The 288,358-nt window shown below is 45.8% G+C and overlaps 2 protein-coding genes, 1 long non-coding RNA gene and 1 pseudogene across 10 annotated transcripts; 3 read left to right on the top strand and 1 right to left on the bottom strand.

Annotated features, from left to right (window-relative positions):
- Positions 1 to 9,458: 9,458 nt before the first annotated feature.
- rps3a (ribosomal protein S3A) lies at positions 9,459 to 22,826 on the top strand. The gene is made up of 6 exons (XM_070871462.1): positions 9,459 to 9,568; positions 10,010 to 10,113; positions 10,956 to 11,143; positions 13,714 to 13,922; positions 19,307 to 19,416; positions 22,666 to 22,826. The coding sequence occupies exons 1-6, from the start codon at positions 9,507 to 9,509 to the stop codon at positions 22,788 to 22,790; spliced, it is 798 nt and encodes a 265-aa protein (XP_070727563.1). The 5' UTR covers positions 9,459 to 9,506; the 3' UTR covers positions 22,791 to 22,826.
- A 27,341-nt stretch (positions 22,827 to 50,167) lies between these two features.
- Positions 50,168 to 263,710, bottom strand: sh3d19 (SH3 domain containing 19). Of its 8 annotated transcripts, none has more exons than XM_070871449.1 (21): positions 263,463 to 263,710; positions 197,789 to 197,834; positions 144,863 to 144,903; positions 142,839 to 142,884; positions 134,134 to 134,281; positions 133,849 to 134,035; positions 128,993 to 130,033; positions 122,467 to 122,580; positions 121,970 to 122,073; positions 87,205 to 87,245; positions 81,830 to 82,088; positions 80,626 to 80,694; positions 79,200 to 79,340; positions 77,123 to 77,198; positions 75,342 to 75,472; positions 74,159 to 74,232; positions 71,073 to 71,296; positions 60,479 to 60,531; positions 59,520 to 59,706; positions 57,309 to 57,412; positions 50,168 to 51,013 (listed from the first exon to the last, which is right to left on the bottom strand). In XM_070871449.1, exons 1-21 carry the CDS (start codon positions 263,581 to 263,583, stop codon positions 50,894 to 50,896), a joined length of 3,327 nt encoding a protein of 1,108 aa, XP_070727550.1. In that variant the 5' UTR covers positions 263,584 to 263,710; the 3' UTR covers positions 50,168 to 50,893. The 8 variants fall into 8 exon arrangements, with proteins under 8 accessions (XP_070727550.1, XP_070727552.1, XP_070727551.1 ...); XM_070871451.1 differs by lacking the exon at positions 263,463 to 263,710 and adding an exon at positions 174,301 to 174,426 and having other exon boundaries at positions 197,789 to 197,807; XM_070871450.1 differs by lacking the exons at positions 197,789 to 197,834; positions 263,463 to 263,710 and adding an exon at positions 166,097 to 166,183.
- On the top strand, positions 152,116 to 152,353 carry LOC139252576 (U2 spliceosomal RNA; annotated as a pseudogene).
- On the top strand, positions 168,691 to 171,412 carry LOC139233925 (uncharacterized). Its single transcript, XR_011588240.1, has 2 exons — positions 168,691 to 168,800; positions 170,187 to 171,412. It is a non-coding gene; the product is annotated as an uncharacterized lncRNA (long non-coding RNA).
- Positions 263,711 to 288,358: the final 24,648 nt, after the last annotated feature.

Here is a 288,358-nt window from a genome sequence, read left to right as displayed (position 1 = left end):
ATAAGGACAAACTAGTTCCAGAGCTGCTGGATGGTGTCCCTGCAGTCTGGTGGCGGCGTGGTGCCCAGTGCTGGCAGTGGGAAGCCGGTTGGCTCAAGTTGCCTGCTCTTGGGGCTGTTGCCGTGGTTCCTAGTGTCGGACAGGTTCACAGATGCCTGTTGTTGTGCATGTATAATGTATGTACTGTAACATTCGACCACTGAATGTATCTTCACACTGTATACACCATACCTGTACCACCAGAGGGTGCTACTGGTGGAGACCTAATGGTCACCTGCACGCTGCAGGTAACCCAAGTATAAAATGGAGCTCACCTCATTGTGTCCTCACTCAGGGAGCTACAAAAATGGACTAAGGTCACAACAGTTCAAGTACAATACCCAACCTCGTTGAGTCATTACTAGAGTGCTTGCATAAATAACAACTGGCGACAAGATTACGAATTTCCACGCGCAACATGGCTAACCTAAGCAACTTTCAACAATTCGCTGATGGAGAAGATTGGGATGCCTTTGTGGAAAGGCTCGAACACTTCATCGTGAACGACCTGGCTGGAGACACACCGACCTCGCTGGCTGATAAGCGCAGAGCCATCCTGCTTAGCAGTTGTGGGCCCACTGTCCAAGGCCTCGTCAGGGACCTGCTAGCCCCAGCAAGGATGACAACCAAAACATACGCAGAGCTCGTAACAATAATATAGGACCAGGTCAAACCTAAAGAGAGCATCCTCACAGCCAGACACTGGTTCTACACCCACCAGCAGCCCAAAGGCCAAGAAATTGCAAAATATGCTGCAGACCTGAGACAACTGGCTGCACCATGTGAATTTGGCGACCATCTCATGAAGCACTGAGGGACATCTTTGTTATTGGAATCGGCCACGAGGGCCTCCCCCACAAGCTGCTCTCTGTGGACACTACGGTCACCCTGCAGAAGGCAATTAAAGTGAGCCAGGCATTCATGATTTCGGCCTGCGATTCCAAGAGGATGATGACTCACCCCCAGGATTCTAACCCGACAAGTACAGTGAACCGAATGGCACCTTTCAGAGGCAAAGCTGCTACCCTGAGTCCCGCAACCCTGAGTCCAACCGGCTAAACCCGTGCTGGCGCTGTGGAGGAAATCACAGGGCCCACCAGTGCCGATACAAAAACTATATTTGCAAAAGCTGTAACAATAAAGGTCATCTCCAGCTGAAGAGTTGGCCGATCACCCAGGCTCCAGCGCTGATGAAGACGAAGAGAGAGTCTATGAAGCGGCTCAGCCCCTGGAAAAGGTGTACGGAGTGTATACCTGCTCCACCGAGAGTTCCTCGTGGAAAATGGAAGTAGAAATCAATGCTGTTCCAGTCTCGATGGAGGTCTACACAGGGGCGAGCCAATCGCTGATGAATCAGACGGTCTTCGAGAAATTCTGGGACACTCCCGCCGAACGACCCAAAATGCTCCCAATCCAGGCGAAGCTGCTCACTTACACAAAAGACACCATCCCAGTCGTTGGCAGCGTGGATGTCCAGGTGTCCCATGGTGGTGCGATGCACAAGCTACCTTTGTGGATCGTTGCTGGAGATGGTCCAACGCTGCTGGGAAGAAGATGGATGAAGCAAATCCAAATCTGCTGGAGCTGGGAAAGCCTCCAGGCCCCGGCGATTGACGTCCTAAGCAGCCCGAAAATTTGGATCTATCACAGCACCTGAAAATCCTACCGTCCAACTCGACTGTGTGGCGACGACACAGACCGCACAACTCAACGGCGAGATGATCCAACCCAAACTACCAGACCTCACCTTCCGGGCTCCAATGGCAGGACTCTGAGGGAAGAAGATCGGTGCAGAAGGTAGATATCTGTTTTCCGTGGCAGAACCTGGGGAGAAAAGGATCACCGCAGCCTACCTCCTGGAGAGAAAGAAGATGGCGCCCGCACCACGAGGTGAAGCACCTGAAATCAAGATGGCCACGATCAGACCACGAAGGGTAGCGTTGAGGGAGCAACACGTGATGCCGAGCAATGAACCGGATTGGGATAAAAATTGCAAGGCTCTTTTAAAGGAAACCGGCAACACAGAACAATTAAAGGGACAGTTCCACTTTTTGTACAGCAATGCCAGTGACACTAATGAAAAAGATGTAATTAACAAATGCAAGTATACAAATGTACCATTGAACAGCGATGCCGGTGACACTAATGTAAAAGATGTAATCAACAAGTGCAAGTATATAAATGTACTGTTGAACAGGGATGCTGGTGATACTAATGAAAAAGATGTAACTAACAAATGCAGATATCTCAATGTAACCTTGCACAGAGATGCTGATAGTACACAGGAAAGTGATGTAATTGACAAATGCGAAAGTGTAAAGACAAATAACAATGTCGAGTCGGCTGATTGCAGTTGGAGCCAATGTATCATGAATGCTAATGATGAAATGAGATGTGATGCTGGGTTCTACATGCACGCCGACAAAGCCAATGGCAACCACCCGTGGGAAGCACCCAGGTCCAGATCCCCGATCATGTAGCCTGTGCCTCCGGGACCAATGTGATGCTCCAGGGAGGGTGGCCACACACACAGTGGGAGCATACCCACTGCAGGACCAGCGATCAATGGATGGCACAGGCACCACCACTGGCACCCTGCCCCAGATCGGCCCTACCTCCCTGGCCACCAGGGCCAGCACCGCAAGCAAGAGGCCAGTACACTCCAGCCCTCCCACTGGGACCTGGGATGACCAGACTCCCACCACCGCTGAAGGGCAGCAGGGAGGCCCTGCAGTCCTCAAAGGACAGGGAGGCCACGGATTCCTTAGAGACCCATCACTAAGCAACGGCTAAGACCTTGAGACACAGCTAGGTGAGCAATCCGTGCACACCCAGCTGGCAGAGGGTACAGTCCGGTTGCTCCGGAACAAGTGTCCTCACCCACCTGCACCCACACCCTAGGGGCAAGACTGTAATATCACATATGTACCTTACTTGTAAAATGTACTTGTTCCACTACTGCTGAACCCAAAAACAGCGATATAACCAATCCGATTCTTTATTCTCTGTACATGTACACCAATGCAGATGTCGAGCCACACACATGGTCTTTGCATGGGGGTGTGGGGGGAAATTGATGTATGTAGCCATGGACACACATGGATCACACCCAGAACCCACACAACACTCACTACAACCTCCAACCGTCCACTGCTGACCATCTCCCTATGTCGTGGCAATAAGGACTTGTGGGTCCACAGGGAGCGAGCCATTCCCAAGCAAAGACAAAGTGAAAGGGCTTTGGGCACTCAAGTCGAGGGCCAGAGCACACAGTGCAAAAGCCAGTGGCACAAGACTTAGGGGGAATGTTGTTGTGTATGTATAATGTATGTACTGTAACATTAGACCATTGAATGTATCTTCACACCATACCTGTACCACCAGAAGGTGCTACTGGTGCAGACCTATGGGTCACCTACACACTGCAGGTAACCAAGTATAAAAGGGAGCTCACCTCATTGTGTCCTCACTCAGGGAGCTACAATAAATGGAGTAAGTCACAACAGTTCAAGTACAATACCCTATCTTGTGGAGTCATTACTAGAGCGCTTGCATATATAACACCTGTGACCTCCCTGACCTTTCTTTGTGCCCTGGGTCGCTGCTGCTCCCTGAGGGGCTGACGTCCAGCAGTGCACAGGGAACTGCTGACTTGTTGGCCAGGGCGTTGTTTGGTTTGGGAACCTGGCTGGTCCCGGTCCCTTTTGGGGGAACTGTAGCGGTTGACCCTTCGTTTACGGGTTGGCCTTGGTGGCGATGGGGTCTGAGGACTGCGCCTTAGCACAGTCTGCTCTTTCAGGCTCGTGGCAGTTGGTGCCATCGGGTGCCTGAGAGGTGGAGCTGATCAGGGACAGGGTATCGATACCGGTGCTGTTGCCCTGCTGAGGCCGCTTGCTCTGCAGCTTGTGTGTGTTGGCTGCTTGTGGCCATACTCCATGGTGCATGACTCTGGTCCCGGGACACAGGCTACAGCATTGGGTAGCTCGCCAGACCTCTGTGCTCCCGATGGGTGTCTGCCCGCTGCATTGGCTGTGTGCAGTTGAAATCCTACATCGCACAACTTTTCATTACTTATGATGGATACACTGTAGTTTCAATCGCGCGACTTTTCCTCGCTGGTTGCATGTGCACAATTCAGATCACCAATTACACATTTTACATGATCGTGCAACTTTTCCTTGCTTATTGTATGTATACAACTCTGATCGTCAGTTACACATTTTGTCTCTAACTTACAGTTGCTATTACATTGCTTGAGTGTGTGGAACTATCCCTTTAATTGTAGTGGGTTGCAGGCCTCCTTTAAGAGAGCCTTGCTTGCTTTGCCCCAATCCTCTTCTCCATTTGATGCCACATGTTGCTCCATCATAGAAACATAGAAAATAGGTGCAGGAGTAGGCCATTCGGCCCTTCGAGCCTGCACCACCATTCAATAAGATCATGGCTGATCCTTCACCTCAGTACCCCTTTCCCGCTTTCTCTCCATACCCCTTGATCCCTTTAACCGGAAGAGCCATATCTAACTCCCTCTTGAATACATCCAATGAACTGGCATCAACAACTCTTTGCGGCAGGGAATTCCACAGGTTAACAACTCTCTGAGTGAAGAAGTTTCTCCTCATCTCAGCCCTAAATGGCCTAACCCTTATCCTAAGACTGTGTCCCCTGGTTCTGGACTTCCCCAACATCGGGAACATTCTTCCCGCATCTAACCTTTCCCGTCCCATCAGAATCTTATACGTTTCTATGAGATCCCCTCTCATCCTTCTAAACTCCAGTGTATAAAGGCCCAGGTGATCCATTCTCTCCTCATATGTCAGTCCAGCCAACCCTGGAATCAGTCTGGTGAACCTTCGCTGCACTCTCTCAATAGCAAGAATGTCCTTCCTCAGATTAGGAGACCAAAACTGAACACAATATTTCAGGTGAGGCCTCACCAAGGCCCTGTACAATTGCAGTAAGACCTCCCTGTTCCTATACTCAAATCCGTGCACCTCATGGTCTGGCCGCGGCCATCTTTTTTTAAGCGCCTCATCTCATGGTTCGGGCGCCATCTTTCCTCCCTCCACAATGTCGACTGCGGTCATCCTCTCCTCCCCAGGTTCTGCCATCGAAGCTGGGAAGTCGCCTCTGGATCCGATTTTCTTCCTCCGGAGTCCTGCCACTGGAGCCTGGAAGGTGCGTTTGTGTCATCTCAGCTGGATCCTCTCCATGCAGTCGTGCTGAGCAGTCTGTGCTTTGGGTGCTGTGCTGATCTGCTCTCTGGTGCCGGGTCCACCCTCAAGTGAGGGCTTGCTGTGCCTCCGAACACAGAGGACGTCGATCGCTGGAGGGTTGAAGTCTTCCCACTTCCAATGGATCTTCTCCATCCACCTTCTGCCGAGCAGCATTGGTCCATCGCCCGCAACAATCCACAGAGCTATCTTGTGCACCACGCCATCATGGAGTACCTTTACATTCGCAGTACCAATGACTGGGATATTTTCATTGGTGTAAGTGCACAGCTTTGCCTGAACCAGGATCAGCTTGAGTCATTCAGCTTGATTGTCTCATAGTCTCTCAAAGGCTTCTTGATTCATTACTGACTGGCTCGCCCCCTTGTCCACTTCCAAGAAGACTGGAACTATTATGTATGTAGGCACTCTGTTAATGACTCCATGAAGCAGGGATATGGCACTTGAACTGTACAGACAGTAGTCTTTTATTGCAGCTCCTAGAGTGAGGACACCAAGAGGTAAGCTCCCTTTTATACTGGGTTACCTGCAGTGTACAGGTGACCCTTAGGTCTCCAGCAGCAGCACCCTCTGGTGTACAGGTAAGGTATATACAGGGTGAAGGTACATTCAGGTCTAGTGTTACAGTACATCAGTACATCATTGGCATACATACATAACAGGAACGCCATCTATCTCGACTTCCATCTTCAGCGGGGAACACTCGCTGGTGCAGGTAAACATGCTATATACTATATACCTCATCGTGGGGCTGAGCTGCCTCTCTGCCTATCATTTCATAATCCATGCATGGCCATCTGCAGACTCTTCATCGACACAGTGAGTCATATTTCTCTTACACATTCACTAGAGGTGGCCCTTTGTGCTGCAGCCTTTGCATACATAGTCTTTAAAGCAGCACTGGTGAGCTCAGTGATTCCCTCCACAACGCCAGCATGGAGCTACTCAAGAGCTACTCGATTAGCCCCCCTCGGCGGACTCTGAGTTAAGGGACTCAGGGGCCTATTCTCTCTTCCCTGAGAAGGTTCGCGCTCTACAGGCCAGCCTCTAAACGGCACCACTCTGCGCACAGTACCTGCCGGGTTTGAGTTCTGAGGGTGAGTCATCTGCCTAAAGCCGCTGGTCGAGGTCATGAATGCCTGGCTCATGGAGATGGCCTTCTGCAGTGTGACTGTGGTATCCGCCGACAGTAGCTTATGAAGAAGGCCCTCATGGCCAATTCCAATAACAAAAATGTCCCAAAGCGCTTCATTGAGGTGGTTGCTGAACTCGCACGGTGCCGCCAGCCTCCTGAGGTCTGCGGCATATTTTGCAATTTCCTGACCTTCGGGCCGTCGGTGGGTGTAGAACTGGTGTCTGGCTGTCAGAATACTCTCCTTGGGCTTGAGTTGCTCATGGATCAGGGTTACGAGCTCCTTGTACATCTTGGTCGTTGTCTTCACTAGTGCCAGCAAGTCCCTGACGAGGCCATAGATGGTGGGCCCACAACTGGTTAGCAAACATAAGAACATAAGAATTAGGAACAGGAGTAGGCCATCTAGCCCCTCGAGCCTGCTCCGCCATTCAATAAGATCATGGCTGATCTGACCGTGGACTCAGCTCCACTTACCCGCCGTCTCCCCATAACCCTTAATTCCCTTATTTGTTAAAAATATATCTATCTGTGAGATAGCAAGATAGCAAGTTAGCAAGATAGCTCTGCGCTTATCAGCCAGTGTGGCCAGGCCATCTCCTGCCAGGTCGTTTGCTGTGAAGAAATGTTCGAGCCTCTCCACAAAGGTGTCCCAATCATCACCATCGGCGAACTGCTGCAACGTACCAAGGGTAGCCATTTTTGCATGAAAGTTCGTAATCTCGTCGCCAATTGTTGTGTCCTTAGATGCTCTAATAATGACTCCACGAGGCAATGTGTTGTACTTGAACTGTAGTGACCTTAGTCCTTTATGTGTTAATTCCAGAGTGAGGATCACACCTGGCGGCCTGCCTTTTATACTAGGCCAGGCACACCTGTACAAGTAACTTACAAGTCTCCCACTGCTGTGCCCTCTGGTGGCACACCTTGTGATAGTACCAACAGTAGCCATGTAGGATGTAGGATACCAACAGTATCAATGCACTATTACACTTTAATATTTAATGACACTCTTAATTAATCACCTCAAATTGCTTCTATCCATACCAGTTAGAGACCTGTAACCACCAATCGTTTTACACAATTCAAAATACTGTCACAGATACAATTATAATTGAATCTGTGATTGTACTGCTATCTTATTTTACACAGTATAAGTGTGTATAGGAGAAACATTTTAGTTACGAGAAAAGATTGGATAGGCTGGGGTTGGTTTCTTTGGAACAGAGGAGGATGAGGGGAGACTGAATTGAGATGTATAAAATTATGAGGGGCCTAGATAGAGTGGATAGGAAGAATCTATTTCCCTTAGCAGAGTGGTCAATAACCAGGGAGGCATATATTTAAAGGAATTGGTAGTAGGATTAGAGGGGAGTTGAGGAGACCTATTTTCACCCAGAGGATGGTGGGGTTCTGGAACTCGCAGCATGTAAGAGTTGGAGATGCAGAAACCCACATTGCATTTAAAAAGTACTTGGATATGCACTCGAAGTGCCGTAACCTACAGGGCTGCGGACCAAGAGCTGGAAAGGCTGGATAGCTCCTTCTGTGCCGTACATTTCTGTGATTCTGGTGAGTGGGTCAATAACCACAGGTCATAGATTTAAAATCATTGGTAAAAGATCTAGAGGGGAGATTTTTAAAAATTTCACTCAGAGAATTGTCGGGATCTGGAATGTCGTACCTGAAGCTGATTCTATTATTAATTTTTAAAACGATTTGTACAAGTACTTGAGGATGAGGAACTTACAGGGTTATGGACAAAATGCAGGGAAATGGGACTAAGTACGACTGCTCTTTCAAAGAGCCAACACAAGCATGACAGGACACATCCTTTGGTGCTGTAAGTTTCTATCATTCTATGATATTATGGAGGTGGAAATAGTCAATTTTTGTGATGGAGAGGATATGGGGTTGGAATCTCAGCTTAGGATCAGATAGGACAGTGAGTTTGCGAATAGTGTGGTTCAGCCTGAGACAGTAGCCAAGGAGGGGGATGGGAACGGTGGCCAGGGAATGGTGTTTGTGGCAAGGGCCAAAGACAATGGCTTCAGCTTTCCCAATGTTTAATTGGAGGAAATTGTTGCTCATCCACGACTGAATGCCACTTCAGTCTAACAGGCAACAATGTGAAAACTGGTGCTAATCCAGAAAATTCATAATTTTAATGGGGGGGAGCTATAATAAATAACTTAAATTTGGGCAAGAGTAACAGAGGAGTGGTGTCATAGTCCCAGGAAATTATAGCATGGCATAAGTAATGACATGGCCCTTATACCATAATTTTTAAAAATTCATTCACGGGATGTGGGCATCAGTGGCAAGGCTAGTGCCCATCTCAAATTGCCCTCGAGAAGGTGGTGGTGAGCCGCCTTCTTGAACCGCTGCAGTCCGTGTGGTGAAGGTACTATCGCAGGAGGGAGTTCCAGGATTTTGACCTAGCGACAATGAAGGAATGGTGATATATTTCCAAATCAGGATGGTGTGAAATTTGGAGGTGCTCGTGTTCCCAAGCACTTGCTGCCCTTGTTTTTCTATGTAGTAAAATTCACGGGTTTGGGAGGGACTGTCAAAGAAGCATTAGCAAGTTGCTGTAGTGCATCTTGTAGATGGTACACACTGCAGCCAAGGTGTCCCGGTGGTGGAGGGAGTGAATGTTTTAAAATGGGAGATTTCCTCATTCTTTTGCAACATATATAGTATTCTACAACGTAGATCATTTAAAGTGGTGCAAGTCTCCTGGAATTTCGGGGCATTATCTGGTTATTTATCTCATTGCTGTTGTGGGATCTTGCTGTGCTCAAATAGGCCGCTGGTTTCCCTATATTACAACTACACGTCAATGGCTGTAAAACACTTTTGCATGTTCTGAAGTTATGCAAATACAAGGTTTTTCTACACAAAGCACGGTACTCAGTGCTCCGCAATGTTCCCACACAGCGAGTTCAGTAATGTCGCACGCTGACAGATCGCCTGTTCAGTGGATGGGCCATCCCTGTGTGACGTAAACCGTTCTCGCGCGATCTCCCGCAGTTTACCCCGTGCCCAGTAAAAGTCTCGCGCGATCTCCTTCTCTTCCTCTTCCCAGCTCCGCTAGCAACATGGCAGTCGGTAAAAATAAGAGACTGACCAAAGGAGGCAAAAAGGGTGCCAAGAAGAAGATGTAAGTGCGTCGAAATCGGGCGAGCAGCCTCTCACTGACTCTCCTCCGCACGGGCAGCGCTCGATATTGGAGAAATTCAGCGGGATGGCGCTGATATTTAGCGGATAGTGGGTCCGGGGAGGGAAAGGAAAGGAAGAGAGCCGCGGCCGCCGGGCCTGGTTTATAGCCTGGGAATAGAGGCCGACTGAGTCGGTTAGGTATCCGGGGAGGGGGAAAAAACTACAACTAAAACGAAATGTAACGAACCGGCCAAGTCCAGGCCGCTTTAGACCTCGGAGCCGAGCGAACGTGGGCTGCCAGGTGCAACTACACTTGAGGGTTTTTCACGGAGCAAATGCATTTTGCGCAAGATTTTGTTCATTTGCCAATCTGTTGCACTCGAAGTCTGGGCGCTGGAATCCCAGTACTTGTCTGAAATCTTATTTCAACGTCTCTTCACAGCGTGGACCCCTTCTCCAAGAAGGACTGGTACGATGTTAAGGCTCCAGCGATGTTTAACATTAGGAACCTGGGCAAAACCTTGGTTACCAGGACCCAGGGAACTAGTAAGTATTGAAATCCTTCAGAAATTACGTAATCTCCTGGGTACATTTAAACCTTTAGAACAAATATTAACTTGCCTGGCTTCATTTTTGAAATAATCCTAAAGATATGGTTAATTAGTTAGGGCTTGTAAGAACATAAGGAATAGGAGCTGGACCTATTTTTGATATACAACTATTTTTAATAAGATTGTGCCTGATGTTTTTCATCAACGTCACCTTCTTTCACTATCCCCATATCCCTCGATTCCTTGTATTGAATATACACAACGACTGAGTATCCACAGCTCTGAGGTAGAGCATTCCAAAGATTCGTAACCCTTTGAGTGAAGAAATTTCTCCTCATCTCAGTCCTAAATGGCTGATCCCTTATTCTGAGCCTGACCCCATGTTCTAGATTCCCCAGCCAGGCGAAACATCCTCCCAGCATCCATCCTGTCAAGCCCTTGAAGAATTTTATATGTTTTGATGAGATAACCTCATTCTTCAAAGTAAGAGCTGAGAACTTTGTGGATGGGAGGGTGATATGTAAAACAAAAAAAATTATAAATAGCACCTCATGTCTTCCAATCCCAAAGATCTTCATAACTAGTGAACTACTGTTGAAGTGGTGTCACTGTAGTGCAATCTTATGGGTCCCTGCTGAGCAGTGAATTGTTTGTATGTATTAAATGAGAATATAATCTCGTTTTGGCCCTAGATGACTCAACAATTGAGTCTATCCTGATGTTTCCATATGCATCTCATGAAAAATTATTTTTGTAAAACTGGTTGCACCAGGTAGATGATTTGAGTCTGTATTTTCCAACGTGTTAATGTGCCTTGTTTTCTCAACTATCATGCAGAGATCGCCTCAGAAGGCTTGAAAGGCCGTGTGTTTGAAGTGAGTCTTGCTGATTTGCAGAACGATGAAGTGGCCTTCCGCAAATTTAAGCTAATCGTGGAGGACGTTCAGGGCAAAAACTGTCTGACCAACTTTCATGGCATGGACTTAACGCGTGATAAGATGTGCTCTATGGTCAAAAAATGGCAGGTAAGATTATAAATTGGGGTGTCCAGGATTAGAATTGTGAATTTCAGTTTGCCTTTTGTGCCACTTCTGCTAAATGAATTCAGTCATGTGGTGTAATTAATGTGAAACCACTACAAGGTCCAAAGCAACTGTTTCAGTAACTGAATCGTCTGCATTTTGCTAATGTGTTCAGTCCCATTAAAATGTTAAATTAGTATGGGACAAATTTGATGTTTGCCGAATTTGGCTTGTTCCTGAACTTTTCATCTGTCATGTACTTCCAACCTGAAGAGTTTTATTCCTCCTCCTCTCTTCCCTTTCTCCTGCCTCTCCTGAAGGCCTTGTAATGCTGCGACACGGTTAGTCTCCCTCATCCTTAACCCTGTCTTCATTTGAACCGAAAGTGAATGTCGGGTGGGTGGCTATTTCATCCAAACACATCACTGTCTGTGTATGTATCTTCCAGAGAGAATCCTGGATGATATAATTTTTGTTTTCTTGGGTCCGTGATAGCCCCCTCGCCTTATTCAGCAGGTCATAGATCCCCACTCCAGAGACTTAACGTATAATCTAGGTTGGCACTCCAATGCAATACTGAGCCACTGCTGGGAGGTGCCATTATACGGGTGCATTAAACTGCGGCCCTGTCTGCAGGATGGACGTAAAAGATCCGGGGCACTATTTGAAGTCTCCTGGCCAATATTTATCCCTCAGCCGATGCCTAAAACTGATCATTTCATTGCTGATTGTAGGGCCTTGTGTGTAGCAATTGGTTGCTTACATTGCAACTGTGACTACACTTCAATAGTATTTCATTGTTTTTACTTTCATAACTCTCCCCAACCTTAGTGACACTGAGCACAACTCTGCCTCTGCTATTGACCTATCTTACATCAGCCAACTGAATTCAGACTGCTGTTTAAGCTTAGAAATGACAGAAGGCTTGGTGTTTATATGTGTGCGTATATAATAAAAAACAACCTCCTGAAGCTTTTTACAGCTACGCTTTGAAGTGTAGTCACTGTTATAAGAATCTAAGAATTAGGAGCAGGAGTAGGCCATTTGGCCCCTCGAGCCTGCTCTGCCATTCATTTAAGATCATGGCTGATCTTCTACCTTGACTCCACTTTGCTGCGCTATCCCCATATCCCTTAATTCCCTTAATATTCAATAAATCTATTAATCTCTGTCTTGAATATACTCCATGATTGAGCCTCCACCGCACTCTGGGGTAGAGAATTCCAAAGATTCATGAAATTTCTCATCTTGGTTCCTTATTCTGAGACAGTGACCTCTGGTTCTAGACTCTGCAGCCAGTGATGCCATCTTTCCTGCTTCTACCCTGTCAATCCCTGCAATAATTTAATTTCCTCCCCCCCCCCCCCCCCAATCCCAGGAATCAGTCTAGTAAACCTTCGCTGCACTCCCTCTACAGCAAGTATATTGTTCTTTGGGTAAGACGACCAAAACTGTGTGCAATCCTCCAGATAGGGTCCTGATGTGAGACCACATGTGATTGCAGACAGTTATCTTTACTCTTGTACTCTAATCCTCTTGTAATAAAGGCCAACATACCATTTGCTTTCTTAACATGCAGGTAGGTACAGCAAGCAATTAACCTTCAGTGATTTGTGTACAAGGACACCCAGGTCCCTCTGAATACCAACATTTCCCAAACTTGCACCGCTTAAAAAATACTTTTCTATTTTCCCTACCAAAGTGGATAACTTCACATTTCTCCACATTATATTCAATTTGCCATGTTCTTGACACTTATTTAGCCTGTCTTTCTCCCCTTGAAGTGTCTGTGCATCCTCCTCACAACTTGCATTTCCATCTAACTTTGTATCATCAGCAAACCTGGATTTATTACTTTTGGTCCCCTCATCTAAATCATTGATCTAGATTGTGCATAGTTGAGGCCCAAGCACTGATCCTTGCGATACCCCACTAGTTACAGTCTGCCAACCCGAAAATGGCCCCTTTATTGCTACTGTTTTTTGTCTGTTAACCAATCCTCAATCCATGTTAGTATATTACACCTAATCCAATGAGCCCTAATTTTGTTTAATAACCTCTCATGTGGCACCTTAACGAATGCCTTCTGAAAATCCAAATACACCACATCCACTGGTTCCTCCTTAGCTATTCTGCTATTAAAACTTGAAAAAAACTATTTTTGTCAAACATTTCCCTTTCATAAATCCATGTTGACTGTCCAATCCTATTATTTTCTAAGTGCTCTGTTACCACGTCCATAATAGATTCTAGCATTTTCTCTACTAATGTAGTTAACTGGTCTGTAGTTGCCCATTTTCTCTCTCCTTTAATAGCAGGGTTACATTTGTTACCTTCCAATCCATGGGAACCTTTCTCGAATCAATGGAATTTTGGAAGATGACAACCAATGCATCCACTATATAGCCACCTCATTCAAAACCGTAGGATGTAGGCCATCAGGTCCAGAGGATTTATCGGCTTTCAGTCCTACCAGGAATATAGGCAGTATTGTTCTATGGTTCTGTTAATCTGACAAATTAGTAATATAAATTGTACTGATGAAATTACCTTTTTAATTATTCCAATTGTAGACCATGATTGAAGCCCATATTGATGTCAAAACCACAGATGGATACCTGCTGCGCCTCTTTTGTGTAGGATTCACTAAGAAGCGCAACAATCAGATTCGTAAAACCTCCTACGCTCAACACCAACAGGTCCGCACAATCCGCAAGAAGATGGTAGAGATCATGACTCGTGAAGTACAAACCAATGACCTCAAGGAGATTGTCAACAAGTTGTAAGTAATCTAGACAAACACGCTATGTTCTGACATGTTTTAATACTACCTTCAGTGAATTGCTTTTCTGTGAAGTAAAATTGAAATACAAATACTAGATATATAGAAACTTGCTCTTGCCAGTCGGCTTTTTTTGTGCGAGTGAGAGTTTGGAATTGGGCAGTTTGAACTTGAAGTCACTTCAGCACAGGTTGTGAGTTGCAGTACTGTTTTCGGATGTTGGATGTTGGACGCTGGTTCTGAGTTTTATGTACTGCTTATTACATATAACTTCCATTTTGATTACACCATGGATTCTGTTTTGGTACACACGGGGGGATGTTTGAATACACGTGTCTGTTAAAATGCATTATAAACCTGTATATCCTGTGATTTCATGGTTTCAAAATACCATCTATCCATTCCAACATTTGTCTGTTAATTTAACTGTCCTGTGTCCAGGTCTTGACAGGCAACCAGTTTTGACTGCTGATCACCCTTTGTGTAAAGAGTTACTCATCAATGCCCTTAACAACTTTGATGCTTTTGTCCTGTTCTATCCCATTAAGTATTTTTATCTCAATAAAAGATGCCCCTCCGATGTCTTAGCCATGCCAAAGAACTGCAGCTTATCTAGTTTTTCCTCCTGACTGAGGATCAGTCTTTGTTTTCCTCTGTACTCTGGGTGGCTCCTGTATGTCAGTGGCTCAAGTACAGTGCCGAGAATCTGGAGTTCAGGAATCTGTACAGTGGCGGGGTCATCTGGAAAATATTCCGGAAGCCGGACTCTGGCCGCTGCTGAATATGTCCCTGCCTCAGGCCGGCTGCCACTGCTCGACCCTCCCCTACCAATCTTGGCCTAGGTGTTTCCAGACTCTATGTTGGAAAGACATTCCGAAATCTGGAAATATATGAACCTAGGCTCTGGCGTTTACAGATTCGGGACGTCATAAAGACATTCCAAAGTCCGGAAATACACAGAATTGGTCCCGAGGCTTCCAGATTCTCGACCCTGTACTGTAACTCAAACTTACAACACAGAAGGAGGCCATTAAACCTTTCTTGTCTGTGCTGGCTCTTTGAAGTTGTGCTTAGTCCTACACTGCTGCTTTTGTCAGTAACCCTGTAAGTTCCTCATCCTCCAGTCTCTGTATAACTCGCTTTTAAAATTATTTATGGAATCACCACCTTTTCAAGTGGAGCGTTCCAGAGCCCAGCAACTCTTGAGTGAAAGAATTTCTCTGTTGGCAATTAGTTAAAGCCCCAAATTTTCAAGTCTTCACAACTATATCTTATTCCAGTCAATCTTTTATTTCCCCTTTCCACACCTTGTGATAATGGGGTGAGCAGAACTGCACTGCGCAGAACGAGTCCCCAGAGATTAAATGGTCCACATTGAGCGAGAATCGGGATCCTTTTTGAATGCTGGAGTGGACTAGTAGGATGTGGGCAATCGACCTATACCAGCTAGTTACCCAGATAGCATCAAAGAGCTGGGATGCTACTCTGTACAGAAACGTGGGCTTGGGTGTGATGATTACAGTTTATAAGATAATGAAGGGAGTAGATTGTGTATGTGTGGACCAGTTGTTTCAACTGAATAGATTAGGAAGGACCAGAGGATTGCACTCTTAAATTCAGCATAATGTTTGCAGATTTGAACTCCACGGATTTTACTGCACCCGGTTTTTATTGCTGCCTTTCAGTGGATGTGAAGAATGATAGGACGACCCAACAGCTTTGAATGTCCCAACTTCCACTGTCCATGAAGTACACTTGCTGTGTATTTCAATTCCCAGACTCGGCAATTTACTGTTTGTCTTTTTAAAGAAGGAAAATGTCCCAAGATGCAACGCCAAGCCAAACAAGCTGGGTTGATCAAAATGGGAGGGGGATGCACAAGATGCTAGAGTCAGAAGAATTTTGATTTTTTGGGTGGTGGGTTTGTATGGCTGGAGGAGGTTACAAGATTGGATGTTGGGCAAGCAGTTTAACAAAATGGAGGAGTCAAGAGTGTTTGTGGAGTGGTAAAGTTGATTATTGTCAGCGTACGTGTGGAAGCAACCCCATGTCTTCAGATGATATGGGGCAGTGAAGAGCTGAGGGAAGATAACTGGCAAATAAAGCTATTTCTAGAGATGCTTATGTTGTGGTAGATAGGTGAGAGCTGGAAAATGGAGAGAGGGGGTGTGGTTGACTGTCAAAGGCTGCGAGGAGGGATAAAACACCACAATCACAGAAGATGCCATTTGTGACTTGGTTTTGGTCAATTTGGTGCTATAGCAGGAGGCAGATAGGAGGGGAGGACATAAAAATAAATGTTTAAAAAAAAAAATCACATGAACAATGCCACCCTTGTCAGCAAGTTTACTGACTGTCATAAATTGGGCCTGAAAAGGTGGGGGGGGTTGGGTAGAGAAATTCAGACGGCTGATGTCACGCCAGCAGTTTCCAATGAAAAGATCGAGGTGCCAGATGGAGGGGTCCAGGTTGAACGAGAATTCTGAAGATGGGATCTCTTGATTGTGAACTGCTGGTGTGACATCAGCCATCTGAATTTCTCTCTCTCCTCTTTTTCCCCCCCCCCCACACACACACACTTTTTTCAGCCCCAACTCATGACATCTTCAGTAAACTCGTGGTGTTTGGGTGCTTTTTTTCAACATTTATTTTAATGTATTTTGGGACAGCAGGTGCCGGTAATTACATTGCATAGGATATATGGCACCAAAACAGGCCATTTGGCCCAATCAGTCCATGCCGGCATTTATGCTCCACTCGACTTATCCCGACTTTACTCATCTAAATCTATCCGTGTAACCCTCTATTCCCTTCTCCCTCATGCTTGTCTAGCCTCCCCTTAAATGCATCTATACTATTTGCTTCAACCATTCCCTGCGGTAGTGAGTTCCACATTCTCACTACTCTCTGGGTAAAGAAGTTTCTTCTGAATTCCTTATTGGATTTCTTGGTGACTATCTTGTATTGATGGCCTCTAGTTATGCTCTTCCTCATAAGTGGAAACGGTCTCTCTGTAGCCACTCCTATCAAAACCTTTTATAATTTTAAAGACCTCTATTAGGTCACCTCTCAGTCTTTTTTCAAGAGAAAAGAGAGCCTGTTCATCTTTCCTGGTGTGTATAACCTCGCATTTCTGGTATCGTCCTTGTAAATTCTCTCTGCATCCTCTCCAGTGCCTCTATCCTTTTTATGATAGTGACCAGAACTGAATCTAATCAAGGTCGGGGCCTCCACGTTGCTCCCAGGCCAATGCTCGCTGCTCCTTTTATGGCCCCAACCTGCTGCTGGTGTTCTCTTGACCTGCGTGAGAACACCAGCGGCAGGCCGGGGCCATAAAAGGAGCAGCGTGAAGGCATGCCACTTCAGGGAGCTGCGACGGCAGCAAAGAGTGACATCATCAAGGTCCAGGTCACTGTTTGGAGCATGTTCAGATACAGCAGGAATGGCGGGACTGGAGGGATGTGATTGGGGTCCAGGAGAAGCGTGAGCACGGGCCAGCCCACATTGTGATAATGTGTGTGCACTAGATCCGTGCAGCTGAGCAGGTCTCCAGTCGTCTTGGATAATCCTTGCCACTGGACCAAGACCTCGCTCTGTCAAGCCCATGTGCAACAGCCACCGCGCGTTTTATTTTTATTTTATTTTTTTTTAAATCCATGGACAGGCATCTTCCACCCTTCAGGATGTAGTTCAGGACCTGGAATTTTAGGTCCTTCATTGGAACACCTGTCAACTCATCCTTTTTTTGGCATGGAAGCAAGTCATCCTCGTTTCGAGGGACTGCCTATGATGATCTAATCAAGGTGCAATACAGGTTTAGCATAACTTCCCTACTATTCAAGTCTATACCTCCTAGAAATAAACCCTAATGCTTGGTTTGCTTTTTTTTTATGGCTTTGCGATTTGAACTTCTTTGTTCCTCTACCCCATCTAGACTTTCACCCTCCAAGTAATAAGTGACCTTCCTACCAAAATGTAATACCTCACACTTGTGTTGAACTTCTTTTGCCAATTATCTGCCCATTGTGCAAGCTTATTAATGTACTCCTGTAATTTGTTGCAGTCCTCCTCAGTCCAGGTATTGACTTGCCCCTAATTTGGTGTCATCTGCAAATTTAGAAATTGTGTTTTTGATTCTAAAATCTAAATTGTAGCAAGTGACTTGTGCTGCCCATTTAAATGTGGGTACTGCCCAGTGCTGAATTAGCTGCTCTCTGGTGTGAATGTTGGCTGAGGAAAGGATCAGACTTTGCCGTGATGCCTCTAGTCAAACAGCCTGATAGCACTCCGCCTGTGCTCATATAATGAAGAACCATGAAACTATATCCCAGTAAAATTGCCAATGGGAGAGGCAAAATATTGGCCAGGGGTATGTGAACAGTGAGACAGAATAACAATCAATTAAGTAATACAGATGGAGCGTCTGAAATCCGGAAACCTCGGGACTGAGGCCATTCTGGATTTCGGAAAGTCTTTACAACGTCCCGAATCCTAAAATGCTCTGGCCAAGGTTTGGGTATTTCTGGATTTCAGAACGTCTTTCCGACATCCAGAAACTGGAAACGCCTGGGCCGAGTGAAGAGCACGGAGGTGTGGGGGGGAGGTGACTGTTTTGGGTTCAGCAGCTGGGAAAAACCTGTATTGAAGACCTGCAAAAAAAAAAGGTAAGTTTAAAAGTTTTAATTCTTTTTCAGCAGTTAATTTGTTTTTTTTTAAAAGGTCCGGATGACCCCGATTTGGGACGCTCAACCTGTATTAGATCTTTTCCTTGTTTTGTGCAATATGGCATACATTTTCCCCTTCAATATTTTACATGCTAAGTTTTGTGGACCACAATATTTGGAATTGTAGAAAAAAGTAAAAATTATCTCCGTCAAAGCACTTGTTTTTCAATCCCAAACTCGTGCCGCCTTTGTTCCTTGCTGAATTAAGATTCTGCACAGCAAGCTCTACTACAAGCCCAGTAATTTGGTATGTTTTCAGATAGCAGGTTTCACTCTGAGACAATTGGGTGCCCCGGCTGACATAAGACCATATAGAATGCAGCACGGTTCACGGTTCAAGTTTCAAGCTGTTCCAAAGTGAGTGGTGCATTGTTAATCCGCCACAGACCAGGATATTTCTATTCAGTTGTACCCTTCCTTTCTAGTATCCTCCAAATTGCACTAAAGTAATCTTTAATCTTAAAGGATGTGAATGCATCACTGGGCCATGCAAGTGCATGAATGATCCTATTCCTAGTTGAGTCTGAAGTTTTGTGGAGTTTCTAGTATAGAGAAATGTACAGACTGGAAAAGACCACTTGGCTGACCCCATAAATTTGTAATTAACTTGAATATTAATAGTTCCTGTAATGTTCTAACAGTCTAATATTTGCTTTTTAGGATCCCAGACAGCATTGGTAAGGACATTGAGAAAGCTTGCCAGTCTATTTACCCTCTCCATGATGTGTATGTTCGGAAAGTCAAGATGCTGAAGAAGCCCAAGTTTGAATGTAAGTGTGGTTGTTCAAGTGTCTTTTTGTATTTGAACCTTTTGTGTGATAGATATTACAAGCACATCAAATCATGAATAGCATTAAACAAAATTAAAAACAATAATACTGGATGAATGCAGGGAACAGCACCAACCCCTGTACCCCCGCCTTTGACACTATCAACCGTGAGGGATTATGGAGCGTCCTCCTCAGATTCGGCTGCCCTCAAAAGTTTGTCACCATTCGCCACCTGCTCCACGATGACATGCAAGCTGTGATCCTGACCAATGGATCCACCACAGACCCATTCCACATTCGGACTGGAGTCAAGCAAGGCTGTCATTGCACCACCGCTCTTCTTGATCTTCCTTGCTGCAATGCTCCATCTCCCTCTCAACAAGCTCCCCGCTGGAGTGGAACTAAACTATAGAACCAATGGGAACCTGTTCAACCGTCGTCACTTTCAGGCTAGATCCAAGGTCGTCCCATCCTCTTGTCATCGAACTGCGGTACGCAGACGACGCTCGTGTTTGTGCACACGCAGAGGCTGAACTTCTAGCCATCATCAACACCTTCACCGAGGCGTGAGAGAGCATGGGCCTTAGACTGAACATCCGTAAGACAAAGGTCCTCCGCCAACCTGTCCCTGCCACACAGCACTGCCTCCAGTTATCAAAATCCACGACAAGGCCTTGGACAGCGTGCACCATTTTCCATACCTCAGGCAGACATCGACGACAAGGTCCAGTGCAGCCTTCGGTCGCCTGAGGAAGAGTGAAGGACCAGGATCTCAAACCTGGCACCAAACTCATGGTCTACAGAGCAGTGGTGATACCCGCTCGCCTATATAGCTGAGACATGGACTATGTACAATAGGCACCTCAAAACACTGGAGAAGTACCACCAACACTACCGCTGTAAGATCCTGCAAATCCATTGGCAGGATAGGCGCACCAACGTCTGTGTCCTTGCTCAGGCCAATATCCCCAGCATTAGAGCATGGTCAGTGCTTCATCAGCTCCGTTGGACAGGCCACATCGCCCGTATACCTGACACGAGACTCCCACAACAAGCGATCTACTCAGAGCTTCGACATGGCAAGCGAGCCCCAAGTGGGCAGAGGCAATGCTTCAAGGACACCCTCAAAGCCGCCTTGGGGGGGGGGGAAATGTAACATACCCACTGACACCTGGAAATCCCTGGCCCAAGACTATCCAAAGTGGAGTAAAAGCATCCGGGAAGGCACTGAATGCTTCGAATCTCTTCACCGGAAGCCAAGTGTTGACAGTGGAAGGAGCGCGTGGCAACCCAGGCACCCCTACCCACCTGTTCCTCCAACCACTGTTTGCCCTACCTGTGACAGACTGTAAGTCCTGCATTGGACTCTTCAGTTACCTGAGAACTAATTTTTAGTGTGGAAGCAAGTCATCCTGAACCCTGCGGGGACTGCCTATGATGATGGTTGGGCCGAACATTGTGGCCTGGCCGATACGAAGTGCGCATGGACCTGGCAATGTCTCGCAAAAGCCAGTTTTCGGGGCAAGCCGCTTTTCCAATCGGTCAAGATTTCTCTTGACAGATCCTCTGCATCCATGCGGGAGAGGTTGGGCTATTTGCCCAATGAGTGTCCTTCAAACTTTTACGCCTCGTAAAAGCAGGCACGTGGCTTACTTATGCTAGCGTAAGAGTTTTAAAACAAAAATTAATGTTATCGTTTTTGTTAAAAACCCTGTCCATTTAAGGTATTTTTAACCCTATTAAAACACAAATTTTTTGCATTATTTAACATTTAACTTTGTTGAGTTTTTAAATTTATTTTGTTTTAGGGGTTATTCTCATTGATCGTAATGGTAACTTGCACAAATGGAGTTCCTGTTTTTATTGAGAATACTACCTAGTGATTGGTGGTCCAGGCCCATGTGACTCCAGCATTTCCATACGTACGGGAAAGTTGTCATCTGGTACGCTGCGCAGCGAATGAAGGCCTACAGCTGCAATTGTGGATTAGTTTTTTTTTAATTGGGTCGGAGGTGTTCGTGCGAAGAAAGTCTTCAACTGCGATTTTCCCCCCAATATGATTTAAGTATTGGCTATATTTTAGCATGTTTCCTTTTCAAGTATTAATTTAAACCCAGACTATCAGCTGTTACACCTCTTGTGTGTACACACGCTACCTCTCATTTGAAAAAATTTTATTGTCAATCTGTTTGTTGCCTTGTTCATTTGGGCTGGATCCCTCTGCACCTCTTTCTATTTCTAGCACCCTTTTTCTTTGAATCTTACCCTTTGGTATTCTTGCGTTGAACCTTACTATGTTGCGATAACTGTTAAATCAACTATTTGTCCCTCATTTCCCAGAACTAAATTATTTCTTTGGATTAGAAACTTACTGCAATCCTGGATACATTCTAGGAAGTGATTTCCTCCACTTTGAACTCATTCACCTTTTACTCAGTTTATCTTTGGACAGTTGAAATTGCCCAATTCTAGCATAGTTTTGAACTATCCACAAATCTCTCTCCCTCATCTCATTTTGACTGTTCAGCATCCTGTAATGCCTGCTTGACTGGATACTTTAACAACCCCCTAGAATATTTTGTTGAGTTTTAGGATCGAATCCAGACCCTCTTCTCCCTCGCCTGAATGCTATAAATCAGCAATATGAACTAAGCTGTGCTTCTCTCTTTTTGTATCCTATGCTCATTCCAATTTTTTTTGCAACATTGACCTTCATTATTGCTGAGATAAAAGATCCTGGGTTAGGATCATGCCACAATTTGACTCGACACTTGCTGGGAAGCAGAAAATTGCCACAATTAAATCTAAGGTCTGTGGATCCCAAAACTACATAGTACTTCAATTGTGGTCTTACTAAGGTTTAATATAGCTTCAGCCTTAAGTCCACCCAGCTTCCTCTCTTTGAGATTTTATGGGTATTGGGTATTTGGAAGCAAAATTTGAGGAGTAGAGCACATTGTTTTGAATGAAATAGGAAATTTAGGCAGCATTTTTAATAGGGGGATGATGGAACTGTGGAGTACAGCAGCAGTGGGGATGGTAGAACAGAAAACTAAATTAGAATACCAGATGCTAATTTTAAAATCACAGTAACCATCTGTGGCTCAATTATGAGGAAAAAATGTTCTGTATAAAGCATTATTTTGTTACAACAAAATGAGCCTGTAAAGTATGGTTTTACATATGCCAGTTGGGGTGAACTGATGTATAAAGATAACCAAATAATAATGGAACATTATTTTCTTCCAGTGGGCAAACTGATGGAGTTGCATGGTGAAGGAGGAAGTGGCTCGAGCAAACCATCAGGTGAAGAGACTGGCGCTAAAGTAGATCGAGCTGATGGATATGAACCCCCTGTCCAAGAAACTGTCTAAATGTGTACAATAAAATAACTGACTTTTTTTTGTCAATTTTATCTTGGTGTATAAAATGATTTCACTAAGGCAAGTTAAGTCTTCATAAAATAACCTGTTAGAATCAGCTATTCTGGTCTATCTGCATTGTACCCCATAAAATTTGATGTATACTGCCTGAGGTGCAGTACTCCAGATTGAACATGGCATCTGTACAAATGAAACATAACATCCCTTTTTGTATTCCATCACCCTTGAGATAAAGGCTAACATTCAATTGGCCTTTTTGTACCTGTGCACGAGCTTTTAATAAGTTAATGTTTCAGGTCTGGCCCTTTGTCAGAACTGGAAAAAAATTAGAGGTGTAACATTTTACAGATAAAATAGGTGGAGTCGGCCCTTCGAGCCTGCACCACCATTCAATATCATGGCTGATCATTCCCTTAGTACTGCTTTCTATCCATACCACTTGATCCCTTTAGCTGTAAGGGCCATATCTAACTCCCTCTTGAATATATCCAATGAACTGGTATCAACAACTCTCCGGTAGGGAATTCCACAGGTTAACAACACTGAGTGAAGAAGTTTCTCATCTCAGTTTAAGGATAAGGGGTAAGTCATTTAGGACTGTGTCCCCTGGTTCTGGACTTCTCCTGCATCTAACCTGTCCAGTCCCATCAGAATTTTTTATGTTTCTATGATATCTCCTCTCATCCTTCTAAACGCCAGTCAATAAAAGCCCAGTCAATCCAGTCTCCTCATATGTCAGTTCCGCCATCCTGGGAATCAGTCTGATGAACCTTCGCTGCACTCCCTCAATAGAAAGAACGTCCTTCCTCAGATTAGGAGACCAAAACTGAACACAATATTTAAGGTGAAGCCTCACTAAGGCCCTGTACAACTGCAGTAAGACCTCCCTGCTCCTATACTCAAATCCCCTAGCTATGAAGGCCAACATACCATTTGCCTTCTTCACCACCTGCTGTACCTGCATGCCAACTTTGATGTACCATGACACCAGGTCTTGTTGCACCTCCCCTTTTCCTAATCTGCCACCATTCAGATAATATTCTGCCTTCATGTTTTTGCCCCCAAAGTGGATAACCTCACATTCATCTGCCATGCATTTGCCCACTCACCTAACCTGTCCAAGTCACCCTGCAGCCTCTTAGCATCCTCACAGTGCACACCGCCACCCAGTTTAGTGTCATCTGCAAACTTGGAGATATTACACTCAATTCCTTCATCTAAATCATTGATGTATATTGTAAATAGCTGGGGTCCCAGCACTGAGCCCTGTGGCACCCCACTAGTCACTGCCTGCCATTCTGAAAAGGGCCCGTTTATCCCGACTCTGCTTCCTGTCTGCCAACCAGTTCGTGTGGGACCTTGTCAAAAGCCTTTTGAAAGTCCAAATACACCACATCCACTGGTTCTCCCTTGTCCACACTACTAGTTACATCCTCAAAAAATTCCAGAAGATTGTCGAGCATGATTTCCCTTTCATAAATCCATGTTGACTTGGACCGATCCTGTCACTGCTTTCCAAATGCGCTGTTATTTCATTATGATTGATTCCAACATTTTCCCCACTCTGATGTCAGGCTAACCGGTCTATAATTAGCCGTTTTCTCGCCCTCTCTTTAAAAAGTTGTGTTACATTAGCTACCCTCCTCCAGTCCATTGGAAGTGATCCAGAGTCGATAGACTATTGGAAAACGATCACAAATGCATCCACTATTTCTAGGGCCACTTCCTTAAGTACTCTGGGATGCAGACTATCCGGCCCCGGGGATTTATCGGCCTTCAATCCCATCAATTTACCTAACACAATTTCCTGCCTAATAAGGATATCCTTCAGTTCCTCCTCACTAGACCCTTGGTCCCCTTGTACTTTGGAAGATTATTTGTGTCTTCCTTCGTGAAGGCAGAACCAAAGTATTTGTTTAACTGGTTTGCCATTTCTTTGTGCCCCATTATAAATTCGCCTGAACTGACTGCAAGGGACCTACGTTTGTATTCACTAATCTTTTTCTCTTCACATATCTATAGAAGCTTTTGTAGTCAGTTTTTATGTTCCCTGCAAGCTTCCTCTCATACTCTATTTTCCCCCTCCTAATTAAACCCTTTGTCCTCCTCTGCTGAATTCTAAATTTCTCCCAGTCCTCTGGTTTGCTGCTTTTTCTGGCCAATTTATATGCCACTTCCTTGGATTTAACACAATCCTTAATTTCCCTTGTTAGCCACGGTTGAGCCACCTTACCCGTTTTATTTTTACTCCAGACAGGGATGTACAATTGTTGAAGTTCATCCATGTGATCTTTAAATGTTTGCCATTGACTATCCACCATCAACCGTCTAAGTATCATTTGCCAGTCTATTCTAGCCAATTCACGTCTCATACCATCGAAGTTACCTTTCCTTAAGTACAGGACCCTAGTCTCTGAATTAACTATGTCACTCTCCATCTTAATAAGGAATTCTACCATATTATGGTCACTCTTCCCCAAGGGGCCTCACACAACAAGATTGCTAATTAGTCCTTTCTCATTACACATCACCGAGTCTAGGATGGCCAGCCCTCTAGTTGGTTCCTCGACATACTGGTCCAGAAAACCATCCCTAATACTCTCCAGGACATCCTCCTCCCTCGTATTGCTACCAGTTTGGTTAGCCCAATCAATATGTAGATTAAAGTCGCCCATGATAACTGCTGTACCTTTATTGCATGCATCCCTAATTTCCTGATTGATGCTGTCTCCAACCTCACTACTACTGTTTGGTGGTCTGTACACAACTCCCACTCGCGTTTTCTGCCCTTTGGTATTCCACAGCTCCACCCATACAGATTCCACATCATCCAAGCTAATGTCCTTCCTTACTATTGTATTAATTTCCTCTTTAACCAGCAATGCTACCCCACCTCCTTTTCTTTTCTGTCTATTCTTCCTGAATGTTGAATACCCCTGGATGTTGAGTTCCCAGCCTTGGTCACCCTGGAGCCATGTCTCCGTGATGCCAATTATATCATATTCATTAATTGCTGCCTGTGTAGTTAATTCGTCCACCTTATTCCGAATACTCCTCGCATTGAGGCACAGAGCCTTCAGGCTTGTTTTTTTTAAACACACTTTGCCCTTTTAGGATTTTGCTGCAATGTGGCCCTTTTTGATTTTTTTCTTGGGTTTCTCTGCCCTCCACTTTTGCTTTTCTTCTTTCTATCTTTTGCTTCTGCCCCTATTTTACTTCCCGGTCTCCCTGCGTAGGTTCCCATCCCCCTGCCATATTAGTTTAACCCCCTCCCCAACAGCACTAGCAAACACTCCCCCCTAGGACATTGGTTCCGGTCCTGCCCAGGTGCAAACCGTCTGGTTTATACTGGTCCCACCTCCTCCAGAACCGGTTCCAATGTCCCAGGAATTTGAATCCCTCCCTTCTGCACCACTCCTCAAGCCACATATTCATCTGAGCTATCCTGCGATTCCTACTCTGACTAGCACGTGGCACTGGTAGCAATCCTGAGATTACTACCTTTGAGGTCCTACTTTTTAATTTAACTCCTAGCTCCCTAAATTCAGCTTGTAGGACTTCATCCCATTTTTTTTACCTATATCGTTGGTACCTATATGCACCACGACAACTGGCTGTTCAGCCTCCCTTTTCAAAATGTCCTACACCCACTCCGAGACATCCTTGACCCTTGCACCAGGGAGGCAACATACCATCCTGGAGTCTCGATTGCAGCTGCAGAAACGTCTATTCCCCTTACAATAGAATCCCCTACCACTATAGCTCTCCCAGTCTTTTTCCTCCCATCCTGTGCAGCAGAGCCAGCCACGGTGCCATGAACTTGGCTGCTGCTGCTCTCCCCTGATGAGTCATCCCCCTCAACAGTACTCAAAGCAGTGTATCTGTTTTGCAGGGAGATGACCGCAGGGGACCCCTGCACTACCTTCCTTACACTACTCTTCCTGTTGGTCACCCATCCTCTATCTGGCTCGGTTAGAAAATGTTTATGGAACTTGGGTGGGCAGTAGAGAACGGGTATTTTAAATGAGGGGTGAGGGGGGTAGAACAAGCTGAGATGCTCAAAGGAGGAGAAACTGCCAGAGGAGTAGAGGGACAGACCAAGGTGTGATTTGATGGTAAGAGCAAACACCGCCATCCAACAGTCTGGTGGGGCAAGTGGTGAAAGGTATAACTAGGCAGGGAAGCTTCATTTAGGGGATGAAGGTGTCATCACCCCTCAGCTAGGTTTCCGTCAAGGCTATGATGTCGATTCATAATAAACTCATGGATGCAAGGGCCTTGTTCACAATGAACGGACATTCTAAAGGGAGATGCGTAGAGGGGTGATGATAGCTGATCTGCTGGCAGAGTCCACAGGGTCAGCACTGGGAGGGATGAGTTGGATGGGCAGGAGATTGGTAAGATTAGCCTCCAGCCGGTACGCTGGGTGGGAAGGTCGGCGAGAGAATAAGATAGGGCTGTTGGGGTTTGTAAGATTTTGGATCACAAGTCTCACACAGATTATCTAAAGAGTCCTAGATCATTTTACTAAGGAGCGGTAGTTCAAATATAATCAAATCCAACACATAATCAGGATAGACAAAGTAGACATACAACCGTGCAAGTATCGGTCCCAGTTGGACAGATGGCTGGCATGTGCAAATAGCTCTTCTCTCCACCGTCTTTGCTAAAGACTCTTTAGATATCTCTTTTATTCTCTTTTTAGGGGTGGGCCTGGGGTAAAATATGGACTATCTAACCTATAAGGGCTTTTCTTAAACCAAGGTGCCCAATGGTATGTTGAGTTCTTTGTCTCAACTTTCAGATGAAAACCCTCCCCAGTCCCACGAGATCATTCTTTTGCTCATCTCTTGTTTGGACCTCTGGTTACTTTCTCCTCGAGAGTTTGTTCATCTCAAGGCTCCTTGCTCAATCCTCTTAGCAGACCTAATCATGCCTACATGAAGGCCTGTTTCTGCGTTATGTCCTTGTAACTCAGCATTCTATGCAACTCCTTATCTGACATGTCCAGCTTTTCCTGGTTGCCGAGCTATGCAAACCCATGACCTTTTACAAAATCATCATCTTTTACAATTCACAATTTCTTACAACTTGCTGCTTGTAAGAAGGCAGCGACGAGTGCCTCAATGGACCCTTTGGAGGATGCCAAGACAGGAACAGAAGGAAGCTGTAGCCTTATCTAAAGGAGAGTCAAGCCTGAGACAGTGGCAGGAGAGTAGGAAGTTTGAGGAGTTGGGAATGCATTTGGGGAGGGCTAATAAGGCAACAGAACAAAAAATAAATGGTAGGACACTGAGAAATGTAGAGGAATAAAGGGACCTTGGAGTGCATGTCCACAGATCCCTGAAGTTAGCAGGACAGGTAGATAAGTTGGTTAAGAAGTCATACGGGATACTTGCCTTTATTGGCTGAGGCATAGAATTAAGAGCAGGGAGGTATTGTAGACTAGTGGACTACTGTTGTAATAACTACTGATGTAATAACAATAAAGCATGTGGTTACACAGTTCTGTTAGGAGCCATCTTGTAAGTGTGTGTACTTGTGTAGCTGTGTCTCAAGATATCACAGATTGGCGATGAGGATGTGATTTTGGAGACTTTCGGAGCATATGTGGAGCAACTAGAAATGTTTTTCATCGCGAATAGTATCATCAAAATCGCCGATGATGATAACCAGGTGGTTTTGCAAAGAAAATGGGCTATTTTCTTTACTGAAGCAGGCCCCAAGGTGTATGAAACCTTGAAAAATTGGCTTGTTCCCATCAAGCCAAAGGACACGCCACTGACAGAGATTCTAACCAAGTTAGAACAGAACTACAGGCCTGAGCCCCTGGAAATTGCAGAAAGTTATCATTTTAGAACACAAAATCAATTAAATGACAAGGGTCTCTGAGTATATTATAGCTTTAAAAAAGCTATCCATTCATTGTCATTTCGTAAACTTTCAGGACCGAGCTTTGTTTGTGGGTTGAAAAATGAAGGAATCAGAAGGAAATTGTTGACAACCCCTAACTTGACTTTTGATTTAGCTTGTCAGACAGCTATGTCGATGGATATGGCCGACCAGTATTCCCGAGAATTTCATTCCATTTCCAGACATCAGACAACTGAGGTAAATCAGCTGCAGGCTAAAAGTAAAAGGCAGTTGGGCCCCAAGGGCTCAGCAACTGGCCAAGGTAACAGTGCATTGAAGTCTTGCTATCGGTATCTGGGACAATACATTGCTCAAAGCTGTCCATATGTGAAGGCGGAGTGTTTCTGTTGCAAGAAAACTGGGCATCTTGCGAAGGCAGCCGACTGAAGAGTAAACCGACTTTCAAAGCTAGAAGTAGAAATCACCAGAGACTACATAGCATTGAAGAGAAGCAACAGGACGAGGAGGTTCTGGAGATACTTGTCAGGAGCACAAAGGTGTCTCACAGCGATTCGCGAAATATCATCATCCAAGCACATGTTGCAGGACACCGGTGCATCCATGAGCCTAGTACCGGAATCGCTATATCTTGAAAAGTTGCATGATTTCGGACTGGAGAAATCGAAGATAGAGCTGTGAGGTTACTCAGGAGAGCAAGTCCCTATTGTAGGAAGCATCACCATACCCATGATATACAATGATCAGCTTCAGAGCTTGCCTCTCATAGTAGTGGTAGGAGACAAGCCTGCCTTGATAGGTAGAAATTGGTTGGGATCACTGAAGCTGGATTGGAATGAGATTTTGTGTGAAAACAAAATTTGCATCAAAAGATGACACCATCAAGCAGTATCCGAAGGTGTTCCGTGAAACAGGCAGTCCGATGCAAGACTTCAAGGTGAGTGTCAGAGTGCAGAAGGACGCAAGACCAGTTTACTACAAGCCACATCCTGTACCATACACACTCAAGGAGAAAGTTGAGCAAGAACTCAAGAGACTAGAAACTGAGAACAATGGGCTGAAAATTGCGGCCGGAGCTTCCTTCGGACGAACGCCTCAGACCCGAAAAAAATCTACGGAAGTACCTGGTGGTCCATGAGGAACCTACGATTCCGGCCTTAGGCCTTCATTCGCTGCGCAGCGTATGGGAAGATGTCTTCCATTCTAGATTGGAATCACGTGGACCTGGACCACCAATCACTATCTAGTATTCTCATTGATAATAATAGGAACTCTGTTTTTATGAGCTCCCATTACTATCAATGAGAATACCCCCTCCCCCGTCCCAAAACAAGAAACACAGCACAATAAATTTTAAAAAACTCAAATTATTAAAATTAATTGAAATTAAATGTAATTAAATGTTTTGGGGAAAAAATTGGGGGGGGGGGGCGGGGATTTTTAAAAAAAAAAAAGTGTTTTAATAGGGTTAAAAATAAACTTACCTTAACGGACAGGATTTTTAATATAAAATGAATGATTAAATTTAATTTTTCTATGTTTTAAAAGTGTTATATGCTGGTAAAAGTAAGCTATACTCCTGCTTTTACCAGGCGTAAAAATTTGAAGGACATTCACTGGGCAAGAATTTGCCCAATCTCTGCCCCGCAGATGTCCTTCCTGTGGGGATGTGCAGAATCTGTCTAAAGAAATTTTGACAGATTGGAAAAGCTGGTTCTTGGCACAAGCGCATTGCGCGCTGAGAACTTGCTTTTGCGAAGCCTCGTCAGGTGCGTGCGTGTAAGCACCTGGTGAGGCCACAATTTTCTGCCCATTATCTCTAAGGTAGATCTGAATAGCTATATCCATTGTTGTTGTACCTAAGCCAGATGGTAAGGTAAGGTTGTGTGGTGTTTATAAAGTAACTAAATCAGGTTCTAGACAGTAATCTACCCAATACGTTACCAAATGTAGAAGATTTGTTCACAACGCTGATAGGTGGCCAGATCTTTTCAAAGTTAGATCTCACAAACGCCTACCTACAACTTGAGTTAGATGAAGAGTCCCAAGTCATGCTTGACTATAAATACTCACCTAGGCCTATATCAATTTAATAGGCTACCATTTGGAGTGTCTTCTGCCCATGCCAAATTCCAAGAAGTGATGAACCAGATTTTGCAAGGGATTGAAGGGGTCGTATGTTATTTAGATGACATACTCATTTCAGCACCAAACAGGCAAATCCATAATGAGGTGTTGAATGAAGTGCTCAAACGGCTAGAGAAGCACAGAGTATGAGTGACTGCTCACAAGTGTGATATATTTCAAAACTCAGCGCAGTACTTAGGGCACAGAGTAGACAAAGATGGTTTACATCCAACTATGGGAAAGCTGGATGCAATCAGAAATGCACCCACTTCCAAGAATGTCACTGAACTTCGATCATTTTTTGGTCTTTTGAATTATTGCGGGAAGTTCCTCCCAAATTTGGCTACAGTGTTACATCCGCTGAATGAACTGTTCAGAAAACAGGTCCCTTGGAAGTAGTCAGAAGAATGTGACCCAGCATTCAAAGAGTGTAAAAGCCAGTTAGTAGAGAGTACCATGTTAGTTCACTAGGACGTATCTAAGGAGATCAAGCTAGCGTGTGATGCCTCTCCATACGGAGTTGGGGCAGTGATCTCTGCAGATCGAAAGGAAAGCTTTGGCTTTGATTTTTGGGGTCAAGAAGTTTCACAAGTAGTTGTTTGGTCGTAAGTTTACCATAGTTACTGACTATAAGCCCCTGACAGCAATCCTCTATCCAAAGTCCCCAGTTGCAACCTTAGCTGCCACCCAAATGCAGAGATGGGCTTTGATTTTGTCAGCATATACGTATGACATTGAGTACAGACGATCAGCTGATCACAGTAATGCTGATGCAATGTCCAGGTTGCCATCCCCATCACAAGTTACACCCAATAGAAAAGAAGTATTCCATTTTTCATACATTGATGAGCTGCCAGTCACAGCTGAAGAGATTGGTGGGGCAACCAAATGTGATCCAGTTATGTCAAAGGTGTATGATTACATAGCAAATGGACAGCCAAACCAGGTATCAGAGGAAGATATTTATCCATACTTCGTTCGTAGGAATGAATTGTCAGTGGATAAAGATTGTATCATGTGGGAAGTAAGAATGGTTATCCCAAATAAGTTCAGATCCAAATTGTTAGGAGATCTTCATGACCAGCACCTGGGAATGTGCTTGATTGAGAGTTTTGCATGCATACTTATGGTGCCCAGGTTTAGATAAAGATAGAGTACATTGTCAGTCAGTGTACAACATGTCAATCGGTGAGCAAGAAATCACCATCAAGATCACCGGACGTCTCAAAGCACTTTACAGCCAATGAAGTACTTTTGAAGTGTAGTTACTATCGTAATGTGAGAAACACGACAGTCAATTTGCGCACAAGCAAGCTCCCACAAAGAGCAATGTGATAATGACAAGATAATCAATTTTTTTGTTATGTTAATTGAGGGATAAATATTGACCGGAATACCGGGAATAACGCTCCTGCTCTTCTTCGAAATAGTATCATGGGATCTTTTATATCCACTTGGTTTAATATCTCATCCGAAGGACGGCACCTCTGACAGTGCAGCACTCCCTCAGCACTGCACTAGAGTGTCAGCCTAGATTTTTTTTTGGTGCTCAAGTCCCTGGAGCGGGACTTAAACCCACAACCTTTTGACTCAGAGGCTAGTGTGCTACCCACTGAGCCACAGCTGATACATCTGGTAAGTTGATCAGAGTTACTTTAAAATTTAAGCATACAGCGGCAGATCAGAGACATAAATGACAACGGTGTAGTCCAGTGCAGAAGCGTAGTCTTGATATCCAGAAGTCCATTTTGAAGCCAAATTTGAGGAGACCCAGGAGCTCAATGAGAAAAGCAGAGAAGCAGGTATGGTTGGATATGGGCAATAATGGTTTAAATTGGCAGTTAACTTATAGTTAACTTGCAGTTAGGGCTAAAATGCACTCACTAGTACAGCCAGTGGAACTTAAACAGTGGAAGAGAGGAGATTGGGAGAGAAAGGGCAAAGGATGGCAGCAGATTGCCAAGGATAGAGGAGAACATTCTCCTTGAGAAGGAGCAGGAGTCGGCATTCGGCCCCTCGAGTCTGCTCCGCCATTCAATAAGATCATGGCTGATCTTCTACCTCAACTCCACTTTCCTGCACTGTCCTCATATCCCTTGATTCCCTTAATATTCAAAAATCTATCGATCTCTGTCTTGAATATACTCAAAGACTGAGCCTCCAAAGATTCAGCTGCCAGCTCCAGAGCCACCTTGGAAAAAACTCAACTATAATGAATCAGCTTACTGGATATCATTTAGGCAGGTAACGATCATTGCAATAACAGTTTATAGAGCCCCTTAAATAAATCATCCCAAGGCAGTTTGCAGATGCTGAGCCAAAGAAATATTACAAGTGGTGAGTTTTGAAGAAAGAAGTGGAGTGAAGGCATATCAACCTCTTGGCTACAAGCACATGGCTGATATTCCATAACAAGTGATTCACTTGACGCTACACATCCTCTTCACCATCTGCAAGTCAAAGGTATGATGGATTACTCACCACTCCCCTGGATGGATGCAACATGAAGTGCAACACCATCCAGCAGAGGGCAGTTCACTTGATTAGGACCTTTAATCATCATAGCACTTGAATCAAAATCCACCTCCACCTGAAGGCTGAAGTATGTATAATCTCCAGGAGGCATTGCAGTAACTCCCTTCCCTATTGACCTGTACCATCAAGAAGGACAAGAGCTCCATTACCACGGGAATACCATCACCTCCCAAGTTCCACCCCACCCCAAGTTATCCACGGACCTGATTAGGACACGTGTCGTAATTCCTTCATTGCTGGATCAATATCCTGAAATTCTCAACCTAGCACCAACACTATAAGGATTGCAGCAGTTCAATGAGAAAGGCAACTACCACTACCTCAGGCCAATGAGGGATGGGAAATAAATGCATTGCCCGCATCCTGAGGACAATTAAAAAAAATAGAAGAGCCTTCCTATCTTCATTATTTAAAAGCTTTTTACAGCAATACTGTTAAATTCAAATATAAATTTAAATAGAGTTCCAATAGGTAAACCGCTTTGCACTGATTCCTCATGCACCCTATCTCTACTTGCAGTTAGGGTTCCCAACACTCACGGAATTACAGAGAACCTCTCGAAATCAGTGATTTATATCCGAGCGCCGTCTCTAGCAGCCCAGGACAGCAACGATTTAAATTTCCTGCTGCAGTGCACCGCTGCCCACACCACCCCACCCAGCTTGGTGATGTCACCGGCTGATGCTCAGTGAAGCCTCCGGCTTGGTGACGTCACCCAGAGATCTGTGTCTGTCTGCACCGCAGTTGGGAGGGAGCTAGGGAATCGGGGAGAGGCTAAAAAGTTGGTTTGGGGGGTGGGAAAGAGTGGGAGACTAGGGAATGGGATTCAGGTAGAGATGGAGACTGGGAGCTCAGGGGGAAGAGATGGAGAATGGGAAATGGGGGTTGAGAGATGGAGAATGGTGGCTCGGTAGGGGGGGGGGGGGCGGGGTTGGGCTTGGGGATGGGAGGATGAGGAAGAGAAGAGCGGGGGCTAGGTAAGAATGGGGTGGATGTTTGACCAGCATTTCCTGCATAGCTGGGAGAAGTAGCAATGTTTTGAGTGGGAGCATCACCGAGAGAAGAAACCAGTAAAGGAGTAAAACCTGGGGACCTTGCTGTTGGTAAAGAGTGAAAAATCATTTCCATTGCTGGGCAAATGGAGATCTAGGGAATGGAAACCAAGGAACATCTTTGATGCCCTGATCCCCGTTAAAACCTTTCCCCTCTCTCACCCTGGTGGTTCCCCCTGGTACAGCCCTCATCTTCACTCCCTCAAGTCCAAGGGGTGCAGACTTGAACGGATGTGGCGGACAACTGGTTTAGCCTTTCATCACCAGGTCTGGCTGGACCACAAAAACCCATTATCATAGGTAGTCCCTCGAAATCGAGGAAGACTTGCTTCCACTCTAAAAGTGAGTTTTCAGGTGACTGTACAGTCCAATACAGGAGTTACAGTCTCTGTTGCAGATGGGACAGACAGTGGTTGAAGGAAAGGGTGGGTGGGGAGTCTGGTTTGCTGCATGCTACTTCTGCTGTCTGCCTTGATTTCTGCATGCTCTTGGCTACGAGACTCGAGGTGCTCAATGCCCTCCTGGATGCCTTTCCTCCACTTAGGGCAGTCTTGGGCCAGGGATTCCCAGGTGCCGGTGGGGATGTTGCACTTTATCAAGGAGGCTTTGAATGTGTCCTTGAAAAGTTTCCTCTGCCCACCTGGGGCTCACTTGTTGTGTAGGAGTTCAGAGTAGAGCGCTTGTTTTGAGAGTATCGTGTCGGGCATGTGGACGATGTGGCCTGCCCAATGGAGCTGGTCGAATGTGGTTAGTGCTTCGATGCTGGGGATGTTGGCCTGATCGAGAACTCCGACGTTAATGCAACTATCCTCCCAGTGGATTTGCAGGATCTTGTGGAGGCAGCGCTGGTGGTACTTCTCCAATGTCCACTTTGAGGTGTCCACTGTATATGGTCCATGTCTCTGAGCCATATAGGAGGGCAGGTATGATTACAGCCCTGTAGACCATAAGCTTGGTGCCAGATTTGAGGTCCTGGTCTTTGAACACTCTCTTCCTCAGGTGACCGAAAGCTGCGCTGGCACACTGGAGATGGTGTTGGACCTTGTCGTCGATGTCTGTCTTTGCTGATAATAGACTCCTGAGGTATGGAAAATGGTCCACGTTGTCCAAGGCCGCGCCGTAGATTTTGATGACCGGGGGGGCAGTGCTCTGTTGAGGGGTCAGGTTGGTGGAGGACCTTTGTCTTACGGGTGTTTAGTGTAAGGCCCAGGCTTTCGTATGCCTCGGTGAAGATGTTGGCAATGGAGTTCACAGAAGATCATGTCCGTTGTGCCCCTTAGTGGACGGTGTTGTGAATGGAGAAAGAGTCAGACTGAACACTGTGAGCTCCAAGTAAAGTGTGACCTTAGTCTTTTATTGCAGGTCTCCAGAGGGCCTCTCCAACCTGTGAAGCCTTCTGAAATACCTGTGCTCCCAAAGGATTATGGGATCCCTTGGGACTCCGGGGAATGAGCCCTCTGGTGGCTGTACAGAGTTAATACAAGTCCACATATATAACAGACGGAATCTGCATTGTGACTCAGAGGAGCTCTTCAGCCACAGGGAGAAGACGGTTGAGGAGGATTCTTGCGATGACTTTCCCAGTGGCCGACAGCAGGGAGATTCGTCTGTAGTTGCTGCAGTCGGACTTGTCCCCTTTTTTGTAGATGGTCACGGTTACGGCATCTCTGAGATTTCCCGACATGCTCTCCTCCTTCCAGATAAGAGAGATGAGGTCACGCATTCGTGCCAATAGTGCGTATCCACCGTACCTAGACAACCATGTGTGCAGGAGGTGTCTCCAGCTTCAACTGCTCGAGCTCCGCATTTCGGAGCTGGAGCAGCGGGTGGAGTCAATACGATGCATTCGCGAGACTGAGAGCTATGTGGACAGCACGTCTCAGGAGGTGGACCCCCGCAGCTTAAAGGTGTGCAGGTGGAGGGGAAGTGGGTGACCACCAGACGTAGTAAGTGTGCTAGGCAGCTAGTGCAGAAGTCCCCCGTGAGTCCATCTTGCTTTCAAACCGATATTCACCTCTGAGTATCAGCAAGGACAATGGTGCCTCTGGGAAGTGCAGCCAGGACCAATTCCAAGGCACCACGGGTGGCCCAGCTGTACAGGGGGGAGGGACGAAGAACAAGAGAGCCCTAGTGATAGGGGATTCTATAGTTAGGGGAACAGACAGGCGTTTCTGCAGTCGTAGACGGGACTCCCAAATGGTTTTGTGCCTCCCTGGTGCCAGGGTCAAGGATGTCACAGAACGGACGCTGGGCATCCTGGGGGGGGGGTGAGGGTAAACAGCTAGAGATCGTGGTCCATATCGGGACCAACGACATAGGTAAAATGAGGAATGAGGTCATACAGGAAAAATTCAGGGAGCTAGGAAGAAAATTAAAGGGTAGGACCACAAAGGCAGTAATCTCCGGGTTACTACCGGTGCCACGTGCTAATGAGTAGAAGGATAGAGAGGATGAACACGTGGATGGAAAGTTGGTGTAGGAGGGAGGGCTTTAAATTCTTGAGGCATTGGGACCGCTTCTGGGGAGATGGGACCTGTACAAACCGGATAGGTTGCACCTCAACATCGCCGGGACCAATATCCTCGCAGGGAGTTTTGCTAGTGCTGTTGGGGAGTTTAAACTAGCTTGGCAGGGGGATGGGAACCCGAGAACAAATTTAAAAGGGAAGGAAGTAAAGCAGAAATTGGATAGCAAGAATCTAGAAAGCGAATCTGTAAGACAGAGGAAACAGGGTTTAGAATGCAGTAAGCAAGGAGGTCTTCCTGTGCTGAATGGTATATACTTTAATGCAAGGTGTTTAACGAATAAGGCGGATGAGCTAAGAGCACTTGGGAGTATGACATTATAGCCATTACAGAAACATGGCTGAAAGAGGGGCAGGTTTGGCAGATCAATATTCCTGGCTACAGGATTTTTAGACAAGATAGAGAGGGGGGATAGAGAGGGGGGAAAAAGGAGGGGGGGGTGGGGGAGTCGCACTACTGATTAAAGAAACTATTACAGCGGTGAGGAGGGATGATATGTTAGAGGGATCATTAAATAAGGCCATATGGGTCGAATTGAAAAATAAAAAAGGGGCGATCACTGCTAAGCGTGTATTATAGATCAAACAGGAGAGAGATAGAGGAGCAAATATGTAGGCAAATTGCTGTGAAGTCCAAAAACATAGGGTAGTAATAGTAGGGTATTTTAACTATCCAAATATTGATTGGGACAAATTTAGTGTGAAGGATATAGAGGGTGCGGAATTCTTGAAATGCATTCAAGAGAACTTTTTTAGTCAGTATGTAACAAGCCCAACACGAGAGGGGGCGGTCTTGGATTTAGTTTTGGGGAATGAAGCTGGGCAGGTTGAAGGTATTAATGGGAGAGCACTTGGGTGCCAGTGATCATAATTCAGTCAGATTCAAGTTGGTTATGGATAAGGACAAGAATAGGGCTGGAATAAAAGTTCTGAATTGGGGAAAAGCTAATTTTGCTAAGTTCAGGATTGATTTGGCCATTGTGGACTGGAAACAGCTACTTGTGGGCAAATCAGTGTCGGAACAGTGGGAGGCATTCAGGGAAGAGATCCGGAAGGCTATGGCCAAACATGTGCCCTTAAAGAAAAAGACTGGGAAAAATAATTCTAGAGTGCCCTGGATGTCTAGGGACTTACAGGGGAGGATTAAGAAAAAAAGAGACGCTTATGTCATATACCAACGGCTAAATACAATAGAATCTTTAGAGGAATATAGAAAGTTAAGAAGCAAAATTAAAAAGAATATGAGGAATGCTAAGAGAGAGCACGAGAAATTCTTGGCCAGTAAAATTAAGGAAAACCCCAAGGTGTTCTATAAATATATTAAGAGTAAGAGGGTAACTAAAGAAAGGGTAGGGCCTATTAGAGACCAAGAGGGTAATCTTTGTGTGGAGGCGGAAGATTTTGGTAGAGTTCTTAACGAATACTTTGCATCTCTTTTCACAAAGGAAAGGGGCAGTGCAGATACTGCTATCGAGGAGGAGTGTGGTATTCAGGATGAAATAAATATAGTGAGAGAGGAAGTATTAAGGGGTTTAGCAACTTTGAAAATAGATAAGTCCCCAGGCCCAGATGAAATGCATCCCAGGCTGTTGAGCGAAGTAAATGAGGAAATAGCAGAGGCCTTGACCATCATTTTCCAGTCCTCTTTGGATCCGGGCATGGTGCCGGAGGATTGGAGGACTGCTAATGTAGGGCTCAAATTTCCCCAAGAGTTGCCCCGTTTTTTTTTGGAGTAAGTAGCTTTTTTTTGGAGTAACTTAAAAATCGCAAATTTCCCCATTTAACTTGCTCCAGTGTAAGTCAGTTAGTTAGGTTTTTTTCGAGTTTAGTTTGTTCTCTCCAAAAGGGTGCGTGACAAGCCACTTATGCCTCTTCTGGCCATGGAAGCAAATTTGGCCAGCTGAAAGTTACTCCAAACTAACTTAGGCCAGTGTATGTGGCCACTTTTGTAGGCACAGAAAAACCTTACCTACATTTAAGAAACCAGCGCAGGTAGCCAGAGATGGCGGGGGGGGGGCGCGGGCAGAGGTGAGTTAGAGGATTCTAAAGCACTAAAGACCTTCACAACATCAGCACAACATCACAACATCTTCAGCACAACATCAAAAATAAATGAAAGATAAATCAGCTACTGAAAATAGAGCAGTTCTACCTTGCCAACTGCAGAATGCAGCGGCTAGCCCTCCCGCCAGGGCTAGGGGCGGCAGGCACGCATGACTGTAGGGGTGAGGGATTTTTACTTTTTACAGTTGTCCCTAAATGTTGCGTGGTCCTAATGGAACATGATTCAGTTTTAATGCAAAATATCTTTTATTGGATATTTTACAGCGCACTTCAACGACAACAACAACAAGAAAAGCAACAACAGCAAAGGAAAGGCTGCACCCGTCCCTCACCCACATCTCATGGAAAGTGCACTTCCTCATAGGGTTGGTGATGGTCGTTGGGGGGGTTGGGGGCCAGGCTTGGGTCTGACCGGTGGCTGGTGCGTGGATTGAAGTGGGAGTGGCATTTGAGTAACCAGTCTTTGTGCCCTTATTGCAGAAGCTAGCTCCCTCATGGCATCTGCCACCGTTTGCACACCCTCTGAAATGCCCGCCCTCAGTTCCCGTCTCAGTGCTGATATTTCACCCAACAGTGTCGCTACTTCATCACGTACCCCACTGATGGCCGCCACGAGTGATTTTGTGAGGGCATTGGTCTCCTCACCCAGTGACAGAACCTGATTAACCTCTGCTGAGGGCTGCATCTCAGGAGAGACTGGTCGGCTTCTCCTTCCCCTCACCATGGGTCTGCCTAGTGGCACCCCTCCAGTGCGAGGCGCAGGCTGGGACGGTGGGGCATTGGGTGTTCCAACATGCATTTCACCACCGCCACTGGGACCCGCAACCTTGGAAGGTGTGAAACCATGGAATGTCGCCGAGGAGCTCATGGAGGTTTCTGGCAGTGTGATGCCCTGCACTATGGACTGATCCATATCACGATCAGCATTCTCCCGTGAACACATTTCCATGGACCCCTCTACCCGCCTTGGTCTGGAGCGCACACATCTGGATCTTCTGGTGGATCTACAGGATTGTCTTCTTTTTATGCAAAATATAACAGAATAGTCAAATAGTTAGCAGCACAGCAGGGAGCAGGATGGGTGGCATGAGTAGCCTCACGCGTAGCAGGCCAGTCAGCAGGTTGATTTGAAGGGCGACTATGCAGTTTAATGACTCACCCTCGCCCTTGCATGTGGGTCCAGCTTGTGCAGAGCTGATTCTTTTTCTGCCGGTGTGACTCAGCAAGGCAGCGACCCTCTGTTCCAGGGGTGACAGTTGCTGCAGATTTGGCGGCCCTCCTCCTCTTCGAAGTCTTTCCCTTCTGTTGTGGGCCAATTTCTTCTGCAAAGGTGAAAATATTAATTTTCAGACATGGTGCGCATCTGATGGGTGGGACACATACAGATGGTCACATTTTCAATTGCAATTCAATTTAAAGATGAAGATATTACTTACACTCACTACTTGACCAACGGCCTGCCATTTCTTCTTGCACTGGCTTCCAGATCTTGCGGTATTGACCCCTGCGAAGTATTCTTCTGCAACGAGGTTCCATCGTCTTCTCATTTCCTTGGGTGAAACTTTTGACGGACCACTCTTGCTGATATCCAGCTCCAGCCATTTCTCCTCAATGACAGTCACTAGTTTCTCCACTTTCTCATGGAGGAAATTCTCTGTTCATGATGCATGCTCTTGCGCCATTCGTGTACTGGACTTACACTCAAAAATGTTCAAAAATCACATTTCTCACCTTTCTTCCACCTATCCAGCACTCCTTTCTGTTGTGTATCTGTAAAGCATGCACTCCCATGTTCCGCCACCAGGGAGCGCATTCCCTGAAGTCCCAAGAGATCCCAGCATCCCTTGGGAGCACTGTAGAAAAGCCGGCCCCCAAGACCTGTTCCTCACTCTGGAGTGTCTTAATAAAGACTGAGGTCACTGTTACTTTAACCCCGTGTGTGCAGTCTCATCTGCGTCAGGAACACAATAACTGGCGACGAGGATACGAATCCAACGCAAAGATGCAGCAAACTGTGGGCATTCTGGAGAAGTTCTCGGCGGGTGAGGACTGGGAAGCCCATGTCGAACGGCTAGACCAGTACTTAGCAGCCTACGAGCTGGACGGAGAAGGAAGCGCTGCAAAAAGGAGAACGGTCCTCCTCACGGTCTGCTGGGCACCGACCTACAACCTCAAAGAATCTTCTGGCTCCGGTGAAACCCACAGATAAGTCGTATGAGGAGCTGTGTACACTGGTTTGGGAGCATCTTAATCCGAGGGAGAGCGTGCTGATGGCGAGCTATCGGTTCTACACGTGCCAGCGATCTGAAGGTCAGGAAGTGGCGAGCTACGTCGCCGAGCTAAGGCGACTTGCAGGACAATGTGAGTTTGATGGCTACCTGGAGCAAATACTCAGAGACTTTTTTGTACTGGGCATTGGCCACGAGACCATCCTACGAAAACTTTTGACTGTAGAGACACCAACCCTCAGTAAGGCCATTGCGATAGCACAGGCGTTTATGTCCACCAGTGATAACATCAAACAAATCTCTCAGCACACAAGTGCTAGCAATGCTCAAAAATTAACTGGAACTGTGTTTGCAAGCAGAAATGTACAGGGCAGAAACCACGGGTCTGCAACTGCCAGCAGGCCTCAGGTGACTCAGATGAATCAGGCAATTCACACCTTGTTGGCGTTGTGGAGGCTTCCATTCAGCGTATTTCATGCCGCTTCAAAGGGTATGTTTGCAAGAGCTGTGAACAATGGGGCACCTCCAATTGCAAGCTCTGCAAAACCTGCTAACCACCACGTGGAAGGGGAAGATCGGTCCATAGTGGATCAAAGCAATTTCGAGCCTCAGAGAGAGGAGGCAGATGCTGAAGTACATGGGGTGCACATATTTTCGATGAAATGTCCACCTATAATGCCAAATGTAAAATTGAATGGCATACTCGTAGCCATGGAACTGGACACTGGTGCTAGCCAATCCATCATGAGTAAAAAGATCTTTGAGAGACTGTGGTGCAACAAGGCACTCAGACCAGCCCTGAGCCCCATCCACTCGAAACTGAGAACGTACACCAAAGAGCTTATCACTGTCCTGGGCAGCGCCATGGTCAAGGTCACCTACAAGGGCACGGTGCACGAACTGCCACACTGGATTGTCCCGGGCGATGGCCACACACTGCTTGGAAGGAGCTGGCTGATCAAAATCCGCTGGAACTGGGATGACATCCGAGCGCTATCACATGTCGATGAGGACTCATGTACCTCGGTTCTTCACAAATTTCCTTCCCTTTTTGAGCCAGGCATTGGAAACTTTTCCGGGGTGAAGGTGCGGATCCACTTGGTCCCAGAGGCACGACCCATTCACCACAAGGCGCGAGCGGTACCTCACATGATGAGGGAGAGAGTGGAAATCGAACTGGACAGGCTGCAATGCGAGGGCATCATCTCCCCAGTGGAATTCAGCGAGTGGGCCAGCCTGATTGTTCCAGTATTCAAAAGTGATGGCACGGTCAGGATTTGACGCGATTATAAAGTAACTATTAATTGTTTCTCGCTACAGGACCAATACCCGCTACCTAAAGCAGACGACCTATTTGCGATGTTGGCAGGAGGCAAGACGTTCACCAAGCTCGACCTGACTTCGGCCTACATGATGCAGGAGCTGGAGGAGTCTTCGAAGGGCCTCACCTGCATCAACACGCACAAGGGACTGTTCATTTACAACAGATGCCTGTTTGGAATTTGGTCAGCTGCAGCGATCTTCCAGAGAAACATGGAGCCTACTCAAGTCAGTACCACACACTGTGGTTTTTCAGGACGACATATTGGTCACAGGTCGGGACACCGTCGAGCACCTACAAAACCTGGAGGAGGTCCTCCAGCGACCGGATCGCGTAGGGCTGCGGCTGAAGAGGTCGAAATGCGTCTTCATGGCAACAGAAGTGGAGTTTTTGGGGAGAAAGATTGCGGCAGACGGCATTCGGCCCACAGATGCCAAGACAGAGGCTATCAGGAGCGTGCCCAGGCCACAGAACGTCACGGAGCTGCGGTCGTTCCTGGGACGACTCAACTATTTTGGTAACTTCCTACCGGGATTAAGCACCCTCTTAGAGCCCCTACATGTGTTATTGCGTAAAGGTGAGAACTGGGTATGGGGGAAAAAAACCAAGTAATTGCTTTTGGGAAAGCCAGAACCATTTTATGCTCCAACAAGCTGCTTGTATTGTATAACCCGTGTAAAAGACTTGTGCTAGCATGTGATGCGTCTTTGTACGGAGTTGGGTGTGTATTATAACAAGCTAACGTTGCGGGGAAGTTGCAACCTGTTGCCTATGCTTCCAGAAGCTTGTCTAAGGCCGAGAGGGCCTACAGCATGATTGAGAAAGAGGCATTAGCGTGTGTGTTCGGGATAAAGAAAATGCATCAGTACCTGCTCGCTGAAAACAAGGGGATAAATACTAATGCCTCAGCCCGCATACAAAGGTGGGCACTCGCGCTATCAGCGTATAACTATACCATCCACCACAGGCCAGGCACCGAGAACTGTGCGGATGCTCTCAGTCGGCTACCATTGCCCACCACGGGGGTGGAAATGGCGCAGCCTGCAACCTTGTTGATGGTGGCGCAGCCCGCAGACTTGATGGTCATGGAAGCGTTTGAAAATGATAAATCACCTGTCACGGCCCGTCAGATTAGGACTTGGATCCTCTGCTGTCCCTAGTAAAAAACTGTGTACTGCATCGGAGCTGGGCCAGCATCCCCGTTGAAATGCAAGAATTAATCAAGTCGTTCCAGTGGCGAAAGGACGAGCTGTCCATTCAGGCAGACTGCCTGTTGTGGGGTAACCACGTAGTGCTACCCAAAAAGGGCAGGGAGACGTTCATCTCGGATCTCCACAGCACACACCCGGGTATAGTAATGATGAAAGCGATAGCCAGATCCCACGTGTGGTGGCCCGGTATCGACTCTGACTTAGAGTCCTGTGTACGGCAATGCAGCGTGTGTGCTCAGCTGAGCAACGCGCCCAGAGAGGCACCACTAAGTTTGTGGTCCTGGCCCTCCAGACCATTGTCGAGGATCCATGTCGACTATGCAGGACCGTTTCTCGGTAAAATGTTCCTGGTGGTGGTGGATGCTTTTTCAAAATGGATTGAATGTGAAATAATGTCGGGAAGCACCGCCACTACCACCATTGAAAGCCTGAGGGCCATGTTTGCCACCCACGGCCTGCCTGACATACTGGTCAGTGACAACGGGCCATGTTTCACCAGTGCCGAATTTAAAGAATTCATGATCCACAATGGGATCAAACATGGCACCTCGGCCCTGTTTAAACCAGCCTCCAATGGGCAGGCAGAGCGGGCAGTACAAACAATCAAACAGAGCCTTAAACGAGTCACAGAAGGTTCACTCCAAACCCGCCTGTCCCGAGTACTGCTCAGCTACCGCACGAGACCCCACTCGCTCACAGGGGTGCCCCGGGCTGAGCTACTCATGAAAAGGACACTTAAAACCAGACTCTCACTGGTTAACCCCAACCTGCATGATCATATAGAGAGCAGGCGGCAGCAACAAAATGTAAACGATGGTCACGCAACTGTGTCACGGGAAATTGATCTGAATGACCCTGTGTATGTGCTAAACTATGGACATGGTCCCAAGTGGATCGCGGGCACGATGATAGCTAAAGAAGGGAGTAGGGTGTTTGTAGTCAAACTAGACAATGGACAAATTTGCAGAAAGCACCTGGACCAAACGAGGCTGCAGTTCACAGACTGCCCTGAACAACCCACAGCAGACACCACCTTTTTCGAGCCCACAACACACATCCAAAGGATCAATGACACAACCCCGGACCAGGAAATCGAATCCATCACGCCCAACAGCCCAGCAAGGCCAGGCTCACCCAGCAGCCCTGCAGGGCCAACAACGTGCCAGCCCAGCGAGGGCACAGCCAACACACCAGAACAGACATTTATACTGAGGTGGTCCACCAGAGAAAGAAAGGCTCATGACCGCCTCACCTTGTAGTTTTCACTTTGACTTTGGCAGGGGGAATGATGTTGTGTATCTGTAAAGCATGAACTCCCATGTTCTGCCAGCAGGGAGCACATCCCCCGAAGTCCCAAGGGATCCCAGCAGCCCTTGGGAGCACTGTATATAAGCCGGCCCCTAAGGCCTGTTCCTCACTCTGGAGTGTCTTAATAAAGACTGAGGTCACTGTTACTTTAACCTCCCTGTGTGCCATCTCATGTGTGTTAGGAACACAATACTTTCCACTCCCTCAGCCACACAAAAATCAATATTTAAACCTTACCTTTATATATGGTCCATTACCAATGATACTGAGGACGCTCTCCCTTTAATTGGTCAATTGCCAAGCTTCCTGTTGCACTGCGCATGCGCGCAGGCTGAAACAGACGTGTGTCCCTCTGCCGGCACTCCACAAGATGCTGTGCCCAAGCCCCGACCTGCAGGCCTGTAATTACTCAGCCTATCCTTTTCTCCCTTCTTAAACAATGGTACTACGGGCCCAAATTTCCCCAGCCGTCTAGAGCGGCGGTAGGGGTGACATGCCGACTTTTTGGGGTAAAAGAGATCCACGCTGGAGGATATCAATTAACAGGTACATATTTGCCGCTTTTTTGCCCCAAAAAGTCGGCATGCCATCCCTAACTGCGCCGCTCTAGGCGGCTGGGGAAATTTGGGCCCATAGTACCTTTGTTTAAGAAGGGAGAAAGGGATAGGCCGAGTAATTACAGGCCTCTCAGCCTAACAGTGGTGGGAAAATTATTGGAGAAAAATCCTGAAAGAAAGGATAAATCTACATTTGGAAAGGCAAGGATTAATTAGGGACAGTCAGCACGGATTTGTTCTGGGAAGATTGTGTTTGACTAACCTGATTGAATTTTTTGAGGAGGTAACTAAGAGGGTCGATGAGGGTAATGCGTACGATGTCGTCTATATGGACTTTAGTAAGGCTTTTGATATGGTCCCACATGGTAGACTGGTTATGAAGGTTAAAGCCCATGGCATACAGGGCAAAGTGGCAAGTTGGATCCAAAATTGGCTTGGAAGTAGGAAGCAAAAAGTAATGATTGATGGATGTTTTTGTGACAGGATGTTTCCAGTGGGGTTCCGCAGGGCTCAGTACTGGGTCCCTTGCTTTTTGTGGTATATATCAACGATTTAGATTTGAATATAAGGAGTATGATTAAGGAGTTTGCAGACAACACTAAAATTGGCTGTGTGGTTGATAATGAAGAGGAAAGTCATGGGCTGCAGGAGGATATCAATCCTCAGGTGGGCAGTGCAGTGGCAAATGGAACTTAATTCAGAGAAGTGTGAGGTGATGCATTTTGGGAGGGTTAATAAGGAAAGGATATACACATTAACCGGTAGGCCACTTAATAGTGTAGATGAACAAAGGGACCTTGGAGTGCTTGTCCACAGATCCCTGAACAATGATGGAAAGGCAAAAGAGCACCCAGCCCAACCAGTCTGCCTCACACAACTGCGACACCCCTTATACTGAAACATTCTACATTCCACCCCAACCGGAGTCATGTGATCTCCTGGGAGAGGCAAAAAACAGATAAAAACCCAGACCAATTTAGGAAGAAAAAATCTAGGAAAATTCCTCTCCGACCTATTGGATAAGGCGACATACGGAATGCTTGCCTTTATTGGCCGAGGCATAGAATATAAGAGCAGGGAGGTTGTGCTTAAATTGTATAATACTTTTGTTAGGCTGGAGTAGTGCGTGCAGTTCTGGTCGCCGTATTATAGGAAGGACGTGATTGCACTCGAGAGGGTGCAGAGGAGATTTACTAGGATGCTGCCTGGAATGGAGAATCTTAGTTATGAGGACAGATTGGATAGGCTGGGTTTATTCTCATTGGAACAGAGGAGGTTGAGAGGAGGTTGAGGTGTACAAAATATTGAGGGGCCTGGGCAGTGGATAGTAAGGATCTATTTCCATTGGTGGAGGGGTCTATTACGAGGAGGTATAGTTTTAAGGTGATTGGTGGAAGGTTTAGAGGGGCTTTGAGGGGGGGGCTTCTTTACGCAGAGGGTTGTGGGGATCTGGAACTCGCTGCCTGGAAGAGTGGTGGATGCAGAAACCCTTACCACTTTTGAGAGATGGTTGGATGGGCACTGAAAGTGCAGTAACCTGTAGGGTTACAGACCTAGAGCTGGTAATTGGGATTAGACTGGATAACCTTTTGTTGGACGGTGCAGATATAATGGTAAGTACTGCAGGGAATAGAATATGGCCAAGGTGATCTCCTGGACTAGGTTTGATTGTCTGGATGGCTCGGAGAGGAATTTTCCTAGATTTTTTTCTCCCTAAATTGGCCTGGGTTTTTATCTGGTTTTTGCCTCTCCCAGGAGATCACATGGCTCCGGTCGGGGTGGAGCGTAGAATGTTTGAGTATAAGGGGTGTCGCAGTTGTGTGAGGCAGACTGATTGGGCTGGGTGCTCTTTGCCTTTCTGTCATTGTTCATAGGTTTATATGTAACCTTTAGGGCTGCTGACCAAGGGCCGTGTGGCTCTTTGTCGGCCAGCATGGACACGATGGGCCGAAATGGCCTCTTTCTGTGCTGTAAATTTCTATATTTCTATACTTTAGTGCCTCAGTGGGGATTCCATCTGCTCTCGATGCCTTGTTATTTGTGAGTTGACGGATGGCCTTTTCTACCTCGTGCAGGGCTGAGGTTTTGCTGAGATGGTGGCGGGTAGCATGCTGCGGGATGGAGTTGAGGACACTTGTGTCGAAGGCAGTGTCTCGGTTAAGGAGATTTTCAAAATACTCCTTCCAGCGGGCCCTGACTGCCTTGGTGTCCTTAATGAGTGTCTCCCCGTTCTTGGCCAGCAGTGGGGTTGGGCCTTGGGCGCTTGGGCCGTAGGTTGACTTAATTGCGCTGGAGAATCCTCGCACGTTATGGCTGTCGGCAGGGACTGGATCTCCTGTGCTTTCTCCACCCACCATCTATTCTTTAGGTCGCGGGTTTTTTTTGGACCTTGGCCTTCAGAAACCATATGTATGCTAACGACACCCAGTTCTACCTCACTACTGCTTCTCTCGACCCCTCCACGGTCTCTAAATTGTCAGTCTGCTTGTTGGATATTCAGTACTGGATGAGCAGAAATGTTCTCCAATTAAATATTGGGAAGGCTGAAAGCATTGTCTTTGGTTGCCGCCACAAACTGCGTTCCCTAGCCACCGACTCCATCCCTCTCCCTAGCATCGGACTGATGCTGAATCAGACTGTTCGCAACCTAGGTATCATGTTTGACCCGGAAATGAGCTTCCGGCCATGTATTCGTGGCATAACTAAAACTGCCTATTTCCATCTCCGTAACATTGCCCGTCTCCACCCCTGCCTCAGCTCATCTGCTGCGGAGACCCTCATCCATGCCTTTGTTACCTCTAGACATGAGTACTCCAACGCACTCCTGGCTGGCCTCCCACATTCTACCCTATGTAAACTTGAGGTCATCCAAAACTTGGCAGCCCGTATCATAACTCGCACCAAGTCTCGTTCACCCATCACCCCTGTGCTTGCTGACCCACACTGGTTCCTGGTTAAACAACCCTCGATTTCAAAATTCTCATCCTTGTTTACAAATCCTTCCCTGGCCTCACCCCTCCCTATCTCTGTAATCTTCTTCAGCCTCACAAACCGCCCCCCCCACCCCAAGGTTCTATACAAGTTTAACAAAACCTCTCTGCATTTCAAGTCTATCCCTCTAGAAATGAATCTGTGTGCTCTGTTTGCCTTTTTATGGACTTATTAACCTGTGCTGCTACTTTGTGATTTGTCTATCTGTACCCCCAGATCCCTCTGCTCCTCTACCCCATTTAGACAATTGTGAAAGAGTATGTGGCCTCCTTATTCGTCCAATCAAAATGTACCACCTCACACTTGTCCAAAGTGAAGTTAATTTGCCAATTACACACCCATTCTGCAAGTTTATTAATGTATGCCTGTATTTTGTTGCAGCCCTTCTCTGCATTAACTCCACAAATTTTGAAATTGTGCTTCTGATTCCAGAGTCCAAATCGTTTATGTAAATTGTTAACGGTGGTCCCAGCACCGATCCTTGTGGAAAATCACTTTCCACCAATTGCCAGTCAGAGTCTTCTCTCTCTCTTCGGCTGTCCCTCAGAGTCAAGGCTGACTTGCTTGCACACTAATACTAGTACTAAGGTGGTTGATGAGACCAATGCGGGATCTACAGTCTCTGTCACAGGTGGTGGTTGCAAGGATGGGTCGGTGGAGTGCTTGGTTTGTCGTACGCTCCTTCTGCTGCTTGTACTTGGCTTCCGCGTGCTTCCGACGAAGAGATGAAGTGTTCGGCGCCTTCTCGGATGCTTCTCCTTCACTTTGAGCTGTCTTGGACAAGTGATTCCCAAGTGCCGGTGGGGATGCTGCATTTTTTCAAGGAGGATTTGAGGTTGTCCTTGAAGAGTTTTCTCTGTCCTCTTGGGGCTCACTTGCCGTGTCGGTGCTTGGAGTAAAGCGTTTATTTCAGGAGTCTAGTGTTGGGCATGCGGACAATGCTGGGCATGTTGGCCTGAGCAAGAACACCGTATATTGGTGTGCCTATCCTGTCAATGGAGTTGCAGGATTTTGCGGAGGCAGCACCGATCCTTGTGGAACATCATTTCCCATCAATTGCCAGTCAGAGTAACTACCTTTAACTCCTACTCTCTGTTTTCTGTTTTATAGCCAGCTTGCTGTCCATTCTGCTACTTGTCCCCCAACTCCACATGTTCTGACCTTAGCCATGAGTCTACTATGCGGTATCTTATTGAAGGGCTTTTGAAAAATACTTCCTTTGGAGTACATGGACTCTATTTCTAATGTATTCTCTACACCATTGCAATTAATAGGATTTCTATACAAAAGCATATTTCTGTAGTTACATTACTGTAGAAATTGGTAATCCAGGGACTTGACCACCAGATGGCAATATACCCTGCTAAAATCAATATTCATCATGCTGCCAGAAAGTGAGGTTTTTAAGTTATGTGCTAAAATATAGTATTAGTGTAATACACAACGATGCTGCATTTTATACAAGTTGATATAGGAAAATTAATGTATGCAAGACAGTTTCCCAAAATATTGATTGCTGCTAAGCAGTCATGGATTTAAATTAATTGCTTCCAAATAAAAAAATCAAGTTCTACATAAATTATTGAAATAAATATTGTTTATTGAAAAGTTTATCACAAAGCTATGATACTTAGAAATGTTACTAGTGAGGAATCCACATCCAAATAATTTGACACTGCCAATGCCCAGTTACTGCTGAACAATAATACCACAGCAGTTTTGTGAAGCTCCGAGCTTTCAAAGTTTAGTTGTTTTTAAACCATATTGCCTTTAAATAAAATACAATCAAAAGATAAGGGATAGCATACAACTATGCATTACTTATTGAAGTTACATTAAAAGGTCTTTGCCATTTGTACACAAGTTAAAGATGACAGCAAGAATGGGAAAACCAGCCCTTCTGATGTCAGTACCAGCACATGCAGGCATCAATGGGTAGTTTTAAAATTGTAATTCTAACATCTCGATGGTGTTCATGATTCAATACTGGAATCTGTATTTTAACACTACTAACATATATAAATGTCTTACAGTAAAATTATAATCTGTAGTGTTTATTTAGTGAGCAAAGTACAAATCCTGACCACTGACTCACCCACTGCTCAGAAATGACTGCAGTGCATCTCAGTTCACAGGTAATGGAACTCTTGATTAATTCGTTCTCCAACAGCAACTAAATCTGTTTCAGTCTGTCATGTTCCACATAGTTCACATACTTCATGTGCCTTTGGTATATATAAATGATTGTCAAAGTTCAATCTTGCTCCATGCTCCACACTCTTCCTCAGCTCAAGTAAAGGGAATTTCACAATGGGTCTTGAAGAACCTGGACATAATTTCTGGGAAATATTCCCTCTTTCCCCTGTAGTTCTCCTTTCAGCCAGTCAACATCTATGGTTTCGAATAGGATTATCATATCTCCAACCTTGGGGGGAAAATTGCAGATTTCTGTTAATATTTGCACATACTGGAATGCTGCTACAAGTCAACTATGCCCAAGGCAGCATTGCTGTATAGCATGGTCAGCCAGTTCAGATCATTTAGTATTTTTTGGCAACATTTTTAATAGTTTTATTCTAGAAAGAATGCAATTGAGGATATTTTGAAAGTGCATAAAATGAGAGAGTATCAATAACTTAAAGCAAAATGACAAATAGAAATTAGTAAAAAGTAAAATTTAGAACATAGGCAAAAACATTGGGATTATTCAAAACGTAACTAGAGGCAACGTACCAAAATCATGAGCTGAATGGCCTTTTCTCATCTATGACTTTTTTGATGTACTTAATCACGACTGTATTACAGCAAGGGACTCTCACCCATTTACTCAAAAAATATGTCCAGTGCAATTGCATAAGTCGTCAAGGGTGAGCCCATTAAAGCTCATCCCTCATTATCCTAACTTTCCCAGCAGAGCATCCAACTACATTTCACTTGTCCCACTGTCTTTGGAGTAATGTGTCAGGCAAGAAAGTAAAACAAACAATTTATCACAAAAGCAAAATACTGCAGATGCTGGAATCTGAAATAAAAACAGAAAATGCTGGAAATCTCAGCAGGTCAAACAGCATCTGTGGAGAGAAACAGAGTTAACGTTTCAGGTCTGTGACCCTTCGATAGAACTAGAAAAGTTCGAGATGTAACAGATTCTTAAGGAAATGCAGGGGCAGTGAAAGAGGGAGGGGAGGAAAGAACAAAAAGGGATGGTCTGTGATAGGGTGGAAGGCAGGAGAGATTAAGAGACAAAAGGGATGATGGGCAAAAAAGAGATGGTAATGGAACAAGTTAATAAAAAAAAATGATGAGTCCAGATGGCGTGCGAGTGGCAGAATCATCACTAGCTGTCATGAGAAAGAGAAAAAAAGGAAAAACAATATGGGTAGGGGTTATGATCTGAAATTGTTGAACTCGATGTCGAGTCCAGAAGGCTGTAAAGTGCCTCAACGAAAGATGAGGTGCTGTTCCTCGAGCTTCGTTGAGCTTCATTGAAACAGTGCAGGAGGCCGAGGACGGAGAGATCAGAGTGGGAGTGGATTGGAGAATTAAAGTGACAGGTGACCGGAAGCTCGGGGTCATGCTTACGGACTGAATGGTGAGATTCTGCAAAGCGGTCACCCAATCTGCGTTCAGTCTCCCCAATGTAGAGGAGACCACATCGTGAGCAGCGAATACAGTATACTAAATTGAAAGAAGTACAAGTAAATCTCTGTTTCACCTGGATGGAGTGTTTGAGGCCCTGGACAGTGGGCAGGGAGGAGGTAAAAGGCAGGTGTTGCATCTCCAGTGCATGTATGGGAAGGTGCCGTGGGAAGGGGAGGGGTTGCTGGGGGTGACTGCCGAACGGACCAGGGTGTCGCAGAGGGAGCGGTCCCTTCGGAATGCTGAAAGGGGAGGGGAGGGGAAGATGTATTTGGTGGTGGGATCATGCTGGAGATAGCGGAAATGGCAGCGGATGATCCGTTGAAGGTGGAGGCTGGTGGGGCGAAAAGTGAGGACAAGGGGAACACTATCGTGGTTCTGGGAGGGAGGGGAAGGGGTGAGAGTAGAAGTGCGGGAAATAGAATGGACACGGCCTTCTTAACCACAGTGGAGGGGAATCCTCAGTTGAGGAGAAAGGAAGACATATCAGAGGCACTAATGTTATAACACTGCTGTGAAGTGCCTTGGGATGTTTTACTATGTTAAAGGCGCTATATAAATAAAAGTTGTTGTTGTTATGGAAGGTAGTGTCGTCAGAACAGATGCAATGGAGATAAACAAACTGGGAGAATGGAATGGAATCCTTACAGGTGGGAGGAAATGTAGTTCAGGTAGCTGTGGGAGTCGGGGAGATTACAGTGAATGTTTGTCAATAGTCTATGCCCAGAAATGGAGACAGAGAAGTCGAGGAAGGGAAGGGAAGGTTGGAGATGGGCCATTTGAAGGTGAGGGAAGGGTGGAAATTGGATGCAAATTTCTAGTTCAGGGCAAGAGCAGGAAATGGCACCGATACAGTCATCAATGTATTGGAAATACCCCACGAAAAGGCAGGCATAGCTAGGATCCATGCGGGTTCCCACAGCAACAGCTTTAATTTGGAGGAAGTGAGTGGAGCCAAAGGAGAAGTTGTTCAATGTGAGAACAAGTTCAGCCAGACAGCGGAGGGTGGTGGTAGATTAGGACTGGTTGGGCCTCTGCTCAAGGAAGAAGCAGAGCGCCTTCAGGCCATCCTGGTGGGGGATGGAAGTGTAGAGGGATTAGATGTCCACAGTGAAAAGGAGACAGTTGGGGCCGGGAAACTTAAAGTGGCAGAGGGCATCGGAAGAGTCGCAGATGTAGATGGGAAAAGACTGGACAAGGGGAGAAAAAAAAGTGTCAAGACAGGAAGAAATAAATTCTGTGGGACAAGAACAGGCTGAAACGATGGGTTTATTGGGGCAGTCCTGTTTGTGGATCTTGGGAAGGAGGTAGAAGCGGGCTGTGCGGGATTGTGGAACTATGAGGTTGGTGGCTGTGGAGGGAAGATCTCCAGAGGCGATTAGGTCAGTGACAGTCTGGGAAATGATGGCTTGATGTTCAGTAGTGGGATCATGATCCAGGGGGAGGTAGGAGGTGGTGTCAGAGAGTTGGAAATCAACCTCTGCAAGGTAGAGGTCGGTTCAGCAAACAACAACAGCACCACCCTTGTTAACAGGTTTAATGACAAGGTGGAGTTGAATCTGAGCGAGCGGAGTGCTGCAAGTTCAGAGGGAGGGAGGTAGGTTGGAGGGAGTGAGAGGAGCAGAGAAATTGAGACAGTTGATGTCCCATTGGCAGTTTGCAATGAAAAGATCTAGAGAGGGTAAGAGGTCAGAGGGAGGGGTCCAGATTGAACGAGAATGCTGAAAATGGGAGAAAGGGTCAGCTGTGCAGGGCGGGGGGAAGAAGACTCCTGGCCGAAGAAGTGGGCACTGAGGCAAAGGCAGCGGAAAAAAACTCAGCATTGTGCCGAGCTCGAAATTCATTGGGGTGGGGGAGTAAGAGGATGAAGCTCAGGCCTTTGCTGAGGATTGATCGTTTGGGGTCAGAGAGGGGAAGTTCAGAAGGCATCGTGAAAACATGGCAAGGGGCGAGATTGGAAGAAGGAATGGGATCAGAGGGAAGCAAAATGGAAAAGGTTCCAGAGAGGCATTGATGTCCAAGAGTTGTTGAAGCTTATGATCTGAAAGGAAGGAAAAAAGTGTTTTGTTAAAACGTCGGATAAGGCGAAGGATGAAATGGAACTGCAGACCAGGACAGCTTAGAGACAGTGTGAGTCAGTGCTGCTGAAGAGAGTTTGAGAGTGTGCATGTGGCGCATTGCATTGAGTGTGGATCTCAGGATGCGGCGAGAGCAGTGGTTCGAGGAACGCTGAATATCTTGAAGATACCTGTAATGCTGGGTGGATCGAAAACATGAAGGGTGGAATTTCAATTGGAATCCACGTAGATTAAGTCGGAGACGGAGACAGTTGCTGAGGAAAGAGATGTGGCTGTGAAAGCAAGTTTTGGCAGATACTTAATCAAATACGAGAAGGAAACAGAAAGCAATGAAGATGAACAAGGTAAAAGAGACAAACGGAAATCCTGTCTGAGGGAAGAGCAGAACTTCTTCACGGTGGGCAATTTATCACCCTTTGCTTAAAAAAAAATCCTCACAACAGGTTTCAGATTTATTTCTCAATAATTTATGTTCTATGCACCTACTAACCTATCTTGTTGGATTTACTTTATTTACAACATTTACTAGGTTACTTGCTTTCTTCTCTTTCTATTGTTATGCGAGTTTGAACTTTTCTAATCTTTCCTCATGCTTAAACTCCTTTATACTTCTTTGCACCCTTTTCTTTCCAATGCATATTATGTTTTAAAAAAAAAAAATGGATTGATTGCTGCCAATGAATCAGAAGCTATGCAGAAGCATTCTGTGCATAAATGTCAGGTGCCAAACATGAAAAAGTAACATTCACCACAACCAGATGACCTGATAGCAATAAGCACACTCGGCGAGAGTACAATAAAACTCACCATCTGACAATATCCAAATATCACCTTCAAGTCACATTTCCTCGCTAAATTGTACTGGAAGTTTTAGCAGTTCATTCTGATGAACTAATCATACCTCTACTCATGTTCCTTCTCCGTCCTCCCTCTCATTTTCCTCCCCAGTCTCTTCGTCTAGCGGCCCTCACTATGGGCCCAAGTTTCCGCCCTCTGTAAGGACGGCGCACCTTGATTTTCTGGAATAAAAAGGGCGCCAAAAGCTTACCTTGTGATTCTGCGAGCTCTTCAGGATGTCTTCGTGCTCGGTGTGGCACAGCACAAGAGGTCGGGGGCGGAGCTAGGTTCCTGCGTTGAGTGTGCGAGCATGTGCAGTAGCTCCTCGCCCCCGAGGCTGCGTGGGAGGGGCCCGAAGCACGCCGCCCCTAGCCCTGGCCGAATGGGGTCACCGGGCGAAGATTGGACTCAGGACTCCTCCCTCCCTCCCGTTCAGCTCCCGCTCTTCCCCCCCCCCCCCCCGTTCAGCTATTCCCCCTCCTCCCCTCCCTGCCCTCCCTCCACGTCCTTGGTGGGGCCCGCCCGTCCGGCATCTTGCTGGGGGCGGGCCCCGTCCGAAGTCTTCGGTGCGGCCAGGCATCGCCATCGTCGGGGCCCGTTCAGCCTCCCTCTCCCCCACTCTCCTCTCCTCCTCTCCTCCTCTCCTCCTCCCACCCCCTTCCTCCCTCCCCCTCCTCCCTCGCTGTCAGAAACACAGAGACACTGACAGAGAGAGTTAGACACACTGGGGGGGCCCCGTCCCAGCATGCTGTTGGAGGGCTCCCAGTGCTGCAGTCAGTGAGTAGAAATTTAATTTTTTATTTATTGATTGATTTTTAATTTTTTTTAATTTTTAATTTTTAAAAATTGATTTATTGGTTGATTTATTTATAATTTATTATTGATGATGGCTCTTTATTTGTAAAAGTGAAGTGTTTAATGTTTGTAAACCCCCCTCCCTCCCCCCCCAATCTCTCGTTCCCTACGCCTGATTTTCTAAGTGTCGGCAAGGTTTTTCTGAGCGTACAAAAAACTACACTTACTCCATTCTAGGTTAGTTTGGAGTAAGTTTTCGCTGCCTAAACTTGCAAAACAGGCGTAAGTGGCCGGACCCGCCCCCTTTTGAAAAAAAAAAATCTGTTCTAAAATGAAACTATTCTAACTCACTAGAACTGGAGCAAACTAAATGCCGAGAATTGCAATTTCTAAGATGCTCCATTCTAAACTAGTTGCTCCAAAAAAATAGGAGCAACTCAGGCTGAAACTTGAGCCCAATCTCTCTGCACTGTCTCTACTCTCTTTCTCAATGATCCTTTTCCGAGCCCATTAAATCCTAACATCCGCTGCCTGTATTCTGTTCACCAGCCACGTGTTCAAACCAGAACCAACAGAGGACCTGATAAACACACTCTGTGAGATTACAATAAAACTCTCATAATCTGACAACATACTAATATCACCATCAAGTCACATTACAGGCCTCACAATCTGAAATTTCTACCCCTCACCCTTCACTCTCACTAATCCGTGGGAAATCCGGCGAGAAAAACATCCTGGAACTGTGCATGTCCAACGACTTTATTTCGTTGGCTGCAGTCGCGTCCTTTTTAAAATTGAACACATTGCTTCATCTAAAGTGGGAGGAAAAAGGAAAGGCCTTGGGCGTATAGACGATGTGTATAAAATGTAGTGGATTTTAATTGTACCCTTCCACCTTTGAAACCTGGGTTTAAATTTAGCTCTGACCAAGAATACAAAAGTCTCTGTCGATCAGATGAAATGAGCTTGGAGCAACTTTTAAATAACAATTTTGGAGAGAAAATACACATCTTGTCTGGACTTGACACTGAAATACAGGGTAAGTGAATCTGTCTATTGTTTGTCTTTATGAACAACCCCTCAACCCTTCATCACGGTCATCGAACTGAAACATTAACTCTTTTTCTCCCTCCACTGCTGCTGCCTGACCTGCTGAGTATTTCCAGCATTCTCTGTTGTCGTGGTTCTTTGGACGGACTGACCTTGCTCAACTATCATATGTACAGTAAACAGGGTGATGTTCTGACCGCCATCAGAAGCCAATCTACCAATCAAAAATAGTACTCAAAACATTCCATTTTTAAAAATGTTTTAAGGTTTCTCGAATCTAATTAAAGAATTAAACAGATTTGATGCCATATTACATACCTTAAAATTAAGCTCATCTTTATTCTCCCCAACAAAGTCATACAATGCCTTGGCTTTTCCTCTTTTATTCCCTGAGGGCTGTTGCTTTACTGTGCTTGCTTCTCCTGAAAAAACAATTTGCATCAAAATATTGTGGATACAGCTTGCTCAGAGGTATTTTCCACAACTCCCTGTTAATGTGAATATTAACATCTACAGTATACAACTATTTCCGATAAATTGTAGATACCCACACCTGCAGCTGCTCATTGTTTTGGTCCTCTCAATTTCCTGGGATTCACCAGGCCTTTGCGAAATAAAGTTGCACAATCTACCCACAAATTTGATTTCAAGTTTCAGCCAGACATCCAAAACTGGCTGAAGTTTTCCATCATCCCTAGTATCTGAACCATGCAACCAGAGTGCGGGACTGCCACAGTAAAAATAATACAACAGGGCAGTATGGGCTCGATAAGTCACTTATTCTTAGTCACTAGGTGGAAAATGTAACCCAAAGTTGACAAAATGAAAGCTAAAATCTAGCCTGGGACTGGGCCTGGATAAATATAGATTATATATGAAAATACAGAAATGCTAAGTTAAAAAAACACACTAAGTGTTACCAGAAATGAATTTCAATCATGTATATTATCTCAAAGTGGGTTAGTCCCTAAATTTCTCATTAAAACCACTATCAATAGCAGACTGGCATAAACATGTAAAATTATTAAATCCAAACTAATTGTTTTCATTTCTAAGAAAGGATAGTACATGATGTAAGTAATAACCTATTATGAACCTTTTTATTAAGTCCAACAGGTGGAAAATCAAAAGGCACATTTGACATACTGTCTGCAGGAAATATGATTTACAGTTTCATCTGGTTTCAATTTTAAATGTGACTAGATAACTTACAATTTTGTGAACTAGAGTCAACATTTACTGGGCAGCAATCTCTCTTCCTGTAATTTATGCATAATTTCTATGGGGTGTGTTCTCTTCCCTTTCCTGCACATTACCTTCTCATTTTGCCCTCCATCCATATTTCTTCTCTTTCTTGCCTTCCCAGGACACCCATGTCCAATGACTGAGAGGATGGGTTGACAATGTGCCCTCAAGCCTCTATCTGTGCCATCCTTACACCAGAAACTAGGAGGTACAGGCTAGCAACAACTCTTCTGTCACACACCCATTCTTTTTTGTTCTTTTAACTCTCTCTTTTTCTCACCCTCTCGATCCTTCCTGGCTCCTCCATTTCATCATCAACAGGATAACATTTCATGAAGAAATAAAATGTCATAAAATCACATATGCTGATTTTTCTGATTTCAATAATGACACTTCCCCAATGAACCATTTTAATTATACTATGCATGAAATAATGGATAATCAAAGGATTACATAGGAACAGGAGTAGGCCATTCAACCCCTCGTACCTGTTCTGTGATTGAATTAGACAATGGCCGGTCTGTATCTTAACTCTATTTACCTGCCTTGGTTCCATATCCCTTAATACCCTTAATTAATAAAATTCTATCAATCTCAGTTTTGACATTTTCAATTGATCGAGCCTCAACAGATTTTCTTGGGTGGGTGGGGGGTGGGGGGGTGAAAGTGAGTTCCAGATTTCCTCACCAGAGGACATAGTTTCTCTATCTACCCTATCAAAAACCTTTTAGTCATCTTAAGCACCTCAATTAAATCACTTCTTAGTCTTCTATAGTCAAGAGAATATAAACCTAGTCTATGCAACCTGTCCTCATAACTTCGCCCTTTTAGACCTGGCATAATTCTGGTGAATGGACGATGCACAGCCACCCGCCACTCTCAAGGCCAATATATCCTTCCTGAGGTGCTGTGCTCGAAATGGGATGTAGTACTCTGGATGCAGTCTATTCAGACCTTTATACAACTGTAGCAAAACTTCTACGTCTTGGAATTCCAACTCCCTCGACATAAAGCCTAACATTTCTTTAGCCTTTTAAATTATATTTTGTAGCTGTCCACTAGCTTTTCGTGACGTATGGACCCCTAAATATCTCTGCTCCTCAACAGCTTCTAGCATCTTGCAATTTAGAAAATAGTGATCTGACTTTCTTGCGTCCAAAGTTACTAGCACAGTGATTTTTTAAAAAAAAACCTTAATGTACACAAATTCCAGGAACGTAAATTAAACAAATGCAACTTCTCCAACTTCAGTGTTACGCATTCCTGACTTCACAGTGACGGTACCTGAGCAGACTTGAACAAACATAGTTGGGAAAATCCCTTCACGCCCATTCAGTTTCCCCTTGCACCACTCAGAGTCTAACCGCTCTATGATGAGGATCCGATCCCCACGTTTAAATGGCAAATCATCAACAGCCTCTGCTTTGAAATCATAAAGTGCTTCACACCACTGTGAGTCCGAGTATACGACCTGCAGAGTTCACAGGAAACCAGTCAGTTTGTTTCAGCAAAGCAGAAAAAAACCCACACATTTAACTAATTAAAGAGATGATTAGGGTAGATGTCTACCATGTGTAAAGTATGAAAAGTGATTTTATTAAATGTGGAGCGAGCAGGAAGTCCTGCCCTGCTAAAGGACCTCAATATCCTGGTAACTACTGGCTCACTATTGCACATTTGTTACTTGAACTGAAATGGTCAATACAAATGCACCTTCTCCCATTTTTAATATCCCAAATAAGTGAATAAAACTATTCCTTCTTGGGAGGACAGACAGGCAGGGCTCCCACAAAGCTGCTCTGTTTGCAGTTGCTGTGAGATGTGCAAGACTGGCCCAGGCTGTCTTACTTACTATCCTTGGGCACCTGCCATTGTCAGCCCAGCAAACAAATAAACTGCACACATTTAATACTTGTTGATATGCTCTAATAAGTTGACATGTTCTAATAAATTGACATGTATCTAATAAGTTGACATGTTCTAATAAGTCAAATGCACAAAATAAATATAAACTTTTGAATATACAGAGTTAATACAGGAAGCAAGTTAAAATTTTCAGATTTTATTAAGCTAGTCACACTTTAGTGGAATAAATTTGTGTTTCCAGCTTCAGTTCAGTGGCAAATGTGTAATGCTTGATTAGTAACCACGAGAAAATTGAGGGCAGGACTTTGAGATTTATATGGATTTGTAATATTTGCATGCAAGACAACTGCATTTTCATATTGTATAAGCAGTCCTACCTGACTAGATGTGGAGGTCTCTACTGCTCTACCACCTGTTAATATGTCAGAACCTAAGGAAAGATTCAATATATATCTTAAAAACTGACCATTTATATTTGCAACTGGTGATTTCAAATTGCATAAATTCACATCGTCAGCGATAATGTGTTATCCTACACTGGCACTGGCTACACTCAATGGTATGATAAAAACAAATTATAATTCAAATTTTCTTGGACTGGACCCAAGATTCTAGTTTACTGATGCAAAAGCAATAATCTATTGTACAGTGACATCTTTGATGTTTCAGTAAAGACAGCTGGTGACAAAATGGGCTATTTCTCAAGAATGGTATTTTGGCAATAATTTAGCAATCACAGCCAGTACTTTTATAAACCTAGTACATGATGGGCAGCATTTCAAGGAAGAGTGCATTAAAGACATTTGTCCACCCAATAGTTTATACTTATTGATTCTCTTTAAACTTTTATAACTCAATTTTACCAGGGGCACGACTGAAGTTTTTAAATCTTAGTTGAACCAGTAGCTGAAGCATTTTCTAGGGTTCCCAATTCTCCTAGATTGGACAGGAGACTCTTGGAATGGCAGTTTGGTCTCCAGGACCCTGCTGCTGGCAGCCTGAGAGAAAAGTACTTTGCCCTGGATGTTGCGGTAATAATAACGATGAGGCTATCAGCGCTCTGCGTTGCCCTACTCCTCCACAAGCTTTGCTCTAACAGCACCTTGTCGAGAGACTCGGCATTCAAATACATGCAACAGCGTGAAGTTGCGGTACTTACCCACTAGATACTCACTAAACATGCCAGAAAAAGTTAGGGCTTGTCCATTCCAGTGTAAGTGAATGTTTAATGGCGCGATAAGTCTTAATTACTGTCAAACAATCTCTCTAGCACTGAAAATTTACTTTTAACAATGTGGAGACTCATTCCTTTGGATTTTAATTATTGTTGGAGTTTAAAAAAATTAATTAAATTAATGTAATTTTTACTTTTTCTTTGTCTCTTTTAGCAATCACAGCCAGTACTTGTATAAACCTCGTACATGATGAGCAGCATTTCAAAGAGTGCACCCAATAGTATTATCTCTATTTCTAAATTCCATCTTTCTTTTCTCTCTTTATTTCATTTTCTGTACATGATTTGGCATTGAATTAAATATTCTAACTTACACTTCCTGGTTTAGACTCTGCGTGCCTCAGTAAGGAGTCTTCAATCTGATTGGTTAATGAGGCACACCGTTTGCTTGCCCTGTTAACAAGGGTCCCAGATCCCCTGTAGAGGGCGCCGTGCTGTTTTGAATTTCTAATTACCACAAATTGCAGTAAAAAAAAAGCACACAGAAACTCTGTGGGCAAGTGTAAATATAATGATCGGTGAGCGCCATTGGTTCACCGCTGACCACAAAATCTTTGTATTTGCAATTTGCGGCGATGACTTTAATTTCTCGTGGGTCAGAGATGGGCCCAAACTGGAGCCAGGGAACGCACAGCAATACTTTAAACCCTGCTCCAAACCCGATTCTCCCCTGCCCGATCGTAAGAGGATCTGTTCTGTGATGATACAAAATTAGAAGTGAGTTGTGAGGAGGATGCAAAGAGGCTTCACGGGGATATAGACAGGCTAAATGAGTGGGCAAGAACATGGCAAATGGAATATAATGTGGAGAAATGTGAAGTTATCCACTTTGGTAAGAAAAAGAGTAGAGTATTTTTTTTTCCAATGGTGAGAGATTGGGAAATGTTAGTGTTCAGAGGGAGCTGGGTGTCCTTGTACACGAATCACAGAAAGTTAACATGCAGGTACAGGAAGCAATTAAGAAAGCAAATGGTATGTTGGCCTTTATTCCAAGAGTAAGAGCAAAGTATAAGTAAAAGTAAAAGAGTAAAGATGTCTTACTAAAGTCCCCTGGTCCTGATGAAATGCATCCCAGGGTATTAAAAGAGATGGCGGAAGTTATAGCAGATGCATTCGTTATAATCTACCAAAATTCTCTGGACTCTGGGGAGGTACCAGTGGATTGGAAAGCAGCTAATGTAACGCCTCTGTTTTAAAAATGGGGCAGACAAAAGGCAGGTAACTATAGACCGGTTAGTTTAACATCTGTAGTGGGGAAAATGCTTGAAGCTATCATTAAGGAAGAAATAGCGGGACATAGAGATAGGAATAGTGCAATCAAGCAGACGCAACATGGATTCATGAAGGGGAAATCATGTTTAACTACTTTACTGGAATTCTTTGAGGATATAATGAGCATGGTGGATAGAGGTGTACCGATGGATGTGATGTATTTAGTTTTCCAAAAGGCATTCGATAAGGTGCCACACAAAAGGTTACTGCAGAAGATAAAGTTACGCGGAGTCAGAGGAAATATATTAGCATGGATAGAGAATTGGCTAACTAACAGAAAGCAGAGTCGGGATAAATGGGTCCTTTTCAGGTTGGAAATCGGTGGTTAGTGGTGTGCCACAGGGATCGGTGCTGGGACCACAACTGTTTACAATATACATAGATGACCTGGAAGAGGGGACAGAGTGTAGTGTAACAAAATTTGCAGATGACACAAAGATTAGTGGAAAAGCGGGTTGTGTAGAGGACACAGAGAGGCTGCAAAGAGATTTAGATAGGTTAAGCGAATGGGCTAAGGTTTGGCAGACGGAATACAATGTCGGAAAATGTGAGGTCATCCACCTTGGGGAAAAAAAAAAAAACAGTAAAAGGGAATATTATTTGAATGGGGAGAAATTACAACATGCTGCGGTGCAGAGGGACCTGGGGGTTCTTGTGCATGATTCCCAAAAAGTTAGTTTGCAGGTGCAGCAGGTAATCAGGAAGGCGAATGGAATGTTGGCCTTCATTGCGAGAGGGATGGAGTACAAAAGCAGGGAGGTCCTGCTGCAACTGTACAGGGTATTGGTGAGGCCGCACCTGGAGTACTATGTGCAGTTTTGGTCACCTTACTTAAGGAAGGATATACTAGCGTTGGAGGGGGTACAGAGATGATTCACTAGGCTGATTCCGGAGATGAGGGGGTTACCTTATGATGATAGATTGAGTAGACTGGGTCTTTACTCGTTGGAGTTCAGAAGGATGAGGGATGATTTAATAGAAACATTTAAAATAATGAAAGGGATAGACAAGATAGAGGCAGAGAGGTTGTTTCCACTGGTCGGGGAGACTAGAACTAGGGGGCACAGCCTCAAAATACGGGGGAGTCAATTTAAAACCGAGTTGGGAAGGAATTTCTTCTCCCAGAGGGTTGTGAATCTGTGGAATTCTCTGCCCAAGGAAGCAGTTGAGGCTAGCTCATTGAATGTATTCAAATCACAGATAGATAGATTTTTAACCAATAAGGAAATTAAGGGTTACGGGGAGCGGGCGGGTAAGTGGAGCTGAGTCCACGGCCAGATCAGCCATGATCTTATTGAATGGCGGAGCAGGCTCGAGGGGCTAGATGGCCTACTCCTGTTCCTAATTCTTATGTTCTTATGTTCTTATTATGTTCTTACTACAATTATATAGGGTCCTGATGAGACCACATCTGGAGTATTGTGTCAGTTTTGGTCTCCTTACCTGAGGAAGGATATACTTGCCTTAGAGGGAGTGCAACGAATGTTCAGTAGTCTGATTCCCGGGATGGAGGGGGATTGTCCTATGAGGAGTGATTGAGTAGACTAGCCTATATTCTTTAGAGTTTAGATGAATGAGAAATGATCTCATTGAAACATACAAAATTCTTACAGGGCTTGACAGGGTAAATGCAGGGAGGATGTTTGCTCTGACTGGATAATCTAGAACCAGGGGTCACAGTCTCAGAATAAGGGGATGGCCATTTAGGACTGAGATGAGGAGAAATTTCGTCACTCAGATGGTGGTGAATCTTTGGAATTCTCTACTCCAGAGGGCAGTGTATGCTCAGTCGTTGAGTATATTCAAGACAGAGATCGATACATTTTTGGATATTAAGGGAATCAAGGGAAAAAAGGATAGTGCAGGAAAGTGGAGTTGAGGTAGAAGATCAGCCATGATCTTATTAAATGGCAGAGCAGATTCAAAAGGCTGAATGGCCTACTGCTATTCCTATTTATGTTCTTATGTGATTCTGGGCCATAATGGCGGATGCCCTACCTAGAATGCTCTGCATACCAGAATATGTCCTATTCGTTTTAGGAGAAACTAGCACGCAGCCACAGAATAGGCCCTTTGTCTATCGAAGGTACATGCACTGCAATAGTGCAGCTAGTAATTATCACACACTTCACATTGCATAAGTATGCATGTATGGTGAATTCAGCAAGTTGCTATTCTTCATTCAGCAGTCACTCTATTGACAGAATAAGTAATTAATTGAAACCTTGCATAATCAAAAGAAAAATTTAATGTACTGAATATAGTTATTAGCAATGTTCCCTCTAATTTTAAATTTTGGTGCGCAGTCCCTTTAATGGGCTGCATGGCCCATTTAAAGTTTCGCACGTGAGAAATTTCATATTTGAAAAGCTGGTCCTGCGTTGCGCTGCGCTGCACAACCTTGTGGCTTTGCGGGAACATTGGTTATTAAGGCCAGATTTTGCTATGAAAAATAGCGGTGAGTCTAACAATGTTCACCGTTATTTATGCGCAAATTGGACAGCAACTAAAGGCGACCACACATGCGCAGCTAAATGCAGAAATCTGGAAGTTGCTGTCTGAGTTGTCCTGCTCCTCTAGAAGCTTCCTGAAAATAGCATCTCGCCGTTTGACTTACCATTCAAATACATTGAACAGCATGAAGTTGCTCTACTTACCTCATAGCTAGGTACTAAACATGCCAGAAGTCTCATTCCTTCAGATTTTAATTATTGTTGGAGATTTATTTTTAAATTGAAATACATATTTTTTGTTAAACTTTCTCTTTCTGACTCTTTTTTCTTTCTTTGTTAACCAATCTTTCTTTCCCTCTCTTAATTTCACTTTCTGTATCTGATTTGACTTTAAATTCATTATTGTAACGGACATTTCCTGGTTCAGACTTGGCACGGGTCATTAGCAATTCTTCAATCTGATTGGTTTAAGAGATACAAAGTTACGTGCCTTGTTCACACAGGTCCCAGATGCACTATAGAGCATGCCCGCTTTTTGGATGGTTGGCTGACAGGACCTTGCCGTGCTAAAGCCCATAGAAAGTCTATGAACATGTGCAAGTCTAATGAATGGCGCTATTCAAAGAAAAATATGGCCCAATGTCAGAGGAAAATGTTGGATTTCAATAAAGAGCATTTAGGAAAGGTCAGATTGTTGTTCTTAATGCTGTGACATCTTTTTCTTGAACCCTCTTCTGATGCCACAGTGACTGACTTAGTGAGGGAAATCTCCAAAATCTTTGAATGCGCCGTTCCATAGAAATTTGATGTGAAATTTACCAGGATGTTTTCCACTTTAAGAAATCGGGTTGTTAATTTTGCCACTTTTATTTATTTTTTAATGATAACGAATACAAATGCTAACTTTAGTTTATGTTAGATGTCTTTGTTTTAGATTAGACAATAGGATTTCTTTTGCCTTACCAACAGAAATCTGGCCAATCAGCATTCAGGTGCAATAATTTTGCACTTTAAGTGTTTTGATGGCCACTTAACTATTAAAGTAATGGCCAAGAATGTTAATCTAAATATCAGGAAACAAACTAAACATAGCATTGAAATTGCACAGCCTGATTAACTGACAATACTGTTTCTCTGATTTTGAATGCCAATTTATTATCTCTGGCGCTAGACCTCAAGTTTTACACTCATGTAATCAACATATGAGTTTTGAAATCAGAACAAAGATTGATCTACAATCCAAGTTTTACAAATTGTATGCATAATCTAGTTGTGTAGGTTACATTATAAACTGTGGGGCAATTATGCAATAATATTTGCAAACTATGGTCAGATATCATGTGACTGGATATCACATGATCAAATCTCCAGGAATATGTCAAACAAGAGTTGGCAACTCTAATTACACCATTTGACATGACAAAATGGTCTCAGGTTTGAGTGCTTTCACTCAAATCAATCTGTTTCAAGTGGGCAAATCAGCCATTTTTTGGTTTGGTGGAGTGGTGCACAGATGTATAGCTTGGAAAAATTAATTTTGTCCAACTGCTCCTGTCTGCTACTGAATCACAAGTTGGCATTAATGGAATCCCTCACATACATACAGATATAGGAGGTTTACTAACATTACAATTAAAGAAAAATGTGTGAAAATGGGCACACAACAGCCTTTAATCCTCCTTTATTCAACCATTCTCAATTCAAACATGGCAACCTAAGCGTTCCTTTAAGTATGACATTCAAGTCAAATTGAACGTAATCAGATGAGAGTTTTAGTGGCAAACTTTGTGCTAATTTAAATGATTGCAGGATGCAGCCAGTGCTAAACGCGCTATTGAGTGGCTGCACACCTCAGCAGGAAGCCCAAGTTTGTGCAAGCCTCGCACCACTTAAAGCCAGCCTGTAGGTCTTAAGGTATTGTGGCTGGAGCAGTTACTGAAAGTATCTGTGGAAGAGATTCCGAGCAGGACGACGACTGAAATATGGCACAACAGGGGAGAGAGAGCGTGTTTCAAGGTTCTCTGCACTGGAGGCCTTAGTGGAGGAGGAGGAAAGGAATAGCGAGGTCCTGTATCCACAGGAGGCCCTCCAGACAAGCTCTGCAAAGGCAGTAGGAGCAGATAGCCATGGTGGCCAATGCCAGGAGTCAAGCCCTGAGGTCCTGGATGTAGTGCTGCAAGAAGTTCAATGACCTCACACGAGTGTTCAAGGTCAGTGAATTCATCTTCAAATGCCATATCCCAGCAACTGCACCACTAGCCTCACACACTGCTCAATCCACTACACCCCCATCGCCCATCTACCAACAATCTCTATCAAACAGGACTCGTACCTCACATTCATAGCTTCACTTCATCCTCACACACATAGCACCGCTGTAAGCCTAATACCCACATCTCTCAAAGGTTCTGACGAAGGGTCATCAACCTGAAATGTTAACTCTGTTTCTCTCCACAGATGCTGCCTGACTCGCTGAGATTTCCAGCTTTTTCTGTTTTTATTTTAGATTCCATCATCTGCAGTATTTTGCTTTTGTACCCACATCTCTCAGTTTGCACATACTGACAGCTATTCAACCATGACAGGCACATCACCCAAAAAGATTGCACCACACTCACTGACACACTTCCATCTCTCTTGCAGGGTGGCACATAATTGAGAGCAACAGGAGCTAAGCGGCGGGGACAGGCATGACTGCATGACCATATTCCAATGGAGGAGACAGTGCTCACCATCATTGGTGGCCATCGTTCAAGCCGTGGCCAGCAGCGGGGCCAAAGTCATCGAAGATGACGGTATTCTCATACCTAATCCTCCTTCTCACATCCCACTTCCCCCTCAATGTCTTTTGATTTAAAAGCATGCACCCCTTACTTTCCCCACTCCCTGAGCCGCAACCCTACCCTTGTGCCTTTCCCCTTTCAGATACCCAAGAACTGTAACCTGGCGAGACAGTGGTGGAGGAGTAACAGGTGAAAACGGCAGTGATGATGAAGACACACCATCACTCAATTTCAGGCTCGCAGCCACCAGCTCGGATACTGACACGCCACATAATTTAGAGGCTAGCATAGACGCAGCATCTGCATGTGGAGACACACCGGGCACGAGTGGCATGCAGCCAAGGCACGGGTCACACACAAGTTCTGCTACAGAGGATTCAGATGAGCACTTCGATGAGGCGGCCGATGGGTATGCACAATTAAATGCTTGGTGCAGTGGGAGTCTGCAAGAAAGCCTGTGGTCAATGTCAAGGAGCATGGAGGAAGTCCAGCACCAACTTCGCACAGGGCTTTACGCAGGAGTTTGGAGCCCATCTTTCCAGCATGGAACTGGTGGCCAACTCCATTCGCACACTTGTGGACCCAACCATGATGCAACGACTGATGAACGATGTCCATTACAGCACAAGCAGCAGCCATCCAAAGTCTGAGTGCTGCAGTGGAAGCTCAGACTTTAGTCATGCAAGCTCGCTTACATACAAGCTCAGACTGCTGCCATCATGGCTGTGGTTACCAGTGTTGAAAGAAGTTTGCAGGGTCTTACAACAGTCCAGCAATCTGTGAGGAATGCTGAGGGGCTGCTCCAGGGGAGTTACAGTGGCTCCGTACTGTCCTCTCTCAGGATGACAGCATTCGTCCTCCCACCACTGCCACTCTGTCAGTGCCTTTGCTGTTGCTCATCAATCAGACAGCCCACCTAGACTGCTGCCACCCATGCCAACATGGTGCACTCTGCAGCCAGGCTTCTAGGCCCAGAACTGCTCGAGGTCTACCTGCAAGGCCACCTGCAGTCTCTTTCACTGAAAGTCAGCAATCTTCCACCAGCCATGCTGCAGCACTACGTAGGAGCACTAGCACACAAACAAAAGCACACAACAGGCACTAAGCGTGATTAGTTCACTTTTGTATGCCATATTGCATAATTTCATTTATAAATTTGGTTTGGAATATTTATTTTGTGGTGGCTTTTATTTTTGCATGTGCCCAAGTGGATGCTGTGCTGGTCAGTGATAGATGGAAGGTAAGCTGTGGGACTGTTGGTGAATGGTGAATTGGGATTGTGTTTACCAGTATCACAGTCAGATGAGTCCAATACAGACAGCCTGGGCAGAAAAGGACCGTCTAGGTTGCCTCCTTCCTTCCGCTTCCTCCTCAGCTGGTCCTCATACAGCTGGTGGAAAGAACTGTGCCCTCGTGATGACGAGGTTGTGCAGCATGCAGTAGATCACCATAAATCTTGACACCCGCTCTGTCAAGTACTGCACGGCTCCTCCAGAGCGATCCAGGTAGTGGAAGCATTGCTTCAGCACGTCAATGGTCTGCTTGATAAATTCTGGTGTGGCAGCATGGCTTTCATTATATGCAGGCTGCCCACATGTGCGTGGGTTGCGTACTGGAGTCATGAGCCATGTCATCAGCGGAAAGCCCTTGTCACCCAGTAGTCATCCTTTGGTTTGCCACGGTGGCTCAAATGCAGTTGGTATAGTGGACTGCCACAGAATGAAGGCATCATGACTGCTGCTAGGATACCGGGCATTCACCTGTATGATTCACTACCTATGGTCGCATACCTTCTGGACACTGAGGGAGTGGAATCCCTTCTGGTTCCAGTATATGGCAGAGTTGACATGCGGCGTCTGCAAAGCGACGTGCGTGCAGTCAATGGCACCCTGCATCATGGGGAAGCCTGCAATCCTTGCAAAGCTGCGTGCTCACTCCACTGGCAAGAGAGAATGAAATGTATTCACCTCTCTTTGCATACAGAGCATCAGTGACTTGCAACAGCGGACACCAAATTGGGAAATGTTGCAAATATTTCCTGCTCCAGTCTGGAAGGAGCCCAACACATAAAAGTTAATGGCCACCATCACCTTCACAGTCACTAGCAATGCGGTCCTCGCCCTGCTCTGAGGTTGCAGTTGTGGCTGTAGCAGGTGGCAGATTTCAGTGAGGACGTCCTTAGTGAAGCATAGGAGTCTGACACAATGTTCTTCGTTGAGGTTTAAGTAGGAGTAATGCTCCCTGAACACCCTAGGCAGATATGGCCTCCTGCGGAGAGCCCTTCTTCCCCTCCCCGCTCTCCCAGCAGCTTGTCCTGCTCCGTGTCGCCTCTACTTATTCTCCGTCATGCTGTAGGCCAAGTGGAATGCACCCATGTCTGGCAGCAAATGGTCCGTGCTGAATCCTTGAAATCAGGACAAAGTCCTTCAGCACCTGTTACACCACTCCCTGTAGACTTTAGCAACTTTAAAGAACTCTAGAAACCACCAAACACTTGTACAAACACAGCTAGAGCCAGTAGAAATCAGCCAGCTACTAACCTGTAAGTAGTTGATGATCCCTTTAAATAGCGCTGGGGGGGGGGCGGTTCTTTCCCGCTGCTTAAGAGAGGACGTTATAGCTGCAGCTCCAAAATGGCAGAACTGGCTACAAATCAGCCTTGCACGCTGACTGACAGCACGATCTGCCTACTCTGCATACTTCCTGTGGATGCTCCGAGAGTAAGTTAATGCCCTACCTAAGATGGCATCTGGTGCAGCCTGCACAAGAAGTGTGCGTGTGCCACGGATGCTATTTTGCAACCTAAACACCACATGTAGCGACCAAACAACGCCACGGAGCTGAATCTTGTGGCCACTATCATCAGACCCTTTCTTCTCTACATTTCCCACCACTTATCTCCCTAGTTCCTCTAAAAGGTCTCATCATCAGCTTTCTCTTCAGATCGGAAGGCGAGTGTGCAACCATGTGACAAACCAATAATGCTCCACGTGAGCGCAGGAAGCCAACCCAGTCAGAGAGAACTGATGAAGCTCACTGCGAGTTACACTGGTGGATTACAAAATCAGGTCAGGTAGCCCTTCACAGGACTGGATTCACACCATTCGGATTTTGCAGTTTGTTTTTTCTGTTATAACTTTACTGGCTCTGATCCTATATTTTGAAGACAAACTGAAGATTTATGACACTTTACAATTCGCAATTACTCAAAAAAACATATTTCGCTCACCTGGAGACAGAGGTGCATTCTGTATAGTCTGCTGCTCAGAAGTTGGTAGGTCTTCAACAAGCTCGACAAAATTTAGAGGGAATATTCCAGAGCGGCCTTTTAGTTGTCCTCGAGCCCACTCCTCACTCACATACTCTTTCAGTGCAATAACATCCCCTTCAAAGAAAGTGAGCTCATCAGCCTGGTCTCCCTCAAAGTCGAACCGAGCCACACATCGAGGTCCCCTGTATGACATGCAGTAGGCCAGTAAGTATCTACATCACATTATTGTACGTATTCACATTTTATGCTTACAACCCATTGACTATATATAAATATTAACTTCAGTTTCCAAATAACATTTCAATCAAGAACAAAAAATATTTAATAAAGTATATGTTACATGTTCAAATTACAATCAATGTTAATAATTGCTGTATTTGAAAATCATCTGTCTACAACAGCATAGGTTTCAGCAATACCCACATAACAAATGCAAAAATATCCGGGTAGATTGTTTGTCATCCCAAGTTCAATCCAGCCCTGTCCCGAATGGTTAGGCGCTAGAGGAAAACTGGTGCAGTGAGAAATGCAGTGTGCTGACTGCATACAGTTTTCTGTGGTCAGCTCAGTTGCATAATTATGCACAACTTGCAGTGTAGCTTTGGCTCTGTGCAGGGAGCTAGTACAATTGGGAAATGGGTGTATTATATGCCCTTTGGGAACATTTGCTAAGGCTGAATGGAGACATGGAAAAGTAGTGATGTCCAAAAATAACGAGAAAGGAGACCTATTGTGGAGACACGAAATGGAGCTTGTGGGAAGTGATAATGCAGCCCAGCATCCGTCTCTCTGTTCTACAGCTGGCAAAGTAGACATTGTGGTACATGAGGTGGACGAGAGGAGGGTTGGACCTGTTTGGCACCACAGGGTATCCTCCCTATAGGTTTTCAGATCAGCATGCCCGGAATGAACCAGAGCCTTAAATGGTAAAGGCTAAAGTAGCCTTTAAAGCCAATAGCACTACTGCACCCCTGGTGGAGTTTGGCTACAAGTCAGGTTAAAGCATGCAGGACAACTCTGCCTCTCTGGTCTCTGCTTGTGTTTGTAACTGGAAGGGCAATAGTGAGTATGCACAGTGCTCCTGTGGTGCAGCGCCACCTGTCTGCCATCCCTCGTTTCTCTTGTTCTTCAAGGAAACTTGAGCTCATCCAAAACTCTGATGCCCATATCCTAACTCGTATTAAGTCCTGTTAAGCCATCATGCTCGCTGACTTACACGGGCTCCCAGTCTGGCAAAATCTTGATTTAAAAATTCTCATTCCTTGTTTTCAGATCCCTCCATGGGCTCGCTCCTTCCTATCTCTGTAACCTCCTCCAGCCCCACAACCCTCAGATATCTCTGTGCTCCTTCAATTCTGACTTTTAGCGCATCCCTGATTTTCATCGCCACCATTGGTGACCATGCCTTCAGCTACCTAGGCCCAAGCTCTGGAATTACCTCGCTAAACCTCCCTGCCTGCCTCTCCTCCTTTAAGACATTTCTTAAAACCTACCTCTTTGACCAAGGTTTTGGGCATTTGACTTAATATCTCCATATGTGGCTCAGTGTCAAATTTTGTTTGATAACGCTTGTATGAAATGCATTATAATATTTTACGATATTAAAGGCACTATATAAATGCAAGTTGTTGCTATTGTTGAAACAAATACAATGGGCTTCCCACAGGAAAACCTTTTGCCCAAATTTCTAAGACATAAGCAAAATGTTGCAGTGACAGAACCCATGGCACAAAGCCTTCTCACTAACTAAACAAAAAATGTAAAACAAAACCTGCACAAAGCTCCCTTCACAAACAATGTTTTATCTTCCTCTGTCTCTTTAAGTCATCACTTCCACATCCACCACTGCCCATCAGTCCTGGATGCAGCTTTACATGGGCATATTGATGGCCAAATCATATCTTGAGTAAATGGTCAAATTACGTTCCTTCTGCCATATTATAATGTTGTAAGGAAGCTACCAGAAATACGCATCACAGGCAAGAATTGAGCAACTGATCCCTGACACACCAGTTGCACTCAGGGCTACCACGTCCTTTTCTTTCATAGACACAGCTCAACATTGATGCCAAGAGGAAATGTGATTTTACTTCCTTCTCTGAAAGTGGTGCCTAATGCTGGGGTAAAGTCTCACCATTGCTGCCTCCCTTCTATACCTCATTAAAATGGCTATTTTAAGTGAGTCTAGAAAGCTATTTAACTGTAGATGCACCACATTTGAGTCCACACAAATGTACTTATCAGAAAAGATCACTGGATAATATTTGGAAATGGGCAGCCTGATTATTTCTCCCCTCCATAGTCCAGGGATGATGAAACCAATTGCAATGCCAAGTACTGCCATCCCGTCCAGCATTAGCCAATTCAGCACAAATTAAGGATAGAACCTGGACCTTCCTGGTGTGTACCACTCAGTACAGCATTGCATAATGGATTGACCCACTGAATGGGACTGTAAGTAAAGATGGTGATTTATTTAAATCAAGTTGGGCTCAATCTGACCGTGGAAATGTGAGACTTGCCACAAACTTACATGGATTTCAACGCAACAGAGATCCATCGAGTGGTACATTTCTGGTTGCAAATTACATGTGAATGCTCCGATGGACTACTCAACAGAAATACTGGTCAGAATCCATTAAACCCAGATCAGTATTTTTTTCATTCAATCTAGTCTGAGCACTGCTAGAACTGACCCAAACGTTGGACCCACACTACAGGATGGAGTCTCACTACTTGTATAAATGCAGCATTACTTGCGGAAACTTAGGATGCACAAATAATACTAATGTACTCTTCACAGCTGGTTTAATATTTAATTAAGTGATCCAACAAATAGTCCCATTAAACACAAATAATATAGCAGATTGATATGAATCTAATTATATTACACTTGGCTGACTGGAAAATAAAAATAAATAGAACATTTTCATTTAGTAAAATTTATTGCATTAATCAATTCAAGGAGGAAAGATCATACAAGTTCAGATGAGGGACTGAATAGCGAATCAATACGTCAGGGTTGCTAGAATATTTAGACTTACCTGGCAAGTGAAGCCGACTTAAATGTAACTTTCTTCATACTGCTCTCCTGTGAATCACCGATAGGGAGATCAACCTAGCAGAAATAAATCAGTCAGGTTACTACACTGTAATTATCAGTACGTTAAGAATAACTCAAGAATAGCATGTTAACAATGGGAATTGTGCAACATTTAATAGCTACTCTATTTTAGATTATTCATTCCAATGATTTCCCCATATGGGGAGTTCCCAATCTCACCCAGGCAATTTGGGAGCTACTGAATGGAATACTTTCCTAAAGAGAGGAAAAGAATATTGACGGCAAGTAGAAACCAGTCTTCATTGCTATTATAAACCTCGATCTATTTCCAGGCCACAGAAATAGTACAGGATGGATATTTTAAAAGAATAATTTAGAACTTTTTGTACTGAATCACAAAGAGGTCTTTGTTGTTCATGGTCTATGCTGTTAGCTATCGCCAGTGAAGCAGCAGTTGGGCATTATAATTGGCCTGTGTCCTTGGGCTAGGAAGGAGAGAGGGGAAAATGGGCATCTAGTGATCCCCATTGGAAGAGAGTGCGTGTATGTGTGCGCGTGTGGGAGAGGAATATAGAACTGAGCTTGGCTATGATTATAGGGTTCAGACATGGAAAATTACAACTTCTTCCTTGGGCATAAGAGAGGCGGAAAAACCAGCAAGATTCCCCACCGGAGTGTTATCTGGTAGAAGAGAGATAAAGAAAAAAAAGTGATCAAGAAAAACAGAAAGATAATGATAAAGAAATAAAGTTAAAAAAGAGAGAAAAATAGAATGAGAGACAAGAGAGAGAGAGAGAGAGAGAGAGAGAAGAGAAAGAGATAGAAAAAAAAAGGTATGGGCTTGGCTGTTAGATCCCCATGATTGAGTAGCCTACGGAAACATATTGTCTGGGCTCATGCATGGAAATATCACTTGGGAAGATGCTAGGAGATGTTGAGAGCAACTGCTGCTCATGGAATTGTGCTTTATTATTCACCTTCAGGCAAGGAGGAGAAAAGATAGAAAACCAGAGGGATAATTGCAACAACAAAGGAACGGATCAAAATCCAAGGAAGAGAAATCAACGAAGTAGATTTACGAAAGAAACAAAAGTTTGCCCAAACTTTTGGTACTAAATCAAGGTTAGTTTTTAAATTGAGGAAAATGCCAACCAACAACTTACAATAACTTTGACAAAGTTAGCAGGAAAAATCCCAGTATGTCCCTTGCATTTTCCACTAAACCAATCTTTGTCCAACTTCTCCAGCAAGTACACAGTATCTCCTGACTTCAGATTCAGTTCATCATTTTGATCTGAAAAAAAAAAGTTAACTGCTCTGATCATTGCTTCCTTAAGGAGCCACGCATACCACCTCTAGTTTACTTTAAACCAAGTCATACTAGCAATAGGAACTGACAGTCTGACATCCATTACGCACATCATTTTTGTTTAAACATCTGTATAGGTATATTTAATTCAAGTTACATACTAAGCTGAATCCCCATTAATCGACAACTAGCTTAAACAGAAAGTAAAGTTTGGATCAGAACTTAATTGTGAGTGAACAAGAATGCTACATTTCTCCACTAAACAAAGGTAAGGGGAGGCACAAAGAAAAGAGAAAAAAACATTGGTCCAGATGGTAAATTCCTAACAGGAGGGTGAGAGTGTATGTAGCTACTGGCTCCTAGAGCAGCAGCATTTTATAAATGGGTGATTCCCTGAACCAGTACTGCTCCTGGAGTAAAGCAGAGGCCAAGGACTCTCCTCCACTGGAGCAAGAAATAAGCAACAGACATCTAGAAGAAGGTACTCTTGTGTCCCCTGTAGAAGTTGCTTAAGATTGGCATTGGTACAGGTCTGACAGTACTTGGTTCACATCATTGCTAGCCCATGGAAACCATAATGACTGCAGAGGCGGTGGGCAAATCCAGAGCTCACTCGGAAAACAAGGGAAATGGAGGTCAGCTGTACTTGCGGGCTCTTACCAGCTATTACTAAAAAGAAAAGAAAGAAAGACTTGCATTTATATAGTGTCTTTCACGACCACTGGACATCTCAAAGCACTTTACAGCCAATGCAGTAGTTTTGGAGTGCAGTCACTGTTATAATGTGGGAAACGCAGCAGCCAATTTGTGCACAGCAATGTGATAATGACCAAATAATCTGTTTTTTGTTATGTTGATTGAGGGATAAATATTGGCCAGGACACTGGGGATAACTCCCCTGCTCTTTTTCGAAATAGTGCCATGGGATCTTTACGTCCACTTGAGAGGGCAGACGGGGCCTCGGTTCTAACGCCTCCTCCGAAAGACGGCACCTCTGACAGTGCAGTGCTTCCTCAGCACTGCACTGGAGTGTCAGCCTAAATTTATGTGCTCAAGTTCCTGGAGGGGTTTTGAACCCACAACCTTCTGACTCAGAGGCAAGTGTGCTACCCAGAGCCACAGCTGACACTGAAAGATAAAAAGTGAACTCCAGGAAAACCTAAATAGCAAGTTAGCAAATCTCATCTGCAATCCACTTTTATTCTGACTATAAAATACACATAAAACTCCAATAATGTTTTAACCTGAAAATTGATGTGCTCCCCGACTCACAAGCAATTGTCTGCTCCTTGCCAGAAGGAGTCATGTTGTGAGTAATTAGCCTGTGATTTCATTAGTGAGGTTCCCACTCAGCTGGGTCACACAAGGGTCTTTTCCTGTGCCACACATACTGTGCTATTAAACCAATCTCTGGAATTTATTCCCATCCCACACGTAATCACTTCAACTTGATAAGGATTCAGGAACATTTGTCAACATTAAAATAAACAAAAGCCCGCACAATATATTTAACAGTTTTTAATGCCAGGGCCAACATAATGAAAGGAGTAATATTGAACAGAGAGTGACAGTTGGAGGAAACATTTTGATGAAGGCATTGAATTTTCCCTTTCCCGGCACTGCAGAGTTCCTTACCCGCTGTGAAGTCATGCAGCACTATAGCATGGGAAGCACTGTTGTCTTCAAGCTGGTGTTTAGAAGTGAAGGGTTTCTAAAAAAAAAAACAGAACACGGACAAAGAAAATACAAATTTGTGTTCTTTTCACTTTTTCCAACAAGATGATAAAGCAAGTATCACTTTAAAACACATAAAGCAAAAAAATGATACAAAAATGATATAATGGGCTAGAATTTTGGCGACTTTGCAACCGGGTTTTTGCCACGATTTGACCCTCTGCGGCAAAAACCCATTCGGCAGGATCTTCGGTGACCTTTTTGCGGCGGTGCTTGCAGCTACCGCCGGGGAGAGGAGCACCGACGTGCAACACTGGAATTAGCGTTTGCGATCGATTTTTGGCTCTCTCGGGACCCGTACTCTGCGCCCAGAATATTGACAGGGTAAAACCTGTGGTGTAGGCCTGCCGGCAGTGGTAAGTATGAAGAACTGCAAAAAAGGTTAAGTTAAAGTTTTTATTTTTTAATTCTTTTTCACTGATTTAGTAGGTAAGGGTTTTGTGAATGTTTTTTGTCGACAATTTTTTTGTCGACAATTTTTTTGTTGACAGACAATTCTTTTGTTGTTTTTCCCCCCTCCCAAGGCAGCGCTATCGGCCCCAGTCTAAAGTTGCTGAAATTCACGGTTTGTGCCACGAATCCTCGTGCAATGCCGATTTTTACCGCTGCGCAAATTAAAGGCCGAAAAGCGGGCCTAAAAATGGTCATGAAGCGAAAATGGTAATTTTACCGTAAAAATACTGTTGAAAACCGAAATTCTAGCCCAAGAACTCAGCTGCACATGATCTAAAGTCAATGCTAAGTATAGTTAGTGCCTGCAAGACATATTCATTATAACTGTGCATCAACAATATTTCCACTTTGAGTACTTATTACAATTTTAATAATGTAACCTGATAATCCAGCCAGCTATTCGAAGAGCAATCCAGTTAGTCCCACTCTTGTCCATATCCCTGCAATCTTTTCTTGAAGTATTTATCCAATTCCCATTTGAAAGCTACTACTGAATCTATTTCCACCGTCCTATCAGGCAGTGCATTCCCAATCCTAACCATTCGTTGGGTAAAAATGTTTTTCCTCCCCTTAAATCGGTTTCCTCTGGTTCTCGACCCTTCAGCCATTGGAAACAGTTTATCTTTATTTACTCTATCTAAACCCTTCATGATTTTGAACACCTTTATCAAATCTCCTCAGCCTTCTGTGCTCGAACGAGAACAACCCCAGCTTCTCCAGTCTATCCACATAACTGCAATTCCTAATCCCTGGAACCATTCTAGTAAATCTCTTCTGTACCCTCTCCAAAACCTTCACATCCTTCCTAAAGTGTGGTGCCTAGAATTGGACACAATACTCCAGCTGAGGCCGAACTAGTGTTTTATGTAAGGTTTGGCATAACTTCCTGGCTTTTGTATTCTGCCTCTATTTATAAAGGCCAGGATCCCATGCTTTATTAACTGCTTTGAAAGTGGCAGGACAGGTTAACAAAGATTTGTGCACAAACACCCATTTGTACCATTTAGCTTATATGTCTTTCCTCATTCTTCCTATCAAAATGTATCACTTCACACTTTTCTACATTGAATTTCATCTGCCATGTCTATACCACCCCATTTCACCTGTCTGTCTATGTCATCTCAAAGTCTACTACTATCTTCCTCACTGTTTCCTACACTTCCAAGTTTTGTCTCATCTCCAAATGTTGAAATTTTGCCCTGTATCCCCAAGACCAAGTCATTAATGTATATCAGAAACAGCAGTGGTCCTAGTACTGAACCCTGGGGAACACCACTCTCTCCAGTCTGAAAAACAACCATTCACCAAACTCTCTGTTTTCTATCCCTTAGCCAACTTTGTATCTATGATGCTACTGCCCTTTTTGTCCCATGGGCTTTAATTTTGCTAACAAACTTATTATGTAGTACTTTATAAAACATTTTTTGAAAGTCCATTTACACATCACTCCACTGCCTTATCCACTCTCTCGGTTACCTCATCAAAACACTCATTACGTTAGTCAAACATGAGAGTCTGCACCGACCTTGCCAGTCCCTTTCACCGCCTCCTCATCCAGTGGAGTGATTATCTTCAAATGAGATGAAGGAACTTTGCCAGTATCAAGCCCCTTTTGGCATTGGAAAGTCTGGTCAATTTGTTGCTTCAGAACCAGGACTTCACCTCGCTATTGAGGTAGAGAGAAAAATACATAAAAATGCAATTTTTATATGAATTTATATTTTATTGAGCTACTTTCCCCCATTTTAGGATCTCCCACTATTCCAGTCCACAACCCATTCTTCCACTGGATGTACAAGTCAAAAATATATCAATGCAACCCATCCTTTACAATAATGCCTTATTGATTCCAGAAAAAGCAAAGGCAGAAAAAAAGATCATTTGGAAGTAGTCCTTTGCTGGCCTAGGTTTTAACAAATACTTCCTCAAAAGGTTGTGAAAAACACAACTATCCCTCTGATGAACAACAACAACTTTTAATTATATAGCGGCTTTATCGTAGTAAAATGTCCCAAGGTGCTTCACAGCAGTGTTACAAGACAAAACAGATAAATTTGACATCATGCCATATAAGAAGAAATTACGCCAGATGACCAAAAGCTTGGTTAAAGAGCTAGGTTTTAAAGAGTGTCTTAAAGGAGGAAAGAGAGGTAGAGAGGTTTAGGGAGGGAGTTCCAGAACTTGGGGCACAGGCAGCTGAAGGCACGGCCACGTATGGTTAAGCAGTTTAATCAGGGATGCTAAAGAGGGCAGAATTTGAGGAGCGCAGATATCTCGTGGGGTTGTGAGGCTGAAAGAGATTACAGAGATAGGGAGGGGCGAGGCCGTGGAGGGATTTGTAAACAAGGATGAGAATTTTGAAATCGAGGCATTGCTTAACCGGGAGCCAATGTAGGTCAGCGAGCGCAGGGGTGATGGGTGAACAGGACTTGGTGCGAGTTAGGAGATATTAGAACAGGTGACATGCTTTTGTAATCGTGACTCCGATAGAGTGGAGAAGTTGGGATTGTTCTCCTTGGAGCAGAGAAGGTGGAGGGGAGATTTGATAGAGGTGTTCAAAATCATGAGGCGTTTAGACAGAGTAGACAGAGAGAAACGATTCCCATTAGCGAGAACCAGAGGACACAGACAAAGTGACTGGCAGAAGAACGAAAGGCAACATGAGGAATAACTTTTTTACTTATCGGCAACAAAGATTCCATTGCTTTGCTGCTTGAAGCAAGTATATTCTGTAGGAGTGTACTAACTAAAGACATTTCAAATGAAGGAATCATTAGAATCCTTAGCATTTCTGAGTACAAGAATTGTTTTGGCAACATTAAAATTGGATGGTGTCTCAAGGTGCAGTTACATGCGCTCTCGCAGTTGACTCAGAGTAAGAGTGTCCTTGCTGCCAATGCCCCCCTGTACAATACAGAATGTGTAAATGGAGGTTTGGTGTCCATTCTTACCTGGAATGACAGTTCTCCTGGGATCCTGGAGCTGACGTCACATTCAGCAATCCCATGAGGCACAGGCAACTGGAAATACATTTTTTTTTTAGAAAAAGCATAAAACTGAGAATTTCCAAAAGAAAGAATGAACATGCATTTATATAGTACAAAATCTATTTTCAATAAAAGCCTTGTGGCAGCCTGGTAGCACAGTGCAGATTCCCTGTATGACAAGTTTCTCATCTTAGTTCAGCGGATTGACTGTGAGGTACTTCCCTGTGTGAGGAAGTCAAATAAATGAATAAATATCAGAGGACAAATCACCCAAACAACACTTGCACAATAATTAGTGGCTGGTTTCAGGCCACCAGCTGTGAAGGCAACCAATTACGAATTTATTTCAGCATTATATTAATCTCAGTCGGGATGGAAGGAATTCGGAACTTCATTTGTTTGTCACTTAAAAAAAAAAGAGTACAAGAAGTGGCACATAGAGCAATGACTGATCTCTATCACTTGCAGAGAGACTCAGGCATAACCTGCTGCTCTTTAAGCCAAAGAATGGCACAGAGAAAAAAACTTACAAAAATGGGGATGAATGAGAAAATCAATTTAAAAAACACTATTAATTTCAACAACACAGGACAAGTAATGTTGGGCCTTTGAAGAAATGGTACTTCGAATTTACCATTTTTAATTTAAAAATAGTGCGAAGTAGGCACTGCAAAGTCTATTTTTAAAGAAAATAAACCACCACCTACAAGTTAAATAAATATAATTTATATGAAGCTTTATTTAGTCCCAACTGTGATTGTTATTTGCTTTAAATTGGCACTCAGTGTTTCAGTTTCTATTCATGGTCTGTGCTGAGTGGGTTGCTCTCAGCTGGATATTATAGGGGTACTACAGTGGGCCTCAGCTTAGTGAGGAGGGAAAAAAGTCAAGATTCATGTTCCTGATCACTATCCAGTGGATATACGTGGAGATTGGGCAGGATTAGGCTGGGCTGCAATAATCGCCTTGGTCAAACTTTTGAGGCTGGTATATAAGGATCAATGGTCACTTGGACAGAGAGCTGTATCTATAACATGGAACTTTACCCGAGCTTTCATGAGAGGAAATGACAAAAAGGGAGAACATTTGGAAAAAGTAAGCACTTCACGACTGTGCTTCCAGGCTGCTGATATTCACAAAACCAACGATGTCTCTGCTTGTTGATTACCATGTACTTATTGTAGAGCGGGTGCCCAGGAGCTGGTCGAGGTGGAAGGTCAGGTCGCTTTTTCTGAAACACTTGACTTTTTGGGCGGATCTTTCCTGGGGCACGTGGGCTGTGTTTTCCCGCAGTACTGTTTATTGTCAGTTCAGATGAAGAACGGTGGATCTGGTTAGGTGCAGCAGAAATCTTTGGTGGAGGGGGCCGAGCTGGACTAGCTTTAACCGGGGCAGGACGTGCAGGAAGGACTTTGCCTATAGCTGTCCTGGAATACAAATAAGCTGCAGTCAAATGGTGTGAAGGGAATGCATACAGGTTTGTTACACAAACTTGAACCCAATGGTAACTTTTGTTAACCTAATGTTTTACATTTCACTGAGATGTTGCTCAAAGACCTCTCTTAAATCAGCTCACACATTTTCCATTTAAAACACCAACATAATGTGCTGCAAACAGTTTTGAAGACACTGACCATTAATCATAGCTGGAAAAAATAGCAGAGTATTTTATTTCTAACACTGTACTACTGAGAACATGGGGGAATTTTAAAATCAAAAAACGGAAGCGCTGGGGTCGGGTGGGAGCATAGTGTTAAAAAAACGGTATCCCAACCCCAACCTCCCAGTTCCGGTTTTAATGGAGGAAGGATGGGTGGCAGGCAGCCAACCTGCTCTCAGGATGCTGGTTGTCCATTTATACATACCAGCATTTCAAATTTAACTATGGCTGGTTGGGTTTCTCAGGCTTCAGAGAACTCGCAGCTAAAGCTAAAGTTAAAACAGGGAAATGTGGAAATGGCTGAGACCTTAAACAATTATTTTGCTTCCGTCTTCACAGTGGAAGACACAAAAACCATGCCAAAAATTGCTAGTCATAGGAATGTGGGAAGGGAGGACCTTGAGATGATCACTATCACTAGGGAGGTAGTGCTGGACAGACTAATGGGACTGAAGGTAGACAAGTCCCCTGGTCCTGATGAAATGCATCCCAGGGTATTAAAAGAGATGGCGGAAGTTATAGCAGATGCATTTGTTATAATCTACCAAAATTCTCTGGACTCTGGGGAGGTACCAGCGGATTGGAGAGCAGCTAATGTAACGTCTCTGTTTAAAAAAGGGGGCAGGCAAAAGGCAGGTAACTATAGACCGGTTAGTTTAACATTTGTAGTGGGGAAAATGCTTGAAACTATTAAGGAAGAAATAGCGGGACATCTAGATAGGAATAGTGCAATCAAGCAGACGCAACATGGATTCATGAAAGGGAAATCATGTTTAACTAACTTACTGGAATTCTTTGAGGATATAACGAGCATGGTGGATAGAGGTGTACCAATGGATGTGGTGTATTTAGATTTCCAAAAGGCATTCGATAAGGTGCCACACAAAAGGTTACTGCAGAAGATAAAGGTACGCGGAGTCAGAGGAAATGTATTAGCATGGATAGAGAATTGGCTGGCGAACAGAAAGCAGAGAGTCGGGATAAATGGGTCCTTTTCCAGTTGGAAATCAGTGGTTAGTGGTGTGCCACAGGGATCAGTACTGGGACCACAACTGTTTACAATATACATAGATGACCTAGAAGAGGGGACAGAGTGTAGTGCAACAAAATTTGCAGATGACACTAAGATTAGTGGGAAAGCGGGTTGTGTAGAGGACACAGAGAGGCTGCAAGGAGATTTGGATAGGTTAAGCGAATGGGCTAAGGTTTGGCAGATGGAATACAATGTCGGAAAGTGTGAGGTCATCCACCTTGGGGAAATAAAAACAGTAAAAGGGAATATTATTTGAATGGAGAGAAATTACAACATGCTGTGGTGCAGAGGGACCTGGGGGTCCTTGTGCATGAATCCCAAAAGGTTAGTTTGCAGGTGCAGCAGGTAATCAGGAAGGCAAATGGAATGTTGGCCTTCATTGCGAAAGGGATGGAGTACAAAAGCAGGGAGGTGTTGCTGCAACTGTACAGGGTATTGGTAAGGCCGCACCTGGAGTACTGCGTGCAGTTTTGGTCACCTTACTTAAGGAAGGATATACTAGCTTTGGAGGGGGTACAGGGACGATTCACTAGGCTGATTCGAGAAATGAGAGGGTTACCTTATGATGATAGATTGAGTAGACTGGGTCTTTACTCCTTGGAGTTCAGAAGGATGAGGGGTGATCTTATAGAAACATTTAAAATCATGAAAGGGATAGACAAGATAGAGGCAGAGAGGTTGTTTCCATTGGTGGGGGAGACTAGAACTAGGGGGCACAGCCTCAAAATACGGAGGAGCCAATTTAAAACCGAGTTGAGAAATAATTTCTTCTCCCAGAGGGTTGTGAATCTGTGGAATTCTCTGCCCAAGGAAGCAGCTGAGGCTGGCTCATTGAATGTTTTCAAGTCAAAGATAGATAGATTTTTAAGCAATAAGGGAATTAAGGGTTACGGGGAGAGGGCGGGTAAATGGAGCTGAGTCCACGACCAGATCAGCCATGATCTTACTGAATGGCGGAGCAGGCTCGAGGGGCTAGATGGCCTACTCCTGTTCCTAATTCTTATGTTCTTATGTTCTTATAAGCAAGGACGGCTGGATCTAGGAGGTGGTGTAAACTGAAGGAGAGAGAGAGAGAGAGAGAGAGAGAGAGCAGGGAGAGAGAGAGAGCAGGGAGAGAGAGAGAGAGAGAGATAGAGAGAAGGGAGAGAGAGAGAGAGAGAGAGAGAGAGAGCAGGGAGATGGAGAGAGGGGGAGAGAGCAGGGAGAGAGCAGGGAGAGAGGGGGAGAGAGCAGGGAGAGAGCGGGAGAGAGAGGGAGAGAGCGGGAGAGAGCGGGAGAGAGGGAGAGAGAGAGAGGGAGAGAGAGAGAGGGAGAGAGAGGGAGAGAGAGGGAGAGAGCGGGAGAGAGCGGGAGAGAGCGGGAGAGAGCGGGAGAGAGCGGGAGAGAGCGGGAGAGCAGAGGGAGAGAGCGGGAGAGCAGAGGGAGAGAGAGAGCAGAGGGAGAGAGAGAGCAGAGGGAAAGAGAGAGCAGAGGGAGAGAGAGAGCAGAGGGAGAGAGAGAGCAGAGGGAGGGAGAGAGCAGAGGGAGGGAGAGAGCAGAGGGAAAGAGAGAGCAGAGGGAGAGAGAGTGAACGAGCAGAGGGAGAGAGAGCGAGCGCGCGTAGGGAGAGAGAGCGAGCGCGCGTAGGGAGAGAGAGAGCGAGAGAGAGAGAGGGGGGTCGGGCAGGGAGAGAGAGGTTGCAGAGGGAGGGAGGGAGAGAGAGGTTGAAGAGGGGAGGGAGGGAGGGAGGGAGGGAGGGAGGGAGGGAGGGAGGGAGGGAGGTGTGGTGGAGGGAGAGAAGTCATATGGGGGGGGCGGGTAGGTGGAAAAGAGAGAGAGAGGTTGCGGCGGGAGGAGAGAGAGAGAGAGAGAGAGAGAGAGAGAGAGAGAGAGAGAGAGAGAGCGGTCGCGAGGAGGGGGAAGAGATCGCAGGGGGGAGGGGATAAACAGACCGCGGTGGGGGGGGGGGGGGGAAGAGATTGCGGGGTGCAGGGGGGGGGGGGGAAGAGAGAAGCGGGGCGGGTGCAGAACAAGTGGGGGGGGGGGAGGGGGAAGAGATTGCGGGGGTATGGGGGGGGGGGGGAGAGATCAGCGGATTGGGGGGAGGGTGCAGAACGAGTGGGGGGGTGGGGAGATCTGCTGGATCTGGCAGCCCCTGCCTTCCTCCTTCCTTCAGCTGCCGGGCTTCCTGAGCCCTGGGACATCTGGCCCATAGTTGTTACATTTTAATAGCTGCCAAATTCTGAGGATTAGAGCTTCATTAGCATATTAAATTCACTGATCACTTGTGCACAGCGGGTTACTTGTCCGACCCTAACTCGCCAGTTAAACTGGAAGTAGGCCTGTGCACAGCAGGTTGGGGTTGGCTTTACCAATGTAACCCCCCTCTCCATTGTCCCTCTCCTGCCCGTCTGGGGCAATTGTACCGCTCTTTCTGTTGCCCTGGCTGGGATCAGCAAACTCAGCACAGATCAGAGATCAAGCATGAAACGTTTCTGATCTGTAGAGCTCAGCTACATACTGGATTAAATTAGCTCAGCAATCAGAATCCATCATCATTACTCTAAGACAACCATAGAACTTCCATTATACAGAAGGGTTTGGACTAACTATAGATTCAGTCACAGTTGACTTCAGAGTTTCATGGACAAATATACCATACAATATGATTGGCTTGTTAAAATTAGCAACGTGTGATTATTGGTGAGATATTGAAAATACTCCACAGGTAACTTGGCCTCATAACCCACTCCCAACGTGTAGGGGTTATGTAGGTTAGGTCACATATGTAACATCTTCCAGTTCTGATGAAAGGTCATCGACCTATAACGTTAACTCTACATTTTTCTCTCCACAGAAGGTGCCTGATAGATGTTAATTATTTGCTTCACATGCTGGCAGACCCCAGCACTATGGGGTATTCACTGAAACATTTTTAATGAAGTATTGATTCCTTTTGTTGGAGGGAATATAGTTACACATTTATAATTATACAGGTGCAGCATCTAAAATCCAGAACCCTCGGGACTGAGGACATTGCGGATTCCGGGCTTTCCATTTGTTTTCCGATGTCACAAATCCGGAAGCACCTGAGCCCACATTCAGGTATTTCTGGATTTCGGAACAACAGAAAGGGTGGGGGGGGGGGGGATTCCCGCCCAAGAGATGTTCGGGCTGTCTGGCCCCACTGAGGAGGTTGTTGTCAGGCAGGCCCCCGCCGAGGATGTTGTCGGGCGGGGCGGCCCCACCAAGAATGTCGTCTCCGGCGGACCCCGCCTAGGATGTTGTAGGGCAGGCGGGCCCCCACCGAGGTCGTTGGGTGGGCCGGCGAGGAGGCTCCAAGGTAAGGGCGGTGGGGCGAGGCGAGCGGCGGCAAGGCCCCGAGGTCGGCGGGTCCGGATTCCCGAACATTTTACGGATTCCGGACGACCCTGCCACCGATCGGTTCGGATTCCAGAACTCCAGATTCTCGACACTGCACCTGTACCTTATGGTAAGTGACTATCAGTTTAGACTTTTCATAGTCGAACACACCAGTGTTTCTCAACGTATGAGACATAAACAGACAGGTTAAAGTTTCAAGCTGGGCTCTTCGTCAGAACTCAAGGGTCCTGCCCGAATAGTGACCTATTTGTTTTCACCATGTATCCTGACCTCCTGTGCATTTCCTGTATTTTCTATTTTGTTTCAGATTTCCAACATTTGCAGTTTTTCTTTTTGCTTTTGATTTGCACCAGTATGTTCTTTGTAGGCTGCCAAGGTAAACAGCAGTGCCTAATTCCCATGGAGTGTGCAGGTTCATTTTTAGGGAGGCCCAAAGCAATTTGTTTCATTTTGTACCATAAGCTTCTTTACAACTTCAAATACTTACAAAGGTTGGCTAGCAGCTGGTCCCGGCAAGTCACAATGTTCCTGAAAAATTGAAAATAAATAATAAGTGAATAACGAGAGGTGAATAACCAGACATGTTCAGTAATTAAACACGTCTGCACTCCAAGGATGTCTGAATTTGACCTTATGGCTATTGCCAATGGTTCTCTGGTCAAGACAAAAAGAAAGCGGGGAGACTGGGCCTTGCTTTCCATGTTGGGGGGGGGGGGGAAATGGAAGCGCAAGGGAGGTGCGGCCATTGGCATATATTGTAGAAGTAGGGTGTGAATAGGGAATTCTAATCCAATTTTTCAATCATAGCCAAACACCATTCAAGCACGGGGAGAAGGAAGACCTATTCTAAGGGATCAAATGCCTTCTCTGCATCTAAGGAGAGTGCAACATCAGGGATCTAGTGCTATTGCAAAGATGGAACATGTTACATAGCCACCTGGTTTTGTTCCTTGATTAACTGCCAGATAAAACTAGTTTAGTCTGAGTGAACTGGTTTGGGAATTACTGGACTGCATTTTCAACTTCACCGCCTGGGCAGTAACCTAGTGGGTGAATTTAAAATGATCCCCAGTGTGTCCAGTTTGGACTTGGCTGGTATTTTATGATCAGTATTGAGCAGGGGTATTGGTCTGTTTGCTGCACAACAACAACTTGAATTTATATTGCATCTTTAACATGGTAAAATATCTCAAGGTGCTTCACAGTGGCGTAACCAAACAAATTAAAAACTTTGCCTCTCTTGTTCATTGGTGTGATTGTTGCTTCTGAGAGAGTGAGCCTGGGAGGGTACAAATGTCTTGCATTTGATAGATGGTGGAAGTAAGAATTCATTGAATTCAGCAGCAAACCTTCAGGCTTTGCCGGACTGCAGCCAATTGAGGAGTCCGGCAACTCAGCATTCTTAAGTAACAGTTGAGGGATATGGAGATTTCCCAAATAATCATAAATTCCTGCTGGGATGCTTAGGATTTCCGAGGTACACAGTGAAGTATAAAATTCTGCAAAATTCTTGCTGATTTAATTCAGGTCACAGGTGAGATCGCTATTCACTTCTATGAAGGAAAAGTTTAGCTCTGCACTTGCTGCTGACGGGTGTATACGAGAAGCTTTCCAGCTGATCACTTTGTTCATAATATTTTACTCTGGTGAACTATTGGTTTTTCTGCACCCACGGACAACAGATTATCTAATGCCCCTCTAGCCGAAATTGAGTCCTTACGGAGCTATCTTATCTTTGTCTCTTGATCCCTAAATTCATTATTTTGTGCTCAAGATTGTTTTACCTCCGGAGCAGTTTGTGCTTTTTGGCAGTGTTGTAGATGACTCGTAAGGACTGATTTAGCGGTCTTCCACAGGAAGCACTGGCAACAAACACATCAGCTGCTTCATTCTCCACATACTGAACAAGCTGTGCAAGTTAGGAACTCTGGGTCACAAAGAATAACAAGGTTGAGGCCCCAGTGCTGGAGGTAGGAGACGAGGGAGCGTGGACAGCCTTGTTTCATAGTTTTTGAGTGGAGGCTGGAAATTTGTCATTTTCAGCTCTTTATGGGACAGGTTTTGTTCTCAATAATCTTGCCAGCTCTTTCTGGCAGTGTAGCTACAGGCAATTTGACACAAAAAGGATTAATGTACAGAATTCAGCCATCTGAGGTGAATGAAATGCATAAGTAATTAGATGCAAGAACTCAAATGCTTAAAAGGGAAAAGCTGACATGAACCCAAACAGTATAAAGCTGCAGACAGGGCTAAAATTACAGGCACACAGTAAATTAGAGAAAATAGCCCAAGAACTCTATGTATCTCGTGCGTGTGTGTGTGTGTGTATGTGTATGTGTGTGTGGGGGGTGGGGGAGAGCATGGGATGCTGAGATACACAATTCATAGGCTTATGAATTCTACATTTTTCTGACTCTGGCATCTTGTGTTTCCTACCCACCCCCCACCTTTCCTTCATCCTTTCAGTGGCAATCGTGCCTTCAGCCATCTAGGCCCCACGCTACAAAGTGCTCGCACAAACCCATCCACCTCTCCACACCCCTTCTCCTCCATTACGATTCTCCTTAAAATCCACCTCAATGACCAAGTTGTTGATCACTGCTCCTCATATCTCCTTCTTTGGCTTTCATCTGATTACACTAAGGCAACATTTTTCTACATTGAAGATGCTATATAAATGCAAGTTGTTGTTATAATATAGGGTTCTCTGGAGAAAATCTCTCAGTATACCTGCACTAATCCTGGTGATGCTGAAAGTACGGTAAGTGGAACGAAATAAGGTGAACTTGCACATTACACTGATACAATCCAAGTGATCACTCACATTTCCACTATAGAAAGCTTCTTTATATGAAAAATAACTTGGATTTATATAATGCTTTATCACGTGTCTCAGGAATGTCCTAATGTGCTTCACATAAAATAGATTACTATTGAAGTTCAGTGACTTATATGGATAATCATTTTGCACACAGCAAGGTCTGACAAACAGAAATAACCACAGGTTGGACATCCCTTATCCGGCAGCACCACTTGTCCGGCATGATTCTGGTGGCCGGGGGCGCATACGCAGAATGTGGCCAACCGCCACCCTGACTTTGGGGCCCGCCAACACTCAGCCTGCTGGGGCCGTCGACACGCGACCCGGTGACACCCTCTGGGACTCGCTGACACTCGGTCCACTGGGGGCCCGCTGACACTTGGCCCGGTGACACCTGCTGGGGCCCGCCGACACTCGGCCCGCAGGGGGCCCGGTGACGCTCGGCCCGCTGACGGCACCGACTTCCTCCCCCCCATCCCCCTCGGGCTGCTGACCTCCCTTTATCCGGCAAAATCCCTTATTCGGCACAGGCCAGGTCCTGAGGGTGTTGGATAAGGTAGGTTCAACCTGTAGTTAATTTGCTTTTTGGTGGTGTTGGTTGAGGAACAAATGTTTGCCAGGACACCGGGAGAATTCCCTGATCTTCCAACATTATATTTGGAGCTTTAGCATCCATGATATTGCAACTTAACATTTCATTTAAAGGAATGCACCTCTAATAATGCAGTACTTGCTCAGTATCAATCGAGATTATGTCTTGGAGACTTAAACCCACAATCTTCTGACTCGAGAGTGAGCGTGCTACCAACTGATTGCAAAAACATGGTGTATAAACAGAGCCAATATCTTGCCCAGAACCATCCCCAAACAGATCACCTGGCATGATGAGCTTCACAATTGCACTTTAACCAACTGACTTTGGGTTTGACCTCTTTTTAAAAAAAATTGTTTAAAATATTGATAACATTTTTCCAAGTTGCAATAGTTGTTTTTAAATAAAAATGTTCTTGTAGGTTTTGTGTAGACTACGAAGTAGATTCCTCCCCTTCTCCAGATAATATTACCTGAAACTATTCAATATGCTCAGAGTATGCTACAGTTGCCAGTCCTTCCTAACCCCTTATTGATATGTCCTGCAGGTTACATCATTCCACTCCTTCAGATAAACAGGATGACATTCATCTATGATCCACTCCTTCACATGATATCCCCCTCCCTCTGTTTTCCCACTTCCAACAACAGCACTGAATTTAATTGACACTTGAGAATTTAATTGGTCACCTTCTGCAGTGGAAAGAAATGGTTACCTCCCTCCCTCTCTCTCTGGCCCAGGGTCTTTCTACTGTTACTTCCTAGTCCTCTCTATGGAGCCTCTTCCTGCAGCGGCTTCTAAACAAGGTTGGGTAGGGCTATGCAAAAGCTGGAGCCAAACCCCGTGTTGCAAAACAAACACCACCTGCTACCACCCACAAACAACAAGAAAGGTGTCAGGAAAGCAAACTGAAAATCAAAATTCGCTTAAAGAATGTTAATATTTCATGTTCAAATCAAATTTGGAGAGGGAAGATGATGTTTGGAAAGTTTTTGCCAGTATAGACACATTTTTGGACAGTCGATCATTGAGTACTTGGGTGAATAATGTCCTGCGGTGACCGAAACCGGAGAGACTTAAAGAAAAGCTCCTTTATTACTGGTTATAATTTTCAACCGGCAACCGCCGTCAATTTAAAAACAAAGTACTGTGCTGGTGAAAAAAAAAATTGCTTTCATAATGCATTTATCCTATGACTCCACAGGATCTTCCTCTTGTCTTTGAGAAACAGCAGAATATCATAAAAACATGACTTCGTTTTAAGAAGCAAGAAACATACGGCTGGATTAGCTTCAGTTAGTGGCCAGGGGGGGGGGGGGGCGTTAATGTGAGCGTTAGAACTTAGCGACCAGGCGTGCAGCTTTTAGCGCCCCGCTGGAAAATTCATTAGAGGCTCACCAGGGGCGCAAACCCTTAGCACCTGGCTGCTGATCACTCCGATCATGATATATTCCTGGTGCAATGCCCACACTTGTGCCCCAGTTGGTAAATTCGGTGCGTGCGCCTCATTGAGCGCTCGCCAATAACAACGTCTGGAAAAACTGTCGGTACAGGCTTGCAGAGTCATTACCTGATGGCTACTTATTGGGATGAGGAAGCGCTTCCCTCAAAGGTCAGTCAGTGCAACGTTTGCACAGAGCACGGTATGTGAGCCTCCGAGTTTACAGCAGCAGACAGACAAAACAGTACAAGTTGAAAACAAGTGATTTTGAAAACTTTAACGGTGCATTATGATGCCATGCCTTTAAGACTCAGCTTTTCCAGTGATCTGATTCGGAGTTCTGCGCATGCGCAATGGGTCTGCAAAATGTAACGACCAAACTTTCATTATTGCTCCCCCAGCTCTGGTGTGCAATGGCTGATTTATCACCCCCGTCAGCTCTTCAACCATTTCTGATGAATTTCTGGGCGGAAGACACAAACTTTTTCAAGGTGTGAAAAGTACTGCTCTGCCTGGATTAACGCCGCTACAGAGACGCGGCCGAATTTCTCCCCCAAAATGCTGTAAAACAAACAGGTCAGTCAACATCTGTGGATAGAACAGACAAGTTAATGTTTCAGGTAAGGACCCTACAAAACATTTGAAAAAGGGTCTGCACCCGAAACATTAACTCATCTCTTCTGTCCACAGATGTCGTGTGGTTCCAGCATTTTATTATTTTGTTTCAGATTTCCAAGCATCTGTAGCATTTTGCTTTTTACCTTGTTTTAAGCCTTAGCTACCAAACAAATTTATTGAACAAAATAGGTGGCTGTATGTATGATCCAGGAATGGCTTGAACGGTGTTGCCAATTAAATGAACTGAGCTGCATTACATGATCTTGTCAGATTGCTGATACATCGTAGCTATAAAGGTGACAGTCTTGGGACTCAAGTTTCACAGCCTGAGTTGCTCCTGTTTTTTTTGGAGCAACTGGTTTAGAATGGAGTATCTTAGAAATTGCAATTCTTGGCATTTCGTTTGCTCCGGTTCTAGTCAGTTAGAACAGTTTCATTTTGAAACAGATTTTTTTTTTCCAAAAGTGGGCGTGTCCGGCCACTTATGCCTGTTTTGAAAGTTTAGGCAGTGAAAACTTACTCCAAACTAACTTAGAATGGAGTAAGTGTAGATTTTTGTACGCTCAGAAAAACCTTGCCTACACTTTACAAATCAGGCATAGGTTACAAATCAGGCGTAGGGAACAAGCCGGGGGTGAGGGGGGTGAGGGGGGTGGGGGGGAAGTAATTAAATTCTACAAGCATTCAACAGTCTTACTTATACAAATAAAGAGCCATCCTGACTAAAAAATTATAAACAAAGCAAAGACAAAATATTGAAAATTCCAACCAGTGAGAAGCAGCAGCAGCCTTTGAGCTGCGGTGCTTCAGGCAGGCTTTCCATGTAGGAGACAGGGGCGGGGTCAGTGACTCGACGGCAGCCCAACAACAACGGCAGCAAGCAGCCTTTGAGCTGCGGTGCTTCAGGCAGGCCTTCCTTCCATGTAGGAGACAGGGGCGGCGTCAGTGGCTCGACGGCAGCCAAAGAAACAGCAAACAGCCTTCGAGCTGCAAGGGAAGCTGAGGCCATTCGGCCACTGGATAGGGGCGGCGGCAGTGGCCGACAGCAGCCGAAGACCCAGCAAGCAGCCTTCGAGCTGCGAGGGTAACTGAGGCCATTCGGCCAGGGAGAGGGAGAGGCAGCCAGATTGAAACTTAAATTTGCAGATTGGGTGCTGCATTGTCAACACCACGGATTATGCAATGGTTCGCCAGAAATTCACTGCATAGGAGAGAATTGATTAGATCTCACCGCACCAGGAACGTCATAGAAACATAGAAAATAGGTGCAGGAGTAGGCCATTCGGCCCTTCGAGCCTGCACCGCCACTCAATAAGATCATGGCTGATCATTCCCTCAGTACCCCTTTCCTGCTTTCTCGCCATACCCCTTGATCCCCTTAGCCGTAAAGGCCATATCTAACTCCCTCTTGAATATATCCAATGAACTGGCATCAACAACTCTCTGCGGCAGGGAATTCCACAGGTTAACAACTCAGTGAAGAGGTTTCTCCTCATCTCAGTTGTAAATGGCCTACCCCTTATCCTAAGATTATGTCTCCTGGTTCTGGACTTCCCCAACATTGGGAACATTCATAGCCTGTAGGCTGATGGGCAGGAGATCTTACCCACATCGGCAATATCGAACCAGGCGCTCGTACCTGGACATGAGCGAGGCTGATTGTGTCAAAAGGCTGTGTTTCCGCAGAGAAGTTGTCGCTGAGATCTGTGATATGCTGAGAGCAGATTTGCAGCCCAGAAGCAGAACGTCAACTGCCTTGACTGTTGAAGTGAAGGTAACAGCTGCACTTGCCTTCTATGCCTCGGGATCGTTTCAGGCTACAACTGGAGATGTGTGTGCCATCTCTCAATGTGCAGTACATGCCTGCATTTACCAGGTCACGGCTACACTGTATGCGGGGAGGAATGACTTCATCAATTTCCCAATGACCACACAAGCGATCCATGAGAGGGCTGTGGACTTCTTCAGGACTGCTGGCTTCCCAAAGGTACAGGGCTGCGTTGATTGTACCCACATAGCCTTGTGAACACCTGTGGAGGATTCCGAGCAGTACAGGAATAGGAAAAGTTTCCACTCTATCAATGTGAAGCTCATGTGTGGCGACAAGCAGCACATCATGTCAGTCGATGCGAGATACCCTGGCAGCACCCACGATGCGTTCATCCTACGCGACAGCGTTATATCTGACATGTTTGAGCAGCAGCCAGAAGGGCAGAGCTTGCTACTGGGAGACAAAGGGTACGGCCTGACCACCTGGCTCATGACGCCCCTACGCGTGACACGGACAGAAGCTGACCGTCAATACAACATGGCGCACATTGCGACGCGCGGCATCATTGAGAGGACCACTGACATATTGAAACAGCGTTTCCGATGCCTGGACCATTCCGGAGGCCACTTGCAATACTCTCCTCAGATTGTCGGTCACTTCACTGTTGTGTGCTGCATGCTCCATAACTTAGCCATCATGAGGCAGCAGGAGCTGGTAGTGAAACCAGAAGACCCACGTGAGGGTCCAGTGCATGATGATAATATTATGGAAGAGCAGGATGTGGATGATGATGACGATCAGGAAAGCATGCAAGTGACTGATGCCGGAGCACGAGGTCGGAGGAGGGCCGTCCATGTGCTCCTTTAATGATTGCTCGAGTCCTGCAGCTCATCCGTGAACGCTTCAAATACTGATGCCTGAGGGTTCTGCGACCACTGTTGCGCATGGACATGTTTATTCTTTGCAGTTGTTCCTACGTTGTGTTGTGTTAATGGAAGATGAATCAGTTTTAATGAAAAAATAATTTATTGAAAAGTTAACGTCACTGTAATAAAATATTTGTTGTATCAAACTTTACTTTTTAATATGACTCTTGAAGATCACTTAAAAACTTTTATCACTTATAAACTTGGAAAGTTACAAAACTTAAAAAACAATTTCAATGTGAAAAATGTTACACTTTTAGGATCACTTAGACTTCAAGATCACTTTTTAGGTGCAAAATTAATTAAGATCTGGTGTGTCCACGCCGACAAAGAGCTATCCAGCCTAATCCCATTTTCCAGCTCTTGGTCCGTAGCCTTGTAGGTTATGGCGCTTCAGATGCACATCCAAGTACTTTTTAAAAAGTGGTAAGGGTTTCTGCCTCTACCATCCTTTCAGGCAGTGAGTTCCAGACCCTCAGCACCAACTGGGTGAAAAATGTTCCCCTCAAATCCCCTCTTAAACCTTCTACCAATTACTTTAAATCTATCTCCCCTGGTTGTTCACCCCTCTGCTAAGGAAAATAGGTATTTCCTATCCACTCTATCTAGGGTCCCTCATAATTTTATACACCTCAATAAGGTCTCCCCTCAGCCTCTTCTATTCCAAATCTTTCCTCATAGCTAAAATTCTCCAGTCCAGGCAACATCCTCGTAAATCTCCTCTGTACCCTCTCTAGTGTAATCACATTTCTCCTGTAATGTGGTGACCAGAACTGAATGCAGTAATCTAGCTGTGGCCTAACTAGTGTTTTATACAATTCAAGCATAACCTCCCTGCTCTTGTATTCTATGCCTCGGCTAATAAAGGCAAGTATTCCGTATGTCGATTTAATCACCTTATCTACCTGGCCTGCTACCTTCAGGGTTCTGTGGACATGCATTCCAAGGTCCCTTTCTTCCTCAACACTTCTTAGTGGCCTCCTATTTAATATGTTTTTCCTTGCCTTATGTTAGCCCTCCCCAAATGCATTACCTCACACTTCTGCGATATGAATTCCATTTACCACTGTTCTGCCCACCTGACCAGTTCATTGATATCTTCCTGCAGTCGACAGTTTTCTTCTTCATCATCAATCACACAGCTAATTTTTGTATCATCTGCAAATTTCTTAATCATACCCCCGACATTCAAGTCTAAATCATTGATATATACCACAAAAAGCAAGGGACCTAGTACTGAACCCTGGGGAAACCCACTGTAAACAGCCTTCCAGTCACAAGAACACCCATCAACCATTACCCTTTGCTTCCTGCCTCTGAGCCAATTTTGGATCCAACTTGCCACTTTGTCTTGGATCCCATGGGTTTTTACCTTCATGACCAGTCTGCCATGTGGGACTTTATCAAAAGCCTTGCTAAAATCCATATACACTACATCAAACACACTACCCTCATTGAATTTTTTGAGGAGGGTCAATCAAGCTAGTCAGATATGACCTTCCCTTAACTTTCTATACTCCTCTAGGGTTTCTGCAGTATTGAGGCCTCGGTATCTGTCATAAGCTTCCCTCTTTTTCTTTATCCTACCCTGTATGTCCCTTGACATCCAGGGGGCTCTAGATGGCTTAGGACTAATGGAAGATGGAAGATGAGGATCATTCCACATCCTTCCCCGTTACAAACGGTGTCAAAGAAGAATGTGTCCTTGAACCACCATTTTTAGTGTTTTATTTGCTACCATGCTTCTCACGGCTTTCAGTAATCTTGAAATCGGAGTCAAGATCAGATTCAGGACTGATGGGCAGCTCTTTAACCGTAGAAGACTACAAGCTAAAACAAAGGCATTGGAAGAAATTGTTTGCGAACTATTTGCTGATGACTGTGCTCTCGAGACCCACTCCCAAGATGATATGCAAACAATCATGAACCACTTTTCAATAGCTTGCCTACGATTTGGCATGACTATCGGCCTTAAAAGACAGTGGTACTCTTCTGACCTGCCCTGGGCAAGGATTACAATCCACTATCAGTGATCACATGCTTCAGGCTATGGACAGATTCATCTACCTGGGTAGTACCCTGTCTAGAGAAATCCATATCAATACAGAAGATACTGTAGATTCACTAAAACCAGCTTAGCTTTTGATAAACTCCATGAATGCCTCTGGGACAAGAGAGGCCTGTAGACCAAGCTCAAAGTATACAGGGTTTTCTGATGACTGCGTTATGCCTTGAAATTTGGACAACATAGGCACATTACATTTAAGAAACTGAACTACTTTCACTTAAGCTGCCTGAGATGACTAATGAAGATCAGATGCAAGACAAGATCCCCGATACCAAAGTTCGTAAAAAAGCTGGCATACCAAGCACAGATATTCTTATCACAAAGGCACAGCTATGATAGTCAGGTCATATGGTGCGAATATCTGATGAATTAATTCAAAGAAGATCTTTTATGGTGCAGTGACAACTGGGAAGTGTTATGTACTCTGCAAAAGGACATAGACAGGCGAAGTGAGTGGGCAAAAATTTGGCAGATGGAGTATAATGTTGGAAAGTGTGAGGTCATGCACTTTGGTAGAAAAAAATCAAAGAGCAAGTTATTATTTAAGTGGAGAAAGATTGCAAAGTGCCGCAGTACAGCGGGACCTGGGGGTGCTTGTGCATGAAACACAAAAGGATAGTATGCAGGTACAGCAAGTGATCAGGAAGGCCAATGGTATCTTGGCCTTTATTGCAAAGGGGATGGAGTATAAAAGCAGGGAAGTCTTGCTACAGCTATATAAGGTATTGGTGAGGCCACACCTGGAATACTGCGTGCAGTTTTGGTTTCCATATTTACAAAAGGATATACTTTGCTTTAGAGGCAGTTCAGAGAAGGTTCACTAGGTTGATTCCAGGAATGAGGGGGTTGACTTATGAGGAAAGGTTGAGTAAGTTGGGCCTCTACTCATTGGAATTCAGAAGAATGAGAGGTGATCTTATCGAAACATATAAGATTATGAGGGGGCTTGACAAGGTGAATGCAGAGATGTTTCCACTGATGGGGGAGACTAGAACTAGAGGGCATGATCTTAGAATAAGGGGCCGCTCATTTAAAACAGAGATGAGAAATTTCTTCTCTCAGAGGATTGTAAATCTGTCGAATTCGCTGCCTCAGAGAGCTGTGGAAGCTGGGTCATTGAATAAATTTAAGACAGAAATGGACAGTTTCTTAAATGATAAGGGGATAAGGGGGTATGGGGAGCGGGTGGTGAAGTGGAGCTGAGTCCATGATCAGATCAGCCATGATCTTACTGAATGACAGGCTCGAGGGGCCTACTCCTGTTCCTATTTCTTATCTTCTTATGTATTATCACATGATTTGTTAAATGGTTTAGTATGAGCATGCTCAGTTCACTCTGGCCTAATAAACAAGCACATGGACCAGCAACTCATCGCGACTCTGTCCTTCATTAGTTCTACACACGTATATTACATTGTGCTGACGAGGATGGGATCCTAAAGCCATTTTTAGGTAACATGGAGTTGACAAGTTTTTGAACTTGTGACACCTAAACTGAATTTTTGCGATGTTTTACTGTTAATGCTTCGCCTATATGTGTACACTGCGACAGCGCCGTTGATTTGCACAGGTACACAGATAGTGTGGTGAGTCACTGTTCAACGGGATCGGGACAATCATGGCTGCACCTACAGGATTCATCGACAGCCTCAGCATGTATGGCCGAGCTCGCGAACCACAGTTCTTACGTTGAGCAGATGGAGATTTTTAAAAAATTATTTTTAAAAAGGAAAACAACATTATTGAGACAGACGGTGCATATGAGAATATTCAAGCTCAAAATAAAATAATTTATGAATGGAAAAAAGCATTTTTTCTAATGGAGATCAGGCCAGATGTCTACGGAACATTCACAAACCTACTCGCGCCAGGATGCGTCGTTTGAAGACGTTGTCGAGGAACCCGAGGACCATTTTGACCCAAAGCCGTTAGAAATAGCAGAGAGCTATAAGTTTGGTACCAGAAACCAAAAACCAAAAACGAAGTGAAATCATCAGTGAGTACATTGTAGTTCTTAAGAACTTGTCTTTGCATTGTAACTTCGGCACATTTTTGGATTGTGCATTGTGAGATAAGTTTGTGTGTGGACTGGTGGATGAACGCACACAGTCCAAGTTACTGAACACTCCGAACCGAACGTTTGACATAGCATGCAAGGTTGCCTCATCTAAGGAGATGACATCTAAGAGTGCTAGGGAGCTCCGTCCAACTCAAGTGACCAGTGCAGCTGAGGTCTACAGTCACAAAGCCACTGCCTAACCTAAAGCTGAGAGACTGGGTCAAAAGCATGTTGGTGAGAGCAGTTCAGTGAATTGTTATCGCTGCAATAGAAATCACTCGCCACAGTCCAGCCAATACAGAAATGCGAAGTGTTTTCACTGCCAGAAGCAAGGCAATATTTCAACAACTTGCAGAGCGAGATCTAAAGCAGGAAGTAAGAACCATTCTAGTGACAATGCAAAGCAGCGACAATAAAAAAAAAGGGAGTAGTTCACAATACTGAAGTGAACACACCTGATGTTGAACTAGGCATCTACAGTATCTATGCCACTAGCGGCAGCACTATCACTCATGAGAAAGACTTCTGTACAAAACTTTTGATCAACGAGCAATATATTGACATGTGCATTGACACGGCGGTAGACTGCTCTATCACGAATAAGGACTCGAGAGTAAATTTAATCAAATACCACTTATAAAGAGTACAGTAGAGTTAAAAACCAACTCTGGAGAAATCCTAGATAGGTTAAGTGAGTGGGCAAAAATTTGGCAAATGGAGTATAATGTGGGAAAATGTGAGGTTATCCAGTTTCGTAGGAAGAATAAAAAAGCAAAATATGATTTAAATGGAGAGACTACAGAGGGATCTGGGTGTCCTCGCACATGAAACACAAAAAGTTAGCATGCAGGTACAGCAAGTAACTAGGAAGGAAAATGGAATGTTGGCCTTTATTTAAGGGGGTGGGGGGGTTCAGTATAAAAGTAGGGAAGCCCTGCTACAACTGTACTGGGGCGTTGGTGAGACCACACCTAGAGTACTGTATACAGTTTTGGTCTCCTTATTTAAGAAGGTATATAATTGCATTGGAGGCAGTTCAGAGAAGGTTGACTAGGTTGATTCCTGAGATGAAGGGGTTGACTTACGAAGAAAGGTTGAGCTGGTTGGGCCTATACTCATTGGAGTTTAGAAGAATGAAAGGTGATCTTACTGAAACATAAGATACTGAGGGGATCGACAAGGCAGATGCAGAGAGGATGTTTCCCCTCGTGGGGGAATCTAGAACTAGAGGGCATAGTTTCAGAATAAGGGGTCGCCCATTTAAGACGGAAATGAGGAGGAATTTCTTCTTTGAGGGTCGTGAATCTTTGGAATTCTCGACCCCAGAGAGCTGTGGAGGCTGTGTCATTGAATAAATTCAAGGCTGAGGGTTATGAGGAACAGGCAGGAAAGTAGAGTTGAGGCCAAGATCCTCACCTCCTGCTGCTCGCCATGATCTTAATGAATGGCGGAGCAGGTTCGAGGGGCCTTATGGACTACTCGTGGTCCTACTCAAGTTCTTAGACAGTGGACAAATGGAATGTACAGTCGAACATAATGGCCAGTCATTAAAGCTGCCTATTATTGTAGCGAGCTAATTGTCATAGGCAAGGACTGGTTGAAAAAGTTAAAACTAGATTGGTTACTACCTACATCGCAAGATTTGTATGCAGCACTCTATGGCTCAAATGTTTTCTCCAAGCTTGACCTGTTGCATGCTTACACTCAGCTGAATATTGACAAAGAGAGTCAACAGTATTTCACCATCAACACACACAAGGGACTGTACTCATACACCAAGCTGCCATGTGGTGTAATGTCCTCCCCCAAAATCTTCCAGGCTACGATGGATAAGATTTTGCAAGGAGTTCCAAGTTGCTTATGGAATCATGATGATATACGGAGGTAAGGGGTCGGTGGGGCGGGTTTGCCGCGCACTCCTTCCGCTGTCTGCGCATGACCTCTTCATGCTCTTTGCGCTGAGACTCGAAGAGCTCAACGCCCTCCCGGATGCACTTTCTCCACCTCGGGCGGTCTTTGGCCAGGGTCTCCCAGGTGTCAGTGGTGATGTCGCACTTTACCAGGGAGGCTTTGAGGGTGTCCTTGTAATGCTTCCGCTGCCCACCTTTGGCTCGTTTACCATGAAGGAGCTTTGCATAAAGCAGTTGCTTAGGGAGTCTCGCATCTGGCATGTGAACTATGTGGCCTGCCCAGTGAAGTTGATCTGGGGATGTTAGCCTAGACGAGGACACTGATGTTGGTGCGCCTGTCCTCCCAGGGGATTTGCAGGATCTTGGAGACATCGTTGGTGATATATCTCCAGCGACTTGAGTTGCCTTCTATACATCGTTCATGCCAGGAGGGTGGGTATTACTACAGCCCTGTAGGCCATAAGCTTGGTGGTAGATTTGAGGGCCTGGTCTTCAAACACTCTTTTCCTCAGATGGCCGAAGGCTGCACTGGCGCACTGGAGGCGATGTTGAATCCCCGCATCAATGTCTGCCTTTGTTGATAAGAGGCTCCCGAGATATGGGAAATGGTCCATGTTGTCGAGGGCCGCGCCGTGAATCTTGATGATTGGAGGGCAGTGCTGTGCGGCGGGGACAGGCTGGTGGAGGACCTTTGTCTTACGGATGTTAAGCGCAAGGCTCATGCCTTCATATGCCTCAGTGAATACATTGACTATATCCTGGAGTTCAGCCTCAGAATGTGCGCAGACGCAGGCATCGTCCGCGTACTGCAGCTCAACGACAGAGGTTGAGGTGATCTTGGACCTGGCCTGGAGGTGGCGTAGGTTAAACAGCTTCCCACTGATTCTGTAGGTTAGTTCCACTCCAGCGGGGAGCTTGTTGATTGTGAGGTGGAGCATGGCGGCGAGGAAGATTGAGAAGAGGGTTGAAGCGATGACGCAGCCACGTTTGACCCCGGTCCGGATGTGAATTGGGTTTGTAATTGATCCGGTGGTAAGGATCACAGCCTGCATGTCGTTGTGAAGCAGGCGAAGGATGTTGACAAACATTTGGGGGCATCTGAAACGGAGGAGGATGCTCCATAGACCCTCACGGTTGACAGTGTCAAAGACCTTTGTAAGATCGAAAAAGGCCATGTATATGGGCTGACGTTGCTCCCTGCATTTTTCCTGCAGCTGTCACGCTGCAAAGATCATGTCTGTTGTGATGTATTTGCAGCCATACTCTGTACCATGCATTGTACCATGTAATTACATGTAATAGCCAACAGATTGGGAAAGCCCGGGAGGCACACATTACTGCACCTCATGCTGCCTCCCTATATAAAGCAGGCTCTCCTGGAGTTTGCATTAAACCTAAAGGTCACAAGGTGATCAGCTCCAGCATGGACCACGTATGATTTATTACAGTGATAAGCATACATATCAACTGGCGACAAGAATAGGGTACTAACACGCAGCTATGGCCACCATTGACTACATCGAACGATATTGTATTGGGGAAAACTGGGATGACTTCATTGACCGGCTGGATCAATGCTTTGTCGCGAAAGACTTCGAGGGAGCCGCGAATGCCAGCAAACGCAGGGCTGTCCTCCTCAGTGTCTGCGGATCACGGACATACGCACTGATCAAGGACCTACTGGCCCCGACGAAACCCGCTGAGAAAAATTACGAAAAACTGTGCGAGCTAGTTCGGAATCACCTAAGCCGAAACGCAGTGCGCTCATGGCGAGGTACCGTTTCTACATCCAACGGCGTGGAGTAGGCCAAGACGTGGCAGCGTTCATCGCTGAGCTCAGGCGTCTTGTTGGGCCATGCAAATTCGGGACAGTTCTTGAAGACATGTTAAGAGACTTCTTTGTTTTGGGAATCGGGTCCGAAGGGATTTTCTGCAAATTGCTAGCGGAGGAAGACTTGGACCTAGCCAAAGCCACCCTAATTGCTCAGACATACAGAGAGGAAGAAACAAAGCTACTCTACTCATAACTTCGGAATTACCCGGGGTCAAAGACCGTGAATAAGCTAAATTCGTCGGCAGACACGAGAAGTGCCCCCAGCTGGGCTAATGCGACCTCTGCTCGACCCGAGATACGACTCACTCACCACAACAATGGACTAATGCGAAGAGATCAATACCTGTGAATGCAAGTCCATCAGCAAGCTGTTGGCGCTGTGGAGGGGCTCATCGAGCAAACCAGTGCAGGTTCAAACAATATGTCTGCAAAAATTGCTCAATGATGGAGCACCTCCAACAAATGTTTAAACGTGCTACAACTCGATACATAGCGGAGGATGGGAGGTCAAGCGTAGATCCTGAGGATCGCGCAGAGATGACCGAGGAGGAAGAGGTACATGGGGTGCACGTGCATGAAGTGCACACCTTTACTAACAAGAGTCCCCCGATTATGATGAATGTTAAACTGAACGGCATACCGGTACCGATGGAACTGAAGACGGGTGCGAGCCAATCAATCATGAGCCAGAAGGCCTTCGAGAAGTTATGGGCAAACAAGGCACACAGGCCCAAGCTGAGCCCGATCGACGCGAAGCTGCGCACCCACACTAAAGAGATTATCCCGGTCCTCGGAAGTGCAATGGTTCAGGTGCTGTATGATGGTTCTGTGCATAAATTGCCACTATGAATTGTTCCCGGTAATGGGCCCATGCTGCTTGGTAGAAGCTGGCTACGGAATTTTAACAGGAAATGGGGCAATGTCGATGGAGAAAGCCACGTGCGCGCAGGTCTTAGATAAGTTTGTGTCATTGTTCCAGCCTACTTTGGTAAATTTCTGACTGGGCTGAGCACTTTACTTGAACTGCTCCGTAAGGGTGATGACTGGGTCTGGAGTAAAAATCAAGAAACTGCCTTCGAGAAGGCCAGAAACTTATTGTGCTCAAACAAACTACTGGCACTGTATGATCCCTGTGGACATCTTGTTTTAGCATGCGATGCGTCATCCTACGGGATCAGGTGTGTGCTTCAGCAAGCGAATGTGTCGGGTAAGCTCCAACCTGTAGCGTATGCGTCCCGCAGCCTTTCCAAGGCCAAAAGGGGGTACTGCATGGTCGAAAAGGAGGCCCTAGCTTGTGTGTACGTGGTAAAAAAGATGCGTCATTACCTATTTGGCCGGCGGTTCAAATTAGAAGCCGACCACAAGCCGCTCACATCGTTATTCTCTGAGAGCAAAGGTATTAATACGAATGCCTCAGCTCGCATTCAGAGGTGGGCATTAACGCTGTCCGCTTATGGCTACACGATCCGTCACAGACCAGGCACCGATAACTACGCAGATGCACTCAGCCGGCTCCCGCTCGCCACCACCGAGGGTGATGCGGAGCAGCCCGCGGAACTGGTCATGGCCATGGAAGCCTTTGAGGGCCAGGGTCACCTGTCACAGTGCGTCAGATAAGAATCTGGACCAGCCAAGACCCACTGCTGTCCCAGGTGAAAAACTGCATATTAAGTGGGAACTGAGCAACCACGTATGGAGAGATACATGCCGATTTTAAGCAGTTTCACCGGCGCAAGGATGAGCTATCTGTCCAGGCCGACTGCATTTTGTGGGGAAATCGCGTCGTCCTGCCCAAGAAGGGCAGAGATTTATTTGTCAAGGATCTCCATAGCACACACCCCGCCATCGTAATGATGAAAGCCATTGTGAGACCGCACATGTGGTGGCCCGGCATTGATGCAGACTTAGAGTCGTGCGTACGCCGGTGCAACACGTGCGAGCAACTCAGCAATGCACCCAGGGAGGCCCCCGAGCCTGTGGTCCTGGCCCTCCAAACCCTGGTCCTGTATCCACGTAGACTACGCGGATCCCTTTCTGGGATAAATGTTCCTAGTTGTAATTGATGCTTACTCGAAATGGATCGAATGTGTTATAATGTAGTCCAGCACATCCACCGCCACAATAGAGAGCCTTCGGACTATGCTCGCCATCCATGGCCTGCCCAACGTCCTTGTTAGTGACAATGGACCATGCTTTATGAGTTCCGAATTTCGCGAATTTATGTACTATAACGGCATTAAGCATGTCAGATCGGCCCCGTTCAAACCAGCCTCCAATGGCCAAGCTGAACGGGCAGTACAGATCATAAAGCAGGGCATGCAGCGAGTGACGGAAGGCCCCTTGCAGACCCATCCGTCTCGCGTGCTGCTTGCATATCAGACAAGGCCCCACTCACTCTCACGTACAGGGATTCTGCCCGCCGCACTCCTCATGAAGAGAATCCTCAAAATAAGGTTGTCCCTCGTGCATCCGGTTTTAAGTGAGATTGTCGAAAACTGGCGTCTTAAGCAATGTACATATCATGACCACAACTCTAACGTGTTGTATCAATGTCGATGACCCTGTTTTCGTGCTGAACTTTGGTACGGGCCCAAGTGGTTCGCAGGCACTGTCGTAGCTAAAGAGGGGAGTAGGGTATTCGTGGTAAGACTCACTAATGGCCAAACCTGCAAGCAGCACATCAATTAAACCAAATTGAGGTTCACGGATGATCCAGAACCGCTGGATGACTACAGTGACATCAACTTCCAACCACAAGTAACAGAACCAGCGGTTCACCAAATGACAGAACCCGTCGCACCAGAGCCGCAGCACCGCAAGGCAGCGACACTCCGATCAGGCCGCCCACACCCAGCGTCCAACTCAGACGCTCAACCAGTGAGCGCAGACCCCCGGTCAGGCTTGACCTGTAAACTGCATCTAAGACTTGGCGGGGGGGGGGAAGAGCGGGGAGGTGTTGTAATGTATTTGCAGCTATACTCTGTACCATGCATTGTACCACGTAATTACATGCAATAGCCAACACGGGGAAAGCCTGGGAGGCACACATTACTGCACCTCGGGCTGCCTCCCTATATAAAGCAGGCTCCCCCTGCAGTACTCACTTTTGGAGTTTACATTAAACCCAAAGGTCACAAGGTGATCAGCTCCAGCATGGGCCACGTGTGATTTATTACAGTGATAAGCATACATATCATCCGTTGTGCCCTGTTGGGAACGAAATCCACACTGTGATTCCGGGAGGAGCTCCTCGGCCACAGGGAGAAGATGGTTGAGGAGAACTCTAGCGACAGCCTTCTCAGGTTGATGCTGTCATCAATGGTCCGAAGCCACAAAATGTATCTGAGTTAAGATCTTTCCTTGGAATGGTCCCGTACTACACACGTTTCTTACCCGAGTTATCAACCAAGTTAGTTCCATTGCACGAGCTCCTCAAGAAGGATATCCAGTGGATGTGGACAAAAGCACAACAGACAGCTTATAAAAGTCTCTCTAGCAATGCTCTACTTGTGCACTACGACACAGAGCGTGAGCTTAAGTTAGGATGTGATGCTTCCCGCTATGGTGTGGGAGCGGTCATAAGCTATGTAATGGATGATGGCCAAGAGAAACCATTCGTGTTCGCATCACGAACCCTCACAGAGCGAAAGAAATTGCACGCAAATTGAAAAGGAAGCACCTCACCATAGTGTTTGGAATCAAGAAATTCCAACAGTTCCTAATCGAAAGAAAGTTTGCCCTGATAACCAATCACAAACCGATCCCGGCAATATTGGGGCCCAAATCTGCCATCCCTGCAATGGTCGCATCAAGAATGCAATGCTGGGCAGTGTTGTTATCACAATATGACCATACAATTGAATATCGCACTTCAAAGCAAAACGCAATTGCAGATGTCTTGGCCAGGTTGCCAAATGAGAACTCATGTGTTGGGAGTGAAGGTGAGATTTTCACACTGGGTGTAGTTGACAAAGACTTTTCCGTGAGTGCAACTGAGATTGCAGATAAGACTCAAACGAGTGTACCTTGAATGGATGGACTGATCAGTATTTGGACACAGTTGAAACCATTCCATAAGCGACATACTGAATTGTCCCGTGAGCAAGGTGGCATCAAGTGGGGAAACAGAGTGGTGGCACCGACTACTTTGACAGATAGAATTCTGGCCGAACTTCATACTGAACATTCAGGGATTGTCAGTATGTTATCAATTGCAAAAAGCTTTGTTTACTGACCTGGATTGGACAGTGATGTTGAAATCAGCAAATGCAGCGTTTGCCAAAATTGCAGAAACAAACCACCCAAAACTCCTCTACATCCCTGGTCATGGCCAAGTAGACCTTTTCAGAGAGTACATGTAGACTTCTGTGAGAAAGCAAATGATTATTTCCTGGTACTTGTAAATAGTCACTTAAAGTGGCTTGAAGTGAAACACAAGGGTTCAAATACTACAACTGAACATACCAAAGATGAGTTGAGTTATATCTTCGCATGTCATGGCTTTACCTGAGGAGTTTGTTGCTGGCAATAGCCCTCAATTCCGTTCTGCTCTATTCCAAGAATTCATGAAATGGAACGTATCAAACACACTCACATTCTACTTCCAGCTTCAAATGGAGCAGCCAAAAGGTCAGTCAGAATAATGAAAGAAGCTCTCAAAAAGCAAGTGCTGCCGGGTTGTTTGGGAATCTGCATGAAGCAATATTTGGCAAATTTCTTGAAGCACAGAACTACTCCGCACACTACAACTGAATATACCCCAGCAGAATTCTTGATGAAGAAGTGATTGAGAACATGATTGAGTCTTGTTCAAACTAATTTGGCCTCAAGAGTTGAACAGATACAGTTAAGGTCAGAAATGTTATTATGACAGCAATCAGAAAGAACGTAGTTTAAAAAAATACAAGTGTGTTCGTGTTCTGAGTCCACCTGGTAAGTCAAGTTCATACAAGTTGGATGCAGGAACCATAGTAGAGGTTGGTAGAACCAAGAGATATTTGGTTGAAATTGGTGGCAACATCTGAAGTGTTCATGTAGATCAAATGATCTCTGCTAGAGTGAACCGAGACGTGATCTTGAACCACATGATCATGAACACATACATGAGTTTGACTCAGTTCAGACTTCAGTAATTGAAGTACCAGGTTCAAACAAGTTAGAGATAGAAAAATAATCATCTTTGAGTTCGGAACCAAAACAAAACCCGGAAATTGATTCAACACAAAAACCTTCTTTAAAGGAGATCAGCAACGCCCTGCAAACCTGTTATTAAACTGGATTTGTAGTTCATTTTAAAAAAAAGCCAGGAGTTTTTGTTGTAGTACACCTAATGCTGGGAAAGGTAGGACCATAGTTTTTTTTGTATTTGAGAGGGGAATACATACATTTTTTCAAGGGGGAAAGCAGTATAATTTATCACATGGTTTGTTACATGGTTTAGTATGAGCTTGCTCAGTTTGCTCTGGCCTAATAAAGCAAGCACATGTACCAGCAACTTATCATTCCTGTGTCCTTCATTTGTTCGACCCACATATATTATTGGAAGCAAACTCATGGTGGACAACAAGAGAGATATAAAAACTGCGTAAGAGTGACTGATTGAAACATAGGCGTCCACAAATGGGAACAACTTGATCAAGACCATCCATAAAGCATCACCAGGTATGAGGTCTGATGCATTGCTGATGCTGGATGTAAACATCAGCTCAGGAAGTCGATTCTGAAAATTCAAATTCTCAACCTGGTGAATGTGTGGATACTCATTCCCAGCAAAAATAGGTCTCATCAGTCATCAAAGAATTCAGTACAGAAAATGAGATTATATTTTGGCTGTCTTCATCGATGTTGAAGGATGAATGAAACAAACACACAATTGGAGAACATTCCGGTTCATGTATGAATTGATGTTGCATGATGAATCTGCCAAAACATACATGGTTGTGGAATCAAGGATGGTGGAGCATTTGAGCTAATTGTTGGCTGAATACATATGGAAACTGATCTCATTCTTATTGCTAATTTCAGAGAGTCAATATGTAAATGAGGAAAAGGATGGAATCTTGGGTTACTCTGAAGGTGACATTGCATGAATAGAAAGGGAAGAAGTCATTGCTGGCTGTATCCTGAAACATAGGAGGGAACCAAGCAAGCAGAGTTGACCACACAGGAGAGGAAGTGGAGGAGCATGGAATTGTCACTGCACTGCAGAGAGGTCGAAGAGGACAAGGAGCAATATCGTGCAATAGTTGAAGTCACAATAGATGTTACTGCTGACTTTGACCAGGGCCATCACAGCACTGCAGGTAGGACGGAAGCCAGATTGAGGGAATTCAAACACTAAACTGTCTTGGGTGACTAAATATGATGGTTAGATATGAGAAGGTAATTCGAGAGGACAGTGTAATGTATGCACCTGTGAGGATGCTCACAGGTTTGGAAGAAGCATATGCGCAGGCTGAATCGTAAAAGACGAAAGATGAGGCAGAGGTCCAGGTGAACTACTGTTGGAGATGCAGTACTGATCAGGCTTTGTTGAATCTTACATGGCAAATGGACTCTGGACACTTCTGTTTATACATGTACTGCCAAGAACAACAATTTAGAGGCACCGGAGATGCTGGTTATGAGAAGATCTTCAACATTGGTCTGTTGCAGTACTGTGCTTTGATGTATAGTAGTTATAAAATAAAAATGTAGAGCTGTTGCATTGTGAGTGGCTTAGCCAGTCAATGATGTTCCCAAGACTCAATAAAACCCCTGTTAGTTGGGTATAGGTCATCCACGATGAGGTATAGAAAGATAGAAACATAGAAAATAGGTGCAGGAGTAGGCCATTCGGCCCTTCGAGCCTGCACCGCCATTCAATGAGTTCATGGCTGAACATGCAACTTCAGTACCCCATTCCTGCTTTCTCGCCATACCCCTTGATCCCCCTAGTAGTAAGGACTACATCTAACTCCTTCTTCAATACACCTAGTGAACTGGCCCCAACAACCCTCCATGGCAGAGAACTCCACAGGCTCACCACTCTCTGGGTGAAGAAGTCCCCTCTCATCTCGGTCCCAAATGGCCCACCCCCCATCCCAAGACTGCAACCCCTGGTTCTGGACTTCCCCAACATTAATAAGAACATAAGAATTAGGAACAAGAGTAGGCCATCTAGCCCTTCGAGCCTGCTCCGCCACCCAACAAGATCACGGCTGATCTGGCCGTGGACTCAGCTCCACTTACCCGCCCGCTCCCCATAACCCTTAATTCCCTTATTGGTTAAAAATCTATCTATCTGTGATTTGAATACATTCAATGAGCTAGCCTCAACTGCTTCCTTGGGCAGAGAATTCCACAGATTCACAACCCTCGGAGAAGAAATTCCTTCTCAACTCGGTTTTAAATTGGCTCCCCAGTATTTTGAGGCTGTGCCCCCTGGTTCTCGTCTCCCCGACCAGTGGAAACAACCACTCTGCCTCTATCCTGTCTATCCCCTTCATTATTTTAAATGTTTTTATAAGATCACCCCTCATCCTTCTGAACTCCAACGAGTAAAGACCCAGTCTACTCAATCTATCATCATAAGGTAACCCCCTCATCTCCGGAATCAGCCTAGTGAATCGTCTCTGTACCCCTTCCAAAGCCAGTATATCCTTCCTTAAGTAAGGTGACCAAAACTGCACGCAGTACTCCAGGTACGGCCTCACCAATACCCTGTACAGTTGCAGCAGGACCTCCCTGCTTTTGTACTCCATCCCTCTCGCAATGAAGGCCAATATTCCATTCGCTTTCCTGATTACCTGCTGCACCTGCAAACTAACTTTTTGGGATTCATGCACAAGGACGAGAGGTGGGCACCGGAGGGACTGGAGTGCATCATCACGCCCGGCAACCAAATTTTAATTTGATTTTACATTTTAAAGTTTAATTTGTTTTAATTGCCGGTGCTTTTAGTGTCCCCTTCCCTTTTATAGGGGGCACCGGAGAAATTGTGATTTTAGTGCCCAAAAAAAAAAACAAAAAAAAAACCAAAAAAACACAAAAAAAAAAACAAAAAAAGGAAAAAAGGGCCTTGTAAATGTCTGGTGTGTCACCCAGGTCGGGTGGCACAGTTTAATGTTTATGTTTTGCAGGTAGACTCTAAAAGAGTTTCATGCACAAGGACCCCCAGTTCCCTCTGCACTGCAGCATGTTGTAATTTCTCCCCATTCAAATAATATTCCCTTTTACTGTTTTTTTCCCCCCAAGGTGGATGACCTCACATTTTCCGACATTGTATTCCATCTGCCAAGTCTTAGCCCATTCGCTTAACCTATCTAAATCTCTGCAGCCTCTCTGTGCCCTCTACACAACCCGCTTTCTCACTAATCTTTGTGTCATCTGCAAATTTTGTTACACTACACTCTCTCCCCTCTTCCAGGTCATCTATGTATATTGGTCCCAGCACTGATCCCTGTTGCACACCACTAACCACCGATTTCCAACCCGAAAATGACCCATTTATCCCGACTCTCTGCTTTCTGTTAGCCAGCCAATTCAGGAACCATGCTAATACATTTCCTCTGACTCCGCGTACCTTTATCTTCTGCAGTAACCTTTTGTGTGGCACCTTATCGAATGCCTTTTGGAAATCTAAATACACCACATCCATCGGTACACCTCTATCCACCATGCTCGTTATATCCTCAAAGAATTCCAGTAAATTAGTTAAACATGATTTCCCCTTCATGAATCCATGTTGCGTCTGCTTGATTGCACTATTCCTATCTAGATGTCCCGCTATTGCTTCCTTAATGATAGCTTCAAGCATTTTCCCCACTACAGATGTTAAACTAACCAGCCTATAGTTACCTGCCTTTTGTCTGCCCCCTTTTTTAAACAGAGGCGTTACATTAGCTGCTTTCCAATCAGACGGCACCTTCCCAGAGTCCAGAGAATTTTGGTAGATTATAACGAATGCATCTGCTATAACTTCCGCCATCTCTTTTAATACCCTGGGATACATTTGATCAGGACCAGGGGACTTGTCTACCTTGAGTCCCATGAGCCCTACCCCGCTAGTGATAGTAATTGTCTCAAGGTCCTCCCTTCCCACATTCCCGTGACCAGCAATTTTTGGCATGGTTTTTGTGTCTTCCACTGTGAAGACAGAAGCAAAATAATTGTTTAAGGTCTCAGCCATTTCCACATTTCCCATTATTAAATCCCCTTTCTCATCTTCTAAGGGACTAACATTTACTTTAGTCACTCTTTTCCATTTTATATATCGGTAAAAGCTTTTACTATCTGTTTTTATGTTTTGCGCAAGTTTACATTCGTAATCTATCTTCCCCTTCTTTATTGCTTTCTTAGTCATTCTTTGCTGTCGTTTAAAATTTTCCCAATCTTCTAGTTTCCCACTAACCTTGGCCACCTTATACGCATTGGTTTTTAATTTGATACTCTCCTTTATTTCCTTGGTTATCCACGGCTGGTTATCCCTTCTCTTACCGCCCTTCTTTTTCACTGGAATATATTTTTGTTGAGCACTATGAAAGAGCTCCTTAAAAGTCCTCCACTGTTCCTCAATTGTGCCACCGTTTAGTCTGTGTTCCCAGTCTACTTTAGCCAACTCTGCCCTCATCCCACTGTAGTCCCCTTTGTTTAAGCATAGTACGCTCGTTTGAGACACTATTTCCTCACTCTCAATCTGTATTACAAATTCAACCATACTGTGATCACTCATTCCGAGAGGATCTTTTACTGGGAGATCGTTTATTATTCCTGTCTCATTACACAGGACCAGATCTAAGATAGCTTGCTCCCTTGTAGGTTCTGTAACATACTGTTCTAAGAAACAATCCGCATGCATTCTATGAATTCCTCCTCGAGGCTACCCCGTGCGATTTGATTTGACTAATCGATATGTAGTTGTGAGCCTAGTGGATGAACTGGTAATGTGTAGTCTGATTGTTAAACCTTTGTTAATAAACTAACTAGTTCTTAACAGCAATGTGTTGCTGTTAATTCTTAAGCAAAGAACCATGAAGCAAATACATTAGACAGATAGTTGGGCTTTATATTTTTAATGTCTGTTCTGCTCTTAATTTAGTCATTTTGGCTTCCAGATTTAGACTCTCAAAGTTCAGCTGTAGCTCTTTATCGCCTCCAGATCATTTTCATTAGCTCTGAAATCTAGGTAAGATTTGGGAGTGTGACAAGGATAACAGATAATCTTGCTTTCAATTTTGCATTTCCTACTGTCTCTATTATGTGTCTCCTCTCATCTTCAAGCAGCAGCAGAATATACACACATATATACATACACAGGTTATCAGGCACCAGCCCTCGTCCGGCACCATTCCTGGCAGGGGGTTGGGTCTGTGTGTGAAAGCGGCGGGATCTACTACAGCGTCGAATGTGAGATGGCTGGTGACCCAGAGAATCAGTGCCTGCCTCCCCACTCCCTCACCGACTCCCCATACCCACAGCCCCCGAGAGTGGGAGACAGCCCGACACTCACAGACAACTGCAGCCATCGAGCTGCATAGCGCCTGCCATTTTGCAGTATTCCAGCGTCGGCAGACCCGACCTGGGTTGAAGCAGCCAGGTCTCTTCGTGCGGTGGTCGAGTCCAGCAGCGGTGTCGGGGCCCTGAGGAGGTCGGCGAGCAGCGGAAGGCGAAGAGGTCGGCCCGAGGACACTGCGTGGGTGTTGTTGGTGCCCCAAGTCAGCAGTACGTGGTTAGTCTGGGGGCGGGGGCGGGGGCTGGGGCGTGACCTCCTGTCATCCGGCAAAATCCCGTATCCGGCACAGGCCAGGTCCCAAGGGTGCCGAGTAAGGGAGGATATATGAGCTTCGTTGTCTTCCTTCTTACCATCTGCTCAGTCTTTGGTGTTGAGCTCCTAAGAGTATCTCTCTCTCTTCTGTGTAGTACTCCCCTAAATTACGTGCTCCAAATATCTACAAGTGGTGCAATGCTATGATTGTCTTGACGAGCTGACTTACCTGCTCTTTTCTTGGACTTAACTGTACAAAATCCCCATTTTTAAACAGGAATTGTGAGGTAGCTTTTCACAGAATCATAGTGCTGGATTTTAGGATTTTTGGATTTGGTGGCATTATGGCAGCGGGGCGTAAAAGTTTGCGCCTTTGACTGGAAGTTTCGGCAAAAAAATCATCTGAAGCAGCGTTGGCGTTAAGTCAGGCATTGCATGACTAATTTTGTGCGCCCAAGACAAAACTTTCACCGTTAAAGGAGGCGGCTATTTTGCGCATGCGCAGTGTATTATTTTTTTCTTTTCCGGTCGCAAACACTAATGCAGGGCGTGGCAGCTTCCTGCGTGCATGCACATATAAACTGCCCCACTTCAGCAACTTCTGCTGAGGTGGAGGAGCAGGAGGGAAGGCAGCGTGCCAGGTGCTTCAGTCAGGAGGCAAGGGAGGCCTTAGTCTATGCAGGAGAAGAGGTGGCCCTCACTCCATCTTTCTGGGGGAGCCAGACCACTGCCTCCTGTGTTTAAGCAAATATGGAGAGAGATGGTGCAGAAGGTGTTTGCTGCAGACACTGTGCCCAGGACTGGCAGTGTCAAAAAAAGTTTAATGACCTTACGAGGTTCGTCAGGGCGAGTACCATTTTTATCTATATGTGCCTCCATGACTTCTAACAATAATTTCACACACTATGTGAAGTTTGTCATGCATATGGTCCCTCTCAACACTCTGGGGTGGCTTTCACAATGTATAATAATGAAGGCTTACTTCGGCACCCATTGGCTTTTAATGATCCATGCACATTAACGCTATAATTTACATCGTCCCTCGCAATACACTCCAACTGCTGCTATGCCTTTCTGAAAGATCACTTACCGCCTCCATGTTAGATGCCTCAAACCCGTGAACAAATACTGATGAAGCACATCCAACATCTAAATAGATTGAGTGGAAGCAACAATAACATTCACACAGTATCACCTATTATACTCTGGTAGGCATATGTGCCACAACAGCAGAGAAACCCTGTCTGAACCCTTCCTATTTTCTCTTTGCAGACCCAAACACTCCCATAATAGAAGGAAGCAGCTGCGGGGATCCGCCTCAACCAATCCGGATGTGGAGGAAAGGGTCTCGGCCCTCATCAGAGTCCCAGCTTGGGCAATTGCCGGGAGTGATGCTGAGCCCCCTTCGGGTAGTGAAGGTGTGTAAATGGATAGCGCGACTCAAGATACTGCATTGAGATATATTGTGGAGTTAAGGCGGCCCTTCAAATGAACATGTGCAATGCAACTTTCCTAATGTCACCTGGCCCCCTCCACTGCTGCTAACCACTCGTCTATTGTTTTATACTTCCAGATGACCAACCAGAGGTGCAGTATCCCTTGAGGGAGGCCTCCATGTCAGGCCATGGTGGAGACGACAAGGGAGGAGAGGAGGTTGCTACGGCAGAGCATCACAGCCCACCAGTTGTCCCATCGGGACTAAGTTCATCTGGGGACGAAGCTGAATTCCCAGGGTTTGAGGAGTTGGAGGCTCCTGGCCCCAGTGGAATTCAGCAATGCAGTGCCAGGTTGGAATATCACAAGCCAGCTCTCCGGAGGGTGAGGTGGCAAAGTCGCTCTGCTCAAAGTCAGGCAGACATGGAACTGGAACTGGTGGAAATGTCCAGGGAAACCACAGTTATGCACTGTGAGCTTATGGATGTATTGGGACGGATCCCAGTGAGCATTGACAAGCTCACTGCCACTGTTGTGGAGGCAGCGTCGCAGCGAGTCATGAGTCCAGTGTGGCCATCATTGCCCCCATACACAGGCTGGTAGCCTTCAGCAGCGCCTGTGGAGATCCAGAGCGTGTGGCGCGTGCTATTGATCACGCCGCAGACTCGGACGCATCACAGGCACCAGTTATGCTTCAGCTTGGCCAAGTGATGCAGTCCATGTCGGCTTCCATACTCTCTGCGTTCCCCACTGTCGATTGGGGAAGTGACCATGCCAAAGCAGGCCAGCAAGTTGTGGGGCGACATCGGCTCTGGTTGATAAGGCCCAGCCCCGTTAGGAGAGTCAGTGGCTCCACGGAAATGGCATTCCAGATCCCACCACTCACTCGCCAACCATGTTCCATACAAGGTTGACAACCCAGCCACCTGTGACTGGTCACGCCGATCATGAGGCGCCCCAGTTCAAAGCTGGGCCTTCCAGGCCAAGAGCTGGTCCAGGACGTCCTCAGAAGCTGTCTGCATTGTCTGGCCCCAACACAGCAGCCCTCTAGCAGCCTTGCTGTATGTCCCGAGGACTCATTGAGGAGAAGCAGCAGGCATGGAAGGGGGTTGAAGGGAAGGATGGGGGGGGGGGGGGGGGGCGGAAGTCTTGCAAAGACCCATTAAGGACTGGCAACACTTCATTGCCAGGAATGTCTGTACCATTGTCCACATTATTATCACACAACTATATACAATGCACTCCTCTTCAATAGTGTTGCTGCATGAAGCAGCCTTGTGTTCATTTACATAGTCTTTAAGCATTGTATCGTTCTGGGTTTGGGGTGGGTGGGGGGGGGGGGGAAAGAGGAGAATTGTAAATGTTGCATTTCGATAAAAATGTTTGTTGACCTGTGCCATTGGTGTCTTGTATCTCATTCGCAGAATCAAGTGTAGAATAGCCAGCCCCACCTTTCCCATTCAGCCAAACCGGTCAATGATGAGCAGCCGACCTAAGGTTCTTGCTACGGCCACATCTCCACGCTGCCTCCTCTGTGGCTGTGGTGGTTGCTGTATGGGTTTCTTGCCAGGTTTCTCTTCCTCCTCCTGAGGTGGTCCTGCAATCCTCATTGGCAATGCCTGTCCCCTCGTGATGGCTAAGTTGTGTAGCATGCAGCACACGACAATGAACTCGGAGACCTGCTGAGGGGAGTATTGAAGGCTGCCTCCAGAGCAATCCAGGCATCGGAAGCGCTGCTTCAGCATGCCAATTGTCTGTTCAATGATGTTGCGGGTGGCTGCATAGCTGTCATTGTAGCGCTGCTTGGCTTCTGTGGCAGAGTTCTGGAGGGGGGTCATGAGCCAGGTGGCCAGGACGTATCCTTTGTCCCAGATCAGCCAGCTGTGACCTCGTCTTTGTCGCTGAAACATTCTTGAGACACTGCTCTCAAGCAAAATGAAAGCATCATATGTGCTCCCTGGATAGTGGGCATTCACTGTGTGGTCACAGATCAGCTGTACGTTTAGGAGTGGTATCCCTTTCGGTTTCTGAAGACATCTGCATTGTGTGATTGTGCTCGCAAGGCGACGTGTGTACAGTCAATTGAACCTTGAACCCTGGGGAAACCTGCAAATTGTCCAAACCCTAGAGCCCTCTCATTCTGGCTGTCCCTGCTCATTGGGAACGTTATGAAATCCATTCTGCATACATACAGTGCCCTTGTAACCTGGCGAGAGAGAGGGCTATAGTGCAGGGCTATAAGCAATACCCACCTTCCTGTATGGCTCACAGACATGGACCATGTACAGTAGACAAGTTGCTGGAGAAATATCACCAACGATGCCTCCGTAAGATCCTACAAATCCCCTGGGAGGACAGGCGCGCCAACATCAGCGTCCTCATTCAGGCCAACATCGCCAGCATTGAAGCACTGACCACACTCGATCAGCTCCGCTGGGCAGGTCACATAGTTCGCATGCCAGACACGAGACTCCCAAAGCAAGCGCTCTACTTGGAGCTCCTTCACGGCAAATGAGCCAAAGGTGGGCAGCAGAAACGCTACAAGGACACCCTCAAAGCCTCCCTGATAAAGTGCGACATCCCCACTGACACCTGGGATTCCCTGGCCCAAGACCACCCTAAGTGGAAGAAGTGCATCTGAGAGGGCGCTGAGCACCTCGAGTCTCAATGCCGAGAGCATGCAGAAATCAAGCACAGGCAATGGAAAGAGCGTGCGGCAAACCAGTCCCACCCACCCCTTCCCTCAACGACTATCTGTCCCACCTGTGACAGAGTCTGTGGCTCTTGTATTGGACTGCTCAGCCACGGAAGAACTCACTTCAGGAGTGGAAGCAAGTCTTCCTCGATTCCGAGGGATTGCCTATGATGATGATGAACCTGGCGAATGCAGCAATGTGCAGTGTGCTGAGAGATGCTGCATATGTCCCCTGCTGCTGCTTGGAACGGATCGGAGGCATAGAAGGCCATCACCACAGTCACCTCGACAAGCAGCACAGTCCTGTTGGCACTGGTAGGCTGCAAGTCTGCCTGTATGAACTGACATATCTGTCAGCACTTCTGTTCGGAAGCGCAGCCTTCTAACGCACTGAGGTATGAGCGGTGTTCTCTATAAACCCGTGGGGGGGTAAGGCCTCCTCCCCAAACATCTGTGACCTCTTCGATTCCGTAGCCCAACATGGCCAAGAACCCTCTTCCAGCTTGAAGCCGCCTGCCGATAGCAACCAGCATGATACGCTGGCGAATTAATATTGCTCCCATTGAAATCTCTCACTGATCTTGTAAACAAAGTGTGACGACACATAAAAGTGTTGCTTTAAACTCTAGCCTCAAGCAGCATTCTGCGCTCAACCATGGCAGTCACTGACAACTGTGATATAAGGTCCTCCAGCCTCTGTTTAAATATGCCGCCAATAGCACATGCTGCACCCTGGGACCGCCTGTTTTTCTCAGTCGTTTCCTGGGGCGGTTGTTAAATGGGGAGTAGGGCTGAAAGTTCCATCCGGGGTGCTAGTGCAGCCTTGCATGACGATTTACGCCATAACGATGGTCAAAACGGAGAGCGGGGCGGTAAGTTTTTGCGCCACTGCAAAACCATTAGCGAAACTTCCGGCTGGGCACTAAATCCTGGACGGCCTGTTTCAAGCCCAGAAACACCATTTATCAACCCCGCTGGGGTGAAAAACAAGGCACAAAGCAGAAAATCCAGCCCATAGATTCCGACAGCGCAGAAGCCATTCGGCCCATCATGCCTGTGCCATCTGTTTGAAAGCAAACTATCCAATTAGCCCCACTCTTTCCCCATAGCCCTGCAAATGTTACCTCTTCTTCAATTATATTATTGAATCTGCTTCCAGCACCCATTCAGACAGTGCATTCCAGATCATCACAACTTGCTGCGCAAAAATAGTTCTCCCTATCTCCCCTCTGGTTCTTTAGCCAATTATCTTAAGTCTGTATCCTCTGGTTACCGACCCACCTGCCAGTGGAAATAATCTCTCCATATTTATCAAAACCCCTCATAATTTTGAGCACGTCTATTAAATCTGCTCCTCAATCAATCAATCAATCAATCATAGGCAGTCCCTCGAAACGAGGATGACTTGCTTCCTCGCCAAAAAAGGATGAGTTCAAAGGTGTTTCAATGAAAGACCTAATATTCCAGATCCCGAACTACATCTTGAAGGGTGGAAGATGCCTGTGCGTGGATTTTTTTTTAACGTGCGGTGGCCGTTGTACACCAGCCACCACACGGTCTTTTCAGAGCTAGGTCTTGGTCCAGTGGCAAGGATTACCCAAGATGACTGGAGACCTTCTCTGCTGCACGGGCCTAGTGCACACACACATCGCAGTGTGGGCTGGCCCGTGCTGCCCCTGGGCCCTCGCCTCTTCTGGGCCCCGAACTCACGCCTCTCCTGGGTCCCGATCACATCCCTCTACATTCTCTCGCCGCTCCTTCGCCCCGACCTCGCCGCTCCTGCTATACCTGCCCACGCTCCAATCACCGACCTGGACCTTGGTGACGTCCCTCTTCGCTGCTGTCGCCCTCCTGCACCAGCTCACGCTGTACCTTGCCGTGGTACGCCGCCACGCTGCCCATGGCCGCCGCTCGCCACTCCTTTTATGGCCCCGACCTGCCGCTGATGGTCTCTCGCAGGTCGGGGGCCGCCACGCTGCCCCTCACCTTCCTGCTCTAAGGAGAACACTCAAAGCTTTCGCTCGTCTCTCTACATACCTGTGAAATGTAGTGGTTTGGTTTTGAATAGGAGGCAGGTCAAGAGGAGTGTCATCGAGGAAGGAATGAGGGAATGAATGGTGAAATAATAGCGTCTGAGACAGCAAGAAATAGTAACCAGGGCAGCAGGAAACAGGAGTGAAATAGTAACTGGGGCAGTGACAGCAACAGTGGAGTGGTTTCTCCACGTGACAGACGGAGCATGCTTCAGTGAACTTTATATGGGGTTTTGAGTCAGAGGATTGGAAAACTGTGTGTGTGTGTGGGGCGGGGGGGCGGGGGGAAAACAAGTCCAAGGAAAAAGAATAATTTGTAGGAAGCGAGAATGCCTCAAATGGCGGAGGCAGAGCAAGACTGCGGGGAATGAAATGGGGATGGCTGCAGACGGAGCTTATGAAGAGGAGAGCAGTTTCACGATGGTGCTGCCCTCGTAGATGCCAAAGGTCTCAAAACAGTTTTCTGCTCAGCTTGCCCTCTATTTTCCAGTTTCTGGGAGTGAGCTAGGGTGATTGGCTGGGGGAGAATAAATACCATTTTTACTGAAGGCAGCCAATACAATTATACACTGGCAGAAATACTGGCTAGAAAATCATGAGCATTGTGAATCGGGTATGTGGTATCTGCACCTAATCAACACGCTTGTTGAACAAGACTCTGTGCCGGAAAATTTGGAACTTAGGAGCAAGTCTAATAATAAAAAGCATCTTGAACTGTTTCCTCCATTCAGTTGAGGCACTAGACCACCACTGAGATCAAGCTGTTCTCTTAAAACTGGTTTTCATTCAGCTCCAGTAAACCCTAGCCACTCAAAGATAATCTTTATCCTTTCATTATGTGAATCCTACTTTCTTACCAATTATCAAAATAGATGGTTTGCATTTGTAACTTGTGCTGTACTGAATGGCATTAAACAGCATTAGAGTTAAGAAATAATTTGCTGCAAGGTAAGAACCAGTTTGGATGAATGTTAATGGTGAATTTGTGAGAATCACTGCTAAAAGCAGATGGCTGCTAGTAATTATATCCTAAAGCATGAGGTCACCTCCAGTGAATAATTTTTCCATTCTTTTCTCCAATTTTCATACCAATATGCCTACACCACTTCTCTCCTGAAGGTCATGACTCATGCTAGGATAGAGTTTCATTGACATTGGAACCCCTCCAGAACTAGGTTTGAGCAGCCATTCTTCATATGGGAGTATTGACAGGATATTTGACTATTGGAGACATCACTACCAGATTCAATGCTGTCATTTTCAGTACAACACTGCTTGCATATTTACCCACGAGGCTATTAAGAGGGATCACAGGTTTTGTGTTTAATGATAGGGTCATCCGTTTTCACTCATGACGCTGGCCTGGAAATTCCACAGGGGTTCTTCTGTGGGAACCTCCAGAGAAATGGGGCAAATGTCTCTTTTCAGCCATTTACACCAGTTCTCCAGGGATTCCACCTGTCTCCAACTGAAGTTATGTTAGGAGACTGGGAGAATTCCCATGGATTTCCAACCCATCATCTTCTATCCAGTGATCCCTATTGGAGGTAGGCATATGTGAAGACCAGAAAAGGAGAGTATTGAGCGTGCAATAATATCCCGAACACCTTTTACTGACTCCTGCTTGAAAAGGGTGGATGCCAGCGAAAGACAAGACTAGGGGCAGGTTTGATGCCTTACATACCTGAGCAGACTATTGATGCTCATTAGCTAGACTCAGGAGTGAAGAGCAATGTCCCCTGTATGCTGCACTCCTCCTGCGCAGCCTGCCTCCCCCCAATGCATGGCCCATTTAAATTTTTGCACATGCACAGTATCTACAATATAAAAGCCGGTGAGTGGTCTGCACGGACCTTGCAGATGACTGCCCGGACTTAGCGAGAACACTGGCGAAGAGCAGCCAGTTCAGTGAGGCTGCAGGACAGCTGCTGGTGATCATAGAACCGTACCATGTATCAAAAAGAGATAGCAACTTTAGGGGGGGGAGGAACCCAACTGTTCACAGTAACATTAGTACTCACACATCAATTTAGATTACATTTAAAATGAATATCTATAACTACCTATCATTTTAAATCACAATGTATTTTGGTTGTACCATTTGGAAGGATCAGAGATACAAATTATTTCCCACTGTGGCAATGACCATAAATAGCTCACCATTATTGGGTCAGCCCACCCCCTGAATATAAACTGTATCACGCAGCTTCTCATTACATGTACAAGAATATGAAATGCTTCTATGAATGACCATAAAAATGTGCATGTTTTGAAAGGACACAGTGTGGAGGAAATTCGTATCTTACCACAGTTGCAGTCTTAGGCACAGTGCTGGGCCTTTGCGCAATGAAATTACCAACAGGCGTCTCCACAGGTAAAGGGGGTGGACTTGCAATGTCTTCTGAAGATGCTGGTGAAAGGAACAAAAAAGTAGATATACATTCTATAATGAAAGGTCACCTTTACATCACACACATTTTGTAAGCTGGGTATCGAGTCAAAATATAAAATAATTAGATACAGAAATGCTATGAATTGCATTCTCCCCCACTGAAATGGTATAGGAGACTTCTTAATTTTTTTTCAATGAATGGTGATCCACTTGGGAAGGTGCCAAGCATTTCTCCTAAAGGGAGGGAAAAAAACAAGAACACAAGCTATGATCGCATCCTTCCTCTGCCTCTATTTGGTTTTGGATTTAGCAAAAGGTGGCAATCCTAAACTTGTCGCACAAAGGCTTCTGGACAGGGAGAGAAATTAAAAAGCCTCAAACATGCCAACAAACAAAACAAAGAACACTTACTTTTACTTAGTTTGTTAGGTATGCGAATTACTGTTGGTTTACGCAATAAAGGTGGCCGACTTGGTGTAGTATCTGTGGGTGCCGTCTGACCTCTAGGTAAAGTCTGAAAAGGATCTGTTAGGACAGAAAATAAAATAGGGATGGTGTTAACTATTTAGTATTGAACTTGTCACCATCTTCTAAATCACTAAAATGCTGATCACACATTTGTACAACCAGTAGTATGTTTTTTTTTAAAGTTGGTGATAGACTGGAATAATTTTAGAACAAATACAGCAAACAATACAGTAATGAATGGTAGTTCATTATAGAAAGAATGAATGAAAGGATGGGAGGAAAGAAGAACAAAAAGAAAAAGGAAAAGAAAATGAAAAAGTGAACAAGGAGAAAAAAAGGGGGAGGGGAAGCAAGAGATAAAGACAAGAGATAAACAAACAAAAAAATAGTTTATATGTTGTCTTTCACATGCTTGCGATGTCTCAAAGTGCTTTACTATCAGTGAATTACTTTTGGAAGTATAATCATTGTTGTAATGTAGGCAAATGCAGCAGCCGATGTGCACATAGCAAGGTCCCGCAAACAGCAAGGAGATAAATAACCCGCTAGCTTGTTTCAGTGGTATTGATCAAGCGATAAATGTTGGCCAGGACTGTGGGAACATTTCTGTCCACCTGAACATACATGTTGCCTCAGTTTAAGGTTTCATCCTAGAGTTGGTACCTCTGACTGTGCAGCACCCCCTCAGTATTGCACTGAAGTGTCATCCTGGTTTATGCACTCAAGTTACGAAATGGGGTTCAAACTCACAACCTTGGAAATCACTGTTCTTTTGATTCCTGCAGGTTTAGGTCTTCAAACAAGTATACAATTTTTTAATAATTAAGTGTCCAAGACTTTTGTTCATTGTTTATATTATACAGGCCTAGAAATTTAAGTGTGTCCATTTTTGTGTGTGTGAGGGGAGGGCAGGAAACAATCCCTGCACCTGATTGGCGAGGACTGAGACGCATCCAATATTGGGCCTCAGGCCTCATTATCATCGAGCTGGTGAACTACGGACATGAACAGGCAGCTCACTGGCGAAGCGGAATAGAAGATCGGGCCACTGCGAGGTCAGCAGGGGCCTTCAGGTGAGTGGCGAAAGGCGATAGGAAGTGGGAGCAACTGGGCCAGGAAAGGAAATTTCTAGGCCATACTGTAACTAATGCTTAAAGATTACTGGAATTATGTATAGCAGAGTGTCTAAAGTTATGCATAAAGTGCTCCATGAGATCGTGGTTTATGGCTTCATGTCTGCATGTCTGCAATTTCCCTCTTATGACTTATTAATTACAATAAAGGCATTAAGTGGAAACCGGGCAATTAATCCCAAGTGAAAGGAGGAAAGGAATTTGAAGGAACCATCCTGGATCATTCTCATCTACCTTGAAGCAGTGGGCCATAAAGCTGAAGAGGCTTGGGAACAGATTAATTGCTAATGGGGAACTTTACATGGCAAAGGAGTATTATATTCTACATATCAAAAAAATGGCACTCGTCTGCAGGATCCAATTTTGAGAAGTGTTATACATGTTGATGCCAGTTCATTGGATATATTCAAGAGGGAGTTAGATATGGCCCTTACGGTTAAGGGGATCAAGAGGTATGGAGAGAAAGCAGGAAAGGGGTACGGAAGGAATGATCAGCCATGATCTTATTGAATAGTGGTGCAGGCTCGAAGGGCCAAATGGCCGACTCCTGCACCTATTTTCTATGTTTCTATAAACAGGGTCAAAACAGCACTTCAATCACAAAGTTACTGATCAGGTCCCTTTTCACTCAACACAAGTACTGGACACAGTCATTTTCTGCTTTAAATGTCAGCAATGTTGCCTCTAATTGTTTTTGGTGCACGGTCCCTTTAATTTTGATGCGTAGCATCTTTTCCTGCGGCAGCAGCTAGTGAGCAGCCTGTGCGGGAACTCCCGATTGGTACTGTTATGTAATGATGTGTGTATCGTCCCAGTACCTTAAATGTAATGTAAGTACTATGCCACACCACAGAGGGCGCTGCGGTGGGAAACCCTGGTAGCACCTGTAACAAGGGCTATATAAGGCTGACCACCACACCTGGGAGGCACTCTGGAGCTGAACAATAAAGGACGAAGGTCACAGCAGTTAGACTTACACCAGACCGTGTGGAGTCAGTGATTTGTGTGCTACATACACCACATTGGCAACGAGGAAGCGGACGAACTCCACGCAACCATGGCTACTCTGGGCTCGCTAAAGGATTTTACCGTGGGCAATGATTGGGAGGCCTTTACGGAAAGGCTCGAGTACTACTTCACAGCAAATGACCTGACGGAGGACACATACGCAATGAGAGAGAAGCGTAAGGCGATATTGCTTTCCAGTTGTGGAGATGAGGTTTACTGTCTCGTCAGGGATTTGCTGGCACCCGGGAGCGCCAGGAACAAGTCATACGAGGAGCTGACTGAACTCATTCGTGACCAGTTGAAACCGAAGGAGAGCATCCTCACGGCCAGATACAAATTTTACCATCACTGCAGACCTGAGGGCCAGGATGTCACCAAATATGTTGCGGACCTCAGGAGACTCGCGGCGCCGTGTGATTTTGGGGCACACCTTGACGAGGCTTTGCGGGACGTTTTCGTTATGGGGATTGGCCACGAGGGCCTCCTTCACAAGCTGCTGGCCACGGAACCCACAGTCACTCTGACAAAGGCCATCACCATCAGCCGGGCACATATGACCTCGACTTGCAGCACCAAGCAAATAATCCACACAGTCTCGAACCCGGCAGGCACTGTCCACAGGATAGCGCCCACCACGGACAAAACTGCAGAACGTGGCTCTGCCCGGGGCAGAGAGCACGGACCTCGGGATCCTGGAGCTCAGAGTTCGCTGAGGGGGGCCAATCAAGCAGCACCATGCTGGCGTTGTGGAGGAAGCCATGGGGCTCACCGGTGCAGGTTTGCGGAGTACACGTGCAATACCTGCCACGTTAAAGGCCACCTTCAGCGTATGTGTAAAAGAAATCAGACTCACCATGTGGCTGAGGAGATGAGGGATGATCCACTGCTCAGCGAGGAGCAGGTAGAAGAAGATGAGGTGTTGGGACTGTATACGTGCACCGACGATTCGCCCCCAGTGATAAGGGAAGTAAGAATCAACGGAGTCCCAGTGAGTATGGAAGTGGACACGGGCTCGGGTCCGTCGTTGATGAGTCGGAGAACTTTTGATAAACTGTGGATTAACCCAGCTGCACGACCCAAGCTGGTCCCGGTCACGGTGAAGCTGCGTACCTACACCAGGGAACTAATACCTGTTCTCGGCAGAGCGATGGTGCAGGTATCCCACGCGGACGAGACGCACGCTTTACCTCTGTGGGTCATTGCAGGCGATGGGCCGACACTCTTCGGCCGGAGGTGGATGGGGAAGGTCCGTGGGAGTTGGGAAGACTTTATTCCTCCACAGGCTGCTGCTCCCCGGGGTGCTGCCATGCCCCGGGTCCCCAGAGAGCAGCGCCGACCGAGCTGGAGCTGCAGCCTCAATTCACCCACAGGCAAGCCCCAGGCCCGGACCTCACACAGAGACCCTGCAGCCTTAATTCCCACAGACAAGCCCCAGGCCCGGATCTCACACAGAGATCCTGCAGCCTCAGCCCCCACAGGCAAGCCCCAGGCCCAGACCTCACACAGAGATCCTGCAGCCTCAGCCCCCACAGGCAAGCCCCAGGCCCGGATCTCACACAGAGATCCTGCAGCCTCAGCCCCCACAGGCAAGCCCCAGGCCTGGACCTCACACAGAGACCCTGCAGCCCCAGCCCCCACAGGCAAGCCCCAGGCCCGGACCTCACAGAGATCCTGCAGCCTCAGCCCCCACAGGCAAGCCCCAGGCCCGGACCTCACACAGAGACCCTGCAGCCTCAGCCCCCACAGGCAAGCAGCCCTGCACAGAGGGGCCTAGTGGGGGGGCAGGGGGTGAGCCGGCGGGGCGTTGCGGGCGGGGTGCTGAGGGATCCAGGGGCTGGCGGTTCGGAAGAACCCCGCAGAGGAAGAGGCCGTTGAGCAGGCCCCGCCGAGGAGCTGGTAGCGTAGGGTGGCCATGGTAGTCGCGGGGAAGGCGGCAAGTGCGGCCGCAGGAGAGGCGGCAAGTCAGGTGGCAGCGGAGGCTGCGACAGCGGAGGGCATTCGGAGCGGCGGAGAAGAAGATGACGGCGGCCTCGTGTCGGAGCTGCAGAGCATCAAAGATGGCGGCGCCCAAGGAGAAGCCTCGTGGAATCCTCCAGCATCAAAGATGGCGCTTTAAAGAGGAAATGCACCTGGGAGTCTTAAAAGGGCCTTACAAAGAGGTGGTCCCCACAAATGGCAGAGCGAGTCTAAAATGAGCTCTGTTAATGTGAGATAGTGAATTTATAATAAGAATTACCTTTTTTATGCTGAATGGGCACTGTATTTGAGTAAAATAATGGATGAAGTACAATTAATGATAACGGCTAACAAGGAAATCAAGGTTCCGCTACCAGTCAATAACCAGTTAATGTACCAGATAATATGTACCATACTAACGCACTGTCTATGCCCACCTGCCTTCCATTGGACAAGTGTGATGTTATGTAATGATGTGTGTATCGTCCCAGTACCTTAAATGTAATGTAAGTACTATGCCACACCACAGAGGGCGCTGCAGTGGGAAACCCTGGTAGCACCTGTAACAAGGACTATATAAGGCTGACCACCACACCTGGGAGGCACTCTGGAGCTGAACAATAAAGGATGAAGGTCACAGCAGTTAGACTTACACCAGACCGTGTGGAGTCAGAGATTTGTGTGCTACATACACCACAGGTACGTGATCACGTACCTTAGGGGGAACATTAGATGTCAGTTTGCCTCATTTGTTAGCACTCCCGTCTTTGAATCAGAATGTTGTGGTTCAAGTTCGACTACAGATTTGCCCATGAAGTGCTGCATTATTGGAAGTGTAGTTAAACCGAGGCAGCTCAAGTTGGTGTAAAAAAATGCAATGGCACGAAAAGAATAGAAGGTTGTTCTTCCAATGTCAAGGTCGACATTCCTCCTCAACCAACCCACCAAAAATGGATTAACTGGGCATTCATTCATTTGCTGTTTGTGAGACCTTGCTGTGCACAAATTGGCTGACATTTTCCCCACATAACAATACTGACTACACTTCAAAAGCAATCCATTGGTTGTAAAGTGTTTTGGGATATCCTGAGGGTTTGAAAGACACTATACAAATGCAAGTTTTCTTTCATTTACTGGAACAGCAAATTTATTCTTCAAAAGGTGGAATTAATTAGAAATCTCAGCAATTGGTATGATTGGGAGATAAACAGCCATTCAGACTACTCTTTGCAAGTGATCATGTAAAGTTTGCTGTGTCAGATTCTATAAAATTACTTACTGAGGGAAGTAAAGAAAACTCTATACTTCTCCATGCTAATAGAATAAACCTCCAGGCTATAACATTTGCCCTCATTGATCCTCAACTATTTTAACCAATGTCACTTCCTAGCTCCACAACTTGTGTCCAAATGTCCCCATCCTGCTTCATCTCCCATCAAACATCCCTCTCATCATAGAGTGAAGGAGGTAATTGGAAATGACTGGAGGAAAAGACCAGATCACTATTAGGGGTGAATCATCTGTACAGAATAGGCGTAGAAAATAATGACTCAATACCGCTGTCTATTACATTTTTGAATTATAATAATTAAAGCTTAGGTATCAGCTCTCCCGAGGGCCGTGTAGGTACATGCATCAAGTGTAGTACTGAATGATACAGACCAGAAAATTCCAGGTTTGATTCTCAGTCTGATCTTAGGTGAGACAGCAGTTTGGATGCGGAAGCATCCCAAGGTAGGCTAGGGAGGGGGGGGGGGGTGCGGGGGGGGGGGGGGAAATCAGCCATCCAGCTGGAAAGTGCACATGTGTGAACACAAGTGGAGGATAGTATAATAGCCCATAGTCATATATCCTGCAAATAATTAGGCAGTTCATCACAAGTTGCCTTTAAAGTAACTTAATAAGCTCTCCAGTGGCTTAGCTGGTTAAGGTATGAATAGCTGAGCCACACAATCCAGAAAGCCGCAGTCTGTGCTGAGTTAGTTGGGGAAGCACTATGGATGCTACAATTTACCTTAGTGCTCTTGGGGAGAGGGCGTGAGATGAGGCAAAATAAAGACTAGGTTGTGGTTCTTGCTCTTAATTGCTACACAGCAAACCAGGTCAGACATTAGAAATACTGATGTTGGGCAAGGACAGGATTGGCCTTCACTGTAATGCTCCCCATGGTCAAATAACTTTCTAAGCTCATTGGCTGGCCTTACATGGTGATTTGCATAACGTACCAGAGGGCTGGTAGAACCTATGGAGCAACAATCAACAACTTCAGAAGAGATGGGGAGAAAATAATTCTAGAGTTCAAATGCTATCTTCTCTTACTGTGCCAGCAGCGAGTACACATAATGCAGTCTTTAGAAAACTAATTACATTACCTACGGTCACTAAAGAGGTCACATTATCTCCTGTTGGAACAGCGGGTACAACATCATCATCAAAACTTATCAGATCCGGTGAGCTTCTTGAGATTATTTGCGGAGAAGGTGCATGTTTGTTGGTTGAAGATCCTTCGACCTGCACCATAGATGCCTTCGTTATGGGCAGCACCGAAGGTCTAGAAGCATTCTGCTTAGGTGCTATTAAAGGTGCATCACGGTTTTCAATGGGAATGGTCCTTTTTGCCACTGTGGGCCTTGGTGCTGGAACAGGAACTTGATTCCTCCTATCTGCAGATCTTTCTCTCTGAGGAGTGACAGTAGGTGAAGGTGCCTCCTCCCCAAGATTTAAAGCGTTATTAGCTCCATCTCTCTGTTTTGACTCTGCTGAGATACTGGGTTTTGGTTTCTTCGGTGGTTCTGGCTTGGGTCCAACAGCTGTGCTCACAGTTTGTGGTTTTGGAAACAGGATTGGCCCCTGTCTCTCTGCTGCTACAGGTTTTGTTTTAGCCCCATTATCGGATTCTCCTGAATTCTTGTCAGCCACAGAAGGTTTGGGAGCTGCAGTTGGTTTCCCTTGGGCTACTGCAGGCTTCAGCCCTAAAGATCGTGGAACAACTTCTGGTCTCTTTGATGGCCGTGTGTTAGCAGCAGAATTTTCAGAATCTGTTTGTGTTTCAAATGCCTTTATCCTGGAAAGGATACTGTGCCCACTGCTATCTCCCATTGTGTCTTGGTTGACAAAATGATCTTCTGCAGATTGATTTTGACACAAAGTTAACCCACGTATAACACCAATTTTGGAGGAACTTTCTTTACTTTCTCCCTCAGAAGTCTCACTTTGCAGTTCTTCAAAAAGTATCTTGAAGTTATCTAAGGACCTGGGCCTCGGTATTGGACGCCCCTCAACATTAGTGTTCGTTTGGACACTTTGTTCCCGACTGGAATTACTTTCTATCAAAATCAAAGGCGCTTCACTTTCCACAGGCCTAATAGGAATGAGGCACACAGTTGGTCTGGAAGGTTTCACTGGTTTCTGAACTAGAACAAAAGAGGCACAAGATAAATTGAAAATAAGGTATGTAAAGAGCAGACCAGCATATATATTATATCATTTAAAAAAAAAAATCATTATTGGGATTTGGATGTCATTGAAGAGGCTGGGATCTATTGCCCATCCCCAATTGCCCTTGAGGTGATGGTGGACCACCTTCTTAAACAGCTGCAGTCCTGGTGGTGAAGATGCTTCTACAATTCTGTTAGGTAGGGAGTTCCAGGACCTTGACCTAGTGACAATGAAGGAACGGCAATATATGTCCAAGTCAGGTTGGTGTGCGACTTGGAAGGGACCTGAGAAGTGATGGCACTCCCATGCACCTGCTGCCCTGGTCCTTTTAGGTGGTGGAGATTGCGGGTTTGGGAAGTGCTTGATGAGTTGCTGCAGTGCATCCTGTAGATAGTACACATGGCAGCCACGTTACATCGAGATGGAGGGGGTGGATGTTTAGGCTTATGGATGTAAAATTTAAAAATTATAAAGCATATTAAAGATAACAAAAGAAAGTGGATTACAAGGCAATAATCTGATTGATGTGAATTATGACCTCGGAAGCCAAGAACGACGCTCGAGTGGTTTGCTTAGATTCCAAACTTTAATCCTCTGGCAAGCATGAATATTTTACAATGGCCTGAATTTTGCCATAGCAATAAGGGTGAGGCTATCAGCACTCACCGTTATTATGGAGTAAATCAGACAGCAACTTTCAGAGTCCGCACATACATAGTTAAACGCAGACATCTGGCAGTTGCTGTCCGATATGCCCTGTTCCTCCATAAACTCCTACACCTCACCAATAGATTTAGCATTAAAACACATGAAGGGCATGAAGTTGTGGCATTTACCCACTAGATACACCAGAAAAAGTTAGGGCTGGTGCATTTAGGTGTAAGTGAATTTTTAATGGCATGATAAGTCTAAATTAATGCCAAACAACCATTCTGGCCCTGAAAATGTAACATTACAAGCGTGAAGTCACATTCCTGCAGAATGTAATCATTGCTGGAGATTTTAAAAATAATTAAATATTAAATTTTTTTAAAAATGTTTTCTTTCCATCTCTTATCTCTCTCTTAATTCCATCTTTCTTTCCATTTCTTTATTTTGCTTTATGTACAAGATTTTACACTGAATTAAATATTCTAATTTATACTTACTGGTTTAGACTCAACTTGCATAAACACTGAAAATTGGCGCAAGGATTGTGATGTGCAATTAACCCGGGCCCATTGATTGCACTGCATAGCAGGATGGCAACTTTGTGCTGCCTGCTCATTTCCATGATTTGTGTGTGCAGCCAGCGCTCCCAGTGTTAGTCATTGGCTGCACGCATCAGCTGGGTGCCCAATATTGTTAGTGCATGGCAGCGAGGACGATTGAGAAGCGGGTTGGGGCGATGACGCAGCCCTGTTTGACCCCAGTCCGGATGTGGATGAAGTCTGTAGTGGATCCGTTGGTAAGGATCACGGCCTACATGTCTTCGTGGAGCAGGCGGAGGATAGTGACGAACTTTTGGGGGCATTCGAAAAGGACAACGATGCTCCTTAGACCCTCACGGTTGACAATGTCAAAGGCCTTTGTAAAGTCGAAGGTGGCCATGTATAAGGGCTGGTGCTGTTCCCTGCACTTTTCCCGCAGCCGTCGCGCTGCAAAAATCATGTCCGTTGTGCCCCGTAGGGGACGAAATCTGCACTGTGATTCCGGGAGGAGCTCCTCAGCCACAGGGAGAAGACGGTTGAGGAGGACTCTAGCGATGACTTTCCCAGCAATCATCCTCGCTGCCATGCTCCACCTTACAGTCAACAAGCTCCCCGCTGGAGTGGAACTAAACTATAGCACCAGTGGGAACCTGTTCAACCTTCACTGGCCCTGGACAACTTGGGCCATTTCCCAAACCTCGGGAGCCTCTTATCAACAAGAGCAGACATTGACGACGAGATTCAACACTACCTCCAGTGCGCCAGTGTAGCCTTCAGCCACCTGAGGAAAAGAGTGTTTAAGGATCAAGCCCTCAAAACTGCCACCAAGCTCATAGTCTACAGGGCTGTAGTAATGCCCGCCCTCCTGTATGGGTCAGAGACACGGACCATGTACAGTAGACACCTCAAGTCACTGGAGAAATACCACCAACGTTGCCTCCGCAAGATCCTGAAAATCCCCTGGGAGGACAGACACACTGACATTAGCGTCCTCGACCACGCCAATATTCCCAGCACTGAAGCACTGACCACACTTGATCAGCTCCGCTGGGCAGGCCACATAGTTCGCATGCCAGACACGAGACTCCTAAAGCAAGCGCTCTACTCAGAACTCCTTCACGGAAAACGAGCCAAAGGTGGGCAGAAGAAACGTTACAGGGACACCCTCAAAGCCTCCCTGAAAAAGTGCCCCCATTGACACCTGGGAATCCCTAGCCAAAGATCACCCTAAGTGGAGGAAGTGCATCTGGGAGGGCGCTGAGCACCTCGAGTCTCATCGCCGAGAGCATGCAGAAATCATGGCGACGGTGAAGGATCGGTGATATATTTCCAAGTCAGGATGGTGTGTCATTTGGAGGGGAACTTTCAGGTGATGATGTTCCCATGCGCCTGCTGCCCTTGTCCTTCTAGGTGGTAGAGGTCGCGGGTTTGGGAGGTGCTGCTGAAGAAGCCTTAGCTCTGTCTATAGCATGCTGCTTCCGCTGGTTAGCATGCATGTAGTCCTGTGTTGCAGCTTCCCCAGGTTGGCACCTCATTTTTAGGTATGCCTGGTGCTGCTCCTGACATGCTCTTCTACACACCTCATTGAACCAGGGTCGGTCCCCTGGCTTGATGATAATGGTAGAGTGAGGAATACGCTGGGCAATGAGATTACATACTGTGGTGCAATATAATTCTGTTGCTGCTGATGGCCCACAGCGCCTCATGGCTGCCCAGTTTTGAGCTGCTCGATTGGTTCTGAATCTATCCAATTTAGCACGGTGGTGGTGCCACACTACACGATGGAGGGTATCCTCAGTGTGAAGATGGGACTTTGTCTCCACAAGGACTGTGCGCTGGTCCCTGCTACCAATGCTGTCATGGACAGACACATCTGTGACAGGTAGATTGGTGAGGTCGCGGTCAAGTAGGTTTTTCCCTCACCTTGGTTCTCTCACCACCTGCTGCAGTACCAGTCTGGCAGATATGTCCTTCAGGACTCTGGCAGATATGTCCTTCAGGACTCCGCCAGCTTGGTCAGTTGAGGTGCTACTGAGCCACTCTTGGTGACTGACTTTGAAGTCCCCATCCAGAGTACATTCTCTGCTCTTGCTGCCCTCAGTGCTTCTTCCAAGTGGTGTTCAACATGGAGGAGTACTGATTCATCAACTGAGGGAGGGCGGTAGATAGAAATCAGCAGGAGGTTTTCCTTGCCCATGCTTGACCTGAAGCCATGAGACAGGGGTCCAGAGTCAAAGTCGAGAACTTCTAGGACCATTCCCTCCCGACTGTATACCACTGTGCCACCAGCTCTGGTGGGTCTGTCCTGAAGGATCAAGGGAATAAACCCAGGCTTAAAAAAACAAAAAAAAATCACATACCTGAAATTAAAAAACTGCTCTCTAAACAATTTTTTAAAATACAACTCAGTGTAGTACTGAGTGCAGACCAGGAATTTTGACGTCTAGCCCCTTATGTTTAACGCTCATGTACTACTACTTGTTGCTAAATTTGCTATTACTATATCGTTACTTATAGATACTGATTATAGTCAATGCAAGCCTTAGTCTTGTTTTGCTCTTTACTTCTACATGCCATTATAAAACAGGGTGATTCCCTACCTGTCACAGGAATGTTCCCTCTCAAACTTGTAAAATCACCATCAGCACTCCTCGTCTCTAGATTCTCAGTGTCCAGATCAAATTCAGTCTGTGTTGATGTAGTGGTGGTTGAACGCCTTGGGGCAGAGAGTGTTGGCACTGGTTGTTGGTTGATTTCTCTGATCACCTGCTCATACGATGGTGGAGGCTGTAATCAACGTTTGGAAAATGAACACTCCATCAACATGACCTTTACAAAAGTAAATCTCAAATAAGCTCACCCTCTTTTACAAACAGATTTCTTACTTCTGCAGCAACAGGTTCATCGATTCTCCAGAGAGTCCGAGGATTTGAAAGTCTCAGCCCACCAGAGGTTGCACAGTTCCCTGGTGTACAGGGATACCAAGGGCTCGGTCCTATGGGCTCTGCAGATACGACTGTAATGGCTGGACGCCTGAGGGAAGATGGAAAAATTATTTTAGTGAGCCAGAATGTAGCACATATCTGTCGACACTCAAACTGAGGTAATATTTAGTGGAATTACCTAAATTCCTCAACACATTGTTGCAAACTACAATAAAGAAATCCCTTACTTGTTTGGGGAGGAGTTAAATTAATTTGGCAGGGGATGAGAACCTATGCAGAGAGACAGAGAAATAAAATGGAGTCAGAAGCAAAGGATAGAAAGGAGAATAGTAAAAGTGGAGGGCAAAAAACAAAAAGGGCCACATTACAGCAAAATTCTAAAGGGGCAAAGGGTGTTAAAAAGACAAGCCTGAAGGCTGTGTGTCTCAATGCGAGGAGTATTCGGAATAAGGTGGACGAATTAACTGCGCAGATAGCAGTTAACGGATATGATGTAATTGGCATCACAGAGACATGGCTCCAGGGGGACCAAGGCTGGGAACTCAACATCCAGGGGTATTCAACATTTAGGAAGGATAGACAGAAAGGAAAAGGAGGTGGGGTGGCATTGCTGGTTAAAGAGGAAATTAATGCAATAGTAAGGAGGGACATTAGCCTGGATGATGTGGAATTGGTATGGGTGGAGCTGCGGAATTCCAAAGGGCAGAAAACGCTAGTGGGAGTTGTGTACAGACCACCAAACAGTAGTAGTGAGGTTGGGGACAGCATCATACAAGAAATAAGGGAGGTGTGCAATAAAGGTACAGCAGTTATCATGGGCGACTTTATTCTACATATTGATTGGGCTAACCAAACTGGTAGCAATGCGTTGGAGGAGGATTTCCTGGAGTGTATTAGGGATGGTTTTCTAGACCAACATGTCGAGGAACCAACCAGAGAGCTGGCCATCCTAGACTGGGTGATGTGTAATGAGAAGGGACTAATTAGCAATCTAGTTGTGCGAGGCCCCTTGGGGAAGAGTGACCATAATATGGTAGAATTCTTTATTAAGATGGAGAATGACAGTTAATTCGGAAACTAGGGTCCTGAACTTAAGGAAAGGTAACTTCGATGGTATGAGGCGTGAATTGGCTAGAATAGACTGGCAAAGGATACTTAAAGGGTTGACGGTGGATAAGCAATGGCAAACATTTAAAGATCACATGGATGAACTTCAACAATTGTACATCCCTGTCTGGAGTAAGAATAAAACGGGGAAGGTGGCTCAACCATGGCTAACAAGGGAAATTAAGGATAGTGTTAAAGCCAAGGAAGAGGCATATAATTTGGCTAGAAAAAGTAACAAACCTGAGGACTGGGAGACATTTAGAATTCAACAGAGGAAGACTAAGGGTTTAATTAAGAGGTGGAAAATAGAGTATGAAAGGAAGCTTGCAGGGAACATAAAAACTGACTGCAAAAGCTGCAAAAGAGAAAAAGATTAGTGAAGACAAACGTAGGTCCCTTGCAGTCGGATTCAGGTGAATTTATAATGGGGAACAAAGAAATGGCAGGCCAATTGAACAAATACTTCTGTTTTGCCTTCACGAAGGAAGACACAAATAACCTTCCGAATGTACTAGGGAACAACAGGTCTAGTGAGAAGGAGGATCTGAAGGATATCCATACCAGGCAAGAAATTGTGTTTGGGAAATTGATGGGATTGAAGGCCGATAAATCCCCGGTGCCTGATAGTCTGCATCCCAGAGTACTTGAGGAAGTGGCCCTAGAAATAGTGGATGCATTGGTGATCATTTTTCAACAGTCTATTGACCCTGGATCAGTTCCTATGGACTGGAGTAGCAGCTAATGTAACACCACTTTTTAAAAAAGGAGGGAGAGAGAAAACAGGTAATTATAGACCGGTTAGCCTGACATCAGTAGTGGGGAAAATGTTGGAATCAATCATTAAGGATGAAATAGCAGCACATTTGGAAAGCAGTGACAGGATTGGACCAAGTTAGCATGGATTTATGAAAGGGAAGTCAAGCTTGACGAATCTTCTAGAATTTTTTGAGGATGTAACTAGCAGAGTGGACAAGGGAGAACCAGTGGATGTGGTGTCTTTGGACTTTCAGAAGGCTTTTGACAAGGTACCGCACAAGAGATTGGTGTGAAAAATCAAAGCGCATGGTATTGGGGGTAATGTACTGACGTGGATAGAGAACTGGTTGGCAGACAAGAAGCAGAGTTGTGATAAACGGGTCCTTTTCAGAATGGCAGGCAGTGACTAGTGGAGTGCCGCAGGGCTCAGTGCTGGGACCTCAGCTCTTTACAATATACATTAATGATTTAGATAAAGGAATTGAGTGTAATATCTCCAAGTTTGCAGATGACACTAAACTAGGTGGCGATGTGAGCTGTGAGGAGGACGCTAAGAGGCTGCAGGGTGACTTGGACAGGTTAGGTGAGTGGGCAAATGCATGGCAGATGCAATATAATGTGGATAAATGTGAGGTTATCCATTTTGGGGGCAAAAACACGAGGGCAGAATATTATCTGGATGGCGGCAGATGAGGAAAAGGGGAGGTGCAACGAGACCTGGGTGTCATGGTTCATCAGTCACTGAAAGTGGGCACGCAGGTACAGCAGGTGGTGAAGAAAGCAAATGGTATGTTGGCCTTCATAGCTAGGGGATTTCAGTATAGGAGCAGGGAGGTTTTACTGCAGTTGTACAGGGCCTTGGTGAGGCCTCACCTGGAATATTGTGTTCAGTTTTGGTCTCCTAATCTGAGGAAGGACGTTCTTGCTATTGAGAGAGTGCAGCGAAGGTTCACCAGACTGATTCCAGGGATGGCTGGGCTGTCATATGAGGAGAGACTGGATCAACTGGGCTTTTATTCACTGGAGTTTAGAAGGATGAGAGGGGATCTCATAGAAACATATAAGATTCTGACAGGACTGGACATGTTAGATGCGGGAAGAATGTTCCCGATGTTGGGGAAGTCCAGAACCAGGGGACATAGTTTTAGGATAAGGGGTAGGCCATTTAGGTCTGAGATGAGGAGAAACTTCTTCACTCAGAGTTGTTAACCTATGGAATTCCTTGCCGTAGAGAGTTGTTGATGCCAGTTCATTGGATATATTCAAGAGGGAGTTAGAAATGGCCCTTACGGCTCAGGGGATCAAGGGGTATGGAGAGAAAGCAGGAAAGGGATACTGAGGGAATGATCAGCCATGATCTTATTGAATGACGGTGCAGGCTCGAAGGGCCGAATTGCCTACTCCTGCACCTATTTTCTATGTTTCTATGTTTCTATAAGCATTTACAAAAATGGAAATCGTTGGACAAATCACTGAGTGAATCTCAAAATTCACAATTACGCTGTCTATGCTCAATTAACTGATCTCACTCAGGAGGGGCATCATGGCACAAATTAGCATCTGTGTCCTGAGGCTGAAGGGAATAAAAGAAAATCAGCTGAGGTTACTATTATGTATTTAACCCCTTGTAACCTGTATGACGCCTGACCACCAGAGGGCCCACCTGTTGGGAGTCCCAAAGGATCCCAGCATCCCTTGGGGGCACGGTATATAAGCAGGCCACCCACGAGGTACCTGCACTCTGGAGTCTTATTAAAGGAGCTAAGGTCATACTTGCTCATTGTGCACAGTAATCAGTATTAAGTGTACACCAATTGGCGACGAGGTAACGAACAACCGTGCGAAATTGCAAAGAACGGTCAGTATCCTGGAGAAGTTCTCAGAAGGGGACGATTGGGAGACCTTTGTGGAGAGTCTCGACCAATACTTTGTAGCCAACGAGCTGGGAGGGGACGAGCACGCTACCAAACGAAGGGCGATCCTCCTAACTGTCTGTGGGGCAACAACCCAAGGCCTCATGAAGAATCTCCTGGCTCTGGCAAAAACAGAGAAATCCTAAGAAGAATTGTGTACTCTTGTCCAGGAGCACCTAAATAGTATGGAAAGCCTTTTGATGGCGAGATATAGGTTCTACACGTGTCGACGATCGGTGGGCCAGGAAGTGGCGAGCTATTTCGCCGAACTAAGGCACCTCACAGGACATTGATAGTTTGAGGGATTCCGAGAACAAATGTTCAGAGACTTTTTTGTACTGGGTATTGGACAGGAGACAATCCGTCGCCAACTGTTGACTGTAGAAACTCCGAATCTAAGTAAAGCCATAACGATAGCCCAGGCATTTATGTCCACCAGCAACAACACCAAACAGATTTCGCAGAGTAAAGAAGTTTTGGCCAGTACTGTGCATAAAGGAACGTTGACTTCGAGCAGAAATTTACATGGCAGAACGTACACGCCGGCTGCTGCTGCCCGACCTCAGTTGACCCAGAGTCCGCCATTAATCGTTAATGCGAGGCATTTAACACCTTGTTGGCGTTGTGGATCATCGGCCCCATCAATGTCGCTTCAAGCACTATGCGTGCAACGGTTGCAGAACAATGGGACACCTCCAGCGAATGTGCAGGCGAGCTGCAAACCCTGCAAACCACCACGTTGCAGAGGAAGATTGATCCACTGTGGATCAGGCTGAATTGGAGACTCATATCAAGGAGGCAGAAGTGTACAGGGTACACACATTCACTACAAAATGTCCACCAATAATGTTGAAAGTTGAACTGAACGGTATTCCAGTATCTATGGAACTGGACACGGACACAAAAAGGCACACAGGCCCAAGCTCAGCCCCATTCACCAAACTAAGGACTTACACCAATGAACTAATCCCTGTAATTGGCAGTGCAGAAGTCAAAGTCTCCTATGACGGAGCAGTACACGAACTCCCGCTGTGGATTGTGCCAGGGGATGGCCTCACGTTGTTTGGCAGAAGCTGGCTGGGAAAAATCCGCTGGAACTGGGACGACATTCGAGCGCTTTTGTCTGTTGACAACTCCTCATGTGCCCAGGTTCTGAGCAAGTTTCCATCGTTGTTCGAACCAGGCATTGGAAACTTCTTGGGGACGAAAGTGCAGATCCATTTGATTCCTGGTACGCGACCCATTCACCACAAGGCAAGGGCGATACCGTACATGATGCATGAAAAAGTGGAAATTGAGCTGGACAGGCTGCAACGAGAAGGCATCATCGCGCCGGTGGAATTCACCGACTGGGCTAGTACTGATTGTCCCGGTACTTAAAGAGGACGGCACGGTTAGAATTTGTGGGGACTATAAAGTAACGATTAACCGTTTCTCGCTACAGGACCAGTACCCACTACCCAAGGCAGACGACCTATTTGCGACCGTGGCTGGAGGGAAGACGTTCACCAAGCTGGACCTGACCTCGGCCTACATGACGCAGGAGCTGGAGGAGTCTTCGAAAGGCCTCACCTGCATCAACACGCACAAAGGTCTGTGCATCTATAACCGGTGCCCATTCGGAATTCGGTGGGCCGCGGCTATCTTCCAGCGGAACATGGAGAAGTCAGGTTCTTGCACCGTGGTTTTCCAGGATGACATACTGGTTACAGGTCGGGACACCATTGAGCACTTGAAGAATCGGGAAGAGGTTCTTAGTTGGTTGGATCGCGTGGGCCTCAGGTTGAAACGCTTGAAGTGTGTTTTCTTGGCACAGGACGTCGAGTTCTTGGGAAGAAGAATCGCAGCAGACGGCATCAGGCCCACCGACGCCAAGACCAAGGCCATCAAGAACGTGCCGAGACCAGAGAACGTGATGGAGCTGCGGTCGTTCCTGGGACTCCTTAACTATTTCGGTAATTTCCTACCTGGGTTAAGCACCCTGCTAGAACCCCTACATGTGCTACTGCGCAAGGGAGATGACTGGGTATGGGGGAATTCACAAGAGGCTGCCATTAAGAAAGCCAGAAATCTGTTGTGTGCAAACAAACTGCTTGTCCTGTATAACCCTTGTAAACGATTACTGCTAGCTTGCAATGCATCGTCATACGGGGTCTGGTGTGTGTTACAATAGGCTAACGAATCGGGGATTTTGCAACCGGTCGTTTATGCGTCCAGGAGTTTGTCCAAGGCCGAAAGGGCCGACAGCATGATTGAAAAAGAGGCTCTGGCATGCGTCTACGGGGTGAAAAAAATGCACCAGTACTTATTTGGCCTCAAGTTTGAGCTTGAAATTGACCACAACCGCTCATATCGCTGTTCTGAGAGCAAAGGGATTAATACCATTGCCTCTGCCCACATCCAAAGATGGGCACTCACGCTGTCGGCATACAACCATGTAATCCGCCACAGACTGGCACAGAGAACGGTGCAGATGCTCTCAGTCGGTTGCCATTGTCCACCACCGGGGTGGAAATGGCACAGCCAGCAGACCTGCTCATGGTCATGGAGGCATTCGAGAATGAGAAGTCTCCCGTTACGGCTCGCCAGATCAGGATCTGGACTAGCCAGGATCCTTTACTGTCCTTGGTAAAAAAAAACTGTGTCCTCCACGGGAGCTGGTCCGGTGTCCCAGCGGAGATACAGGAGGCGATTAAGCCGTTCCACAGACGCAAAGACGAGTTGCCCCTGCAGGCGGACTGTCTATTGTGGGGCAATCGTGTGGTCTTGCCCAAGAAAGGCAGAGATACTTTCATATGTGAACTGCACAGCACCCACCCAGGCATTGTAATGATAAAAGCCATAGCCAGATCCCATGTGTGGTGGCCCGGCATCAACTCAGATTTAGAGTCATGCGTGCGCCAGTGCAACACTTGCTCTCAGCTGAGCAATGCACCCAGAGAGTCACCACTAAGTTTGTAATCGTGGCCCTCCAAACCGTAATCGAGGATCCACGTGGACTATGCGGGTCCATTTCTGAGCAAAATGTTTTTGGTTGTCGTGGACTCTTACTCAAAATGGATTGAATGTGCAATAATGTCAGTAAGCACGTCCACAGCCACTATTGAAAGCCTAAGAGCCATGTTTGCCACGCACGGCTTGCCTGATGTCCTCGTCAGCCATGCTTCACCAGTGCTGAATTCAAGGAATTCATGACCTGCAACGGGATCAAACACGTCACATCTGCCCCGTTCAAGCCCACACCCAACGGCCAGGCAGAACGAGCAGTTCAGACCATCAAGCAAAGCTTGAAATGAGTGTCGGAAGGCTCCCTACAGACCCGGCTGTTCCGAATGCTGCTCAGCTATCACAGCAGACCCCACTCACTCACCGGGGTTCCCCCAGCCGAGCTGCTCATGAAAAAGGTGCTAAAAACAAGGCTCTCTCTTGTCCACTCTGATCTCCATGATCATGTGAAGGGAAGCGGCATCAACAAAGTATGTATCATGACCGCACAAATTTGTCACACGATATTGAGATAAATGATCCTGTGTCTGTGCTCAATTATGGACACGGTCCCAAATGGCTCGCTGGCACGGTCACAGCCAAAGAGGGGAGTAGGGTGTTTCAGATCAAATTGGCCAATGGACAAACGTACTGAAAACATTTGGACCAAATCAAATTGCGGTTCACCAACAACCCGAAGAAGACACCACCAACTTTGACCCTCCAACACACACACACACACACAAGTGGCAACTGACATTATGGTTGACCATGATGCTGAACTCATCATCCCCAGCAGCTCAGCAAGGCCGGCTGCCCAACAGCTCAGTGAAGAACTGACCAACTCACTCACACCTGCATTTGTACTGAGACGATCGACAAGGGGGAAAAAGCCCCAGATCGTTTCAGCTTGTAAATAAGTGTACTGTTGATTTCACGGGGGAGTGATGTTATGTATTTAACCCCTTGTAACCTGTATGACACCTGACCACCAGAAGGCCCACCTGTTGGGAGTCCCAAGGGATCCCAGCATCCCTTGGGAGCACGGTATATAAGCAGGCCACCCACAAGGTACCTGCACTCTGGAGTCTTATTAAAAGGAGCTGCGGTCACACTTGCTCATGGTACACAGTACTCAGTTTCATCCTTTATTACGAGTGTACCAGTTACCATCGCTGATGTACTGAATGCTGCTGGAAAGTGTGTATGCAGTCAATGGGCAAGGACAGAACGGTCAGCAGTTTGGTTGATAGCACTTCTGGTCGAGCTGCTCTCATTTTATATTCTGAATAAATTCTGCATCCTACATACGCAAAGTAAAAGTTATTATGTGTTGTTATTGGCCACACATATATAAATAAAATATATAAAAATGTATTCAAAAGTTACTTTTTAACATTGAGTATATGTCTGAATGACCAAGACTGGAGTAACAGTCATCCAATGAAGGCCTGGCCATCACTGATCAAATGATGCAGACAAACTAATTCAGTACTTTGCTCACCATTCAGTAAAGTGTGTGCTATAATCAGTTCATCACACTGATATGCACAACACTCTTTTTTTTTTTTTAAAGTGTAACTTTGGGCCATGTCTTGAAACACTGAAGGATGTTGATAGGAAGTAGATTTGATCCTACTGAATACTCAATATTAGCCACAGCGCTATGGAGAAGCACTTGGCTTCTGCTCAGGGAATGGAAAATTGTAAGGAATTCTACCAAGACCCCGTTCCACTACTCCTGGCTCACAGTAATGCTGCCAGAGACCTGGGTACCACCTGCCCTCCTAGCTGCAGTAAGCATGTGGTCCTGGGAGATTAGAGGGGAAAAGGATGAAAGAGGGGAAAATATAAATTTTGAATGAAAAAACATGAGCTTCATACCTCCTTTCTCTCCGCAGTTCACTCTGCGATGATGTGCGACTTGATGCTAAATAAGGAAATTGGGAGAAAACAAAGAATCTGAGTAGGATTGATTAAAGTATTCACTTGCTGCTACAGGAGGGACTTGTTAATGGGAACATTCATTCAATCAACAGTATTTGTTTAGCAGGAACAAATGGATCCAGTGATATTTTTTGGCAGGACGTAGATGTTCTTATTAATTAGCATAGGGAGAGGGGGGGGGGAAGATGGAGGGGAAAGAGGGAGAGGGGGGGGGAAGAGGGAGAGGGGGGGGAAAGAGGGAGAGGGAGGGGAAAGAGGGAGAGGGAGGGGAAGAGGGAGAGGGAGGGGAAGAGGGAGGAGAGGGAAGGTCGGATCCAGTCCGGGAGCGGGAGTCGGGTCGGGTCCAGTCGGGGGGGGGGGGCGGGCACGGGTGTCGGGTCTGGTCCGGAGGCAGGGAGGGGGGGGGGGGGGGAGAGCGGGTGTCGGGTCTGGTCCGGAGGCAGGGATCGGGTGTCGGGTCTGGTCCGGATGCAGGGGCAGTGGGGGGAGCGGGTGTCGGGTCTGGTCTGGAGGCAGGGATCGGGTGTCGGGTCTGGTCCGGAGGCAGGGTGGGGGCGGGGAGCGGGTGTCGGGTCAGGTCTGGTCCGGAGGCAGGGTGGGGGCGGGGAGCGAGTGTCGGGTCTGGTCGGGAGGAAGCAGGAGCTGGCCGTGGGAGGAGCCTTATTCACGCAGCCCCACTGAGGCCATTCAGCCAGGGCTCGGGGCTGCGTGCTTCGGGCCCCTCCCACACAGTTCGGCGCCTGGAGCTACTGCACTTGCGCGCCCCACTGTAGCGCGCATGTGCAGAGGTCCCGGCACTGTTTTCAGCGCAGGGACCTGGCTCCGCCCCCCCCACAGCTCATGCTGGCTGCGCCGAGGGCCAGAGGACCTGCAAGTAGGTGGAGAATATCGAGGATTTTTTTTAGGCGCACTTTTTGGCGCGAAAAACGGGCGTCCAGGTCGGGAATGCGCCGTTCTAGGCGTGTGTGGAAACTTGGGCCCTAGATGTGGATACTAGATGACAGAAACTGATATTCCTCACCTTAATGAGTAACATTTCACTAATTCAACATTTACACTCGAGAAGACCGTGAGGGGATATTACTGAGGTATTCAAGATCAATATGTGCATCAGTAAGTTGAGCTCTGAAATATTGTTTATCATGGCACCCAGAATAATAAGACGGGGATATGGAATGAAGCTCAAAGGTGAATGGACAAATCAGATATAATCACTTCACACAGTGGGTGGTGAATGTTTGGAATGAACAAGAATACGGAGGCTGATAACATCAGTAATTTTAGAGAGTTGAATAGGCATTTGATGAAAAAGAATTAACTGAGTAATATTGGTAGTGAACACTGTATTCTATTTTTGAACTCTGGGACTGACCAGCTGGTCCAATATGGTCTTTTCCAGTCCTGTACAGTCCCATATACCTTATAATATTCACCCTCAGAAATTTTTAAAAAACTTTCAAGAAGTTACATCGTATAAAACAAGCGTGTTTTTAAGATGATGAAACACCGCTCAGTGCTCAAAGGGTTAAACGGTAGTTGGTATCCTAATTATTCCAACAGAAAGCCGAGCCTCTACATTTATGTCAGGAACACAAGAGTTTTGGCAGCTGGACATCAGCATTCCAGTTTATAATGTCCACATGGAATTTCCACAAAGAATCTTCCCTTGCCTTTGAAACTCCCCCAAACACAGTGCCCGAGACTTTTCCCTTTAAGTCCAAAGGTTAAAGTGCAGAGTTTGTCCTCCGCTACACCAGAGTTTGTTGGATCATTTGTTTGGATGTTGAAAGCCTCTGGACTCTCCTCCTTGGCACCACACCAAAGCTCTCTACAGATTGTTTTGTACGATCAGCAGCCATCGGGGTGAATTTAATGAGATTTTTTGCCTCGTCATGGACACCCCCAGCTGCACCCTGCTGCTACGCAACCTATAATATATTAAAAGGTGTTGTTTTACTTACTTCTCTTGATAGCTGCCCTTATAGTAGATAATGGTCCGTGGCTGTTTAAACAAAACACAAATGTTCAGTCATTTTGAAATACAAACTACTTATCACTGTTTTGATGAGAGTTACTTTTAAAATTAAAAAAATCCATTTTCTATTTCAATTTATGGTAATGAAACATCTGCACATTTATTATTGATTGGATGGTATGCCAGTGGTGACTGGGCTGGTTTATTAAAGTTTTGTGGCATGGGGTGGGAGGATGTGGCTTCATACATGCTATTCTCCTTCTTGTGCTCCACCGCCCCCCTGACCCAAGCAGAATTTTTTTTTAGTGCCTCCTGTTCTTGTAATCATTATATGTTTGGGGGGGGGGGAGCGAAGGAGAGGGCGGGTGGAGTTAATCACTTAAAAAAAAAACTGGGATTCATTTAAACAAACATAGAATTGTATGGTATGCCCAGTGGCTCAGGGATGGTACACTACAAACTTTGAAGAGTCCCAGTATGATTCCTGGTCTGTGCTAAGCTAACTGATCGCAACCAAACTGGGGTGGACCAAGACAATTAGCTTCAATGTCCCCCTAAGCTATCTAGTGAGCCCTGGTGGAAAGTAAGCATGTTGATATTGGAGTGCATTTACCCTACTGAGTCATTCGGGCATTTGCAGCTTCACTCTCTGCGATATCCAGATCGGGAGTGCACAAGAACTCAAGCACTCCCACTGCATGACACAATGCGGTAACATTTCCGTTGAGGTTCCCTGATCTCTCATTGTAACTTTGGTGAAAACGCCAGGGAACTGCAGTTTACACCATTTTTCCGTGGTTTCCAGCAATATTTTGCCGAAGTCAGCAGGAGATTGGAAGAATCCCCATGGAAATGTCAAGCGAGTGTGTCATACTGCCGGCACAATGTACTCATTTTCCATTCTGTGCAAGGATATGTAATAAACTGAAACATTTGGTGTTATATTTCACATCGATTCAGAAATCTAAAAGATGTCCTTGAAAAGGGTCAACAGTTTTAATCATACACAGTAACCAGCAGCAAAAAAGAAAAACAAGGAGCGTTCAAGAAACCAGTTTAATAAAAAACATCAATACTTCACAGTTGGCTTGGATAGGTTTCATTACTCAGCTGAGAATTGAAAAGTTGGAGAACTTCTGCATCAGCCCAGAATATTGTCTCCAAATAGGATGCCACTTTCCCAGAAAAATCTCTGACTCTTACAGCTTGTTTTTGGTTTGTATATTAGGATTGCCTTATCCAGAGTAGTATTATTACTGTCCTCGTTCCTTCTAACTTACTGATCAAAATTCTTTCTTTGCATATATTTTTCTAATTGCCTTATAAACTTGCTTGCTTTTTCCTGCCAAAGAACAAATCCCATTTGAATTACCAATCTTAATAGCCCAGTTTTCCATCAGCTCACTCACTTCTCTTGGCATACGGTTAGTTCTGAATCCTGGAACAGAATGACACCCATGAAACAAACAGCAAAACAGCTGTGCAAGGCTGCGAATGGCTGCCGGAATTCATACAGGGAGAATGCTGTTTTGCCGGTCTGGGATTCCAACAATGAGGGCAGCACCCTCTGCGACACTCGTGGAATTTCCCTGTAACCTGCTGCGAGTTATTATCTATTAATCCTGAAGCAATGGCAGCATAGAAGCAGACACTAAGGCACTCAAGCAATGAAAGTCTGGAACTCTATCTCTCACACACATTCTAAGCTGTACTTCCAAATCATATAAAATACTAATATGAAGGAAGCTGTTCATGGGTGCAATGTAATGTAAAGGTTATAGTATTTACTCCTACTATTTATGACATTATCTGATTAAGTGTTAGGCATTTAGACCATGCATGAAGTCCAACTGTTTCTCTCTCTTTCTGGATAATTTTCATTGTCTTAACATAAACCTGGTGTTGCTGCAGAACAATACACACTTTCACCACATTTCAAAACATATTTCACCCAAGTGTCAACCTGGCTATCTTCATTGCGTCACTTTACCTTCCTGTTTTACTGACTTGTTGCTTTCCATTCCAATTAGTCAATTGATCCCTGTCTTTGCTTGCCAGCTGAGCAGTTGGTCTCTTGCTCGTCTCACCATTCTCCTTCTTAGTTTGCCCTCTTCCTTCTCCCAGCCTGGCCCATGGTCTCCATCACTGCTCTGTACAAGTGCTCTCAGCTCAAAGATGGCAATACAGCTCCAAAATATATAATTCCTCCAGTTTACAGCAGAGCAGAATTGAATTGTCAGTGCCTCTCTGATCTTTTGTTTCTCATTCTTTCCAAACTCCAAACGCACATCCTCCTACAATGCACTTGCTCCTCCCTATATCCTGACTGTTGGAACAGATTCATCCCACAATCTCCTGTTCTAATTAATTTTTAGAACACTGGAATGTCTTACTTCCCTTAGTCTTTCCTTCCTCTCATATTCTTCAAGCTTTTAAAACCCAAGCTTACTGCCACATAATCACAACCTCCTGATTCACCTCATCTTCCTTATTTTCTTCAATTCTCATGGGGGCCAAAATTGCTTTCTGCTGGAAACAGGGCATACCTACCCGATTTCTCATGTTATTATTGGCGCGGTGGAACTAAGTTCCGCTCTTTGGCTTTTTTTTTTCCCCGGCTGACCGGAGATCGGTCATAATGGGGGTGGAAGTGCACTGGTGAGCACACTAGAGGGGCGGAAGTTGGGGGCGGGCGGAGTAATGGCCGCTGGCAGTCATCAGCATAACGCTGATGATGTCATCATGGTGCTGCATCGCCATGGTTCTTCCCTTCACTTAAGGGGGAGAGCCTGCGCGATTGTTTAAGTTCGGTCCACAGGGCCACCAGGGAGGGTTTCAGCCAGGCCAAGAGGGGGTGCCAGGTTGCTTGTTGGCAGCCCTCCTGAACCCGGGAGCATAACTGTCTGCCCGACATGGCAGTCGGCTGACCAGAAAAAAAAACATGGTGGCAGCGGCAGTAGGTCCTCCCCTTTAATGGAAGCCGCACCGCCATTTTACAAGGACTACAGCCTCACTGCACCGGCAGAAAAAAGCAGCCTTTGGCACTGCGGAGGCAGGGGAGGGGGGGAGCAAGTTTTTTTTTGGTGGAATTTTGCATCGGGGGGGGGGTGGGAATATCAGTGGTGCGCACTGTTATGACACACTTAGGACGGATCGGCAGCAGCGGAGTAGTGGGGGGGGGGGGGGGGGGGAGGAGGGAAGTGGGTCACTGCCAGAAGCGGAATTTAAAAAATGCCAGCCATTACACGAAAAGTCAGCGGCCACTGCACTCTGCAGCATGGCTGCCGATTTCGTCGGTAACGGGTCTTAACGTGAGGGGCAATTTTGGCTCCATGGTGTCCTATGGGCTTTGGTACTTCAACTTCGTTTACCGAGTCCAAGCTAACACTGGTGAACAATTCAGAAATTATTCCCCCACTTAACATGTGATTTAGTCCAGAAATAGTTAGCACTTCCATTCAGGTAGTGGAAGCAGAGGATCTGAATCAAAGCCATTTTAGGCACCACACAGTAATACACCATACAACAACTTTAATGTAGTGAAATGCCCCAAGGCACTTCACAAGAGTATTATGAGATAAAAAAATGTGACACAAATTTGATACAAATCATATCATGTAACGGTGGGCAGTAATAGTGATTTAGAAGATGACAAAGAGTGAGAGTCGTGATGAGAGGACAGGTGAGATAGGTGATGGAACAACTAGTATAATGATGCAATATAAGCCAGGATTCAGACATATACAAAAAAATTTTTAAAGCACACAAAGTGCAAAAAGCTGGTCACATCAACCTCTGTTGCATGTAACTAGGCTGTCTCAGCCTCCGCATGGAACACTCCCACCCCAAGTTACAATTGGGGCTTATATTTTATTGGCAGAGAGAGAAAAAAAACTCTAATTTTAGATCTTCAAAAGCTGGTGGTTGCATTTTTCACCAAAATTACAAAGCCAGCTCTGAAGGCGAAGAATACGAATTACATTCCAGTTTAAGTGTATTATAACATTTCTCACACTATTCTCACTGCAAAACCTAACTGTCCCACATCTTCAATCTGTGGAAAAGGTCCAGCAAGATGCTACAGTTGGCCATTCTCCAATTGAAGCATTTTTCACAAAAGCTCTGCAGAATAAAGCCACATCCACCTTAGAATTATTTTTCCATTTTTTCTAAGCTTTACACAACCAAATAGAGGCTGTTATCTCAATTCTTAATACAATCCCTGTTCACAGACTAGATACTATTAACTGTTGCAACAAAAGCAACTTGCATTTATATAGTGCCTTTAATGTAGTAAAATATTCCAAGGCGCTTCACAGGAGCGTTATCAAACAAAATTTGACACCGAGCCACATAAGAGGGTATTAGGGCAAAGAGGTAGGTTTTAAGGAGCACCTTAAAGAAGGAAAGAGAGGTAGAGAGCAGAGAGGCTTAGGAAGGGAATTCCAGAGTTTAGGGCCTCGGCAGCTGAAGGCATGGCCGCCAATGGTGGAGCAATTAAAATAGGGGATGCACAAGAGGTCAGAATTGGAGGAGCGCAGATATCTCAGAGGGTTGAGGGGCTGGAGAAGGTTACAGGGATAGGGAGTCATAGGCGAAGTCATGGAGGGATTTGGAAAAAAGGATGAGAATTTTAAAATCAAGGTGTTGCTTAACCGGGAGCCAATGTAGGTCAGCGAGCCCAGGTATAATGGGTGAACGGGACTTGGTGCAAGTTAGGATAAGGGCAGCAGAGTTTTGGATGAGCTTAAATTAATGGAAGGTGGAAGATGGGTGGCCAGCCAGGAATGCATTGGAATAGTCAAGTCTGGAGGTAACAAAGGCATGGATGAGGGTTTCAGCAGATCAGTTGAGGCAGAGGTGGTGTTGGGTAATGTTACAAAGGTGGAAATAGGCAGTCGTAGTGATGGCGCTGATGTGTGGCCAGAAGCTCATCTTGGGGTCACATATGACACCAAGGTTGTGAGCACTCTGGTTTAGCCTCAGACAGTTGCCAGGGAGAGGGATGGGGTTGGGGCTAGGGAATAGCGTTTGTGGCGTGGATTGAAGACAAGGGCTTCGATCTTCCAAATATTTAGATGGATGAAATTTTTGCTCAACCAGTACAGGAAGTCGGACAAGCTGTCTGATAATTTAGAGACAGTGGAGGGGTCGAGAGAGGTGGTGGTGAGGTGGAGCTGGGTGTTGTCAGCATACATGTGGAAGCTGACGTTGTGTTTTCGGACGATGTCGCCAAGGGGCAGCATGTAGGTGAGAAATAGGAGGGGACAAAGGTTGGATTCTTCGGGGAAAACCAGAGGTAATCGTGCGGGAGCTTAAAGAGAAGCCATTGGAGGTGATTCTCTGGCTTTGATGGTTAGGTAACAATGGAACTAGATGAGTGCCGTCCCACCCCGCAACAATGGTGCAATGGAGGAGAGGCGTTGGAGCAAGATGGTGTGGTCAACCGTGAGAAAGTCTGCAGAGAGGTCGAGAAGGGTGGATTGTGACAAGGCAGACATCATTCAACAAATGTGCCAACCTGGGGAAGCTGCAACATGCACGCTAAAAAGCAGAAGCAGCATGCTATACACAGAGTAAGCGATCCCACAATCAAAGGATTCGATCAAAGCTCTGCAGTACTGCCACATCCAATCATGAATGGTGGTGGACCAGCAGGTGAGTGCAAAAGAAAAGGTATTTGCAACGGTCTTCAGCCAGAAGTGCCGAGTGGGTAATCCATTTCGGCCTCCTCCTGAGGTCCCTACCATCACAGAAACCAGTCTTTGGCCAATTTGATTCACTCCATGTGATATCAAGAAACAGCTGAGCGCACTGGATACAGCAAAGGCTATGGGATCTGACAACATCTCGACTGTTGTGCTGAAGACCTGCGCTCCAGAACTAGCCGCTCCTCTAGCCAAGCTGCTCTAGTACAGCTACAACACTGGCATCTACCCGACAATGTGGAAAACCGCCCAGGTATGTCCTGTCCACAAAAAGCAGGACAAATCTATTCCATCCAATTACCACCCATCAGTCTACTCCCAATCATCAGCAAAGTGATAGAAAGTATCGTTGACGGTGCTATCAAGCGGCATTTTCTCACCAATAACCTGCTCACCGATGCTCAGTTTGGGTTCCGCCAGAACCACTCGGCTCTAGACCTCATTACAGCCTTGGTCCAAACATGGACAAAAGAGCTGAATTCCAGAGTTGAGATGAGATGAGAGTGACTGCTATTGACATCAAGGCAGCATTTGACCGAGTGTGGCATCAAGGAGCCCTAGTAAAATGGAGTCACTGGGAATCAGGGGGAAACTCTCCACTGGCTGGAGTCATACCTAGCATAAAGGAAGATGGTTGTTGGAAGTCAATTATCTCAGCCCCTGGATATCGCTACAGGAGTTCCTCAGGGCAGTGTCCTAGGTCCAACCATCTTCAGCTGCTTCATCAATCACCTTCCCTCCATCATAAGGTCAGAAGTGGGGATGTTCGCTGATGACTGCACAGTGTTCAGTTCCATTCGCAACTCCTCGGATAATGAAGCAGTCCATGCCTGCATGCAGCAAGACCTGGATGACATTTAGGCTTGGGCTGATAAGTGGCAAGTAACATTTGTGCCACATAAGTGCTAGGCAATGACCATCTTCAACAAGAGTCTAACCACCGCCCCTTGACAGTCAACGGCATTACCATTGCTGATTCCCCCACCATCAACATCCTGGGGGACACCATTGACAAGAAACCTGGAACAGCCACATAAATACTGTGGCAAGAGCAGGTCAGAGGCTCGGTATTCTGCGGCGAGTGTCTCACCTCCCGACTCCCCAAAGCCTTTCCACCATCCACAAGGCACAAGTCAGCAGTGTGATGGAATACTGTCCACTTGCCTGGATGAGTGCAGCTTGAACAACACTCAAGAAGGTCGACACCATCCAGGACAAAGCAGACCACTTTATTGGCACTCCATCCACCATCTTAAACATTCACTCCCTCCACCAATGGCTGCAGTGAGTACCATTCACAAGATGCACTGCAGCAACTCGCTAAGGCTTCTTTGACAGCACCTCCCAAACCTGCGTCCTCTATCACCTTGAAGGACAAGGGCAGCAGGTGCATTGGAACACCACCACCTCTAAGTTCCCTTCCAAGTCACACACCATTCTGACTTGGAAGTATATCGCTGTTCCTTCATAGTCGCTGGGTCAAAATCCTGGAACTCCCTCCCCAACACCACAGTAGGAGTACCTTCACCATACAGACGCTCGGCCTTTTGGCTAAGATCATGCGTAACTGACCTGACAGGGGAGTAACCATGACCCCAACGTGGTTCTCCCTGGATCAGGAAGGTGATTCTCCTATGCTTTTTGGAAATAGGAGGTGGGTGGGGTGGCTTGACCCATCCACCTCCACGGAGGTGTGTGGGGGGCCTGACCCATCCACCTCCATGGCACGAACCTGGTATTGCAGTACTTCCAGGAATGGTGCAGTGGCTCTAGGCCTTTTGGCTAAGAGCATTGGCGCAGAGTGATCCTTGATGTGTGCAAGGTGACCTCTGGCGTTTGTGATTTGACAAAGAATTGGAAAGATTGGCAACGAATAAAAAAAAAATACAGACTGCAGTGGTTCAAGAAGGTGGTTCACCACCACCTTTTCAAGAGCAATTAGGGATGGACAATAAATGCTGGCCTTGTCAACGACGCCCACATCCCATGAATTAATTTTTTTAAGTGGGAAACCAGAGTCACTGGTACTGGAGAAATTAATAGCTACATTTACATATCACATGGTAGAAACACACACACTAGTTACAGGCTCGTGTGAAATTTCCACAAAGTAAACCCTTTTCTTTCAACATAACAAAAAAGGCCAAGGTCAATGGAACTTCAAAAGGGAGCTTGACATCAGCAATTGCAGATTCAAGATTCATTGTCGACTCTTAAACTGACCGGATGATAATTACATTTATTTTTTTTTAAACTTTCAATTCAGTAACTATTAAATGTTCAAACTGTATGGGCAATCTCAGGTGCAAATCTAAATTGGTTGGTGATAACATCAAACTAGTTAAAAATTTGAAAAACAAAAAAAGCAACCACTCAAAATATCATTGTGTTCCAAAAGGTCAGATGAAAATCATTAAACTCTATGTTCTGTACCACCAGATATCCTGTCCTGTTGTTGCAACAACAGTCCCCATTAGAAAACAAGTGCTAGTTTTTCAGGACATTCAGTACAGATTGGATGAAACAATTGTTCAGGGAACAAAATGAGGAACTCCAGGATTTTCAGGGCTGTGCAAATTACATGGTATTTTACAGACCAAGCTTCAATCATTCCTCTATATTCCTGTCGCTAATCTGGGTCTGCTGTTGATACCTTCTTGGATTCAGTGGCATCAGTCGCTCTTGAAAGCAGATCCCACATCACTCACATTCTGGAGTTGACTCTCGCTGCCCAATATCTACTTGAACAATAGCATAACCAAGGGCTGTAACATCCTTGTGATATGAACTCGATGTTTGCGGCTATTGCATATCTCTCCACATGCTTCTCCAACCTTTTTGGAGGCAGACTGAAAAAAACACCTGGTAAGACGAGGCTCAATATGAATCGTTAAACTGCTTTATTTCACAGGAAGTGAACATATAGAGCAACAGTTATTGCTGGGGGTCATGTATTGACATGGATAGAGAACTGGTTGGCAGACAGGAAGCAGAGAGTTGGGATAAACGGGTCCTTTTCAGAATGGCAGACAGTGACTAGTGGGGTACTGCAAGGTTCAGTGCTGGGACCCCAGCTATTTACAATATACATCAATGATTTAGATGAAGGAATTGAGTGTAATATCTCCAAGTTTGCAGATGACACTAAGTTGGGTGGCTGTGTGAGCTGTGAGGAGGATGCTAAGAGGCTGCAGGGTGACTTGGACAGGTTAAGTGAATGGGCAAATGCATGGCTGATGCAGTATAATGTGGATAAATGTGAGGTTATCCACTTTGGGGGCAAAAACACGAAGACAGAATATTGTCTGAATAGCGGCAGATTAGGAAAAGGGGAGGTGCAACGAGACCTGGGTGTCATGGTACATCTGTCATTGAAAGTTGGCATGCAGGTACAGCAGGCGGTGAAGGTGGCAAATGGCATGTTGGCCTTCATAGCTAGGGGATTTGAGTATAGGAGCAGGGAAGTCTTACTGCAGTTGTACAGGGCCTTCGTGAGGCCTCACCTGGAATATTGTGTTCAGTTTTGGTCTCCTAATCTGAGGAAGGACGTTCTTGCTATTGAGGGAGTGCAGCGAAGGTTCCAGACTGATTCCCGAATGGCAGGACTGACATAGAGGAGAAACTGAATCGACTGGGCCTGTACTCACTGGAGTTTAGAAGAATGAGAGGGGATCTCATAGAAACATTAAAAATTCTGACGGGACTGGATAGGTTAGATGCAGGAAGAATGTTCCCAATGTTGGGGAAGTCCAGAGCCAGGGGTCACAATCTAAAGATAAGGGGTACGCCATTTAGGACTGAGATGAGAAGAAACTTCTTCACTCAGAGAGTTGTTAACCTGTGGAGTTCCCGACCGCACAGAGTTGTTGATGCCAGTTCATTAGATATATTGAAGAGGGAGTTAGATATGGCCCTTACGGCTAAAGGGATCAAGGGGTATGAAGAGAAAGCAGTAAAGGGGTATGGAGGTGAATGATCAGCCATAATCTTATTAAATGGTGATGCAGGCTCGAAGGGCCGAATGGCCTACTCCTGCACCTAGTTTCTATGTTTCTATTGCCCAGGAGTTGCTCCGTTTTTTTGGGAGCAACTTGATTTTTCTGGAGCATCCTAAAAATCCCCATTCTGCACATTCAATTTGCGGCAGTGTAAGTGAGTTGGTTAGGATTTTTTTCAAAAGGGCGTTTAGCCAGCCACCTACGCCCGTTTTGACCATTTAGGCCACTTTGGACAGCTAATAGTTACTCCAAACTAACTTAGGCCAGCGTATGTGGCCACTTGTGGCCGCACAGAAAACCCTTGTGGAGAGTTAAGAAATCAATACAGCTAGGCGCTTAATGACATGACTAAAGAATGTGAATAGGATCAAACAGCTATACAGAACATCATATGACAAACTTCTCAAAGTGAATTTACTATACAACAGAAGCATTCATGGAAGGTTAAACTACAAAAATAAAAGTAAAGAGACAAAACATATTGACATCATTTTTTCAAAATATCCAAACAAAAAATAGAAGTACCTACTGCTCGTAATTCTTATGTAGTAAAGTATTTTCATCAACAGGGTTAAGGAAAGTCTTGAGTAAGCTCATTAAAATTACTGGCTACACAGTTATCACACCCCCCCACCCCCAGATCAAAATTCGCCCCTCCCCCCGGATCAAAACTCTTTCGCCCCCCCTCCCCCCGATTGAAACTCTCCTCCTCCCCCCCCCCACCCCTCCCGCCCCGATCAAAACTCTCCTCCTCCTCCCCCGCCCCACCCCGGATCAAAACTCTCTCCTTTCCCCGCCCCCCCATCCCCCCTCCTCCTCCCCCCCATCAAAACTCCCCCCCCCACCCCACCAGATCAAAACTCTCCTCCCCGCACCCTCCGGATCAAATCTCTTTCCGCACCAACCTGTTTGTTGTAGCCTTAGCTGGGGAAAGTAGTGGGCCAGCCTGCGCGGCAGGCCACTCAGCATCGTTTCCCACGCTACAGCACGCATCATCATCATCATCGGCAGGAGCTACTGCACGAACGCTCCAGTGCGCATGCGGAGACCTGCCAGCACTGTTTTACAGGCAGGGTCCTAGCTCCGACCCTAAATCGACAGACCACGCTGCGCCAAGCCATGGGAGAGGCCAGAGCGGCCAGAATCCGGAGACATCGTTTTGGCGCCCTTTTCAGCCCACAAAGTTGCCGCATCTCTGATGAGTGCACCAAAAAAATCGGGTGGGCCAATTTTGAGCCCCATCAGACTCATTTAATTCAAATCGGTACAACTGGTCTTTGTGCTGTAATACAAATTATTGAACACGCTATGTTTCCCCACATTGGTGCTTCGTCTTGCTTGATGTTAATAGAATAACTATCCTTGCGCATTGCCCTAGAGAGCCTGGCCAAAGTTTACCCTCGGGTTTTCCAGTTAAAAATGTCCATTTCATCTTTCTATGCACAACTAGAATGGAATGCCTGCCAGACAAATCACTGCGAAGTGCCTGGGATCAGAGACATCTGTGAGGAGTTTAATAATTACAGAGACAGGCTAACGAATTGCAATCTTTGGGGAAACTTCTTCAATGTCTAGCCTATTAGCATATTAACCATATTTTGTCTTCGTGCTCTTGTTTTTCTAAACGTGTAAATATATTTTGCTTTTAAAACCAATCATTTCAAAATGACTTCTCCCCCTCCCACTTTCTGTGGAAAAATGGTCAAAAAGATCCTGAAATATGGGAATTCTGGCTATAAATATTGAACCTGTTGCACCTTACAATATTAAATATTTTTCCAAGGCTTATTGTATGTGTAACATGCAATAACTCGTAATATCAGTAACACTTTATTTTTAAGCAGATGCTTCTCTTTTCTATATTTTCTTTTTCTTTTCTTGTCAGTAGGTAATCTTTGGCATTGTTGCCAAATTAAGTTAATTTAAGGGTTAAGTCATGGCAGGAGAGCCCAGACCCGTGTCATGATCCTCCTGTGCTATGTGGGAAATCAGGGACGCTTCCAGTGTCCCTGAGTACTATGTATGCAGGAAGTGTGTCCAGCTGCAGCTCCTGACAGACCGCATTGCGGCACTGGAGCTGCGTATGGATTCACTCTGGAGCATTTACGATGCTGGGGATGTCATGAATAGCACGTTTAGTGAGTTGGTCACACTGCAGGTAAAGGTTACAAAGGCAGATAGGGAATGGGTGACCAGCAGGAAGAGCAGGGGAAGGAAGGTAGTGCAGGGGTCCCCTGCAGTTATCTCCCTCCAAAACAGATATACCGTTTTGGGTACTGTTGGGGGAGATGGCTCATCAGGGGAAGGCAGCAGCAGCCAAGTTCATGGCACCGTGGGTGGCTCTGCTGTACAGGAGGGCAGGAAAAAGAGTGGGAGAGCTATAGTGATAGGGGATTCTATTGTAAGGAGAATAGAGAGACGTTTCTGCGGCCACAGACGAGACTCCAGAATTGTATGTTGCCTCCCTGGTGCAAGGGTCAAGAATGTCTCGGAGTTGCTGCAGGGCATTCTGGATGGAGAGGGGGAACAGCCAGCTATTGTGGTGCATATAGATACCAACGCTATAGATAAACAATGGGATGCGGTCCGACAAGCTGAATTTAGGGAGCTAGGAGTTAAATTAAAAAGCAGGACCTCAAAGGTAGTAATCTCAGGATTGCTATCAGTGCCACATGCTAGTCAGAGTAGAAATAGCAGGATAGCTAAGATGAATGCGTGGCTTGAGGAGTGGTGCAGGAGGGAGGGATTCAAATTCCTGGGGCATTGGAACCGGTTCTGGGGGAGGTTGGAACAGTACAAACCGGTCGGTCTGCACCTGGGCAGGACAAGAACCGATGTCTAAGGCGGAGTGTTTCCTCGTGCTGTTGGGGAGGGTTTAAACTAATATGGCAGGGGGATGGGAATCTACGCAGGGAAGCAGATCGAAATAAAAAGGGGGCAGAAGCAAAAAGTAGGAAGGAGAAAAACAAGAGTGGAGGGCAGAGAAATCAAGGGCAAAAATCAAAAAGGGCCACATTACAACATAATTCTAAAAAGGTCAAAGAGTGTTAAAAAAAACAAGCCTGAAGGCTCAGAGTTTCAATGTGAGGAGCATTCGTAATAAGGTGGATTAATTAACTGCGCAGATAGCTGTTAATTATAACGGATATGATGTAATTGGGATTACGGAGACATGGCTCCGGGGTAACCAGGCTGGGAATTCAACATCCAGGGGTATTCAATATTCAGGAAGGATAGACGGGAAGAAAAAGGAGATGGGATAGCATTACTGGTTAAAGAGGAGATTAACGCAATAGTAAGGAAGGACATTAGTTTGGATGATGTGGAATCTATAGGGGTCGAGCTGCGAAACACCAAAGGGCAGAAAACATTAGTGGGAGTTGTGTACAGACGACCAAACAGTAGTAGGGAGATTGGGCATGACATCAAACAGGAAACATAGAAAATAGGTGCAGGAGTAGAACATTCGGCCCTTCGAGCCTGCACCATCATTCGATAAGATCATGACTGATCATTCCCTCAGTACCCCTTTCCCGCTTTCTCTCTAATAGCCCTCAATCCCCTTAGCCGTAAAGGGCCATATCTAACTCCCACTTGAATATATCCAATGAACTGGCATCAACAATTCTCTGCAGCGGGGAATTCCACAGGTTAACAACTCTCTGAGTGAAGAAGTTTCTCATCATCTCAGTCCTAAATGGCCCACCCCTTATCCTAAGACAGCGTCCCCTGCTTTTGGACTTCCCCAACATCGGAACAATCTACCCGCATCTAACCTGTCCCATCCCGTCAGAATCTTGCATGTTTCTATCAGATCCCCTCTTATCCTTCTAAATTCCAATGTATAAAGGCCCAGTTGATCCAGTCTCTCCTCATATGTCAGTCTAGCCATCCCAGGAATCAGTCTGGTGAACCTTCGCTGCATTCCCTCAATAGCAAGAACGTCCTTCCTCAGATTAGGAGACCAAAACTGAACACAATATTCCAGGTGAGGCCTCACCAAGGCCCTGTACATCCAGCAAGACCGCCCTGCTCCTATACTCAAATCCCCTAGCTATGAAGGCCAACATACCATTTTTGCCTTCTTTACCGCCTGCTGTATCTGTATGCCAACTTTCAATGACTGATTAACCATGACACCCAGGTCTCGTTGCACCTCCCCTTTTCCTAATCTTCCATCATTCAGATAATATTCTGTCTTCGCGTTTTTGCCCCCAAAGTGGATAACCTCACATTTATCCACATTATGCGCTACTATTTCATCCTTAATAGTTGATTCCAACATTTTCCCCATCACTGATGTCAGGCTAACCGGTCTATAATTACCCGCTTTCTCTCTCCCTCCCTTTTTAAAAAGTGGTGTTACATTAGCTATCCTCCAGTCCATAGGAACTGATCCCGAGTCGATAAACTGTTGGAAAATGATCACCAATGCATCCACTATTTCTAGGGCCACTTCCTTAAGTACTCCGGGATGCAGACTATCAGGCCCCGGGGATTCATCGGCCTTCAATCCCATCAATTTCCCTAACACAATTTCCCGCCTAATCAAGATATCCTTCAGTTCCACCTTCTCATTAGACCATTAGTCCCCTAGAACTTCCGGAAGGTTATTTATGTCTTCCTTCGTGAAGACAGAACCAAAGTATTTGTTCAATAGGTCTGCCATTTCTTTGTTCTCCATTATAAATTCACCTGAATCTGACTGCAAGGGATCTACGTTTGTCTTCACGAATCTTTTTCTCTTTACATATCTATAGAAGCTTTTGCTGTCAGTTTTTATGTTTCCAGCAAGCTTCTTCGCTTACTCTATTTTCTCCCTCTTAATTAAACCCTTTTAATTAAGGGAAATTAGGGACGCGTTCAATAAGGATACAGCAGTTATCATGGGTGACTTTAATCTACAAATAGATTGGGCTAACCAAACTGGTAGCAGTACTGTGGAGGAGGATTTCCTGAAGTCTATAAGGGATGGTTTTCTAGACCAATACGTCGAGGAACCAACTAGAGAGCAGGCCATCCTAGACTGGGTCTTGTGTAATGAGAGAGGATTAATTAGCAATCTGGTCGTGCGAGTCCCCTTGGGGAAGAGTGACTATAATATGGTGGAATTCTTCACTAAGATGGAGAGTGACATCGTTAATTCAGAGACTAGGGTCCTGAACTTAAAGAAAGGTAACTTCGATGGTATGAGACGTGAATTGGCTAGGATAGACTGGCGAATGATACTTAAAGGGCTGACGGTGGATAGGCAATGGCAGACATTTAAAGATCACATGGATGAAATACAACAATTGTACATCCCTGTCTGGCGTAAAAATACAAAGGGGAAGGTGGCTCAACCGTGGCTAACAAGGGAAATTAGGGATACCGTTAAATCCAAGGAAGTGGCATATAAATTGGCCAGAAAAAGCAGCAAACCTGAGGACTGGGAGAAATTTAGAATCCAGTAGAGGAGGTTTAATTAGGAGGGGGAAAATAAGAGTATGAGAGTAAGCTTGCAGGGATCATAAAAACTGACTGCAAAAGCTTCTATAGATATGTGAAGAGAAAAAGGATTAGAGAGGAATAATGTAGGTCCCTTGCAGTCAGAATCAGGTGAATTCACAATGGGGAGCAAGGAAATGGCAGACCATTTGAACAAATACTTTGGTTCTGTCGTCACTAAGGAAGACACAAATAACCTTCCGGGAATACTAGGGGATTGAGGATCTAGCGAGAAGGAGGAACTGAAGGAAATCCTTATTAGTCAGGAAATTGTGTTAGGGAAATTGATGGGATTGAAGGTCGATAAATCCCCAGGGCCTGATCGTCTGCATCCCAGAGTACTTAAGGAAGTGGCGCTAGAAATAGTGGATGAATTGGTGGTAATTTTCCAACATTCTAGAGACTCTGGATCAGTTCCTATGGATTGGAGGCTAGCTAATGTAACCCCACTTTTTTTTTTTAAAAAGGAGGGAGAAAGAAAACGGGGAATTATAGACCGGTTAGCCTGACATCGGTAGTGGAGAAAATGTTGGAATCAATTATTAAAGATGTAATAGTAGCGCATTTGGAAAGCAGTGACAGGATTGGTCCAAGTCAGCATGGATTTATGAAAGGGAAATGATGCGCGACAAATCTTCTGGAATTTTTTGAGGATGTAACTAGTAGAGTGGACAAGGGGGAACCAGTGGGTGTGGTGCATTTGGACTTTCAAAAAGCTTTTGACTAGGTCCCACACAAGAGATTAATGTGCAAAATTAAAGCACGTGGTGTAGGGGGTAATGTATTGACGTGGATAGAGAACTGGTTGGCAAAGAGTAGGAATAAACAGGTCCTTTTCAGAATGGCAGGCAGTGACTAGTGGGGTACCGCAAGGTTCAGTGCTGGGACCCCAGCTATTTACAATATATATTAATGATTTAGACAAAGGAATTGAATGTAATATCTCCAAGTTTGCAGATGACACTAAGCTGGGTGGCAGTATGAGCTGTGAGGAGGATGCTAAGAGGCTGCAGGATGACTTGGACAGGTAAGGCGAGTGGGCAAATGCATGGCAGACGCAGTATAATGTAGATAAATGTGAGGTTATCCACTTTGGTGGCAAAAACAGGATGGCAGATTATTATCTGAATGGTGACAGATTAGGAAAAGGGGAGGTGCAATGAGACTTGGGTGTCATGGTAGATCAGTCATTGAAAGTTAGCATGCAGGTACAGCCAGTGTTGAAGGCGGCAAATGGCATGTTGGCTTTCATAGCAAGAGGATTTGAGTATAGGAGCAGGGAAGTTTTACTGCAGTTCTATAGGGCCTTGGTGAGGCCACACCTTGAATATTGTGTACAGTTTTGGTCTCCTAATCTGAGGAAGGACATTCTTGCTAGTGAGAGAGTGCAGCGAAGGTTCACCAGACTGATTCCCGGGATGGCAGGACTGACATATGAAGAAAGACTGGATCGACTAGGTTTATAGTCACTGGAATTTAGAAGAATGAGAGGGAATCTCATAGAAACATAGAAAATTCTGACGGGATTGGACAGGTTAGATGCAGAAAGAATGTTCCCGATGTTGGGGAAGTCCAGAACCAGGGGTCACAGTCTAAGGATAAGGGGTAAGCCATTTAGGACCGAGATGAGGAGAAACGTCTTCACTCAGAATTGTGAACCTGTGGAATGCTTGACCACAGAAAGTTGTTGAGGCCAGTTCGTTAGAAAAGGGAGTTAGATGTGACCGTTACGGCTAAAGGGCTCAAGGGGTATGGAGAGAAAGCAGGAATGGGGTACTAAAGTTACATGATCAGCCATGATCATATTGAATGGTGGTGCAGGCTCGAAGGGCCGAATGGCCTACTCCTGCACCTATTTTCTATGTTTCTATATTAAAATTCTTTTATGTCCAGTACAGGTTAAAGATGATCACTCCTCCCCGTTTCCTCCAGTGTCAAATTATTGGACAACAAGGGAGTGGGTCGGGGATGAAAGACAATGGGCTCAAGTTTCAGCCTGAGTTGCTCCTATTTTTTTTGGAGCAACTTGTTTAGAATGGAGCATCTTAGAAATTGCAATTCTCGGCATTTAGTTTGCTCCAGTTCTAGTGAGTCAGAATAGTTTCATTTTAGAACAGATTTTTTTTTCGAAAGGAGGCGTGCCCAGCCACTTTAGGCAGTGAAAACTTACCCCAAACTAACTTAGAATGGAGTAAGTATAGATTTTTGTACGCTCAGAAAAACCTTGCCCACACTTATAAATCAGGTTAGGGAATGAGAGATAGGGGGGAAGGGGGTTTACAAACATTAAACACTGCACTTTTACAAATAAAGTGCCATCAATAATAAATGATAAATAAATCAAAAAAATAAAAAAATAATTTAAAATAATCAATAAAAAATTAAGTTTCTACTCACCTACTGCAGCACCGAGAGCCCCCCAACAGTGTGCTGGGACGGGGCCCCCCAGTGTCTGTCTCTCTGTCTGTGTTTCTGACAGCGAGGGGTGGGGGGGGGGGGGGGAAGAGGAGAGGCGAGGGGAGGGATGGAAAGGAGGGAGGGAGAGGGGAGGGATGGAAAGGAGGGAGAAAAGAAGGGAGGGGAAGGGAAGGAGGGAGAGGAGGAGGGGGGGGAGGGAAGGAGGGGGAGGGAAGGAGGGGGAGGGAAGGAGGGGGAGGGAAGGAGGGGGAGGGAAGGAGGGGGAGGGAAGGAGGGGGAGGGAAGGAGGGGGAGGGAAGGAGGGGGAGGGAAGGAGGGGGAGGGAAGGAGGGGGAGGGAAGGAGGGGGAGGGAAGGAGGGGGAGGGAAGGAGGGAAGGAGGGGGAGGGAAGGAGGGGGAGGGAAGGAGGGAGAGGGAAGGAGGGAGAGGGAAGGAGGGAGAGGGAAGGAGGGAGAGGGAAGGAGGGAGAGGGAAGGAGGGAGAGGGAAGGAGGGAGAGGGAAGGAGGGAGAGGGAAGGAGGGAGAGGGAAGGAGGGAGAGGGAAGGAGGGAGAGGGAAGGAGGGAGAGGGAAGGAGGGGGAAGAGAAGGAGGGGAGAGGAGAAGGAGGGAGAGGAGAAGGAGGGAGAGGAGGAGGGAAGGAGGGAAGAAGGGAGAGGGGGAGGGAAGGAGGGAGAGGGGGAGGGAGAGGGAAGGAGGGAGAGGGAAGGAGGGAGAGGGAAGGAGGGAGAGGGAAGGAGGGGGGAAGAGAAGGAGGGGAGAGGAGAAGGAGGGAGAGGAGGAGGGGGGAGGGAAGGAGGAGGGAAGGAGGGAAGAAGGGAGAGGGGGAGGGAAGGAGGAGGGAAGGAGGGAGAGAGGGATGGAGGGAGGGGAGGAGAGGGGAGGAGAGGCGAGGAGGAGGGGGGCAGGGAGGGGGAGAGAGGAGGGAAGGAAAGGCTGAACGGCTGGGCCGGGCACTGTCGCCGACACTTCTGACAGGGAGAAGAGGAAAGGCGGGGGGGGGGGGGGGGGGGGAGAAGGCTGAATAGGGGGGGGGGGGGGGGGGGGGAAAGAGGCTCAACGGGAGGGAGGGAGGGGTGGGGAGCGAGGGAGCTGAACGGGAGGGAGGCCCGAATCCCGATCTTCGCCCGGGGAGCCCATTCGGCCAGGGCTAGGGTCGGGCCCTTCCCACACAGCCTCGGAGGCGAGGAGCTATGGCACATGCGCGGACACTCTAGTGTGCATGTGCAGAGGTCCCGGCACTGTTTTCAGCGCTGGGACCTGGCTCCGCCCCCGACCCCTTGTGCTGCACCATGCTGAGCATGGTGATGTCCTGAGGAGACCGGAGAATCACATGGTAAGTTTTCGGCACCCTTTTTCTTCCAGAACGTCGGCGCACCTTATCGAGATGCGCCGTTTTTCCAGAGGGCGGAAACTTGGGCCCAATAAGTGGGGATTTGTGTGGAGAATTTGGCTGCAGTATTTAAGATGTTATTGTGCAATTGTGTATTTATCCAACAGATGGAATTTATTCTATCATGCATTTGGCAAGTTCCTCACTGAGGTGTGAAAGCTCAATGATTTAGAACTTGTGCTGCTAAAAACAGAAATATGAACAAAACTAAAGATTAATAAAAAGGAGTGGTTTCTTCGCAATGTTATTGAAAACTAGTTTCACACAACACAAATGACCATCACTGATAGATTCCCACATGATGCACAGAACAACCTGGAAAACTCAAACATTGACCAATAACTTTTAAGAAGCTAACAACTAATAAAAAGCCCTGAATATAGGTGCCTGACAAGTTGTTAGATGTAAGTGTAGAGGGGCACAGGCTGGTCATAAGCTAAGCTGCAGAACACTCAAAAATTCTTGTATAATCAGAAGATAGTAGCAAAAATTACATGGAGTTTCTCTCATGTTTACCTGCTAGTACACGGGATGGAACCCTGTTGCATGCTGTGGATGGGAATTCCTGATCTTGCAAGAACTATCCCAAGCATTTCCATTCAGTGTGCAACAGAGTTCCATGCTTCTGAGCAGTAGCAGCATCAGTGAAATGGTGGAAGCTACAGCTAGGTGTGGAGTCCAGGTATAGCGCTGATTTACAGCTGGAAATGTAGGCAAGCAGACACCGACTATCACTGACTGTCTGTGGGCAGTTGACATATAACATGAATCCAAGCAACTTGGGATATTTGTAACAACACACATTAAGCCTGGATGTGGAGACAAATGCAACCTCATTTTGCCATTATATGTAATGTTACAAATGTAGACCCGGAAAGCAGTTTCACAACTTTGTCTCATCACCAAGGGAGTGACAACAAGATGCAGCTGTCATTCCACCCTTAGGAGCCTCTTTAGTTTCACCGCAGACTTCCACTACATAAAACTGCACGTTGTCAAAACATATTCCTTAGGTGACTTCGCAGCATTTGTGTGGGACTGAGAATCACCCCACTCTAGCATTTGCATGGTCTATCTCCACCCAAAACTTGCACTTTGCAACAATCCGAGACAAACCGGTCCTTCCAGGTGGAGTATGGAGGGCCACTCCCTGACGCTGAAACACTGCATCAACCTGCGGAACTAAAAATAAAACCTCTGGTGCACTTCAACACACAGCCACTTTAAAAAAAGTCAAAACATTTTGGGGTTCACTGGCTGCAACAGTAAATTTAATGGTGCTTATATTACCATTTATCCCCTCCCAGTTTATTTTTCCCCGTTTTTGTCTCTTCGGTTGTACTGTGGGGTAAATTCAGCAAAAGTGTTAAACTGTTCGCGTGCAAGATCCCAAAATGGCAATCTGTGGCATTAACAGCACTGCATGAATTGCTGCACATGAGCGGTTAGTTCTACGTCACATTTCCGGCTCTGTGGATCCAGTACCAAAGAAGGATCAATACCGGCTAGGAATGCTAACTGCCCATGGGCCAGACTCAAAATGGCAAGCCAACACAAAATGATGCCAGTAGCACTTTCGGTCGCCCTGTGTAAAGGAACTCCTGTTCTCGGAGGAACAAACTACCTCCGATGGCAAAGGTATTACGATTTTTACATCACAGGGTTGCTTCAAACATTAGAGTCCATAGGAGCTCAACAAGGAGCGTCATCCTTCAACACTAATGCTGGTTTGGGATAATTTCACATGTGGAATAATTACAGACATGCAAGTGTGAAAGACAATGGGCTCAAGTTTCGGCCTGAGTTGCTCCTATTTTTTTGGAGCAACTAGTTTAGAATGGAGCATCTTAGAAATTGCAATTCTTGGCATTTCGTTTGCTCCAGTTCTAGTCAGTTAGAATAGTTTTATTTTAGAACAGATTTTTTTTCAAAAGGGGGCGTGTCCAGGCACTTACATCTGTTTTGCAAGTTTAGGCAACGAAAACTTATTCCAAACTAACTTAGAATGGAGTAAGTGTAGATTTTTGTACGCTCAGAAAAACCTTGCCTACATTTATAAATCAGGCGTAGGGAACGAGAGATGGTGGGGGGTGGGGGGGGAATTTACAAACATTAAACACAATAAAGAGCCATCATCAATAATAAATTATAAATAAATCATTAAATCAATCAAAAAAAAAAATAAAATCAATAAATAAAAAATTAAGTTTCTACTCACCGACTGCAGCACCGGGAGCCCTCCAACAGCATGCTGGGACGGGCCCCCCCCCCTGCAATGTGTCTCTGCCTATCGCTGCCAGTGTCTCTGTGTTTCTGACAGCGAGGGGAGCGAGAGCGAGCGAAGGGGGGAAAGAGAGAGAGAGAGAGAGAGAGAGAGAGAGGGGGGGATAGAGAGAGAGAGGGGGGGATAGAGAGAGAGAGGGGGGGATAGAGAGAGAGAGGGGGGGATAGAGAGAGAGAGGGGGGGATAGAGAGAGAGAGGGGGGGATAGAGAGAGAGAGGGGGGGATAGAGAGAGAGAGGGGGGGATAGAGAGAGAGAGGGGGGGATAGAGAGAGAGAGGGGGGGATAGAGAGAGAGAGGGGGGATAGAGAGAGAGAGGGGGGGATAGAGAGAGAGAGGGGGGGATAGAGAGAGAGAGGGGGGGATAGAGAGAGAGAGGGGGGGGGGGATAGAGAGAGAGAGGGGGGGGGGATAGAGAGAGAGAGGGGGGGGGGGATAGAGAGAGAGAGGGGGGGGGGGATAGAGAGAGAGAGGGGGGGGGGATAGAGAGAGAGAGGGGGGGGGGGATAGAGAGAGAGAGGGGGGGGGGGGATAGAGAGAGAGAGGGGGGGGGGGATAGAGAGAGAGAGGGGGGGGGGGATAGAGAGAGAGAGGGGGGGGGGATAGAGAGAGAGAGGGGGGGATAGAGAGAGAGAGGGGGGGATAGAGAGAGAGAGGGGGGGATAGAGAGAGAGAGGGGGGGATAGAGAGAGAGAGGGGGGGATAGAGAGAGAGAGGGGGGGATAGAGAGAGAGAGAGGGGGGGATAGAGAGAGAGAGGGGGGGATAGAGAGAGAGAGGGGGGGATAGAGAGAGAGAGGGGGGGATAGAGAGAGAGAGGGGGGGATAGAGAGAGAGAGGGGGGGATAGAGAGAGAGAGAGGGGGGATGAGAGAGAGAGAGAGGGGGGGATAGAGAGAGAGAGAGAGGGGGGGATAGAGAGAGAGAGGGGGGGATAGAGAGAGAGAGGGGGGGATAGAGAGAGAGAGGGGGGGATAGAGAGAGAGAGGGGGGGATAGAGAGAGAGAGGGGGGGATAGAGAGAGAGAGGGGGGGATAGAGAGAGAGAGGGGGGGATAGAGAGAGAGAGGGGGGGATAGAGAGAGAGAGGGGGGGATAGAGAGAGAGAGGGGGGGATAGAGAGAGAGAGGGGGGGATAGAGAGAGAGAGGGGGGGATAGAGAGAGAGAGGGGGGGATAGAGAGAGAGAGGGGGGGATAGAGAGAGAGAGGGGGGGATAGAGAGAGAGAGGGGGGGATAGAGAGAGGAGGGGGGGATAGAGAGAGAGAGGGGGGGATAGAGAGAGAGAGGGGGGGATAGAGAGAGAGAGGGGGGGATAGAGAGAGAGAGGGAGGGGATAGAGAGAGAGAGGGGGGGATAGAGAGAGAGAGGGGGGGATAGAGAGAGAGAGGGGGGGATAGAGAGAGAGGGGGGGATAGAGAGAGGGGGAAGAGAGAGAGGGGGGGGAAGAGAGAGAGAGAGAGAGGGGGGGGAAGAGAGAGAGAGAGAGAGAGGGGGGGGAAGAGAGAGAGAGAGAGGGGGGTGAAGAGAGAGAGAGAGAGGGGGGTGAAGAGAGAGAGGGGGGTGAAGAGAGAGAGGGGGGTGAAGAGAGAGAGGGGGGTGAAGAGAGAGAGGGGGGTGAAGAGAGAGAGGGGGGTGAAGAGAGAGAGGGGGGTGAAGAGAGAGAGGGGGGTGAAGAGAGAGAGGGGGGTGAAGAGAGAGAGGGGGTGAAGAGAGAGAGGGGGTGAAGAGAGAGAGGGGGGTGAAGAGAGAGAGGGGGGTGAAGAGAGAGAGGGGGGTGAAAGAGAGAGAGGGGGGGGGAGGAAGAGAGAGAGGGGGGGGGAAGAGAGAGGGGGGGGGAGAGAGAGAGGTGGGAAAGAGAGAGAGAGGGGAAAGAGAGAGAGGGGGGGAAAGAGAGAGGGGGGAAAGAGAGAGAGGGGGGAAAGAGAGAGAGGGGGGGGAAAGAGAGAGAGGGGGGAAAGAGAGAGAGGGGGGGGGAAAGAGAGAGAGGGGGGGGAAAGAGAGAGAGGGGGGGGGAAAGAGAGAGAGGGGGGGGGAAAGAGAGAGAGGGGGGGGAAAGAGAGAGAGGGGGGGGGAAAGAGAGAGAGGGGGGGGGGGGGGAGAGAGAGGGGGGGGGGGGGAAGAGAGAGAGGGGGGGGGGGGGGGAAGAGAGAGAGAGGGGGGGGGGGGAAAGAGAGAGAGGGGGGGAAAAGAGTGCTGAGAGGGAGGGAGGGATAGGCTGAACGGGCCCCGCCGACGATGAAGTAGTAGCCGGGCCGCCACCGACGACACTTCGGGTGGGGCCCGCCCAGCAAGATGCCATGCGGGTGGGCCCCGCCGCCAACGTGTGGGAGCGGAGGGAGAGAGAGGTGGGGATGGAGAGGAAGGGCTGAGAGAGCTGTACGGGAGGGAAGCCCGAGTCCCGATCTTCAATGCCCGGTGAGCCCATTCGGCCAAGGCTAGGGGCGGCGTTCTTCGGGCCCCTCCCAATCAGCCTGCACAGATTCAGACTGCGAGGAGCTACTGCACATGCGCGCACACTCTACTGCGCATGTGCAGAGGTTCCGGCACGGTTTTCAGCACCGGGACCTAGCTCCGTCCTCCACGCGTTGTGCTGCGCTGCACCAAGGGCCTGGATCGACCTGACTGCGGGGAGAATACCAAGGTAAATAATAAGCGCCCAATAAAGCTGAGATCATAGTAAGGCTGTTTTTTTTTTATATTGGTGCACATCAGTCTCAATGTGCTGGCTTCCTGCCTTTACTGTACTAAATCTATCTTCATTATCTGGGGGCAGATTGAGACTCTCAAAACTGGTCTACAATTCTGCCACCAGGATAAGGGAGCAGGATTTAGTTGTACAAACACAAGGGCCTCGATTTTAATCCTCCTCCCACCCCTGACAGGCAGGAAAGGGCCGGGTGAGGGGATCTCCGCCTCAGCCGCCATATTTACCGTGGCGATTCAGGCCTTGGACGAGGCTCCCGCCAATAGCCTACTTCAGATTCAAAAGTCACGGCCTGAGAATGTAGTTGGCAGCGCAACGTAATTTTAAAGGACCACACAGAGGATATCCTACGCTGTCCGCTGCCTGGCAGCAACAACAGCGGGAGGAGCCGACTGGCTCGAAGGGGCCTGGGTAGGTTTTTAAACTTTGCCCTTTGAACACCTTGTGGGTCAAGAGGAGCTGGAGTGCTCTCCCCCGAGGCTCGTCAAGGAGTCTTTGGGCCTTCCCCAACCCCCGGACTTGCTATGCTCTTCGGGGAATCTCTATAAATCACCACGGTTTTCACGGAATCCCCAGCCCAGGGTCTTTGGTGAAAGAACATCCCGACCTGCCCCTCCCACCGCGATGCGAAAGAATCCCCTCCACCCACTAAACTGTTCTCACGGGTTCCCGGTTGTGGCCTCCTGGTGCCAGGTTTCCATTCCCGCCCACTACATAGTCACTTTGGCCAGGTGACGGGCGGGATTCTGGAAAGATTTATTTAAATGAGGCCCTGTCGCCGCCACGTTCCCGACCTTGCCGAGTTCGTTGCCAGATACCAGGCTCCCATACACCCTCATGAGGGGAAATTTTTTCACTCAGTCAGGCCTAAATGGCCAACCTCTTATTCTGAGACTGTGACCCCCTGGTTCTAAACTCCTCAGCCAGAGGAAACATCCTCCCTCCATCTACTCTGTCAAGCCCTGTAAGAATTTTGTATGTTTCAATGAGATTCATTTCACTGAAAGGTCAGGATAACGCCTCTTTGAGCGAGACACTTGTGCTCAGCTCAGTATCTCCCCAGAGTAGCATAACGGAAATCACGGCAAGTAAAAAATTAAACCCGCATTCCAAAATCACACTGTTGCATGTTGATGCCATCATACCATAGCAAAGCCAAGATTGCGGCACAGCTGGAAAAATTTCCATTCCAGAAGGACTAAATCATAACCTGGCTTGTGTATCAAGCCATTGGGTGTGGAGCAGGGTAAATTGCTTTTATCCCCGAAAGAAATTGGGGATCGAAAGTTATGGGTATCAACTCTTCATCTTTTCTCTTTTCAGATGCTGACTGGGTATCAGTGATGTATTTCCAAAATTTTGTGTTTTAATTTCAACTTCCTGTTTCATCTGGTGTCAAATGAAAAATGGGAGTATTCCCACTTTCTCTGTACTAATGAACCCACTAATAAAACAGAAGCCTTGAAATATGTGATTTGTGAGAATGTGACTTCATTAGTAGATTGTTAGCTACAGAGAAAAAAGAGGCAGTCACCTGTTTATCTGTTCACATACTGGATCCACTGGGGTGCATTACGAACACGAAGGCCTTTACTCACCTCCGTTGGATCCCTGGACCAATCTCTGCTGCCTCCTTGGTACTGAACAACCTCCAGCAGTGCACCACTGATACTCTGCCCCTCGAACAGCTCCTGGACTCTCTCGCCTTCCACAACTGTCTCCGAACCTGGACAATGGTTCGTTGATGCTGCAAGCTGACTGAACCGGACTATAAGTCAACTCCATCCCACCACAGGACTGGAGACATTAATTTTGGACGTTCTCATATTGTCTCCTCCCTATCCTCTGTTTGGAACTAGCTCATCCAAAATTCTGTTACCTGTATCTTATCCTGCACCAAATTCCGTTCACTCATCACCTCATGCTCGCTAATCTACACTGGCTTCCGATTCCCCAAATATAAAATTCGTCATGTTCAAATTCTTTCCTGTCCTCATCCTTATAACCTTTCTCCCGCCTTACAACCATAAGGACTCTGCTGCTCCAACCCTTACTCTCTCCACCCCACCACTGGTACCCGTGCCTTTGGCCATCTGGGCCTTAAGTTCTGGAATTCCCTCCACAGACCTCTCTGCCTCCCTCTCCTCCTTTAAGTCCCTCCTTCAAACCCACCTCTTCTACCAAGCTTTGAGTCACCCCTTCTAAGATCTCCTTCTTTGGCTCAGTGTCAATTTTTGTCTGATTATGCTTCTGTGAAGCAGCTTGGGCGGTTTTTCTCATTAAAAATGCTAAATAAATGCAAGTTATTGTTGCAGAAAAATTTCACCTTTGATTTGTTTTACACCATAAAAAACCCCCCGAAAAAATCTGTTATGAGAGAGCTCTGAAATGTAAAGTCATGAGGGTGTGGCTCTTCAACTAGCAAGGCTGTACATATGATATCCAATTCCAGTATTTCACTGGCAAAGAAAGTAATGACTTTGGCAATCCAGTATTGCTGATACATTGTTATCTTAAATCACTGTTAATAAAAGCTAAGTTGTGAAATATTTTATGGTCTAGTTTCTTCTATTGATTGAAAGTGACTCATTCAGGACGTCACGCTGGTTTACTGAAGCAGACTAGAAACATTAACACACTCCTGCAATTTTTCTTAACAAAATACTGGCAGCGAAATTGGTCTTCAGCGATAGCTCGAAACGAGCGATAGCGAATCGCACACACTTTTACACTACATCTGATTTTCTTTTCTATTAAAGTCACTGGAAAGGACAATGAGACATGGTGTAAAACGGGCTTCCGCTTGCCAGTCACCCGTTTCACAAATCCCCCATCAGCATGTCTATTATATAGCTTACTAGAATAGACAAAAATAAGCCAGCTTTCCTATTGTTCAGCACATCATTTAGGAACTTTCTTGGTATGGTCTTCATCCGATTATACCCATGGTGCTTGTCAAGCTCATTTGATATAAATAATTACACACAAAATCTATTGCATTTGCCTAGACTCTTAAAGCCTCCAGATTCAAGTCTCAAAATTCATCATTACTCGGTCACCATAGCTTGTTCTCAAGCCACAAGGCAGGACCTCCAAGTTTTGTTAGGGAAAGGCCAGTTGAGAGTGATACCTACTATCTTATCACTAAACCAACAACGAAACCACAGATATCAGCACAGGTGTCGATATCAGACAATAGTGTCTGTTAGAGGAAGGTAAACCGAGATGATATCTGAAAGGGAGGGTATATATATATAAAATTATAATGGGGGAAATTTTAACCCAACTGGCCTGGTGGAGACAGGGCCTGTTCCCACTCATCGTCATCATAGGCAGTCCCTCGGAATCGAGGAAGACTTGCTTCCACTCCTGAATTGAGTTCTTTGGTGGCTGAACAGTCCAATATGAGAGCCACAGACTCTGTCACAGGTGGGACAGATAGTCATTGAGGGAAGGGGTGGGTGGGACTGGTTTGCCGCACGCTCTTTCTGCTGTCTGCGCTTAGTTTCTGCATGCTCTCGGCGTTGAGACTCGAGGTGCTCAGCGCCCTCTCGGATGCACTTCCATCACTTAGGGCAGTCTTGGGCCAGGGACTCCCAGGTGTCAGTGGGGATATTGCACTTTATCAGGGAGGCTTTGTGGGTGTCCTTGTAGTGTTTCCGCTGCTCACCTTTGGCTCATTTGTCGTGAAGGAGCTCAGAGTAGAGCACTTGCTTTAGGAGTCTCGTGTCTGGCATGCAGACTATGTGGCCTGTTCAGCGGAGCCCCTGGAACCCTGCTGGCTACCATTTTAGCTTCTCATTGCAGTTCGGTGGCTGAGACACCCACTGGAAGCAGGCAGTAACCTCAAAAATTTATACTAATTGGGGTCCCATTATATCAATAGGACCCCAATTGGATTTTATGTCGGGCCTGAGTGGGGAAGCCACTGCAACTTTCCCACCAGGCTGAAGTAGGTCAGCTGCTGTCGGACGGACCAAGTTAGTTGCATTCTTTCATTTGTGGGGTTTGGAGGGACAGGCGTGATTCTCAAGGTTCCACAAGGAAAGTCCCAGCCTCTCCTGCCCTGGACTTCCATCCTCCCTCCCACAGTACTTTCCCTAAATCCCTTCCCCACAACTTCCCTGCTTGCCAATGAACCTCCCTTTGCTGCCGACGATCAGCCTTCGGCAGCCCGAACTTCTATTCCTGCCCACCGGTCAACTGCTGCTTTCCTCCCACTTTGGCATGCAGAGGTGGTCTGGGAGCTTTCTCCCCCAAACAAAGTCACTGGGAGGTAAAAATCAACCCCACAGACACAGAGTCAACTATAGAACCTCTGAGAACAGTTAATGTGGCACAAATCAGGGACTGAACCCAAACCCTTCTAGTCTGTATGGCTCAGCTACTCACTGAGTCATTAAGGCAGTGACACAATATAGTTCCTTATGTTCTAGCTCAATAGAAAAGGGATGTTACAGTTTACAATGTCTATGCAATGAACACTTAAATACTGTTTTCCACCACAGCTGCGTCGGTTTTGGCACGATCTGGTGCCCATGTGTAGAATTACGATCAAAGGTTAATAACCCATTTAACTTTTATTTATTGAGAAATCTAGACGAAAGGCCAAGGCTTGTACAGGAGGTGGTTAATAATAATGAATAGAAAATTAATTAGTGCAGTGTTAGTGAAACTCTCAGTACAGCTATGTTTCATTTAAATATAAATGGTCTCTTCCAAGGAAAACAACCCAAGTACGAACTGAAAACATGCCATGGGTTAAAACCTGATTCACCGGTTATTATAATTATTCAGATATGAGAGTCCCATGCAGTTTTAAAACATCAAGAATTAATAGATTGAGTGCAGGGCTATAGAACACATCCACTTTCACTAAAATCTTCAAACAGCAATGTTCATTTGGAGCGGCATCGTTGCTCTTGCCGTACTTCCGTGCTGCCTGTGGTATATTCAACTGACCTGATGTGAAAAGCATGTGGTGCAGCTGCTTCTGTACAGGGTGGGGACATTTTTGAAAATAATTAGCTACAGACAGCTGGAAATATGTACTTCTTACTCTGTCTAACAAAAGGAAAATATCTTCAGTTTCAGCACAATCTTCCTGAGTCTTCTGTTCTAAACATGCCTTGAAATGATTTGTTTTCCCAATTTAAGTATCTAAGCAACAACACCTTTAAACAAAACCACTGTGTTGTTTTTAATGGGAAGAGAGATTTTTTCTTAATTTCTCCCTGCTAATTTTCTCCCCTCCCTCCTTTTCAGAAAGCATCGATCCCGTGCTGGGGCATAGTTCAATGAGCAACAGCCATCTCCAGTATCTTGCTCAAGTGACCATTATGAACGCATGATCTTTAGCACTGTATCAGTAGGCTATTTGACCTTGGGGGGGGGGGGGGGGGGGTGGGCATTACACCAAGCCCCGTTCTGTACTCACTCAATGACTGCATTCATGCACTTCTAGCAGAGGTCACTAGATAGAGATCAGTTGTAGAAATCCAAGGTGAATTGTCTCCTAAAATGAAAACCAGAAAATGCTGGAAACCCTCAGGTCAGGCAGCATCTGTGGAGAGAGGAAGGTAGGTTAACATTTCAGGTCTATGACCATTCAGCAGTACCGGAAGATATTACAGATGAATAGCTTATAGAGGGAACATAGCCAGGGAAAAAGTGCGGCGAGAAGGAAAGAGAATGGTCTGTGACAGGGTGGCCCACAGGAGATGATTAAATGACAAAAGTGATGGTTATTCACGACAAAAGGAGGCAATAACGACAGAAATAATGGATGCACCCTTTGTTTCTGAGACCCAGAGCATGTCAGAGGAAACTCCCTCTTCAGAATGCTGAAAAGGGATGGAAGATGTGTTTGGTGATGGGATCGTGTTGGAGGTTGTAGAAATGGATGATCCACTGAATGCACTGAAAGGAAGGTGAGGATAAGTAAAACCATATGATGGATAATTTTTTCCTCCCTAGCCCAGTTCAGATGCCAATTATATATTTTTTTATTCATTCTGGGAATATGGATGTCATTAGCACAAGCCATCCTTACTTGCCCTTGAGAAGGAGGACCTCCTTATTGAACCACTGCAGTCAGTGTAGTGAAGGTACTCCCACAGTGCTGTTGGGGAGGGAGTTCCAGGATTTTGACCCAGTGATGAAGGAACGGCAATATATTTCCAAGTCAGGATGGCGTGTGACTTGGACGGGAACTTGAAGGTGGTGGTGTTCCCATGCGCCTGCTGCCCTTACCCTTCTAGGTGCTAGAGGTCACGAGTTTGGGAGGTGCTGTTGAAGAAGCTGTGGTGAGTTGCCCACACCACAGGTAAAGGGTACACAGCCAGATAGGGGATGGGTGACCAACAGGTAGAGCAGTGGAAGGAAGGTAGTGCAGGGGTCCCCTGTGGTCATCCCCCTGCAAAACAGATACACCGCTTTAGGTACTGTTGGTGGGGATGACTCATCAGGGGAGAGCAGCAGCAGTAGCCAAGTTCATGGCACCGTGGGTGGCTCTGCTGCACAGGAGGGGAGGAAAAAGAGTGGGAGAGCAATAGTGGTAGGGGATTCGATTGTAAGGGGAATAGATAGATGTTTCTGCAGCCGCAATCGAGACTCCAGGATGGTATGTTGCCTCCCTGGTGCAAGGGTCAAGGATGTCTCGGAGCGGGTGCAGGACATTCTGAAAAGGGAGGGTGAACAGCCAGTTGTCGTGCATATAGGTACTAACGATATAGGTAAAAAATGGGATGAGGTCCTAGAAGCTGAATTTAGGGAGCTAGGAGTTAAATTAAAAAGTAGGACCTCAAAAGGTAGTAATCTCAGGATTGCTACCAGTGCCACGTGCTAGTCAGAATAGGGATCGCAGGATAGATCAGATGAACACATGGCTTGAGGAGTGGTGCAGAAGGTAGGGATTTATATTACTGGGACATTGGAACCGGTTCTGGGGGAGGTGGGACCAGTACAAACCGGACGGTCTGCACCTGGGCAGGACCGGAACCAATGTCCTAGGGGGAGTGTTTGCTAGTGCTGTTGGGGAGGGGTTAAACTAATATGGCAGGGGGATGGAAACCTTTGCAGGGAGACAGAGGGAAGTAAAATGGGGGCAGAAGCAAAAGATACAACGAAGAAAAGTAAAAGTGGAGGGCAGAGAAACCCAAGGCAAAAATCAAAAAGGGCCACATTGCAGCAAAATTCTAAAAGGACAAAGTGTGTTAAAAAGACAAGCCTGAGGCTCTGTGCCTCAATGCGAGGAGTATTCGGAATAAGGTGGACGAATTAACTGCACAGGCAGCAATGAATGAATATGACATAATTGGCAATTCGGAGACATGGCTCCAGGGTGACCAAGGCTGGGAACTCAACATCCAAGGGTATTCAACATTCAGGAAGGATAGACAGAAAGGAAAAGGAGGTGGGATAGTATTGCTGGTTAAAGAGGAAATTAATGCAATAGTGAGGACGGACATTAGCTTGGATGATGTGGAATCTGTATGGGTGGAGCTGTGGAATACCAAAGGGCAGAAAACGCGAGTGGGAGTTGTGTACAGACCACCAAACAGTAGTAATGAGGTTGGGGACAACATCAAACAAGAAATTAGGGATATGTGCAATAAAGGTACAGCAGTTATCATGGGTGACTTTAATCTACATACAGATTGGGCTAACCAAAATGGTAGCAATATGATGGAGGATGATGTCCTGGAGTGTATTAGGGATGGTTTTCTGGACCAATATGTTGAGGAACCAACTAGAGGGCTGGCCATCCTAGACTGGGTGATGTGTAATGAGAAAGGACTAATTAACAATCGTGTTGTGCGAGGCCCCTTGGGGAAGAGTGACCATAATATGGTAGAATTTTTTATTAAGATGGAGAGTGACACAGTTAATTCAGAGACTAGGGTCCTGAACTTAAGGAAAGGTAACTTCGATGGTATGAGACGTGAATTGGTTAGAATAGACTGGCAAATGATACTTAAAGGATTGACGGTGGATAGGCAATGGCAAACATTTAAAGATCACATGGATAAACTTCAACAATTGTACATCCCTGTCTGGAGTAAAAATAAAAATGGGTGGTTCAACCGTGGCCAACATGGGAAATTAAGGATAGTGTTAAATCCAAGGAAGAGGCATATAAATTGGCCAGAAAAAGCAGCAAACCTGAGGACTGGGAGAAATTTAGAATTCAGCAGAGGAGGACAAAGGGTTTAATTAGGAGGGGGAAAATAGAGTATGAGAGGAAGCTTGCCGGGAACGTAAAAACTGACTGCAAAAGCTTCTATAGATATGTGAAGAGAAAAAGATTAGTGAAGACAAACATAGGCCCCTTGCAGTCAGATTCAGGTGAATTTATAATGGGGCACAAAGAAATGGCAGACCAATTGAACAAATATTTTGGTTCTGTCTTCACGAAGGAAGACACAAATAACCTTCCGGAAGTACTAGGGGACTGAGGGTCTAGTGAGAAGGAGGAACTGAAGGATATCCTTATTAGGCGGGAAATTGTGTTAGGGAAATTGATGGGATTGAAGGCCGATAAATGCCCGGGGCCTGATAGTCTGCATCTCAGAGTATTTAAGGAAGTGGCCCTAGAAATAGTGGATGCATTGATGATCATTTTCCAACAGTCTATCGCCTTGGGATCAGTTCCTATGGACTGGAGAGTATCTAATGTAACACCACTTTTTAAAAAAGGAAACAGGTAAACCGGTTAGCCTGACATCAGTAATGGAGAAAATGTTGGAATCAACTATTAAGGATGAAATAACAGCGTATTTGGAAAGCAGTGACAGCATCAGTCCAAGTCAACATGGATTTATGAAAGGGAAATCATGCTTGACAAATCTTCTGGAATTTTTTGAGGATGTAACTAGTAGAGTGGACAAGGGAGAACCAGTGGATGTGGTGTATTTGGACTTTCAAAAGGCTTTTGACAAGGTCCCACACAAGAGATTGGTGTGCAAAATCAAAGCACATGGTATTGGGGGTAATGTACTGACGTGGATAGAGAACTGATTGGCAGACAGGAAGCAGAGAGTCGGGATAAATGGGTCCTTTTAAGAATGGCAGGCATTGGCTAGTGGGGTGCCGCAGGGCTCAGTGCTGGGACCCCAGCTATTTACAATATACATTAATGATTTAGATGAAGGAATTGAGTGTAATATCTCCAAGTTTGCAGATGACACTAAGCTGGGTGGCAGTGTGAGCTGTGAGGAGGATGCTAAGAGGCTACATGGTGACTTGGACAGGTTGGGTGAGTGGGCAAGTGCATGGCAGATGCAGTATAATGTGGATAAATGTGAGGTTATCCACTTTGGGGGCAAAAACACAAAGGTAGATTATTATCTGAATGGCGGCAGATTAGGAAAAGGGAAGGTGCAACGAGACTTGGGTGTCATGGTACATCAGTCATTGAAAGTTAACATGCAGGTACAGCAGGCGGTGAAGAAGGGAAATGGTATGTTGGCCTTCATAGCTAGGGGATTTGAGTATAGGAGCACAGAGGTCTTACTGCAGTTGTACAGGGCCTTGGTGAGGCCTTACCTGGAATATGGTGTTCAGTTTTGGTTTCCTAATCTGAGGAAGGACGTTCTTGCTATTGAGGGAGTGCAGCAAAGATTCACCAGACTGATTCCAGGGATGGCTGGACTGACATATGAGGAGAGACTGGGTCGACTGGGCCTTTATTCACTGGAGTTTAGAAGGATGAGAGGGGATCTCATAGAAATATATAAAATTCTGACAGAACTGGACATGTTAGATGGAGGAAGAATGTTTCCGATGTTGGGGAAGTCCAGAACCAGGGGACACAGTCTTAGGATAAGGGGTAAGCCATTTAGGACTGAGATAAGGAGAAACTTCTTCACTCAGAGTTGTTAACCTGTGGAATTCCCTGCCACAGAGAGTTGTTGATGCCAGTTCGTTGGATATATTCAAGAGGGAGTTAGATGTGGCCCTTATGCCTAAAGGGATCAAGGGGTATGGAGAGAAAGCAGGAAAGGGATACGGAGGCGAATGATCAACCATGATCTTATTGAATGGTGGTGCAGGCTCGAAGGGCCGAATGGCCTACTGCTGCACCTATTTTCTATGTTTCTAAACTGCAACCATGGTACACCAATACTGGATGGAGTGGAAGTTGAAAGTGGTGGATGGGCCGCTGATCAAGCAGGCTGCTTTGTCCTTGATGGTGTTGAGCTTCTTGAGTATTGTTGCAGCTGTATCCATCCAGGCAAGTGGAGAGTATTCCATCCTACTTCTGACTTGTGCCTTGTCGGTTGTAGAAAGGCTTTGGGGAATTAGGAGGTGAGCCACTCGCTGCAGAATACTCAGCCTCTGACCTGCTGTCATTGCCATGACATTTTTATGGCTGGTCCACTTAACGTTCTGGTCAATGACAATCCCCAGGAAGCTAATGGTGGGGATTCGGTGATAGTACTGAATATCAAGGGGAGGGGTGGTCAGATGCTTGTCGAGATGGTCATTTACTGACAGTTGTGTGGTGCGAATGTAACTTGCCAGTTATCAGTCTACAATTGGGCATGGATTGCTTCATTATCTGAGGAATGGTGAATGGAGCTGAACACTATTCAATCATCAGCGAACATCCCAACATCTGACCTTACGATGGAGAGAAGGTCATTGATTAAGTAGCTGAAGCTAGTGGGCCTAGGATGCTGCCCTGAGGAATTCCTCCAGCAATGTCCTGGGGTACAACTTTATGTTCTGTATAACTCTAGCCACTGGAGATTTTTACCCCTGATCTCCACTGACTTCAGTGTGCCACACTTGGTCGAAGTCTGCCTTTATGTCAAGGGCAGTTACTCTCACATCACCTCTGGAATGCAGCTCTTTTGTCCATGTTTGGAGTTCTGGAGCCAAGCAGTCCTGGCAGAAGCCAAACTGAGCTTCAATGAGCAGGTTACTGGTGAGTGAGGCAAGATTAATAACACTATTGACTACTCCTTCCATCACTGTGTTGATGAGAGTAGGCTGACAGGATGATAATTGGCCAGGTTGGATTTGTCTTCCATTTTGTGGAGAGGGTATACATGGGCAATTTTCCACATTGTCATGTAGATGTAAATTTTGTCGTTGTTTTGGAACAGCTTGGCTAGTGGAGTGAATCGAATTGGCTGAAGATTGGCTTCTGTGATGGTGGCAACCTCAGGAGGAGGCCAAGATGGATCATCCACTTGATATTTCTGAAGATGGCTGTGAACGATTCAGCCTGGTCTTGTGCACTCACATGCTGGGCTCCACCATCACGGACGATGGGTATATTCGTGGATCCTCCTCCAGTTTGTTGTTTAATTGTCGACCACCATTCACGACTGGATGTGGCAGGCCTGCAAAGCTTTGATCTGATTAGTTGTTTGTGGGATAATTTAGCATTGTCTATAGCATGTTGCTTCTGCTGTTTAGCATGTATCCTGTAGCTTCACCAGACTGGCACCTCATTTTCAGGCACACCTGGTGCTGCTCCTGGCATGCTCTTCTACACTCCTCATTGAACCAGGGTTGGTCACCTTGCTTGATGGTAATGGTAGAGTGAGGGATTTGCCAAGCCATGAGGTTACAGATTGTGGTAGAATACAATTCTGATGCTGCTGAAGGCCCACTGTGCCTCTTGTGGATGCCCAGATTTGAGCTGCAAGATCGGTTCGTAATCTTAGCACGGTGGTAGCGTAACACAACATGATGGCGTTTGTCATAAGAACGTAATAGGAGCAGGTGTAGGACATTTGTATCTGCTCTGCCATTCAATAAGATCATGGCTGACCCCTACTTCAACTCCATCATCGCGCACTATCCTAAATTCTTTGATTCCCTTAGTATCCAAAAATCTACTGATCTCAGTCTTGAATGTACTCAACAACTGAGCATCCATAGTTCTCGGGTAGAGAATTCTAGAGATTCACAATCCTTTGAGTGAAGACATTTCTCATCTGTCCTAAATGGCTGACCCCTTATTCTGAGTGTGTGACACCTGGTTGTAGATTCCCCAACCAGGGGAAACATCCTCCCAGTATCTATCCTGTCAAGCCCCTTCAGAATGTTGTATCCTGCGTATGAAGATGGGAATTGGTTTTCACAAGGGCTATGCAGTGGTAACTCCTACCAATTATGTCATGGACAGATGCATCTGCGGCATGTAGATTGGTGAGAATGCAGTCAAATAGGTTAGTTCGCTCACCACCTGTTGCAAACCCAATCTGACAGCTATGTCCTTCAGGACTCAGCCAGCCCAGTCAGTGGTGGTACTAATGAGCCAGTTTTGGTGATAAACATTGAAATCCCCCACCCAGAGTACATTTTGAGCCATTGCTACCCTCAGAGAGGTGTTCAACATGGAGGATTAGAGATTCATTGGCTGAGGGAGGTGGGGGTAGGGTAAGTGATAATCAACAAGAGGTTTCCTTGCCCATGTGTGACTTGAAGCCATGAAACTTCATTGGGTCCGAAGTCAATGTTAAGAACTCCCAGAGCCACTCCCACCTGACTGTCCCCACCTCTGGTGGGTCTGTCCTGCCAGTAACAAGACATACACAGGGATAGTGATGGAGGAGTCCAGCATGTTGAGTGACAGTCATACTTACAGAATCATATGTATATCAGATTATTGCTTGACTAGTCTGTGAGACAGCTCTCCCAATTTTAAACTAGTCTCCAGATGATTATTCCTAACTCCAAACTAGCTCAGATCAGCTGACTTAGCACAAACCAGAATGAAATCTGGATCGTCACTGGCTAAACCAATTGAACTATCTGGGGAGCAAAACATTCTTATTCAGCACTTGCACTGCTGCAAACTAGCGATGTAAGTAAGGCTTCACTGTTTCCAACCAAAAGTGCTGTACACCACCAAATGAGTGTTTTAATTGGCACATCAGAGCAGGCACTGGCTCTGGCATCAACAGAAAAACAAAGAAGTAAAAAACAAAACTGCACGATGACTCATGTGAACTGCTGAATAACTCGCAAATGGAAACACTGCAGAATTGGTAGCACCGAAACTACAGTCTGATGTCAGAGGCAAGCCATGTATTTTGACAGCCAGTGGGTCGAGCAGCTGAAATCCCACCACTTACAAGTAAACAAAATGGTTTTGTGATTGGTGACCAGTGTAGATCTATCAGTGCTGGGGAATGAATGACCATTAGCTAAATAGCTGAGAACACTGATCTTAAAACAACCCAAAATGTAAACACAACAATTTCTACAGCACCAGGACTGGGAGCTGGTACTGCAGAACACTTCAGGAATTATTGTGCAATATAACTAGAGGCATAAAGGGGAACGTTAGAAGAAATGTTATCATGCCATGGGCTATTACAGTAGGATACATATCACTAAAAGTGACTATTGAAGCAGAGCTAAATCAGATAAAAATTTCAAGAAGGAAAATGTTAAAGGAAACGGTATGAGAAAAGTGGGGAAATGGAAATAGAGCAGATAGGTCCAACACAGACAATATAAACCAAATGGCCTCCTTCTGCACTGAAATTCCTATGATTCTATAAAGATACTGTTATGTATGGAGAAAGAGTCAGATGAACACTGAGAGTTCAAAGTAAAGTGTGACCTTAGTCTTTTATTGCAGGTCTCCAGAGTGCCTCTCCAACCTGTGAGGCCTCCTTAAATACCTGTGCTCCCAAGGGATTATGGGATCCCTTGGGACTCCAGGGTATAAGCCCTCAGGTGGCTGTACAGAGTAATTACAAGTTTACATATATAACACCCCCCACCCCCAAGTCAATAGTGTAACTATTTACAATGTGAGTCGATCTGGTGCCCTTCTTGCCCTGGTTGATCGTCTCGGTGTGAAGGCTGGTGTTGTTGAATCATTTATTGGGCCCTCGCTGGGCTGCTGTGCAGCTGGCCTTGCTGGGCTGCCTGGTGTGTTGGGCCCTGCTGGGCTGCTGTGGATGATGGGTTCTGCTTCGTGGTCAACCGTGGTGCCGGTTGCCACTAGTGTGTATATTGGGGGATCAAAAAGGGAGGATCCAAGGTGGGTTGCTCAGGATAGTCTGTGAATCTGAGTTTGATTTGGTCCAAGTGTTTCCGGTGAATGAGTCCATTTGAAAGTTTGACCCGAAACACCTTGCTCCCCTCTTTGGCCACAACAGTGCCGGGAAGCCACTTGGGACCTTGTCCATAATTCAATACAAATACAGGATCATTGATTTCAATCTCGCGTGACACATTTGCACTATCATGGTATGCACTTTGTTGAAGCCGCCTGCTCTCTACCTGTTCATGTAGATCAGGGTGAACTAACGAGAGCCTTGTCTTAAGTGCTCTTTTCATGAGCAGTTCAGCAGGCGGGATCCCAGTGAGCGAGTGGGGTCTCATGCGGTAGCTAAGCAGGACTCGGGATAGGCGAGTCTGCAGTGAGCCTTCAGTTACCCTCCAAGTCTTGCTTGATGGTTTGCACTACTCTCTCTGCCTGACCATTGGACGCTGGTTTAAACGGGGCAGATGTGACATGTTTGATCCCGTTACGGGTCATGAATTCTTTGAACTCAGCACTGGTAAAACATGGCCCGTTGTCGCTCATCAGGAGATCTGGCAAGCCGTGTGTGGCCCACAGGCTTTCAGTAGTGGCAGCGGACGTGCTAGCCGACATTATCTCACATTCAATCCACTTGGACTACGCATCTACAACCACAAGGAATATTTTACTGAAGAACGGGCCTGTATAGTCGACGTGTGCCCTAGACCACGGTTTGGAGGGCCAAGACCATAAACTTAGCGGCGGCTCCCTAGGTACATTGCTGAACTACGAGCATTACATCTGTGAACGCAGGACTCTAAGTCCGCATCGATACCGGGCCACCACGCGTGGGATCTGGCTATCGCTTTCATCATTACGATGCCTGGGTGGGTACTGCAGAGGTCATTGATGAAGGTGTCTCTGCCCTTCTTGGGGACCACTACTCGACTACCCCACAGAAGGCAGTCTGCTTGTATGGATATTTCATCTTTGCGCCACTGGAATGGCTTTATCTCTTCCTGCATTTTCACTGGGACACTGGACCAGCCCCCATGAAGCACACAGCTTTTGACTAGAGATAATAAGGGGTTCCGGCTTGTCCAGGTTTTGATCTGCCGGGCAGTGACGGTGATAGCGCACTCTCAAATGCTTCCATAACCATGGCTAGATCTGCTGGCTGCACCATTTCCACCCCCATGGTGGGCAATGGCAGCCTACTGAGAGCATCGGCGCAGTTTTCTGTGACTGGCCTGTGGCAGATGATGCAGTTGTATGCGGACGTGAGCGTCCATCTCTGGTTGCGGGCCGATGCGTTGGTATTTATCCCTTTACTCTTGGAAAACAGGGATATGAGTGGCTTATGGTTAGTTTCCAATTCGAATTTTAGCCCAAACAGGTATTGATGCACTTTCTTTACCCCATAGACACACGCTTTTTTCTCAATCATGCTGTAGGCTCTCTCAACCTTAGACAGACTCCTCGATGCATAAGCAACCGGTTGCAGTTTCCTGAAATCATTAGCTTGTTGCAATACACACTCGACACCATATGACGACGCATCACATGCTGGTACCAAACGCTTATATGGATCATACAACACAAGCAATTTGTTTGAGCATAACAATTTTCTCGCTTTTACAAAGGCATTTTCTTGGCTTTTGCCCCAAACTCATTCAACCCCTTTTCGTAGTAAGACATGCCGTGGTTCTAACAGTGTGCTGAGACCCAGTAAGAAGTTACCAAAGTAGTTCAGGAGTCCCAGAAACAACCGTAGCTCCGTCACGTTCTGTGGCCTCGGTGCATTCTCGATTGCTCCGTCTTCGCGTTGGTCGGCCTGATGCCATCTGCCGCAATCCTCCTTCCCAAGAACTCCACTTCAGGCACCAGGAAAATGCACTACGAGCATTATAACCCGAGCCCCACACGGTTGAGTCGACTAAGAAACTCCTCCAGGTTCTGCAGATGCTTGACTGTGTCCTGACCTGTGACCAAGATGTCATCCTGGAAGCCCACGGTGTGGGGGACTGACTTCAGTAAGCTTTCCAGGTTTCTCTGAATATCGCCGCCGCTGATCAGATTCCAAACGGGCATCGGTTATAAACAAAAAGACTTTTGTGTGTGTTGATGTAGGTGAGGGCCTTCTATGATTCTTCCAGCTCCTGCGTCATGTAGGCTGAAATCAGATCCAGCTCAGTGAACGTCTTTCCTCCTGCCAACGTTGCAAAGAAGTCGTTGGCCTTTGGTAGTGGGTATTGGTCCTGCAGGAAGAAATGATTGATAGTTACTTTGTAATCGCCACAGATTCTGATGGTGCCTTCTCCCTTGAGGACTGTGACGATAGGACTGGCCCACTCGTTGAACTGATTGGGGAAATGATGCCCTCTCTTTGCAGCCGGCCTAGCTCGATCTCTACCCTTTCTCTCATCATGTATGGTACTGCTCTCGCCTTGTGATTGATGCGTCACGCCCCCGGAATTGGGTGGATCTGCATTTTTGCTCCTTGGAATTTCCCGATGCCTGGTTCGAACAGCCAGGGAAATTTGTGTAAGACCTGGGCACACGAAGTGTCGTCAGCGGGCGATAGCGCTCGGACGTCGTCCCAGTTCCAGCGTAATTTTCCCAGCCAGCTCCTGCCGAGCAGCATGGGACCATCGCCTGGTACTACCCAGAGTGGTAGCTTGTGCACCGCTCCATCGTAGGAGACCTTTACGGGAGCACTGCCGCTAACAGGAATCAGTTCTTGTGTGCAAGTTCTTAACTACAGTTCGCACGAAACTAAGTCTGGCCTTGAGGCCTTGTTGCACCACAATCTTTCGAAAGTCTTTTTGCCCATGGTGGACTGGCTCGCGCCCATGTCCAGCTCCATTGACATCGGGAGTCCATTTAGTTCAACTTTCAGCATTATTGGGGGACATTGCATGGTGAATGTGTGCGCCCCATGTACCTCTGCCTCCTCGGTCTGAAGCTCTGGTTCATCGTGATCCTCCGTGGATCTGTCCTCCTCTGCAACATGGTGGTTTGCAGTTTTAACAGGATTAGCAACTCACCTGCACATACATTGGAGGTGTCCCATTGTTCCACAGCCCTTGCAAACGTACCCTGTGAATCAGCATGAGTGGAAATGATGATCACCTCCGCAGCGCCAACAAGATGTTAATGGCCTTGCATTCATCACCCTTGATGGTGGACTCACGCATCTGCGGACATGCAGCTGCAGGTATGTGTGACCTACCCTGTACGTTATGATTCGAAAACATCATCACTTTGTTCACAGTACTTGTAGCAGCACTTGTGTGCTGAGAGATTTGCTTCGTCTTGTCACTGGTGGCAATGAACACCTGGGCTATCGCTATGGCCTTACTCAAGGTTGGGGTCTCTACATTCAAAAGTTTGCGAATATGGTTTCATGGCCAATGCCAAGTACGAAAAAGTCTCTGAGCATGTGCTCCAAATGGCCTTCAAATTCACAATGTCCTGCAAGGCGTCTTAGCTCAGCGACATAACTCGCCACTTCCTGGCCTTCAGACCTTTTGTAGGTGTAGAACCGGTACCTCGCCATCAGAACGCTTTCCTTCGGGTTCAAATGCTCTTGGACCAGTGTGCACAAATCGTCGTACGATTTCTCCGTGGGTTTCGCTGGAGTGAGCAGATTCTTCATGAGGCCATACGATGGTGCCCCACAGACGGTGAGGAGGATCGCCCTTCGTTTGGCAGCGTTCTCTTCCCCATCTAGCTCATTGGCTACGTAGTATTGGTCGAGTCGCTCCACAAAAGTTTCCCAATCATCTCCCTCCGAGAATTTCTCCAGGATGCCCACTGTTCGCTGCATCTTTGGGTTCACTATCTGTATCTCATCGCCAGTTGTTATGTATGGAGAAAGAGTCAGACTGAACACTGTGAGCTCAAAGTAAAGTGTGACCGTAGTCTTTTATTGCAGGTCTCCAGAGTGCCTCTCCAACCTGTGAGGCCTCTTTAAATACCTGTGCTCCTAAGGGATTATGGAATCCCTTGGGACTCCAGGGGATGAGCCCTCTGGTAGCTGTACAGAGTAAATACAAGTTTACATATATAACAGATACCATGAGCTCCCCAATAGCCTTGTCTAATTTCTATGGGTGAAAGACCGCACCTGATAAACGAATAACCTGCTAGAAGGCACTAGGTTCAATTTGCAATCTGGACACAATCAGCTGATCTCAGCTGTGATAGCGGTTTGTGTGCCGTTATTAGCCTCAGACTCCCTGGGATGGAGATGAGAGGGGAAAGCAGCCAGGATTCTTGATTTTTGATACTGACTGTTTGGTAAAGACATTGGCTGTGACATTGTCCCTTATTGAACAGACTTAGATGTGGCGATGCCCAAACCATATTACACATGACGCCTGCACCTTTAGAAGACTGGTAAATAAAATAAAATCATTCAAAAAATGAACGCTACAAATGTAGCCTGGATAGTACCAGTTCTACAATTCTCCCATTGTTTGCGTTTGCGAGTTGATCAGCAGTTCACATTGTGAAATTTTACTTTCATTCTTTTATTTTCAATTTTTAAACTGTTGACGACAGTTCACGTGCCTCGAGTTTGAAACCCACCCTCAATGGGTATTCAAACTCAGCTTCCCACTACAAATGAATTTTGGCAGTTTTCAATCATATCATAGAGCTCTTTCTATGGTGAGAAAAGAGTAACTAGAATGTGCCCACATGTCATGAACATGTACCTTATTGCAACTGATGTCTGGATGAACATCGACAACAGCTGCAGAGAAGGCTATGACAAAAAAAATCCCACTTTTCCATCTCAATAGAAGCAACAAAGAGCCCATAAAATGATTTAATAACTCAAATAAATGTTGCCATTTTCCTTTGTTTTCTCTTTCATGGAATCCCATTCTCAAGAAAGTTCCTGCAGCCAGGTGAACAGGGCAAAAGAAGAGACTCTAATGCCCTTTCCCAGATGTTTATGGAGATAACCATGGATCAGGTCATCCTGCCATTACCTGACCAGGGAGCGCAAATTTGTTTTTTTCCCCTTCACCCATGGTGCGGGAGCAGACAACTGTGAACTACTACACAAATATCTAATCTTTCCGTCTACCCATGCAAGTGGAACACAGTAAAGTTACCAAAATCTAGTTTTGTTGCAAATTTAAGACCATTTAAGTGATTCACATACAAATAATTTCAATCTACAAAAAATCTAATTTTAAGTGTTACATCAGATTTTTTTTGGCTTTGTCCTTCAGAAATCATTGCTTGCATGCTTCAAACATCTGTTACACATAGCAAATTTTACTAGTCGAGAAAATCATGACTTTTCTGTTGTTCACTATCCAAGCAGTATTAACTCTTAACTTTCTACATATAGATTTTTACTGTGTGACCGAATTTGCCCCTCCCGATAAGGCCTCTAGCCGCCTGAAAGCAGCGGCCACAGGGCGGTGCTGAATAGCTGCTGACATTCCGTGGAGGGGCCGTCATTTTGTAAATTGCCTTTTGCGAGTTTTGGAGCGGTGCCTGGGACCAGCATGGTGTGCACGCGCTAACCCCTTACTGACTGGCAGGGTCCCCCGCGCAAAATTGTTCCCTCGGGAAATGTGATATTGTTCAATACAGCAGCCTAAGCACTAACATGGACTCCTAAAACTACTTTTGTTGCTGCATTGGTGACAATGGAAGGGTTTGAGATTAATGAAAGATTAATGAAATACAGTTGGACTGGTAATGTTTTTTTGGCTGCTGGTAATTTCATTTTTACTGTTGTCATAACTGAACGTAGTGCAAGTGTGAACTTCACATCATAGATTTTGTCTTCGACTGCTGAGTTTTAGAAATCTAGCACATAGTATTGTTTTTAAGAAAGATTGAAGCCATATACATCAGCAAACGGTGTGTGTGTGTGTGTGTGTGTACCGGGGACCGAGAAGCCTTCGGGCGGGGTTGGAGGCAAGTTGCTGCTATGTGTTTTTCAATTCTTTTAGTATGGCTGGCCAGCTGCTCTGCCGCTTTTCTTGCCTGCGCCGATTTCCTTAACTCTAGGGAAGGTTTTTCAGCAGAGGCCACATGCACTGGCCTAATCAGAACTGGAGTAACTCTCAGCTGGCCAAACTTCCCTAATTGGTGTAAGTGGCTGGTTACGCCATCTTTGGCTGAAAAAAAAACTGACCTAAAAAATCGTAACTAACTGACTTACACTGGGGAAACTGTGGTTTTTCAACATAGGCCAAAAAGAGTAGCCTGCTACAAAAAAACGGCGCAAATCACTGGGGAAGTTGTGATCTAGAACATGGAAAGCTGGTGTTGACCAGCCTTCATCTTATACCGAGTTCCTGCACCACTGAAACCTCCTTCCTCTCTGCATGCATACTCCCCATTCCTTTGTCTCCGCAAGATCCTGCAAAAACTGGGAGGACAGACACACCAATGTTAGCGCCCTCGACCAGGCCAACATCCCCAGCATCGAAGCACTGACCACACTCGATCAGCTTTGCTGGGCGGGCCACATTGTTTGCATCATCATCATAGGTAGTCCCTCGAATCGAGGATGACTTGCTTCCATGTCAAAAAGTTCACAGGTGTTTCAATAAAGGACCTAAAATTCCAGGTCCCGAACTACATGTTGAAGGGTGAAAGATGCCTATATGTGGATTTTTTAAACGTGTGGTGACCGTTGCACACCAGCCACCACATGGGCTTGACAGAGCTAGGTTTTGATCCAGTAGCAAGGATTAACCAAGACGACTGGAGACCAGCTCTGTTACATGGACCTAGTGCGTACACATGTCGCAGTGTGGGCTGGCCCGTGCTGCCCCTGGGCCCTCGCCTCTTCTGGGCCCCAAACTCATGCCTCTCCTAGGCCCCGATCACGTCCCTCTACAATCTCTCGCTGCTTCTTCGCCCTGACCTCGCCGCTCCTGCTGTATCTGCCCGCACTCCCAATCAGCCCAATCAGCGACCTGGATCTTGGTGACGTCCCTCTTCAATGCCGTTGCTCTCCTGCTCCAGCACGTGCTGCTCCCTGGAGTGGTATGCAGCCATGCTGCTCCTTCCACTCCCTGACCTGGTCCAATGGTGCTTGCAGGCCGAGGGCTGCTCAGCCTGCTGGGCTAGGCTTGTGTCAGGCATTGTTCGCAAGCCTGACACAAAGACTCCCAAAGCAAGCGCTCTACTTGGAACTCCTTTACGGCAAACGAGCTAAAGGTGGGCAGAGGAAACGGTTCAAGGACACCCTCAAAGCCTCCCTGATAAAGTGGACATCCCCACCGGCACTTAGGGCGCTTTTTGGTCAGGGACTCCCAAGTGGAGGAAGTGCATCCGGGAAGGCGCTGAGCACCTCGAGTCTCATTGCCGAGACCATGCAGAAATCAAACGCAGGCAGCGGAAAGAGCGTGCGGCAAACCAGTCCCACCCACCCCTTCCCTCAACGACTATCTGTCCCACCTGTGACCGGGACTGTGGTTCTCGTATTGGACTGTTCAGTCACCCAAGGACTCATTTTTAGAGTGTAAGTAAGTCTTCCTCAATTCCAAGGGACTGCCTATGATGATGATCTTTGATTTTAGTTCTTTGATTTCTCTCATTATGGCTCCTATTGTCTCTTGCTAATATCACTTCTGCTATTTAACCATCTCCTGCTCTCCACTTAGCACTTTACAGATCATTCCATTTAATTTCTAATATGTGTGGTTCTGTTGTATTTCTTTACCCTTCCCTTTGGTTATTTTTTTCAAATGCTGTTTATCTGCAATATCTCCAGTTCTGAGGAAGGGTTCATACCCAAAATATTTTATTTGCTCTCTCCACAGATGCTGCCAGAGCTGCTGAGTATTTCCAGTTACTTCTGTTTTTGTGGTAGAAGAAAGTAATTTCCGATTGACTGCTTTGGACAGCCTGCAGAGCCTCCCTCCAACCAATTCGATAGATCGATAGATCGATACAGACATCTTCCAATCCTAGTAAAATACAATTCTCTTGAAATGGGTTCAAACAATGTCAACTTAGAACTCAGACAGTTAAGAACATAAGAATAAGCAGGAGTAGGCCATTCCACCCCTTGAGCCTGCTCCATGTTCAATAAGATCATGACTGATCTCCTACTTCAACTCCACCTTCCTACACTATCCCCATATCCCGATTCCCTTATCATCCAAAAATCTATTGATCTCTGTCTTGAACATACTCAAATACTGAGCCTCCACAGTATTCTGGGGTAGAGAATTCCAGAGATTCACCACCTTCTGAGTGAAGAAGTTTCTCCTCATCTCGGTCCTAAATGGCCGACCCCTTATTCTGAGACTGTGACCCCTGGTTCTAGACTCCCCAGCCAGAGGAAACATCCTTCCTGCATCTACCCTGTCAAGCCATGTAAAAATTTTGTATGTTTCAATGAGATCACCTCTCATTCTTATAAACTCTAGAGAATATAGGCATCGTCTACTCAATCTCACCTCATAGGACAATCCCCCCATCCCAGGAATCAGATTGGTGAACCTTCATTGCATTCCCTCAACGGCAAATATATCCTTCCTTCGGTAAGGAGACCAAAACTGTACACAATACTCCAGGTGCAGTCTCACCAGGGCCTTATATATTTGCAGTAAGACGTCTTTAGTCTAATACTCAAATCCTCTTGTAATAAAGGCCAATATGCCATTTGTTTTCTTAATTGCTTGCTGTACCTACCTGCATGTTAACTTTCAGTGATTTATGTACAAGGACACCCAGCTCCCTCTGAGCACCAACATTTCCCAATCTCTCACCATTTAAAAAAGAAACACTACATTTCTATTTTTCCTACCAAAGTGGATAACTTCACATTATATTCTATTTGCCATGTTCTTGCCCACTCACCTAGCCTGTCTATATCCCCTTGAAGTCTCTTCGCATCCTCCTCACAACTTGCATTCCCACCTAGCTGTGTACCAACAGCAAACTTATATGTACAGCAGACACCTCAAGTCACTGGAGAAATACCACCAGCGATGTCTCCGCAAGATCTTGCAAATCCCCTGGGAAGACAGGCACACAAACATTAGCGTCCTCGTCCAGGCCAACATCCTCAGCAGTGAAGCACTGACAACACTTGATCAGCTCCGCTGGGCAGGCCACATAATTCACATGCCAGACACGAGACTCCCAAAGCAAGCGCTCTACTCGGAACTCGTCCACGGCAAACGAGCCAAAGGCGGGCAGAGGAAACGTTACAAGGACACCCTCAAAGCCTCCCTGATAAAAGTGCGACATCCCCACTGACACCTGGGAGTCCCTGGCCATAGACCACCCTAAGTGGAGGAAGTGCATTGGGGAGGCCGCCGAGCTCCTCGAGTATCGTCGCTGAGAGCATGCAGAAATCAAGCGCAGGTAACGGAAGGAGCGTGCAGCAAACCAGGCTCCCTGTCCACCTTTTCCCTCAAAGACTATCTGTCCCACATGTGACAGAGACTGTGGCTCTCATATTGGATTGTACAGCCACCTAAGAACTCATGCTAAGAGTAGAAGCAAGTCTTCCTCGATTCTGAGGGACTGCCTATGATGATGATGATATTACATTTGGTCCCCTCATCTAAATCATTGATATAGATTGTGAATAGGTGGGGCCCAAGCACTGATCCTTGTGGCACCCCACTAGTTACAGCCTGTCAACCCGAAAATGACCCGTTTATTCCTACTCCGTTTTCTGTCCGCTAACCAATCCTCAATCCTTGCTTGTATATTACCCCCAATCTCATGAGCCCTAATTTTGTTCAATAATATCTTGTATGTTACCTTATCGAATGCCTTCTTAAAATCTAAATTCACCACATCCACTGGTCCCCCCTTATCTATTCTACTAGTTACAACCTCAGAAAACTCATGCTGACTCTGCCCAATCCTATTATTATTTTCTAATTGCCCCGTTACCATATCCTTAATAATAGATTCCATCATTTTCCCTACTATTGATGTCAGGCTAACTGGCCTGTAGTTCCCCATTTTCTCTCTCCCTCCTTTCTTGAATAGCGGGGTTACATAAGCTACCTTCCAATCTGCGGGAACTGTTCTAGAATCTATGGAATTTTGGAAGACGACAACCACTATCTCTATAGCCAACTCTTTCAAAGCCCTAGGATGTAGGCCATCAGGTCCAGGGGATTTATTGGCTTTCAGTCCCATTAATTTCTCCAGTACAATTTTTTTTTTTACTAATACTAATTTCTTGCAGTTCCTCATTCTCGCTCGATCCTTGGTACTCCAATATTTGCAGGAGGATTTGTGTGTCTTCTTCCGTGAAGACAGACACAAAGGGGTTGAAATTAGGGTGCACCAGAAAGTTGGTACAGCTATGAGTTTTGGAGTGGTACTTACCACTGGAATTTCTGGTACGGTAAGTTTATCCATTTTTAGAACTTTGAAATTTTTTCCAAGTACTACAGGAAATTGATGATAATGGGGGCTGGCCTTCGATTCAAAGCCAAGCTAACGGGCTGAAAATGGGTCGGTCGGGGCCTCTGCCGCTGTCAATCAATCAATGGTGGAGTCATGGTGACGTCACAACCCGTGTGCATCACCACGCTCTCTCCCCTCTGTTAAAGAGGAGAGAGTCTATCATTTTTTTAAACTTTGGCCATTGGGCCACCAGGGACGGTTCCGGCCGAGCCAGTGGCCTGGCATCGGTGCCAGGCTACCCGTTGGGGGTCCGGCCAATCCCGAGGCAGTATTTTGCCGGCCGATCGGCAAGTCGTCTGGCAAAAGTGTTTCCATCGCCGCCACGGGCCCTCCCATTTAAGGGCGGGCATGCTGCCGGGCCGCACTCAGTGCGGAGATGATGCACTGACAGAGAAACCTGTTGGGGGCACTGACCGGCGGGGGAATCGCTGGTAAGTATTTTTTATTGCACAACATTGGTGCTGCAACTACTTGGGCGGGATGGGGTCCAGGCCAAAAATCCCTGACCTGCATTTAGGTCGGATCGACCTGTTGACCCCAAAGCGGTGGCCATTCGATTTTTAGGAATGGCCACCGCAAACGGGCATTAACGGGTCTCTCTCAGACCCTGAATTTCAGCCCCAAAGTATTTGCTTAATTTCTCTGCCATTTCCTTATTCCCCATTATAATTTTTCCTGTCTCAGCCTGTAGGGGACCCACATTTACTTTTGCTAATCTTTTCCTTTTCACATACCTATACAAGCTTTTACAGTCTGTTTTTAAGGCGCTCGCTAGTTTACTCTCATTCTATTTTCACTTTCTTTATCAATTTCTTGGTCCTCCTTTGCTAAATTCTAAAATCCTCCCAATCCTCAGATCTAAAATAGCCTATTCTCTAGTTGGTTCCTCAATATACTGATCTAGAAAACCATCTTGTATACAGAACATGAATTCATCCTCCACACTATTACTGCATATTTGATTTGCTCAGTCTATATGTAGATTAAAGTCCCCCACGATTGTTGTATTACCTTTGTTACATACACCTCTACTTTCCTGGTTTATACTGTTCCCTATATTATCACGACTGTTTGGCGGCCTATAAACAACTCCCACCTAATGTTTTCTGCCCCTTGCTGTTTCTTAGCTCCACCCAAATGGATTCTACGTCTTGATTTTACAAGCCAAGATCCTTTCTCTCTACTGTCTTTATCCCATCCTTTATCATCAGGGCTATCCCTCCTTTTCCATTTTGCCTATCTCTTCTAAAAGTTAATTATCCTTGAATGTTTAGTTGCCAACTGTGGTTTGCAACCACATCTCCAGAATGGCTATTAGATCAGACCTATTAATTCATCTATTTTGTTGCGAATGCTTTACGCATTCAGATATAGTGTCTTTAGCTTTGACTTTTTTCTGTTTTAACCCGGTTTGTCACCTTAGTCAGTAATGCCCTATTACCTTTGTTACTCTCTCTGTCCCTTGCTGACCCACTCTGCTTATTTTTACCCCAATCTCTTCACTGCTCCAGAGCCTTGACATTTCTCTTGCTGCTTTTAAATTTACTCTTTCCTGAATCCTCCTACTCCCTTTCACTAGTTTAAAGCCCTGTCTATTGCCTTAGTTATTTGACTCGCCAGGACAATGTTTCCAGTCTGGTTTAAGTGGAGCCCATCCCAGTGGAACAGCTCCCTTTTTCCCCAGTACCAGTGCCAGTGCCCCATGAAGCAAAACCCCTGCCTCCCACACCACTCTTCGAGCCACGCATTTAACTTTCTAATCTGCTTAACCCTATACCAATTAGCGCGTGGCTCAGGTAACAATCGTGAGAATATTACCTTTGAAGTTCGGCTTTTTAATTTGGACCCCAACTCCTTAAACTCCATCAGCAGAACCTTATTCCTAGTTTTACCTATGTCGTTGTTCCTACGTGGACTACGACAACTGGATCCTCCCCCTCCCAGTTCTTCTCCAGCCGAGAAGAGATGTCTTTAACCCTGGCACCAGGCAGGCATCACAACCTTTCAAAACTCCCAGTCGCGGCTGCAGAGAACAGTATCTAGCCTTCTGACTATACTGTCCCCCATCACAGCTACATTCCCTTTCACTCCCCCACGTGAATGGCCTCCTGCACCATGGTGCCATGGTCAGCCTGCTCATCCATCCTGCAGGCTTTCCCCTCATCCACACAGGCAGCAAAATCCTCATGCCTGTTGGATAAGGACAAAGGCTGATTTCCTCCAGCACTGCACCTGGGGTCCCCTTACCTGCCTGAGTTGCAGTCACACCCTCCTGTCCCTGACCACTAACCAGACCTGTTGGCATGCATATGTTTGCATGTGAGATTTTTTTCAAGTTTTCCCTAGAATTAAGATTCAAGATGGGACATCATCGTACAAACAAAATTAGGTTTCCATGGAAGCAAACGAGGACAAAACTGGCATCAATTAAAATTATTCTGCTAAATGAAGTAAAAGTTCAACTGATGCACAATCAAATTGAGAAGATGAGTCATCCCACCCCCACCAGGAGGCTAAAATATTACGTTAGGTGAAATGAAGTGACCCTGTATATACCTCCCACAAAGACAGTCCAAGTAGTATAATCTAACAGCATTCTTTGCTAAGTGACCACAGCAAATGGAACAGAGCTTACAAATGGCAATTCAGTTATAACAAGGAGAATGATGCTGGACAGTCTAACTCGAGGGATAACTGATCAGAATCCCAATGATTCAAATAATCTACACTATTAATCCCTCTTCCAGTTTAGAAACATAGAAAATTGGTGCAGGAGTAGGCCATTTGGCCCTTCGAGACTGCACCGCCATTCAATGAGTTCATGGCTGAACATGAAACTTCAGTACCCCATTCCTGCTTTCTCGCCATACCCCTTGATCCCCCTAGTAGTAAGGACTACATCTAACTCCCTTTTGAATATATTTAGTGAATTGGCCTCAACAACTTCCTGTGGTAGAGAATTCCACAGGTTCACCACTCTCTGGGTGAAGAAGTTTCTCCTCATCTCGGTCCTAAATGGCTTACACCTTATCCTTAGACTGTGACCCTGGTTCTGGACTTCACTAACATTGGGAACATTCTTCCTGCATCTAACCTGTCTAAACCTGTCAGAATTTTAAACGTTTCTATGAGATCCCCTCTCATTCTTCTGAACTCCAGTGAATACAAGCCCAGTTGATCCAGTCTTTCTTGATATGTCAGTCCCGCCATCCCGGGAATCAGTCTGGTGAACCTTTGCTGCACTCCCTCAATAGCAAGAATGTCCTTTCACAAGTTAGGAGACCAAAACTGTACACAATACTCCAGGTGTGGCCTCACCAAGGCCCTGTACAACTGTAGCAACACTTCCCTGCCCCTGTACTCAAATCCCCTCGCTATGAAAGCCAACATGCCATTTGCTTTCTTAACCGCCTGCTGTACCTGCATGCCAACCTTCAATAACTGATGTACCATGACACCTAGGTCTCGTTGCACCTCCCCTTTTCCTAATCTGTCACCATTCAGATAATAGTCTGTCTCTCTGTTTTTACCACCAAAGTGGATAACCTCACATTTATCCACATTATACTTCATCTGCCATGCATTTGCCCATTTACCCAACCTATCCAAGTCACTCTGCAGCCTCATAGCATCCTCCTCGCAGCTCACACTGCCACCCAACTTAGTGTCATCCGCAAATTTGGAGATACTACATTTAATCCCCTCGTCTAAATCATTAATGTACAATGTAGTACAGTAATGTACAATGTAGTACATAGTGGTACAGTAACAGCCAGGCTCTGCTCCATCTTTCCATTTTGAAAGGAGGAAGAGAGGGAAATTAATTAATTAATAACTCGTGCCCAAGATCAGTTTGGGTTGGTTTAACGTAATCACATTTTGCAAAGTTCAACAGGTGGATAGGGCAAGGGGTGAAACTAATGCAAGAATTCTATGCTGTTGATGAAAATGTACTGAAAAACTTATTAACTAATGCCCCTACATTATAAGAAATAGAAGTGAAAATAAGTTGCTTTCATTTAAAGAATGGTACCTGGTTTACAGTTTAGAATATTCCTGACAGTCCCATTTAATCAGATTATCTGGCCTAAAACAATGCTGTCTGGTTCAAAACCAAATCTATACAAACTTTAGCTTAGTTCCACCTATTAGCCCATTCTATACTTTCATGAAGCTGAACTTGGGATACTTCTAACTGAAAGAATCTTCACTGCACTTTCATATTTTACTTTGAAAAATAAATACACAGTATATACTATAAATATTTCAAGAAACAAGTTGTTCTAAATTGACCTCTACTGTATTGTAACCAATAAAAATTCAAAATTCAAAACAGAGTCCAATTCAGTAAATGTTTTTCTTGACTTGAACTGGCCCCTGTGTGAACACACGGCACTGCTTTCTCTGCCCAACACACTGCAAAGGATTAGTGGTGACCAGGAAACTACAGCACACGCCACATACTCAGCACATTCATTACAGAAGGTCACTTTGTCCTTACCTAGAGCTGCGGGATGACTGGTCTGGTTTATTTCTATCAGAACGATCTGTAAACCATAAAAAAAATAATTAGGTTATTTATGGTTCATGTAATTTAAACTGTTCAAATCAAACAGATTATTCATTATGATGAGCTGTGGGGTATAGTCTACAGATGACTGGGAGGAAACCCAAGGAAGATCTTGTTTATTAGTCCATTTTAGCAGAAGATGCACCATAAAAAAACCCCCATTAAAGTCAGACTCAAGCACATTCTAAGCAATCTCTGCAAATATTATAATTTGATGTTTTGTCTGATTTGCTTCTGGTGAGACTTTGTGAAATGGGGTCAAATTTCTCCCTCATTGTGATTCTCTCTCAATCTCTCTCTCTCTGTCACATGCAATGGTTAGACTCATTAGACGGTTTATATTTTCTTGCAACAAAATGAAGGTGATAATTATAAGATTTCTCTTTGTATTCAAAATTCAACTCGTGTTTTTCCCCAAAAAAGAACTCAAATTGAGAGGAGGAAAGATACCGCCTATATTTTGCTCTTTCCAGTTAATACAATATCTCTAATTCAAACACCAAACATTTCATACGTCAGGAAATATAAAAAATATTTACTGGAATAATGTTATCGTGGGTGGTTTATAAAATTCCTGATGTCCAGACTAATTCAGTTTGAAGTCAGAGTGCTAATAAGTTAATTTTTTTCAAGTGAAAGTAACTGCAATTTTTTATTAACAGACATGATAAAAATATCATGAACCTACTGAAAAATGAATAATTTTCAATGACCCACCACTTGATTTACCAGTGCTGTGATATAAAAAGCCAATAATTAGGCTAGCACTCAACACAGTTTTATATGCTCCCTGTATCATTTGTCTTCTGTCATGTATAGCTTACTTCTGTGCATTTCCCGCTATTGATCCAACATACTGCCTTGGGACATTATTGATTGACATTTATTTGATTGTTTTTGTTAACTGCACGAAAGACAATTGGCACACACCGGCATGGACACAATGGGCTGAATGGCCTCCCTCTGTGTCGTAATTTTCTATGATTCAACCCCATTTAAACTGTACTAGTAAGCAAAAGTACTTCCTTTTTTTCCTTCACCTGCTTAAAATTATTTTTGCCAATTTTCTTTTCTCCTCCCTGAAGTCATGGGTTCCTTGCTGGACAGTAAGAGCGAGCCTAGACAGTGAGAGTTGGCATGTTATTTGATCACAGGGACATCATCACCAAGCCTCCTCTTTATTCATGGCCATATACTTGCACATCCAGTCGGGATCACTGAATAGTAAGTATATTGCACGATTTTTCCCTTCCTAACTTAAAAAGGCATCAATTCAGGTCAACTGTTGCACCCTTATTGCCACTCTGGCAGAGATTTGTGAACTCAGTACAGACTGGGGTTCAAACAAACCTTTGGCCCTCCTGGTCTACTCACTGTCTTAACAAGCTAATCCATTGGGGGCACACATTTCTCTTTTCAGCCACAATCCTATTTGAAAGGGAAAGTTTGCAAAGTGGGGTTTCTGAAGATCTCCTGTTTTTGCTGGTCTGCTACCAGTTTCTGCTTCATGTATTTTGTAGGACACTGCCACACTGTGCTTCCTGACTACTTGGCAGAGCCTTGTAGTTTTATCTAGCCGAGCCGCTCTCCCATCTTCATAAATGGATTTGATCATCATTATAACTGCTACATTAACATGGGACTAGGTGATGATGTGGGTTCGACATTGACGGCTTCTCTCAGGGACGAGTGCAAATCCAGTCCAGACTGATGTAATGAAAGAATCCTCAATCTGTTGACTGTAACGGTTCTATGTAAAACAAGTTTGGACAATCCGAATTGAGATGGTCCAGTGTTCACAAGCACATTACTATTCTCAGAAAATCAGCAAGATTATAGGCACATGCGGATTCATACTAAAGCCATCACATTCTTCTAAGTTGACAGTACCACAAATGAAAACAAGAAAGTCCATCATTAAATAGCAGCAATTAACTCACAATTTTGGGATCCATCTCATGACAATTCTCAATCCTAAGTAACCAAACCCATTTCTCTACCGTTCTTATTTTTGTGTGGGCCTAAAGACACATAGTATGGCTTGGTATCTATGTGATAGTTAGTTTTAAAAAAAAATTCTTGGAGTGTGGGCCTCACTGGTGCAAGGCCCGTATTTATTGCCCATCCCTAATTGCCCTCGAAGTGATGGTGGTGAACCACCTTTTTGAACCGCTGCAGCTCGTGTGGGGTGAAGGTACTCCCAGTGAGGGGTGAAGGTACTGTTAGGGAGGGAGTTCCAGGATTTTGACCCAGCGACGAAGGAACGATGATTTATTTCTAAGTCAGGATGGTGACTTGGAGTGAAACTTAGAGGTGATGGTGTTCCCATGCACCTGCTGCCCTTGTCCTTCTGGTGGTAGAGGTTACAGTTTTGGGAGGTTGCTGCCCAAGAAGCCTTGGCAAATTGCTGCAGTGCATCTTGTAGATGGTACACACTGCAGCCATGGTGAGTCAGTGGTAAAGGGAGTGAATGTTTAAGGTGATGGATGGAGTGCCAATGAAGCGGCTGCTTTGTCCTGGATGGTGTTGAGCTTCTTGAGTGTTGTTGGAGATCCACTCATCCAGGCAATTCCATCACATTCCTGACTTGTGCCTTGTAGATGGTGGAAAGGCTCTGGGGAGTCAAAATGAGAGACACTGCCGCAGAATACCCAGCCTCTCACCTACTCTTGCTGCCACAATGTTTGTGTGGCTGGTCCAGTTATGTTTCTAAGAACATAAGAAATAGGAGCAGGAATACGTCATTTGGCCCCTCGAGCCTGCTCCGCCATTCAATAAGATCATGGCTGATCTGATCATGGACTCAGCTCCACTTCTCTGCCCGTTTCCCGTAACCCTTTACTCCCTTATCGCTCAAAAATCTGTCCATCTCCGCCTTAAATATATTCAATGACCCAGCCTCCACAGCTCTCTGGGGCAGAGAATTCCATAGATTTACAATCCTCAGAAGAAATTCCTCCTCATCTCAGTGTTAAATAGGCAGCCCCTTATTTTAAGACTATGTCCGCTAGTTTTAGTTCTCCCTATGAGTGGAAATATCCTCTCTGCATCCACCTTGTCGAGCCCCTCATTATCTTATATGTTTCAATAAGATCACCTCTCATTCTTTTGAACTCCAATGTGTATAGGCCCAATCTATTCAACCTATCGTCATAAGTCAACGCCCTCAGTTCCAGAATAAACCTAGTGAACCTTCTCTGAAGAACCTCCAATGCAAGTATATCCTTTCTTAAATACAGAAAGCAAAACTGTACGCAGTACTCTAGATGTGGCCTTACCAATACACTGTACAGTTGTAGCAGGACCTCTCTGCTTTAATACTCTGTCCCCCTTGCAATAAAGGCCAACATTCCACTTGCTTTCCTGACTACTTGCTGTACCTGCATACTAACTTTTTGTGTTTCAAGCACAAGGACCCCCAGGTCCCTCTATACTGCAGCACTCTGCAACTTTTCTCCATTTAAATAATAATTTGCTTTTCTATTTTTTCTGCCAAACTGGATAACCTCACATTTTCCCACATTATACTCCATCTGCCAAATTTTTGCCCACTCACTTAGCCTGTCTATATCCCTTTGCAGATTGTGTGTGTCCTCCTCACAATTTGCTTTCCCACCCATCTTTGTATCATCAGCAAATGTGGCTACATTACACTGGGTCCCTTCATCCAAGTCATTAATATAGATTGTAAATAGTTGAGGCCCCAGCACCGATCCCTGTGGCACCCCACTAGTCATTGTTTGCCAACCGAAAAATGACCCATTTATCCTGATTCTCTGTTTTCTGTTAGTTAGCCAATCCTCTATCCATGCGAATAGGTTACCCCCAACCCTGTGAACTTCTGGTCAATGGCGACACCCCACTCCCCTGCAGGATGTTGACGGTGTGGGAATTTGGTAATAGTAATGCTGTTGAATGCCAGGCGGCGATCCTTAGACTCTCTCCCATTGGAGATGGCGATTGCCTGGCACTTGTGGCGCGAAAGTTACTTGCCATTTATCAGCCCAACCCTGAATGGCAGGCACATACTGCTTCAGTATCTGGAGTTGCGAATGGAACTGAACACTGCGCAATCAGTGAACAAATCCACTTATGACCTTATGATGGAGGGAAGGTCATTGATGAAGCAACTGAAGATGGTCGGGCCTAGGACACTGCCCTGAAGAACTCCTGTTGCGATGTCCTGTGGCTGAGATGATTGACCAACAACCACAACTATCTTCCTTCGTGCTAGTTATGACTCCAGCCAATGGAGAGTTTTCCCCTCGATTCCCATTAACTTCCATTTTACTGGGGCTCTTTGATGCCACACTCAGTCAAATGCTGCCTTGATGTCAAGGATAGTCACTTTCACCTCACCTCTGGAATTCAGCTCTTCCATGTTTGGACCAAGGCTGTAATGAGGTTTGAAGCCTAGTGGTCCTGGCTGAACCCAAACTGAGCATCGGTGAGCAAGTTACTGGTGACTAAGTGATGTTTGATAGTACTGTCGACGACACCTTCCATCACTTTGTTGATGATTGAGAATAGACTGGGGCAGTAATTGGCCGGATTGAATTTTTCCTGCTTTTTGTGGATAGGACATAACTGACCAATGTTCCATTTTGTCAGGTAGATGCCAGTGTTGCAGCTGTACTCTAACAGCTTGGTTAGAGGCGTGGCTAGTTCCGGAGCAGAAATTTTCAGCACAACAGCCGGGATGTTGTTGGGGCCCATAGCCTTTGCTGTATCCAGTGCGCTCAGCCGTTTCTTGATATTATGTGGAGTGAATTGAATTGGCTGAAGACTGGCTTCTGTAATGGTGGGGACCTCGAGAGGAGGCCGATATGGATCATCCACGCGGCACTTCTGGCTGAAGATAGTTACGAATGCTTCAGCCTTGTCTTTTGCACTTACAATAACTTGTATTTATATAGCACCTTTAACATAGTAAAATATTCCATGACACTTCACAGGAGTGTTACTAGACAAAAACAAATTTAACACCATGCCCTAGAAGGAGAAATATGGACAGATGACTAAAAGCTTGGTCAGAGATAGATTTTAAGGAGCATCTTAAAAGAGGAAAGAGAGGTATAGAGGCGGGGAGGTTTAGGGAGGGAGTTCCACAGCTTAGGGCCTAGGCAGCTGAAGGCACGGCCACCAACAGTTGAGCGATTAAAATCAGGGATGCATTTTAGAGGAGCGCAGATATCTTGGGGGTTGTGGAGCTGGAGGAGATTACAGAAATAAGGAGGGGTGAGGCCATAGAGGGATTTAACAAGGATGAGAATTTTAAATTGAGGCATTGCTTAACCAGGAGCCAATGTAGATCAGCGAGCATGATGCGTGAACGGGACTTCGTGCGAGTTAAGTCACGAGGCACGGTGTGATTTGGTGTGGAGAGCCACACTGCCACCATAGCGGTCTGGGTGGGCTAAGTGGTGGAAGTTATAGCCAGGCAGGGAAGCTTCATTTAGGGGCAAGGGTTCATCACCTCTCACATGCTGGTCTCCGCCAGCAATGAGCATGGGGATGCTCATGGACCCGCTTCCTCCCGTTAGTTGTTTAAATGTCCACCAACATTCACGATTGGATATGGCAGGACTGCAGAGATTTGATCCATTTGTTGATTGTGGGTTCATTTAGCTCAGTCTATAGCATGTTGTTTCTGCTGTTTAGCATGTATGTAGTCCTGTGCTGTAGCTTCACCAGGTGGCACCTCATTTTTAAGTATGCCTGGTGCTGCTTCTGGCATGATCTTCTGCACTCCTCATTGAACCAGGGTTGGTCCTGGCTCTAGGCCCCTGGCTTGATGGTAATCGTAGAGTGAGGGATATGCTGGGCCATGAAATTACAGATTGTGGTGGAATACAATCCTGCTGCTACTGCTGATGGCCCACAGTGATAGTGCCACACATCACAATGGAGGGTGTCCTCAGTGTGAAGATGGGACTTTTCTCCACAAGGACTGTGCAGTGGTCACTCTTACCAACACAGTCATGGACAGATGCATCTGAGAGAGGTAGATTAAGGAGGACAAGATCAAGTAGGTTATTCCTTCGCGTTGGTTCTCTCACCATCTGCTGCAAGCCCAGTCTGGCAGCTGTGTCGTTCAGGACTCGGCCAACTCGGTCAGTAGTGGTACTACCGAGCCACTCTTGGTGATGGGCATTGAGGTCCCCTACCCAGAATACATTCTGTGCCCTTGCTACCCTCAGTGCTTCTTCCAAGTGGTGTTCAACATGGAGTAGTACTAATTCATCAACTGAGGGCGGTAGGTGGTAATGTTTGCCCATGTTTGACCTGATGCCATGAGACTCCATGGGGTCCGGAGTCAATGTGGAGGACGTCCAGGGCCACTCCCTGCTTACTGTATATCCAGGGATGGTGATGGAAGAGCCTGGGACGTTAATTGAAATGTATGATTCTGTGACTATGACCATGTCAGGCTGTTGCTTGCCTAGTTTGTGACTTGTACCCAGATGTTAACGAGGAGGACTTTGCCTTTGTCGTGTTTGGTACCTAGGTCGATGCCGGGTGGTCCCGTAGCAGTTTGATGCAAGTGAGTGGCTTGTTAGGCCATTTCAGAGGGCAGTTAAGAGTAAACTGCATTGATGGAGTCACATTTAGGTCAGACTAGGTAAGGACGGCAGATTTCCTTCCCTAAAGGAACTACCAGATGGTAGTTTTATGGTCAATTTATTGAATTTGAATTCCCTAGCTGCTGTGGTGGGAATTGAATTTGTGTCTTCGGATCATTAGTCCAGGCCTCTAGATCACTAGTTCAGTAACATAACCACTATGCTACCGTACCCCTAAATTGATCTTAGTCAGGGCGTTAGGGGCACTGCAATGGACGGCAGTGTTCCTAGGCTACAGAGAGCGGGGAAGAGAGCACGCTTACCCAAGAGATCAAAACTCAAACATTGTAGTTACTGAGACACGAAAAACTTTTGATCCAGAATCACTTGAGGTTTAAGTAGGTCACAAGCGACTGACCATAGGATGTTAACTTGATTCATCATCATAGGCAGTCCCTCGAAACGAGGATGACTTGCTTCCATGCCAAAAAAAAGGATGAGTTCACAGCTGTTTTGTATGAAGAACCCGAACTACATCCTCAAGGGTGGAAGATGCCTATGCGTGGATTTTTTTTTAAACGTGTAGTGACTGTTGCACGCCAGCCACCACACGGGCTTGACAGAGCTCGGTCTTGGTCCAGTGGCAAGGATTACCCAAGACAACTGGAGACCTGCTCTGCTGCACGGGCCTAGTGTGCACACACATCGCAGTGTGGGCTGGCCCGTGCTGCCGCTGGGCGCTGAACTTACGCTTCCCCTTAGGCCCCGATCATATCCCTCCACAGTCTCTCACAACTCCTTTGCCCCGATCTTACCGCTCCTGCTGCATCTACCCACGTGCCAATCACCGACCTGGAGCTTGCTGACGTCACTCTTCGTTTCCGTTGCCCTCCTGCACCAGTTTGTGCTGTACCTTGTAGTAGCGTGCCTGCATACTGCTCCCGGGGCCGCATGCCGCTCCTTTTATGGCCCTGACATGCCGCGAAAGGTCTCTTGCAGGTTGGGGACCTCCTCGCTGATTAAATCATTTGCAGCTAACATTCATTTTGAAAATAAACAGTTTGGGGATTTTTTCGGATTGTTTTGACTTCTAACAAAACAATAAGGGGCCGAAATTGCCCACAGCCTGAAGCGAGGCACACCTACCGCTTTTTGGCGTGGATGCGGCGGCCATTAGAGTGAAATACAGCAATTTTGCTGAAAAAAGGAGCGGTGCAGTATCGGTGGCGGGAATGGGCTGTTTGCAGCGGTGTGGAGGCGCGGACTGGCTGATTAGGGTGTGAAATTCAGCTGATGCCCATTTACCGATAACGAGGCAGCTGCTCGCTGGCCTTCTTAAAGGGCAGGTTTTGCAGCTAGGCCCTGAGCACTGAGTTTGTCTATGTTGCTTGTGAAGGAATAGCTAGTGCAAGAGCTTTGAGGAGGGCCAGCCGTTTTTCTGATGGGGAACTTGAGACCCTGGTCCAAGCTGTGGAAGGAAGGAGATGCATTCTCTATCCAGACACAGGAAGACCCACTCGCACCGTTTTTGTCAATGCCTGGGGAGAGATCGCTCTGGAGGTGATGGGGACCTCCATTCATGACCGCACTGCCACCCAATGCTGAAAAAACTCCCGTTCATCAGTCGAATGATGTCATTTTCCCCCCCCCAACTCCTCACCTTCCATCTGCGAGCCTCTCCTTCACCTTCTCTTATTTCCCACCTTCACTATATAGTCACTGAAGCACCATTTGATTGGTGAGCATGTATATCATACTCACAATGGAGGGTCCCTTTCATGTGAGTGTTACACCTGCATGTAATGGACCCACACTTGCACTAATTGCCGAGGCCTCATGACACTGCTACTCTGCAACCCTTCTTTGCTTTGTAGGCCAAGATCTCCCACAACCGTTTGGAGCAACAGAGGATTGGTGGGGGCGAAGCCGATATCAAGCAGCTGAGTGATTTAGAAGCAGCTAGTGGGCCCACATGTTGCCTTCCTTGTGGCCGCCGGTCGTGTGGATCCCGCTGGGGGCAGCATCAGTAAGTGAAGGCCTTCCTTTAATGCCATACCTCCCTGAAGGTCCAAGCGCCTACCAGTCAACTACTTATGATTGTGTGCAAGTTGCTGGCTGCATGGTGCAGTGCGCTACCTCAACCTGACGGAACCCCTTGTGCCATTTATGATTGCAGATGATACCCGAGTGTGAGCCAGAGCGAGACCAAGACCCTTGAGGCAAGTGCAAGCCACAGTCAGGACGAACCCTTGAGGTGAGTGCAAACATTGGCGGCATGTCCAATGAGAGCGATGAAGAGGGGGACACCGCTGCGAGCACCGCGTCACTGCTTCCAACGCTCGCACGCACCAGTTCGGATACTGGGAGTACGTGTTCGTTTCAGTTAGACTTACCAAAGGGGTCTGCACTGGGTGATGCACTAGGGCCTAGTGGGCTGCAGCATGGTGAAAGGCAAAGGCAACCTCGGGTGCCATCTCTCCATGGAAAATAGCCCCCTGATGTGGCGGCTTTTGAAACAAAGGCGGAGGCCATGCATTCGCAGATGTTGGGGGCAATGGCAAGGGTGCCTGAGAGCCTGTCGAAAATGGTCAGGAGCGTGGAGGAGTCTGCCTCCCACAATGTGGACAGCTCTGCGCATACCATGAAGCCTGTTATATATGCAGACCATAGGTATACTCTCTGTGTAGTCACTGTATAGTTGCATAAGATGGAGACTTGTTGCCGGATATACTATCAATAAGGTTTACAATGTGTATGTACTATTCTGGCACCACTAGAGGGTGCAACTGTTGGAGAGTGGGGCTTCCTGCCCCTGTGGCAGGGGCTGTTCACCAGAGGGCACTGCGGTGGGAGATCCAAGGGTCACCTGCATAGGTGTGCAGGGCCCAGTATAAAAGGCTACTACCATGCTTGTGCCTCACTCTGGAGTTACGAATAAAGGACCAAGGTCACTACAGTTTGAGTACAACACATTGCCTCGTGGAGTCATTCATAAGTGCATTGCAGACATAACAACTGGTGACAAGAATACGGACTTTCACGCGATTATGGCTACCTTTGGCACACAAAGACTTAGCAGAGGGTGCTGATTGGGATGACTTCACGGAAAGGCTCAAGCAATATTTCGTGGCAAACGACCTGGCAGGGGAGACAGACACATTGGCAGAGAAGCGCAAGGCTATACTGCTGACCGGTTGTGGGCCTGAGGTCTAGCGCCTCATCAGGGACTTGCTGGCACACACGAAGGCCAAGGATAAGACATACGATGAGCTGATTGAACTAATTCGCGACCAACTAAAACCAAAACAGAACATCCTCATGGCCAGGCACAGATTCTACACTCACCACAGACCTGAGGGCCAGAAGATTGCAAAATATGCTGCCGACCTCAGGAGACTTGCGGCACCGTGTGATTTCGGCACGCACTTTAACCAAGCATTGAGAGACATCTTCGTTATGGGAAATGGTCACGAGGTCCTCCTTCACAAGCTATTATCTGCCGACACCACAGTCAACCTGCAGAATGCCATCAGCATCAGTCAGGCGTTCATGACGTCGACCTGCAGCACCAAGCAAATTATTAATTTTGTGGACTCAAACCTGGCAAGTACTGTACACAGAATGGTGCCTTTCACAGGCAAGACTTTAGAACGTGTCTCTGCCCAGGGCGGAGAGCACAGACCTCAGGGTTCCAGAACTCAAGAGTCCGCCGAGAAGTGCTAATCGAGTAGCACCATGCCGGCATTGTGGAGGAAACCATAGGGCTCACCAGTGTCAGTTTGCGGAGTACGTATACAAAGCTTGTAACACAAAGGGCCACCTCCAGCGCATGTGTAAAAGAAATACGACTCACCGTCTAGCAGACGAGTTGGTAGATGACTTTGAATCCAGCGGGGAATATGATGATTTGGCCAGAGAGGCAGTTCAGCCCCAAGAAGAAGTGTATGGAGTGTACAGCTGCAACACCAATTGTCCTCCAGTGAAGATGGAAGTAGAGATAAACAGCATTCCAGTCTTCATGGAAGTGGACACGGGAGCGAGCCAGTCAGTGATTAGCCAGGATGCCTTTGAGAGGCTATGGAACGAAAGATGACCTGAGCTGGTTCCAGTACAGGAAAAGTTGCACACCTACACCAAGGAGCTAATCACAGTCCTTGGTAGTACGGATGTAAGTGTAATCCATAATGGCGTGGTGCACAAGTTACCTCTATGCATTGTTGCAGGTGATGGTCCAACGCTACTCGGAAGGTGGATGGGGAAGATCCAATGGAAATGGGAAAACCTCTTCACTCCAGCAATCAGGAGCTCGGGGAGTCGGAGAGACGGGAGTTCCGGCAGCAGATCGGCAAGAGGCCAAAAAAGGCCAATGAGACCAGGAGCTCGGTGAGTCAGAGAGGCTAGCTGGTGCAGCTGTAGCAGGAAGGCAAAAAAGGAGAAGGAAATCGAAAGGTGACGTCAAGGTGGACAAGGGAGAACCAGTTGCTGTGGTGTATTTGGACTTTCAGAAGGCTTTCGACAAGGTCCCACACGAGAGATTAATGTGCAAAGTTAAAGCACATGGGATTGGGGGTAGTGTGCTGACGTGGATTGAGAACTGGTTGGCAGACAGGAAGCAAAGAGTAGGAGTAAATGGGTACTTTTCAGAATGGCAGGCAGTGACTAGTGGGGTACCGCAAGGTTCTGTGCTGGGGCCCCAGCTGTTTACATTGTACAGTAATGATTTAGACGAGGGGATTAAATGTAGTGTCTCCAAATTTGCGGATGACATGAAGCTGGGTGGCAGTATGAGCTGCGAGGAGAATGCTATGAGGCTGCAGAGTGGTTAGGTGAATGGGCAAATGCATGGCAGATGAAGTATAATGTGGATAAATGTGAGGTTATCCACTTTGGTGGTAAAAACAGAGAGACAGACTATTGTCTGAATGGTGACAGATTAGGAAAAGGGGAGGTGCAACGAGACCTGGGTGTCATGGTACATCAGTCATTGAAGGTTGGCATGCAGGTACAGCAGGCGGTTAAGAAAGCAAATGGCATGTTGGCCTTCATAGCGAGGGGATTTGAGTACAGGGGCAGAGAGGTGTTACTACAGTTGTACAGGGCCTTGGTGAGGCCACACCTGGAGTATTGTGTATAGTTTTGGTATCCTAACTTGAGGAAGGATATTCTTGCTATTGAGGGAGTGCAGCGAAGGTTCACCAGACTGATTCCCGGGATGGCAGGACTGACCTATCAAGAAAGACTGGATCAACTGGGCTCGTGGTCACTGGAGTTCAGAAGAATGAGAGGGGATCTCATAGAAACGTTTAAAATTCTGACGGGTTTAGACAGTTAAGATGCAGGAAGAATGTTCCCAATGTTGGGGAAGTCCAGAACCAGGGGTCACAGTCTAAGGATAAGGGGTAAGCCATTTAGGACCAAGATGAGGAGAAACGTCTTCACCTAGAGAGTGGTGAACCTGTGGAATTCTCTACCACAGAAAGTTGTTGAGGCCAATTCACTAAATATATTCAAAAAGGAGTTAGATGTCGTCCTTACTACTAGGGGGATCAAGGGGTATGGCGAGAAAGCAGGAATGGGGTACTGAAGTTGCATGTTCAGCCATGAACTCATTGAATGGCGGTGCAGGCTCGAAGGGCCGAATGGGCCTACTCCTGCACCTATTTTCTATGTTTCTACGCTTCTATGTCACAGCCAAGGGGGTAAGTGATTGATAAGTAGTTTTTCTTTTGCTTTTTCTTTATCAGTAAGTAACGTTTAGCACTGTTGCCAAATTAAGTTTATCTAAGGGTTAAGTCATGGCGGGACAGCTCGGACAAATATTATGCTCCTCCTGTACTATGTGGGAAGTCAGGGACGCTTTCAGTGTCCCTGACGACGATGTGTGTAGGAAGTGTATCCGCCTGCAGATCCTAACAGACCGCATTGCGGCACTGGAGCTGCGGGTGGATTCACTCTGGAGCATGTACGATGCTGAGAATGACATGAATAGCACGTTTAGCGAGTTGGTCTTACTGCAGGAAAAGGGTACACAGCCAGATAGGGAATGGAAGACTAACAGGAATAGCAGTGGAAGAAAGGTAGTGCAGGAATCCCCTGCGGTCATCCCCCTGCAAAACAGATACACCGCTTTGGGTACTGTTGGAGGGGATGATTCATCAGGGGAGGGCAGCAGCAGCCAAGTCCATGGCACCGTGGGTGGCTCTGCTGCACAGGAGGGCAGGAAAAAGAGTGGGAGAGCGATAGTGATAGGGGATTCTATTGTAAGGGGAATAGGTAGACGTTGCTGCGGCCGCAACCAAGACTCCAGGACGGTATGTTGCCTCCCTGGTGCAAGGGTCAAGGATGTCTCGGAGCGGGTGCAGGACATTCTAAAAAGGAAGGGTGAACAGCCAGTTGTCGTGGTACATATAGGTACCAACGATATAGGTAAAAAATGGGATGAGATCCTACGAGACAAAATTAGGGAGCTAGGAGTTAAATTTAAAAAGTAGAACCTCAAAAGTAGTAATCTCAGGATTGCTACCAGTGCCACGTGCTAGTCAGAGTAGGAATCGCAGGACAGCTCAGATGAATACGTGGCTTGAGCAGTGGTGCAGCAGGGAGGGATTCAACTTCCTGGAGCATTGGAACCGGTTCTGGGGGAGGTAGGACCAGTACAAACCAGATGGTCTGCACCTGGGCAGGACCAGAACCAATGTCCTAGGGGGAGTGTTTGCTAGTGCTGTTTGGGAGGAGTTAAACTAATATGGCAGGGGGATGGGAACCTATGCAGGGAGACAGAGGGAAACAAAATGGAGACAGAAGCAAAAGATAGAAAGGAGAAAAGTAAAAGTGGAGGGCAGAGAAACCCAAGGCAAAAAACAAAAAGGGCCACTTTACAGCAAAATTCTAAAGGATCAAAGTGTTAAAAAGACTAGCCTGAAGGCTCTGTGCCTCAATGCGATGAGTATTCGGAATAAGGTGGACGAATTAACTGCGCAGATAACAGTTAACAGATACAAAGTGATTGGCATCACGGAGACATGGCTTCAGGGTGACCAAGGCTGAGCACTCAACATCCAAGGGTATTCAGCATTTAGGAAGGATAGACAGAAAGGAAAAGGAGGCAGGGTGGCATTGCTGGTTAAAGAGGAAATTAATGCAATTGTAAGGAAGGACATTAGTTGGATGATGTGGAATCGGTATGAGTGGAGCTACGGAATACCAAAGGGCAGAAAACGCTAATGGGAGTTGTGTACAGACCACCAACTAGTAGTAGTGAGGTTGGGGACAGCATCAAACAAGAAATTAGGGATGTGTGCAATCGAGGTACAGCAGTAATCATGGGCGACTTTAATCTACATATTGATTGGGCTAACCTAACTGGTAGCAATGCGGAGGAGGAGGATTTCTTGGAGTGTATTAGGGATGGTTTTCGAGACCAATATGTTGAGGAACCAACTAGAGAGCTGGCCATCCTAGACTGGGTGATGTGAAATGAGAAGGCACTAATTAGCAATCTTGTTGTGCGAGGCCCCTTGGGGAAGAGTGACCATAATATAGTAGAATTCTTTATTAAGATGGAGAGTGACAAAGTTAATTCAGAAACTAGGGTCCTGAACTTAAGGAAAGATAACTTTGACGGTATGAGGCGCGAATTGGCTAAATTAGACTAGCAAATGATACTTAAAGGGTTGACGGTGGATAGGCAATGGCAAACATTTGAAGATCACATGGATGAACTTCAACAATTATGCATCCCTGTCTGGAGTAAAAATAAAACGGGGAAGGTGGCTCAACCGTGGCTAACCATGGAAATTAAGGATAGTGTTAATCCAAGGAAGAGGCATACAAAATAGCCAGAAAAAGCAGCAAACCGGAGGACTGGGAGAAATTTAGAATTCAGCAGAGGAGGACAAAGGATTTAATTAGGAGGGGGAAAATAGAGTACGAGCGGAAGCTTGCCGGAAACATAAAAACTGACTGCAAAAGCTTCGATAGATATGTGAAGAGAAAAAGATTAGTGAAGACAAACGTTGGTTGCTTGCAGTCGGATTCGGGTGAATTTATTTTGAGGAACAAAGAAATGGCAGACCAACTGAACAAGTAATTTGGTTCTGTCTTCACAAAGGAAGACACAAATAACCTTCCGGATGTACTAGGGGACCGAGGGTCTAGTGAGAAGGAGGAACTGAAGGATATCCTTTTTAGGTGGGAAATTGTGTTAGGGAAATTGACGGGATTGAAGGCCGATAAATCCCCAGGGCCTGATAGTCTACATCCCAGAGTACTTAAGGAAGAGGCCCTTGAAATAATGGATGCATTGGTGATAATTTTCCAGCAGTCTATTGACTCTGGATCAGTTCCTATGGACTGGAGGGTTGCTAATGTAACACCACTTTTTAAAAAAGGAGGGAGAGAAAGCGGGTAATTATAGACCGGTTATAGCCTGACATCAGTAATGGGGAAAATGTTGTAATCAATCATTAAGGATGAAATAGCAGCGCATTTGGAAAGCAGTGATAGGATTGGTCCAAGTCAGCATGGATTTATGAAAGGGAAATCATGCTTGACAAATCTTCTGGAATTTTGTGGGGATGTAACTAATAGAGTGGACATGGGAGAACCAGTGGATGTGGTGTATTTGGACTTCCAAAAGGCTTTTGACAAGGTCCCACACAAGAGATTGTGTGCAAAATCAAAGCACATGGTATTGGGGGTAATGTACTGAAGTGGATAGAGAACTGGCTGGCAGACAGGAAGCAGAGAGTCGGGATAAACGGGTCCTTTTCAGAATGGCAGGCAGTGACTAATGGAGTGCCGCAGGGCTCAGTGCTGGGACCCCAGCTCTTTACAATATATATTAATGATTTAGATGATGGAATTCAGTGTAATATCTCCAAGTTTGCAGATGACACTAAACTGGGTGGCGGTGTGAGCTGTGAGGGGGACGCTAGGAGGCTGCAGGGTGACTTGGACAGGTTAGGTGAGTGGGCAAATGCAAGCCAGATGCAGTATAATGTGGATAAATGTGAGGTTATCCACTTTGGGGGCAAAAATGCGAAGACAGAATATTATCTGAAAGGCGGCAAATTAGGAAAAGGGGAGGTGCAGCGCGACCCAGGTGCCATGGTTCATCAGTCCTTGAAAGTTGGCATGCAGCTACAGCAGGTGGTGAAGGCGGCAAATGGTACGTTGGCCTTCATAGCAAGGCGATTTGAGTATTGGAGCAGGGAGCTCTTACTGCAATTGTACAGGGTCTTGGTTTGGCCCCACCTGGAATATTGTGTTCAGTTTTGGTCTCCTAATCTGAGGAAGGACGTTCTTGCTACTGAAGGAGTGCAGCGAAGATTCACCAGACTGATTCCAGGGATGGCTGGACTGACATATGAGGAGAGACTGGATCAACTGGGCCTTTATACACTGGAGTTTAGAAGGATGAGAGGGGATCTCATAGAAACATATAAGATTCTGATGGGACTGGACAGGTTAGATGCAGAAAGAATGTTCCGATGTTGGGGAAGTCCAGAACCAGGGGACACAGTCTTAGGATAAGGGGCAGGCCATTTAGGACTGAGATGAGGAGAAACTTCTTCACTCAGAGAGTTGTTAACCTGTGGAATTCCCTGCTGCAGAGAGTTGTTGATGCCAATTCATTGGATATATTCAAGAGGGAGTTAGAAAGGCCCTTATGGCTGAAGGGATCAAGTGGTATGGAGACAAAGCAGGAAAGGGGTACTGAAGGAATGATCAGCCATGATCTTACTGAATGGCGGTGCAGGCTCGAAGGGCCAAATGGCCTACTCCTGCACCTATTTTCTATGTTTCTAATCGATGTCCCCCGTGCTCAGAGGCAGAGCAAAACTTCACCTTCGCTTGGGCCTGGCATCAGAGAACAGACCAGCGCAGCACCTGAGGCACAGACCGTCCATCACGACTGCTTAGCAATGATCCAACCGGAACGACCTAAAAGTACCTTTCCGGCTCCAGTGGCAGGACTCCTGGGGAGGAAGATCGAATTCACAGGCACTCTTCCAGCTTTTGGGCAGAATCGCGGGAAGGATCAAGGCAGTCGACCTCGAGGACAGAGGCAAGATGGCGCCCCTGCTGCAGCGTGGTGCAGCGTGGTTGAAAAAAAAGATGGCCGCGGCCACATCACAAGGTGCAACGCTGAGGGACTAACACGTGGTGTCTAACTAAGGATTTGATTGGGATAAAGCCAGCAGGGTTCTCTTAAAGGAGACCTGCAACCAATGGAACTTAAGAGACATTGTATGCATGGCAATCAATGTAACGAACCGATTAAGATTGTGAACAAAATGTTGTTGCGAGCTATTAGTACTATTCCTAATGTAAAGAACAAAATGTTGTTGAGATGTCGGGAAGAGAGTGTCCCCAAAAGTAGCAAGCCAGTGACCGCAGGAGGGTGAAGGCACTGATCCTGATACCCTGCCCCAGGCACCCGATGGCACTCTTCGCCACGGACCTGGAAACGAAAACGGCGCCAATACGCGCAGTCGGCCGCCATTGCCCACCACCCGGGTGATGGCGCAGCCCCCAGACCCAGTCGCTACCTCAGCCATGTCTGCGAACGAAAGGTCAGAACCAACGAGTTCCTCAAACGGGACCTGCAACAGCCAGGTTCCCAACACTGTTAGAGAGCATGCAGAAGATTCTGCAGCTCTCAAATGACGACAGGGAGGCCACACACATCTGTTGTTCTGACCACCACTAGGCAACAGCAAAGGCTCAGAGTCCTGGCAAGGTGAGCGAACCAAGCCCACCACGCAGCGCTGCTATCAGATGACTAGGACCCCGTCTGGTTGCTCTGGAACCTGCATCCTCACATACCTGTACTGTTACCATGACTGAACCATGAATGCTATCTACCCAATCCTGGCGCACGACCGCAAAACGTAACAAATCTAAGTCATCGAACCAAGATGTCAGGATACAAACTGTAACTTTCTTTCTTTGTACTTACATTAACATACAGGATTGGACACAGTGCAATGGGCCTGCTGCATGATCTTGCGGTGGGGGAATGGATGGATGTAGCCATGGTCACATACATGGATCACACCCAGAATCCACTGGAACCTCCACTCCATCATCAAACCATCCAAACTGATGACCACTGTTCAACATTGTGGCTAAAGGACTTGGGGGTTAACAGGGAGAGAGCCAAGCCAAAACACAGCCAAGGTGCAAGGGCTATTGGCACTTAAGGGGAGAGCTAAGCCAGAGAACATCGTGCAAAGGTAATCGGCACAAAGGACTTGGGGAAGAGTAGTGTTATATATGCAGACCATAGATATACTCTGTGTAGTCACTGTATAGTTGCACAAGATGGAGACTTGTTGCCTGATGTACTATCGATAAGGTTCACACTGTGTATATACTACGCTGGAACCACTAGAGGGTGCAACTGGGGGAGAGTGGGGTTTCCTGCCCCTGTGGCGGGGGTTGTTCACCAGAGGGCACTGCAGTGGGAGACCCGAGGGTCACCTGCATAATTGTGCAGGGCCCAGTATAAAAGGCTACCTACCATGCTTGTGCCTCACTCTGGAGTTACGAATAAAGGACCAAGGTCACTACAGTTTGAGTACAACACATTGCCTCGTGGTGTCATTCATAAGGGCATTACAAAACCCATCATTGCCAGTGTGTAGACGATGGTGGACTCCCAGAGTGACCGTGCGGATCCAGCTGTGATGCCACGTGTCGTGGGCGATGTGGCAGCTGCCATTACAGCACAGGTGCAAGGGAACGAACGTCTGAGTGCTGCTTTGGAGAGGATGGCCGCTGGCCTGAAAGCTCAGAATGCTCTCATGCGCTCTTAGCAAAAGGCCATGGAGCATCTTACTGCTGCCGTCTCTGGTGACATCGAGACGGTGTCTGCTCTCATGCAGTCTCAGCTGGATGCCACGCGAGATCTGACTGCTGCCATCGCTGCTGGGTCCACCGTGATCCTTCTGGTGTCGCGCCACCCCACCGACCTGTGCTCCAGCAGATTGGTGGTGATGGTGAGGTGCTGCCCCGGGGGAGTGGCGTAGGCTCATCAGACCAGGATCCTGATGTGCGCTCTCAGGATCACAGCAGTCCTGAGCTGAGACCTGCCACTCCGCCATTGCTGCCAACCATGGATTCATCCCAGCCAATTCCGACTGAAGGCGCCGAGGAGGATGTGGGCCAGTTTGCAGCCAGCCCTTCCAGGGCCAGAGCTGGTTGAGGGCATCCTAGAAGAACATCTGTAGCTTCTGCACCTGAAATACAGTAGCCTTCCTATGGCCATGATGCAGCCACAGGGGTGACATTGTGCGTAGTTCCAGAATAGGGGTTACAAGGAAATGGACAAGGGTGAGAATTGATAATGTGTATGTTTCGTGGATCCATTATTTCTGGTCTAATAAATCTTTATTTTGGGTTTGAATATCTGTGCAGGTCTCATTTCACTATGGGGAATGTTGTGTGAAAGGGCTCATTGGTTTGCCCATGGAGATGCACAGATGAAGGCTAAAGTGCAGATGAACTCAGCAGAAACGAGCAGCAATGAGACAGTTTAGGACTTCCCTTGCAGGGTCTAGAGAGCGACGCCTCCTCCTGAATGGCTGAAGACCCACATCCTGGTCCTCCTCCTCCTCCTGTGCATCGTTCTCCTACACCTCCCCCTCCTGGTCCTCCTCCGGTGGTACTGCTGTCTCGTCCTCCAATGGTTGTGCTCTCATGATTGCCAGGTTGTGAAGCATTCAGCAGACGACGACGAATAGGAACACTGGCTCAGGCGAGTACTGCAGCACACCTCCTGAAAGATCCAGGCAATGGAACCTCTGTTTAAAGGATTCTGATGGTCTGCTCAATGATGCACCTGGTGGTTGAATGAGAGTGATTGTATGATTGCTGTGCAGCAGTCCTGGGGTGGTGAAGGGGAGTCAGCAGCCAAGTGCACAGTGGGTAGCACTCATCTCCTAGGAGCTAGCCGCAATCTTGGTTTGGCCCAGTAAAGATGCCAGTCATACCAGTCTGCCGCAGGATGAAAGCATTGTGGCTGCTGCCAGCATACCGGGCATCAACTGCCAACATTTGGTGGTTATGGTCGCACAGCAGCTGGACATTGAGGGAGAGAAATCCCTTGCGCTTACGGAAGACCTCGGGATTGGTCTGCAGCGCCCTCAATGCGACGTGGGTGCAGTCTATGCGTCCTGGACCCTGGGAACGCTGCTATCCTGAAGAATCCAGTGTACCGCTCCAACTGCTTCTCCCTGCTCGTAGGGAAGGATACATAGTCCCTCCTCCTCTTATACAGAGCATGTGCCACCTGATGGATGGAGCTATGCACGGCGAACTGGGAGATGTCTGCTGTTGCAACTTGAAAAAAATGTCGCATAGAAATTCAGGGCGATGGTGACCTTTGATGCGACGGTCAGAGGTGTCCTCAACGTTGTTTGAGGCTGCAGGTCTGGCTACAGGAGATTGCACAGCTCCATCACGACGTTCTTGCGGAATCGCAGCTTCCAGAGACACTGGTCATTCGTCACGTCCATGTAGGAGAACTGCTGTCTATAGACCCTTTGATGATAGACGTGGTGGCAAAAGTCCCTATGTAAGCGTCTTTCTCTGACAGATGCCTCATTGCCTTCTCCCTCCTGCTCTAGTTGGTCCTCAGCCTCTGTTCCTGGCAAGCATCTGCCTTCTGTCCATCTGGCCCACAATGTTGCGAGAGGGGTCTGCATACCTGTTACCCCCCCCCCCCCCCCCCTTCTGACGGCAGTCCCTTCCGGAGGTCCCTCTTTGTGCACTTTTCTGGGTTCAGCTCTGTCGCCATTTCCATGGCCTTCATGTTCCTCAGCCATGTGTGCTGTGTCGCTTACCCGCTGCCTCACCAGCCATTGGACCCAGCGCCACCTTCTCCCGCGTGCCTCCCTGCCGCGCACAATGTGCAGGAGGCATTCCGCTGCCAGCGCGGACCTCAGTTAGCTATCACCTACAAGTCCAGCCTCCTCAATCATGGCTCTCTGTTGTAGAGAATGAAGAGCCAGGGCTACTTTAACGCAATCCTGCTGTCAACAAGGCTACTCGCAATGGTTGAAAAAGTCCGAAAAAATCGCCCCGAAAAGAATGCTGCTAGACGCAATATGCCTTTAAATGCCGCTGGCGGTCTTGAGCAAGCAGTGTGTACCGACCCAAAAACCTGTCGTTGGCACTGACAGGCGGCTGGAAGACGATTTGAGCTGAATTTAGCTTCCGGGGCGGTGCAGAGGCGGTGTGCGATTTGATGATGTCGTTAACGACGCATCTGCTGGAACGGGGTGGAAGTGGAGAGAGCGGGGCAGATATCCTCACTGCCGGAAAAACCCTTCAGGGCAATGCAGAGAGCGTCGGCGAGTCTGCCACAACTCGGCAGTCATTCCGCACCAACTCTTGGCCGCCACTTTCAGGCGGCCAGAGGCCTTATATGAAGGGCCAATTTTGGCCCCTAGCCATTTTGTAAGTGGACCTCTGTCCTCGACGACAAGAAGCTGTACCTTATCTGTATTCTGCTCTTCCTGAGGTCAACAAGGACTAACACCTACTGACTTGCAGTAATTTGCTTACTAGATTGAACAGTTTTAAACCACACTAATACATTTTCTGAACTGGCAGATATTCTCCACTGGACTAAAGTAACTAGTCAATTTATTGACAAATAGTAAAAGTACAATGTGTACATCAAACACAAAAGGAGAATAGTTATAATGGGCCCAAGTTTCCACACGATAAAAAACGGGCGCCCCTCCGAGCTGGGCGGCCGTTTTTCGTGCCAAAAACAGCGGCAGAAAAAAAACGCGCGATTCTGGAGCGCCCTGCAGCTCCATGTCTGCTTGGCGCGGCGCCCAGGGGGGCGGAGCCTATACTCGCGCCGATTTTGTAAGTGGGAGGGGGCAGGTACCATTTAAATTAGTTTTTTTCCTGCCGGCAACGCTGCGCGTGCGCGTTGGAGCGTTGGCGCACGCGCAGTGTGAAGGAAACATTGGCACTCGGCCATTTTTGTTGTTCTTTGTAGCTGTTTAATTTTTGAACATTTTTTAATAAAAGCACATTGCCATCAGCACATCAGCACTGAGGCTTCTTGCAGCAGTGAGAAGGCTGCAGGAAGCCTCAGAAAGTTGAGGCAGCCGTTTCCCTCCCCCCCCACCCCCTGCGGGAACGAACGGCTTCCTCCTCCCCCCCCCCCCCTCCGCGGGAACGAACGGCTTCCTCCTCCCCCCCCCCCCCTCCGCGGGAACGAACGGCTTTCCCCCCCCCCCCCCCCCCGCAGAATTCTCCGTGGCTGAAGCACTTTCACACAGGTAGGAAGATGGTTTATTTAATCTTTTCTTTGCTTATAAATTTATTTGTATAATATTTGTATAAGTATAAATAAGGATTTATTATAGAATTTAATGACTTCCCCCCCCCCCCTCCCCACCTCGTTCTGGACGCCTAATTTGTAACCTGCGCCTGATTTTTTTAATGTGTAGAACAGGTTTTTTTCAGTTCTACAAAAATCTTCACTTGCTCCATTCTACTTTAGTTTGGAGCACATTTTCACTGTGGAAACTTTCAAATCAGGCGTCAGTGGCCGGACACGCCCCCTTTTGAAGAAAAAATTCTGTTCCAAAGTGGAACTGTTCTACCTGACTAGAACTGCAGAAAAAAAGTGGAGAATTGCGATTTCTAAGATAGTCCGTTCTCCACCAGTTGCTCCTAAAAATCAGGCGCAAATCATGTGGAAACTTGGGCCCAATGAGTTACTTATCCCTAGAAATCCTGTCTTTTGATATAGTTTAAATGTTTCCATCAAATTTATGAATAATTAATTAGTGCACTACAAACTCGGTCTCCTTTCAACCGTTGGTTTTCAACACTTGGACAGCTTTGAAATGATGCTCAAGCTGTTTCAAAGTTCCTGCTTTTAATTTCTAATGTGTCAAAACTACCTCTGGGAATTCTCAGATATATTAGGTTCTTCGATGAATCAAAACAATTTCCCATACAACTTTCCAATTAAGAGAGCAGTGGTTTCCAGATCAAATCGTACAGTTCCCCCGTGAATATTTTCAAATAAAGACAGCATACAAAAAAGGTTAAAATGTGTAAAAACAAAAAAATTCTAGAAATAAACAACATACAGAGATAGATTAAGATCGCAGGTAGAAACTTTATCTGGGAAAGGAAGGGTCCTTAATAGACTGACTAAAACAAACAGGGAAAAGTCAAGGGTCAAATATTAATGATGCAAAGAAATGGATTTGATGCTGATGGGCCTGCTGTGTATTTCCATTTTCTGATTTTCTGTTCCCCATTCAGAAATTCAGCATTTGCAGTTTTTATTTAATCGTTATAATATGCAACTCTGACTAATAAGAGACAAAATCAATTTGTATGTAAAAGTCAAACGGGTTTCTTAGTAAATCTGATTCCACATATTCACCATTGAACAAACTAGTTCTGTGTCACACGAAGCCCCTACTATTTAAAAATAAATGAGGACATCTGCTATTAGCTTACATTTGAACTCTGGCAGTTAGGTCAAATCTTTCTGAAACCCAGTCTTCTCCACAATGTAACAGGAGTGGCTGAATTTCAAAATTACTTTATTGTTTGGATTTTTGTGAAAGAAGTTTAGAAATATTGGGGCAGATTTTGAAACCAACGGAAATAAAAATCGAAGGTGATGTAAAAAGGGCTGCCAATTCACTATCACCCGTTTTAAACTATCGCCCAGTCAAAATCTACCCCAGTCATTCCACAATATGTAACTCATACACAAAGTGCATGTTAAAAATACAAAATTAAAATAAATGTTATACTTTTCTAACAATTTGGTGGAATTTACAATGCATGGGGCTTGACAGATCACCATCCCTTTTCCTCTGTTGTCAGGGAATCACGTTGCTCAGAAGTTTCAATCATTCTTCAGATACTGAAGTTACTATATTCCACATGTTCACTTTAAACTTATTAATTTGATACACAGTTATAACAAATTCTGAAAGCATTTGTTGACAATTAAATTCCCTATATGTAAAAGTCATGAACAGAGTGTGACAAAATGCCTCTACCTTGCTAATTCCTCACTCTGCAATTGGCATCCTCTAAAAGAGCCATGAATTTCAATTTCATTATGAAAGTTCTGGGATCTTAATTGCAGAAAATTTTAAATAGTTTCTGAATGCAATGCACAATGTGTGACAAATTAATCAGTTTCTAGTGGCTATACCGATGACTTTATTAAGTAACTGAACTAGACCAGGAAGGTCCTAGGTTCGATCCTTGGCCTGATCTGGGGGCACCACAATTAGCCTCAGCTCTCTGGGTTCGGTTCTCGTTCCCAATCGCTAAAAAATGGCCCCTGTGGAAGTGTATCTGTTTGGAGATTGGGTGCAGATAGGATCAGGTTAGGTGTGCTGTCCCTTGTGGGGAAATAGCCTGTTAACACTCACCGTCAAGGCCCACACTTGAATGAGTTACCATAGGCTAAAGGGCCCCGATATTTACTCGGGGCTGTGGAAAGAGCGGGGAGGATTTCCAGAAAGGAAATCTGGAAGCAAGGGTTTCCTGGATGTCCTGCTGAAATTAACAGCAGAACGTCTTAATTTTTTTCGGCAGGTTTCCTGCCCAACAGCCAGCCTGATTGACAGGTTAAATTGCCTTCAAGGTGTCCACGGAACAGTAATCCAGCAAGAAGTTATAAGAAAGCTTAATTAAAAAAAACATTACACATGAATCATACAGTAAAACATTTAATAAACTCAACACAGCCATTTTATGTTCTTTTAAATGCAAAATTAAGTTAAATGCCAGCTCTATTTCATCACCACCCTGCCACTGGCTCGAATTTGTCATGCTGTTTGTCAGACATCCAGAATTACCTCCAACTAATTATTGAGACGACCAACTCTGTTCCCTACCCATTGACTCCATCCCCCTCTCTGGCCACTGTCTGAGTCTGAACCTGACTGTTCACAGCCTTTGACCCTGAGCTGAGCTTCCAACCCCATGTACTTTCCATCACCAAGACTGCCTACTTTCACCTCCATAATATCATCAGGCTTTGCCTCTGCCTAAGCTCACCTGCTGCTGACATCCTCAATCACGTTCATCCATCATCCCTGTGATCACTGACCTACATTAGCTCCCGGGCCAGTAACGCCTTAATTTTAAAATTCTCATCCTCATGTTCAAATCCCTCCTTGGTCTCACCCTGCTTATCTCTAACATCCTCCAGCCTTACAACACTCCAAGATATCTGGGCTCCTCCAATTCTGGCCTCTTGCGCATTCACTATTTTAATCGCTCCACCATTGGTTGCCGTGCCTTCCACTGCCTTGACTCTAAACTCTGGAATTCCTTCCCTGGACCTCTATCTTTCTCGCCTTCTTTAAGTCGCTCTTAAAACCTGCCTCTTTGACCAAGCTTTTGGTCACCTGTTCTAATATCGCTTCACCTGGTGTCACATTTTGTCTGATAATGCTCTTGTGAAGCGCCATGGGATCTTATTACGTTGAAGGCGCTATATAAATGCAAGTTGTTTAAAACTATGTTCTTATAAATCATAACAATGTACCTCTCTGCCTTGTTCCCATTTTCAGATTCCACCTTGAGATTTTAAATTTTTAAATAATCACTGATTTGGTTTCATTGATTACAAGGAGGGCCTCAAACTGAACATGGCTGATGATACTGGTTTAAGAATAAATCCCTTTTACCTACCATCAATGGATGTGGGTTCTTCACTTTTCCCAGACCGATATATTATTCTTTAAACTAAGAGGTAGAAATCCACAACTGCAACATGTATAACAAACAAAATGGAGGACTTATTCAAAATTACTCATTGTTCAACAGAGGTGTAACAATCATCTTTATTAACAGGTGTAAATCACTTAGTTTTATTTGTTGGGGGAATTAGGCATCAGAAAGAGAATATATTTAACAATGGCTCTTTTATCTTCTTGAAACAATCACAAAAACAATATTTACTCATGAGTTCTCAATTGTTTAAATATTCACGACTGAAAGCAGCCTCTCAGAAAACCTTAGACCTTCATCTAGATCGAGATAGTGTGGAGAATTGGATAAATATTTGATAAATGGGTGACTGAGAAGTTTTCAGAGCCAGCAAGATGGCGTGCAGACGTTTCCGGTCCTGTATTTTCATATGTTTATTTGTTCACTCTTCATTCACACAGTGCAATCAGTATTCCATATGTATACAATAAACCTACAGCTGAATTATGAATTTAATTGTGTTAACACTGAAAATGTGCAGCAATGAAACTGTAGGATATTTTTAGAAGCTAGAATACTCCTAGGAATTTTCCTGTTGAGAAAAAGTCGAAAGCACTGTTCTGCCTGTGCTTTTACTTTTCTCGAAATGATCAGAATTCTTCCAAATGTAATAAATATTCAAGCACATAGCAATTGTTTAATTTTCTGCCCCACTCCATTCCTGTAAGCAGTGACTTCTCACTGGGGTGTGGTTCCATACCTTTCGGGGCTTCACCCAAATGGCCAATATTCCTGAGAGACATCGATTGTGGCAATTGGATATTCGACCATGGAGGAGAGAGGACTAAAATCAAGCCGAATCCTGTTACAGCCCAACGCTCATTCACACACACTCTCACTTTACAGCGCAAGTCACTGCATGCTTTTGCCTCACAAAAAGCTTGTAAAATATATATCTGCCATATATGAGCTGCATGGGGAGAAGTACAATTGCAGCATATAAATGCATATCAGAACATGATAATGAAAGGTAATTCCGCCACCCTCCTCCACCCAAAGTGAACTGCATCATGAAACCTTCAAGCCACTTCCTCTACTGAAAAAGTGATGCATACTCTGATCCTCAGGAACCATTCTAACATCTCTTTATTTTTTCCTCCTCTACAAGTCCCAGAGGAAGATTACACAGGTTCCACTGCACCTGGTACTGCCAGGACACACCATCACTCACTCTATCCCTCCCAAGCACCAGCTTACAGATATCTACCAGGGGTGTTAGACTAGGAGCCAAAGGGAAAGGCACTGGATGCCACGCACAGCCTGACGAAGATGTTGCTGGCTGGAAGATCGGGATGGATTGCCTCTCGGCTGAAGAGCCTGTGGATCTAGATCTCAAACTTTGTTTTTTTTTTTAAATGATGCCTGTATCAAGGTTGTTGCAGTCACGGATGGTTGTATCAGACAGTGTGCTGCAGATGGTAGCTCAAGTGGGGGAGTCCACAAGCAGCAGGAACAGCACATTGGAGGTCGATATCACAATGCTGCACTCCACCATGGAGATTGTGACAGCTCCAGGTGCATATGCAGCAGAGGCCTCCATGACAGAGTCCCTAAGCATGGACACCAAGACTGCTGTCAAATAGGCTTGGAGTGCCAGAAAGGAGAGGGCTGTCTCTTCCAGTCTTGACACGCTCAGTGAACGTTTCATTGATCTTATGTGGACCATTAAGTCTGCTTTCCTGCAGATCTATGGCCATACTGAGCCAGTGCCCAAGACTAGTAGCAAGGCAGGAGCGAGCATGAAAGATGGTGCTATCAGTATATCTGCCCTCCTGCCACCCGCTCCAATGTGGCAGGGCCAGATTGTCCATGCAGCAGCACAACAGGTGTTTTGGGCAAGAGAAGAACATTGGTCCATCTTGCCTACCCGTTCTAACCTCCCATTAAGTTCCTTATTGTGATTATAGAATTAATAGCCCTTTATCCCATTTCTTTCATGGTGCCTTTTTTAAACTTGCTGTAGTTTTCTGTTCTACCATCAACTATTCCACAATAAAACACTTACCTAAATTTCTTATTTTTCTTTAACTCTTAACTTTAAACAGTGTCCATCATCCTCAAATCCTGGGGCCAACAGGAAATCTTCCTGGATCCACATTCTCATAAAAATCTTAAAAACCTCTATCCAACCTCCTTATCCTCTGCTTATCTGGAGAGCAAAGTCCCAGGGTAGACTCTGGCCTCCAAGTTCAAGAATCAGTCTGGATTTCTTCCAATACTTTGACACATTTTCAAAGATCAAAACCTAACTCTCTACTCCAGATGCAATTCGCAGTGTATAGGGCCCAAGTTTCCACGTGATTTGTGCCTGATTTTTAGGAGCAACTGGTGGAGAACGAACTATCTTAGAAATCGCAATTCTCCACATTTTTTTTTCTGCAGTTCTAGTCAGGTAGAACAGTTCTACTTTGGAACAGAATTTTTTCTTCAAAAGGGGACGTGTCCGGCCACTGACGCCTGATTTCAAAGTTTCCACAGTGAAAACGTACTCCAAACTAAAGTAGAATGGAGCAAGTGAAGATTTTTGTAGAACTGAAAAAACCTGTTCTACACATTAAAAAATCAGGCGCAGGTTACAAATTAGGCGTCCAGAACGAGGTGGGGGGGGGGGGGGGGGGGGGGGGGAAGGGAAGTCATTCAATTCTATAATAAATCCTTATTTATACTTATACAAATATTATACAAATAAATCCAACCTGAATAAACATTTATAAGCAAAGAAAAGATTAAATAAACCATCTTCCGACCTGTGTGAAAGTGCTTCAGGCAAGCCTTTCGGGACCGAAGGCTGAACGGGCCGGCCCGAGACTTCGGGCAGGGCCCGTCCCCAGCACCCGATTTACAGGTGGGTGGCATTGAGTTGGGTCGGGTCGGGGAGGTTCGGTTCAGGTCGGGAGGGAGGGAGTGGGAGAGAGCGAGAGAGAGAGCGAGAGAGCGAGAGGAATGGGGAGAGAGAGGAATGGGAAGGGAGGGGGGGAAGGTCAGGTCAGATACAGTCCGGGAGCGGGGGTCGGGTCGGGTCCAGTGGGGGAGGGGGGGTCGGGTCGGGGGGCGGGAACGCGGGTCGGGTCGGGTCCAGTCGGGGGGGCGGGGAGCGGGAACAGGAGCGCGGGTCGGGTCGGGTCCAGTCCGGGGGGGGGGGGGGGGGGCGGAGCGGGAACAGGAGCGCGGGTCGGGTCCAGTCGGGGAGCGGGAACAGGAGCACGGGTGTCGGGTCCGGTCCGGAGGCAGGGGAGGGGCGGGGGGGGGGGAAGCAGGAGCTGGCCGTGGGAGGAGCCTTATTCACGCAGCCCCAGTGAGGCCATTCGGCCAGGGCTAGGGGCTGCGTGCTTCGGGCCCCTCCCACACAGTTCGACGCCTGGAGCTACTGCACTTGCGTGCCCACTGTAACGCGCATGTGCAGAGGTCCTGGCACTGTTTTCAGCGCAGGGACCTGGCTCCGCCCCCTACAGCTCGTGCTGCGCTGCGCCGAGGGCCAGAGGACCTGCAGGGAGGTGGCGAATACGGAGGATTTTTTTAGGCGCACTTTGTGGTGCGAAAAACGGGCGTCCAGGTCGGGATTGCGCCGTTCTAGGCGCGTGTGGAAACTTGGGCCCATAGGCTCTCAAGTGAATCAAAACAATAAGTAATCCTTTGCTGTTGACATAGGACTTGGCATTGCACAAGGAAGTGTGTAGGAATCCTGCCTCTTTGTAAAATTACATGGTTCTGGCATGCTGTCCCAATTGGGAAGGGCATAAAATTGCTTCTTCTAGTAAGCTTGTTCCAAAAATCAAAGATGCAGGGGAATTCCTGAAGGAAAACCCAATGCGCCCTGTGTGAAGTGGTGGGGGAGAAATAGCAGCCCCACAGCAAATGGCACAAAGTAATTGACAGCAAAAAGAGTCTGAAATAAGCTTCGTACAGATGTTACAAACTTTGATACTGGGTTTTTCAAATTTGTTTCCGCCATACACTGAGTGCCAAGCAACCCTGGACACCTGTTTTAAATGAGCGAGACGATGAAACAGCACAAATGAGACAGCAGAGATGGAAAGTGGCGTGCATGATGTTATTTTAACTCAATTTGCATAAAACTAATTAAAAAATAGGTGGGTGCTTTCCGTAACCACCAGAAATTACAACAGAAAATGGAGCAATTGCAAAATTAGGCCAAGTTCTGGCATTGTGGAATGCCGCCCTAATTTTCCAATCGGGTTCATCCAATTTACACAAAATTATTTGGTGTATCCAATCAGAAAACCCAAGCTAAACCTATTTGAAGAGTTGCTTAGGCCTGGAATGTTGACAAAAGAATTTTAAACAATGCACCGCCATGAACTCATTGAATGGCGGTGCAGGCTAGAAGGGCCGAATGGCCTACTCCTGCACCTATTTTCTATGTTTCTATGTTTCTATATTCAAACTGCATCAAAGCTTAGTCACACAGCTGACAGGTTGAGGAAAAATAAAAAGTTGCAGTAATGCACGAAAGTTTACTCATATGACACAGTTTTCCTTCAGGTTTTCGTTTGATTTTAGGGTGTTTTTGCAGATTGCAAGTCACTCCACCTCAATCTCCCTACTCAGGGTATTCAGTCATTACAGAAAAAAGATAGACAATCATTAAACTGTCAGCGGGTTCAAGGAAGTTCCTGTTTTCAAGCTTGTGAATTAGGGCTCTGAAAAAAGCACACTAATAGCCGAAATAGTTTTGTTACTGTAATATTAACGACACAAAGAACTTATATTTACATAGGGACTGATCACATTGCTCAGAAACACCCCAAAGTACTCAATATACAATGAATGACTTTAAAGTGTAGTCATTCTTGTTTTGTTGGCAAAAACAGCAGCCATTTTGCACACAGCAAGGACCCACAAACAGCAATTAGATAATTGACCACTTAATCTCTTTTTTGGTGATATTGATTGCAGAAGAAATGTTGTTCAAGACGACGGAAGGACAACCTGCTCTTCCTTCAAGTAGGGCCACGAGATCTTGTACATATCCTGAACAGGCAGATGGATTAATGTTTCACCTGGAACATTGTATTTCTGACGATGCAACACTGCCTCAGTATGAATTTAAGCCAAGATTATGTGCTCAAATCTTGGAATGGGGCTAGATCTCACCACCTTCTACTCAACGGCAAGAGTGCTATCACCGAACCAAGCTGACAACATAAGGGGGGGAAAAAAAAATCACTATTTTATAAAAACAATTGTTTTAAGTGGTCTTGGCTTGTGCCATTCCAACCCCCGCCCTCCCAATTCCCTATTGTAATTATTTTCAACTATAATTTCCCTCTAGTTCTATTTAATATAGTTCGCTCTATTTTTTCAAAAAAAATTAATCTTTACTTATTTTTCTTTTGCCTCCTTCATTCCATTGACCATTTTGGAGATGAAAATGACAGGCTAAAGAATGGCTTCAAAAGTTTGGTTTTCAGCCAAAAGGAAAGGGCCAGAATTTTCTCCAGGTAGGTGAGGAGAGGGCGGGGGGGTGGGAAACGATCGGTTTTAAGGAGGAGGGGATTGGAAATCGAACTGAGGGTCGGCCGGAGCATCGGGGGGGCGGGGGAATGGGAAACAGAGAATTGGGGCCAGCCACAGCATCATCGGTGGGGTGTGGGCATCATGGTGGGGATTGGAGGCCTGGGAAGGATCGGAGGCCTCGTGTGGGGGGTGGGTTGGTTAAGGACTGTGTATCCGATCGTGCATGTGCAGTGCGATATGCGAGGAAACAGGCAGTGCGGCCGAACCACAAATCGCGTGGGGCTCATTGCCGCTGGAGCTGCTTCGAGGGCTTTTGGGCTATCTCCAGGACTTTTGCCTAGAATATCACTGACTATTTACACAAACATTTTCGTGACCTTCTGAAAGAGAGAAAAATCAGAGGGGGAAGGGAGGGAGGGCGAGCGAGCGGCGGGGGGCGCAAGGAGGGAGGGCGAGCGAGACTGGGGTGGGGGACGGGGGGGAAAGCAAGCGAGACTGAGGTGGGGGGGGTGGTGAGCAAGCGAGACTGGGTGTGGGGGGGTAGAAGGGAGAGCGAGTGAGACTGGGGGGGGCGGGGGAAGAGAAGGGGAGAGAGAGAGAGAGAGAGAGTGCGAGACTTGGGGTGGGGGGGGGGAAGAGGGGGAAATGAAAGACTGGGGGGGGGGGGTGAGGGGATCGGAGAGGGAAGTCAGGGAAGATGGATCACGTTCTCACTCACCTCCCCCGACAGCTGGTTGATTTCTAGAAAGGCTCGGTGTGTGTGCGACAAGTGACATATTTGGAATGGCCGACACCAGGAAGTCACAACACTGTCACTATTCACTTCACACCCAATAAACCTGATAACAATCCGTGACCCACACACAATGCTCCATTTATGGCGAGGGGCGGTTGGGGGAGTGGGGTGGGGGAGGAGAGAAGGTTATGAATTCATGGAAACATAGAAAATAGGTGCAAGAGTAGGCCATTCGGCCCTTCTAGCCTGCACCGCCATTCAATGAGTTCATAGCTGAACATGCAACTTCAGTACCCCCTTCCTGCTTTCTCGCCATATCCCTTGATCCCCCTAGTAGTAAGGACTTCATCTAACTCCTTTTTGAATATATTTAGTGAATTGGCCTCAACAACTTTCTGTGGTAGAGAATTCCACAGGTTCACCACTCTCTGGGTGAAGAAGTTTCTCCTCATCTCAGTCCTAAATGGCTTACCCGTTATCCTTAGACTGTGACCCCTGGTTCTGGACTTCCCCAACATTGGGAACATTCTTCCTGCATCTTACCTGTCTAAACCCATCAGAATTTTAAACGTTTCTATGAGGTCCCCTCTCATTCTTCTGAACTCCAGTGAATACAAGCCCAGTTGATCCAATCTTTCTTGATAGGTCAGTCCCGCCATCCCAGGAATCAGTCTGGTGAACCTTCGCTGCACTCCCTCAATAGCAAGAATGTCCTTCCTCAGATTAGGAGACCAAAGCTGTACACAATACTCCAGGTGTGGCCTCACCAAGGCCCTGTACAACTATAGCAACACCTCCCTGCCCCTGTACTCAAATCCCCTCACTATGAAGGCCAACATGCCATTTGCTTTCTTAACCGCCTGCTGTACCTGCATGCCAACCTTCAATGACTGATGTACCATGACACCCAGGTCTCGTTGCACCTCCCCTTTTCCTAATCTGTCACCATTCAGATAATAGTCTGTCTCTCTGTTTTCACCACCAAAATGGATAACCTCACATTTATCCACATTATACTTCATCTGCCATGCATTTGCCCACTCACCTAACCTATCCAAGTCACTCTGCAGCCTCATAGCATCCTCCTCGCAGCTCACACTGCCACCCAACTTAGTGTCATCCGCAAATTTGGAGATACTACATTTAATCCCCTCGTCTAAATCATTAATGTACAGTGTAAACAGCTGGGGCCCCAGCACAGAACCTTGCGGTATCCCACTAGTCACTGCCTGCTATTTTGAAAAGTACCCATTTACTCCTACTCTTTGCTTCCTGTCTGACAACCAGTTCACAATCCATGTCAGCACACTACCCCAATCCCATGTGCTTTAACTTTGCACATTAATCTCGTGTGTGGGACCTTGTCGAAAGCCTTCTGAAAGTCCAAATATACCACATCAACTGGTTCTCCCTTGTCCACTCTACTGGAAACATCCTCAAAAAATTCCAGAAGATTTGTCAAGCATGATTTCCCTTTCACAAATCCATGCTGACTTGGACCTATCATGTCACCTCTTTCCAAATGCGCTGCTATGACATCCTTAATAATTGATTCCATCATTTTACCCAGGAGGAACCTGGGCAGGGGGATTAGGTCAGGAGTGGGGTGTAATATATGCATCTGTGAGTATGCTCACAGATTTGTCGAGCTGTCGCATTGTGAATGGCTTAGCCAATGATGTGTTGTTCTCAGGACTCAATAAAACCCCAGTAGGTTGAGTCTAGGTCATTCACGATGTGGTATGCAGTTTTGCGCCGAGTGGATGAACTGGTAATGTGTAGTGTGATTGTTAAACCTTTATTAATAAACCACTTCTAATTAATAAACTAGTTCTTAATAGCAATGTGTTGCTATGAATTCTTAAGGCAAGGACCTATGAAGCAAATACATTACGGGGAGGGTGAGGGGGGTGAGGGGGGTGGGGAGAGAGGCGGTGGGAGAAGGTGGTCAGTCACTTGGGCGGTGGGTGCAGGAACTTGTTTGGGGTGTGGGAGAAGGTCTTAACCCGTGAGAGTAAGCCCTATGTGTTCCAAGTGAGCTGGAGGCGGCAGTCAGAATGGCTCGAATTACACTTTGCAAAGTCACTGATTACATAGGCAGAGCGGTTCTAATTACACATTCCAGATAAACTGCTGGGTGTGTCTTATCCTCCAAGGAGACCAATCAGCAATTGGTCATGTGATCATGGGGACCCAATCAGAGCGTTTTGGTGTTACAAATAAGCGCATCCATAAATTTATACCCTGAGAGAGCATCCAAAAAATGTGTCTCTGGAACACAAAGGATTAAAAGAAAGAATTGCATTTCAAAGCACGATTCACAAACTGAGCATGTCCCAACGCACTTCATAACCAATGAAGTATTTCTGAAGTGTAGTCACTGTTGTAATGTAAGAAAAGATGGCAGCCAATTAGCACACAGCAAGGTCCTAAAAACAGCAATGAGATAATGACCAGACAATTTGTTTTAGTGATGTTGCTTGAGGGATAACTATTGGCCAGGACACCCAGGAGAACTCCCCTGCTCTTCTGTCAGCTGTGGCTCAGTTGGTAGCACACTCACCTCCGAGTCCCACTCCAGAGGCTTGAGCACAAAAATTTAGACCGACACTCCAGTGCAGTACTAAGGGAATGCTGCACTATCGAATGTGCCGTCTTTCAGATGAGACGTTAAACCGAGCCTTGTCTGCCCTCTCAGGTGGGCATAAAATATCCTATGACACTATTTCTAAGAAGAGTAGGGGAATTATCCCAGTTTCCTGGCCAATAATGATCCCTCAATCAACATCTAAAACAGGTTATCTGGTCATTATCACATTGATGTTTGTGGGAGCTTGCTGCCACGTTTCGTACATTACAACAGTGACTACACTTCCAAAAAATACTTCATTAGCTTTAAAGCGCTTTGGGACATCTGGTGATCATGGAAGGCACTATTCAAATGCAAGTCTTTCTTTTCTTCGAATAGTGAAATGGTATATTTTATATCCACCCGAGAGGTCAGATGTGTTATGTATTTAACCCCTTGTAACCTGTATGACACCTGATCACCAGAGGGTCCACCTGTTGGGAGTCCCAAGGGATCTCAGCATCCCTTGGGAGCACAGTAAAAAAGCAGGCCACCCACGAGGTGCCTGCACTCTGGAGTCTTATTAAAGGAGCTAAGGTCGCACTTGCTCATTGTTCACAGTACTCAGTTTCATCCTTTATTAGGAGTGTACCAAGATGGAAATTCAGTTTAATATCTCCTCCGAAAGTTTCAGCCTAAAATATGTGATCATGTCTCTGGATTGGGCCTTGAACCTACAACCTTCTGACTAAGACATGAGGTTGTTAACATTGAGCCAAGGCTGGCACCTAAGAACAATTGTATTGCTTAATTACAAAAAAAATTAAAGGTTTGGGGACTCAGAAGATGATCCCAAACTCTTTACGGGTGACTATTGACGTTATCGCAATCCCTCTCCGGAATTCATAGCTATTAGTATTTTAAATAAATGCTGTGCTATGGAAGAAAGTGCTATTTGAAATCAGAAGCTACAAGATTCATGTGACTCCCACTGCAAGATAATGTTCCACATCCACTGATGGTTTCCTTTTTGCTCTAACTAGGTCATTCACCAATACTAAAAGATGATTGTTTTGGCAAACATGTTACGTATACATCCAACTGCAAATAAAGGTTTAGTGTTCGGAACAGGAACATTTTCGCAAGGATATTCTCAATACATGTAACATGACAAAGGAACTCAAACATCGCACAAGCCTCTCCCAATAATAAGCTTCTGATCTCAGCTGGGTCACAGAAGTAAACCACCAAATGGACAGTGAGCACTTGCTTATAGAAAAGAGGAAGGTAGTCACTCCTGGTGGCATTTTCACATCTCTGCTGGACAGAGAACCAGAAGCCTATCTACGAATTCAGCTACAAATCAGTGCGCAGCACAGAGGAAGCAAAAGAGATGGACAACAAGCAGGAGGAAAAACAAAATAAAAACCTGAACCTGAAGTTTCTGCACTATTTCCATCCAGATAACAGCTTAATCTGGGCAGGACCATGTCAAATAGCGTAAAAGATCATGGAATTTTAGGTGCAAGTCAGCCACACCCATAACTATATTATGCCCAAATAACCACGATCCTTTGAGTCCGTCAATTGAACCCTTTGCCCGAACCAGAACTGCCCACAAGACTGGCTATGCCCCCCCAAGTCAAAAAGGTGAGTTTCTGCCGATTGCGCTCATTAAGGGGGATAACATCACATTGCTCCCAGACACCCGTGGTCACACTAATCCAGGGTTAATGAACTGACCAGCTTCAGACCTGCTCAGCTGCTACAGAAATCGTCAATTTGTAATTCATCAATTTACTGTGTAAAGTTTTGAAAAATGAGAGATAAGTGCTGCTAACTTTGTGGTCTCCAGCCTCATTCTGAAGGGGGACATTTTTTTCCTCACCTTTTATACTACCCATCCTTGCACCCTGAAGCCCCATTGGTCCTGCTTCAATCACAAATTGATCACTATCGATTACGCGGCTTGATTGTGATGGTTTACGAGATTGCATATTTGTGTTTATGCTAATGAGTGTATGTGGAAACTTAGGTGCAACTTCATCTTAGCCAACTGCATTTTGGGTGCAATTTGCCGATTGCACCGCTGCCAGAAACTCTATGCCATGAACTTTCAAACAGACTCAGAGCAAAGATAAGCCGAATCATATCCGCCCTTTGTGTTAATATGTCAAAGAAGGACCACTGCAGCATTTCTTTATTCAGTACCCTCCCCTTTCCCAAATGAACATTCCCACAGAGACCAGGTATAATAAATACAGATAAAGACTACAGTCATCATAACCCTAGGCTAACTTTAAAGGGGCAACTTTTTGACTGTGTGCCACTGCTAAGATTATTAATGGCTAGAAAATCATCCACAGCATGGTACCAAATTTCCATTATGCAATCCTGGTGGCCAATGCTCCCTACCAGAAGTGCAAAGTGGGACATTTACAACTTAAAACTTCACCTGAACATCGTAGCCTTCGCATATTTGTAGACAATACTCACACTTGTGCACAAAACTATTTAAAAAATGACACAAATTGAAATTAAAAGCTATACCAGTTTATTTCTTGTCCATCTATGATTCAGACTCTATCGAGGTACATATTCACTATACCACACGCACAATGTACACTACCAACTGCTAGCTTAACCAAAACCAGCATAAACAACCTGGAACATTCTAATCTTTCTCATTCTCCTGAAAGCAGGAAACAGCTCTACCGCACATAGTTAGAAAACACCTTTACAAGCTTTAAGACCGTGCTAGAGATCCTTTTTTTCCTACCCGAGTAAATATGGAGTCTGTGGCACCTCCAAGTTCCTATCTCTTCACCGGTGTGATACTGCAGAAAGTAAAAACCAAGTACACAAATAGTCCTAACGCAGCTTTCTTTTCAAGCAACACCTATTGTGTCCAACAGGAATGCTGTATTTCAGGAAGTCAAGAGAATGCCTTTTAGTTTCTTCCCCATGTCCATGGAGGAAGTTTCACTCTATTCAAAGCCTGATGGAGGTTGGGCCAGTTTATAGCAAATAGGCAGAGGAGAGAAAACTAAAAGGAGGTGGGGCAAAAAATAATTAAACAAACCCACAGTTTGTTCTGTTCATACCAATGAAGTATTAAAGTTTTATTTGCCGAACATGCAACTGGATGATACCTGCCACATCGTACAGAAAATGTTATTTCAGATTATTTTCCCTTTTTGAAAATAACCAAGTTTTGTATTGTGAAAAGGAATCACTTGAGATGTTTCTTCTGAAATTATTGGCAGTTTTGTTGATCGCATATCAATCTTCAAAATTCAATTAAATGCAGAGATTGTCATAAAAAATTATTGCAATCCCAGTTAATTTTTCTTTTTTCCAACTATTTTCTCCTTTTGCTTCCTCTTTTCCTGAAGGCATTGGCTCGTTTGTGCTAGTGCAGAGGTCACTAGGCACCTCCATTTGATCCCTGGATCAATCTCTGCTGGCTCATGGTCGACTCTGCACTGGACAACCTTCAGAAGTGATACTCTGTGCTTCGAACAGCTCCTGGATTCACTGGTCCTTTATTTCATTGCAGTTTGTGGGATCTTGCTGCGCACAAATTGGCTGCCACTGTTTCTATTGTGTTCCTAACACAGATGAGGCTGCACACAGGGAGGTTAAAGTAACAGTGACCTCAGTCTTTAATAACACACTCCAGAGTGAGGAACAGGCCTTAGGGGCCGGCTTATATACAGTGCTCCCAAGGGATGCTGGGATCCCTTGGGACTTCAGGGGATGCGCTCCCTGGTGGCGGAACATGGGAGTGCATGCTTTACAGATACACATCACCACTCCCCCCGCCAAAGTCAAAGTGAAAACTATTTACAAGGTGAGGCGGTCGGGAGACTTTCTTTCCCTGGTGGACCGCCTCGGTACAAATGTCTGTTCTGGTGTGTTGGTTGTGCCCTCGCTGGGCTGGCGTGTTGTTGGCCCTGCAGGGCTGCTAGGTGAGCCTGGCCTTGCTGGGCTGTTGGGCGTGATGGGTTCGATTTCCTGGTCCGGCGTGGTGTCGTTGATCCTTTGGGTGTGTGTTGTGGGCTTGAAAAAGGTGGTGTCTGCTGTGGGTTGTTCAGGGCAGTCTGTGAACTGTAGCCTCGTTTGGTCCAGGTGCTTTCTGCAAATTTGGCCATTGTCTAGTTTGACTACAAACACCCTACTCCCTTCTTTAGCTATCATCGTGCCCGCGATCCACTTGGGACCATGTCCATAGTTTAGCACATACACAGCACAGGGTCATTCAGATCAATTTCCCGTGACAGTGGCGAGACCATCGTTTACATTTTGTTGCTGCCGCCTGCTTTCTACCTGATCATGCAGGTTGGGGTGAACCAGCGAGAGTCTGGTTTTAAGTGTCCTTTTCATGAGTAGCTCAGCCGGGGGCACCCGTGAGCGAGTGGGGTCTCATGCGGTAGCTGAGCAGTACTCGGGACAGGCGGGTTTGGAGTGAGCCTTCTATGACTCGTTTAAGGCTGTTTGATGGTTTGCCTGCCTGCCCATTGGAGATTGGTTTAAGCGGGGTTGAGGTGACATGTTTGATCCCATTGCGGGTCATGAATTCTTTAAATTCGGCACAGGTGAAACATGGCCCGTTGACACTGACCGGTATGTCAGACAGGCCGTGGGTGGCAAACATGGCCCTCAGGCTTTCAATGGTGGTGGTGGCGGTGCTTCCCGACATTATTTCACATTCAATCCATTTTGAAAAAGCATCCACCACCACCAGGAAGGCCTCATTAATATGTGATAGCGCTCGGATGTCATCCCAGTTCCAGCGAATTTTGCCCAGCCAGCTCCTTCCAAGCAGGGTGGGGCCATCGCCCAGGACAATCCAGAGTGGCAGTTCGTGCACCGTGCCCTCGTACGTGACCTTGACCATGGCGTTGCCCAGGACAGTGATAAGCTCTTTGGTGTACGTTCTCAGTTTCGTGTGGACGGGGCTCAGGGCTGGTCTGAGTGCCTTGTTGCACCACAGTCTCGCAAAGATCTTTTTACTCATGATGGATTGGCTAGCACCAGTGTCCAGTTCCATGGCTACGGGTAAGCCATTCAATTTTACGCTTAACATTATAGGTGGACATTTCGTCGAAAATGTGTGCACCCCGTGTACTTCAGCATTTGCCTCCTCTCGGTGAGGCTCGAAATTGCTTTGATCCACCATGGGCTGATCATCTTCTGCCACGTGGTGGTTAGCAGGTTTTGCAGAGCTTGCAGCTCGTTTGCAAGCTCGTTGGAGATGCCCCATTGTTCCACAGCTCTTGCAAACATACCCTTTGAAGCGGCACGAATAGGCTGAATGGAAGCCTCCACAACGCCAACAAGGTGTGAATTGCCTTGCATTCATCCTTTGTTGGGGACTCAGTCATCTGGGTCACCTGAGGCCTGCTGGCAGTTGCAGACTCGTGGGTTCTGCCCTGTACATTTCTGCTCGCAAACACAGTTCCAGTTAATTTATGAACATTGCTAGCACTTGTGTGCTGAGAGATTTGTTTGGTGTTATCATTGGTGGACATAAACGCCTGCGCTATCACAATGGCCTTACTGAGGGTCAGTGTCTCTACAGTCAAAAGTTTTCGTAGGATGGTCTCGTGGCCAATGCCCAGTACAAAAATGACTCTGAGCATTTGCTCCAGGTAGCCATCAAACTCACATTGTCCTGCAAGTCGCCTTAGCTCGGCGACGTAGGTCGCCACTTCCTGACCTTCAGATCGCTGACACGTGTAGAACAGATATCTCGCCATCAGCATGCTCTCCCTCGGGTTAAGATGCTCCCGAACCAGTGTACACAGCTCCTCGTACGACTTATCTGTGGGTTTCACTGGAGCCAGAAGATTCTTCATGAGGCTGTAGGTCGGTGCCCCACAGACTGTGAGGAGGACCGCTCTCCTTTTTGCAGCGCTTCCTTCTCCGTCCAGCTCGTTGGCTACAAAGTACTGGTCTAGCCGTTCGACATAGGCTTCCCAGTCCTCACTCTCCGAGAACTTCTCCAGGATGACAGTTTGCTACATCTTTGCGTTGGATTCGTATTCTCGTCGCCAGTTATTGTGTTTCTAACACAGATGCGGCTGCACACAGGGAGGTTAAAGTAACAGTGACCTCAGTCTTTAATAAGACACTCCAGAGTGAGGAACAGGCCTTAGGGGCTGGCTTATATACAGATGCTGGGATCCCTTGGGACTTCAGGGGATGAGCTCCCTGGTGGCGGAACATGGGAGTGCATGCTTTACAGATACACAACAGTTTCTACATTACAACAGTGACTACACTTCAAAAGTACGTTATTGGATATGTAATAGAGCTCCCCCTAGTGTACTACTGCTCCACCTAGTGGGCTACTGTGGTAATGCAAAGTCACATGATGACAGGTTTCTGTTTTGGAGCCATCTTGTGTAGTGTGTTTCTTAGTGATGTCATAAGGATATATAACAGGATGTGAAGTGGTTTGGGACATCCTGAGGTTGTGAAAGGTGCTATATAAATGCAATGTTTTTCTTTCCTTACAGGCAACAACCCCAATTGCTCCAGCCTAACTTCCTGCCAGCGCTACCAATGGGGGCTAATCGAACCAACCCTCCTTCCCATGCTGCTCACCCAATCAGCCCCAGTACCCTCAGACTCTGCCACTGGATCAATAATCACCACCGCCTCGACATTTCCACCCAGACAACCCATTCACTGGCAAACAAGACCCTTGTCATCCACAACCATACGGTGGATGATTGTATTGACATCCTGGCTTTGACTGAAACTTGGATCATAGGTGGCAGCACCTTCCCTTTTACTGAGGCTTCCCTGATTAGATATATTTTTCATCACGAGCCCTACCCAAACCGTCGTGGTGATAAGAACATGAACATAAGAAATAGGAACAGGAGCAGGCCATACGGCCCCTCAAGGCTGCTCCGCCATTCAATACGATCATGGCTGATCTGATCATGGACTCAGCTCCACTTCCCTGCCCGTTCCCCATAACCCCTTATCATTTAAGAAATTGACTATTTATGTCTTAAATTTATTCAATGTCCCAGCTTCCACAGCTCTCTGAGGCAGCGAGTTCCACAGATCTACAACCCTCTGAGAGAAGAAATTTCTCCTCATCTCAGTTTTAAATGGGTGGCCCCTTATTTTAAGATCATGCCCTCTAGTTCTAGTCTCCCCCTTCAGTGGAAACATCCTCTCTGCATCCACCTTGTCAAGCCCTCTTATAATCTTATACGTTTCGATAAGACCACCTCTCATTCTTCTGAATTCGAATGAGTTCCAATCTACTCAACCTTTCCTCATAAGTCAACCCCCTCGTCCCCGGAATCAACCTAGTGAACCTTCTCTGAACTGCCTCCAAAGCAAGTATATCCTTTCGTAAATATGGAAACCAAAACTGCACGCAGTATTCCAGGTGGGGCCTCACCAATACCCTGTATAGCTGTAGCAAGACTTCCCTGCTTTTATACTCCATTCCCTTTGCAATAAAGGCCAGGATTCCATTAGCCTTCCTGATCACTTGCTGTACCTGCATACTATCCTTTTATGTTTCATGCACAAGTACTCCCAGGTCCCGCTGTACTGCAGCATTTTGCAATCTTTCTCCATTTAAGTAATAACTTGCTCTTTGATTTTTTCTGCCAAAGTGTATGACCTCACACTTTCCAACATTATACTCCATCTGCCAAATTTTTGCCCACTCACTTAGCCTGTCTATGTCCTTTTGCTGATTTTTTGTGTCCTCCTCACACATTGCTTTTCCTCCCATCTTTGTATCGTCAGCAAACTTGGCTATGTTACACTCAGTCCTTTCTTCCTAGTCGTTAATATAGATTGTAAATAGTTGGGGTCCCAGCACTGATCCTTGTGGCACCCCACTAGTTACTGATTGCCAACCCAAGAATGAACCATTTATCCCGACTCTGTTTTCTTTTCTTTAGCCAATCCTCTATCCAAGCTAATATATTACCCCCAACCCCGTGAACTTTTATCTTGTGCAGTAACCTTTTGTGTGACATCTTGTCAAATGCCTTCTGGAAGTCCAAATACACCACTTCCACTGGTTCCCCTTTATCCACCCTGTTCGTTACATCTTCAAAGAATTCTAGCAAATTTGTCAAACATGACTTCCCCTTCATAAATCCATGCTGACTCTGCCTGACCAAATTTTGCTTTTCCAAATGCCTTGCTACTGCTTCTTTAATAATGGACTCCAACATTTGATGGTGTAGCCCTCATCATCAAATTTCGCCTTGGTCTCCCCACCACTCTTCTGGGACCATCTCCTCCTTCAAGGACCTCACCCTGTTCCACCCTCTCGCCTCTCCTTTAAAATCCTCATTCTCTACGACACTCCAATTCCTATTGAGATTCTCCCAGAGTTATCCTCCCTCCGTTCTGCACTGAACGACTCCTCATCCTCAGTGATTTCAATCCCCATCTCTCTCTCCCCTGATTTTCTTACCCTTCTGTCCTCCCTAAACCTCTCCCTCCATATAAATGCTTATATCCATATTCACAACTGCCCCTTCGACCTTGCCATCTCATGAGGCCTCTTTACTCGATCACAAAGCAATTTCCGACTACTTCCTTGTATCTCTTTCCTCTCACATCCTGCTACCATCTTCCAACCCCAGATCCTTCTTATCTGTCCTTGAGGGAAAAAAAACTCTCCCAAGTTACTGTACTTTCAAGTTGCTAACTGCCTAGCCTTTGGCCTTCCATTCGCCATAATACATCTGCACCATTTGATCTGATCACTCCCTTACCTCCACATTTTAAGCCACTGTCTCCCGTAAAAGTAGAGCCCAGACTCTAATTCTCCCTAAATACCTCCACCTTCACATTCTCTTTTAAGGCCCTCCTTAAAACGTACCTCTGACCAGCTTTTGGTAAACCCCCGATTATGTCTTTTGCTCAGCATCTATTTTTGTCTGATTACATCTCTGAAGCGTCTTGGGACATTTTTCTACATTAAAGGTTCTATCTAAATGCAAGTTGTTGTTAGTGGGGTCTCGTACAACGGTGCCAGTTTCCCTCCAGTACCTCACTCAAAGGGACATTCTACATGGCCGAGCCTGGACTGTGAGTTTTAGCAGACTATTCAACTGTGGAGGTTACCACATCCAAACCCAACCTCACTTGGCAACCACACATGCACCTCCAGCAGGGCTCAATAGATAGTGACATTGGGCAAAATCTCTGACTGACATTTTCTTTCCCTAACCCAGAGCACTGTGGCCAATTGTAGCATCCGTATCACAGCCTGGCAAACAACAGATAACAGTACAGAATGAGGACTGAATCTGGTCCTCTCTGTTCTATATGACTCAGACGGTGACTTTACCTCAGCTATTAGGAAAGCACCGCCCGACTCGAATGAGTGATAAAGTGCATGAAGGCAGAATGCAACAGAATTTGCATTCGTATAGCACCTTACCAACATCCTCAGAATGTCCCAAAGTGCTTCACAGCCTACACTTTTTGAAGTGTAGCCACTGTTGTAATATAGGCAAACACAACAGTAAATTTAACCACAGCAAGATCTCACATACAAATCTCGTTTGTTGTAAGAGACAATGGGAGGACTCCCTGCTCTTCTTTAAACGAAGCCATGAAATCTTTTGCATCCCTCTGAAAAGGCAGATGGGGCTTCAGTTTAACGTCTCATCCGAATGACAGCACCTCCAATAATGCAGCTCTTCCACAGCACTGCACTGAAATATAGTCTCGGCTATGTGCTCAAGCTCTGATGTTATGATTCTTTACTTGAAAGGGAAGGATATAAATCCCTTGTCCATGCAGCCAAAAGTATAGGTAGACATCCTATTTTCATGTCTCCGCCCCCACTGAAGATCATGAAGCACTCTGTAGTATACGCGTGAAATATGCCCAACAACAATGGCCCCTCTCACTTTCTGTTCATGGCTGAGACTGGGAGCACAGCAGAGTGGGGAATCAAACCTATGTTCCATCACTCCACAGTGCTGTGCAAGCTACTGCTCTTAATCATTCACAAGTCCTTCAGCCCTTTTCATTGCACGGTAACAATAAGTTATTAAATAATCAATCCCATTTTCCTAACAGTTTCTCATGGTTACATCATGCACACACATGGCAATTGTAGCAACTTTAATATTTATTAAGTTGAGCATTACCCAAGTGTTGCCAAATGAGTTGAAATGAAAGTTAGTTTTGGGTATTAGCTGTTTGAGGTGCACATATTAGATGCTGTGAACAAAAAATCATGCTTAATCTTGTAATCAAACATGAACCACTGCTCAATGTCTCACCAGATGTGTTAATCCTCTGCTTTTATGCCACATTTACCCAATAGCACTTCTACCACCAGCAGAACTGCAAAGTGAATCCATTGCTTCTGTCAGTATTACAAAGAATTTACAGCACAGAAACTGGCCCTTTGGCCCAACAGGTCGGCGCTGGTGCCTATGCTCCACACGAGCCTCCTCCCACTCTACATCATCGAACCCCATCAACATATCCTTCTATTCCATCTCCCTCATTTACTTATCTAGTTTCCCTTTAAATGCAACTATGCTATTTGCCTCAACTACTCCATGTGGTAGCAAGTTCCACATTCTAACCACTCTCTGAGCAAAGAAGTTTCTCCTGAATTCCTTATTGGATTTATTAGTGACTACTTTATATTTATTACCTCTAGTTTTGGGCTCCCCCCCACAAGTGGAATGGTCTTCTCTGCTTCTACCCCATCAAACCCCTTCAAAATTTAAAGACCTCTATCGAGTCACCCCTCAGCCTTCTTTTTTCTAGAGAAAGGAGTCCCAGCCTATTCAGTCTTTCCTGATATTTATAACCTCTCAGTTCTAGTGACATCGTTGTAGAGGATTGTGGTGTGGTGTTTTCTCTCCCCCCACCCGCAACCATCTCCTGTAATTTCAGAGGCAGAAGAGCTAGTGCAGCAACATTCACCATTGGGGAAAGGATGCCTGCCAGAAATTAAAGTAGCGAATATGACTTTCAAACAATTCCACGCACAGATTTGATTTGTGCAGTCTGCTCCACAATGTGAATGAAAGTCAAGATGAACAGAACTGCTTCTATTTGAAGAATTCCCTATAATAGGAACTCAGTACTAAATGTTTTTTTTTTTAAATTCGTAGCCAATCGTTCCAATTCTTTGTCAAATCACAAACGCCAGAGGTCACCTTGGGCCCATTCAAGGATCACTCTGCGCCAATGCTCTTAGCCAAAAGGCCTAGAGCCACTGCACCGTTCCTGGAAGTACTGCAATACCAGGTTCGTGCCATGGAGGTGGATGGGTCAGGCCCCCCACACACCTCCGTGGAGGTGGATGGGTCAAGCCACCCCACCCACCTCCTATTTCCAAAAAAGCAAGCATATACCTTCCTGATCCAGGGAGAACCACCTTGGGGTTATGGTGGTTACTCCCCTGTCAGGTCAGTTACGCATGATCTTAGCCAAAAGGCCGAGTGTTACTTCATTCTTTCCTCCTGCAACATTCCCTCAAAATATTTTCCAATTACTGCTTATGGGTTGTGCCATGCTGGGGCATATCTCTTTTGGTAGAAGTGACCCTTTGGTGCCTCTTCTAAGTGGCTATTCTTATGTAAACTCAACAGTGTAAACTCAAAGGGTATTCTGACATTCCGGCCATAATATCCAAGTCTGACCATTGTCTGCACACATGCAGAATTTCAGCAAGGATGACTGGATAACAATTAAGTGCCGCGTTTCCTACATTACAACAGTGTCTACACTTCAAATGTACTTCATTGGCTGTAAAGTGCTTTAAGATGTCCTGTAGTCATGAAAGGTGCTATACAAATGCAAGTCTTTCTATCTTTAGAATCCTTTACAATTTTCCCTTTCCCAGCCTGTGGAAGCTAACATCAACTTTAATGCCGCTGCTGAGATTGGCTAACTGAACCCTCTCAGAATTTAGCCACACAGGATAGGGATTAGACTTGGGACTTTGCTTACCTGTACACATCAAGTGGTACATTTATCCACTAAACCATCAAACCGGATCAGACTCCATATGCATTTCATTGCATTCATCCCTTGGTAGGATTCTGGCATACTCATCTTGGACTATGGCCGAAAAGATCAGCAATAACCACATAAATTGCACAAATTTCACTCTGTGACTTACTAGCCAATAATGAGTGCATAAGTGTTACTTGAATAGAAACGCCATTTGATTTTCCCTATTCGCCTTCCCATTAACAAATTATTTTAGTTCTACACTAACACTAGATCCAACAACTCACCAGGGTTGAGGGAGTGCAATTATCACTTGGAGGTGGTATCTCCATGATCTCATTCCACACCAACATGCTGTACCACTAGGCTGCCACTCCTTTAAATTAAATAGAAATAAATGTACTTCATACCAGACAGTGAACCAACTGGTAAAAAAAAATCAGTCAGGCTTTCATAAATTAATAACAAACTGATGCTTCCTCTAGGTGCGATAATCTACTGAAAAGCATGTTGATTCATATCCTTTCGAGGAAGATCAGTCATCCTAATTGTGGCTCATTGGTAGATCTTTATCTTCCTGATCAGACTCCCTCATGCTGTTTTTGACAAATTCTTAAAGTCCATCCTGTTCTGGCTCAGAAGAGCATTACTGTTGATAGAAAATGAATCTACTTCTGAACCACACGAATGTCACAACTATTATTTAATTTTCTGTAACACAATCTAACAACCAATGAGTAGATAGTTAGATCCATAGAAATTACAGTACAAAAGGATGCTTTTTGGTCACTATTCCTTTGATGCTGCTAGCTCGTCACCTGGAGCCAACATCTCAAATGCCCTTTCCCCATATCCTTTTATATTCTTCCTTTTCACATACATTTCCAATCCTTTTAAAATATTATTTCAGTCTGTCTCTCACTGATCCTTTGCAAAATAGCATTTTACATCCTAATTACCCTTTGCGTGGAAAATAATTTGCACTTTCCCCTCCATTTTTCTAATGCTAACCCCAAGCCTATGCCTATTCACCAACCAGTGGAAACAATGTTTCACTACTTACCCTCTCAAAACCTTTCATAATCTTGAAAACCTCTTAGATACCATTTAACATTCCCTGTTCCAGCTAAAAAGTTCATTTTTAAAGCACTTCTTCATTTTTCATATCACTTTAGTGAATCTTCACTGTACCCTTTCCATAGCTCTAATATCCTTCATTTAATAGGATGCCTAGAACTGCACACCACACCAACTGTGATCTAACAACCAATTTTGTGTACAAATTTGCCATTACTTCCTTGCTTTGATAATGTACCAATATATAAATCTCAACTGCCCTATAATAGCCTTTTCTATCTATACTCCCACCTTTAAAGCTCTATGCAACTTCACCCCTAGATCTCTTCTTCCACTCTGTTGTTAAGAATCTGTTAATGTGGGCTAATTCCCCTTTCATCCACTGAAATTTGCTCATTTCTAGTCCTACACTTTTTATCTTGAATCCTTTTTTCTCCTTTATCTATTTTCAATGTGAACTTAATTATGTCATGGCCACAATTTCCTTCCTTCAGGTTGCTTACTTGTCCTGGATCATTATCCAGAATCAGATCCAGCACTGCATCCTTCTTTGTTGGACATGTAGCATACTGATTAAGGAAACAGTCCTGGATTCATTTGAGAAACCCTCCCCCATTTTGTGCACACGTTTTTACTTTATCCTAGAACCATAGGATGCCTTAGTATAGTTCATGGTCCCCATTATTACATCTGCTACTATAATAAAACTTTAAATTGCCTACAAGCGTCACCCACAATTTGAAGGTTTAGAATGTATTTCCAATAGGTTAACAAACCCCTACATACATCATTAATAATGTTTCTTTTGTGCCTGCAATACTGACTATTAATTAGTATGGTAACGCTATTCCCAATTTTCCTTCTTGCTTTACTGAAAATCTTAGTTGTAGATATTTAGTTCCCAGTCTCGACTACCAACTGAAGCCATGTTTCCACCAACAAGTTACATGTCCCTCCATTTTGGTTGGTGCTTTGAGCTCCTGGACTTATGTCTAAAGCTTTTCTAATAAATATTGCAACTCTTGCCCTTTCATATTCCTCAGTGCTCATTTTTCCTTTATTTTCTTATTCATTATCCTTAATTTCTTTACTATTCCGCCACCCTCCCCCAGCTTACTTTTTAAGACTGATTTGCCCCATCACTGTATTTATTCTGCAGTGCAGTACTGAGGGAATGCCGCACTGCTGAAGGTGCCGTCTTTTGGCTGAGACATTAAACTGATTCTCCAACTGCCTGATCAGGTGGTGTAAAAGATCCCAGCTTCCTATCTGAACATCTAATCCTCTACGGCTGCTTCGACCAAGCAGAATAGTATTATATGACAAAAAAATTGAGGTCCTTGGGTTAGCCAGAGCTAATGCATTCAATTCCTTCTAACAGTGGGCACAACTTTAGGTAACTAGCTACTGTACTCCTTTACATGTCAGGTTTACAATGCAATATAAGGGAGCATTTATTTCCCTAAACAAAGTAGCCTTTATGACTCTGACTGTGAACAGATGTGTGTGGGAACAACCTGATGAAGGCCTAGTCTGGCAGCGGTGTCCTTCAGCACTCAGCCAACTTGCCAAGTGGTGGCCAGGAGAGGAGGAATAGGCCTGCTGGATTAACAACTTGAGAGGGAGGAGGAGAGCAAGAGCTACAGCACCACTGCTACCACAGAGTTGGAGAGAGGGGAAAAGAAAAAAGCTGCCAAATGGTGGTACTAACAGGCTATACTTGATGGTGAACATTGGAGTCTCCTGTCCAGATTACACTCTGTGCCCTGGCTTCCCTCAGAACTTCCTCAAAATGATGCTCACATGGAGGAGTACGTAATCATCAGTTGTGGGGAGGGGGGCAGCAGGTGGTGATCAGTAGGAGATTTCCTTCACCAGAAGGCATGGGATGTCATGGTGTACAGAGTCCCAGGGCCACTCCCACCCTGTCGGTGGCATAGAACATACCCAGACTGGTGATAGACAAGTCTGGGATGTTGTTTGATAGATATGATTAAGCACAACAATGTCAGGCTGTTGTTTGATTTGTATGTGGGAAAGTGCTCCCAACATGGGCACCAGTTCTAAGGTTGGCTTGGCTGAGAGTGCTCAAATCTTGCCCAGATACAATACCCAGGTCATTGCTGATAGGTCCGTCCAATTTTTTCTTTTTTTAACGTAGGCAATTGTATACAACTGATTGGCTTGCTAAGCCACTTCAAAGGTAATTAAGAGTCAACCATATCTTGTGGCACTGGAATCAGCCTTGGTAGAGTGGCAGGCTCCCTAGCCTGAAGGAGGTTAGTGGTCTAGTTGGATTTTTAAAATCAGATTTTTACTTTTCTGGTCCTGGCCCTCAAGTTACCAGACATGATCTTCCAATGAGTTAGCTATTGTTGAGTCCCACCAGCCCACCCCCCCAGACCCCCACCCTACAAAAGAGTTACTAAGTAAAGGCATCATCCGATGTACCGCTAGGCAGAAAAGACCAGAAAGTTGTAAGCTCAATTTCCAGTTTGTGTTAATGTAGCTGAGCTCAGCAGAGTCACCAGTTGGGTAATCATTCAAATGAATCTCTGTACCCGTAAACTAGACCATTATCGAGTTTACTCCAGTGAAGCCTTAATTCCAAGGTTCTCGCACATGATCATTATCCAATAACTCCTGCTGGAACATGCGTGGAAATTGAGAGAGAACAGGAATGAACTTCGCTGTGATGGCCTCCATCTGAGCTGGCTGCCAATACTGCCCACTGAGGCTCACACATAGGAGGTAATGGAGGGCTGCTGTTAGTCGTAAAGCAGTAGTCCGGGGTGAGCTAGCACTTTCAGGAGAGTAAGAGGAAAAACAAAAAACAAAACTGAGCAATTTACTATTGTGTAATATAGTAGCAGTGTAAAGGATGGGGGGGGGGGGGGGGCCTCACTGAAGTAAACATCAGCGCAGCTGGTTCTGATCTAGTCTGTGGTACAGGCCATCAGCTTGATCATTAACCCCCTACTGCCTGCACGCACTGTGAGCAGAAACACTCTTCATGCTGGTGTGGTGTAAACAGGCTAATCCACAATAAAGGTCAGCATTTCCTTAGGAAGCTTTTGCATTGGCTAAATTCATGCCCCACATAGTTTCATGCCTGATGTGGTTTCAGGCACAAATACCTTCATTCCAATCTTCTGACTGGATCAACAGCAGGAACTTATAAATCCATTCCAAGTACATTTACCATAGGACACTTTGATGAGAACATCCAACGCAAGGAAATGCAGTGTCATCCTTTTTTAAAAAAAACAGGGCTCTGTTGACCGGAATTGCTACAATCAGGAATTCATGACTTCCCAAACAGAAACACCCGCTGTAAACAATCTTTCCACTCAGCACTTTTCAGTGTAGTGGAGACGGTCAGTCTGCCAAAGTGCAGAACAATCTTCATACAGGTTCAGTGTTTCTGTTTAACCAAATGACAGGGATTGTTTTAGTAGAGCCCTTGATGAGGTTCAAAATTCAAAAGTGAAACAATTACAACACAATTAGGATTTTCCAAGCTTATACTGAATGTAAATAGGAGAAATAGGAAGAAGAACTGAAGCATTAAATACAGAAATAAAAGCAGAAAATGCTGGGAAAACACAACAGGTCCATCAACATCAGGGATGCTGTGGCCAGTTGTAGCTTCCATTCCACTGATATTCCCACAATCAGTTATCTCAGCACAGACCAGTGATTGGACTTGAGATCTTCCTAGTCGCTATAACATAGCAACTCACTGAGCAACTATGGGACCCTTTATTTAAATGAACTATTACAGATATAAGGTTGTCATGGGGTTTATTGGATAGTCAAGCACTGAACAATGTCTGAAAATACTACTCTAAACATTAATTCTTCACATGGATCATAAGGAGTATATCTGCTCTGCAGGTTAAGAGTTAATATGATCCAAGGTATAGTGGGTATTGTAACATCTTGGTGGTAGTTTGCCAGCCATTCTATGGACAAATACTGCTGTTTGTATTTTGATAACTCTGTCATCCCTTCTATTGCTGCATTTTGAATATCGTTATTGAAAGGAGAATTTATCACTTCAGTCACTCTTGGCTTCAATTATCCATAAAAATTTACTAGAAAATCACTTCATTCTTCTAATCTGTTAGACTGAACAAACCTTTCACGTTCTTATCATGTTATGTGCTGGGTCTGATCAGTGTTTATTTCAGATAGTGAAATATTACAGAAATAAAGAATGATCTAAAGAAAAGGCTGAAAGTAACTACTTTTAACCCAAGAGTTATTACTGAATTAAACGACCCACAAAAACTTACAATGGGACGATTGAGGAAAGGCCATTCAGGCAATCAGAAAGTCTCAGTCCTTCCACCTCCAATAATAAAACTATTAAATCTTTCCTAGTTGTTAATTATACCAAACGCATTTCAACTCTTTATTTACAGTTAAATTCAAAGAAAACACTTGAAATACAAGAGATAATTTTGTACCCAGGCCTTTCCCATACTTTTATGGTGTCGGCACTTCAAACAATACAAGTTAAAACTCCTCTCCGTTCCCCACCCCCAGAGATGTCTGCACTCCTCTAATTCTGCCCTCCTGAGCATCCCAGATTATAATCACTCAACTATTGGCGGCCGTGCCTTCTGTTGCCTAGGCCCCAAGCTCTGGAACTCCCTGCCTAAACCTCTCTTTCCTCCTTCAAGGCACTCCTCAAAACATACCTCTCAACTGCGCTAACTTCTACTTATGCGGTTTGGTGTCAAAGTTTTTAGCGTATAATACTCCTGTGAAGCACCTTGGGACGTTTCACTATGTTAAAGGCGCTATATAAATACAAGTTGTTGTAAAAAGTCATGATTCATATAGGAGTAAGTTCCTACCCATACTCATCCAAACATTTTCCCTCCTCATAATCCTGGATATCTGAAAGGCAAGCAGAGCTTTGAAATGTTGTGCCACACAATGGGCCAGATTTGCTGGCAAAATAAAAGCGAGCTGAAGGTGCACATCATAGTTAGTGTGTAAAAAAATCCAGCAATTTGTGGCAAGGAAGAGGTGTGTGTCGAGTTCCTAATTGCCACAAATTATTGGGTGATTTACGCTGCTCCGCTGTTAACCTCGCAAAAAGGATCTCGCCATCAATACCCCTCCCCGTGAGTGTCAAGAAATTGCCGCATTTGCGCAGTAAATACGAATCAAACTTGCCACATAAAGCTAAGGCTGGTGTTTAACGAAGCAAGGAGCCTTTTAATAACGTGATTTATGTTCCTGCAATGGTATTCAACCTCAGGCCCAGAAAGGGGACACTTTAAACTGTAGAGTCTCACTCCTCCAGGGAGCAAATTGTTCCTAGAGATTTGTTAAATTTAATTTTTTTTTCTTGCTCGTCTTTTCTGTCTCTTTGGGCTCAATTTTCTCCAAGCCCGTTTTCTGGTGTATTGCCAGAGCTACGCCAGTTTTTCTAGGCCAGAAATAATTTGCCAAAGTTTCCCCGATCTATAATTCGAATTTGGCGTTGCGCGACGTGTCCAGTCGCCTCGGGGGGTGGAGCCTGCTGTCTGCGCCGAAAAACAATGCCGCACCTTCCTCGCATGCACGGGGGGAAAAAAGTTACGTTTCTGACATCGTTGCAAAGGATGCGCATGCACAGTGCAGCTCCGAGTTGGCAATCGGCCATTTTTAAAGAGCCAGCTGTGTGTGTGAGAACGTTGAGTGCATTGCGAGAGCATTGGAAAAATCGCAGCTGCAGCAGTACAAGATTCAACGCGGTGCAAGGACCAAGAATTTCTCACTGGAAGAAGTGGAGGCACTAGTTACTGTGATTGAGAACAGATGGCAGGAGCTGGACACCAGCAGAGGTCACAAACGTTCCACCCAATGAAGAAACGCTGGAACCGAGTTACAGAAGATTACTGTGCAATGGTGACTGCCATGAGATCTGGAGGTCAGTGTAACAAGAAGTGGCAGGGCCTTGATAAAGTAGTTAGTGTAAGTAACATTTTCATTTATTCAATGGAATTCCAATTGTAAATGTGACCATCTGTATATCCCACCCAGCAGAAAGACACCCTCTTTTAAAAAGTTAGGTTTTCATCTTTGCAGAGGAAGGTGGCACATAAAAAAAGGGAAAGAACTTGAACAGGAGAAGGCCCGGAAAATCTGGAGCCAGTGACACCCTTGGAAGAGAGGGTCGCTGCTTTGATGGGTCCTGCCTGGAGAAAAGCAATCACCACTGCACAAGTTGGGCCCACACTCGAGGGAGAAGATAAGTCCTGCAAATTCCTCGTGATCCTTCAAGTCAGCCTGCTGCCTGGCCTGTGATGTGTGAGCCTACTCATGCCACCCACCCTGCCCCCTCCTCTACTGCTAACCATTTGAGTGTTCTGTTATATTTTGCAGAACTTGTGGCCAATCCTGACGATGAAGAAGATTCAGACGCGGACGAGCCTGAAGAGAACATCTTCCAATCCAACTATGGGGACGAGGGGGAGGGAATGGAGCTGGATGAAGCTCCCACTGTTGTACTGACTTTGGAGGAGGTGCCGCTCATCGAGGTGACAGCCCCTTCCGTGACTAGTGGTTTGAGTACTGGTGGGACGTTCCATGGTTTGACACCTTCCGAGGTTGCGGGTCCCAGTGGTGGGGTGCAGCGGGGCACACCCAGGGCCTCACCTTCCGAGGTTGCCACACCCAGAGGCCCACCATCCCAGGCTGCGGGTCCCAGTGTTGGGGTGTGAGCCACACCAGTGGGCAGAAGGGGAAGGAGAGCTCGACCACGCTCTCTTGAGGTGCAGGATCTAACAGATGTGTTTCAGATAATGTCACTGAGTGCAGAGAGCATTGACCTTACCCATTGACCTGGACGCCATCAGTGGGGTGAGTGACGAGGCAGTGGGACTGTCGGGAGAAACAACAGCAATGACACGGGAAATGAGAAAGATAGCCGGGACCATCAGTGAGGGAATAGTGGCCATGAGGGAGGGAATGTTAGAGGTAGTGCAAACCACGTCACTGACCATGAGGGAGGGAATGTTGCAAGTAGTTCAGATGGTTTTGCTCAACGAGGGATGGAATGTTGCAGGTTGTTGAGAAACGTTTTTTGTAAGTTATGTAAATTTACAAGTTTAAAAGTTTGTAAGTGATCTTAAAGAGTGATCTTCAAGGGAAGTTTGATCCAAGAATAATTTTATTAAAGTTAAGTACAAAAGAACTGTTTGTTAAACTTTTGAATAAAATATATTTTACATGAAAACTGAATCATGTTCCATTAACACAACACAACATTACAGAACAGCTCCAAACAGTAAACATGGTCCATGTGGAATAGTTGTCGCTGATCAGTAAAGCGTTCATGGATGAGCTGCTGCCGCATGGCTCGAGCAATGGTTAAAGGGGCACTATGGCCCGCCCTCCTCCACTGTCGTGCTTCAGCCTCAGGTACTTGCATAGCTTCCTCATCGTCCTCCTCCTGCTCGTCATCTGTATCTTCCACATCATCATCATCAGCCACTCTCACTGCAGGTGGGTCTTCCACTACCAGCTGCTGCTGCCTCATGATGGCTAAGTTATGCAGCACACAACAGTGAACTAACCGACAGTCTCAGGGGAGTACAGCAAGTAGCCTCCGGAATGGTCCAGGCATCGGAAACGCTGTTTCAAGATGCCAATGGTCCTCTCTATGATGCTGCATGTCGCAATGTGCGACATGTTGTATTCACGGTCAGCTTCCGTCCGGATTATGCGTAGGTGCGTCATGAGCCAGGTGGCGAGGCCGTACCCTTTGCCTCCCAGTCGTCAGCTCTGCCCTTCTGGCTGCTGCTGCTGAAACATGGCAGATATAACGCTGTCGCATAGGATGAACGCATCATGGGTACTGCCAGGTATCGTGCATTGACTGACATGATATGATGCATGTCGTTACACACGAGCTGCACATTAATGGAATGGAAGCCTTTTCTGTTCCTGTACATCTCAAAATGCTTCAAAAAAGTGCTCGCAAGGCGATGTGGGTACAATCAATGCAGCCCTGTACCTTTGGGAAGTCAGCAATCCTGGAGAAGCCCACAGCCCTGTCATGGATTGCTTGGGCAGTCATGGGGAACTTTATGAAGTCATTCCTCTGTGCATACAATGCAGCAGTCACCTAGCGAATGCAGACACGTGTTGCATGTTGAGAGATGGCACACACATCCCCAGTTGTAGCTTGAAACGATTGGAGGCATAGAATGAAAGTGCAGCTGTAACCTTCACTTCAATTGACAAAGCAGCCCGCCTGATGCTTCTAGATTGCAGGTCTGCTTTGACCAACTCACAGATCTGTTACAACCGACACCGTCTGTATCACTCAGGTGGAGTACCAATGCCTGTCTCGATATCCCCGAGGTGGATAAGGCCTCCTACCCAGCACCCTATGGGCTCTGATGTTCCTGATGCGATGACATCGAATTAATTGTCTCCTACATAGCACCATGATGCAGAAGGCTCGCACAAGGTATGGCATTGTCGGTATTTCCCCCATACTTAAATTTAACTTTTGAAAGAAGCTCAAAATGGCAGGAAAGCAGGCAGGACAGGTTTGCAGTTGTCTCTCTCACCAAGGTCTGTATGGATGGACCACACCCAAGGTCTGAGACTTCTCCCCTCTCTCTCCCCGCCCGCACCGCTTAACTAATTGCAATCTTGTGACTCTCCTCTCTCCACCTGCCCCTGCCCCCGCCCCCGCCACCCCCTTAATTAATTGCAATCTTTTGACTTCTCTCTCTCTCTCTCTCTCTCTCTCTCTCTCTCTCAACAGCTTGTTTTCCAGCCAAGCCCCGAGCCCCTGTGTCAGGGCGCAGGGCCGATTCTGCCGGCCAAAGCTATGACCCTCCAGCCCTGCTTCGAGACGTTTGGTGGTGGTGTGAATGAGTAAAAAAAAAGAGAAAACTTCTGAAATCCAACAAATTTACATTTACTGCATTGACAGGTTAAAAAAAGTTGAACTTTATTAATGATTTTGACAGTGTTCTTGATTCCCTCCAAAATCTTCTATTTAAAAACAACGGCGATTTGTCAATGTGCGCTGGTTTTCTTAAGTGACCAGGAGATTTTTCGGGAGTGGCCAGATACGCTGACCTTGGAGGAAAATTTTTGGCCAAACTGGGAAAAATTATAAAAACCGTTGCAGACATGAGGCAGACTATGACATTAAAACAAAACTGCTGTAGAAAAATCGTAACTAAGTCAGTTACGCCAGCGCAGATCACAGTGGGGGGGGGGGGGGGGAAGTTTGAAAAAAATAAAAACACCAAATGAAATGGCAAGAGCCAAACAGTGCAAATGACAGGGGAAACTTGAGCCCTTTCTCTCTTTTAATAAATCTTTCTTTCCCTAACTTTATTTGTATTTCTAAACCTGAATTGACTTTAATTCACCCAATTTATTTTCTGTAGTTTTCGCTAACCTTAAATGTCATTGGTTAAGGAGATAGACTATTGGTTCCGTCGTTCTCCAAGGTCCCAGATGCCCCATTGACTTACTGTGCCTTTATCAACTCGTACATTCAGCAATTTGCGGCGTTAAATTAATTTGTGCTTCAGGGTAAGGAAAAACATCCAACTCACGAGGAGAGGCCAATAAATTCTGGGCTTATAATTTCTTCCACAACAAAAAATGTTACTGTTTCCCATAACTTTTTATCTCTCTGTTCACAATGAAACATTCCTTCCCCCACCAGGGGCAGAGAGGGACACTTCATTGCTACTGTGGAGAAAACATTTTCAATCTGGATATTCTCCATGTGTGAGCCTGGTCATCGAATGTCAACAAGCTATTCGACCACAAGAGCATTTCAACCAAGCCTGATTCTGTCCTTACCCAATATGCACGTGCATACTTTTCCAACAGGAATAACTGAATAACAATTATGAGCAGGAATCTTATTTGCTTTCTTACCGTCTCTATGTCTACATTCATCATAGCCCTGGCTAAGGAAGCCATCTTAGCAAAAATATAACAGGCAGTGCATTTACTACTGAGCCATTAGGGGGGTAAGGAATTCAGTGAAATGTGGGTAAGGGGAGGTCTTTCTGCATCATTATCTTTTTAGTGATCCACTGTTTGCAAAATACCTCAAACTACTCTATTATCTGTCACACGATACATGATGGTTTGTATCTACAAATCAAGTATCAGTACTAGTTTAAAGAAAAGAAACTTTATTTCATGAGAAATGGTTGGATGTGAGTCACCAAGTACAAAGGTTAAAATGTATACTACTTCAACTATTATACATAGTTAGTAAAAAGGCTGCAATGCAATCAATCAGGGAGGGGTTCTGCTGACATTCAGAATTAGTTTTGAATTTCACTCACTCTCTTCCTTGCTGGATTTCTCTTGGCCAATTTAAAGCATCGACCCCTTTTGGAGTGCAGTTTCACGGGCACAGGCCATTATTTGGTACCTCACCCACATGGCCATTATTGATGTACCAGTGCCAGCAGGCTATTCTATCACAGGTGGCACCACAACCTCACCTGGCATCAACACTCACATTTCCAGCAGAAGTCAGTAGATAGTGATACAAATGGTGACTCTGATTGATTCCGCCCCCCTCAGCCTATCCTGTGGGCATTTAAATAAATTGAGGCACTACTACTCCTGCCTGGATCAGTGAACTCAGCACAGACCAGGGATCAAACCTGGGATCTTCCAGCCGAAATGGCTCAGCTACTAAATGGATAAATTCACTAAAACATTATGGTTAATGAGATCAATAGAATGACATAAATAATAGGCAAACACAGGTAAGCTATAATGTAGTTCAATTAAGTCATGTCACATTGGCGACAACAGCAAAGCTGGATCAACTTGAAAACATCAATAGATTGTATTACTCTCTTTAAAAACTCAAAGATAGACATTTGCTTTTTTTTTTGACATTATAACATCTAATTTTTTTTAAATGCCATGAGTGCAGTAATGTGCTCTAGGCTCCAATAAATTCTACCACCGAGTGCTATACCTATAATGGCCCCACAGCAACTTCCAGTTTTAACCAAATTGTCACGGGAACGCAATGCTCGACAGTTCCATAGACGAGGTGGAAGTTCCCCTAGTCGTATCGTAGGATTTGGTTTACTCTTGTATAATTACGGTTTTTGCTTTCATCTTTACTTGTGGATTTGTACTGTAGCTAGAAATAATGAAATGTTTAAAGTTGTTAAGTCCCAAGATGCTTTAGGGTATAATGTGTCAGGCTACAATTTAGCTGACTGTGCTGTTTAGCTTCGGCTGAAAGTGCAGGATGTGAGATTCGGACATTTTTTTGGCAATACAATGGGCCCAAGATAGCGATAGGAAGTGGGACTATAGAGCCAAGATGATTAGTTATATGCCTAGATAGTAAGCAAATTGACACCTGGTGATTTGTAGGCACTACCTCATTTCTGGAGGTCTTGTTCAGAATAACTGTTATCAGGACAAAATGATTCATCTAGGATAGTGTGCCTGACTAGAGGTCTATAAAGATCTTGAGCTTTCCTTCGCAATATGTAGAGAGTCACGATCGAAGGGCTCGATGAAGGTTACATCTTTAGCAGAGGAAGAGCGGGGTAATTGCATTTATTTTTCTGCATGTCTACAGCTTAAAGACATTGCTTATGTCTGGACTTGGTCGAACACAAGAGGTTTACGTTGCAACTGTATTTGGTGAGAGATTCCAATGTTCTTACAGAGGGAGCAAGGGAAGGAAAACATCAACAACCATAACTTGCATTTCTACAGCACTCCACATCTGCAGAAAATGTTGCAAAACACTTTAAATTGAGGAATGGAAAACCGGGGAAGCTGACCAGGTGGGAAAAGGGAAGACAGGGAGGGCTACAATATGTTGGGGCTAAAGGGACAGTTGAAGTCAAGGATTTTGAGAAAGTTTTTAAAAAACAAAAGTGCAGCAAATTAACAAGCAACTACCAATAGTGACCGGGGACAAGGAGTGGCTCTGTGCTACAGGAACAGAGGAAAAGATGCATGAAGGCATAGGCCCTCATGGACTCTGCTTACTTCCACTCCCCCAAGGAGGATCGTCATTAGTTAGCCATTAGACCAAGGTGGACAGACGGTATCAGGAGGCTTTCAAGCAGAATGGTAGCACACAATTCACCATAATTTGTGCAAGTATTGCCACCATCCTCCTGACCACAGTATAGGCACACACCATACCCCAATAAACAGTAGTTACACCAGCTGTTGGTATAGAACTTCGACAGCAACTGCTTTCCTCTGTGTAACCCAGTCATGATGGATCTCATCCGCTGTATAGTTGACGAACTGCCCTTTGTAGGTGCTTCCATAGCACTGAATACAAAATCCTTGATCTTGTTTGCAAATCCATCCATGGTACATAGGAATGGGAGTAGGCCATTTAGCCCCTCGAGCCTGTTCCACCATTCAAGGAGATCATGGCTGATCTGCAACCTAATTCCATATACCTGCCTTTGCCCTAGATCTTTTAATACCTTTGGTTAACAAAAATCTATCAATATCAAATTTAAAATTAATTGATCTCGCATCAATTGCCATTTGCAGACGAGAGTTCCAAACTTCGACCACCCATGTGTAGAAGTGTTTCCTAATTTCACTCCTGGAAGGTCTGGCTCTAATTTTTAGACTATGCCTCCTATTCCTAGACTCCCTAACCAGCAGAAATTGTTGCTCTCTATGTATCCTATCTGTTCCCATTAAAATCTTGAAAACTTTAATCAAATCACCCCTTAACTTTTTAAGTTTCAGGGTATAGGACCCTAGTTTACCCTAGTAATCTCTCCTCATAATTTAACCCTTGGAGTCCCAGTATCATTCTGGTAAACTGCACTGCACTCCCTCCAAGGTCAATATATCCTTCCTAAGGTGTGGTGCCCTAGGCATCACAAAGATGTTTTGTGACCACTTCCAGCTATATGTTCCAGCCCTTGTCCATCAGTCTTCCAATTAGAAACATAGAAACATAGAAAATAGGTGCAGGAGTAGGCCATTCGGCCCTTCTAGCCTGCACCGCCATTCAATGAGTTCATGGCTGAACATGCAACTTCAGTACCCCATTCCTGCTTTCTCACCATACCCCTTGATTCCCCTAGTAGTAAGGACTTCATCTAACTCCTTTTTGAATATATTTAGTGAATTGGCCTCAACAACTTTCTGTGGTAGAGAATTCCACAGGTTCACCACTCTCTGGGTGAAGAAATTCCTCCTCATCTCGGTCCTAAATGGCTTCCCCCTTATCCTTAGACTGTGTCCCCTGGTTCTGGACTTCCCCAACATTGGGAACATTCTGGCCCTATTGTGCATCTCTCCCCTTACTCCCACCGCAGCCATCTTTGTCCTTCTCTGGAACTTCCTCCTTAAACTCGAATGGCCTGTTTCTGTATCGTATATCCTATGTAATCCTATGTGATGTAAACTGCTCTGCCTTGCTAACTCCTCCTGCCTTCAAAAGCCTCAAAATCTGTCTCTTTCACAATGCTTTTGATCATCTCCCCTAACTAGTTTTTCTCAACATCCATTGCTCCTTGGTAAATGTCCTGAGGTGCTGCACAATGTTCTAAATGCTATACAAATGCAAGTTGCTGCTGTTGAAGAAAGATGCCCATCAGCTTACGTTATCAGCAAGAGAGTAGTAAAAGATGGAGATGGAGGATGGAGACCTTGGGCATTTCAGAGAGGCTGGTGTAGGCAGAGAAGTAGTAGTCAATGGAGGTAATACTCTGTATAATGTCCACATTGCAAAAGGTACAAGCTACCAAGAGAGAGCAACGAACAGCTGGTTCAAGAGGGGAATTTGAAAAGTCGCAGAGGAAGGGCGTTAACATTCCCCGTGAGTCATGGGCTGATAAACTTTTTGGCTGTTAGCTGCTAAGTAAAGCAAAGGCAATAATGATACTGGTCAAACAAAGGGTATTAAAGATGACAGTGATGCAGGACTTTAAGCACATGGCATCATGTGGCAGATATAACCCATGTTTCATCTTGAGAGTAAACAACTGAAATATATATTCCACATTATATAATATACAGAAGTATTATATCTGTAAAGCAGTATATATTATTTCAAAATAAAACCCTCACTTTGTGTTACATGCCTCCATACTAATGTTAAATATTTCACTTTTCTGTCATGTGGTACACAGAAAAACTTGTCATCCATAATGGTGGCAGTTATGGAAAACAGACTGCAATGGAAAACCTTCAGAGCGGTAATACAAAACTGAGATCTGTCTTAGAACTAAATTGAGTGCGAATAACAATATAAACTGCTTGAGCTTCGCCCTCAAGATTTATTCAGATATAATTTATTCTTGATACAAAATAAATGTATCAGGGTATGCATCAGAGGTCAGTGATTTACACAAAATAATCTCTCAGACACAAGCTTCCTTTTAACTCAGTAGGTAAAAGTATTGTGCAGTGTGGCACTGAATGGCTCCTGTATGGCTCAGAGATGTGGACCATATACAGTAGACACCTCAAATCGCTGGAGAAATACCACCAACGATGCCTCCGCAAATCCCCTGGGAGGACAGATGCACCAACGTCAATGTTCTCAATCAGGCCAACACCCCCAGCATCAAAGCATTGGCCACACTCAACCAGCTCCGTTGGGCGGACCACATTGTCCACATGCCAGACACAAGACTCCCAAAGCTCGACTCGGAACTCCTACATGGCAAGCGAGCCCCAGGTGGGCAGAGGAAATGTTTCAAGGACACCCTCAAAGCTTCCTTGATAAAAATTCAACATCCCCACCGACACCTGGGAGTCCCTGGCCAAAGACTGCCCTGGACGAAGAGCATTCGGTACGGTGCTGAGCACCTCGAGTCTTGTCGCCGAGAGCATGCAGAAAACAAGCGCAGGCAGCGGAAGGAGCATGCGGCAAACCAGACTCCCCACCCATCCTTTCCTCCAACGACTGTCTGTCTGTCCTTCCCGGATTGAGCTGTTCAGTCACCTGAGAACTCACTTTTGGAGTGGATGCAAGTCTTCCTCGATTTCGAGGAACTGCCTATGATGATGATGACTGAGTCAAAAAGACCAGAAAAATCCTACGTTTGATTCCTAGTCTCTGCCAATCTGAGTTTTACAACTGGCCTCTTTCTGCTCGTGCTATCCAGGAAAATGACAACATGGACTTGGGTGAGGATAGAATTGAGGTCAGCCTTGATGCTCTCCATGAGTATCGAGCATGTTGACATTTGCTCAGGATGATGACTGTGGGCCATTGCTGTATTCCAGCATGAGTTAGAACAAAAGAAAAATCAGGAAAATTGAATGGTGCAAAAAAAAACCCTAAGTGTTAGCAGCCATATAACTCATGGGGTCTACAGGTTTAATTACATTATGATAATCACAAGTGATGGATTTTGTGTCATCTGCTCTTCCTTCCAGTTTATTCTGTTAATCCAGCACACTAAGCAGGATCTTTTTAAAAGTAGCATCTTTCAACTTATTTTTCACCCATTTTTGATGTTAAAGAGACATAAGTGAGATTATTATGGAGCAAGACTAGCTATGGCATCATCTGGTACGAACATATTGATTTTAGTTGGATGCTAAAACTAGAAGAGCTGGAGTAGAGAAATGTTTATAAAATTCTGGCAATATTGATTTTATTTTTCTCTTTTTGTGTTAAGACACACAAATGTAATCCTAAATCCAAGGATAGTGATAGTTTTTTTTGAGGAGCTCCCCTGATGAACTGGAGGTAAAGCAAAAGTATTGAGCTATACAGACCAGGAACTCTTGAGTTTGGTTTCCTGTCTGTGCAAAGCTGTCTGACCTCAGGTGGGGCAGCAGTTGAAGTGCTACATTTGGCCAGTGCTCCTGCATTAAGGAAGGGAAAGAAATCAGCCAAGGTTCCCGTTCCATATCTGGTCTTTGGATAGAATCAGAAAGGTGTACCTATGTGGATACTGGTTGAGAAGATGGAGTTCTGATGTTTTGCCCTCTATGACCAAATACATGTAGACACAGACTGGTTCACACTTGAAGAGTGGTCTTGGGAGAGGGACCAGAGGGATGCAGGTGACCAATGAATCATATTTCAGTAACAATCAGGAGAGTTGGGATGGAGAAAATTACCAAACATTAAGTTACAAAAAGATTGTTCATGGTGAAGGTCAGTAGAGGTATAAACCACCCATTTAAATTCAACATGCATTATATTATGTGTATACTGGTCATAGTTTTCTCCATTAGTCAATGAGTAAATGCACTTCCCAGTGTAGTACAGTACTGAACTTCCAATCCTGGGAAGGTTTTGTGAGGTAAAATCAAGTGAGGTGTAGCCAAATTTGGTGGGGTTCAGGAGTTGCTTTTGGACCCTCGAAGGAGCTCTTAATGTTTTCTATTCAATATCAAATATAATTAGTAAACTAAGTAATGAGGTAAATCTAAGTTTCTGACAAATTGGTGGATTCAGAAATAAAGGTGAATTGGAATGCCGACACACAGGTCAGCAAGGTCTCAAAGTGTGCTGAGTTGGCTGGCAGCTATGTACCAATTCCTAGTGAAAACTGTACATGTATGGACAAGATTATGCTCAACTATGTCCTACCCCCTGTAAAATAACCTGCTTTCATTCACTGTCCTGACTTTCACATTAAGAATAGCAATTTAGCCAAGGGAAGTAAATAACATAAGAAATAGGAGAATGGAGTAGGCCAATCGGCCCCTCGAGCCTGCTTCTCCATTCAATAAAATCATGGCTGATCTGATCATAGGCTCAGCTCCACTTCCCTGCCCGCTCCCCATAAACCTTTACTCCCTTAACACTCAAAAATCTGTCTTTCTCCACCTTAAATATATTCAATGACCTAGCCTCCACAGTTTTTTGAGGCAGAGAATTCCATCAACTTACAACCCTCAGAAGAAATTTCTCATTTCCGTTTTAAACGGAATAAGGGTGGCCCCTTATTCTAAGACTATGTCCCCTAGTTTTAGTTGCCCCTATGAATGGAAATATCCTCTCTGCATCCACCTTGTCGAGCCCCCTCATTATCTTATAAGTTTCAATAAGATCACCTCTCATTCTTCTGAACGCCAATGTGTATAAGCACAACCTACTCAATCTATCCTCATAAGTCAACCCTCTCATCTCTGGAATCAACCTAGTGAACCTTCTCTGAACAACCTCCAATGCAAGTACAGAGACCAAAATTGTATGCAGTACTCCAGGCGTGGCCTCACCAATACCCCGTATAGTGTAGCAGGACATCTCTGCTTTTATACTCTATCCCCCTTGAAATAAAGGCCAACATTCCATTTGTCTTCCTGATTACTTGCTGTACCTGCATACTAACTTTTTGTGTTTCATGCACAAGGACCCCCAGGTCCCTCTGTACTGCAGCACTTTGCAATTTTCTCCATTTAAATTATAATTTGCTTCACTATTCTGCCAAAGTGGATAATCTCACATTTTCCCACATTATACTCCATCTGCCAAATGTTTGCCCACTCACTTAGCCTGTCTATATCCCTTTGCAGATTTTTTGTGTCCTCCTCACAATTTGCTTTCCCACCCATCTTTGTATCATCAGCAAACTTGGCTACATTACACTCAGCCCTTTAATGTGTAATGGGTATCTTTAGGAAAGATGGGGTAAATGTGAGAGTGGAGAGATACATACACTGACTGTACTATTTCACTGGAGTTAACAGTAGATCTCCACTGAATGAACCTGAAATGAATTTCTCACAATTGCTAATTCGACTCCCATTATTATCACGTAACCAATGGCAGAAAACTTACTGTGGGCACTAAACTGCCTAAAACTGAACAAAAAATACCCAATGCTACTCACCCAATACACTGAAACATAAAAGAATGAACATAAAACCAGCAGACACGCACAACTGCCATGGAGTGTGTAGAGGGGAATCTGAACTCTGGGTTCAAAAGGAGAGTTACAAACTGCTGAAGTGTCGCGTTTGATCTTCGTGCAGTTGCCCGGTGACTCGGGGTTGCTTTTACTACCTTGTAATCCCTGCCCAACACTCGGAGTCCCTGACTGCCACCTCCCAGTGCCCCGAGCTTCCCCGCGAGTCAGCCGCCAGGGAAAACTGCATGCAGAAATAAGAACTGTTGGACTAACAGCCCTAAATTTACAGGGATCAGGGATTTGATGTGCCACGTATTAAAACAAACACGCCAGTCCGTTTTCTGACAGTTAAAAATCAATGCTGTTCTCATTAATCTAACCCGATACCTCAATGGAATTGTCACTCGAAGAAAAGTGACAGGACTTTTAACCAGCCATCAAAAAAAAACTCCGTCATTTACGCAACAGCTGTCCGGATTACATCTGGTGAAACTATTCTTCCACATTGATTTAAAGAGTGCGAGACCCGAGACCCCGAAACGATCGACCCCCGCCCTCTTTTTACCTGCTGCCGAGGCGCCCGGCCGCCTGCCCGCCAGCGAGCTGTGTCTGGAGCCGGGGTCCCTGTCGATCGCCCCTCGCACCTCCTCCTCTTCCTCCTCAAACCAGGCTTCCGCCATCATCATACGGAATATATTAGCGTAGACAGCAGTCACAACACAGCCCAATCAGAGCAGCACCGAGCCAGCGGGATTGTGTCCAACACAACTCGCCGCCAGCAGCAGCAGAGCGGCCGTTCCCAGCCCTCCGTCAGCGGCAATCGCCCGCCTCCCACCCACCTCAACACTCCCACCTCCCGCTCTCACACCTCAACACTCCCACCTCCCGCCCGCACTCACTGCTCCTCACTCCTGCCCCCGCCCGCACTCACTGCTCCTCGCCCTCCTCACTCCTACCTTCTCACTCCCGCCCCCGCCCTCGCCCTCCTCACTCCCACCTCAACATTACACCGGGAGGAAGTCGCTACCTTTCACCAACTTCCGAAATATCCCTGTGCCAACAGGAAACTCGGCAGCCAAACTAAAACAAAAGGTGGCGGTAGCGTTTGGAGCTGACTTTCGCCCATCCACACGGCAAAATCAAACGTGTCAATTTTCGAAAAAGTGTGCCGTTGGCAGAGATTTCTCTTGTGCTGCGTTGGTTCTAGTGTAGACAAAAAAGCACAATCACAATGTATTTCTCGGTGAAGCAACATGTTTATGTTACAATGACTCAGTCGTGCTGTGTAAAACCTTTGTAGAAATAAACTCTTTTTCGTGCAATAGATAAACTGGCCCTGAAAATTTTCGGCATACACTCCTGATGGCCACCGGGTACCTAGAGGTAACAAAGGCATGGGTGAGAGTTTCAGCAGTAGATGAGCTATGGAAGAGGCCGAGTTGGGCAATGGTATGGAGGTGGAAGTAGGCAATCTTGGTAATGGAATGTATTTGTGGTCGGAAGCTCATTTCAGTGTCAAATACGACACCATGGTTGTGAATGATCTGGTTCAGCCTCAGACAGTTGCCAGGGAGAGGGATGGAATCGGTGATAGGAGAACGGAATTAGTGGCGGGGACCAAAGACAATAGCTTCGGTCTTCCCAATATTTAGTTGGAAAATTTTCTGTGCGGTACTGGATGTCAGACAAGCAATGTGACAAATCAAAGAGAGTGGAGGGGTCGAGAGAGTCGGTAGAGCTGGGTGTCGTCATATCCATGCCACTTATCCGCGGCATAACTAATGCCGCCTATTTCCACCTCCATAATATTGCCCTCCTCTGCCCCTGCCTCAGCTCATCTGGTACTGAAACCCTCATCCATGCCTTTGTTACCTCTAAACTTGACTACTCCAACGCACTCCTGGCTGGCCTCCCACATTCTACCCTATGTAAACTTGAGATCATCCAAATCTCAGCAGCCCGTGTCCTAATTCTCACCAAGTCCCGCTCACTCATCACCCCTGCGCTCGCTGACCTACATTGGCTCCCTGCTAAGCAACGCCTGGAGTTCAAAATTATCATCCTTGTTTACAAATCCCTCCATGGCCTTGCCCCTCCCTATCTCTGTAATCTCACAACCCCACGAGATGTCGGCATTCCTCAAATTCTGCCCTCTTAAGCATCCCTGATTATAACTGCTCAACTATCGTTAGTCGTGCCTTCAGCTGCCTGGGCCCTAAGGTCTTGAACTCCCTCCATAAGCCTCTCTGTCTCTCTTTACTCCTTTAAGACGCTCCTTAAAATCTACCTCTTTGACCAAGCTTTTGGTCATCTGTTGTAATTTCTTCTTATGTGGCTCAGTGTCAAATTTATTTGTTTTGTCTTATAACACTCCTGTGAAACGCATTGGAATGTTTTACTACATTAAATGTGCTATATAAATAAAAGTTGTTGTTGTTATCAGAGTACATGTCGATCCTGACATTGTATTTTTAGATGATGTCACCGAGGGACAGCATGTTAGATGAGCAATAGGAGGGGACCAAAGTTAGATCCTTAGGAAACTCCAGAAATAATGCTACGGGGATAGGAAGAGAAGTCATCGCCGGAGATGCTCTGGCATCATGAATGGAACCAGACGAGGGCAGTCCCACCCAACTAGACAACAGAGGAGAGGCGTGGGAGGAGGATGGTGTTGTCAGTCATGTCAAAGGCTGTAGACAAATCAAGAAGGATGAGGGATAGTTTACTATGGTCATAGGTACATATGATGTCATTTGTGACTTTGATAAAAAGCCATTTCAGTACTGTGCAAGGATGGAAACTTGATTGGAGGCCGTCAAACATGAAATTGCGGGAAAGATGGGCATGGATTTATACTTCCTGGTTTAGTCTCTGTCTCACTGATGATTCTTCAATCTGATTGGTTGAAGAGCCTCGCTGTTACTTGACCTGCTCACAGATGCCACAGATCCCCTGTAAAGGGTGTTGCGCTGGATCAGATGCCCGATGACAGAAAATCTACGCTCAAAAGTCTGCAAAAACTCTGTGGACAGCTGTCAGCATGATGACTGGTGAGCGTTATTCCTTTGCTGCTGATCGCAAAATCCGGGCCAATATTTTGTTCTCTAAAGGAGAAAAAAGGCATAAACATTTTGTTTGTGTGATGTTATGGATAAGTGATGGTGTTGCTGCATTTCACTGCTTTCACATGGAAACAAAAAAATGTTTGCTACTTTAAATGAACACTGTGCACTTATAAACAATCTGCTATTAAGTTCATAACAACAACTTGGACTTGCAATATAATAAAGTATCCAAAATACTACACGAAGCACAAAATAAACATTGGGAGGAGAAAGATAAGTGGTGATGAATGATCCAAAGGATAGGTTTTGAACGAGAGTGTTTAGGGAGAGCTCTACTGAGTGTCTCACGAAGTCTGACTTTTTTTGATTCTACCCACAGGTCCAGGCTCACGTTGTAACTGCTCTCCTGAGTAAAGTCGGACCTGTGGGTAAATCAAAAAAAGCTAGCCACCACAGTAGCAGAATCAACAATGGCCTCAAGAGGGTGACAAAACCAAAGTGGGTGACAAAATTCGATGTCATCAGAATCCAGGTAGTTGATTGGTGGCATATCGGAGCGTGGTGGAGCCCAGTGGAGGGGTCGGGACCCAGGAGTTGGAGCAGGAGAAGCAGAGGTCGGAAGCAGCGTGGAGGGGAGGTCGGAAGTGGTGAGGAGTGGAGGTCGGCATGGGGAAGAGCGGAGGTCGGATGCGGCGAAGAGCGGAGTTTGGAAGTGATGAGGAATGGAGGTCAGAAGCGGCAAGGAGCGGAGGTTGGGACTGGTGAGGTCCGGAGGTCGGGACGGGCGAGGTCCAGAGGTCGGGACAGGCGAAGTCCAGAGGTCTGAAGCGGAGAGAGGACGGACGAGGCATGGAGGAGCGGAGAGGTTCGGAGCCAAGAGGTGGAGCAGCGTGGACCAACAGCGGGGTCAAGAGCAAGGGAAAGCCCTGCATGAGCCAATCATGAGGTTGTGAGGCTCACATTGTGTACTATGAATTCCATGTAGAGAGAGGTCCTGTGGGAAGGAGGAAGGAGGACAGTAGGAGTAGGTTTGAGTTTGTGTGTATGTATTGGCACATGCGGCAGAGCCTGACCTCCAGTCATCTTGGATCCCCTTGCCACTGGATCAAGACCTTGCTCTGTCAAGCCAGTGTGATGGCTGGTGTGCAACGGCCACCCCACGTTAAAAGAATTCACGCACAGGCATTTTCCACCGTTTAAAATGAGTTCATCAGTCACCTGAGTACTCATTTTTAGTGTGGAAGCAAGTAATCTCGACCCTGAGAGATTGCCTATGATGATGATGATTAGGGAGAGCACTTCAGAGTGTGGGGCCAAGATGGATGAAGACTTAGTGGGCAAGGCGGAATGGGAAGAGAGATGGGGTGACTTGCAAGGGAAGCTAGTGCTGACAGAGCAGATAGCACATACAGGATCATAGTGTTGAATGAGATTGCAGACATATGAAGGGGCAAGGCCCTGGACAGATTATTAGGACAACAATTTTGAAATTGATGTGTTGGGGGATAGGGAGTCAATAAAAGTTAGCAAGGATGGGGCTGATAGGAGAGTGGGATTTAGTGCGGGATAAAATGTTTGTTGCAATTTGTGAAGATTAGTACCTGGAAGTCTAGCAGGAGAGCTTTGGAGTAATCAAGTCTGGAGGTAATAAAGGCATGGATCAGGTTTTTGGCAGTGTGGGGTAAGATAGGGCTGGAGGAAGGCAATGTTACTGTGGTGAAACGTTTTAAACAAATATGATGATATATGTATTCCGGATCATTTAGAGTGATTAAGAAAGAAATTTGAGAGACATTGACAATCATTATGAGGAAATCAATGGTCACTGCAGAGATGCCAGCAGATTAGAAACAGACTTATTTTGCCCATATTCAAAAAGAGTGGCAAAGTAGATATAGGCAGCAATAAATCTGTACGCCTTACTTCAATACTGTGTAAAATAATGGAATTGATTATCAAATGTAAACGTGAAGATTATCTGTAGAACAACAACCTAATAAACTTTAAAGCAACATGACTTTAAAAGTGGAAGATCCTGATTGACTCCCTGATTTCTTTTAGGAAGTAACAACCCAAGTGGCCTATGATGTTGAGATCAATAAGGCCCCCCCATGAGGTGCGGGAGAAGATCGGGGAAGAGCTAAAATTTCAAATCACAAAACACGACCCCAACCCGCCATGTACCCTTCTGCCACCACCTTTATGGAGGCTAGTTGCGTGTCGTGCCCGTGTCCCAACTTGGAGAGGCAGGACACTTCATCATGATATTTAAACTAATCTCTCACAGTGCAGTTGGGAGCCTGATTTAAATTTAACGGTTGCCAGCTGGGTGTCCCAGGATTCAGGAAACCCGGCAGCTAAATGAAGACAAGAGCAGCTGGCTGCAGAAGATAAGTGCGTTTTTGAGCACTGCTTGTGGGCCAGGAGGAGCAGGAGTGCTCCCCCCGGCCCTCAAGTAAACTTGGCGATCATGGCTTCTCCTCGCTGCTGTGATTGGCTGACCCTCCCTCTCCAACCTGCAATCCCGAGCCTCCCTCCCCGGGGTCTGCTGACTAACCTCAACCCACTATCCCAAGCCTTCTACCCAACGATATGCCAACCTCCTTCAACTCGCGATCCTGAGCTTCCATCCCTCCCAATTGCTCGGCTCCAACCCCCCACCAAGCCCTGATCTTTCCCTCCCTCCCGAAAACCGGGCTCTGACCACCCTTACCCTACCAAGCCCCAATCTATTCTGATTGCCAACGGCCATTGAATAAATAGACTCCCAAAAAGTATTTGAGAAAGTTCCATGTGAAAGGCCACTGTGAAAACTTAGCAATAGATAAGAAATTGGCTGAAGCTAGAAAAGAACATTGGTTTAGACATTGGTCTAGACATTGGTTAGAGGAGTCCAATTGAGGTGGGGGTGTACTAAGTGGAATGCCCCAGTGCTCAGTTTTGGGGGGCTATTGTATCTAATTTACGTAATTGACCTGCGCTCATAAACTCAATGCATATTAGTCAGTAGATGTATATTAGATAGTAAATGGTGCAAAAGTTTAATTTGGAATATTACTTTAAATTAAATTGTGTGAGTAGGGCAAGGGACAATGGTTTAAATATAAATTTTCAATAAAGACTTAGACAAATAGAGTCCTGGGACCATATCACCAATCCATGTTCTTTCCCAGCTGGCATGAGGGCTAAATAAGGTGGTGTAGCACCCGTTCTTTTGGTGCTATGCTGCAATCTAATGCTGCAAACTGGGCTCTGAGATGCGCGCGCGCACTTCTGACAGGGGTTTGAGTGCGCGCATCTGATGGCCATTGGAAACATGCAGAGCAGGCAGATTATGATGCCAATCAATGTGCAATCAGTGTCAGCTATGGCTCAGTGGGCAGCACATTCACCTCTGAGTCAGACGATTGTGGGTTCTGTTATATATCTGTAAATGTGTATATACCTTATGTAGCCACCAGAGGGCTCATCCCTTGGGTACTGAAGGAGGCCCCACAGGCTGGAGAGGCACTCTGGAGACCTGCAATAAAAGACTAAGATCACACTTTATTTTGAGTTCACAGTATCTAGTCAGACTCCTTATTCATACATAACAACTGACGACGAGATACAGATGACAAACCCAATGATGCAGAGAACAGTGAGCATCGTGGAGAAATTTTCGTAGGGAGATTATTGGGAAACCTTCGTGGAGCGACTCGACCAATACTTCGTGGCCAACGAGCTGGAAGGAGAAACGAACGCTGCCAAACGAAGGCCGATTCTCCTCACTGTCTGCGGGGCACCAACGTATGGCCTCATGAAAAATCTGCTTGCTCCAGCGAAACCCACAGAGAAATCGTATGATGATTTGTGCACACTGATCCGGGAGCATCTGAACCTGAAGGAAAGCGTTCTGATGGCGAGGTACCGGTTCTACATCTTCAAAAGGTCTAAAGGCCAGGAAGTGGTGAGTTATATCGCTGAGCTAAGATGCCTTGCAGCACATTGCGAATTTGAAGGACATTTGGAGCACATGCTCAGAGTTTTTTTGTACTTGCATTGGCCATGAAGTGATACTTCGCAAACTTTTGACTGCAGAGACCCCAACCTTGAGTAAAGCCATAGCGATAGCCCCGGCGTTCATTGCCACCAGTGACAATACAAAGCAAATCTCTCAGCACACGAGTGCTGCCACAAGTACTGTGAACAAAGTGATATTGTTTTCAAATCGCAATGTACAGGGCAGGCCCCACGTGCCTGCAGCTGCAAGTCCGCAGATGTCTCAGTGTCCACCATCAAGGGTGATGAATGCAAGGCCATTAACACCTTGTTGACGCTGAGAGGGTGATCCTCGTTTCCATTCATGCCGCTTCAAAGGCTACGTTTGCAAGGGCTGTGGAACAATGGGACATCTCCAACATATGTGCAGGCGAGCTGCAAAGCCTGTTAATCCTGCAAATCACCATGTTGCAGAGGAGGACGGATCCATGGTGGATCACGACGAACTACAGCCTCAGACCGAGGAGACACATTTTCACAAAGTGTCCCCCGATAATGCTGAAGGCTGAATTAAATTGACTCCTGGTGTCCATGGAGCTGGACATGGGCGTGAGCCAGTCCATTATGAGCAAAAAGACTTTCGATAAATTGTGGTGCAGCAAGGCCTCAAGGCCAGTCTTGACTCCCATTTGCACGAAACTGAGAACTTACACAAAGGAACTGATTCCCGTACTCAGCAGTGCTACTGTAAAGGTCTCCTACAGTGGAACAGTGCACAAGCTACCACTCTGGGTTGTACCCGGTGATGGTCCCATGCTGCTCAGCAGGAGCTGGCTGGGCAAGATACGCTGGAACTGGGACGACGTCCGAGTGCTCTCGTCTGCTGACGACAATTCATGTGCCCAGGTCTTAAACAAATTCCCTTCGCTGTTCGAACCAGGCATTGGGAAGTTCCAAGGAGCAAAAGTACAGAGCCACCTAATTCCAGGGGCGCGACCCATCCATCACAAGGCGAGAGCAGTACCGTACATGATAAGAGAAAGGGTAGAGATCGAGCTAGATCGGCTGCAATGAGAGGGCATCATTTCGCCGATCGAATTCAACGAGTGGGCCAGTCCGATTTTTCCAGTCCTCAAGGGAGACGGCACCGTCAGTAACTATCAATTGTTTCTCCCTGCAGGATCAATACCCACTACCAAAGGCTGACGACCTTTTTGCTATGCTGGCGGGAGGAAAGACGTTCACGAAGCTGAACTTGACCTTGGGCTACATGACGCAGGACCTGCATCAACACCCACATAGGTCTTTTCGTCTACAACAGATGCCCATTTGGAATTCGATCAGCCGTAGCGATATTCCAGAGAAACATGGAAAGCTCACTGAAGTCGGTACCGCACACGGTGGTCTTCCAGGACGACATCTTGGTTACAGGTCGGGACACAGTAGAGCATCTGCAGAACCTGGAGGAGGTTCTTAGTCGACTGAACCACGTGAGGCTCAGTTTTAAACGCTCGAAGTGCGTTTTCCTGGCACCTGAAGTGGAGTTCCTGGGGAGAAAAATCGCAGCGGACGGTATCAGGCCGATTCGAAGACGGAGGCAAATCGAGAACGCACCGAGGCCACAGAACATGACGGAGCTGCGGTCGTTTGTAGGACTCCTGAACTACTTTGGTAACTTCTTACCGGGTCTCAGCACACTGTTAGAAACAGTGCATGCCTTACTGCGTAAAGGAGTCGAATGGGTATGGAGCAAAAGCCAAGAAAATGCTTTTGTAAAGATTAGAAAACTGTTATGCTCTAACAACTTGCTTGTGTTGTATGATCCATGTAAGCGTTTGGTATTAGCATGTGATGCATCGTCGTACGGCGTCGGGTGTGTTTTGCAACAAGCTAATGAATCTGGGATATTTCAATCGGTTGCTTATGCATCCAGAAGTCTGTCTAAGGCTGAGAGAGCCTACAGCATGATCGAAAAAGAAGTGATGGCATGTGTTTATGGGGTAAAGAAAATGCATCAATATCTGTTTGGGCTCAAATTTGAATTGTAAACTGACCATAAGCCACTGATATCCCTTTTTTCCGAAAGTAAGGGGATAAATACGAATGCATCGGCCCGCATCCAGAGATGGGCGCTCACCTTGTCCGCATACAACCACACCCTCCGCCACAGGCCAGGCACAGAAAACTGAGCCGATGCTCTCAGTAGGCTACCATTGCCCACCACGGGGTGGAAATGGCACAGCCCACAGATGTAGTCATGGTTATGGAAGCATTTGAGAGTGAGCAATCACCCGTCACAGTCCGACAGATTAGAAGCCGGGACCCCTTACTGTCCCCAGTAAAAAACTGTGTGCTTCATAGGAGCTGGTCCAGTGTCCCAGTGGAAATGCAGGAAGAGATAAAGCTGTACCAGCGGCGCAAAGATGAAATGTCTATACAGGCAGACTGCCTTCTGTGAGGTAATCGGGTAGTGGTCCCCAAGAAGAGCAGGGATACTTTCATCAGTGATCTCCACAGTACTCACCCAGGCATTGTAATGATAAAAGCGATAGCCAGATCCCACGTGTGATGGCCCGGTATCGATGCGGACTTAGAGCCCTGGGTGCACAAATGTACCATATGCTCGCAGTTAAGCAATGCACCCAGGGAGGCGCCACTAAGTTTATGGTCTTGGCACTTCAAACTGTGGTCCAGGGTCCACGTCGACTATGCAGGACGGTTTTTGGGTAAAATATTCCTAGTGGTTGTAGATGCGTACTCCAAATGGATTGAATGTGAGATAATGTCAGCAAGCACATCCGCTGCCACCACTGAACGCCTGCGGGCGATGTTTGCCACGCAAGGCCTGCCTGATGTCTTTGTGAGCGACAACGGGCCATGTTTCACCAGTGCCAAGTTCAAAGAGTTCATGACCCGTAATGGGATCAACATGTTCAAACCAGCATCCAATAGTCAGGCAGAGAGAGCAGTGCAAACCATCAAGCAGAGCTTGAAGAGGGTAACTGAAGGCTCACTGCAGACTTGCCTATCCTGAGTCCTGCTTAGCTACAGCACGACACCCCGCTCGCTCACTGGGATTCCACCCGCTGAACTGCTCATGAAAAGGACACTTAAGACAAGGCTCTTGTTAGTCCACCCTGATCTACATGAACAGGGAGAAAGTAGGTGGCTTCAACAAAGTACATAGCATGATAGCGCAAATGTGTCACGTGAAATTGAAATCAATGATCCTGTATTTGTGTTGAACTATGGACAAGGTCCCAAGTGGCTTCCCGGCACTGTTGTGGCCAAAAAGGGGAGTAGGGTGTTTCGGGTCAAACTTTCAAATGGACTTACCCACCGGGAACACTTGGACCAAACCAAACTCAGATTTACGAACTATCCAGAGCAACCCACATTGGACCCTACTTTCTATGACCCCCCAACATACACACCAGTGGCAACCGACACCGCGGTTGACCACGAAGCAAAACCCATCACCCGCAGCAGTCCAGCAGGATTCACCACACCAGGCAGCCCAGCAAGGCCAGCTGCACAGCAGCCCAGCGAGGGCCTAACAAACGATTCACCAAAACCAACATTTTCACCGAGACGATCAACCAGGGAAAGAAAGGCCACAGATCGACTCACCTTGTAAATAGTTACTCTATTGACTTTTGGGGCGGGGTGGCGGGGGGGAGTGTTGTTATATATGTGTAAACTTGTACATATCTTGTGTAGCCACTAGAGGGCTCATCCCCTGGAGTCCCAAGGGATCCCACAATCCCTTGGGAGCACTGGTACTTAAGGAGATCTCACAGGCTGGAGAGGCACTCTGGAGACCTGCAATAAAAGACTAAGGTCACACTTTACTTTGAGCTCACAGTATCTAGTCAGACTCCTTATTCATACATAACAGGGTCATCTCCCATTCCAGGGAATTGAGCACATAAATCTAGGCTGACACTTCAGTGCAGTGCTGAGGGAGTGTTGCATTGTCGGAGGTACCGTCTTTTGGATGAGACGTTAAACTGAGGCCCCGTCTTCTCTCTCAGGTGGACGTAAAAGATTCCATGGCACTATTTTGAAGACGAGCAGGGGAGTTATCCATGGTGTCCTGGCCAATATTTATCCCTCAATCAACATAACAAAAAAAGATTATTTGGTCATTATCATATTGCTGTTTGTGGGAGCTTGCTGTGTGCACATTGGTCTGCTGCGTTTCCCACATTGCAACAGTGACTACATTCCAAAAGTACTTCATTGGCGGTAAAGCGCTTTGAGACGTCCGGTGGTCGTGAAAGGCGCTATATAAAAGTAAGTTTTTCTTTCTTTCTTCAATGCTGAGTTGACACCAGCACTGTAATTTTCAAACTCCACTTTCCAGCCGACTCCCTGTCTCAATCTCAGCTGAATACAAAGCTGACACAGCGCTAAGGAAAAGGATCATGAACTACTTACAGGTTAGTTGCTGGATTATTTCTTCTGGTTGCTGGTGCATTTGTACGCATTTTTGGAACTTTGACTACTAAAGTTTGACTACTCTACAGAGAGTCATCTGGCTGGTGTTGAAGTACATTTCTGTTCATTTAAAAGTTTGTGTTGAAACAAGTTGCTTCCAGACATGGGTGGCCTGGTAGGCCTTCCTCTGGGAATTGAGCATGATTGGGAGAATGAAGAGAGGCCACGTAGAGCAGGACCATAGCTGTCAGCAGGAGACCATATCTGCTGAGGAGCTCGAGGGAGCAATTCTCTTACCTCAACGACAACCAATGCATGAGACGTTTTTGCTTCACGAAAGAGCTTGTGACTGAAATTTGCCAACTGCTGCAGCTACAACTGCAACCTCAAAGCAGGGCAAGGACAAAATTGCCTGTGGCTGTCAAGGTGACCTTGGGTCTTAGGTTTTGTGTCTGGGGCCTTCCAGGTTGCTGCTGGAGATATAAGCAACATTTCGCATTTTGCAGTGCACTTCTGTATAACGGACAGCACTGAGGCTTTCTATATACAGAGAGACAGTTTACTCTCAGTCCCTCTTGCCAGAGACAAGCAGGCAGTACAAGCATTTGGGTTTGCACAGATTGCAGGCTTCCCCATGGTGCAGGGTGCCACTGACTGCAAGCACATTGCCTTGTGTATGCCTCATGTGAACTCTGCCATTTTCATGAACTGAAAGGGATTCCACTCCCTCAACGTGTAGTTGTTGTGTTACCACAGGCAGTACATCTTGCAGGTGAATGCCTGTTATCCTGGTTGCAGTCAAGTCCTCTGTGCCACCTGTATTTGACTCACCACGGCAAGTCAAAGGCTGGAAATTGGGTGAAAAGTGTTATCCACTCATGAAATGGCTCTTGACTCCGATAAGGAACCCATGCACACGTGCACAGCAGGCCTTCAATGAGAGCCATGCTGCCACAAGTAATATTATAGAGCACACAATCGGCGACCTCAAGCAACGCTTCCACTGCCTGGATTACTCTGGCGGAACCCTGCAGTACTCAGCTGAGTGGGTATCAAGCTTTGTGGTAAAATGCTGCACACTGCACAACCTTGGCATTATGACGGAACAGCCCTTGCCAGCACCTATCAGGTGAGAAACTGAGGAGCAGGAACACAAGAAATTGTAGGGAGTGCAACAGAGCCTACAATGCAGACAGCCTCTTTCTTCCCGGGCTCTACGTGATCAAATAATACCAGTAACATCAACCGCACCTCCCCATTCACCAACATTTCCACGCTGCACTAACCAACATATCATCCTCTTTCCGACAACACAAAAATAAAACCCACCAGAATATGCACATTCCAATCCAAATTTATAAATTCACTTATTACATAATACATACAAAGATAAACTAATCACCCTTGTGCATTCCCTTAGTGCCTCTCCTAGTGCTCCTACAAGGTCATCATCATAGGCAGTCCCTCGAAACGAGGATGACTTGCTTCCACGTCAAAAAAGGGATGAGTTCACAGGTGTTTCAATGAAGGACCTAATATTCCAGGTCCCGAACTACATCCTGAAGGGTGGAAGATGCCTGTGCGTGGAATTTTTTAACGTGTGGTGCCCGTTGTACACCAGCCCATTGTACACAAGGTGCTTCCCTAGTGGCTGCAGCATGGCTGGTGGAAGGCTGCTGACCTTCAACTGAAAAGACTGAAAGGCCTTCGAAGGTGACCTCAAGCACCTCTGGGCCTAGCAGGCCTGGCTTGAGACTGCACCTTCTCCAATTGAGCTGCAGCAATCTGGGCTGACTGGCGGAGTGGCAGGGGTGGGAGCAGGATTGTTGTCATCCTTAGACAGGACAGCAGGTTCGCGCTCCATGGAACCACCTCCACTCCCCAGGGAAGTGCCTCAGCAATCCTACTGACCTGTTGGAGAACAGATTGATGGACTGTTGTGATGCCCTGTAAGCCCCTTTGAACAGTGGTATCCAGAGCAATGATGGCAGCAGTCTGGCTTGCTAGGCTGCAGTCTTAGCTTCCACTACTGCACTGAGACCTTTGATGGAAGCTGTATGTGCTGCAATGGATGCTGATGGTGTTGAAATGGAAGCTGTGGCATTGACCATCAGACGCTGCATAATGGTGGGTCCCACAGGTGTCCTGACAGAGGTGAACACCCATTCCATGTTGGAAAGGATGGGCTCTAAGCTTTGTACAAAGCCTTGTACCAAGTTGGAGATGTTTTCCTCCATGCTCCTTGACATTGTGTGCAGGCTTTCTGGCAGGCGTTCCCGTGCACCAAGCAGTTGGTTGTGTCCATCCATCAGCCTTCTTCTGTAGCATGGCCTATCAAACTCCTCATCTGACTCCTCTGCAGCAGACAAGTGTGAGACCTCATGCTCCAGTGAACTGGCACCTGCGCTATCCTTTCCCTGGCTCCTGCGCACTTGTGTCCGCCGTCTCACCACACATTGATCCCCCTTCTATCCTAGCCTCTAAAATATGCGCAATGTCACTATCTGAGCTGTTGGCTGCGCGTGTAAGATCGAGTGACTGTGTCTCTTCATCTTCACTGTATTCTTCCTCTTCCTCCTCTGACTTGGAAGACTCCAGTTCTTAATTATCTGAAAATAAAAAAGGGACAAGGATAGGGTTGTGATGAGGGGAGAGGAGAAAGGAAGAAGTGTGTGCTTACACCATCTGCAGCTGGTGAGGCAGAAGAGCTTGTGGGATGGGGGAGTAGTGGGATGAGAGATTAGGTATGAGGATACCCCTGTCACCAATTACTCTAGCCCTGCCAGTGGGCATGGCTTCAGCAATGCCCCTTCCCATGATGGCCAGCATTGTTTCCTCCATGGGGGGTTAAAATATGCAGGCGCGCTTGTCCTCCTCCCTTTCTTTCCTGTTGCCTCTTGTTGTGCACCACCTTCTCCTGCAAGAAAGAGGAAAGTGTGTCAGTGAGTGTCCTGCAATATGTTTGGGTGATGTGACTGTCATGGTTGAATAGCTGCCAGTGTGAGCGAGCTGTGAGTTGTGGGTATGAGGCTTGCAACAGTGCTAAGTGGGTAAGGGTGAGGTAAAACTTAGGAATTGACGGGTTGAGTACTGATTTATAGAGATTGTTGATAGATGGATGATGGAGTGTAGTAAAATGAGTACTGGATGAGGCCAGTGGTGTAGTTGATAAGATGTGCCATTTGAAGATGAACACACTCACCTTGATAATTCCTGTCAGATCGTTAAACTTCTTCTTGCACCACATCCATGTTCTTGGAGCAGCACTCCAGGCATTGATCTCTGCCATTAATTCGTCTCACTGCCTCCTGAGCATATGTCTGGAGGGTCTCCTGCCCTTGTGGATACAGACATCTCTCCTTCTTTCCACCTTTTCCAGCAAAGCCTCCAGTGCAGTGTCAGAAAACCTTGGGCTCGCTCTCTTGCATGTTCAGCCATTCCTCAAAATAGCACACCAAAAAAACTCCCACCACTTCTTGCAATCACAATGCACCTGCATATCTGGCCTGCAACTGGCTTAGCCATCCATTGCTAGATGTGGCAGACTACCTTTAAGTAGCGCTAGCCACTTGCGATATCAGGCTCCCTGCTGATGCATGCAGTCAGTGAACAGTGCAGGGAAGGTTCCAATGCATGCAGCAATCATGTAAAACAGCAGGTAGCACCAACCTAACATATTACCTACAACACAGGTGCAGGTTAATTGTATACCGTGATCCCTTACCTTTGATGCCCTTGTTCTCAACAAAGACATTACTACTTCCTATACAAGTAGTTCACCCTGGTGTGGCCCCATCTTCTCTCTCTCAAGTTCAGGGGATGTAACCTTGAGTACATCGGGCCTGCAACTGGCTTAGCCATCCATTGCTAGATCTGGCTGGACTACATCAAAGGTTTCCTGGGCCTCACTCTTTTCTGCCTAAACCATCCATGATTCTCGGCATTTTAGAGTCTACTGTAATTCTGCCTTACAAGCCCAAAATAATTTACCCTAGAAGGGGTACAGATATTTCAAATTTGAAAAGGAAGCAGTTGTATGGATTTAAATGCAACTTTAAAATAAATAGGTACTGCCTTTGTTCAAATAATGATCAGAGGAACATCATACGAACAAAGTAAGTGTTCGCTCAGTATTATTCTTAACTGTAGTTTATAGCTTATATGGCTGTTTTGACCCTGTCAAAGGGGTTTCTTTTCTGGTATACAATGCAATCATTAGAAGAAATCTGTAGTGCACATAAACAACAAAGAGGAGATGATTTTTTCCGCTCTTACGAGCTCTTGACTGCCTACCTCCAGTCTGGGGTTAGCAATCTATTGTACTTTTATTGATTATCAGTATCACCAATCATATTCCCCCCTTTATCTTGATTGCTCTCATAAAGAGGGTGTAGGTCTGTTCCATAGTAACTGTTATGTATGTAAACATTGTGACTGTGTAAGACTTGCCACCAGAGGGCGCAACTGTTGGAGGCCCAAGGGTCACCTGCACACCTCATGCAAGGGAGTATAAAAGGTTGTCTACCATGCTGCTTAGGCACTCTGGAGTTGTATTAAAGAGACTAAAGTCACATCAGTTTTAGCTCACAGTACTCAGTCTTGTGGAGTTCTTCCATACTTAACAGTAACAAAGGGACCTCCACATCAAACACAAAAACAAATTCACAACAGTTTTCTAAGTTACAAAACATAACTGTGCACCACAACTCTCCCACAAACAGGGCAACAGTCTGCATCACATATCATACAGCAGTACACTGAAGTAAAATTATAATATAGGAATTTCAATGTAATTTTAAAAATTAAGTAAAATTCATCACCCTTCCAACTGTACTTATTTTATTTCCAAATATTGGCAAATCCACAAATGCAGTGACAGGAATACTCAAATAAGCCCTATTAATAAATTCACAACAGGCAACATCCTCTTTATCTTGATGACTGCAGCTAGTCTTGAAAAAAAAATTCACATAATAGCCCACAAAATCTTAATGAAAATGAAATGTTGCATTTTAGCAGTTTATTATTATAATTAACTTATTTGGTGTCAAGCATTAAATAAACTCACCTGTACCAGTAGGCTATAAATTTGATTGTGCAGCACCTATTGTACAGATGTAAAACAGACCACAAAGGATCAAATATGGTGGGCGATTTGTACCTGCTCATTTCACACTGGATGTATGCCGCTCGACATATTGGATTGAGTTCCTCCGCAGGCATCCAGGGCACACGCCAGAAGTATCAAAAAGCCTCATTATAATATTTAAATAAGGGTCCTACACTTGTGAAATTGGTCTGTCCCAGGAACTGACTCGCCATGTGATAAACTCGCTCAGCAACTCGTGGCGCTAACAGGCAGGAAGGTTCCTTCGGCAGTGTTAAAAGGCTCATCCACTCCATACAGGGTTAGTTACTGTTTTGTCTCTTCCAGTGTGACCACTCACCACGGTCATAATTCCCCCCACTCCCTGCCTGTGATGGCCAACATGTTATCTTCCAGAGGGACAGGGTGTACAGGTGGACACGACATCCTCCAATCATGGCCTCCTGCCACATGTTGTGCGTGACCTTCTCCTGCAAGAAAGAAGGGATTGAGTTAGTGACAGCCGTGTGAGCTATTTTGAGAATGTGCCTGTCGTGGTCGAATAGTTCATATGTTGTGCGGAAGGTGTGAGGTGTGGGGAAGTGAAGGTTGCAATAGTGGTGAGAGTAGGAGGTGCAGTGTGGTGAGAGTAGGAGGAGAAGGAGGTGTAGTGAAGTGTGGTGTAGTGATTGTAGAAGAGTGAAGGGAAGCTGGTAAGGGGAATATTGTGAGAAGTGAGGCTGCAGGTCGAAGATAGCAGCTAAGATGTGAGGTAAGATTATTACCTTGATAATTGTGTTGAGGTCATGGAACTTTTCCTGCATTACAACCATATCCTAAGAGCTAAGCTCTTGAAGTGACCTCCCCAGCGATTGCTTCCCACAGGTGTCAGAGGTGTTGCCTGGAGGGCTTTCTCTAGAGACTGTCTGCAGCCACAATGCACCTCTGCTTTAAGAAGTACGGGTTGCTTTTAAGTGGCATCAGTGAAGCCCGATTTCCCTGAAGAGGTATGCTGTCAATGAATAAAGTGGGTAGCGCTGGCTGTATACAGGACTCATTATAATGAGCTTCCAGCACCAATTTAACGTGGTCCCTCTGACCATGTGAACAGGCCCGTGTAGTGTCTGCTCCGCACCTGCATGCATGTTTTCAGATGCGATCAAATTTCTAGGCTTATGATTCTCAGAAACCATCATTACATTGTAAAATTTTCTGCCTCAATTTGTGCACAACCAACCATTACACCTGATTGATTCCAAAAGCCTTCAGCCTCACCTTCAAACTGATCTAATTGGTTCTGGCAGTTTACAGTCTTGCTATTGAACCGATCTGATTGTTTGTAACGGTCTCCAGATCTGCCCTTATACTGATCTAATTGGATCCTTCAGATTTAGGTGCCAAATCATGTGATTGGTTGATACCGACAGCCTCTGATTGCAGTCAAACATGCAGATTATTCTTGTGAAACACTAGCAAATTGGCATGGACTTGAAATAATGTCAGCTTAAAAAGATGATGATTGGCATTTATGGCATAACTTGCTTAACCAGGAGCTGAAGCATGCATTAGGCTGTGGCAATTCTCCAATTTACACACTGATGCTCAGAATCATTTCTCTGAGAATTTCTGTGCTCCAGCAACCACCAGTATAAGCTCCATTATGCACCAGTCTCCTGCTGCACTCTGTTCTTATGCTGTCTATTAGAGGAAAAGAAACCAAGCTGAAACTCATTTTACTCAAAACGTTTTGGCACCCAAAGACTTTTGTCCATCTCCTGAATTTGGTGACTCATGCTCGGGTAAAGTACCAGCGCACTGGCAGCTCTCCAGTTGGTCCAGACAATAAGTATCGGCAGGCTATTTGACTGTGGTCATTATCAGAACAAAATCTGATCCTCTCCTCACTATTACATTTTCCATCGGAGGTTACTAAATAGTGATCAGGAGAGGGAGCCCTGACTACTGCTCTCCTCCCTAACCTAGGTGATAGTGAGACAAATTGTAAAAATGCCATATCTGAGAACAGCATAGACCAGTGGTTGAAGTGGTACGGTTAAGCACTACACTATGCAGTGCATTTACCCACCGAGGAATTGGGAATCGAGAGCCTTTCATCCTTTTAGTCCACACTTAATTCAAAGGCATGCCTCACAGGTAAGGAGACCATGTCACTGGCTCATTGTACCACTTGTCCTTCTTAGTAGAAACCCTTTATAATGAATTGTGACATTAAAATTGGAAGAGATAGATGTATGACTCCACTAAAGATGTATGACTAACTGCAATTCACGACTAATATTGCAAGTAGTTCCCCAATGGTCCAGTTAATTAAGGCAGTGAACATTGGAACATAGAAACAGGAGTAGGCCATTGAGCCCCTTGAGTCTGTTCCGCCATTCAATGAGATCATGGCTGATCTGCGACCTAACTCTACATATCCGCCTTTGACCCATAACCCTTAATACTTTTGGTTAACAGTTGATCTAGAATCAATTACCATTTGTGGAAGAGAGTTCCAAACTTCTACCACCCTTTGTGTGTAGAAGTGTTTCCTAATTTCACTCCTGAAAGGTTTGACTCTAATTTGTAGACTGTGCTCCCCAGTCCTAGAAACTCAACCAACGGAAATAATTTATCTCTATCTACCCTATCTCTTTCCCTTAATATTTTGAAAACTTCAATCAGATGACCCCTTAACTGTCTAAATTCTAGGGAATACAACCCTAATTTGTGTAATCTCTCCTCAATTTAATCCTTGGAATCCGGGTATCATTCTGGTAAACCTACACTGCACTCCCTCCAATATATCCTTCCCAATTTTTGGTGCCCAGAATTGCTCAGTACTCCAGGTGTGGTACAGCTGCAGTATAACTTCCACATCCTTGTATTCTAGCCCTCTAGATATAAAGGCCAGCATTCCACTAGCTTTTTTCATTATTTTCTGTACTTGTTCATGACATTTTAATAATCTATGTACCTAGACCACCATGTCTCTTTGGACTGCCACTGTTTTTAGCTTTTCACCATTTAGAAAGTACCTGTTCTATCCTTTTTAGGTCCAAAGTGGATGGCCTCACATTTGCCTACATTGAAATCCATTTGCCACAGTTTTGCCCATTCAATTAATCTATTGATATTCCTTTGTAATTTTATGTTTTCATCGACACTGCCTACAATGCCGCATATCTTTGTGTCATCGTCAAATTTGGATACATGGCTTTCTATGGCATCTAAGTCATTAATAAATACTGTGAATAGTTGAGGCCCCGACACAGATTCCTGCGGGACACCACTAGTCACATCCTGATCTATACAGGCCAAATTCAATACTTGGTATGTGCTGAGTTAACTGATTTCAGCTGGGGTGGTGCTTGGAGTGTAGCAATTTCCTCAGCACCCCTTGGTTATGGAGGGGAAAATCAGTCACAGTTTCTGCTCCTGATTCCCTCAATGGATGACGGATGAAAATTAACGGGATGGTGGCTAAAAAATGTTTCATTGTATCTGAACTGGAACGTTTCATGCTTGTTTATGAAAAAAAACATTTACAAGAAGAACAATTTGTATTAACACAGCGCCTTTAATGTAGAAAAATGTCCCAAGGCACCACAAAAATATATTCCAGTGAGAAGGAAAGACTTTAAGAGAAGGGAGAACCATCTGTGGCTAACTAAAGAAGTAAAGGATAGTATCAAATTGAAAACAATGGCATACAATGTTGCCACGATTAGTGGGAGGCCAGAGGATTGTGAAATTTTTAAAAACCAGCAAAGGACAACTAAAAAAGTAATAAAGAGTGAAAATGGATTATGAGAGTAAACTAGCAAGAAATATAAAACTGACAGTAAGAGCTTCTACAGGTATATAAAAAGGAAGCGAGTAGCTAAAGTAGACCTTGGTCCCTTAGAGGATGAGACTGGGGAATTAATAATGGGGAACAAGGAAATGGCAGAGACTTTGAACAAATATTTTGTATCGGCCTTCATGGTAGAAGACACTAAAAACATCCCAATCGATAATCAAGGGGCTATAGGAAGGGACGAACTTAAAACAACCACTATCACTATAGAAAAAGTACTCGGTAAAATAATGGGACTAAAGGTGGACAAGTCTTCTGGACCTGATGGCCTGCATCCTAAGGTCTTAAAAGAAGTGGCTACAGAGATAGTGGATGCATTAGTTGTAATCTACCAAAATTCCCTGGATTCTGGAGAGGTTCCAGCGGATTGGAAAACTATTAAAAAAGGAGGGAGACAGAAAGCAAGAAACTATAGCTCAGTTAGCCTAACACCTGTCGTGGGGAAAATGCTGCAGTTCATTATTAAGGAAGTAATAGCAGGACATTTGGGAAAGCATAATACAGTCAAGCAGAGTCAGAATGGTTTTATGAAAGGGAAATCATGTTTGCCAAATTTACTCGTGTTCTTTGAGAATGTAATGAGCAGGGTGGATAAGGGGGAACCAGTGGATTTGGTGTATTTGGATTTCCAGAAGGCATTCGATACGGTGCCACATAAAAAGTTACTACAAAAGATAAGAGTTCACAGGGTTGGGGGTAATATATTAGCATGGATAGAGGATTGACTTATTAACAGAAAACAGAGACTCGGGATAAATGAGTCATTTTCCGGTTGGCAAACGGTAACTAGTGGGATCACAGGGATTGGTGCGAGGGCCTCAACTATTTACAATCTATATTAATGACTTGGATGAAGGGACTGAGTGTAATGTAGCCAAGTTTGCTGATGATACAAAGATGGGTGGGAAAGCAAGTTGTGAGGAGGACACTTTGGGCCCAATTTTGGCCATGACCTGCATCAATTTTTTTGGAGTAAGTTGTTTTTTCTGGCGTAAGTTTAAAAAATGCCATTTTCCCCCAAAATTTGCTCCAGAGTAAGTCAGTTAGGTACAATTTTTTTTAGTTCAGTTTTTTTTTCAAAAGGGGGCGATCCCAGACACTGACGCCAGTTTTGGCCATTTATGCCACTTTGGTCAGCTAAAACTTACTCCAAATCGACTTAGGTCAGCGTATGTGGCCAACTCTGAAAAACATTGCGGGTAGTTAAGAATTTGGCGCAGGTTAGTACATTTAAAGCACCAACACTTACAAAGCACGAAACAAACGACAAAAAGTAATAAGCAATCAATCAATAACAAATAAAAAAATAGAAGTCCAACCTTTATGCCAGAATCAAGTTTTTTTAAAAGATTTCCCCCAGCCCATCAAACACTCTTTCTCCCCTTCCCCCCCACCATCAAATCACTCTTTCTCCCACTGCCCCCCGCCCCCATCAAAACACTCTATCCCCCCCGTAAAAACTCTCCTCCTCCCCCCGCCCAATCAAAACTCTCAAGCACGACCATCAATAAATAAAAAATAAAACTGAAGTCCTACCTTGGCTTGGGAAGTCAGCGGGCCGGCCGGCCGGTGCGGGAGGCCACTTGGCCGGGGATAGGGTGCGGCGAAGATCGGGGCGTCCCTTTGGCCGGGGATAGGGGCTGCGAGCATCGGGTCCTGCTCATAGCCCGCAGGACACGTTGGGAGGGTAGGAGCATGCGCGCAGACTTCACTGTGCATTCGTGCAGCTGCCGGCAATGCTTTCTGCGCTGACCTGCTGCTTCGCCCCCCCACTTCACCATGGACACCGCGCTGGGACACCGGAGAGTCGGCAGAGTGGCCAGGATGGGGCGCCGTTTCCAGCATGCAAAGCCGGCGCATTTAAGGTAAGTGCGCCAAAAAAAGGGGTTGGGGAAAATTGGGCCCAAAGAATCTGCGAAGGGATATAGACAGGTTAAGTGAGTGGGCAAACATTTGGCAGATGGAGTATAATGTGGGAAAGTGTGAGGTTATCCACTTTGACAGGAAAAATAAAAAAGCAAATTATTATTTAATTGGAGAGAGATTACAAAATGCTGTAGTACAGAGGGACCTGGGGGTTCTTGTGCCTGTAACATAAAAAGTGAGTATGCAGATACAGCAAGTAATCTGGAAGGCAAATAGAACGTTGGCCTTTATTGCAAGGGGGATGGAGCATAAAAGCAGGGAAGTCCTGCTGCAACTGTACAGGGTATTGGTGAGACCACACCGAGAGTACTGCGTACAGTTTTGGTCTCCTTATTTAAGGAGGACCATCATCATCATAGGCAGTCCCTCGGAATCGAGGAAGACTTGCTTCCACTCTAAAAATGAGTCCTTAGGTGGCTGAACAGTCCAATACGAGAACCATAGTCCCTGTCACAGGTGAGACAGATAGTCGTTGAGGGAAAGGGTGGGTGGGACAGGTTTGCCGCACGCTCTTTCCGCTGTCTGTGCCTGATTTCGACATGCTCTCGGCGATGAGAGTCGAGGTGCTCAGCGCCCTCCCGGATGCACTTCCTCCACTTAGGGCGGTCTTTGGCCAGGGACTCCCAAGTGTCAGTGGGGATGTTGCACTTTATCAGGGAGGCTTTGAGAGTGTCCTTGTAATGTTTCCTCTGCCCACCCTTGGCGCGTTTGCCGTGAAGGAATTCCGAGTAGAGCGCTTGCTTTGAGAGTCTCGTGTCTGGCACGCGAACAATGTGGCCTGCCCAGCGGAGCTGATCAAGTGTGGTCAGTGCTTCAATGCTGGGAATGTTGGTCTGGTCGAGGACGCTAACATTAGTGCATCTGTCCTCCCAGGGGATTTGTAGGATCTTGCGGAGACATCGTTGGTGGTATTTCTCCAGCGACTTGAGGTGTCTACTGTACATGGTCCATGTCTCTGAGCCATACAGGAGGGCGGGTATTACTACAGCCCTGTAGACCATGAGCTTGGTGGCAGATTTGAGGGCCTGGTCTTCAAACACTCTTTTCCTCAGGCGGCCGAAGGTTGCACTGGGCACTGGAGTCAGTGTTGAATCTCGTCGTCAATGTCTGCTCTTGTTGATAAAAGGCTCCCAAGGTATGGGAAATGGTCCACGTTGTCCAGGGCCGCGCTGTGGATCTTGATCACTGGGGGGCAGTGCTGTGTAGTGGGGACAGGTTGGTGGAGGACCTTTGTCTTACAGATGTTTAGCGTAAAGCCCATGCTTTTGTACGTCTCAGTAAATGCGTTGACTATGACTTGGAGTTCAGCCTCTGTATGTGTGCAGACGCAGGCACCGTCCGCGTACTGTAGCTCAACGACAGATGTTAAGAACATAAGAACACAAGAAATAGGAGCAGGAGTAAGCCATACTGCCCCTCGAGCCTGCTCCGCCATTTAATACGATCATGGCTGATCCGATCATGGACTCAGGTCCACTTCCCTGCCCACTCTCCATAACCATTTATTCCCTTATCGTTTAAGAAACTGTCTATCTCTGTCTTAAATTTATTCAATGTCCCAGCTTCCACAGCTCTCTGAGGCAGCGAGTTCCACAGATCCACAACCCTCTGAGAGAAGAAATTTCTCCTCATCTCAGTTTTAAATGGGCGGCCCCTTATTCTAAGATCATGCCCTCTAGTTCTAGTCCCCCCTATCAGTGGAAACATCCTCACCGCATCCACCCCGTCAACCCTCTCATAATCTTGTACGTTTCGATAAGATCACCTCTCATTCTTCTGAATTCCAATGAGTAGAGGCCCAACCTACTCAACCTTTCCTCATAAGTCAACCCCCTCATCTCCGGAATCAACCTTGTGAACCTTCTCTGAAGTGCCTCCAAAGCAAGTATATCCTTTCGTAAATATGGAAACCAAAACTGGACGCAGTATTCCAGGTGTGGCCTCAACAATACTCTGTATAACTGTCGCAAGACTTCCTTGCTTTTATACTCCAATCCATTTGCAATAAAGACCAAGATTCCATTGGCCTTCGTGATCACTTGCTCTACCTGCAAACTAACCTTTTGTGCTTCATGCATAAGTACCCCCAGGTCCCGCTGTACTGCAGTACTTTGCAATCTTTCTGCATTTAAATAATAACTTGCTCTTTGATTGTTTTCTGCCAAAGTGCATGACCTCACACTTTTCAACATTATACTCTATCTGCCAAATTTTTGCCCACTCACTTAGCCTGTCTAAGTCCTTTTGCAGATTTTTTGTGTCCTCCTCACACATTGCTTTTCTTCCCATCTTTGTATCGTCAGCAAACTTGGCTACGTTACACTCGGTCCCTTCCTCCAAATCATTAATATAGATTGTAAATAGTTGGGGTCCCAGCACTGATCCCTGTTGGTTACTGATTGCCAACCCGAGAATGAATCATTTATCCTTGATCTCTGTTTTCTGTTCGTTAGCCAATCCTCTATCCATGCTAATATAGTACCCCCAACTCTGTGAACTTTTATCTTGTGCAGTAACCTTTTATATGGCACCTTGTCAAATGTCTTCTGGACTTCCAAATATACCACATCCACTGGTTCTCCTTTATCCACCCTGTTCGTTACATCCTCAAAGAATTCTAGCAAATTTGTCAAACATGACTTCTCCTCCATAATTCCATGCTGACTCTGCCTGACCAAATTTTGCTTTTCCACATGTCTTGCTACTGTTTTTTTAATAATGGACTCCAACATCTTGTCAACCACAGATGTTAGGCTAACTGGTATATCGTTTCCGGTTTTTTTCTGCCTCCTTTTTTAAATAGGGGCGTTACATTTGTCATTTTCCAATCTGCTGGGACCTACCCAGAATCCAGTGAATTTTGGTAAATTACAAGCAATGCATCCACTATCCCTGCCGCTACTTCTGTTAAGACCCTAGGATGCAAGCCCTCAACCTTATAGGGTATTGGTGAGACCGCACCTGGAGTACTGCGTGCAGTTTTGGTCACCTTTCTTAAGGAAGGATATACTAGCTTTGGAGGGGGTACAGAAACGATTCACTAGGCTGATTCCGGAAATGAGGGGGTTACCTTATGATGAGAGATTGAGTAGACTGGGTCT

The sequence above is a fragment of the Pristiophorus japonicus genome, chromosome 2 (assembly GCF_044704955.1).
Source record: "Pristiophorus japonicus isolate sPriJap1 chromosome 2, sPriJap1.hap1, whole genome shotgun sequence".
In the NCBI taxonomy this organism is placed as follows: domain Eukaryota; kingdom Metazoa; phylum Chordata; class Chondrichthyes; family Pristiophoridae; genus Pristiophorus; species Pristiophorus japonicus.
Note: the sequence above shows the minus strand (reverse complement) of the source record. Positions and strands in the feature narration are given on the sequence as shown.

What these genes read in the sequence shown, in the direction of transcription:
- rps3a (XM_070871462.1), top strand. Translation starts at nt 9,507, where the DNA reads ATGGCAGTCGGTAAAAATAAGAGACTGACCAAAGGAGGCAAAAAGGGT. An exon ending in TACCAGGACCCAGGGAACTA is followed by an intron (nt 10,114 to 10,955) that starts GTAAGTATTGAA and finishes ACTATCATGCAG; the next exon opens with AGATCGCCTCAGAAGGCTTG. An exon ending in GAAGAAGCCCAAGTTTGAAT is followed by an intron (nt 19,417 to 22,665) that starts GTAAGTGTGGTT and finishes ATTTTCTTCCAG; the next exon opens with TGGGCAAACTGATGGAGTTG.
- sh3d19 (XM_070871449.1), bottom strand. Translation starts at nt 263,583, where the DNA reads ATGATGATGGCGGAAGCCTGGTTTGAGGAGGAAGAGGAGGAGGTGCGA. An exon ending in AAGGGCAGCTATCAAGAGAA is followed by an intron (nt 142,885 to 144,862) that starts GTAAGTAAAACA and finishes TTCCTTATTTAG; the next exon opens with CATCAAGTCGCACATCATCG. An exon ending in CAGGAGAACTGTCATTCCAG is followed by an intron (nt 79,341 to 80,625) that starts GTAAGAATGGAC and finishes CTACCTCAATAG; the next exon opens with CGAGGTGAAGTCCTGGTTCT.